The 288,358-nt window shown below is 35.4% G+C and overlaps 4 protein-coding genes across 7 annotated transcripts; 2 read left to right on the forward strand and 2 right to left on the reverse strand.

Moving 5' to 3' along the window:
- The first annotated feature begins 17,959 nt into the window (after positions 1-17,959).
- lrp12 (low density lipoprotein receptor-related protein 12) lies at positions 17,960-34,383 on the forward strand. Of its 2 annotated transcripts, XM_051137661.1 has the most exons (7): positions 17,960-18,882; positions 22,064-22,120; positions 25,549-25,684; positions 26,552-26,754; positions 28,836-29,937; positions 30,071-30,203; positions 31,592-34,383. In XM_051137661.1, exons 1-7 carry the CDS (start codon positions 18,816-18,818, stop codon positions 32,522-32,524), a joined length of 2,631 nt encoding a protein of 876 aa, XP_050993618.1. In that variant the 5' UTR covers positions 17,960-18,815; the 3' UTR covers positions 32,525-34,383. The 2 variants fall into 2 exon arrangements, with proteins under 2 accessions (XP_050993618.1, XP_050993620.1); XM_051137663.1 differs by lacking the exon at positions 17,960-18,882 and having other exon boundaries at positions 22,067-22,124.
- Positions 34,384-41,509: 7,126 nt separating this feature from the next.
- On the reverse strand, positions 41,510-227,863 carry rims2b (regulating synaptic membrane exocytosis 2b). 3 transcript variants are annotated; one of them, XM_051137658.1, is made up of 40 exons: positions 227,042-227,863; positions 226,447-226,616; positions 208,199-208,237; positions 205,755-205,841; positions 201,012-201,222; positions 188,200-188,372; positions 149,172-150,049; positions 139,235-139,446; positions 132,428-132,547; positions 130,562-130,661; positions 125,789-125,912; positions 123,293-123,339; positions 123,087-123,196; positions 116,456-116,503; positions 112,480-112,610; positions 111,411-111,582; positions 109,509-109,662; positions 107,076-107,102; positions 105,261-105,329; positions 102,665-102,800; positions 100,355-100,441; positions 99,932-100,003; positions 99,106-99,201; positions 92,791-92,850; positions 92,552-92,626; positions 92,267-92,311; positions 89,614-89,670; positions 85,550-85,659; positions 80,732-80,866; positions 79,346-79,393; positions 78,750-78,785; positions 77,085-77,126; positions 75,212-75,234; positions 70,055-70,194; positions 63,157-63,371; positions 46,196-46,337; positions 45,916-46,028; positions 43,967-44,068; positions 43,710-43,849; positions 41,510-43,586 (listed from the first exon to the last, which is right to left on the reverse strand). In XM_051137658.1, the coding sequence occupies exons 2-40, from the start codon at positions 226,599-226,601 to the stop codon at positions 43,380-43,382; spliced, it is 4,938 nt and encodes a 1,645-aa protein (XP_050993615.1). In that variant the 5' UTR covers positions 226,602-226,616; positions 227,042-227,863; the 3' UTR covers positions 41,510-43,379. The 3 variants fall into 3 exon arrangements, with proteins under 3 accessions (XP_050993615.1, XP_050993617.1, XP_050993616.1); XM_051137660.1 differs by lacking the exons at positions 70,055-70,194; positions 75,212-75,234; positions 77,085-77,126; ... (29 more) ...; positions 226,447-226,616; positions 227,042-227,863 and adding an exon at positions 68,726-68,765 and having other exon boundaries at positions 63,157-63,344; XM_051137659.1 differs by lacking the exons at positions 63,157-63,371; positions 70,055-70,194; positions 75,212-75,234; ... (30 more) ...; positions 226,447-226,616; positions 227,042-227,863 and adding an exon at positions 47,768-48,123.
- Positions 227,864-230,616: 2,753 nt separating this feature from the next.
- On the forward strand, positions 230,617-244,664 carry slc25a32a (solute carrier family 25 member 32a). Its single transcript, XM_051137679.1, has 7 exons — positions 230,617-231,042; positions 231,540-231,690; positions 234,081-234,166; positions 236,220-236,374; positions 239,861-239,974; positions 240,468-240,613; positions 244,067-244,664. Exons 1-7 carry the CDS (start codon positions 230,847-230,849, stop codon positions 244,191-244,193), a joined length of 975 nt encoding a protein of 324 aa, XP_050993636.1. The 5' UTR covers positions 230,617-230,846; the 3' UTR covers positions 244,194-244,664.
- A 4,710-nt stretch (positions 244,665-249,374) lies between these two features.
- On the reverse strand, positions 249,375-257,814 carry cthrc1a (collagen triple helix repeat containing 1a). Its single transcript, XM_051137682.1, has 4 exons — positions 257,599-257,814; positions 255,525-255,743; positions 253,147-253,363; positions 249,375-250,477 (listed from the first exon to the last, which is right to left on the reverse strand). Exons 1-4 carry the CDS (start codon positions 257,716-257,718, stop codon positions 250,335-250,337), a joined length of 699 nt encoding a protein of 232 aa, XP_050993639.1. The 5' UTR covers positions 257,719-257,814; the 3' UTR covers positions 249,375-250,334.
- Between the last annotated feature and the right edge of the window lie 30,544 nt (positions 257,815-288,358).

The following is a 288,358-nucleotide window of genomic DNA, read 5'->3' on the forward strand; positions in this document are numbered from 1 at the left end:
CATTGTAAACTTTTGAGGGTTTTATAAGGTTCTGGATAGTAATACTTCAGATGGATTTAGTAACACTTGAGACATTACTAGTGGGTTACCATGATCTTCACTTTAGAATACTGATCCAAATAATTACTATCGTCTATCGGCACAACCCTAATGTAAATGTTTTCCATTTTTTAGTTACAAATTTTGTTGCAAACGCCCCCTAAAAGTTATTTTAAAATTGGTTGAGAACATTGATGAAGTAAAAGAAAGTAATAGATAAATGAAATTTTAAATGTGGCAACAAACCTAGTTTTTAAGTTTACTGCAATGAATGAAAATAATGTGATTAATGAAATTAAAATTTTAATGAAATTTTAAATGTGGCAACAAACTTATTTTCATGAGACGATGTGCTTGAAATCTGTCCTTCAAATTTGTTGACTCTTTGCTGTATTGCAGTTCATTTATCAAAACCTTTCAGTAACGTATGCAATTGTAGACAAAACATCTAACGCAATTATGGAGATAAACTGAGTATCAGGTTGGTCATGTGATCGCACCCATGAGGCACCTGCTCCATGCAAAGAAATCAGCTGATATAACTGGCGTTTTCATCGCATGTGGGACATTTGTGATTTTAAACTCATTTTCAAAAGCAGACAAAAACAATTAATGCTAAACTGGGTTACACACATTTTAAGGTGTCCTTGTTACAATGTAAGTATACATTTAAGTACTGAGTAGTATTTATTAAGTACATGTACTTACTATATGGTTAGGGTTAGGATTAGGGTTTGGCTTAGGGTTACTTGCATGTAATTATGCATAATTAATTGTTATTATAATAGTAAGTGCATGTAATGTGTAACAAGGACACCTTAAAGTAAAGTGCTGTAACATATTGTAGAGATGAGTTTAACATCCACCAAATTGGAAATGTTTGATAATTTAATTGATATATTATAAGACTGAAAATCTTAAAAGGGGCCTGCATTAAAATAAAAGCATATATAGATTCATTGTGTACACTTTGAGAAGTATTTATGTTGTTTTATCATTTAAAATGTAACAAAAATGTAACAAAATTTTAATGCATCTTTAAAATAAATGCCTGGTTTGATATTACTGCAATGACATGTGTTTTTATTTTTGGGGTCACTGTATATATACCTAAACATAAATAAATCATGTTTTGTACTACTAAAAAGTACATAGAGACAGTATATTTTTAAGAAAGCAAAAACAACATATTGAATTTTTCTCTTTAATTTTAACACTCACCCCTCCCCCTTGGTTTATTCATTGGTTTTGTAATTAAAAGGCCTTGAGGCATGAGAAAGCGAGCGGCTCATTGTGGTTTTGCCCTTTTTCAGTATGGCTGTGTCTTGTAGGAGATAAACACTGAAAGGGAAAATATGGGAATAGCTAATCTTCAAATCCGTGGCATGCGGTGAGGTGACTGTGATAGAGGGAAGGGCTGCCGTCGATCGCAGCGCTGATGAAATGGAGGGGAAGCAGATGGGGGAATCTCACAGTGTGAGGTGAAGAGAGGCCGCTCTTTCAAATCAGCAGCAAAGAGAAAGATGAGGAGACACAGACAAAACATGCAGAACACACTTCATCTGCAGCAACTCACAACCCAAACACCACTGGACCATCAGTCTCTCCATCTGCAGCTCATGGACTGCATCTGTCACAGGCTGCTTCACAAAACAAGAGTTTACAGCAATGCACTGGATGATGTTAAAATCTGTAGTGCTTAAATTTTATATGAGAGTTTAAAAGTGCAGAACTTAGAATAATATTCTCATCTCAAAAGGACATTTTATACAACTTTACCGCTCAAACAAAAAATAGTTATGCTTTGCAACATTGCACCCCTTAGACATTCAAATAATGCATTACTCTAAAAGCAATTTTTGTTTATTTTTTGTTGGAAGGTTGGTTGGTCGGTTTGTCAAATTAAAATAATTTTCTAGTGGTTTGGTAATCAACAGCTGTCCATATCTTAAAGGGATAGTCTGTCGTTTATTTACCCTCATGTCATTCCAAACCCACAAGACCTTTGTTCATCTTCAGAACACTAATTACTATATTTTTGATGAATTTGAGAGCTTTTGATCCTTCATTGACAGCAATGCAACTGACATGTTCAAGGCCCAGAAAAGTAGTAAGGACATCATTAAAATAGTCCATGTGACTGACACAGAAGAGAAGAAATTGTTTAGTGAAGTAATTTTTTTTTTTCTTTGTGCACAAAAAGTTTTCTTGTAGCTTCATAATATTACATTTGTACCACTGATGTGACATGGACTATTTTAATTATATTATTACCACCTTTCTGGGCCCTAAAGGGGTCATCAGACGCAAAGTTCACTTTTTCATGTCGTTTGCACAATAATGTGTGTTGGCAGTGTATGCACACATACCCTATAATAAAAAAAAAAATTCATGCAGTGGTTTTTAATTAATCTGTAAAAAATAATATCCACTTTTTCAAATCAAGCCATTCTCAAAGACACAGACAGAGGCCGCTCCCACGATAGTTGATTGACATGAGCGTCTTACCTCAGATCAGCTGTCACAGTCAGATCTCCATTGTTTTGATGCCAGAGCAGGGATGTAAGTTAGACAAAAATACCTCTGATTGAGCGATTGAGGTGTTGCTGGATGTAATAATGAACATAGTGGTCGTCATTTACTCCCGACATCTGAGCTGCTGAAGATGCAGTGGATTAAGTTTAAGATTAAGGGAATGCAGCTCCCGATCTACATAAATGCATCTATGTTCGTGCAAATCATTCGTGATCCAACTTCACTTACAACAGAAGTAAGTATAAGTGTTTTTTTTTATGAATCTTTGTGATCGCCTTTCCTAATAATGTGCTAGTTAGCAAGTTTAGCGGCTAAACGCGGCTAAATGCAGCTAAAGTAAACAGGCTCGTCACTCCACAGAGAGAAGAGAGGGGCGGGGCGAGCAGAGCTCATTTGCATTTAAAGGAACAACCCTTTAGAATGGGATGATTTTTGCAGAGCTGATTTTGACAAGGTAAAAAGGGTGTTGTTTTACACAACCATTGAGAATTTTTAACCAAAGTATATTATAGACTTTTCATTAAGACTCTAAAGAATCATATCAACTTGTGGAAAATGGGCATCCGATGACCCCTTTAAACATGTCAGTTGTGTTGCTGTCTATGCAGGGTCAGAAAGCTCTTGGATTTCATCAAAAAATATCTTAATTTGTGTTCTGAAGATGAATAAAGGTCTTATGGGTTGGGAACGACAAGATTGTGAGTAATTAATGACAGAATTTTCATTTTTGGTTTAACTATCCCTTTAATTTTATACAACAGTATGGTGTTCCGTTCTTGAATAAATCTGTTTTTTAACCAATTGAGTGAGTCAATGATTCAATGATTGAATCATAAAGATTGGTCACTTGTTTCTTTTATAAATGAATCTGCCATTCTGAATGAATTATTTGATTTAAATGATTCAATTAATCATTCATTCTGTGAGCATGTAGGAAAAACTGCTGCTGCACATACATACACAAAATCACCCTGTAGCAGATCTATACAGGTGGAGCTGGGGAAGGTGGAGGGTTTCTAAACTGTAGGGGTGGGCGGATCGATCCTAATATCCATAGTATCAATACCATTTTTTTTGTTGGTATCGGATCGAAACTAGCCTGATGAGATTGATACTTTAGGTTCATTTTCTCTCTTCCACATTTAATACATTGCTCACTACATTCAACAAAAAGTAGACATGTCTGTCTGTGTATATGCCGCTCTTTTCACGTCTCATATGCAAACATTGCTGCTTCTCCCCTGCTATGCTGTTTTGTTGTCATGCCATCACATGATTCAGCTGCTCCAAGCGCAAGTGGAAAATTTTGGCTATAGTGAGAGATGAAACGGTAGAAATTCACCACTGTGGCAACACCAATAACTTATCCACCTTATTTTTTTAACGCAAAAGTAAGCTTTTTTCTGTGAATGTGCGAAGCTTCCGCTTCATTAGGCACGGTAGGGAAATCATGAGAAAAATCACTGCTGTCCACAAACAATTTTTATAATTAAGACAATACATTAAAATTAGCCACACCCATTAAATGTACAGAATTTGGCCTTTTTTATACAGTATCACTGTCTTTAACCATTAAGCAACATTAAATGTTTTCTTTATAATGGTTTTCTATCAGAGGAAAACACTTTACATGCATGCACTTTGCATTCATATCCAGGGCTGCTTGGCTTTACATAGTGTGCATCATCCGTATACTAAGTTTAGCCTTTTAATATTACTTTCTTAAAGGGGTCATCGGATGCTAAGTTCACTTTTTCATGTTGTTTGAACATTAATGTGTGTTGGCAGTGTATGTACAAATCTACCCTATAATGATAAAAATCCATGCAGTGGTTTTTAATTAATCTGTAAAAATAATATTCCCTTTTTCAAATCGAGCTATTCTCAGATGCCTGTCGGTGTGATGTAACACCAACAGAGGCCGCTCCCACGATAGTTGATTGACATGAGCTCTTACCTCAGACCAGCTGTCACAGTCCAGTAACTTTCCTTGTTTCGATGCCGAAGCAGGGATGTAAGTTAGACAAGAATATCTCAGATTAAGCGATTGAGGTGTTGTGTTGCTGGATGTAATCCGTCATTTACTCCCGACATCTGCGCAGCTGGAGATGCAGTAGATTAATGTACATTTGTTTGTGAATATATCATACATACATATATCCGTCTATGTTCGCGCGAATCATTCATGATCCAGCTTCACTTACAGCAGAAGTGTGTATAAGCGTTTTTTATGAATCTTTGCGATCGCCTTTCCTTATAACATGGTAGTTAGGAAGTTCAGCGGCTAAACGCGGCTAAAGTAAACAAGATTGTCATTCCACAGAGAGAAGAGAGGGGCGGGGTGAGCAGAGCTCATTTGCATTTAAAGGAACAATCCCTTAGAATGAGATGATTTTTGCAGAGCTCATTTTGACAAGGTAAAAAGGGTGTTGTTTTACAAAACCATTGAGAATTATTAATCAAAGTATATTAGAGACTTTTGATTAAGGCCCTAAAGAATCATATCAACTTGTGGAAAATGGGCATCCGATGACCCCTTTAACGCATTAAGCCACGTTATGTTTTTCCTTATAAAACTATGGGAGGAAAATGCTTAACATGAAACTTTACACATTGTTTTCATATTCTGGGCTCCTCTGCTTGCAAACTCCTTCCAGAAAGGCAAAGAATATCCACATAGCTTTAAGGTGAATGTAATATATTATTCATATCAACATTAGTTACTGTTAATTTTCTAAATGTAATTGGTCATTTAAATGTATGTTTTTAAAAGGGAAAAGTGTCTGTATTGGTATCAGTATCGGTGATACTGGCCCTGTATTTACTCGGCATCGGATCGATACCAAGATTTGCAATATCGTCCACCCCTACTGACTGAAGTATTTGAATGTTGAGCAGCAAGCTTATTGGCTGCAGATGTGAAAAGAGCCAATCAGGTTTGGAACAACATGAGGGTGAGTAAATGATGACAGAATTTCCATTTTTGAGTGAACTATCCCTTTATGTCAATGGGTGCTTTGCCAATTTTATCATTAACAAAGTTGCAGTTACACTAGCATATTTTTAAATGTCTATTGTCAATATTGTTGTCATGTATAAAGCACAGCTTACATGTAAGTCACTTTCAAACCAATCTGATTACTGTTGGTCAACATTGTGAATCCTGGTGTGAAATCTGCTTTTGCACCTCTCGTCAGCAAACCACATCATCCAATATATCATTCATGTACATAGCACAAATGTTAAGGATAGACAGCAAAGTTTACACTTTAACATTAGGGCTTTGTTCAAATCACTAACCCCAAGTTTGACCAATATAGTGATGCTTTCTTTATCAGTCTCTCCTAAAATAAGACCGAAAGCTCTTTAACATGCAAACTCCTTGATGCTGATGAAGTCTTGGCTAAAGAATGACATCAGACTAAGCGAAGGTTCATTAATAGCGGGCGTGCGATGCGTTTCCTCCTTATCAAGTTAAGCCCGGCAAGAGGACTGATAAGAGACTAATGCAAATTCGCTGATAAGAACTGAGTGCAAATATTTATGATGTACCTTCAGAACGACGTGTACGTGAGCCAAAAACAAGAGCTTCCTTTGTGTGGTCTTGAGAGGTGAGCAGAAGAGAAGTTTTAGCGGCCGCTCTTTTCCTGCAGCCACTTTTGTGTTGTGTGCGCGTGTGCCTTCTGTGCTAAGCTGTTCATTTAGAGAGGGTAATTAGTTACTGTAATTACAGTGATGTCATTGGCTTAATTGTTTTTGAAAGTGACTGCATGCCTGTAAGAAAAGATTGCCGGGCCCTTTACAGGATTTGAGTCGAAAAACGTTCACTTCAACACCAAAGTCGTGTTTTTGTGGGATCGACTAAACAACCTTTCTCTGAGGAAAGATGCGCGAGAGAGAATCGGCTAATTTGGGCTAATTAGCAAGCGGAATGTGCGCTCTTGGATTAGAAACATGAAATAAACCAAGGTTTGAATGAATTACTGGTGGGTCGAATGTAACTACAAAGACTTTTGGGCATTAAAAGTCTGCCGAGGCAAGAGCGAGTCAGTGGCTCACTGCTCCAGAACACAGCGGCGTTACAACAGACAACATAACATCATTTAACCTTTACAACGCTCGTATTGATTTGTTTTGTGTTTATCATGACTGCAATCAGAGCTCGCAGCTGCCTCTGATGGTGGGTGATTGGGTTAATTGAACGGTTGCGAGAAGACAAAGAGATCCACCTTCTTCAGGGTTGCCAAGTCTGCAGTTTTAAAGCAGAACTGGGAGACTTTTACACTAGTGCCACTGATTATTTGTGACGTCCGTGAGTTAAAGTGATCTGGGAACACGGAAAACTACAGAAAAAAATGAATGGGCTAGTTTTGATTTGCAATTGGGCTGTTTTGTTTTTTGCAGACCTGGCAACCCTGACCATCAGAAAAAGTTAGCAGTAGCACTTAACGAAGAAATCCCGAAGTCCATTGTAGCAAAGCATGGCTGTCCGGCCGCTTATCGCACCTTGTTTCCATACGATTTAACCAAAGTGGTGAATGTTATTTACAATGCTTACAATACAGCAAAAGAAATTCAAACAACTGTTTTTCTCTTTCTAGGAAACTTCCTCCAGGCCAAAATTGGGAAGGCACGTTTTAATTAAATCCCTTTTGCAAATAACGACTGACCGTTATAAATCATTTGGTATCACATAAAACTATTTTACTCTTCTCTCTGTGGTGAGCGGAGTGAAAGGCCTTTTCAGGTCTAGATAAGTGTTAATAAATTACCCATGTTTCCCCGTTAATGGCTGTCAGCCTGCCTCGGAGAGATATCATTGTGTGTCATGAATATTTTGATGTTGTGATTAGATCAAAAACGCGGTGAATTCCTAAACAGCTCGACGCGGCACCGCTGATCAGAAATGGCTATTTCACCCAAACAGATTATAGTGCTTGCATATCTGCAGATAGGGAATAATTAGAATGACACCGGGCCTGTATTCCGCTGTAATAGCCGTGCTACTTTAGCCTATCCCTGTGATCTGGAGACTGCAGGAAAACGCACGTGTTTCTGAGACTCGACGCACCTTGGCAGCTGAGATAATGACTATTCTGATGCATAAGCAATTTGTATTTACTGGAGGAGGGGAGAGAAAAATAAAATAGGAAGAGAAGAAGAAAAAAACCCAATTCTCATCCCTGTGAGACATTGATTAGATACTTGCAGCCATTTGTGTATGGTAGTTTCGTTGCCTGTCCTCATTATTTGTGGAAGATTATCATCGCGCAGCATGCGCGCACGCCACTTGATGTTTTAATTGACAGGCACGACAAAGGAAGAAGTGAGCCGGGTATCTGAACAGCACTGCAAGACCATTTTTGTGCATTTATTCTGAACTATCACATTTGCACCATACTATGCTCGCTATTTCAGGTTCCCAAATAACATAAGATCTTTTCTGTACCTCATTGGTTTCCTCTAAATAGCACTGAGATAAAATAGTGATCAAACTGAGACTTTTGATTAAGTGTCACAGGCTTTTTCTCCATAGTAAAACACCTTGGTAATCTCACATGTGTCTCCTCTAAAGTTTTGAAAGAGATCTTGATTACGTCTCGAACTGTTGCCAAGATGCTAAAGTCTGCAATCAAAAGTCTAGCTGCTATGATGATTTTAGCTCAGTACTAGTCTTACGTTAACAATTTGCTAATTTGGGGATATTTTATTGCCCAAATGAAATTTAACCTTATAAAAGCTGACATATGTGACCCTGGACCACCAAACCAATCGTATATATTTGTAGCAATAGCCAAAAATACATTGTATGGGTTTAAAATTATCAATTTTTCTTTTATGCCAAAAATCATTAGGATATTAGGTAAAGATCATGACCATGAAGATATTTTGTAAATTTTCTATACTGTAAATTATTTGAAAACTTTCGATTTTTTTTTTTTTATAATTTTTGATTAGTAATATGCATTGCTAAGAACTTCTTTTTTTTTTTTTGCACCCTCAGATTCCAGATTTTCAAATAGTTTTATCTTGGTCAAATATTGTCCTATACTAACAAACAATGCATCAGTGGAAAGCTTATTCAACTTTCAGATGATGTATAAATCTCAGTTTCAAAAAATGGACCCTTGTGACTGGTTTTGTGGTCCAGGGTCATATATAACAGATTTTTTTACACTTTCAAAGGCAAATCTAAGTGTGGGCTTGTTATGTAAATCAATTAGATCTTTATAGCCGTATAAGAGACTACTTACATAAATGCACATGATTATCAGTTGTCTATGCATATCTTTAATATATCTTAATAAGATGATATTTAAATGCTAGTTTCACAATCAAGCCTGTAATTTTTATTGTGGGGTCAAAATATATAATGCACTGCAGTGATGATCGAAAGATGAAGCATGATGATAATTTGATATTCGTATATGAAAATGAATTTTCTAAAACATTATGTATAGATAATCAGTTAAAAATAAGTTGCTTCGGTCCAGTAAGTGTTCATCTTGAAATATGAAATATTAACTGTTATTCTTACATTTACTTAATAAAATTTAATACAGATTTCACAGCAGAAAGACAAGCAAACCACAACCTGAAGGGGGATTTATAAAATTATACTTATATTTACCTACTACAAATTAAAACATCAATCAGAAAAAAGAAGACATGTAGTAAATTGTGAACACCAGGTTTTTTCAGCAAAGTTTTGCCCATGTTGATCATTTTGAGGTTATAGAAATCTGTAAGCTTTTAGGTAAAAAAAAAAAAAGCTGGCATTCAAATGACAAAAAAATCTCAGATCTCCTATAATTTTCCCGAGCTTTGAAAGAGCAGCCACAGAGCTATAATAATATTGTCTGGATTGTCAAATATCACAGTAAAATAAAAATGAGATTTCTTGAATATATCAGTTGTTTCTCTAAGTCAGCAATAGGATACAACTGATATTTTTTGCTTAAATCTCCTGCTTCCCAGAGTCTCAATAAATTATAGAAAAAACATCTGAAACAAAGATGATGGTTAAACACATCTGAGGAATAGAAAAAATCCTCTGGGTAAATGCAAACACACAAACTTTAAGAGATTAAGAAGTGTCTTTTAAATGATTCAACTTTCTAAAGAAACTTATGTTTAATAGTTAATTAGTTTGCCCATATGCCACACATATGCATTCGCTTTAATCCATATGGTACTTGCTTTATAAACAAATCTGGGAGTTATTCTGCACCATCTAAAATGGGCTGCTCCAGTCTGAGCAACAGAAGACAACAACAGCAAACTTCTAATTGTGCATGTGTGGAAAGAAACCAGTAATCTGTGCAGATGGTTGTCAAAATTGATGAATACTTCAAAAGAGTCAGTCGAGATTGGCACTACAGTATGAGACCACAATGCGGTGCCCCGCTCACTTTGTACGCTATTTGCCCGCAATCCCGCTGAAAATGAGAAAGGAGAAGTTGGCAAACATCTGGAAAAGCAAATCCCAAATGGCATCGTACGAGATTCTGCACTTGTCAGTCATCAGCCGTAATGGCGCTCTCCGGGTTGACAAGCTTTCATCAGAGAGGACGATGTTTATCGCTTCAGCAAACTGACGCGTGGCAGCTGTGTACTGATTGCTCACAGCACACTGGGCCATTTGAGCTGATGACACTGAGCTATTACTTCGCACAAATCGAGTTAATTTAAGGATATGGAGGCACTTTTAATTAGCGCTGTTTGCTAAGGCAGGCAACACAATTCCTATTGCTTATATGACTCCGGTTTGTTTGCGGTTTACGAACAGATAGCCTACCTCAAATCATGTGGCTTGAAGAGAAGAGGTGTATTACTACTTTTCTAAGATGTCAAACAAGATGTCAAATAAAACTGAAGAAAAAAATCCCATAATATCCAGTGCGTTTTTGCAGCCATAACTTGCTTGTGTGAGAATGTGCAAGACTTCCGGTGTCATTAGCTTCAAGTTATTTTACCTGTTCTAAATAGCAAACCGGTATTTATTATCATATTATTTTAATATACTCTCATAATCTGAATTAAATAGTATAAATAGTTTTACCGTTTACCACACTTCTTGTTGTATATTTAGCGTACTGCCGCTAATGAATAGGTAATCTCGCACATTTTAAGAAAATAGTTTACTTCCGCTGTTAAATAAAACATTACACCTTAAAAACCGCATATCAATGGCCTGGCAACCATCCACCCAGGTAAATATAGGTTATAAAAACTGTTTAGAAATGTTTCTATGACATTAAAATGTCCAGTTTTCTTGATGTGGTAAAATTATTTAGCCTAAAAGATTAGCCTGCAAAAATTATTTCTTACAGCATTTATTTTCACCCAAAATAAAACGTCATCGGAATGTCTTTTTTTAATATTCTAAGAATGTTAAGATATTCTTAAAACTTAAAATATATTAATATTCTAAGTGTTCCTGTAGTGATTATAAAATTATTTAAATGTTACAAAAAATGTGAAAAAATGTTCAAGTACAAATAACATCAAATGAGAATTTATACCAAGCATGAATAAAGTTACATTTCATAAACATTACTTTAACAACATTTTGTCCTAACATTTATATATTTATATATCCTGTTAGCTGAATAGAACATCCTATAGCATTGTCAAAGTAATTGTAATTGGATGTTTTCTTCAGGAAATGTTTAAAAAAAAAAAGCATTATTGTAAGTTTTCTGTTTAGAGAGAGAAGAATAGCGTGTTACTCTTAAAATATAGACTTGTAATACATGATACTGATAATTTTCTGCAAGTATTTTGAGCTGTAAATTCAGACAGACGGTTCACACTGAGTTCAGGGTCACTTGCTGATGTTTAATGTATCTTTCTGTTCTTCTAAGTCATCCATTCTCTTCCTCCCTCTCCATTTCTGCTTACCTTCTTATTGTATGGCAGGGTTACTATTTTTAACCTTCCTCTAAAGACCCTTCATCTGAGCACTGAGATATGACTGGGGTGACATTTTATGGAGTCAACAGTCTCTTATCGAGGGCTGTGTCTTAAGCTTTTCTCTCCAGGGTTTACCAGCACTGAGAGTGCGCTGAACCGCTCTGATAGCACCACTGATCTTAACAGAGGAAGACACTGATATGTAGAGTTCTGAGCCCCTTACTGACATCCAACTTTCGGGTGACACATGCTCATTTTGTTAAAAGAAAGGTTGGAGAATAATGACGGATTATGGTGATGCAACATTTAATGTTTTTGAAAATGCTTTCAGTTGGAGCCTTCTCCTAAAAGTGCTTTTTTACATGTATTATTATTTAAATTATATATCTTAAATATCTAAATATTAAGCTTTAAAATATTGTAATCAAAAGAGTGTTCTTTTTATTTAGAACTTTAGAGTTTTTTAGAGTTTTAATTTTTAAACTTCAAAAAATGAATTAATTGATTAATTGTCTACATTGACTTCTACAAAGATAAACTAAAACCTTCATGCAATAAGAGGAAATTACTTTTTTCTTCCTCCTGTATGGACGGACCAGCTTACTGATGATTAGATCAAATCCAGTTTTGATTCTTGACAGATTTAGTGATATGTAAAATGTCTTTTAAAGAAGATCTGGGTGGCATTTTGGAACAAACCAGCTGTAACGCTCTGGACGTGTTTGAAAAGCATTTTAACATTATCGAGTAACACTGAAAAGGTCCTTGTTGATTTGAAAGTGATATGTGCAAATATCATGTCTCTTTTGTAAAGCTGTCAGGTGTCTCTGAGATTGTCTTTATCAGACATGTCTTTGCTTTAAGTAAAGAAACTGGTTGGATATTGGTAGAACATTTTTAGACAATAATGAAGAGATAGTCAACAAACAGTCAAGCAGACAGCACAACAATGCTACCATCTAGTGAGCAAACGAGATAAAACCCTACAATTTAAAGAAATGCTGCATTGCCTTAATTGGCAGGTAATGACAAAAACTTGATATGCCCTCAATGTTTAAATTAATTTAATAATAATATGTTGCTACTAAACAGGATATAGGGTCTAATGGAACATTTTATTTTAAAACTGGTTTATCAAAAGTGATGGTGAGTGTGTAATTAAATACTGCTTCACTATTTTCCCCCTCTTTTTTATTAAAACCTGTACTAATCTGTTTTTTTTTTTTTTTGTCAAATATAACCAGCGTTCAAATGAAATGTGAAATACCATCTCTCATATTCGCAGAGAACTTAAAGGAAGATGGGAGGAAATGGTATATTTTAATGCCTTTGCATTCTCTTGCAAGCAAAATTATTCACAGTAATAATATTTCTGGGAGCAAATGCAAAGTTTCTTACATGAATGCAAAACTTTTGCGTGTGAATGCAAGAGCATTAAAACCATTTTGCCTCATATCTATTTTTCCTATCACTGTGTCCCTTTGGGCTCTGTACATATTACACTTGTACATGTTTTTACTCTTTGTGCATTTTAAACAGACAGTGATTGATATATCACATTTTAAAAATACCAAAGCTGCAGATAAACTGTTTAAAGGGTTACTCCACCCCAAAATGAACATTTTGTCATTGATCACTTACCCCCATGTCGTTCCAAACCCGTAAAAGCTTGGTTCATCTTCAGAAAACAATTTAAGATGTTTTGGATGAAAAGGTTTGTGACTGTCCCATTGACTCCCAGGTAAATACCACTGTCAAGACCCAGAAAAGTATTAAAGACATCGTCAAAACAGTCCATCTACCATCAGTGGTTCAATCAGGATTTTATGAAGTTACAAAAAGCGACTGAATAAAAACGTTTTTTTTTTTCTTTGTGTACAAAAAATATTCTCGTCGCGTCAAACTGTGAAAAAATATAAGAAACAAAGAATTACAGTGAATAAAGTTTGACTAAAAAAACAGGAACAGTTATAAGCAGATTGTCTGAACTGATTATTTCAGACATGTTTGTAAAGGTGAAAACAGGCCAATTCTGGTTACAATAGGTGATTTGTTAAATTCAGTTTTCTGTAACAGTATCAGCACTGATTAACACTGTCAGAAACCCACACTTGACGACTGACAAAGCAACCTCTACTCTTCCACGCACAAGTGAAGGTCATGAATGTTTTCAAAGAAAGGTCTGTGCTCTCAAATAGCTGAACGACTAAGTTAGTATAGCTTGTTTTTCTGTGTGGTCTGTGTGTGTGTGATTTTAAGTTGAGATCATTGATAGCAATTTCTCCTCTATTGTGACATGTATATATGTGATACTGGACCACAAAACCAGTCAGAAGGGGCATTTAAAAAAAATAAAAATAAAAAGAGATGATTTATACATCATCTGAAAGCTGAATAAGTAAGCTTTCCTTTGATGTAAGATTTGTTATGGATATGACAATATTTGACCGAAACAACTATTTGAAAATCAGGAATCTGAGGGTGCAAAAAATCATAATATTGAAAAAAATCACCTTTAAATTTGTCCAAATGAAGTTCAATGCATATTACTAATCAAAAATTAAGTTTTGATATATTTACAGTGGGAAATGTACAAAATATCTTTATGGAACATGATCTTTTCTTAATATCCTAATGATTTTGGCAGAAAAATTGAAATGAAAAATCGATAATTTTAACCCATACAATGTATTTTTGGCTATTGTTACAAATATGCGCGTGCTACTTAAGTTTTGTGGTCCAGGATGACATATGTGAGTAAAATAGTGATGGCTCGTTCATTAACAATTTGGTCACATGACAAATAAATGAAACACTTGGGACAGGAACTACTCATTTGTGTTTTTAAATGAACAAAATAAGAGAATGACTTGAATAAAGTTTTAATCATTTTGCTGAACTAGATAAAACAAAAGAGTTGGTAAAGATGATTTAATCCTACTATTGGTGAAACAGTTGGGATAGAAACTCTTAGCCAGCACTCCCGCCAGTACACATGTCATGAGAGAAGAGATGTATTTGATTAATTTTATGCACCTGAATTAAAAAAAATAATAATAATAATAATGATGTGCACAGATAAATCATTTATATTAAACCCCGCAATATTTCATTTAAAAATAGGAAAACTAAGTTTTGATTTCATGGTGAATTTAAGTGTCTAGTCAGTTTAGTGTCACTTGTGTTTGTTGTCCATCACTCTAGGGTTTCACTATTTAAGGGTTTTAAAACTAATTTACCCCTTCAATTAACAAATAAGTTATGATTAACAAATAATAATTCTCCAGCAGTAGAAAGATTGGTTTGTTTCTCTTTTTTTTCCAGATAAAAAGTCATGTTGCATGTCTCATTTTAGTTTTGCTACTTTTCAGATGTTTTTATATGAAAAACATATCTTAAAACATGTTCTTTCACAGTTCCTTGCCTGGCAGAAACATTTAGAAACAGCTGAAAGCTCAGCACTCTTCTGTGAGCACTGCTGCTGAGAAATAAATAAATAAATAAATAAAAAAATAAATAAATAATAATAATAATAATAATAATAATAATAATAATATATATATATATACACTTCTTATGTTATTGCCTAAATTTAATTAGAAAAAAAAATATATATTAAATAATTAATCCTAATTTTTAAGTGGCATTTGATAAAAGCATTTGCTAAATGAAAAAAAAAAAATGTTAACAAACAACAAAGTAAAAGAATAAATAAAATAAACCTAAACCATTTCATTATTTACTGTGTGAAAGTCAGTATTGGTGTCGTTTAGCATTTAGTGGCAACGCTGCAGAAAGTCATTTGCTTTGATTTATGCTGAATTATATAAGTATATTGTTTTTCTTCTAAATACTACAGAAAGCACATAGTGAATGCGAGCACTCAGAACAGTGAATGACAGTGGTGGTCACTATGAACATTACACAGTGTACTCTGAGGATTGATTTGTGCGGCTAAAAAGTTACATAATGAAAAAGTACAAACTCCAGCAGCTTTTGGACACTGAGAACCAAAAATCCCAAACCATCTGTTTGTTTCCTAACGGATTTAACCCCGTGGCTGGGCATGCGTGTGTGACACGACATCTGTCACTCACTGTGAGCTTCACTAAGGGGCACGTGGACCGTTTGAATAGAGACAGATGTTGGTTTTTCAACCTCTGATGTCTGAGCTCAACAATACTGGGGCGTCTGAATGCAGTGACCCCTCTGACTATAATGACAGCGAGACCCCGCGGTCACAGCCTTTGTTCAACAGAACGGGTGTATCGGTCTCTGTTATAATACATTAGTTGCAGTATTGTCTTCTGGGTCTTTCCACTTTAACCCTGGCTCATCTGACATTTGGAAATTATTTGAAAAGATAATTATTAAAATATTTATTGTAAATAGTTACTGTGAAAGGTTAAATTTCACAGAAATACATGTTGAATCATAATCATAACATGATTACATAACATGTTTCATGGATACAAGCAGAACAAATAAAACAAACAAATAAACGGTGCCAAATTTATAAATTCAAAGCTAATTTGCCTTTGATCAAATAACAGGAGTGCCACTCCCTTGCATACTATGGTATAGTGATCTTAATACTGTGGTATTTTTATAATTAATATGATTAAACTTCTATCAGTCGAGATTTTCATTGTTTTTGGGGAACAAAAATAAAACTCATACTCACCAAGGCTGCATTTATTTGATTTATAAAAAAAAACAGTAATACTGTTAAAAAAATATATCACATTTTAAAATAACTATTTTCTTCTTGACTACTTAAAAAAAAAAAAAAAGTAATTTATTGCTGTGATCAAAGCAGAGTTTCCAGCATCATTACTCCAGTCTTCAGTGTCACATGATCCTTCAGAAATCATTCTAATATGCTGATTTGCTGCTTAAACAAACAAACAAAAACATTTCTATTTATTACAAATGTTGAAAACAGTTGTGTCATATTTTTGTGGAAACTGTGATTCACTATCATTCAAAAGTTTAGGCTAAGTAAGTTTTTTTTAGGAAACTGCTATTTTTATTCAGCAGTGATGTATTAAATTGATCAAAAGTGACAGTAAAAATGTTTATAATGTTGCGAAAGAAATAATATAAAAGTATTAATTAGTATTAAAAAAGTATTAAAAAAGTAATAATTTTTCACAATATTGCTGTTTTATTGTATTTCAAACAAACAGTTGCATCATATTTTTGTGGAAACTGTTAAATTGCTACATCTATTCAGCAGTGATGCATTAAACTGATCAAAGTGACAGTAAAGACATTTATAACGTTACAATTTTTAATTTTTTTTAGAATATAATCAGATGAAAAACAGTTTTAAATTGTAACAATTTTTTATAATATTACTGTTTTATTGTATTTCTAGCAAACAGTTGCGTCATATTTTGTGGAAACTGCGACTCACTATTATTCAAAAGTTTAGACTAAGTAAGTTTTTTTAGGAAACTGCTATTTTTATTCAGCAGTGATGCATTAAATTGATCAAAAGTGACAGTAAAGATATTTATAATGTTACGATTTATTTTTTTAATTTTAGAATATCAAATGGAAAACATTTTAAATTGTAATTTTTTTATAATATTACTGTTTTATTGTATTTCTAGCAAACAGTTGCGTCATATTTTGTGGAAACTTTGATTCACTATCATTCAAAAGTTTAGACTAAGTAAGTTTTTTAAGAAACTGCTATTTTTATTTAGCAGTGATGCATTAAATTGATCAAAAGTAAAGATGTTTATAACGTTACATTTTTTTTTTTTTTTTTTTTTTTTTTAGAATATATTCAAATGGAAAACATTTTAAATTGTAATATTTTTTTATAATATTACTGTTTTATTGTATTCCTAGCAAACAGTTTTTCATATTTTTGTGGAAACTTTGATTCACTATCATTCAAAAGTTTAGACTAAGTAAGTTTTTTTTTTAGGAAACTGCTATTTTTATTCAACAGTGATGCATTAAATTGATCAAAAGTGACAGTAAAGATGATTATAACATTTCATTTTTTTTTTTTTTTAGAATATATTCGAATGGAAAACAGTTTTGAATTGTAAACATTTTTTATAATATTACTTTTTTATTGAATTTCTAGCAAACAATTGCGTCTTATTTTGTGGTAAACTGTGATTCACTATCATTCAAAAGTTTGGGTTGGTTTTTCTTTAGGAAATTGCTACTTTTATTCAGCAGTGATGCGTTAATTAGATCAAAATTGATCAAAAGACAATTATAATGCTACAAAAGAAATTAATGTAAAAATAGTAGATATTCAAATGGAAAACAGTTTAAAATAGCAATAATTTTTCTAATTAATGTTTGTGTTTTCGAGCAAATAAATGCAGCCTTGCTTAGCATAAAAGAAAGAAAGAAAGAAAATGTTATGTATATGTGTGTGTGTGAGAGTGAGAGAGAAAAGGAGGAGGAGAGAGGGATGGTTAGAGGGGGAAGGGGTGGTTTGTGGTGGTAAATACCCGGCTGTAACAACACACACAACCGATTGGAAAGGCCAAAATTTTGCGTGTGAATTACAGTCAGTGCCGCAGACGATCATGCGATTGATTACGCCTGATATCTAGTTATATTTTCACTGTTTGATTCGGGTTTATTTCAGTTCGTGTCATCATGTTGTAGATCAGTGTGTGGCTATATTTGTCTGGATTAGGGCTGTTTAACACCTTTAAACTCTTGGAATTAGCGCTTTCACGTCGGATCATCAATAGATTAGTGTTGATCTCGTCTCAGGCTTTTAAGGACACTGTTTGTGTGTGTTTTACAGGAGCTCGCCAGCTAACAACAAAAGCGCTAGCACAGCCGGCTAGTCAAACACTGGTGCCTTTAGCCATTTGTATTTTGAAATCTCTCCGTGATGGACGCCGGAAAGGATTTAGCTGCGTTGCTAATTAGATAAATGTGCATTTGCACTCCGATGTTCATTAGTTGAATCGATGGGTTTGATATGAGTAGATTAGATTAGCGGTGTAGGTTGACATTAGCATTAGCCTGTTAGCATCAGCGACTCCTTTGTTGAGAAGACTGATTGTGGTTTCAGTCATTTTGGTTTTTATTGAGAGAAACTGCGTTTTAATTCAATCTTAATTATTATTTTATTGTTTATATCGTACTATTGTTTATCCAAGACGCTCGTTTGACTGCAACAACAGTGTTTTATTAAGATAGGAGCAGGAAACGAAAGGAAATGTTGAACAGCTCCTGTCTCTGGTAATACTCCCCTATAGAAACAAACACAGATATTGTGTATAAATAACGATACTGACGCTACAGAGTAGCACATTTTATCGTTTAAAGCTATTATGGCCTACACTTCGAGCTTAAACAAGGTCTGTTTGCTATGGACTCATCTACTCGTCATATTCATGGGTAAGATACTTTATTTTGCTAACGTTACTCAATATCATAATCTCCTTGTATGTTAAAATTATTCCTGGTTATGATAAACTAGCGTTTCTTACATGTTAAATAATGTCGCTTCAGTGAAATTACAGACTAGTGATGTTTCAGTGGTGCTGCTGCTGTGGGAAACTGTGTGTTGGTATTCATTCACATACATTGTGGTTTCTCTAATGGTTTAATGGGTGCTGATTTGATTACTGCTACAGAAACGTACCAAAACTCTCAGACACGCTTTAAACGTGTAGAGTCAATGAAATAACATGGCCTGTGTGTTTGAGATCAGATCAGGGTGAATGAAGAGAACAAAGACTTCTTTTGTCTGTCTATCTGTGTGATTGAATCCCATCAGCTTGACTGACGAACAAAACAAATTAATCCTTTGCCCTTCATTCTCTTATTTATTTCCCCTCCACCTCTATTTATTTGACCTGATAGGGATTTTTCAATCATGTTTGGGGACTTCTGTTGTTGGTGGTGTTTTTTTTGTTTTTTTTTTTCCTCCTCTCTCCCCCCTTCCTTTCACTTTTGATTTTGTATGGAAAATTCCCTCTCTCTAACCGTCCATATAATATCATGCAAAACAGTTGATAAGGATGTTTTTTTTTTTTTTTCTTTTGACCAGAAATGTTATTGCATGGCAGCTATAAATGCACATTTACTGGAAAACAGTAACATCCAGTGATTTAATCATGCTTTTTCATTCTAACGGCTTCCAGCATTATCTCAAGTAAGCTCTGAAATTTTGACGAAAACCTCATGTTGCCCAGCTGGATAACATTACCCGGGTCACATTTGAATCAGCAAATTTCACAACAATAATTCTGACACAGAAAATACAGAAAGTGCAAAATCAACAGACTTAAAATGCAGCGTCAAGCAAGGGGCTGTGTTACACTGATCCCTGGCCATATAATAATAATAATAATAATAATAATAATAATAATAATTTTTATAGTGTCTTTCCTAGCCCAAGGTTGCTTTACAAAACTGGGTTAGAAGAATACAGACAAATAACAAATATTTATAGTAAAATGCATTACTAGTCAATTTTTTGAACAGTAAGATTTTTATTTTTTTTTTTTTTTAAAGAAGTCTCTTCTGCTCACCAGGCTTGCATTTATTTGATCCAAAGTACAGCGAAAACAACAATACAATTTTAAAGTACTTTTACCATTTAAAATAACTATGTTCTATTTAAATATATTTTAAAATGCAGTTTATTCCTGTGATTTTAAAGCTGAATTTCAGCATCATTACTCCAATCACATGATCGTTCAGAAATCATTCTAATATGCTAATTTGCTTATGTTGAAAACAAATGAGTAGAATTTTTATTTCCCCCAGGTTTCTTTGAATAGAAAGTGAAAACAGCATTCATCTAAAATAGAAATCTTTTGTAACATTATAAACATTATTATCATCACTTTTGGTCAATTTTAAGCATCCTTGATAAATAAAATGATCAGTTTCTATAATTTTATTCCCACAAAAAATGTTACAACAGCTTTTTATTTCCGATAAATGCTGATCTTTGGATCTTTCTGCTTTGATCTTTCTATTAATCTAAGAATCCTGAAAAAATGTGTTCAACTGTTTTAAATAATAATAAAAATGGTTTCTTGAACAGTAAATAAGCATATTAGAATTATTTCTAAAGGATCATGTGACACTGAAGACTGGAGTAATGATGCTGAAAATGTAGCTTTGTTCACAGTAATAAGTTGCATTTTGAAATATATTCAAATAGAAAGCAGTTATTTTAAATAGTAAAAATATTTCACATTACTGTATTTCAAATTAAATAAATACAGGCTTGGTGAGCAGAAAAGAATAACATTAAAAATCTTGCTGTTCAAAACCCTTTGACTGATATAACTGAAAAGTAATAGAGAGGTTTCTACAAAAGAAAAAAGTGTGTAAAACTTGATAAATTACTTTTTTTTTTTTTTTTTAATTGCATGTGAAGTATTGTAAAAACCAATGCACCTGTTCCAGTTGTCAGATCTGTTGCTGGTCATATTACAACTGACCTATTGATATAGGCAAGCTGAACAATCCACCGTATCCATCAGTTGTTGTACATTTGTTGTGTGCTAGCGGCCAGGTTTGCGTGCCTGTGTTTGCATGTGGGCTGTTTTCCCTTTGCTGGGCTCCCATCATGCAGTCAGCTGCTGTAAGCAAACCGACATAAGTGAGGGAAACCCCAACAGATGATCAGCAAGCCCAAACAATGTATGCCCTTCAGGGCTAACGTTGACGTTTTCTGTGCTTGTGCATACAGAAAGGTATTGTGAATAGTATGCTTACAATATACTGCAGAAAGAGAAGTGTAGTGTGTATATATAAATATTGCTAACCCCCTCAGTTGTATTAGCTCATGTTATGTAGCTCTTAGATTGTACTGATGTTGGATTTTGGCTGAAGTTTATATACTAGAATATGCCGAATAACCAGATTTTACTTATTTACTATAGGAATTGCAACAGTCAGTCTCCTGAAATGCAATTATAGTGAAGTTACTCCCTTCAGATCTCACTATTAAAATCTGGAATTAATCTGAAAATATAAATTGAATTTGTTAGCATATGTTGGCCAATGGCCACACAAGACTAAGCCAGGTTTTTAATCCCAGTTGATTGACGGTGAATGCATTTCAATGTTTTCTAGCATTATCTTTCAAGTTTAGCAGTTGAAACATGGCTTCGATCAGTCAGAACAGGTCAAAATATTAGCGGAGGGTCATGCAGGCATGATGTTCATGGCTTGATCTCTTAAATGCATTAAAAATCAGCTTTGGTTTTGCTGGTGGCTTCGTTCTGATTTTGAAGCAAAGCTTTGTGTTTTCTGAATTGTAGTGGGTGTTCGAACCAAATTTCACAACAATGTGGGAAGCATTCTGGGTCAGTCTGTCACACACAAATGCGCTATTTTAATATCGGTTTGATAATGACTTCACATTGTTCCTACTTGCGTCCTACTGTGGATGAAATTTCAACCCTTGGTTTTCAAAGCCCTGCTGCACGCTAGATTACATTCAAAGGATCAGCTCTTTGCCCCCCTTTAGGTTTTCATCTACACATATTGCTTTCTGCAGCACAGCAGTGTCATGCATCTTATTAAGTGAGAATATGTTTTTCTGTTTTTGCAGGAAATGCAGTTTCGTCGCAGCACAGCGAGAACGTATATGTATCAGGCATGTCAAACGGTAAGTCCTGATTTCAGGTTTAGTGTACACACCCAAGTTACATATCTTCAGAGCAAAATAGACTTGGTGTGTGGATGAGTGTTAACCAAAGCTCCTCAGTAGTTTCAGAAGTACTCAAACACAGCATGTAGGGAGCTGTATGTGCCTCTGCAGATCAAAGGAATGTGAGGCTTATAAAAGCTCATGATATTTAGCCCAGATTAGTCTGCACACGTTACCTCTTGCCTAAGTAACTGTTAACTGGAAGGTTACTTGCTACTCTTTCATCCACCCCATTTCATTAGAAGGCTAGATGTATTTCTAGGATTGTTTTTGAGGGGGATTTCTGGAACTCACTATATTTAGATTATGATGTAAATGTATTTTTTGTAATTCATAATTTTGTTGTTAATATGTCTGAGACAAGTATATTCACACTACTTTGTTTCCAAAAATTAGCTGCCTATAAGCATTTCACGACATTATTTCTCGTTCTAGAGATACATAGCTGAGTGAACAAATGCGACACTGGACCACAAAACCAGTCGTGAGGGTCTTTTTTTTTTTTTTTTTTTTTTTTTTTAATCTGATGGTTTGATGTGAATTCGCAGGTCAGGGTTCACCAAGCTTGAACTTAGGAACGCAGTGAAATGCGAAAACTTTTCGCACAGGCTTGTGTTTCTGGTCTGATGTATTCGCATGCGTATGAATGGAAGTCAATGGAACGAAAAGTGCAGTGTGACCACCCCTTCACTCATTAAGACAGTGGCTTGCTGCCACCTACTGGTGGTTTGGTTACATATTTAAAATTATCATTGCATTTTTCCATTTTAGATTAAAGTGGAAGTCCACTTCCAGAACAACAATTTACAAATAATGTACTCACCCCCTTGTTAGCCAAGATGTTCATGTCTTTCTGTCTTCAGTCGTAAAGAAATTATGGTTTTTGAGGAAAACATTTCAGGATTTTTCTGCATATAATGGACTTCATTGGTGCCCCGAATTTGAACTTCCAAGATGTAGTTTAGATGCAGCTTCAAAAGGCTCTAAACGATCCCAGCCGAGGAAGAAGGGTCTTATCTAGCCAAACGATAGGTCGTTGTTTTCGAAAAATAAAAATTTGTATACTTTTTAAGCACAAAAGCTCGTGTAGCACAGACTTTGGGATGCACGTTCATGGGTCGTTCTTGAACGATTCGTTCATTTTGAACGAATCTTTAATGTGATTTGGGAAGAACAAGTCGTCTTGGGGAGTGATTGGTTCAATCACGCATGCACAACATCCTATTAGGTTCTGTACTGGAATTCAGTTCACCTGTTTCAAATCTTCAGGTTTGTCAAATCATTCGTTCGTCATATGGGGCTGTCACGTGGTGCTGATTTTGCTAAAATTAACTAAATGACTCAAAGATTTGTTCATTTTGCTGAACGAGACTCAAAGGTCTGAGTCAGTAAAATGATCCGAACTTCCCATCACTACTACGAATCACATCTTTGAAACCCCACAAGTTCATCGTTTGTGTACTCGGCTCAAAAAGGTAGAGTATGTCAAAAAAAAATCCATGTTATTTTCTCCTACAACTTCAGAATTGTCCGACATTGTTGTACCTTTTTGTTTGTAAACAGCGTTTGACTTACTTACGCTTTCTTAGTCTTTGTGTGTTCGCTTTGTAAACACCGAGTCTGTGGTTCCGCCTATGTTCTGCGTGACCTTTCGACGTGATTCAATAGTATGTGAACGCGCATCCCAGAGCCTGTGCTACACAAGCTTTTGTGCTTAAAGTATACAATTTTTTTTTTTTTTTTTTTTTCCAAAAAAATAAAAAAAGACAGATCGTTTCGCTAGATAAGACCCTTCTTCCACAGCTGGGATCGTTTAGAGCCGTTTGAAGCTGCATTTAAAATGCATTTTGGAAGTTCAAAATCGGGGCACCAATGAAGTCCATTATATGAAATCCTAAAATGTTTTCCTCAAAAAGCATAATTTCTTCACAACTGAATACAGAAAGACATGAACATGTTGGATGACAAGGAGGTGGGTAAATTATTTGTGAATTGTTGATCTGAAGTGGACTTCTCCTTTAATATGTTAAAAAAAAAGTAAGCCATTATTACATTATCTTATAACATTATTTATGCATTTTTAATTTTAATGATGCAGATAACTGCAATTTCATTTTATTGATTTTATTGTTTAAAATGTGATAATTTGACATAAATAACACATAGATTTATTAAGATTAGAAAAATATTGCTCTTCTTAAAGCTAAGAAGTGTCCTAGAAATCAATGTAAGGCAAATATCACAAATATACTGATTAAAATAAGACCTCATAGAGCAGTGATGAGACTAGTGCTTCAGAATGGATTACATTTACACCAAACAAAAACTTTTTTTTTTTTTTTTTTTTTTGCCCCAGGCAAGTAACTTTTTTTTTTTACTCGGACAAGTGAATGACTGATTTAATTGTCCGAAGGACATGCACAAGTCAAGACTTAATGTCGGTCAGAGGTGGCATGAGTGCAATCAAATTTTAAAAAAGTAAACCATTAATTTTTTTTTTTTATTAACCTACCCTCTGGGGGCTTAATAAAGGCCTCCTGTAGCAAATCGATGCATTTTTGTAAGAAAAATATCCATATTTAAAACATAAGAATCACTTTAATCTAGTTTTTGCTAATAGTTGTACACAGAACTTGCTTCTTTGACAAGGGGCGTGACAGTACTGAAACACAATCTAAGCTGTTCGCCAATCGCAACGCAGTGGGATAGTTAACCAATCACAACACATTTTGTTTTTCGGAAGGCGGGTTTTCATTAAACCCGGAACTAATCGAGCCTTATGTGCCAGGCTGGGAGAAAGGTATTGTAATAATGTAAATGTTAAAAATAATGTGTTTTTTTGAACCACCAAGCATGAGAGCATGTTCTAGTACACCCCCAAAACAAAATCAAGACTTCGTAAAAGAGCATATTAGGACCCCTTTAAATTAATATCTCATTTGCATTAAAAGCTGTCACTCATCTAAATTCATTGTGATCTCACAAAGTTCCATTATAATCAGTGAAGCTCTCTACACTTACACTCTACACGTCTTATTTACACTCTCTCTACACTTTATTAACGAAAGGATTCGTGAGAAGCTCCCCTCAGCGCAAACCCAAATATGCTGATCGGGTCACTTGCATATGGTGCTCCAACATATTTTTTTATAGTCGAATCGCAAATGCACCTGAAATGTGCGCACTGTAGAGCCGTACCTTTGGTCTGCCTGCGTGCGTTCATTTGTTTTGTAGGACGCTTTTGAGAGTGATTTGCAGGGAGGGTGGGATCTTATGCTTTCAAAGCTAGCTTTTTAAAATTGCCTACCCTACCTTTAATCACCCATTACATGTTGAAATATGCATGCAGTGTGTCCTAATCTTTAAGTTTTTGTGGTCTTCTCCAGCCTGTGGAGATGTAGCGGAGCAGATAAGGGCATCCAGTGGAGTGATAACCAGCCCTGGATGGCCCTTTGAATACCCTTCTCGCATCAACTGCAGCTGGAACATCAGAGCCAACCCTGGAGAAATCATCACCATCAGGTAACACCTCACCACAATACTGCAAGGTTTACTATTCCACTGATGCAGTCGAGAGCTGATCAAGAATGAAGATGTTTTTCAGAGTTTGCCTGAATTGCCGGTTTAACTGCAGTTGAATTGTGGTCATACTCACTATAAATTCCTGCAGTGCTGTGGAGTCTGGTTTTCTATACGAATGCAAGCTAACTTTTTCATAGCAACAGCTCTTGCTAAAACAGTCTGCCTGTTTGGATGCAGATGCAAAATTTTGGGGATCTATTTGTTTGTCATTTCTTTACAACAGAGATCTTTAAAGCAGTGCAGCATCTCTTGAATTATCAAGGGCTTCTTGATCTGCCTTGGTTTAAAGGAATAATGCTATGTTTTTTAAGATACTGCCACCTAAAACTCCTTTTGAAGCGTTTATTTCTATTTTTACACTCTGCATCTGCTTTATTCTTGCGCTGCCTGTTTGCCTCAACCAGAGTGTTTGTTTGCATCTTTATCCGAGAACAGTGTCCATGGTTACTGGCACAGAAATAGACCAAATGGGTCTTTTTTCCGTAGGATATGATTTTTGTGGTAAACACAGCTACTCACTAATTCTGCAAATAGGAGCTGTCTTAAAAAAGATGATTGGTTCAGTTTTCAGCAAGACGCATGTTCCACAAATATACCTTTCTTTTTATAGGTGTTTAATGTGGTAGAGCTTTTCCCAGCATCATTTCTTACTTGGTACTTTTTAATAACAATACACATAATTCAAGTCTTGATCTATTGATGTTTGAAGCATGTGATGCAATCATGTGTAATTTGAACTCGATGCTCTTTTCATATTGTCACGCACATAGGCAATGTTCCTGCAATTAAAATCTGTTGTACTTTTAGTTTTCAGGACTTTGAAATTCAGAGCTCGCACCGATGTGGTTTAGACTGGATCTCCATTGGGACCTACAAGAACCTTGATGGGTACCGAGCCTGTGGTTCGTCTATTCCGGCCCCATACATCTCCTCTCAGGATCACGTGTGGATCAAGTTCCACTCTGATGACAGCATGACTGGAAAAGGCTTCAGGCTCTCTTACATAACAGGTAGACCTGCTATTTATATCCCTTTAGATACAGCTGTATCAGAGAGGATGCACTTATGTAGATGTCTCGCACTGCCATGTGACACTCGTAAATTTACACACTCGAATTGTATTTAGTCACTGAAAATGACCACCTTTTCAAGAATGCATTAAATGGTTAGTTTACCCAAAAGTGAAAATTCTGTCATCAATTACTCGCCCTGTTGTTTCTGACCCTGCATAGACGGCAGCGCAACTACCACATTCAGGGCCTAGAAATGTAGTAAGTACATTGTTAAAATAGTCCATGTGACATCAGTGGTTTAACCTTAATTGTATGAAGCTTTGAGAATACTTTTAAGTGCAAAGAAAACAAAAATAACTTTATTCGACAATCTCTTTTCTTCTGTTTTAAATGAAATCGTGATATGGACTAGTATCTGTAGATATCAAGCCGCAAAAAGATTATTTGTGACCCTGGACCACAAAACCAAGTAGCACAGGTATATTTGTACTTGATAAGTATTTTGCATTGCTAAGAACTTCATTTGGACAATTTATAAGGCGATTTTTCTCAATATTTAGAATGTTTGTTTTTTTTTTTTGTTTTTGTTTTTGTTTTTTTTGCACCCTCAGATTTCAGATTTTCAGATCTCGGCCAAATATTGCCTTATCCTAACAAACCATACATCAATTACTGGTTTTGTGGTCCAGGGTCACATTTAAGTATGAATCCTGCATGTTCCACGTGTCTGAATGTCTGAGGGACAAAAAGAAAAGGCTATTGTAAGAATAAATAAAAGTTGTTTTTATGCATTCAAATAATTAGTCACGCTAAAACTAGAATTTGGTAACAATAAAACATAAGGTGAAAAAAAAAAAAAAAAAAACACATTTAACAGGGCCCTAAAATGTAATATATTTTTTTTATTCAACCTTTAATAAATGGATGTTAAATTGTAAAAGTTTCATGATTTTAATTAATCAGATGCTTTTTGGATGAGTAAGATTTTATTTAACCATTTAAAAGGAGTCCAGAAAAAGTAAAACCGAAAAATACGGAATCCAGAAAAATTCAAAAGGAAAAAAATGGAATTTGGAAAAAAAAAAAAAAAAAAGATTTTTTTTTTTTTTTTTTTTTTTTTATAGGGTCCTACATTAAATGTTGCATGTACTGCAAAAAAAGAAAAATCATTGTCAGTAGTTTTTTCCAGTACAAATATCTAAATTAGATGCATTTACTTGAGATGCATATTGAACATATGTGAACCTGGACCACAATTCCACTCATAAGGGTTAATTTTTTGATATTGAGATTTATACACCGTCAAGCTGAATAAATAAGCTTTCCATTGATGTACAGTTTGTTAGGATAGAACAATATTTGATTGAGATTCAACTATTATAATCTGAGGGTGCAAAAAAATCAAAATATTGCGAAAATCGCCTTTAAAGTTGTCTAAATGAAGTTCTTAGCAATGCATGTTACTAATCAAAAACTAAGTTTTTATATATTTACAGTAAAATTAACAAAGTATCTTCATGGAACATGATCTTTACTTACTATCCTAATGATTTTCTGGCATAAAAGAAAAATCAATCATTTTGACCCATACAGTGTATTATTGGCTATTGCTACAAATATACCCATGCTACTTACGACTGCTCTTGTGGTCCATGTTCACAGATAAAATCTTGTTTTCTGGGAAATTGAACAAAAATTCAATTAAGCTGATTTTTAGTTTTGAGAGAAAGACTTAGTTTTGATACATTTCTCAGAAAATGAGACCTTAGAAAGTGATCAGAAGATGAAGTGAAAATGATTTCCATATTGTAGTAAAGCAGTTTTGTAAAATTGAAAATTGTATTTTCCAACTTTGAAGTGATGCTAATACAACTGATTGTATTCTCCTTAGTCATTTACATTTAGACAGCATATTGTTCCCTTTTAATGTTCTTTAATAAGTCTTAAAATAGTCTTAAAGTCTTAAATCTACCTTCATAAAACTTGGAGAAACCCCTGAAATCCTTCCAAAAACTCCTTCATCGAACATTACTGCTAAAGCTCTCTTTAAATGGCTAATATCTGTGTGTAATTTGCAGGGAAATCAGAAGAAGCCAGCTGCAAGCCTGACCAATTCCACTGCGCTAATGGAAAGTGTATCCCAGAGTCATGGAAGTGCAACACCATGGATGAATGTGGCGATAACTCGGACGAGGAGCTGTGCGTACAGCCTAACCCCTCCGCGTTCTTCTCCTTTCAGCCTTGCGCCTTTAACCAGTTCCCTTGTCTCTCGCGCTACACTCGTGTTTACACCTGTCTGCCGGAGTCGCTCAAATGCGACGGCAGCATTGACTGTCAGGACTTGGGTGACGAGATCGACTGCGACGTTCCCACCTGTGGCGAATGGCTGCGCAATTTCTACGGTACTTTCAGCTCGCCAAACTATCCTGACTTTTATCCGCCTGGTAGTAACTGCACCTGGCTGATCGACACTGGTGACCACCGTAAGGTTATCTTGCGCTTTATGGACTTCAAGCTGGACGGTACAGGCTATGGCGATTATGTTAAAGTCTACGACGGATTAGAGGAAAACCCCAGGCGTCTGTTGCGTGTGTTGACAGCATTCGACTCTCGAGCTCCTGTAGCGGTGGTGTCATCTTCAGGACAGCTTCGAATACACTTTTACGCCGACAAAATCAATGCGGCTCGAGGCTTTAATGTTACGTATCAAGTAGACGGTTTCTGCCTGCCGTGGGAAATCCCGTGCGGAGGGAACTGGGGTTGCTACACTGAACAACAGCGCTGTGATGGCTACTGGCATTGTCCCAATGGCAGGGATGAGCTCAATTGCAGCAACTGCCAGGAAGACGAGTTCCCATGCTCTCGAAACGGTGCCTGCTACCCACGCTCTGACCGGTGCAACTACCAGAACCGCTGCCCGAACGGCTCTGATGAAAAGAACTGCTTTTTCTGCCAACCTGGAAACTTCCACTGCAAGAACAACCGCTGTGTTTTTGAAAGCTGGGTGTGTGACGCGCAAGACGACTGCGGGGACGGAAGCGACGAGGAGAGCTGCCCGGTAATCGTACCCACACGAGTCATCACTGCCGCTGTAATTGGGAGTCTGATTTGCGGTCTGCTGCTGGTCATTGCTCTGGGCTGCACATGCAAACTCTACTCACTCAGGATGTTTGAGCGCAGGTAAGTGAAGACCAGTTTAGAGCTAAAATACATATTAAGTGTTCAGAGAAAAAAAATTATCAGCTTTTCCAGTTTCTGCTTCTGTGACTGTACTCTAATTAACTACCAATTAATGGGTTGGTTGTTCTTCCAGGTCATTTGAGACTCAGCTCTCTAGAGTGGAAGCTGAGTTACTGAGAAGAGAAGCTCCTCCATCATATGGGCAGCTGATTGCTCAAGGACTGATCCCCCCAGTGGAAGATTTTCCTGTCTGCTCTGGAAACCAGGTAAGAAGAAAACACAATTATGTCGGGCCCTATGATTTCTGTGATGTGGAAAACATGGACGGAGTCACGGAATCCAGTCATGAAAATGTAATTTACTATATAACATGGAATGTCACGAAAGAGACTTTCTCGAATTTTGAATGAATAAATCAAAAGCAGGTCAATACACTTAAATTAAAACACGATATCGACTAGTGTCTGCAAGGTTCGTACAAGGTGCTTAAAGTGCTTGAAGAACTTAATTTTGACTTTTTTAAATTTAATGCTTGGAAAACCCTTGAAAATAGCAGTATTCCTGTAGAGGTACTTGAAAAGTGCTTGAATTATTGAAAGACAATGTATGTATGAGAGGTTTGTAATTTTGTCAATAAGCACACATCTTTCACGCAAAATTCACACAATTCAAAAAACATCTTTTTTGCTTGTTTTAGTTCAAGTGAGAAAACAATCCAGCTAAGCAAGTAGTAGTACTGACAGTGTCATGTAAACATGGCTAAGAATCCTAATTACGGATAGGAACAAATTAACCAAATCAACTGAGTCACTTACGCCGAAACCGCTTTGATTCAAACTCGTGACTTTGGTCATTCATTTCAAGTGATTCACTAGCAAAAAACAGATTCAATTAAAAGAGCCATTTGTTTTTGAATTTCAACATTGCTTGTAATGATTTTAAAAAGCACGTAGTGGTGGGTGAAACAGAGCTTTTCGAAACTCCGAATAACTTGAACCATTGTGTTGCAAAATGATTCACTGTTTCGAAGCGTTCCAATCTGGATCATTTTGCGAATTGAATGATTTAAATGAAATGATTTGTGATACACAATTTGAAGTCCCGATCTAAATCAAGAGTCGTGATATGCAAAGTTCGGATCTTTTCTACTGTTTAAGAAAAAAATATTCATGAAACCACTCTGAAATCCTGATCTGAAACAACACAAGATTTGTGAACCCACTTCGAAGTACTGATCTAAATCAAATGATTTGTGATCCGAAGTTTATATCAGATCAGGACTCGTAGCGTGGACTGTGAATCATTTGATTCAGATCAGGACTTCGGTATGGGTTTGTGAATTATTTCAGATCAGGATTTTGGAGTGATTTTGTGAATCACTTTGTGTGTGTTTGTGAATATTAAGCTGCAAGAAGACTATTTAAATATTAATCCTGCCTGTTCTGCGTGTCTCTGTATGAATGAATGGCACAGATGCGCAGTTTCGTTTACTACACACATACTGAAGAGCACGTGACAGTCGCTGTGTTTTCAGCCTCTGCCACCTCAGTATATGTAGTAGAGCTTCAATCATTCCCAGACAGTATAAAGCATGATGGCTGACCTGCATGTCACGAATGACCTTAAGTAACACACCTGTTTTTCTTTCTTTCAGGCATCTGTTTTAGAAAACCTAAGACTGGCAGTTCGCTCTCAGCTGGGGTTCACCTCAATCCGACTCCCCACCACAGGGCGGCACGGCAACATCTGGAGACGCCTGTTCAATTTCACACGTTCACGGCGCTCTGGTTCTCTCGCACTGGTGTCTGCCGACACCGAAGAGGGTCCTGATGGCAACTCCTCAGCACGTGAGCCTGAGAGGCTCGGCTCTCACCGTGGACTCTTGCCCTTGGACTCCGACGATACGGACACTGAAAGCGAGCAGCATCCCCGCCGGGATGTCCCAGGAGCTGTCGGAGGCCTAATGGCACCACTTCCACAGAAAACTCCCCCTACAACAGCCGTGGAAGCCATTGTCTCAGTGTCGGCCAGCTCGGCTCCGCTGGTCAACCGGGAGAGCAGCATCTCTGAGAGCATCTCAGAAAGTTCTGGAGTAACTGGATCTTCATGTGCTACTACTACTACTACTTCTACTACTTCAAGGAGCCCCTTCAGCAGCGCTCTAAGCCGGGTCACCCGCAGCCTGCGCTGGATTCGTTTCTCTCTTGGGCGCTCTGGAGATGGAGGGTCAAATGGCATTGGCCAGAATCACAGCCCTCTGCGGCAACTGGAGCAAGGAAGTGCGGGTTGCACTGGTGTCGGCATTAGAGGCGAGGATGAGGACGACGTCGAACTCCTCATTCCCGTCTCGGACGCCGGCTCCCTGGACAGTGATGAGAGCTCCAGGCCCCTGCTGGAACAAGGCCTAGAGCAAGCCTTCGGGCCCCACCTGACCCCCACTGCCGTCTCTCTCAGAGGCCGGCTGGTGGGTAGGGACGGCCCCTGTGAACACTGTGGAATTGTCCATACGGCGCGGATCCCGGACGCTTGTCTGGAGGCGACGGCAAAAACTGAAACTAGTGATGACGAGTCGCTGCTGCTCTGTTAAGACTTACAGGAACTCCCTGACTCGGTACATGACCCATATGACTCTAAAATACCCCTGCTCACAGCTTGCCATTTTTGTTATCGCCCCCTAGTGGAGCGGAGGTTGAATGTCTTTAGACACGTGTCCTCTTCAGAGCTTCAGAAATCAGGTACTTTTAAAGACCACACAGAGTACGAGAGCTCCCCGATCCCGCTGTCCCTTCCACTGTGCAATATTAGTATTCGTTGAGATGTTTACCAGGTCAAAGTCTATTTTTCTGAAGAGTCAAATTAAGCTCACGTAGAGTAGAAAGTGAGCCGCTCTGCAGTTCTCAGTATGGGAAAGCAGCACAAACAGACGCGTCTATCCTGGACAGTGGGGGCAACGAAAGACTGAAAGTGCTCTGAGAGATTTGTTACCTAACCTTTAATTTATTTGTACTTTTGATGTCAGACATTTGCTTTATTAAAGGAATGGTTGACCCAAAAATGAAACATCTACTCGCCCTCATGTTGTTCCAGATGTGCTTGGTTTTGTAGAGCTATTGTGAATTGTATCCTACACTGTAAAAAACAATTTGTTCAGTCAACTTAAAATTTTAAAGGCAGTCAGGTAACAAATTATTTTAAGTTCAGTCAACTCAAAGCTTGGTCATCTTGAAATGTTAAGTTGTGCTAAGGGACAACTTACATATTTGAGTTGATTCAACTTAAAATTTTAAGGCAGCTGGGTAACAAGCCCAGCTTTTAAGTTTAACAAACCAAAATTTTAGTTAAGTCAACTCAAATATCTAAGTTGTGACTACAACTTAACATTTCAAGTTGACTAAACTTAGAGTTGACTGAACTTTTTTTTTTTTTTTTTTTTTTTTTTTTTTATAGTGTAGCAGCTCTTTTCTATACAGTGAAAGTGAATAGGGACAAAACTGACAAGCATCAAAAATGATAAAGCTCTCCAAAGGTGTTATGTCGTCCATATGACTCTATATTCTGTTATATAAGCTTTGTTTTGAGGATTTCAATGTGGTTTTGAAAATTTCACCTTTACAGTAGGTCTCATATCTTTAATGCACATGTGGCATATTAAGGTACGTTGATTTGGGATCAGATGTATTTAACGATTAACAACAGTCATCCAAAGGTCATATGGGCTTATTTCAGGGTGGTTTTTGTTTTGTTTTTTTTCCCCCCTATGTAGTTTCACTGTATGGAAAAGAGCAGCTTGGACATTCTGCAAAATTGCTCAGAGTTTTAGGGTAAAAAAAATATACCCCTAAATTAGTGATTTTTATATTTCATATGATGAAGTCATAAAGGATTGGAACAACATTGAGTAAACGACACACAATTTTCATTTTGGGTGAAATTATTCTGCTTGCAAAAAAGTGGGAGATCAAAGAAAATTTGGTACGTTTGTTCATTTCGTGAGTTTGTGTCCCTGCTGCAGTGGTACTAGGTGCGTTACCTGCGATTTATGAGCGAGGGACGTTTATTTATAACGGATTATTATCTGAGAGGGAGCTACTATTTTTAAAGGATGTTGCATTGTATAACAGCCACTTTTGTTTGTTGTATTTATTTTTGTTACCGTTAACCTTTTGGTAACCTTACTGTTTTGGTACTGAGAATTCTTGTGTGAGTGTGTATATTTATTGATTTTCATTTCAATAGCGTTTACTTGAAAAGCATGTCCGGCTGTCTTGTGCTTTTTTTTTTTTTTTCCATTTCATGATGCGGTGTTAATATATATCTATATAATTATATACACACACATACACAAACATGCGAAAGATATAAATAATATATATATATATATATATATATATAAAGAGAAAAAGAGAAAATGTTTACTGCACTAAGAGAATAAAAGTGTTCATCCCACTTGTGTTGGATTTCGTCTTTGTTCTAAAATGAGCAAAAGTGGTCACTTGATTTTAGTTTCTGGGGGGAAAAAGCCTTCTAAAAGTCATTTGGGGACTGCAGAAAAGAAACCACGGGAGTGTCTCCTTATGGCCTTTAGACACTGAAACAAGTACAGAAAAAAAAAACAAGCTTCAATGAAGAAAAGAAAAAATGACTGCAGACTTTTAGTGTTTCCACAGAGCAAAGCCAAAAGCTAGTTTAATTTTCTCCAAAATAGTTGAGGTTTAAATCTTACCATGTTAAACCTCTGTATTTCTATCAAATTAAATCAAACTGGTTTGAACTCAGTAACCCTAATTTAAAAAAAGAAAAAATTAAAATGACAACACAGCACTTTCTGATGCCTTTCAAACCATTTGTAGTGCTTTTAGCGCCACACAGTGGACATTTCTCGTGAAAACTGCAGCTATTTTTTCCATGATGTATTTTATACTTTACAAAAACATATCCATAGCCACTTTATTTCTATGAGACCAGAATACGGTACGTATTAGCATACATATAGATGCATTTATTGTAAATTCCATAGCTGCTTCTGAGTTTCAAAAAGCTCCGTTGATACTGTTTTCTTTGCTTGCTTTCTCTATATAATGTATTCGTCGTTTGAAATGAAATCATTACAATTAACAGACCTAACTTACAATGATTTTAGTAAATTGTGATCACGTTAGAGACAGTTTTCGTTGTATTAAAAACATTTCATGACATGACACTCATTATCTGGTACTTGCCTAAAAACACGGGTATATAATGTGCGTTGTTAACAGATTACACTAACATTAGGTTACTTAGGCTATAGTCTTACTGGAGTTGCAGTAACCTCTGCCTATGGGAGAGAGAAAAAGTTTTCAAAAGCATACAGCCTTTGCTCCATTTGTTGAAGCACCTTCAGCACCAATTACAGCCTCAAGTCTTTTCAGTATAATGCTACAAGCTATTTTTGGGCAGTTGCTCCCATTCTTCTTTGCAGTACTTCTCAAGCTCCATCAGTTTTAAATGGGGAGCGTCAGTGCACTGGCCTTTTCAGATCTCTCCAGAGATTTTCAGTCTGGTTCAAGTATGGGCTCTGGTTGGGCCACCCAAGGACATTCACAGAGTTGTCCCGTAGCCACTCTTTTAACATCTTGGCTGGGTCCTTAGGGTCATTGTCCTGTTGGAAGATGAACCGTCGCCCCAGTCTGAGGTCCAGAGTGCTCTGGAACACTTCACTGTAGGGATGGTATTGGCCAGGTGATGAGCAGTGACTGGTTTCCTCCAGACATGACACTTGGCATTCAGGCCAAAGAGTTAAATCTTTGTTTCATCAGACCAGAGAATTTTGTTTCACGTGGTGTGAGAGTCCTTCATGTGCCTTTTACTGAGGAGTGGCTTCCGTCTGGACACTTTACCATACAGGCCTGATTGGTAGTGTGCTGTAGAGATGGTTGTTCTTCTGGAAGGTTCTCCTATCTCCATAGACAAATGCTGGAGCTCTTTTAGAGTGACCACTGGGTTCTTGGTCACCTCCTTGACTAAGGCCCTTCTCCCCCGATCACTCAGTTTGGCCGGGTGGCCAACTCTTGGAAGAGTCCTGGTGGTTCCAGACTTCTTTCATTTATGGATGATGGATGCCACTGTGCTGCAGAAATTTTTCGGTACCCTTCTCCAGATCTGTGCTTCGATACAATCCTGTCTCTGCATCTATAGACAATTCCTTGGACTTCATGAATTGGTTTGTGCTCTGACATCCATTGTTAACTTTGGGACCTTATAGACAGGTGCCTTTCTGAATCACGTCCAATCAACTGAATTTACCACAGGTGGACTCTCAAGGATGATCAGTGAGCATCATGGCAAAGGCTTTGTATACTTATGTACATGTTATTTCTTTCATTTTTTATTTTTAGTCAATTTCTTTCACATTGTCATTATGGGGTATTGTTTGTACAATTTGGAGGAAAAGGCTCTAACATAACAAAATGTGAAAAGCTGAAGCGCTGTGAATACTTTCCGGATACATTGTATAATTGATAGAATAGTGAACTCTAAAGCACTAGTCAACAAGTCAAGAAAGTGGATTAAGACATTAAATATGAATTGATCTGAAAGTAAACATTTAAAAAACAAGTTATGTTTACATGTATTCTCAAAGCATTTTCTTCCATAATAATAGTAAACGAATATTGTGATAAATATTGATATGGAAAACAGATATTTTAACTAATTTTAAATTTAATCATGAAAAATGCTAAAATAAAAGAAAGGGTAAAAGAAAAGAAGAAGGAAAACATTTTTAATATGTGTGAATCCCCGTTCATCACTGATACCAACCAACCACACGGCGGAGCTCCATCCTCGTCCTGACGAGACGCCTGTGTCTGTCTTTGAGTAAAGTAATGTTTGCAACAAAAGGTTTACACAATATATGTGTGCATACTGTGTATATTTATGATGCATATATAAATACACACACATACAGTATATATTATTAAAACATTCACATGTATTTACATGTATATGTTTATATTAATATAATTGATATTACATATAAATACACTGCTCAAAAAAATAAAGGGAACACTTAAACAACACAATGTAACTCCAAGTCAATCACACTTCTGTGAAATCAAATTGCCCACTTAGGAAGCAACACTGATTGACAATCAATTTCACATGCTGTTGTGCAAATGGAATAGACAACAGGTGGAAATTATAGGCAATTAGCAAGACACCCCCAGTAAAGGAGTGGTTCTGCAGGTGGTGACCACAGACCACTTCTCAGTTCCTATGCTTTCTGGCTGATGTTTTGGTCACTTTTGAATGCTGGCGGTGCTTTCACTCTAGTGGTAGCATTTGCCAGAGAACACCAAGATTGACAAATTTGCCACTGGCGCCCTGTGCTCTTCACAGATGAAAGCAGGTTCACGCTGAGCACATGTGACAGACGTGACAGAGTCTGGAGACGCCGTGGAGAACGTTCTGCTGCCTGCAACATCCTCCAGCATGACCGGCTTGGCAGTGGGTCCATAATGGTGTGGGGTGGCATTTCTTTGGAGGGCCGCACAGCCCTCCATGTGCTCGCCAGAGGTAGCCTGACTGCCATTAGGTACCGAGATGAGATCCTCAGACCCCTTGTGAGACCATATGCCGGTGCGGTTGGCCCTGGGCTCCTCCTAATGCAAGACCATGCTAGACCTCAAGTGGCTGGAGTGTGTCAGCAGTTCCTGCAAGACGAAGGCATCGATGCTATGGACTGGCCCGCCCGTTTCCCAGACCTGAATCCAATTGAGCACATCTGGGACATCATGTCTCGCTCCATCCACCAACGCCACGTTGCACCACAGACTGTCCAGGAGTTGGCGGATGCTTTAGTCCAGGTCTGGGAGGAGATCCCTCAGGAGACCATCCGCCACCTCATCAGGAGCATGCCCAGGCATTGTAGGGAGGTCATACAGGCACGTGGAGGCCACACACACTATTGAGCCCCATTTTGACTTGTTTTAAGGACATTACATCAAAGTTGGATCAGCCTGTAGTGTGCTTTTCTACTTCAATTTTGAGTGTGACTCCAAATCCAGACCTCCATGAGTTAATAAATTTGATTTTCATTGATGATTTTTGTGTGATTTTTGTTGTCAGCACATTCAACTATGCAAAGAACAAAGTATTTAATAAGAATGTGTTATTTTAGTGTTCCCTTTATTTTTTTGAGCAATGTATTTTTAATATATAAACATAACATTTTTCTTAAAAATATACATGCATGTGTGTATATAAGTAAACATAATAAATATACACAGTACTCACACATATATCATGTAAACAAAAAACTTTTATTGTGGATGCGATTATGTTTATATTTATTAGATGAGATTTTTATTTTGGGCAAACCAAAGAATCAGAGGTATGAACTGAAACATCCAGTATGTTTTTGCTAACAGGTGCTGTAGGGGCAGAGTTTCCAAAAGCAACCTGAGGAAACTGCAAATAAAACAACTTAATTTTTTTAAGTATTGAAGTAATACTTAAGCAATTTATTTTTGTTGAATCCTCTGTTGACCTGTTATGATTAAATGTACAATATTCGAGTTCTACTTGTTGAGTTTAAAAAACAGTATAGAGAAAAAGAAATGTTTTGAGTTGCAAATAATTAAAATAATAGAATAATATAAAAATAATAATCAAAAAAATGTATATAATTTATAATGATGCAGTACCTTGTATAATTATTACTGTTACCTTTTTTAAAAAAAATAATTTACCACACTTCAAATAGGTTTTTTTTTTTTGTACAATTTTGCATTCAAAACTACACAAAAACAGAGACTTTAACTGCATGAAAAGTAACAAAACATATTAAAATAATTCATACGTCATCCGCTGCGTACTGCGACATCATTGCGTTTTAAATTAGAAGTTGTGCAGTGCATTACTGAAGCGCGCAGAGACAATGGGCAGAAAAAATGTTATGGATGGTTTTATTCCATCTGCATGCACTGAAACATAAGCAGTTCTGCACGTTCACATTATTCCACCAGCGAACTGTCTGCGTTTTAGTGCAGGTACAAGAATAAAACTAATGTTTGTTATTAGTATAATATTAGTATAATAAGAATGTATGTTCAACACTCTTACAGTGTAATTAAATTGCAATTGTAATGTCACCAAAATACATCTGAAGTTTACGCTGAGTGAATTCTGCATTTCAAAACGTCAATACAAGAGTGGATATTTAAAGTGTACTTACTTAAAATAGCTCCACTTTAGCATAAACAAGTATATTTAATACAACATTTGTTGAACTTCAGCACTGCTTTTGCACAACTAAAAAGCATTTAGTACAAAATTAGTTGTTCCAAATTAATTGTATATTTAGTTATATAAAAGTACATACGAATAAATTGTACTTAAGTATACTGTTTTTTCACTACGGTTTAAAAACATATTTCATATTACTTAAACAGATAAAATTAAGGAAACAGTCAAATAACTTTATTAGCTGTATACAAGCAGTAGGGTAGAGTGGTGACGTACTGGAGAGATTATCTAATTTTCCCCCACTCTACCCTATCTTAAAGGGTTAGTTCACCCAAAAATGAAAATTCTGTCATTAACTGCTTACCCTCATGTTGTACCAAACCCATAAGATTTTCATTTATCATCGGAACACAATTTAAGTTATTTGTAATATGAAATCGGAGCGGCCTACCATGTTCAAAGCTCAGAAAAGTACCGAGATGATCGACAAAGTAATCCACCACGACGCATGCGTGTGACGGCGCCGGCGCTGACCCAGATCTGGCGTTATGACGTTGAACACATGCGCCGTGGCTTGTTTACACGTGGAGAAAGATGCATGCTATATGAAAGCTATTGAAATCTATTGATCATTATATATAGATCAGTGGTTATTATACATTTTTTGTTAAAACAAATTCAGTTCTACAACTATTTCTCACTAGGGGGAGCGCCACTTTTTGAAAAGCTATTGACATTTTCTTTAAAAAATGTCAACAACTTCAATGAAGCATATTGTGGATAGTCTCGTGGCGAAGCATGAACTGGCGTATACAGGTAATGTTTGTTTTTGTGAATTGTGGGGACTTTCCATAGACTTCTCTAGTTTTTATACTTACCAAATGATATTGTCTATCCCCTAACCCAACCCTAACCCTAAACCTACCCCTTACAGAAAACATTTCTGCACTGTTACATTTTCAGATAAACATCATTTACTATTTTTAATATTATTTTTTACATTGTGGGGACTGCGGGCCGGTCCCGCCATGTCAAAAAATGTCAGGTTTTACTATCCTTGTGGGGACATTTGGTCCCCACAATGTAGCAAGAACAAGCACACACACACACACACACACACACACTTCTTACATTATATTATTTTATTGTATATGAATGAAGGAAAGTGTGTTTTAAGTAATGCAGCTGTAACTACTGTAACATTTGTTACAGTTTTCTTATAATTAAAATTTAATTTGAAACAAGACAAATATTAAATATATTTTTCAAATAATGTTTAAATTTAAGTTTTTTTTATTATACAAATATACACCATCCTCCAAAAGTTTGAAAACACCCCTGGCATCACCCCTGTGGTTTTGGACGATATCAGCATAAATCCTTATAATTTTTTGGTGCAATTACATTAAAGTAACTTGACATTATCATTGAAGACCAGCAATAATAATTTTCATTTTGATTACATAATAATGTCAATATATACATGTCAAAGTCAGACATGCCCCTTTGCCAGCTGTGACGGCTGGTTACTGGTTTAAACTTGGCCCAGGTTTTTAAAAGATTTTTGGGTCAGCACACCTTAATAGCTTCAACAACTGATTGCCAATTAAGTTTAGAATACAATGAATTTAGGCCCAGATTATGCAGAGCTGTAATAGCTGCTAATGGTGGATATTTTGATTAATTAAAATTTTAAGTTTTTTCTATGTATAAACTGTTTAAAATATGTAATAAAATATGTTTATATAGTGTATATATAGTTTTTGTTGACCCTTAGCAAAATTCACAAATGAAAAAGGATTCATGCCAATATTGTCCAAAACCCCACTTTTCTAGGGCATTTCCAAACTTTTGGAGGGCAGTATATATATATATATATATAGGCTGGCAGGCCTTGGTTGCTAAAATACTAAAGCTGCTCTGGTCCAAGAGGAATCTGTCACAGCTGCATCAGAGGATCCTGTCATTCCCCCCAGTGTTTTGTCACTGGTGTGATTCTGCCATAATTTTATCACACCTATGTACCACATTAAAAATACTTTGTGATTGTGCATTTAGCACCGAATAAAAATGACCTTTTAAAACACCATATTCTTAATGTTGTTAAACACAAAAAAGGTTATATTTAAGCAAATTTATGTGTTGTTCTTGACATCAGATCTTTTATTCTTAGAAACACTGCATAATGTTTTAAGCACCAATCTGTATTTAAGTTCTGTTTAATATGAATGCAACAACGTTTTAGTTCTATTTTTTAAATTATATTACTTAAAAATATATATTACCTGATATACTCTCACTCTTTTTGCTTGAAGTTTTGGTGAATGATTGCAGACGAACACAAGGATTAGTAAATGAATTTTATTCTCTCAAAACAAGAAACAATTAAAAATTCATATTGTGTGGCAATTTTCCCATCTCCACGAACTGCGACTCACTCCTCATTCGACAACCAGTGTCTTTTGCGTTGAACAACACAACGAGAATGAACATTGTCCGGTCCACTCCCGAGTTCAGAGACTTCGTACAGCACCATCCAATGGGATCCGTTTTTATAACATTTTCTTTATAACAATAATAAAATAAAATATACTTGCAACCTTTTTTTTTCCAAGTCAACCTTGAATAAATATAAATTTTCTTCTTAACGTTTTTTTAGTATTCTTTTGTCTGTTTGATTTTCTTTTCCTTTTTTTCTTTTCAAAATGTCAAGAAAAGATGAGTGCCAAGAGGTGGAATGTTGCGTTGAATGTCTGAACCGTCGGCCACAAAACACCAACCCTGACCTGAATCCGTGGACGACACTAGATCGGGCGGACGGCCGAGCCTCCGGTCCACATGCACTGTACACAAAACTGCGAAAAATTCCCAGATGTCTCTATCAAAACATGCTGTATTACTCAGACGGTGTGCTCAATCCATGTTGCAGACCCTTTTCAACATGCTTGCTTTGAATGAATGAGCCATTCTATTGTAACAGAACAGTGGAGTCAAGACAGACCCATACGATAATCTACAGCTCCGTCTCCACATGAACACAGAATTATGGCTGCATTTGAAGGGAGAAATGTACAATTTTCATGTTCGTTTTTATAGCGAAATCAATATTGTACATTTATTGTTTTCCTCGACTATCCCTTGCTTTTTTTTCCCGTTAATATCATGAGATACAAAGTCTCACCAGGCCACACCTGTAACCGAGATCTGTAAAAATACAGAAGAATATTCTAAAGGATGACAATCACGTCGTTATCATTTTGCATTCAGTCTCTTTGAAAATCATGCACTAGAGAATTTCATATTAAAAATAATACAAATTGTTGAAAATGGCTGAACTGGTCATCCTTAAATAAGTTTCTTCCTCTCTTTTTTTTTTTCTTTTTGCAAGTCTCGAGGAAAATAAACTTACGATTTTTTTTAAACAACTTTGCATTCTTGCAAAAAAAAAAAAAAAAAAAAAAAAAAAAAAACGGAAAAGAAAAAAAAAATCTCAGAAATTTCATACAGTACGTCAACAAAGAGAACATCATACCGGAGCACAAAAATGTCCATTATTTATTTATTTAATTTCTTCTTCTTTTTTTTTTAGAATTCTGTTGTTTCCTGAATCAAACAGGAAGGAACTCTGGCCGTATCCTTTCTCTCGTCACTGAACTTTGAAGAGCGATCCAGTGGAGATCTGGCTTGATGTAGGGTCATTCCCATGAGAACGTCTGATCTCTCGGACCCTTTCCCTTTCCTGTCCCATCTCAGCCAAGTGCTTCTCTCTTTATGGATCTTCTTTTGACAGCTTGGCTTACAGTAATGGCTACAATGCTTCAAGTTCTAGGTAAGAAACACTGACATCTCTTTGAATACAACAGAGAGGAAACAGCCAGAGGAAAACAACGTCTTCCTTTTCCGGTGGAAATCAGCGCTCCTAACGTCCTACGGTTAAGAGTCAGACTCCGCCGAATCCCTGGCTGCATCTCTTCAGCTGAACGGAGAGACCTCCTGTGGCGTTCTTTCCCTGCGTGTGACAGCAGCATACATTTTCTTTTCGTTTATTTTTTTTGGCAGAAGGACGCAGGCCTTTTCTTAGCCTCTTGTCGCACGGGCTCAGAGGACACAACATCAAGCATGCAGTGTAACCATGACGTGACCCGTCGAGACCGTCTCCTCTCTGTCTGTAGCTGGAGCTACTCACGCCGCTCTCTACCGCTCACCTCCTCGTGCCGCTACGACCGAACGTTGGAACTGTCCAGGCCTGAATCTGGAGGTTTACTACTTAATGGTGCCAAAGTTGGGTCCACTAATGAGGTGGGAGGGAAGAGCTTGTACCAGCCAATCACCATGTTGGTCAGCTCCAAATCGTCTAAGAGGATCTGGGTGGCTCCCATGAAGGATTTGTGGTCCATGCGTCCATAGTCCCCCCAAACAATGATCTGTAAAGAAAGACATGATTGGTCGAAGAGTTTCAGGAGATGTGGTGCAGTAATGTTATCTAGAATGCTAAAATAAAAAATTACGTATCAAAGAAAGCAAACAGGATGCAATCCTGATGTTACCTGTAAAACCTTCCCCTCAGGATTCTCCTCAAACTGAAGCTGTTGTTGATAAAGAGGATCCAACGTTTTTCTCGCCGTCCGTGTTTTCTTTTTGTTGATGCACTTCCCGTTGTCCAGCAGGTACACTTTTACATATGGTGCTGCAATTGGAAGGCCGCAAGAATTTACATATAATCCTCACAAAATAGTCCAGAAAAGGACATATTTAAAGAAATTTAAAGAAAAAAAAATGCATATTGTGTCATGATTAGACATACCTGGCGTCTGTTTGTTCCCTGGTTTGCCCACCAGACCTCGAGCCCGAATAACTTCAACATCCAGCCTCTCCTTCCTGTGCACCATACCAATCTGGATGTCACCTGCAGACAAAGACCAAATTCAAACTCTTAGAGCAGACAAAATGTCACCTTATAGAAACCATTTGATTATAGTTACTGCAGTGCTATAGACAAATCATTACTTTTTTTGGTAGAGATACCTTCTATGCTGGTTAGGTATGTTTTGAAGCATGGCTGCTGGTTTAAGCTGGGCATGTGCTGGTCTTAAGCTGGTCCTGAGAAGGAGCTAGTTGGTAGCACATGTCCAGCTAAGGATCAGCTTAAACCAGCAGCCATGCTTCAAAACACACCTAACCAGCATATTCAGTTTTTTTTCAACAGGTTATGTGTTGAGCTCAAAGTATTCTTTGTTTTTTACACTTATACTAGTCTATGCGTACTGTGCAAGTAATGCGAATGCGACTGTTCAAACTACTTGTCTTTTACCCTGCACGTGATTTGTTTTTTTGTTCACTTATTACTCCACTAGGTGGGAACACTGGCTTTGTCTGTTGTTTCAAAGGCCTTGCTTACAGCAACGTTTACAGATGCAAATTCACTGATCTGATCACAAGTAGATGACACTAAATAATGGTGTACATCAAGTCTAAAACATTTTGGGTTTGTCCACTTTCAGAGGTAGCCGCAAACTGACCTAGCATATGAGCGTTACAGGACATGTTTTGAGAAAAAGCACCAAAGCAATCGATTTATAATTAGCTGTGTTGTGCCGAAACACAGGCTGCGAAAAATCAATATTAACATTTGTATTCTTTTTTTATTCGCTTCTTTCCCTGCTTGTTTGTAAGCCGCACGTCTTCATTCATTCATAGTGTTCGTGCACAGCCTTCAGCACTCCCGCAAGTCTTTAAGGGCCACTTTCCTGCAGTTTAGCTCCAACTGTAATTAAACGCACCTGAATCAGGTAATCAGAAAAACTAGAAACTTTGAGGCAAGTGTGTTGTAGCTGGTTGAAGCTCAACTCTGCAGGATGGGGCACTAGACCAGGGGTTCTTAACGCTGGTCGTCGAGATTCACTTTCCTGCAGAGTTTAGCTCCAACCTTGATCAAACTCACCTACATGTAACTTTCTAGCAATCCTGAAGACCTTGATTAGCTTGTTCAGGTGTTTGATTAGGGTTGGAGCTGAACTCTGCAGGAGAGTGGACTTCAAGGGCTAGAGCTGAGGACCCCTGGTCTAGGGTGGACCCCTGGAGGGCCAGAGTCCTGCAGAGTTGCTGGTGTCCTCTAACTCCAATGAGACACACCTGAACTAACTAATCAAACTCTTACTAGGCATACTAGAAACTTCCCAGCAGGTGTGTTGAGGCAAGTTGGAGCTAAACTCTGCAGGACACTGGCCCTCCAGGACCAAGTTTGGGCACCCCTGGTCTAGGCCAGGGGTGTCCAATCCTGCTCCTGGAGGGCCACGTCCTGCAGAGTTTAGCTTCAACCAGCTCTAACACACTTGCATTGAAGTTTCTAGTATAAGGGTGCCCAACTCGGTCCTGGAGGGCCGGTGTCTTGCAGAGTTTAGCTCCAATTTGCCTCAACACACATAGGAGTAAGAGCTTGATTAGCTGGTTCAGGTGTGTCTAATTGGGGTTTGGAGCTAAACTCTACAGGTCACTAGCCCTCTAGAACCAAGTTTGGGCACCCCTGTTCTAGTCTGAAGTCTGAAGACATTGATTAGCTGGTTCAGGTGTGTTTAATTAGAGTTGGAGCTAAACTGCAGGAAGGTGGCCCTTCCAGGAGTTGGTTTGGACACCGCTGCTTTAGATGAAGGTCCAACACAAGTGATAACAGGAGATGCATTTGAAAGGAATGTTAAGACAATTCTCACCAAAGAGAATTGTTAATTTGTTCAACCAGTGAGTGATGATACTAACCCATTGGAGGCGTGGCCAATGTCTGTCTCCCTGCCAGCTGGGCGGGGCCAAGACCATCCAAAAATTCAGTGAACTGGCTGTCTGAAGAGATCTTCACTCCAGGAAAGATAAGACTTTGAACAGATAACAGACAGAACATCTGTAAATCGGGTGCTAATAGTCTGACAAGATATCACCACTGACACAAAACCAGCCAACTAGCAATGGTGGTGATAACATCGTGTGCTTTAGGAATATGTGGATCATCATATTCAGAATAAAGAATTTTTACAGTACTTACTTTCCAGGCTTCGCCTTTTCACCGTCATCTGTGGTCTCTCGGCTGGGCTGCCGTGTCATCCTGCTCTTCATTTCGATGGCTAAACCAGTCTCCACGCTTCGCTGGATGGCCAGACGCACTGGCTTCTTCTTCTTACCCTCCTCTGAAAATTACAACAAGGGAAGGGAAGATAAGTACAGTAAATAAAAAAGACAAATGTGTGACACTTCTAGAAACAGTTCTCAAGTTTCCCATAGTTTCATGGTCTTGTCATGGACTCAGGAGCATTTGGACTTGACCTTGACTCAGACTGAGATGAGTCTTGAGTACTATACTTCTGCAGACATGTTTTATGGTCTGTGCCAATTCATGCATAAGTTCTCTCAGTGCTACTGTGTATCTCTGGACCAGAGCACACTGTGCTGCGGAGGGTCACGTGACACTGACTTGAAACCAGGCTTCATTCATACCATAGGTATCATTCAGAGCCTCTTCCAGTCTCTGTCTTGACTCAGACTCAGCCTACTCAGGTCTCAGCCTGGACTCAGACTATAACACTGCCACTCCACATCCACATCTATCTATCTATCTATCTATCTATCTAGCTATCATCTTTCTATCTATCTCTGCATGCATTATCGATCTATCTATCTATCTATCTATCTATCTATCTATCTATCTATCTATCTATCTATCTATCTATCATCTATCTCTCCATGCATTATCTATCTATCTATCATCGATCATCTGCATACATACAAATGTATCTATCTATCTATCTATCTCTTCATACATTATCTATCATCGATCATCTACATACATACAAATCTATCTATCTATCTATCTTTCTATCTATCTGGCATCAATCGTCTGCATACATACAAATCTATCTTTCTATCTATCATCTGCATACATACAAATCTATCTATCTATCTATCTATCTATCTATCTATCATCTATCTATCTATCTATCTATCTATCTACCTATCTCTGCATATATTATCTATCTATCTATCTATCTATCATCAATCGTCTGCATACATACAAATCTATCTATCTCTGCATACATTATCTATCTATCTATCTATCTATCTATCTATCTGTCTGTCTGTCTATCTGTCTATATCTATCTATCTATCGATCATCTGCATACATACAAATCTATCTCTGCATACATTATCTATATCGATCTATCTATCTATCGATCATCTGCATACATACAAATCTATCTATCTATCTATCTTTATCTATATATCATCTGCATACATACAAATCTATCTATCTGTCTATCTCTGCATGCATTATCTATCTATCTAATCTGCATACATACAAATATATCTATCATCTGCATATCTATCTATCTATCTATCTATCTATCTATCTATCTATCTATCTATCTATCTATCATGCTTGTACATTACTGCATCTTCCTCATCCAATCAAAGCAGAAAAACCAACATAAATCACATATCATATACAGATATTTGGCTTTTAGGTGGTCACAAAATCCATTCACGACCAAATTCAGTGCTAACAAGAAGCTTGCAAAACATAGCAGAACCTGTCACACTTGGCATGTGCCTTCATTCTTACCTCCATCTGCCTCATCAAAGGAGTTCATGCAGGGGAAGTAGACGGCCAGCGCCTCGAAAGAGGCAGACAGGCTAAGCCGGCTCTGTGAACGCTGCATTCGCATGCCGGGGAGAGCGGCGCTGCCATCCTGCCCTTGTCTGCCCATTTTACCACCTCAAATACTTCTAAAAACACCAAACGAGGATGGTAGACGAGTAGAGCTGATGCTACAAAACGGTTTTGGAGAAACGGATTTGGTTGGATTGTGTTCAAATCCTCTCATCAGTAGCAGCTGCGAGTCTTATTAGTTCTCAGGTTGATATGCAGTGAGGAGGACTGTCTGACTGTCTCCTCTGCAGCGCGCTACTTCATCTGAGGGGTGGGAGGGGGAGACGGCGGCATGTGCACGTGGCTCACAGATGATGTGGCCAATCAGAGGCACAGAAACTAAGAGACCCCTCAAACGCTTCTCCAGGAGACAGAGCTCTGCCTAGAGATATGACTGCACACAAACACATGCACATGACTTGCCTTCTGACTGCAGCTTCATCAGTCACTACACACACACTTATCCTCACTGACAATTATATGCACGCAACAGTGGTTAAAAGTGGTATAAACCTGATTGCATTTTTAGTAGCAGACTGAACAATTCATGTACCAGTCAAACTAGTCTTCCTGTATAAATGGGTGGTTCTTGACCAGGTTAGGCTGCCAAAATGCCCTACTGCCCTACCACTGCCCTACTTTCTAAGACTGTTGTTTGAAACATTACAAAGTTCTACTCCGTAATCAATAATGGTTCTGTACAGGCGTCAGAAGACAATCTGACATTTTGATTCAAGATGACAAACAGACACTGGATGTCCCCTAGAGAAGACAACCACTTCATCTTAAATATGAGACAAAATGTGCACTCCAGTAAGCTATAAATATAGTATTGTAAGTTGAAATCATCACCCCCCCGCTGAATACCGGCTCAAAATAGAAACGTCTCAAACCTTCCTATTAAAGTCTGAAGAATACAGTCGTGATTCATATCACCGCTCGAACCTCAACATGTCAGACAGTAACACAAATAATCCAGCACACATAAATCCAACAGGGTGCAACACTTCCCAGCACGTTTCTTGTATCATTTCTTTTAAGTACACAATCCAACAAACTTAAAATACCATCTACGTACTAAAAATAACTGGATGGTTGAAATCTGTAATGTAAACCACAGCCTAGTAAATGTGACATTTATATTAAACATTAAAGTTGAAATAGTGCAGACACAGAAGAATACTATTTGACATTAGACTCACTGTGTGGTCTCGGCATGACGGAACAAACAAAAGGGATGCTGGTTTAAGTCACAGACACAGACAATGTGAATGTATAGAAGGGCTTTAGATGTTAGGTGCAACAAGTACATGCGCATGAATTATAATGTGTAAAGTATGGTTTGCTCCAAATCTGCGCTTACTTTAAATTTATTTTTAATTCCATTTTCAGCATCATTACTCAGTCTTCAGTGTCACATGATCCTTCAGAAATCATTCTAATGTGCTAATCTGATGCTCAAGAACCATTTCAACATTTTTGATTAATTTATTACATCACATGATTAATTTAATAGGAAACCACAAACATTCTGTTGTGTATTACAGTTTTTCTCAGTCGCTTTGGTGCATTTCTCAAATCTGAAGTGAAATTCTCAAAACTACTTTTTCAACCTCCACATCATCTAGTCACTTGTGCACATCATAATAGCAGTTTTTTCATTCTTTTGAACAAGTTGCGATTGCTTTGGTAACATTCATGCAATTGATTATGTACATTTGTCTGCGTTTTCCTACATTATCAGTTGCTAGTGTCATGTTGCTCAAAATGTATTATGTAGTTCTCTGTGCAATAGTCTTACCCCTCAAAACATCTAGTCATTAGTTCATCGTATAAGTCATTAAATGCAAAATGGTTGATATAGTTGTCATATACTGTCAAGTATTTTTTTTTTTACATATTCCTGTAAAAAAAACCTATTAGTCTATTTGTAAATTAGCCATACATCTTGACTTTCACTAATAAGGGAATGCAGATTAACCAATAACAAACCAGTTCTCTGAAATTCCTCATACAGTGCTGTATGCAAAAGCAAAGTTCTGCCTAAGGAGTGATTCCTGTGTTTGCCTTTCTAATTTTGTATTTTCGCTTTTGTGCATCTGCCATGTACAAACATCTGACAGACATCTGTAAGATGTCAGTTTTACATACACTCTAAATCATAAACATCTTACAGTAAAGACATCTAATAAAAGTCTATTTGACACCTGGTAGGAAACGTGCAGGTGAGCAAACACTCTAAAAAATAAATCTTGCAGATGTCAATGCAGACATAAAAGAAATGTCTTAGTGATGTACGTGTACTATCAGGGATATTTATTTTTCTTGTCTATCACAGTGACTCTGTAATGTGTTTTTTTCTTTTCTTTTTTCTTTTTCTTTTGCCCTATCCAGTCTCTTAATCAACATCTTACATACAGTAATGTGGACATTTGTACTTTTGAAATGGATATATGGCAGCCTTCTGCATTTCAATACAGTGACTGTCATACAAACTATTGCTATAGTTTACATCAGGTAATGCTAACAGAATACACTGTTTGACTGACAACATGACTAAGCATTTTCACCATCTTGTTTGTGAACAATGAAACAAAGACTTTTCATTCTGATGGCACTGATATGTTCATTGACATGCATACTTACTTTTGATAGATGAACTAAAGATTTTGAGTAAGTTACAGGCTTTTGCAGGTAACCCATTGTGTTGTGCTGTTTGTACGAATTGTTTTAAGAAATGCACATACTACTTTGCAAATGTTAAGGATGATTTGAGAAATGCACCAAAGCGACTGAGAAAAACTGTAAATGCAGTATATCTATAAATGGAAAACAGACCGAAATAAACCTGAAAGAATCTTTGTAACAAAGGAATGGCATTCATTGAGAATGCATAATGCAAACTAACCAGCACTCATGAGAGCTTTAAAGCCTCAATCAGTATAGTCAACCAGGTGTAGAAATGGCTATTTACCATTGTCTCATGTGCTGAGATATTGACCTGTGTTGACCTATGACCCACAGGAACAGATGGACGTAGTGAGCGGTCAGGGTTTTATTAACAGCCGGACCCCACACGGGCTGTAAAATTGAATCCATTATTCCACAACAAGTGGTTTACATAATCCTGTAAAACAGCCCATGACAGGGTGTTTAGAAAAGTTTGGCGAGTGAGCAGAAAGCTTTGGGAACATTTTCATGATCCCATTTTTCATTTATCAGTTACAAACCCTAGTGAGCTGCCTACCTAGATGACATTTTATGTTATAGGCCCCATTATACAGTAGGTGCACTCAACACTACAGGCTGTTATAAAATAGGTAGGTAGTCAAAATTGTACTTCATTCAATACCACAATATTGGATAAAGATGCACAACTTTACCAGAATTTTAATTCTGACATTAATTGCCCTCACGTCGTTCCAAACCCGTAAGACCTTTGTTCGTCTTCAGAACACAGATATATATATATATATATATATATAATATATTTTTGATGAAATTCGAGAGCTTTCTGATCCTGCATAGACAGCAAGGGTCCTACTATGTTTAAGGTCCAGAAAGGTGCCAAGACCATCGATAAAATAGTCCATGTGACATCAGAGGTTCAACTGTAATTTTATAAAGCTATGAAAATACATTTTGTTGTGCAAAAAACTAAAATAACTTTATTTCACCAATTCACCACCGCGTCACCCTACTGCTATTTTGGAGAGTACCACATGTTCTACATCAGCAGCATCACACAGATGCGTTGTTTATGTGCAGATCAAAACAAGTGTATGTGTCGTGGTACTCTCCAAAATAGCACCAAGGTGACGCATGCTACAAAGATCATAGCACTGTTTTGTGTCTCTGAGCAACACAAAGGAGTTTTTCCTTATTGAATAAACTGGCTTTTTGAACGAATCTGTTGAATGAATGATTCAGTGACTCATTAGTGGAGATTCACATATAATGTATGCACCCCCTTGTCATCCGAGATTTTCATTTATTATTATATTAGATTATATTAATTTAAAACTTATATATATCACTGCCTTAATTGTTTAGATTTTTAGAAGGCACATTAACTTCTTTCACATTTACAGCTCTATGTGTTTGCTGCGTAAAAACATGGGTTGATATTTGCATTGATCTGACCATAAACAGCAAGAAAGGCTTTTTGGAAACGCAAATTCATTCCCTTTAGGAGACTTTAGGAGTGGCATAATATAACAGTTTCCCTGATAACAGCTGTACACTAAGCAGCACCACGCTCATAAACGCTGCTTTATCAGGCATTATAGGTAAGATGAAACAAAAATGTCAACTAGACAAAAAAAGTTTGTCAAGACAAACTTTAGGTTGGCTTGAGAAAGCCGGAACAGAAAGTTTTAAAAAGTTTGAAACGTTTAAAAAGTTTGAAAAGTTAAGAAGTTTTAAGAAGTTTTAAGTTTGATGGTTTTCAGTCTGAAATACTTTGAAGTCTAAAGTAGGTTTAAAAGGTTAAAGTTTGAATGTTTTGAAGGCGATACAGTTTGTCAGAGATAGATGATAGATAGCTAACATTTTATTAACATGATTTGCAAATTACTAACATGTTGCTAGCATGATTAGCAAGTTACTAGTATGTTGCTAGCATGTTTCTAGCATGATTAGCAAGTTGCTAACATGTTTCTAACATGATTAACAAGTTGTGAGCATGTTGCTAGCATGTTTCTAACATGATTAGCAAGTTGTTAGCATGTTGCTAGCATGATTAGCAAGTTACTAGTATGTTGCTAACATGTTTCTAGCATGATTAGCAAGTTGCTAGCATGTTTCTAACATAATTAGCAAGTTGCTAGCATGTTGCTAGCATGATTAGCAAGTTGTTAGCATGTTGCAAGCATTTTTCTAGCATGATTAACAAGTTGCTAGCATGTTTCTAGCATGATTAGCAAGTTACTAGCATGATTCCAATTGCTAGCCATAGATAGATAGATAGATAGTAATGGTTAGATAGTGTTGGCTCATTTGAACATTCCGTCAATGCAAGTCTATGGGATTTTTCCCAAATTTAATCGTAATTTTTAGGAAAATCGTAAGTCTGCTCAGTTAGAAAAGATATAGCAACTAACTTCAGATCAGTTTGAAGATCTGGGCTGAGTTTGGAGTTTGTAGAGTTAAAGCTCTAGGAGGAGATAGAGTTGATAATTTTAGTCTCAGAAGAATAATAATAACTGGAAGTTTAAATAGCATTTCAGTAAGTTGGCTTTCTCAAGCCAACTTAATGACACATTTCTGAGGACAGTCGGTTCCCTTCAGAAACATTCACATAAAGACATCCGCGCCGTGTTTTGACTTTGAAACGTGCAACGCTCATACTTATTCAATTACATCATTGCCTTTTGAGGTTGAATCCAGCTCTGTCGCGATTCTTGTCTTTTCGTCCCCAACTGTAAGACATCTTGAAATTATAATCAAGACATTTCTTATACCATTTAATGCATTGAAACTTTTTATGGCCTTAAGTTTTACAACTAAATTAAAGAGTTTTTAAGGACCCGAGGGAAATCTGTATTTAAGATAGCCTGTCAGGCAAGCCGGTGATACATTTTGGTAGCCCGACTGGAAAACACAATAGCCCCGGGACGTTGGGCTAGCGATTTTGCGAGCCCTGCATTCCTCATAGATGGACGCCAGTGTGATTTAGGTTTAAAACACATAAATAACTTAATACTTTTGGTTCCCTCATCATTGTCGGATCCAATATAGTCAGCACAGCATTGTCTTTCAATCTTTTTGAAATTCCCGCATCGAATTGTGTTGCTCAGGTTACTAACGTAACCTCAGTTCCCTGAGATAAGGGAACGAGCATTGCGTCGCTGACGCTATGGGTAATTGTAAACACACCTGCGGTAAAATTAAGTAAACAAAGGACCCGGTCTAGAACGTCATTAAAAATAAAGTTCATCCACTCTTTCCTAATGTTGGGATCAGAAGGAAGGCAATGCAAAGAATTTTTTTTTTTCCACTAACTGGCAGCGCAGAGTGTCCTGTCGTTTTCATAGCCATCGTTAACATTTGGTTTCTGCGTAGACCTGCACGTTTGCCTCTCTGGTAAACATTATGTGTGAATCGGTGGGTGGGGCTAAACAGGCAGCGATGTCGATCTTCTTCTGCGGAGGCGGTGCTTAATCTACCTATGACATCACAGAACATTTCAAAAGCTGTCGTTTTGGCAGACTGCCTTCTGTTTTTAGACTAACGACAAAGTTTTGAGTTCTGAAACTTACAGAATGTTCTTATAGTGAAATTACCTCTTATGTGTCAAAAGATCAAGGGAATTTTGGTTTCTCAGTTCATGACCCCTTTAAATCGTTTCACATATCCATATTCAACATTAATAACAAAGCATTATTTATGCATTTGTAACTGCAGGTTAAATGCATCCATGCATTTAAACTCTATAAATACATTTAAATGCCACTTCAGATGCAGATTCCAGAAATGATTTCTTATGTTGGAATGAAATAGACTAAGCACCAGATGAAGTGCCTCTGATGCTTACCCAAAGATAACAGATAACCTTTTCCATTTTGCATTTACTTTTATTTTTACTTTACATTTAATATTTAAAAAACTAAGTTTCATACTTAAGTACAATAAATATCACATAATTTAAAACTTTTACTCAAGTAATATTCTTAAAACTGTGACTTCAACGTCTACCAAAGTCATTTTCTGATAAGATATCTGTACTTTGACTTGTGTGGCTTTCAGGTACTTCAACCACCACTGGCAGAATCTGCAGAAACTGTAGCACACGCAGTATTTATAGAATTATAGAAACAGCCATCGCAACTATGGATGCATTTACAGGCATGACATAAAAACACACTGTACCTTTTCTTTTTTTAAATGAAAAACACACTTAACAAACCATATACACACCAGATATGATTGTTTTGCAGTTCTGCTTTATTTCCAGTCCATTTGCTGGTATTAGTATATGTAATGTAGCTGTAAAAGTAAATAGCTCCTAGGAACAGCATGTTATCTCTCTGAAGAAAAACAGTGTGAACTGTGACCCATTATCACCAGGTACCTATTACCCGACTGAACTAATGACCTTCAAAGCCCTGATACAAACACACTCTAAGATCACAGACAGTGATACACTGACAAAAGCCACTGAACTGGTCAGAAAAATATTACTAGTGCTGTTTGCTAAAACAGGGATTTTTTATCCCATACATTTGTCAATTCATTCTGCTTCAAATCATATGGTTTGAATAGATTAGATACTTTACCTGCATATGATAAAATAGGTGGGGGAAAAGCTTTTATTGTAGCAGAACATCACATAGACCTCAAGGTGGGCTCCTTTGAGTTGGACTGGTAAACAACCACCTATTAACCACTCAGAACACACTACCAAAACACTTAGCAACCACAAAATAATACACACAACATCCTAGAATCATGTTTTTTTGCATGGGCAACCACTGATCTCAGTTTCTTTGTAAAGATGGTAAAAATCCATTTTCAATCTAAAAGCCCAAACTGGAAAGGTCTGTATCTAATATTAAGCACTTTAAATAAAATCCAGAATGTAAGACAGAGCATTCAGTATTTTATTCTTTGTGGTTGTATGTTAATATATCATTATGTGCCACTCCAGAGGCATAAGCTCACGAAGAGCAGGATCTTGCATCATGCCATACTGACGTACACAGCCAGTGTATCTGTCCTCCTCCAGACGATGTGTGTCTGTGTGTGAAATCAGAGGAATGAGGAGATGTATTTTTAGCTCTATATGACTGATCCGGCAGGAAACAGAAAGGAGACGATCTCTAAATACGTGAGGAGCGAGCACTGGGAGTGAGAACGAGCCTGTTAAGTATGGAAACATGTTGATCTGAACAGCGGGAGAGTGAATCATTATTGCATCTACTGCAGCAGCTCTGATGCCACAAAAATATTCTCTGACCTATTTTAAGAGATTCTGGTGGAGGTACAAGAATCATACAGCCATGCGTAACTACTTTTCCTCAACACAAATAGAAGATATTTTGAAGAATGTTGGTATGGACAATAAACACTTCTCATAATATCTATTACATTCCATGGAAGAAACTCATACAGGAACAGCATGAGGTAGCTGATGATGGAAATTACATTTTAGGGCAATCTATCCCTTTAAAGGAGAAGTCCACTTCCAAAACAAAGATTCACATATAATGTACTCACCCCCTTGTCATCCAAGATGTTCATGTCTGTCTTTCTTCGGTCGATCCCAAATGCGGTTATAAACAATCCCAGCTGAGAAAGAAGGGTCTTATCTAGCGAAATGATCGGTTATTTTCATCAAAATAATACAATTTATATACTTTTTAATGTCAAATGCTCGTCTTGTCTTACTCTGCCTGGACTGTTTTTGTTCCTGTTCATGACAGTTAGGGTATGTGTAAAAACTCCCATCTCATGTTCTCCCTCAACTTCAAAATCGTCCTATATCGTTTTTTTACCTTTTTTGTTAAGTGTGTTTGATCTTCTTTGCATGTTCACTTTGCAAAGACTGGGTCAGTACGTCTGCAGTGACATAGGATGATTTTGAAATGATTTTTGAAGGTGAGGGAGAAAATACGATCAGTTTTTTGACATACCCTAACTGTCTTGAGTCAGAATACACAGAGTTCAGGGAGAGCAAGGCAAGACGAGCGTTTGAGATTTAAAAGTATTTAAATTGTATTTTTTAAAATGAAAACAACCGATCGTTTCGCTAGATAAGACCCTTCTTCCTTGGCTGAGATTGTTTACAACCGCATTTTGGATCGCTTGAAGCTGCATTTAAACTGCATTTTGGAAGTTCAAAATCGGGGCACCATATCAGTCCATTATATGGAGAAAAATGCTGAAATGTTTTCCTTAAAAAATATAACTTCTTTACGACTGAAGAAAGAAAGACATGAACATCTTGGATGACAAGGGGGTGAGTACATTATATGTGAATCTTTATATTAGAAGTGGACTTCTTCTTTAAAAGTGCAGAATGTAATATTGACAGCTAATAGCTGAAATGGGCATTAGAGTCCAAATTTAAATATCAGAGATTGTTGTTTCTCCAGCTCCCTCCTTAGACTCAACAGATTGAGGACATGTTAAAGGAACGAGCACTGACTGACAATGGAAGGCAACTAACATTACTCTGTAAACTTTGTTTCATTTATTTGTGTTTTAATATGCCTCTTGTTAAAAAGCTGTTTAGATGGATGTCAAGGCTTTTTAAGTCAAGTAGAATTTCAACCAACTGGCAACCTGAGGGGTTGAATTTCTATTGGGTGAATTGGCAGTGGGCGGAGTCACACAGACCAAAACAAGAACAGATATTCCAACATGGAACACACATTTCAAATTTTTCTAAATATCTGCAAACATATTATGGTTTTTGTATGCCTTGGCACAGTCAAAACATTACATACAACTCCTTTAAGAAAGTGAACGCACTGCAAGCGTGCTGTCCGATTGTAGACGCTTTACATAAAGCCACTGAAATGTTGTGTTCTTTCCGGCACAGATGAGATCACTCAAGCTATTAGCTTATATGAAGTGAAATAGCGCTCATTTGCATCTATTATGTCAGCTCACCAGTCAAATCAAAGCCTGCGCTGCAGGAAGTTCCTCCAGCAGCAAAGCTCTATTAAACCCAACAGTCTTCCCTCAACAGACAGTAACAGGGCATCTGTGAGAGCAATTTACCCCCTCGCATGGTGTAAACGCTGTAAATCTACTTTATCTAAAGGGAAGCTTTGACCAGTGCGTCTGATCATAGATTTCACCGCACGACCACGCAGAGCATCCGATTCAATCCATCCCATCCCAGCAGGTCTTTATGAGGCAGAGCCGGGCGCGAGGCATGATTACACCAGTGGGACCCCTGAATCCTGCCGGCGGGCTGTAGAGAGGGACATGCGCTTCTTCAAAGCTAGCTCATATCACTGTGTGTGTTTGTGTGTGTGGGCCACTCACTGGGTCACGACTTCCACTTTTTCTCAGAAAGAGAGAGAATAGGAGGTCAATTTGGGACGTTAAAGGAATATTTTTTTTCCAAGATTTTATGCATTTTTTTTAAGGTAAAGTATCTTTTTTTTCATAAAACTTTATTAGTGTTTAGGAGTTCTTTAATTTGCAGTTATTCATATTAGCAGCGTCAATAACAAATAAAAATGTTAAAGACATGATAAAGAAAATGCTTAAAAAATCTAGTTTAAAACAAAAACTGCACTTTTCATATTCATATTGGTTTCATATGGTTTTGAAAACCTTTTATGCTATATATTAAAGAGATAATTTATCCAAAATATTTAAAAATAAATGAAAAATAATGAACATTCTCTCATTATTTTCTCACAATTATGTGGTTCCAAACCTGTATGACTATTTTGAAAAAGGGATTTTCAAATCATTCTCTGTTATTATTTTTGGGTGACTTATTGCTTTAAATGCCATATGTCATGTGGTGCAAGTAAAAAATATGAAAATATTTTGAACATGAGTGTACATATGTTATTATTTTATTTGATTTTCTTACTTATTTTGTCTTGTTTTCTAGCATTAAAATCTAAACATTCTTGAATATGCATTTTCTTGAGAAGCAAAACAAATTAAGATATTAAGTCTTCTTTTCTTAATGGATTACCAATTGCCCCATTGGTAAATATTTTTTCTTGTTTTAAGCAAAAACTAACTAGATTTAGATTTTTTTTTCTTCAGCAAACAGAAGACAAATACTAAAGAAAAATACTAAGTAAGAAAATCATTTTTTGGACTGTACCAGGAAGTGCAAAGAAGCATATACATTAAAGTTTGGGGTCAGTGAAATTTTAATTTTTTTATTTTTAAGAAATTAATATATTTATTCAGCAAGGATTCATTAAACTGATTAAAAGTGACAGTGAATACATTTACTTATTTTTATTTATTTTATTTTTTATTTTATGAATGATTAATTTATAATTATCATTACGTTTTTGGGAAGATGCACCATGTGTCTTTTTTTGCAATCTAAACAACGCTTGGTTTATCACAAAAACACATTTATCTCATATTTCAGTAAATTTAAAGACCATGACCTCTGGAGGTGTCATTTCTATGACATCAATTCCTGTTTCAGGTTCTTTCTGCATGGTAGTTGCACCACATGACTTCTACATGAGTTTCTACTGGCAGTGATTAGGTATATATTACATAAGCCTGTATAATAAATTAACACAGACATATTCATACTCAATTTTATAATAAATTGCGCTCCAATCTCCATCTATTGAGATGATCAGGAATAATGACCCATATTGATTTGAATGGCTGAGCTATGCTCAAAGCCAGCTCTTGCCTAACAGTGTAGAACAATATAAAAATATCTTTACTTGCTGTTACAAAAGCAATCAAATTGGATATATTATTAGTAATGGAAAGACTGAGTTTAGTCTGTATGGATGAAACCAAAGTTACACTCAAAACTTCACTGAAATGTTATTAAATCAACATGTGTAAACGTGTATCCTTAAATCACATATGGACATGGGCTTGGACTTTAGGTGTTTTTCCATAAAGAAAGCCTTTGATGGAGTTCAGCCTGAATTTTTCCTCAAGAGTGGTCATCACTCACAAGCACTTAATGAAATATTGACATGCACTCCACGACTGTAGCCATCAGTGCAGCTGCTGCATCGTAGTCCAAATATCGACATGTGACAGACCTTGAGACGACCAGACCCAGTTCAACAAACAGTGTGGCCTGGAAAAACATTCAGGCCTGTTGATGGTTCCTCCACATCTATCTGAACAGCGGCACGTGAGAGCTTCTGCTCAAAGCCATTATTCTGATAAATGCCTCAAACACAAAACCCCTAACAGACTATTTCTCACTGACAGAAATAGAAAAAATCACATCTTAGTCGATTGGGCTGTTTAAACAGACTGAATCGGCGCATACTGATTGCGTGACCTGCATTTACAAACTGAATGCTCGCCAAAACACCTCATTCAAACACAATCTTCTCTTTTATCTGTTATTTAGGCCATCAGCAAAATCATACTGTATCACCCATGCATCCTTATTCACTGTAAAATAATGGGAGGGAAAATAGGTAAAAGTTTCATGTGGATATGAACTACATAAAGGTAAAGCCAATAAAATATCTGAAGGCCATCTCCTGAAAACACTACACTACAGAAAATGATTTTCTTACTTCACTTTTTCTAGTATAAAAATCTGAATATTCTTGAAACAAGATGCATTTTCTTGAGAAGCAAAATGACATAAGATATTAGGTCTTGTTTTCTGGAAAAAAAAAAATGGATCAAAATGTTAGTTTTTGCTTAAATCAAGAAAAAATATCTGCCAATGGGGTAAGAAAAACAACATTGGCAGATGTTCCCAATCTTAGCTGTTTCAGCTTGCACTGACTGATCTTAAAACATACCAGTGGCTTTGTTTTGTCTCAAGATGCACATCAGCAATGTTTTTACTAAGGCAAGTTTATAAAAATTACTTAAATATCTTAATTGAACTATGGCCTAATCCTGGTTTAGGCTAAGCTCTGTCTATAAAACCAGGCCATTTTGTCTTGTTTTAAGCAAAAATGAACAACATTTAGATTTTTTTCTTCGGAAAACTGGACCTAATATCTTATGCTATTTTGCTATTTATATATGCTATTTTTTTGTTTTGTTTTTTTGCTTTTTTTTTGTTTTTTTTGTTTATTTTACTTTCAAGAAATTAATAGTTTTATTTAGCAAGGATGCATTAAATTGATCAAAAGTGGCAGTAAAGACATTTATAATGTTACAAAAGATTTCTATTTCAAATAAATGCTGTTCTTTTGAACTTTCTATTCATCAACACACAAAAAATGTATCACTGTTTCTACAAAAATATTACTCAGCACAACATTGATAATAATCAGAAATATTTCTCGAGCAGCAAATCAGCATATTAGAATGATTTCTGAAGGATCATGTGATGCTGAAAACTGGAATAATGACGCTGAACATTCAGCTTTGCATCACTGAAATAAATTACATTTTTCAATATATTCAAATAGAAAACAGTTATTTGAAATTGTAATAATATTTTACAATATTACTAGTTTTACTTTGTTTTTGATCAAGTAAATGCAGTCTTGGTGACCAAACAAACTTTCAAAAAATAAACAAATAATAAAAATCTTACCAACCCCAGACTTTTGAACAGCAATGTGAAATGTTCAAAAAGACAATGGTTTTAAAAATGGTCTAAAATTGTCTAAAATAATTTTAAAATGGTAGCTCAAATTAAACTAGCTCATTAAAAAGCCTCCACAAACTGAACAAAAGCGATTTTTACACAATAATGTTTATATGATAAATACAGAGTTCTGGCATGAAACTCTAGATGGTGCAATCATGATAGGTCTAACTCAATCTGACCTAATGACATCATTATCACATGGCACAGCTGATTGGTTCTCTCCTGTATCAGTAGCCAATGAGCTCACTGCTCAACATTCAAATATATGACTAGCGGTAGCTGTAAGCAGTTTTGCTAACCCAGGCTTATTAGAAATACATTCCTTCTACATAATTATGTACCTTACTGCATGTTTTGCGGCAGTTGCAAAGTGAAATGTCCAGAGACTGGCGCTAAAACATATGTTCAATACGTAACCTTGGCACGTTTTTATTACGTTGGTACAGGCATGTATTGCTGCATTTTTATTATGCTGCTTGAGATACGTATTGCAGCTGTTCAGAATTCATTTACCTGGGGCGCGTCGCTAAAGGTTAATGCTCTTATTGGAAATATCCCCTACAACAAACCCAACCCTAAACTTAACCGACAGTGTTAACAAATGCAAAACTGATTAAAAAAATGCATTTTGTGATCTAGCCGTGCTATTTTTACTTCCTCATTCAGACTCGAGTTGTTTTGTCAAACCGTAGTTTCACGGGGTTCGAACCAGAGCTCTTGATCACCCAAGTGCAATGCTGTATTGCGTGAGCTACCGAGCAAACTGACTGCGTTAGAAAACTCATGTATATGAAGCTGTATATGTGACGGCAACATTCAAAAGTATCAATTTTCAAATCACGCAGGATGTTAAAATTGTTTTAAAACCATAATATAATATTCAGTAGTAGTAATCGTCTAAAAATTAGGCTTTATTAATCAAAAATCTGTGTGTAAATCACACTATGTGTGAAAAGGAATAAAAGTTTTACTGCCTCTAGTGTTCATTTTAACTGGAAACTGCACCGTACATATAGGTACGCTTTTTCAGGTTTGCAGAAATGTACATAGAGGCACATATTTCCAATGAGCCTAATGGCGTATTTCCACTACAGCGTCAGAACCACGCTCAGTGCCGCCGACAACTCTACAATGCCACTGCTTTGGGGCGTGTAAAATTTAATGCAAACACGCCTCTGAAAACAATGTTTACACCGTTTGCATTTCATCTTCGTCTTTTAATGGCGACTCACAAACTAAACACTAGCATATAATGAAAGCATGCAAAGTGCATTTACTTTTGCATCATATTTCAATGATATGTGATTTCAGCTTAGTAATACCCCAGTTCCACAAACACTCGGAAGCATACGTCAGCATATCAGATTGACGCCCGGCGTTTGCGCTCGAGATCTGCATAAAGTTCAGGCATGCCCCACATTCTCGACGCTCTCAGCTGCTCTCAACGCTTTCTCCATGCCACTTTCAATCCCATAATGCACCTCAAGAGCATTTACGCTTAGCTTTCATAGGAATGAATAGAAAACGCTCCGCTCCACTCGCTATGCCGTAAGCTGCGTTTTGCAGCTTTGCTTCAGAAACCCTCCACCTTCCCCAGCTCCACCTGTACAGATCTTCTACGAGGTGATTCATGAATGCTATGCGGGTTATTCATATATGTTATATGTGCAGCAGCAGTATTTCTTACATGCTCGCACCAGCGTGTTGTGGATGTATTGGCAGCAGCAAGTCTCGGTACTTGCTCTGCCGCAGATCTGTTCCGTCAAGACCAAATACATTTACATTGTCATGTACATTACCATGTCAGTCCCTTCAAGAGTTGTCATGATAGAAATATTTTAGAGCATGGGAATCATGCCTTGAACTCTAAAAGTTGTCCAGGACTGGCCTGCAGTCATATCATGTGTTTTGGATGCTTCAAAACTAGCATGGTCAACCTGCTTCACCAGCACTGATCCAACACGTACAACCATTCTTTTTTAGCAGTGTACTTCTATAAAGTTCACCATAGGTTTGTGTTTGTGTACCAACTCTGTTCACTCACCCTCCGGGTCCAGCTGGGAGGTACTTTGACTCTTCTTCCCCAGTCCCACCATGGCAGCCATCTTGGCTCCGAAGCTGGAGCGCCTCTTTTTGTCGTCCTCGTCCTCATCGTTCCTGCCCAGCGAGCACATGTCTCCACCCACACTGGAGCTCTTGGTGATGTTGGAGCCTGGGGTGGCCGTCTGAGCCCTGTGTTTCATTTTAGATGTAAACTCACTGTCAGCCAAGTCAGGTGCAGAAGAGAACAGGAAGAGGGAAGGAGAAGCGGAGAGGAGGACAGGGACAGGAAGAGAGAGGAAGGGACAGGATTCAGCTACAGGATTTCAGAGGAGGGTCAAAGGTGAAGGACAGGCACACTGGTACAACACCAACTAGATGGGACATCTACAGGAGAGCATAAGCATGACCAGCATCTATGGAGAGCTGCAGGGATGATGCTTTTTTGTAGACCAAAACCACAACTTGCTTTTTTAGCACGTCTGGTTTCACTGTCCTTTAAGTCAGTGGGGTTTTGAATGGGTTTCTAATTAAAAGCCTGAAATAAGGCCTGTGTTTAACACAAGCTGAATACATTTTTATGTTTTATTCTACAACCTAAAACCTAATGATTTTTTAAGCAGTAATATTATTTTATTAAATTCAGAAGTTTTACTTCAGCATATCTCATAGAAAGGTCAGGTATGTATAGAGACAGTAAAATGGAAGTATTTACCCAAAAAAGCTTATATAATGACCTATTTAGGTGACACGAGACAAGCTCATGAGTCAAACACAGAAAATAATGAGATGGTGACTCATCAAACTCTCCTGAGAAAATATGAGAGGATGACTTTAGGATACAAACATGAGATCTGATCCTGTGTCGGTGACCCGTCTGACTAATACAAACCAGAGATTACTCTTCTGTTAACGGCAAGTTTTTATGTGAACTTTATGATATGAAAACACTATCGGAGGAGACTTTTGCGAGGACATTTCCATTGACACTGAGCTAAAACATTAGTTCGGCTATGACGAAAAAGATGAAGCTGTTTCTATGGAAACTGTGTCTTTCAGCCTCATCTTTGCTCTGAATGTTAAAGTCTTCATCAGGCAGGATCATCTGACATTAAACACTGTAACACTTAGACACTGACTCAAATGTATGTGTTATGTATTATTTTTAAATATGCCTTTTTAGCCTAATATTGCTTCAGATGTAGATATCAACAGCTTTCAGTAGGCCTTATTATTACAGCTGTACAACCAACTGTCTATAACTTCTTAAAATAGTCTTAAACAACTTCTATTCCCCTCTTCTATTCTTAAAATATTGTACTTATTGTACTTTTTTTGCTTTACTGCAGGGTCAGAAATTAACTTTTCCATTAAAGGGCAATATTTGCCCCAGGAATTGATTTGAGGGCAATTTTTAAAATCACTTTATTATTATAAAAACCATATGTTGTCTTTAATGTCAAATACTTAAATTTACCTAATTACTTTAATGAATATTTTAAACTGCTGTCAATAACAATAGGCTGTTTAAAATTGTATCTAAATTATACATTTATAAACAGTTTCAGAGTTTATAGGGCTGCAATATTATGACAAAAACTCATTATTGTAGATTTTTTGCTCTTTATATTGTAATAATGGTTATTAATATCGATATAGAAAACAACACAAAATGTTTTTGTTTCATTTTGGGTACATCATATTCTGGCTTCACAGACAAACATGTCAGTCCCAGACATTACCCTAGTATAGTATACACTATGCAAAAACACCCATTATAATCACTAAAGCTACGAAATTAATCTTGAATTTACATTGTATCTGCACTGTGTTGTTTACGATGAGGGAATTCGCGAGCATGCGCAATCAACAACAGCTCCGGTGTTTTCAGTGCTGACTGTGGCAGTAGCAACTGAAACACGATTGTTTGGTTATAAAGCTCAGTGCTGCACAAAACAGCTTGTAAAAGCAATCTGATGCAGTGTGAGTGAATCTGAATGTAATTCTGCCTATTGACAATTTTCATTGTAATGTTGTTTAATTGTGCAAGGGGCATTTTCTGCCCCTTTGTCTTCAATTTATGGGGGATTTTTGTTCATTTTGGTGGCATTTTTGCCACAAGCCCTCATTAATATCCGACCCCGCTGTATGCTTGAATAAAGTCATTATGTTTGTTTTGCATACAAAAAGTATTCTTGTAGCTTCATAACATTACGGTTAAACCACTGATGTCACATGGATTATTTTAACTATATCCTACTGCCTTTCTGGGCCTTGAACATGTCAGCCGTGTTGCTGTCTATGACAGGTCAGAAAGCTCTTGAATTTCATCAAAAATATCCTAAATTTGTGTTCCGAAGATGAATGACGGTCTTGCAGGTTTGGAACGACATGAAAGTGAGTAATTAATTCTTCAGTCATAAAGAAATTATGTTTTTTGAGGCAAACATTTCAGGATTTTTCTCCATATAATGGACTTCTATGGTGCACTGAGTTTGAACTTCCAAAATGTAGTTTAAATACAGCTTTAAAGGGCTCTAAATGATCCCAAACGAGGAAGAAGGGTCTTATCTAGTGAAACGCACGATTTATATACTTTTCAACCTCAAATGCTCATCTTGTCTAACTGTGCGTGAACTCTGTGCATTCCAGTTCAAGACAGTTAAGAGTATTTAATAAAACTCCCATCTCATTTTCTCCTCCAACTTCAAAATCATCCTACATCGCTGCAGAAGTACCGACCCAGTGTTTACAAAGTGAACACACAAAGAGGGTCAAACACCCTTTACAAAAAAAGGTAAAACAGTGATTTTAAAGTTGGAGGAAAAAATGAGATGGGAGTGTTTCAACATACCCTAACTGTATTAAATGGAATGCACAGAGTTCACGCAGAGCTAGACAAGAGGAGCATTTAAGGTTAAAAAGTATAGAAATTGTACTTTTTTTTTTTTTTAGAAAATAACCAATCGTTTTGTAAGATGAGCCCCTTATTCGTTGGCTGGGATCGTTTAGAAGCTGCATTTAAACTACATTTTCAAACTAGCGGGCACCAAAGAAGTCCAGTATATGGAGAACATTTTTGTAATTTTTTCCTCAAAAAACATAATTTCTTTACGACTGAAGAAAGTAAGACTTCCTTGTTCTGGAAGTTAACTTCTCCTTTGACAATATTGCTGTTTTTACCTTTGTGAATAGAAGAAATTTATTTCAAAAACATTAAAGGTGTCATCGGATGCCCATTTTCCACAAGTTGATATGATTCTTTAGAGTCTTAATGAAAAGTCTATAATATACTTTGGTTAAAAATTCTCAATGGTTGTGTAAAACAACACCCTTTTTACCTTGTCAAAATCAGCTCTGCAAAAATCATCTCATTCTGGTCGTGGTTGCTTTAAATGTTAATGAGCTCTGCTCGCCCCGCCCCTCTCTTCTCTCTGTGAAGTGACGAGCCTGTTTACTTTAGCCACAATTAGCCGCTAAACTTGCTAACTAGCACGTTATTAGTAAAGGCGATCGCAAAGATTCATAAAAAAACCCCTTATACTCACTTCTGCTGTAGGTGAAGCTGGATCACGAATGATTTGTGCAAACATAGACGGATATATGTAGATCGGGAGGCACATTCCATTCACAAACAAATGTAATCCACTGCATATTCAGTGGCTTAGACGTCGGGGGTAAATGACGACCACTGTGTTAATTATTACATCCAGCAATACAACACCTCAATTGCTCAATCAGAGATATTCTTGTCTAACTTACATCCCTGCTCCGCACCGAAACAATGGAGGTTGGACTGTTACAGCTGATCTGAGGTAAGACGCTCATGTCAATCAACTATCGTGGGAGCGGCCTCTGTCAGTGTGACGCAACAATGACAGACATCTGAGAATGGCTCGATTTGAAAAAGGGGATATTATTTTTACAGATTCATTAAAAACCACTGCATGGATTTTTATCATTATAGACACATATTACCAATATGTAAAAGTGAAGTTTGCATCCGATGACCCCTTTAACATATCTCACTGAACCCAAACTTCTGAAAGGTAGTGTATAATGTCTACAAACTCCTACAGGCTCATAAAATCATTCAAGTGAACTGATTCAACTGGAGTATCAGACTCTACGATGCTGACGTGACCTGTGGCAGGTCTGTAGAGGGAAAGAATTGTGTTTTAAGGCCAAACGGAAATGGTGGGTGGACTGAAGGACTGAAGGACTCAGTCATCTCTCTTCACATGACATACGAGGAGTGCGGCTAATTTGTCTTTGATGAACCACCTCTTTTTCATCTTTTTTGCCACTAAACCTCATGCTGCAGCAGCTCAGTGTTTCTGTGGAAACTCCATAAAGACAAGGAGCTGTTTGGGTCGGAAGCTACGAGACCTAATGATTGCGTCCGTATGAATGCACAATTACAGACAGGAAATGCCCTTGCCTGGCTTTGACAACAGCATCCGACTTTATGAATGAGACTCCCCCTCATTAACCCAACATGAATGGCCGTCAAACCGAAAGAGGCATAAAACATTTTCAAGAGCACGGCCACGACTGTAACCTAATAAAAAGCAGCCTATGGTACTCAACATCTGTACGAGAGAGTCTCTGAGTGCTGCTTATGTAAGAACTGATGCTACCGCAGTTGCTAATTGGTGAAAAAATCGGTTAACGACATTAAAATTCTATTTTATCTGCTGCAGCGTTTTTAATGATCACAAACACTTCATCTATATTCAATTAGTGACCCACAAATGGCACTGAAAACTTATTGAAGTGGAAATCGCTGGAAATGCTGGAGAACCAAAGCTTATTTCTTGTTTTTGCTGTAATTGGAGTGGAGACGGCAGCTGTTCATGCGACTCTCCCCATGGGTTACTGAGATGACTGTCATATTATGTAAGACATAAACTCTTTTGGGACAGTATGATGAATTATTTGGCAGTGGAAAGAGGTGTCATCTACAACTAACAAACACAGAACTGGATTACAACACATATGTGACCCTGGATCACAAAACCAGTCATAAGGGTCATTTTTTCAAAATTGAGATTTATACATCACATGAAAGCTGAATAAATAAACTTTCCATTGATGTATGGTTTGTTATGGTTTGAATATAATTTGACAAAAACTATTCAATTTGACTAACAAAATAAAGTATCTGTTCAAAAAAAAATAAATAATAATGAAATAAAATAAAAAATAAATATAGATAAAATTATAATAATAATAATAATGATAATAATAAAATATTTTAGTATGATCTTTATAATAAATAATCTTCTTACTTTGTATGAATGTTTTTTTCCCTTTGGTTATTACTGTTATTATTATTATAACAAAATCTTTTTTTTTTCAGTGTTTTAACAATATAGAACATAAGCAGAAGAACATACATTATGTAAAATTATTTCCTAGTTCTCCTCATTTCCTTAACTCTCATTTACATTGTAAATCAGATATTCAGGGGCATGATCACACTAGCTGGAGGACACTAAGTTGGAGGTTATTAGTTAAATGATGCTAGTTGGAGGACACTAGCTGGATTTAAGAGACGCTCTTCCTCTAACCTCTCAGGTTGCTCCTCTTCTTCCTCTTCCTCTGGGTTGACAGTAGCCCCACCCACCTCCCCATCAAGCCCCGCCCCCTCTGTGCTCTCTGTAGTTGCTTCCACCTGCTCTTCCACAGAGACAGCGCCCTCCTCTCCCTGACTCTGAAGAGCCTCCGCACGGCTGACATTCACACACACAAACACATAAACCATGCCATGACACCATGAAAGGAAGCATGCAAGACAGAAAACACACATAAAAGACAGATATAAGCTTGACAGACATGCAGATGAAGAAAAGAAAAGAAACCTTGACAAAATAACAGTATGAAAATGAACTCTGTGACAAAGAATGACCCTGCATATACACTGAGATTCTCTTTGAGAGTCTCAGTCCTTCTGTTAATGGGTGAATCTTATATAAATAGTGAAAAACATGTCCAATCCATATTTCAAAAATACATTTTAGGCTAAGCATTGCAATATTCATAGAAAGTAAGCTTTTCTCTGTGCAAAATTCTCATTCTTATTTGCGTGATATGAGAATATAGAATAATAAAATTGAAAGTAAAAGTTCTTTACTTTTAAAGAAATGATTTTATTCAGCAAGGATGCATTAATTTCAAAAGTGTCAGTAAAGGCATTTAAATCGTTACATTTAAATTGTTACAAAAATTCTATTTCAAATAAATGCTGTTCATCTGAACATTCTATTAAAAAAAAAAAATTACAGATTCCATAAAAACATGAAGCAGCATAACAGTTTTCAACAATGAAGCAAATCAACATATCAGAATGATTTCTGAGGGATCATGTGACACTGAAGATTGAGTAATGATGCTAAAAATTCAGCCTTGACCCCTGGAATAAATTTTATTTTAAAATACATTCAAATAGAAAGCAGTTATTTTAAACTGTAAAAATATTTTACAATATTACTATATTTTTGATCAAATAAATGCTGCTTAAGTGAATTGAGCATAAGTGAGTTAAGTGAGTTCTTTCAAAAACATTTATAAATCTTACCTTTCCAAACTAAATAAATTGCAGTACAGTAATAAGAATTTATATGTAATTGAGAAATTATATTTGGTTTTTTTGTTTTGTTTTGTTTTGGGGTTAAATATGAGTTGAACATTTCTTCATGAGATTCACCTTTACAGGTTTGTTCAAAACCATGTGATGTTGTCTCAGTCATTTGTAAACACACTCTTGGCGAGTTCAGAGGTTCAGTTCACTTTACAAGCAGGCAGAGCCAAACCTGAACTCACCAGAAGCACAGTAAATGTGTTCATGACTGCAGACACATCCACAGTTAGCAGGGTCAGTGGCGTTATTGTGCACTCACCTGATCCTGCGGCTCGCTCGCACCCTTTCTGACTGTACAGACATGTAGCTCGTGCTGCTAAGCCGAGACGCGCTCGACATAGCGGACACGTCGCTTACATCACTGTCCGAAGACCTCATGGAGAGATTGTCCATCCCACGCTGTGAGGAAAAGAAACAATGTTGATTAATACCTTATAATAATGTTAATGGGTGAATTCTTTCAAAACGGGAACTACATCAATGTCACATTAGTACCCGTCCACTTTTTCAGCAGCACATACTATTTTTTCCATTTATTTTTCCTATTGGTATATTTAAAAAAGTCCTTGATAAACCAGTATAGGTCATGAACCAAACTAAGCCACTAGAACTTGAATTGCAATATTAACTTAAAAGTTGAAAACTGGACAAAAAGATAAAGGTAAGACTGTCTATTTAATGACATTAGTAAAGGAAAGTACTATCCTATGAAGCATTGTGAATGACATTAAAATGATGGTGAAATACTAAACTATTCATTTAAATTATTTGATTATACCTTTAAAATCAACATATTTTAAGTTTATTGCAAACTATGCATTTTATAGTTAAATATTTAAATGTTTTCAGAGCGTAAGAAGGCTGAGTAATTTGGTGCCCTGGAAGTGGGTGGAGCTAAAGATCTTTTGGCGCAATTTACTTGCCCCAACTTTCTGATTGGTGGAATTTTCTGTAGAGTATCATGGGTAATGTAGTTTTTCAAACATGAATTCTGCTGTTAAACATGATTATTTGAAAAATATGTTGAAATAATGCAAACTGATGGATTCAACAAAAGCATATACAATTATTTAAAGGATTAGTTAACTTCAGAATTAAAATGAATAAAAACAAAAATGAATTAAGATCTTAATGTTTTTCTTCCTTCAGATGAAAAAAAAAGTTTTTTGAGGAAAACATTCTAGGATTTTTCCCCATATAGTGGGCTTCAATGGGAGCCAACAGGTTGAAGGTCCAAACTGCAGTTTCAATGCAGCTTCAAATGATCACAGCTGAGGAATAAGGGTCTTAACAAGCAAACCAATGGGTTGTTTAGAAAAAAAATACAAATTTATATACTTTTTAACCACAAATGCTCATCTTGCACTAGCTCAACCTCATGCATTACGTAGTCTGGTACAAAAAGGTAGGGTAGGGCTAAAAACTCCATCTCATTTTCTCCTCCGACATAAAATCATCCAAAGTTGTTTTAGCTTTTTTGTAAAGGCTGTTTGACTTTTTTTTAGTATGTTTTTTTTGTAAACACTTCCACCTACGTCGCGCGTGACCTTTCCAACGTGACTATGTAATGCTTGAGGTCGAGCTAGTGCAAGACAAGCATTTGTAGTTAAAAAGTATATAAATCTGTATTTGTCTTACAGAATGAGCAATCATTTCACTAAACAACACCCTTATTCCTTGGCTGGGATCGTGTAGAGCCCTCTGAAGCTGCACTGAAACTGCAGTTTGGACCTTCAACCCATTAATCTCCACTGAAGTCCATTATATGGAGAAAAATCCTGGAATGTCCTCAAAAACCTTTTTCTTTTCAGCTGAAGAAAGAAAGACATGAATATCTTGGATGACATAGGCTTGAGTAAATTTAGAGGAAATTCTGAAGTAATCTAATCAAATAAGTTCAGAGTTCACAACAGGTCTGTTTATGAGTTACTGTTAAAAATGGAAAAAAAATAGAGTTTTTACTTCTGGAACCCAAAAGTTGCACTCTATAGAGTTTGATATTAGCATGTTGCTAAGATAACAAAAATACACTAACAAGCATAACAAAATACCTTAGTCAGCTTAGTGTTGCTTAACAACATACGATTGCTCAGCTGATGAAATGTGTTTCATAAAAAAAAAAAAAAAAAAAACGTTTAGTGGAAAAAAAATCACTCCAATTTTTGAAAGCTGTGAGTTGTGAATAAACCTTCATGTGTGCCATTGTAAAGACTGTAAGTCTGTCCCTCACAGCTTCGTTCTAATCCACATTAAATTAAACATTGTGTCTAACCTTACAAAGATCACACAAACACTGAGGAAAATAGTCTCTTGTAATGAAGACTTATATTCAGTTCTGAATTAAATATCAGTATATTTCTACATCAGCCATCTTGGATATAGTCATGGGCAAAAATATTGGCACCCTTGCAATTCTGTCAGAAAATGCAACACTTTTCTCAGAAAATTGTTCCAATTGCAAATGTTTTGGTATTCACTTGCTTTTTGTTTTTGTTTGCACTGCAACAACACACAAAAAAAAGAAGAAAAGTCAAACTTGATCAATTTCACACAGAACTAAAAAATGGACTGGACAAAATTATTGGCACCTTATCAAAATTGTAAGAAATAATTGCTTGTCAAGCATGTGATGCTCCTGTAATTTGTATTTAGACACACCTGTGGCAAGAAACAGGTGTGGGCAATATAGTAATCACACTTGCAACCAGTTAAAATGGAGAAAAGTTCATGCAACCTTTGTGTTGTGTGTCACACTGAGCATGGAGAAAAGAAAGAAGTGTAAAGAGTTGTCTGTGGATCTGAGAGTAAAAATTGTGGAAAAAACATGGAAAATCTCAAGGCTACAAGTCCATCTCCAGAGATCTTAATGTTCCTGTGTCCACTGTGCAAAATATCATCAAGAGGTTTACAGCCCATGACACTATAGCTAACCTCCCTGGACATAGACGGAAGAGGAAAATTAATGAAAAATTACAATGAAGGATTGTTCGAATGGTGGATAAAGAACCATGATTAACTTCCAAACAAATTCAAGCTGATCTGCAGACACAGGGTACAACAATGTCAGCTCACACTATCCATCGCCATCTGAATGAAAAGGGACGCTATGGTAGGAGACCACTGCTGACACAATGGCATAAAAAGCAAGACTGGTGTTTGCCAAAACTTGTTTGACAAAACCACAATCCACAAGACAAAAGTAGAGCTTTTTGGTAAAGGACATCATGGCACTGTTTACAAAAAAAAAAAAAAAAGAGGCCTTCAAAGAAAAGAACACAGTCCCTGAAGTCAAACATGGTAGAGGTTCAAAGATGTTTTGGGGTTGCTTTGTTGCTTCTGGCACTGGATGCCTTGACTGTGTGAACGGTATTATGAAATCTGATGATTACCAAAGAATTTTGGGGCACAACGTAGTGGTCAGTGTCAGAAAGCTGCGTCTCCACCAGAGGTCATGGGTCTTTCAGCAGGACAATGACCCGAAACACACTTCAAAAAGCACTCAGAAATGGTTACAAACAAAGCGCTGGAGAGTTGTGAAATGTCCAGCAATGAGTCCAGATCTGAATCCCATAGAACACCTGTGGAGAGATCTCAAAACAGCAGTTAGGAGAAGGCATCCTTCAAATCTGAATGACCTGGAGCAGTTTGCAAAAGAAGAGTGGTCCAAAATTCCAGTAAAGAGGTGTAAGAAACTCATTCATGGTTACAGGAAGTGTTTGTTATTTCAGTTATTTTTCCAAAGGGGGGTGCTACCAAATATTAAGTTAAGGGTGCCACTTATTTTGTCCAGTGCATTTTTTTGGGTTCTGTGTGGAATTGTATCAAATTTGACTTTTCCTGTCTGTTTTTTTTTTGTGTGTGTGTTGTTTCAATGCAAAAAAATAAAATAAATAAAATAAAATAAAATAAATAAACATGTGAGTACCAACTGCAAAAATTTTCTGAGAGAAGGGTTGCATTTTCTGACAGAATTTCAAGGGTGCTGATATTTTTGCCCATGACTGTATATGCGATGCTGCCTTATAATTAAAGTTTGTCTGTCCTCATTTACAGCAGAAAGTGTGTTAAATGCTGTCTAGTTAGGCAGCTCATAGGTTTTAAAACAGATCCAATATCTAAAATGTTCAGAAAAGTCACAAAATATGTCATAGTCAAGAACACACACAGCTCTCTGCTGTCAAAAAACAGCTTTTATATAACTTATACAGTTAATCAAAAGAGAACAGAGAACAGGAAGGAGATCAGTTGTTATGTAACTACAGGATTCACAACGCTCATCTTCTCTTATAGTAAACTCAACACTGATGCTGTATTTCAGCGGCGTATCAGGAACATGGGTTTGACAGCTACTTGACGCTTTATGTAACAACGAGAAACAGCTTGTGTGAGAACAAGGTCCAACACAAAGCAACAAACAGTAAATCCTTAATGCTAATCGGAGAGTTTTTGGTCTGACTAATGGCAAACGAACACTGCAGGATAAGCCATTTTGTTGGTCGCTTGTGTGTGCGCACTTGTGTCATGTTGCGCTAAAAAGCTCTGCCCACTGCAAAATATCATTGGTCCAAAACTCATTTCACATATTGTGGAATACTTGAATAATGGAAAAAAATAGCTTAATGTCTTATTTAAGTTAGGAAAAAAAAAAACTTTTTGCTAAAACTGTATTTTGAGGAAAACATTTCAGGATTTCTCTCCATTTCTATAGTGCCTGCGAGTTTGAACTTTCAAAATGCAGTTTAAATGCAGCTTCAATGGGCTCTAAACGATTCCAGCTAATGAATAAGGGACTTCTCTTGCAAAATGATTGGTTATTTTCTAAAAAAAATTACAATTTATATACTTTTTAACCTCAAATGCTCGTCTAGCTCTACGATGCGCATGCGTACTCTGTGCACTCCGGTTCAATACAGTTAGGGTATGTCGAAAAACTCCCATCTCATTTTCTCCTCCAACTTCAAAATCGTCCTATATCGCTGTAGAAGTACAGACCCAGTGTTTACAAAGTGAACATGCAAAGAAGATCAAAAGCCCTTTACAAAACAAGGTAAAACAATGATGTAGGGCGATTTTGAAGTACATTTTGGAAGTTCAAACTCGCAGGCACCATTGAAGTCCACTATATGGAGATAATTCCTGAAATGTTTTCCTAAAAAAACATAATTTCTTTACAACTGAAGAAAGAAAGACGTGAACATCTTGGGTGACAAGGGGGTGAGTACATTTTTAAATTTTTGTTCTGGAAGTGAACTAATTCTTTAAGCAGCAAAAGATCCATTGGCTGAGATTTCTCCTCTCCACATGAAGAAAAGCTCCTTTATTCCCAAATACTGAGGAAACTACCATTGCTTTACTGTGGACAGACAGAACACATTGAGGAAAAAATAAACTCAAGCAATAAGAGAAAGAAACATACCCTTGATGGATCCTTCAAAGTGCCTGTGTGGAAAGACAAACAAGGGTTAGATGTACTGAAACTCATCACAGTCAAACATAGTATTTGAATTTGTTGCTTGTTACATAAAATACACATCAGCAAACTCCAAAGCGACACACAGCTGACGTAACAAAGTTACATGGACAGCATTTTTCAGCCTGTATCTGATCCAGTCAACCCAAATAAACAGATAAATAAATAATCATTCAAAGACCTCATGAATTGGTTTTGCGTCACACATGCTTAAACAGCAGACTGAACAGCCATTATTGATTCTGCAAGACTAAGAGACTTAATTTTAATACCCTGTATTGTATATCTGCTAAACTTTTACTTTGTTAACTTTTAGTACACTTACATTTAATCTCAAAGCTAACACACATGAGTTTGTAACATAGCAATGGACAAAAAGCCACACATATAATAAGTTCACAGAGTCTCCAAAGAATTGATTAAGAGAAAATTGCATGCTTTTGAGCTTTTATCACATGTATTCGATGGCATTCAGCAATCAACACAGCAAACCCATATTTCGTAACTCATTAATACTTTAAATTTGATGTTTGGAGAAAACTCACTGAATTACATACATTTTAAACTATATAAACATTAATGCAATGAATTACTACAAATCTAAGAAGCTTGGAAGATACATTACGAAAAAAGAAGTTTATTCAAGTGTGCTATTAGTATACTTCTTTTAAACTAAAAATAGTAAAATATACATTCAGTTTACTTTTCATGCACTTCTTAGAAATGTGCTTTATGTACTTCTCAGAAATGTACTTTAAATGAGATTTAAGTATACTTGACTTATACTTAGAAAAAGTCTAAATATATATTTGAGCTCCAAGAATCCATGTTTTCATTGTTATATGGTAGGGGGCGCTATTACACATCTACTGTACAGAATATCCAAACACAAGCAAAGAAGAAACCAAAACAACAGATGTTTCCACATGTAATCTAACACAATCATCAGACATAAAACAGCATCAAACTGGAATAAAATGTCAACTAATGAAGAGGTAATAATGAAAATGAAAAATAATAATACAAATTTTGATTATCATTCTGAATCCAATGCATAGTCTTTTTTCAGCTTTTTGTTCAAAATGTTTATTTATTTATTTTTTATTGTTATTTATGCAAATTACCCACATTCAAGTGTTTATAAAAAAGAATGCATGAAGCTAAAATAAAATGTTTTTGTTTACAAGCAGATACCCTGTTCTTTCTTTTGATGTTTTATATGTTCAGATATTCATAACAAAATATATACAAATTAATACCTAAATAGGGACACAGTAGTATACTTAAACTATGATGTAAAGTGCACTTAAAGAAAACGTATGAGTATACTTGCAGTATAAAACTACTAAACTAGTAGTTTACTGGAAATATACTTCAAAGTATACTCAAAAGTATATTTTATATACTAGAAAGTGAGTGTTAAAATAGTACCTTTACAAATACACTACTAGTCCACTGATATTTGTATACTACATAAAATATACTTGAACTTTACTTAAGTATACTTAATAAAATAAACTTGAATTATACTTCTTTTTGAGTAGAATAACACTTTGGATGCTGATCTTAGACGTGGAGCTGTTGTCTCCACTAGACTGCTTCACTAACTTAACCAGTAAGACTTGGTCCTGGTTATGCAAGTTAACCAGTCTAGCTAAGTAAGCTGGTCTAACTAGTTTTGCAATGTTTTAAACTCTTTTAGCAATACTACCCAATCACACACACTGTTTATTCCAGCACACACACACACACACGTCTCCAAAGGTTGTTTTGAAGGGCTTTATGATAATGTTACACAAAGTCAGTCTGTATACAATACCTGCATCTCCATTCTCTGACACTGTTGACTCTGACACTACAGCTGATGTGTGGATGAGAGGAAAACAAGACAGTTTAGACAGACACATGACACACACTGTGATGGACACACACTCTCACACACACAGAGTTTAGATGAATTTCATTCAGAAACTCATCACTCATAACATGCTGTAAAACACATCTGAGAAATCCAACACCAAAAATATCCTCTAAAAGATGTAAATCAAAACAAAGAACTGATGCATACTACGCAAAGGCTAATGAACTACGTAAATCTCAAACACGGACCACCACTGATTCCCCATTTTACACACTACATACTACAAGCAATGCTACAATTTATAATGTCTACAGTGCATTCATAATGATTCACTATTGCCTCAATTCCACTTTCTTTTAAACTATTTTATAAGTATCATTTGAAAAGCACAATTAAAGATCTTATAACACAACAAAAAGACCATTATCAGTTCAGTAGCTTTTCATCTTTTACAAGTGCTGTAAATGTACTAATTAATGTAGTTTATTCTATTGTTCTGTTTTTCATCTTTACATCATTTATAAGTAATAATAATGCCTAAAATTAAAACTGTACAGTTTTGTGTCTCATATAGTATCAAAATGACAGACTAAAAACATCAGTGAGAACTGTGATCATATAAATGACTACAAATGTGACCTTCTGCCTCAAGTTGCCATAGTGACACCAAAGAGAAATTAGCAGTTCAATTCGACATCTTTACTTGAACCTTCATTTAGATGAGACAAACTGAACTATGAAAAACAGAAACATTGTGCTGATGATTCTAATAATAATCACCCATTTTATACATGAATGACGAGAGACAGGCTACTTCGGTACACCCTGTTAAATTAGCTGCACCTTGAGTGTTATGAAAATAAAATCTTTTCTAATGCTAAAGTATTATACTATTCATGATAATATTGTGAACTGCTGGAAACAACTACATGATGTTCAAAAATGCTGGGTTGTTTCAGCCCAACTTTGGGTCAAGTACGGACTAACCCAACTGTTGGGTTAAATATTTCAAATCAAATTTTTAACCCAAAAGTTGGGTTAGTCCATATTTGTTGGGTTAAACAACCCAGTATTTTTTTAAAGTGTACACTAAAAAGTGTACACTAAAAACATTTGTTGAGTCAACTAAAAAAAGTTTAGTCACCTTGAAATGTTAAGTTGTACTATGTGACAACTTAGATATTTGAGTTGATTCAACTTAAAAGTTTAAGGCAGCTGTGTAACAAGCCCAGCTTCAAAGTTTAACTAAGCAAATTTTTTGTTTAGTCAACTCAAATATCTAAGTTGTCATTTAGTACAACATTTCAAGTTGACTAAACGTATTTGAATTGATGGAACTTAAAATTTTAAGGCAGCAGGGTAACAAATTATTTTAAGTTGACTCAACAAATTGTTTTTTTTGTTTGTTTGTTTTTACAGTGTACGTTTAAGTGTACTTCAGTAGTCAAACGATATAGAGTCATAATTACAGGAGGTTCATTCATAAGAAATAACACAGCAGCAACAAGAGCAAAAGCAGAAAGCGACAAAGCAGAAGAAGAGCTGAAATCTAGATCCCTCAGAAGCACACTAGGATTGATCTAGTCTACTAAGGGCCGATGAAGAGCACAGGTTGTGCCATACCAGGAGCTTTCTTCTGCTGGTCCTCCCATGTCACCTCTGAAGTTACAACACAAGGAGAAACAATCAATGCTCCTGCTTAACAAAGCTGTTAATTAGATGTGCATAGTTCAGGCCTGCAGAGTGCACATACTTTATACGGTACATTTAAGCATGTTCAATTTAAAATGATACACAAATTACACTTATAGAGCATTAAAAACAGTCCAAAAAAGTTGACTTTTTAAGCCTGTTTTTTTTTTAAAAAAGGAGTGCTATTGAGCCATCTACAGGTGAATGAAGGAGTTTACATGTGTGTACAGTGGTTTCAAAAACATAACTATACTTAACTAAATTCCTAAATAATCCAACAAAACTTGAACAATAGCTCAGCTTGTGTAAAACCTAAATATATAAAGCATATAAAGAATATATAAAGAATATCACCTAAATATTTTCAGTACCAAAATACTTGATGACATCACCAGCACAATCATAGCATAAATACACCATATATCGCATGACAGCCGTCATATTCAACATCTACTTACACTAAATCTCTCCAGCACAAACACACAGTAAAACACTACAGAGAGATTCACACGCTCACACACACTTGCCTTTCCTCCCATTGACAGGTGGGGGAGCTACAGGCTTTTCCTCGGATTCTTGTGTGGGAAACGGCACACACATAAACAGAGGGTGAGTTGAATAATCAGTGTTTTCCACAAACACACAGACACACTCTAAGCATGCTAAAACACAAACACACACACGCACGAGATGTTACCAACACTAGTAAAACAAGAAAAAAAAAGAAATGAAAAAGAAATATTGCTGTAAGATAAACAAATTGTCTAAAGTAACAGGCACTCAAGACTATGTTTAGAACAGCATACTACACTTTCTACTGTATTTGTGCAGTATGCACATTCTAGCATACTACTGATTGACATACAGTAACATTTAAATAATTGCAGGCAGTATACACTGCATACAGCCCTATGATTTCTGCAATGCAGAAAATGCACAGAATCACAGAATCAAGTCATGGAATTTACTGTATAATGCAGAATTGTCACTGCAAAGTTTGAATTAGTAAATCAAAAGTCTGTACACTTAATTAAATCACAAAATGGACTAGAATCTGTGAATATAAAATGGCAAAAGTGTGCATGAAGCAGAAGTGTGCATGTTTTGAGTGTCTCTATCTGCTGCACATACTCAAGCATGCATGATGCTATTTGGTTTGGTTCCATTCAACTGATTACCAGTTTTTGATAATAAATTTGAATTAATCATAAAACATAGAATCTGTTTTAAATAAATTACAACACAATTTATAGAAAAAAAGCGTTTAATTATTATTGTTACATTTTAAAGTTTTATAAATGTTTATGAAAGTTCTATGCAGTATGCAGTAGAGTAGCCCTCAGTGTATAATGTGCAGTATGCAGTGCACTAGTATTTATAAGGCCCTCAGTGTACACTAAGCAGTATTTATAGGGCCTTAATTGTATAGCGTGTAGTATGCAGTATTTAAATGTCCCTAAGTGTTTACTCTATAGTATGCAGTAAGCAGTACACTAGTATTTATAGGGCCTGAAGTGTATAATGTGTAGTATTCAGTAACCAGTACACTAGTATTTATAATGCCCTAAGTGTATAATGTGTAGTATGCAGTAAGCAGTACACTAGTATTTATAATGCCCTAAGTGTATAATGTGTAGTATTCAGTAACCAGTACACTAGTATTTATAATGCCCTAAGTGTATAATGTGTAGTATGCAGTAAGTAGTACACTAGTATTTATAATGCCCTAAGTGTATAATGTGTAGTATTCAGTAACCAGTACACTAGTATTTATAATGCCCTAAGTGTATAATGTGTAGTATGCAGTAAGTAGTACTATATGTATACGGAGTAGAATGCAGTAAGTAGTACACTAGTATTCCATTCCAAACATAGGCAGTGTCCTTGTGTTCAGCTTATTTGCATTGACACACCTGGCACAGAAGCCTGCTGGACGAGCGGTGAAGATGATGATGGAGCAGCAGCAGCAGCAGCAGGAGGAGCTGGGGAGGGAGCAGGGGGAGGAGCTGGAGGAGGAGGGACACTGGCTGGAGGCGGAGGAGCATGCGCTGGAGAGGGAGGGGCATGTGTGAGTGGGGGAGTGGCAACTGAAGAAGGCGGATGGGCATGTACAGGAGGGGGTATGGGGGCAGGGCCCGGAACAGGAGGCTCCATCCCCACATGAGCTTTGATGATGACAATGAAGGCACGTGATTAGCAGAGACAGAGTTGTGGACAAAAAGACAAAAAATAAACATAAGAAAATGAACAAGAGGATCACATGGGTGAACATTTATGAAAAGTAGTGATGCACCGAAATTAAAAAAGCCTTAAATATTTAAAGGCTACTTTAACAGATATCGTTAACAGAAGACTGACAATGCACACTACCGTTCATAAGATTAGATTAAATTCAAGATTAAAATATTTTTTAAACAAGTTTTTTATTCCCACACTAGTTATTTTCACTAAGAAGCTGCTTGTAAGTTTTACAAACAATTACAAAAAAAACAGCAAATTTGGCTTTGACTAGAAATGTTAATTTAGGTGCATCACTAAAAATATGAATAATGACACGGCAACAAGACAATTTGTGCCACTGTATTGTATTTTAGTGCTATTTACTGAAACAAACAGCCACGGCTCAACTAAACTTCTACATACTACATAAATAATTATAACTATATTATTTTTTTCTAAATAACATTTCCTCTAAAGCATTTTTTTTCTCTTATTTGTTTAGAAATATAATGGATCAAATGGCTATGCTTGCTATGTAACAACAGCATTACCAGCCATTGCTTGTGTGGCTTGTAGAGGTGGAGGTGGAGGGGGCGGGGCTGGGGGTTGTGAAGCCCCTCCTACCGCTTCAATATTCACACAGAAATGACAGTAAGAAAGAAAGACAGAAGTATGCCATCAGACATGAAGATGAGAATGTGAAAAAATGTGAAAAGAAAAGCTCAAATAGTTTTCTATGCCAATTTAGTCCACTTGGTCACTACATACTAACTACAGTATGCTACAGTAACCTCAAATGCAAATACAATTTTGAGATCCACTGAAGTGTATTATACATAGTCTATCAACAAACTATGATGTAAAGCTAAAATATCAAGATCATATTTGCATTTGACTGATATTAAGTCAAATGTGTCCTAAAAATAATTTACCAGCCACAGTCTGTGGAAGCTGGTTAAGAACAGGGGGCGGAGCAGGAGGCTGAGGTACCACCCCTGTTCCTGCGTCATTGGTTGATGAGTTGAGCCAGTCAAAAGAGAAAACAACCCAAAATGTCAAAGAACCAACCAATAAACTACAACTATCACTGTGACAAAGAGGATGACTGCTAGGAGTGGACTGCCATTTCTAAAACACTATATAAACATATATTCATGTCTCAACGCTGCTCATACGCCAATGATGACCCCTTCTAAGGTTGCTGAGCCTCTGCTATAAATTCATGGTCATTCAACAACTTAAACACTGTCAGAAAGTTACTAACAATAAGATCTGACATAAGTTGCTTTCAGCTTTCACCTCAACAAATTTCAGTACAGGCATGTAGATTTGTATGGGAGTCTGTTTACGCTACAGAATAAAAATCAGTATATTTTATCTCACAATTCTGACATTATTTCTTACAATTTATATCTCATAATACTGAGTTAACATTTCGTAATTCAGACTTTTATCTCAGAATTGCTAGTTTATATCTTGCAATTTGGACTTTTCTCTTAGAAATAATAGTTTGTAACACAATTCTGACTTTATTTTGTGAAATTCCAAATTTGTATTTTGCAATTTTTTTTTGCAGTATTTTGCAGTTAAAATTGTGACTTTTTTCCCTCAAACTACTAAATTAATTCTCAGAATATGGACTTTTTTGTTTCAGAATTGCAAGTTTATAATACAAAATTCTGAGTACATTTCTCACAATTCTGTTTCTCTCTCAGTTTTTTTCATAATTTAAAGTTTATGTTTTGCAAATTAGACTTTCTCACCCAGGACTGAGTCTGTAACACAATTCCAACTTTATTTTTTTGAAATTTCCATTTTTATTTATTTATTGCAGTATTTTGCAGTTAAAATTCTGACATTTTTCTTCAAACTACTAAATTAATTTTCAGAATTTTCATGCAATTCTGACTTTATTTCTCACAATTCTAAGTTTGTATTCTAGTTCGCAACTGACTTCTTTGTTCTTGAAATTTGGACTTTCTCTCTTTCTCTCACATAATTTAAAGTTTTTGACTTAATTTCGTAATTCTGACTAAATTAAGTTGGGCCAGTTTTACTAAACGGGCAAATTAGCGTGAGAACACAATTCCAAAACAGCGCTGATGGTAGGGGAAATTTCTTTACTAACCATACACAAATTTAAGAACAGAGACGCAAGAAATTTACATATTGACCAACACAATATACCAAGCGCTGCGCAAATTAGCGCAGTCGCAAATAAATAATAAATAAAGAAGCCACAGTACGTTGAAAAGAACCGGAGGCCAAAAAAAAATTAAGGTTTGCTATAAGTTTTGATAGACCTGGTAATGCGTGACTCCTAGTTGAGAGTTCCAAGTTAGGGATGTCACAATTCTCAATATAATATCAAACCTTTCAGTACGACATCCACAGTTCAATATGCGCTTGTTATTTGTGGTTTTTTGGTTTTGCATTTCAATAACTTCCTTGTTTTATTTCTCTAGGAATTTGCTGTATGTGTGCCTGTGATTTCCACGTGCTGAAATGAGGAAACACTTCCCCGCTTATATTTGAGAAAGCAACACACGCAGAGCATCTTCCATTCTAATGACATGCAATGATAAGCCTTTCTAAACCTGTTGTCCAACAAGAGTTATAAAAACAAAAGTTATAAAAACATTATAACTTGTTTTTAATTCACAATATCAGTCGAGTGTTTGAAATAACTTCCTTATGTGATCTGATGTGGATTCTCATCAGAATGAGGCAGACAATAAATTCTATACTCATATTCTATGTATGTCGATTAGCAATGGCTTATGAAAATACACGAGATGGCTTAAAGAACACAGATAAACCATATATTATTGCAGACGAGTGTTTATTGTCCTTACATTTCATCATTCAAAAACGTTTAACGTTATATCTTGCTTTTATTCAGTTTCAGCAATAGCGATGCCTTTATCCATATTAGAGAAGCTGGAACGGAACATCATCAGCAATACTTCGTTGACGCATATGTGGATTTTCTACACGAGGGCGCCCTCTGGCGTCCAGTATGAATGAAACTCATTGTATTTTGCGTAGAATTCGTAAAAATAATACCTCTCTCAAATTAAAAACTAAGCAGATACATACTAAACACGCTTTTTCCAGTGCACAGAGATTTATGGGAGTATTTTGTTAATTTGTTGCAAAAATATATATATATATATATTGAAGTGGCAAGATATCAGAACCGAACTGAAAACTGTGGTTAAAACCCAACGTACGTATTGAACCATGGACTAGTATTGTTGCATCCAAGTAGTCTTTTATTTCCTGAAGCAAATTAAAAACTAACATGGCTTGGTAAACGATATGCAATGTGTTCTTCTGGCATTCTAAATAAATTAATACATGTGGAAAAAACCTAGCACCTAGAAAAACCTCCTAACAACAACAATTGCAGCCATTTGAAGCTCAAAATAGTTTAGGACATGCTTTTTTGGGGCATTAAATAATGGCACAAATGCCAGTAATTTGAGGAGTTCAAACGTTAGTAAAACACTTTGTGTGATTCATTTGAATACTCTCCTCCCAGAAATTTAGCGTCTGAAAGGGAAACTCCTACAAATGCATATTCAATAAGGTCAGGCGCAAAAATACCTGTGTCCACGTCTTTTCACTACTAATTATTCACTGCATGTCTTTAGTAAAACCTGCCAGTACTATTTTAACGCCAAAAGACGGTTTGCACTGGTGCAAGCTGTTAGTAAAACTGTCCCTTGGTCTTTTTTTACTCAGAATTTACAATGCATAAGTTTCTAAAAAAAAAATTCCAAAAAGAACAGTAATAACTGTGAAATATAAAAACTACAATTGCAACAAATAAAGGCAGAATTGTGAGAAAAAGTTGCAGTTACCTACTTTATTTTGTGGCGTATACAGACTTCCATACTTTTGATATCCACTGTAGTGGATTTAGAGATTAATCTAGACATGGACAAAGTACATACAGTAGACCACACAGCTATAATGGTACACGTACAGCACTACTGATTGCACTAACATGGCTGAAGCACAAACTAATACAGTATATCTGTTTACGCAACTGAACAAACGGTAGAAGCTAGACCAATGACAGGTAAAGCTCACAGACCAGAGCTAACAGGTTGAGTCAAACAGAGGAGATGATAAAGCTGTAATAAAAAAGACTGAGACGAGGCTAAACACACAGAAGCTAGTGCTTACAGACCTTCATAAGGCTCAGAAATGCCCTCGCCATCTTCTGGGAAAAAGGGTGAGAAACAAAACAATCCACGCTGTGTTATATAAAGGAGAATAATCTTACTCTTATTCTGTACCTGGATTTTGAGGCCAAGAAAGTTTATGCATAAGCGATTTTTTGTGATAACTATTATGCAATAGTTGTTATTTATTTAGCTTATTTGTTTAATTTCTCTCAGTTATCCAATGGAAAGTTGTTCTGGTGACCGTAAACCTGACTAATTACACACGTTTTCGACCCAAACCCTGCAATTTGGAAGAAGCCTGGTTGATCTACTCACTTCTGTCCATAGAGCCCTTCGGTGGGACTTGCGGTAGCTGCCGACCTCTTCGACTCGAAACTGGCGTGCTGGTGGGACTTGTTTGGACCGATCCGGTACGGATATTTGCCCTGCGGGACAGATGATGTGTCAGGAATGAATGTAAAACATTACATCTAAAGGAGTGTTGGTGGTCGAGTCATAAACCTGGCCAAACACGCTGGTGAGAGGATACTAATACGAACAAACCTACTTACTACGGTTACATTAGCAGTAGCATCATTTAATAACGAGACAATAGTGTCAAAAACACATTCCCCTTCAATGCTATAAAAAGGGACACATACTCTGGTCTATTAAACAAAACAAGTCAATATTTGGCACAGTTCTTTTTTTTCTGGGGTTAGTAAAAAATTCAAAGGAAGTAAAAACATTTGGTAAAATATTTCCTGTAGATCAGGTACATCAACATGAGCTGTACAGCAACCCACATAAGTTTGTAGGTGAATCTCATGAAACCTGACAAGTCATATTTCACTCCAATATCAAAAGAGATAAATAAGATTTTTTTTTCATATCATCAATAAATGACCATATTTTAGACTTTATACAGTATATATTTATACAGATATAAATTGTAAAGTTTTACTAGTGTTTGTTGCATTGCTTTTCATTTATGTTAATGTGCGTGAAAAAAACTTTTTTTTAAAAATACATATCACTGAATTACAGTAATGCTAGTAAAACACCAGAAAACTTAACACATGTATATGTGTGTGTGTATATATACATATATATATATATATATATATATATTACTAGTGTTTGTTTGTTGCATTGCTTTTCATTTATGCTGATATTTTTTGCACATAATATATAAAATTATATGGTAATATTATAGAAAAAAAATTATATAAGAACAGAAATGAGTCTGAATCAAAATTTAAAACAATTACACATTAAACCGTCTGGACACATAGGTTGCAACAGGGCTAAAGGCACCCTGGGGTAAAAGGCACCTTTTTGATATTATTTTCCTCTAAACCACTAGATGGCACAAAATTGTGGTGTAGCGCTGTCTGAAACATTCGCTTTTCAAGGTGCACATGCAAATTTGTCTAATCCTTGATGCGATCGCGGTCGGCAGCGCAAAATTGATTCTGTGCTTGCTTAATATAATATTTGATGTTTTTTGAAATGTAGATTTAAGTAGCAAATGAGAATTGCTAAAATGGATGCATCTATTTTGGGACAAATGTCTTCTTAATGATTTTCAGTTTTGTTTCAGATAATTAAAGCAACCGTTTTTTAAATGACAAAAGAATATGTAAAAGTATGGTATTTGGGGTAAAAAGCGCTGCTGTTGGGGCTAAAAGTCACAATAATTTACATCATAATTAATAGAAGGCTGACTTTTCCATTTGTTGACATGACATTGTTAGATTCAGATGGTAAATATCATATATTATGTTGGATGTCCATCTTAGAGATAATCACCATGTTTAATGAAATCATCATATTTAAAAACATGATATTAATGATATCATATAATAAAATATCATTTGTTGTTTCTACTGTACAGCTATATTACATTATTATGGGATCTCCTTCAATGATTTCAGAATCTTTGCTTTTTAAAATGATGTTGTTTTTGTATTTTAAAAAAATATATTTTTTTTATATTAACAAATTTAATGGCAATATATTTCTTGAACAAAAAATAATTATTTTAATTTTCAAAATAGGCAGAAAATAGTACAAACTTTGCTCAAGTGATTGTTCTGAATAAGTATTAACTTAGACATTGTTAAATAAACATTTTTTTAGCTAAAGTATTTTTATCAATACTGTTTGCCTTTTACCCCATGCTAGTGAGCATCCCAAATGCGGTTGTAAACTATCCCAGCCAAGGAAGAAGGGTCTTATCTAGCGAAACGATCGGTTATTTTCATAAAAATAATACAATTTATATACTTTTTGATATCAAACACTCGTCTTGTCTTTCTCTGCCTGAACTCTGTTTTGTTCCGGTTCATGTCAGTTAGGGTATGTGTAAAAACTCCCATCTCATGTTCTCCCTCAACTTCAAAATCATCCTATATCGCTGTTTTACCTTTTTTTGTTAAGGGTGTTTGATCTTCTTTGCATGTTCACTTTGCAAAGACTGGGTCGGTACTTCTGCAGCGATGTAGGATGATTTTGAAATGATTTTTGAAGTTGAGGGAGAAAATACGATTGAAGTTTTTCCACATACCCTAACTGTCTTGAGCCATAATACACAGTTCTGGCAGAGCAAGACAAGACAGGCATTTGAGATTAAAAAGTATTTAAATTGTATTATTTTTATGAAAATAACCGATCGTTTCACTAGATAAGACCCTTCTTCCTCAGCTGGGATTGTTTACAACCGCATTTGTGATCGTTTGAAGCCACATTTAAACTGCATTTTGAAAGTTTAAACTCTGAGAAAAATGGAGAAAAATCTTAAAAGGTTTTCCTCAAAAAACATAGTTTCTTTACGACTGAAGAAAGAAAGACACGAACATCTTGGATGACAAGGGGGTGAGTACATTATCTATAAATCTTTGAGCTCTCCTTTAAGCTGTGTCTTTAGTCCCGTTGTACCCTACTGAAAATCACAATGCAAAAAACCTTGAACTGAATCTAAAACAGGCTTAAATGTATGTTTATAAATTAATTTCTTATTTTGTCTTCTAATTTTGTGGTAAAATATGACCTAGCATGTTCTTAACAGAATAATTTTGTCAGAAAATATATCTGACCATATAAGAGCATGCATTTGGTAAATATGTCACAGTCATGTGCATTTTAGCCACGTAAACTGAATACATACGTTTAAAATGCACATCAACTCCACAGTAAACACAATGATCTGTAAAGCACCTTTTGAGCTTAGTGTCACTTCAGCTTTCAGTGCATGTGGCTCACATCTCAAAGTCAACTGTGGCACATCCAAAAAGCTACCGCATCGGTGAAAGTTCATGCGCAAATCGGACACATTTATGTCATTTCCTATTGACTTATGATGTGCGGGGCAAATCGTAAGTCAAAAGGTGTTATGGCGTCTCAAAAGGTGTGATGGAATCAGCATCGGGAGAGGTGCTGGTGGTGGCTAAAGCTGCAAGGAAAGTGAAAAGGCCTGAACGCATGAGCACACGGCACTCATAACAGCCCATAACTCAAAGCATAAACTGTTAAACAACAAATAAATAATGTTAGTAACACACACACACAAAAAAATAATAATAAAAAGTCAAACGAAACTGTACGATGCCAGATACACACCATTATATCTCAAGAGGATATAACAGGTGTGTCTATAATCCAAATGAAAAGACGTTAGTAGCAACCATCATCACTACTCTCTACTCTATAAATGAAGATCAAATCATAAACAGCATCGTTACACAGGGTTAAAATAAGAGGAAGTGGAGAGGGGCATTCCAGGTGACAGGAAGCAGAAGGCATGGGTTCGTTTAGCGCTTTAGTGCTTGTTGTGATGGGTCGGGTCACCTCGTTAAGGCAGGAGAGGGAGGGGCGGATCTCCCTGACGGTAAGGACGGCATGGATCTCATGTAGCCGGAGTCGGGCCGCTCGGACGAGCGGGAGCGCGTGTAGACCGGTCGCTCCATCATGGGCCGCTGGTCCGCTGACCTGGACCTGTAATGCTCATGTCTGTCCACCATGCTGCGGCTATACCTGCAGAACGTTAGTCAAAAAGCCACGCTCAGCCCAGCCCCAGTGCATCGTGGGATCACAGGGCATTTCAGCGGTTAGGTCGCTCCTGTCAAACGATGTCGCTTGGCTAATAATTTGCACACCAAACATTTGAGTATCAACATTGGCTGCTCAGGGAAATCATAAAACGAAGGAGAAATACCAAACTGAAACAACCAAAAGCAAGTGTTAACCAACGATTTGACATGAAACAAACAAACAGAAGCTTCTGGAAGCTGCTGCAAAGAAAACAAGTGAACACATTTCATACTGACACAACTATAAGCCCCGTACAATCTACTCTATTCCTACCTATGGAAATACTTGCACAAATTCTGCTTTATTACCTCAGATCTTCCTCATAGTGCTCATGGTTAGCCGGGAACTCTGGGATATTGTCCTCTCTATGGAGGTGCATAAGAGAAGAACATAAAATGCTAATTTAGCAGCTCTAATAGCTGTCAGGAGTTGCTAAACAGCCTAATTATGCAATATACCCTTGTGAAAAAGTATTGAATGTGCACTTGTAGTGTACTTCCAGTCATAAAAGTATACTTTTAAAAACTACTTGCAGATAATATAATATTAATGAAATGAAAGTACACTTAAAGGGATATTTCACCCAAAAATGAAAATTCTGTCAATAATTATGTTGTTTCAAAACCGTAAGACCTTCGTTCATCTTTGGAACACAAATTAAGATATTTCTGATGAAATTCAAGAGCTTTCTGACCTTGCCTAGACAGCAACACACAACTGTCACGTTCAAAGCCCAGAAAGATAGTCTGGACATCATTAAAATAATCCATTACCAGTAGTCTACTACCACTAATGTGGTAGTTGAATTGCTGTCTTTGCAGGGTCAGAAAGCTCTCAAATTTTATTAAAAACATCTTAATTTGTGTTTTGAAGATGAATGAACGCCTTATGGGTTTGTAACGACATGAGAGTGAGTAATTAATGACAGAATGTTCATTTTTGGGTGAACTATCCCTTTAAGTATACTTAAATAGAGACACATTTATGATCAATGTTAGGGTAAGTTACATTTAAAAGTAATGCATTACAATATTGTGTTACTCCATTAAAAAGTAACTAATAGCATTACTTAGTTACTTTTTATGGAAAGTAATGCATTACATTACCTTAACAAAAGACCAAAAAGTCTTTTTTTTTTTGGCATCCGGAAAGGCACTTTCACACAAAATCACATACATTTGTTGTTAAATTTAAAAGTAATGTGTTACTAGTTACTAGTTACTTGAAAAAGGAATCTGATTACGCAACTTGTGTTACTTGTAATGCATTACTCCCAAAACTGTTCATCATCTGTTTCTTAACACACTTAAGTAGACTTTTAAAAAGTGCACTTTGTAATAATGTCAAACTAGAAGTTTTACTTTAAAGTATATTTAAAATCATAATGTTTTAATAATCTTTTGTCATGTTTTAAATGAACTAAATTGCACCTTTATCATTTCAAATGTGTAATTACAAAAATACTTAAATACAGGATATACACATTTCAAGTGTCATAAAATTATATTTTAGTTTAGCATAAATGCTTGTCAGTACATTCAACAGTAACTGTAACCATATTTCAAAGACAATATAAGTAATTATGAAATTGCATATAAAGATGTACTACAGTCTTCCTTAAGTAGAAAATAAAACACCCAAAAAATGCATTTAATATAAACTATAACTATAATACATTTTCATTTAAGTGCAATTAACTTGCAATTAAGTGTCTGAGAACATTGAATTCAGTTCACAGTTAAGTATTTTTAAAGGGGTCATATGGCATTGCTTTCTGTATTTGGTGTAACGTAATGTGTTTACGCAGTTTAAGGTTCAAAAAACACATTATTTTCCACACACCGTACATTATTGTTGCTCCTCTCTGCCCTGCCTTTCTGAAATGCATTGATGTTTACACAGCTCATCGTTCTGAAAAGCGCAGTGTGCTCTGATTGGCCAGCTATCCCGTGCGTTGTGATTGGCCGAACACCTCAAGCATCTTACCATATTTGATATATTAGCTTCTGTGTTGGCTTCTTAATACTGACACCCATTATAAACAAGCATTCGTTGCATCCATTATTACTAATTATAATGACTTATACTGTCTTAATATAAAATTAAATGTCAAATTCTTTAAATATGAAAGCATATTTGCAGGCTGTGAGTCAGAAGCGCCAGACTGTCCTTGCAAAAGTTGCAATTGCCCCACTTTCTAGAAACAGCCTTTGTGCACAGCCGGCCACGTTCAGGAAAAAATCCTCCGTAAAATGCGTCACACACACATGAATATTTGGGTTGTACTGTTCTGTACTGTGTTGTAAATCCTCTTTTGGAAGGCCAAACAAAGTTGTTTTGCTTTTGCAATGAAACTCACAGCACCTTCACGACATAGCAGTAGCGGCAACAATACTACAGCGAGAATAAAAGTTGATAAAGAAGTATAAATAAAAGTGACTGAATGAGCCGTTTTAGGAAAGCGTGGATGAGTCTTAACTTTCATAAAGAATATCTGTTTGGGTTTGAGACTTTAATCTTTGCAACTTTACAGATCCTATATTTGCACGAACAGCATGTAACACTCCAAAGACAAAGGAAAACATAAAAATAATGTCATATGAGCCCTTTAATGCATTATCTTTTTGTACTAAGCACATTTATCAAAAGTGTACTTCTTTTTCACAAGGGTATACTGAAAATATATTCTTCAATGTGAGATTGGTACTAAACTAACTAAAACTAAACATAATTACAATCTACAAACTAGCTACCATACTAACATACTAAGATGATTCAGCTATTCTACAGCTACTGTGATGTTTATAAAATCTTCTATTTATGTAAGTCATCTTGTTTTTCAGTGTGCTAAAGCTGTTTAGCAGAATATCAGAACACATCAACAATGCTGTGAAATGTAACTACAACATCTAAATCTAACTTGAGTCTGCACTGAAACCACTGCATTTAATGTAACTATACCTTTCTGTATCTGTAGAAGGCTCAATTTCTATCCTGGGGCACGTCCTACTGAATAAACCAACCTTTGTGTGTTAGTGCCATGCTATTCAGTATATAGTTGCTTAAAAAGGTATAACAGATCAGTATTTGAGAAATAAATCAAATAAATCAACTTGGCCATTATTAGACAAAGCCTCAGTGGGAACATAAATGTGGCATCTGTTTCTGGCAGTTGATAACAGATGAGTAAAGAAAGAGTGAGCGTTTGTGATGTGCTGTGGATGCTCATCTCTTCAGAAGTCTTACCTGTAGTCTCCACTGGTTCCATTCATGACATGATTGGGCCATGGAGTAGATAAATGATTGGGCCCATTGTAATATCTTTAAATGGAGGATGAGGATCGATAGTTTGAAATGAAGAAAGGAAAGCATGATTAGAATGAGCAACAGCTGTATCAGGGCAAGAGGTGAGGGTTATGTCTGTGACTAGTATAAAACAGTCCATGAACAGAATGCATGTCTCAACTAAAGTATCCGGGTTTTACCTCTCAGGAGATTCATATGAGTCACTGTAGGCAGACATTTGTCTATCTCTTCTCATCCTCCTGAACACAAAACAACACACAATCAGATCCTAAGTGCCAGCATAACTCTACCTGCCAAAAAGAAGTCCAATGCAGCCGTAAGGTGCTATAGATTCACATATCTTCACAATAACATATTCATTCTCAATATTATATTGCACAAAACTTAAGTAAATATACATATTTTTGAATACACTGATTGGATAATTTCGAGTCCACATGACCTTTCTAATTTGATCAAAATTTCATTCAGATTGATTGTTTGCTTGAGACATTAATCTGATTACTAATGGATTTCTTTTTTTGGTTGTATGTAAATTTATCTTGTGCGATGGTGTATTAGTGCCACGTTAAAAAATAAAAACACTATAATATTACGAGATTAAAATAAAGTCGAAGTTATGATAATTAATTCGTAGCCATTACAAGTTTAAAGTTATGATATTTTGAGAGTATATTCTAGCCTATTGCATATACAAATGGCCCGGATTGGGAGCACTGGGAGAAATGTCTCAGCTTTCAAAATCTTTTCTTTTATATTTTGCTATAAACTTGAAATAAAGAGGAAATACACATTTATAATCTATTTAGTTTTTCGTAATAAAATTGACAGAAGTTGAAAGCTGAGCTGTGTTATCTGAAAAGCAACAAAGCACAAAATTATTGCAATTACTGGGTGGGTGGCACGCTACAAATAATGAATGGAAGACATTAAATATTATTGCCAATCATTTACTGTATTATCCCATAATTAAAACAGCTTGTGAATAGTCACTTAAAGGAGAAGTCCACTTCCAGAACAACAATTTACAGATAATGTACTTACCCCCTTGTCATCCAAGATGTTCATGTCTTTCTTTCATCAGTCGTAAAGAAATTGTGTTTTTTGAGGAAAACATTTCACCATTTTTCTTCATATAATGGACTGATATGGTGCCCCGATTTTGAATGCGGTTGTAAACGATCCCAGTCGAGGAAGAAGGGTCTTATCTAGCGAAACAATCTGTTAATTTTCATTAAAAAAAATACAATTGAAATACTTTTTAATCCCAAATGCTCGTCTTGTCTTGCTCTCCCTGAACTCTGTGTATTCTGGCTCAAGACAGTTAGGGTATGTCGAAAAACTCCAATCATATTTTGTCCCTCAACTTCAAAAATCATTTCAAAATTATCCTACATAACTGCAGAAGTTCCAACCCAGTCTATGCAAAGTGAACATGCAAAGAAGATCAAACAACCTTAACAAAAAAGGTAAAACAGTGATATAGGACGATTTTGAAGTTGAGGGACAAAATACGATCAGAGTTTTTCAACAGAATACACAGAGTTGAGGGAGCACAAGACAAGACGAGCGTTTGACATTAAGAAGTATATAAATTTAAAGTAAATATATTTTTTATGAAAATAACTAATTGTTTTGACTAGATAAGACCCTTCTTCCTCGACTGGGATTGTTCACAACCACATTTGGGATCATTTGAAGCCACATTTAAACTGCATTTTGGAAGTTCAAAATCGGGGCACCATCTCAGTCCATTATATGGAGAAAAATCCTGAAATGTTTCCCTCAAAAAAACACAATTTCTTTACGACTGAAGAAAGAAAGACATGAACATCTTGGATGACAAGGGGGTGAGAACATTATATGTGAATTGTTGTTCTGGAAGTGGAAGTTGTTTTGGAAGTCCTTTAACGTTATATACCTCAGAAAAGACAACAAGATAACTTATGCTAACAAGTTGGAGCCCACTTTAACCTTTAGAACAATTTATTGTTGTTTGTAATTAAATACATGTGAGGAATGAAAGGTTGGATGCTACAGATGTTTTTGCGGAGTAGGTGGAGGAATTTTCACAAAGAAACCAGTATAATTTAATGAACTGATTCACATGAATACAGCGATCTGTCGCCACATTAACAAGCTTGAAAAATGCATTATTGTAAGACACACAGTTTGTAATTTGCTATAAAACTGATTTTGAAAGCTGAGACTTTGTTTTATATTGAAAGTACCAAAAGCACAAAGCTTATTGCTATTGGAGGGCTGGCACACTACAAATAACGAATGCAATCAAAGACAGGAAATATTATTTCCAAGCATACTGTCCCCGCGAGTATAACATGTGGTATGATTTCTGCTAGTAATCCCACATATATTTGTAGTCTTAAAAAAGATTAAATAAGAGAGTTATGGCGCACCCCAAAGAAATGTTCAGTGGGGGTGTCAGCTGATGTTAAGATAAAAAGTTGTTCCTGTTCAGTTACTGTTCATACTCTTGATACTAAGCTGTTTCGCGAGTCCTTAAAATTAGTACTCAATATTCAGATAAAACAATTTTCAAATAAATTCCGGTGGCCTGGCAACCTCTAATCTGGGCCATTTGCATGCGCAATATAGGCTATACTCTCAAAATGTTATAACTTTGATTTCTATGATTTAAATTCTCAAAACATTTTGACTTTATTCTCGTACTTATGACTTTATTCTCAAAACATTTTTACATTTTTACATTTTACATCACTACACTTTTGACAATGGACCTTGTGACCACACCCATTGACATTATTACATAAAATGGTGCAGAATTTATATGTGAATCTATTGCACCTTATGGCCTCTGTAACCAAAGCTGGCTAGATCCACAACATCTGAGTCTCCACTGAGCCTACATACACATCCTGAATAGATGAAACGCCACATTTCTAAATAATACATTTATATATAAGCATGATGAACATCCACTGTAGCTTGCAGTTTTTTGACCGGCAGTTCTGTCATAGAGTGACGGTAGCTGGCTTGGGACCGAAAGTGCTAGTGCGCAGTAGTCATCAAAATAGCACCAGCCGTCCAGAGAGCAGCACTGAGGATACAATTCATTACGCCACGGTGGGGAGGATGGAGTGGGAGCTGCTAAGGACACACTGCACACATTTCCTTTGGGAAATATTGCTGGCGTACTTAGTGGCGTAGTTGGCAAAGTTACAATCTGAACACTATCATGTACGTTATCCTCCAGAGAGAGCAGCCGTAACGGCTCCTGCACAAAGATTTCTCAATGGGCGGAAGACTGACGCTACAGCCAAAATGTTCTTTAAACCTGTACCGCATTTCTCTAAAAAAAATGATGTTTGACATATCTCATTTTCCACCCATTGGAAAGTTTCCTAAAATTGATCCTAATCTACACTTTGTAAATCTGGTGACATAAACGTAGGGCTGCATGATGAACTGCATTTTAATTGTTATCATGATTTCCACTTCTCTTTATTTAAAGGGATAGCTCACCCAAAAATGACATTTCTGTCATTATTTACTCACCCTCAAGTTGTTCCAAACCTGTATGAATTTCTTTTTTTTTCTGTTGAGCTGGTAGCCATTGACTTCGATAGTAGAAAAAAGATGCAATGAAAGTTGATGGCTATGGTCAACTTTTTAATTACACACATGTTCCACAGAATAAAGAATTACATACAGGTTTGGAAGAACTTGAGAGTGAGTAAATGATGATAAACTGTAATCTTTTGGTGCACTATCCCCTTAGGAATCAGTTGTCAGTTATCATCAATCTTGCATTGGTAACAAGAATCCAAAAGCTTAAAGTCGGAATGAACCGGGAGTTGTGATGGTCATTTCTTCCCTATTATGGTGTATATCCGAGTGAAATGGCTTCTGGAATGTAGGACAGAATTTCTCCCTTCGCCATGAGTTTGATTGACAGGCAACTGACCAATCACAATGCAGAATCCACCATTTTGTTCAACAAACAACCCAAACATGAGAGTTATATTAACATCAGTGGACTATGGTGTATTGTTGTCTTTCTGTGGTTAAGATGACATAACTCATTCATGTTTATGTCATGCTATAACTAGTAGTAAAGAGAAAAAGATGATCTGTTCATGTGCCGCTTAATCTGAGGCGACTGCGTTCCCATGCCACACATCACACATCTCATGTCACAGAGCAGGCTACTTTTAGTATTAACCAGTCTCAGCTTTCAAATTTTGTCTTTTTTTTAAATTCAAACAATGAACATCATTTTTGGGACTCTTTAATGTGACAGATCACTGTAGTGCCACAGTTCTAGCGGCCCAAGCATCAATCGATCTCTTCCTGCCAGTTATAGCATGAAATAAACATGAATAAACATCAAATGTTATTGTTGTCTCAACTGTGAAAAGACATCAATGCACTATTTTCAAGTTCGACTCTACTGACTTAATCTAGTAATTTTCCTGTCTGGTTTGTTTGTTGAATAAAATGGCAAATTCTGCATTATGATTGGGCAGATCATGAAGAGAAGATATGTCTTTAAGAGATGGAGGGGAGGTTAATGTTTTTGATTAAAGATTAAATGCAAATTAATAAAAAAAAATAATACAATGTGCACGGAAATCATTTATAGTAACGGAGTGTCTATTTACACTAAGTGCAAATAGCCAGACTTGTTGGCAGAGGCTATTTACACTAACTCCGCCCACCAACATGTGATTGGTGTAGTCAACAATAAAAAAGATGCCTATCAGTTGTCAGCAGAAGTGGCGCAGAGGGTAAAGCGCGTACCAAAGTCTTTTTGACGCGACTGACCTGGGTTCAAACCTGCCTTTTGCCAAACTTTTTCCATTCCTGTTCAAATCTCATGTCACATCAGAAAAGTATTTATTTTCAATAAAAATGAAGGAAATAATCGAAAAGTTGAAAATAAAGTATTGGGTAAGGTTAGGGAAGGTGTAGGGAGGGCTTTATTGTCCCAATAAGGTGGCACCCATTTAAACATTTGAATTAAAATTATAATTTACACACAATACGCAATTATTGCACTGTTTTATATTGTACTACACCAGAGGTCCCCAACCACTGGGTCACGACTCACTACCGGGCCGCAGAAGAATATCTACCGGGTCACGAGAACATTCTGGGGAAAATTTGAATAGATATGATGCTCTGTTATTTATTGTGCATAAATGATTGTTCTAATTATTCTGTACTTTCATTGTATGCGATTGATTTGGAGTAGAAATTTGCTTAAATGGATCGCAGTTGATCTGTGATACATACGGACCAGGACCAGACCCCACCGTTCAGCATATGATTTGCAGATTAACTTGCCAATTGACACCTTCAAGCTATTTAAAACCACAAGAAGAAGAAACAAAACAGAAATCAATTTGTTACTTACGCTCTGTACTTGTACCCAAAGCACACACAAGCATAGAGACGTGTTTCAGACAGTGCAGCATACCGTGTTCATTACTGTTTCATGTCTCCCTGAATTTAAGGTACATACGCATGGGAGTTTGTGGTTACATGGCAATATTGGACATATTTCTGTTTTATACCACAAAGGCAAGCCAATGGATATCACACAAGCAACTACTGAGGTGTAGAAAACTGCCACTATTTGCAATAAGTAGTATAAATAGCAGAAAATCCTGCTATTTTAACATATAGTGTAAATAGAATCTAGCTTTTTACACTTAGTGTAAATAGCATATTGCTAAAAAATACTGCTATTTTCATTTAGTGATAATAGAATCCATTGCTATCTGCACTTAGTGTAAACACCATCTATCGCTAAGAAAATATGCTATTTTCACTTAGTGTAAACAGCAATTAAATGCTATTTACACTAAGTGAAAATAGCATAATAGCAATAGATGCTATTTGCAAAGATGTAATAGCATCTATTGCTATTTGCACTAAGTGCAAATAGCTGCTGCCTTATAGTAAATACTTTAACACTGTGTAAAAAAATTCCAGTTGCAATTTCTGATTTCATGATGACTTTTTCTTAAATTGATACATTTTCATCCCAGTAGTTTACTTAATCTGTCCAACCTGGCAACCGCGTGCACACACTCTCTCTACATTATGGAAAAAGCACCGATGAGCTGGAAACACCAGCACATAAGTTGGAGTTTATCGATCTCTGTTGAGAAACTCTGCATAATATAGCCAGTCTGATTTCTCTCCCGTGCTCATTTGTGCTGTTTGCAGTGATTAAATCTGAGAGCAGCAAGTTGACATTCTCTTGATTTGTGCTTGAATGTACGTGGAACAATTTTGATGAATGCAAAAAAATGTACAATCAGAGTATTTTGTGATTAGATATTTTTTGAGCAAAATCATGATTAACCAGTTTACCATTATCATGCAGCCCTACATAAATGTGAAAAATCTTAAGAGGCCCCACTAGCTAATCTAGTCTAAACTACTACCCACAGCACTAATATGGAGCATCATGAGAACGAAAGTGAGTCGCTGTGGTTTACTACCTGTCCAAGCTATTGTATGCCCCATCTGAGTACGCACGGGCCGTCCTAGTGGAGCGCAGTAACCTGACAGCATCTTCCCGATAGAGGGGGTACATACTAAGAGTCAGAACAGAAAGCCAGAGTGCAGTGGTTAGAGATGGGTGGGGCAAGTGGGCGTTATCTGGGTGATAAGGGGGCGGAGCTCTTCTACCTTCTTTTTTTAGCACTTCCTCTCTGAAAGAAGACACAGGTAAAAAAAAGATCCCTCAAAGCACAAAAGCAGGATCAAGTAACCTTGGGTCAAGAGAACTAGCAGACACCAGCAGCAACAAAGATTTGTTCATTCCACAGAAGTGCAGATGTAGTGCTTTTCCAGTGGCGAGAAATAAAAATGTGCAAGTGCAAATGCAAGAATAAATTGCATTATTTCTGTTTTTGAAGCATTTTAAATTTTAAATTTTAAATTTTTTTCTGTTTCGTTTTAACTGTTTTTTGTCACAGATTATGTTGATAGAGCTTTGCTTGTATTAAAACTTGAGCTTTCCTTTAAAGTCTAAGAAAGTGAGAGTCTCAGTAACAGATGTTTCCTCGTGTACAATCAAGACTCTGTTGTCCTGAGATGTGATATATTATGTATGAGTGCGTTCACTAGTGTTCATTTCATATTTATAATGAATAAAGTGAGAAGAGCGACCTCTTATACAGTGCTGTGTGTGGGCAAGCTGTCACCTGTCAATCAACTAGCAGCAGGGGGAAGTGGGCGGGTGAAAGTGAGAGGAGTGTTGTGATTGGACAGAAGGGGGAGGTGGGCAGGGCCACGCAACACTACTCTGGACTGACAGAATACCTGGGGTCCTGGACAGCGGGGTCGACGGTTGGCTGTCTGTGTCTGGTTCGAGGAGGGAGGGTAAGATACTGGCTGCAACCACAGGGAGTGAAGAAGAGAAATATGGTTGAATGGAGCTATTGAATATGGAGTGATGGAGAGATAACAAAAGTGAGAGACTGATGGATAAAATGAGAGAGTAATGTAAAAGAGAAACGAGGAGGAACACATTTAAACCTTTCTACAGTTCTTTCTGTGTGGCATATTTCGTCATATTTCTCACACTGAATTTTCGTAATCATGTCAAATGAAAAGATGAAGGTGTATGCAAACACTCCCATTTATGTTCCCAGTATTAGAAAAGGCAGTCTACAAAACAATAAAACAAAGGACAAGTGCTGTATGTAAACCGTGGCGTCTTGAGCGTGTTTTGTGAACTCATACCTGTCTGGTGAGTATCTGTCTTCAGACAAGCGATGTCGGGGGCCGTAAAGCGAGGGTCCTCCTCTCACACCGTGGTCTAAACTTCGACTGAAGGACAGGAGAGAAAATGAGAGCCTTGCTATGACAAAGAGCGGTAGTGAGACAGTGCTAGTTTTAATTGTGAGGAGTGTTATTTTAGTTTTACACTTTAAAAAATTTTTTTACCGATTTCATTTTGAAAACTTCAGTTCATTTGCAGCTTTAAATGTTTATGTATAATTAACTTGGTCGTACAAATCATTTTAACTTTAATGACATTAAACCAGCTTAAAAAAATCTAACTGAATTCCGTTTAATATAAAAAACGTTTAAATAGCTCAACTTATTTTGATGAGGTAATGTAAAAACATCAGTTGTTATAACGTCATCTTTTACAGTGAGGTATATACTATCAATTATTATTATTCTTTTAAATTTGCTTTTAATTTTATTTTAGTTTTCAGTGTTTTCATTTCATTTCATTTTTTTTTTTTTGTAAATGAATGTGCTTTTGTCATTTATTAGGTTTTTTATATTTCTATTTAGCTTTAGCTATACATCTCAGTTTAATTTTAATTCAAGTTAAGTAATTTTAGTACTTCAGCTTGAACAATTCTATTTCAGCTAGTTTCCATGGCAAGATTTCTAATTTCTAGGAGACCCAAATTGAGCAAACATCCAATTTGGTGCAGTTTCTGGTATTTACAAGGACAAAAAAGTAATGTGAAATACAGATAGCTTGTAATGTAAATTATAAGATCATTATAACTGTCACGGATCTGGTCGGTGTCCCGCTGTCCACTCACCACCAGATGTCACTCTCACCCCATCACCACACTCTGACTGTTGTACCACACCCCGGACTACATCTCCCGTCATGCATCTCGCTGATTGCGTCAACACATGTGACCAATCAGCAGCACCATAAAAGCCCCGGTCTTTCCCCATGCAAGTCACGGATTGTTGTTAGTGTTTTTCTCATTGTTTAGCGTTCTCTTGTTTCTGGTTCCTTGTGTTTGATTCCCTCGCCTGGCTCCCCGTTTTCAACTGTTCGCCGCCTGCCTTCGGATTATCGCTCGTTATAAAGGACTATTCTCTCGTCTCGCCTCTGACACTCCTGTTACTGTTGATTTGACCCTGCCTGTACGACCATGTATCTGTCTCGTCCCAATAATAAAGGCTCGCAAGTGGATCCGCTCGCCTCTCGTCCTTTACTCCTCGTTACAATAACACTACTTACATAAAATGAAATAAATATAAGTTGCCAATCTATATTTCCTAATAGTATGCCTTTTCGGATAGATAATATTTAAATGCTCAGTTTGATGGTCAAAACACATAATGCAATGCATTACAATTATTACTGAAAGATGAACAATTAAACATTCCTAAAAAGCCTAATGATAATATTTAATACCGACATTTTAACATGATTTTTCAAAAAAAGATAGATAATAGTGTAAATCTAAATTGCTTCAGTCTAGTAAGTGTTTATCTTGAAATATTACGGACAATAAAAAAGTTATTAATAGTTAAAGTCAGTCACTTTATAAAAATCAATAAAGATTTCACAGCATGATATGAACCTGCAAGGAAACATTTGTACAATTATACCAAAAGGCCTGTTACTTACTAAAAAAAGTACTGTTTGTACTATATCTAAGGGTAGAGTAGACTTTATAGGGTTAGTAATAATATTGTAATAATATCCTGAAGATGTAAAAAAAAAAAAAAAAACATTTAAAATGGTTAAAACTTCAAGTTAACATTTGCCACTCTAAAATCAGCATTACTGTGGATTTTGAAAATGTTAAACACACTTTAGAGGGATGAAATATCTTTTTTCAATGAGAATTGGTTTACGAATCATTTTTAATGACTATATTTCCACCCTTTTTTCTTTGCAGATCTAATTTATGTAAACATTATGTTCTCATGTGGAGTGAGCAACAGTGCTTTGTTCACTGAACTGTGCTACAATTTGTACAGTTTGTACCACCTATTAAGATCAGCCTGAAAGAATCAGAGACATTGTTAAAAATGAACATTAGCCACTAGTTTTGAATGTGGGGAACCTGGAGCAGCACATTTGACAAACCATCCTGATATCTTACACTAAGCATTAGTTAAATGCCACCTGGGTGGCAAAGTTGCTGAATAGCAAATAGACATGACATATGAAACATGGATTTATTCATATGATATTAGAAAGCTTGGTTTGGGGAGGAAGTTTGGAGTATGTTTTATGATATGACCTCTTGACACTTAACTGACAGATCTTATCATTTGTACCTTTGCGGTGGAGGGACGCTGGGCGAGCGTGAGCGTGTGCGGATCATGTCTGATCGGGAACAGTGATTGGACGACATCACCTGCTCAGGGACGGACAGAGTGGAGCTCTGGAAATCCCTGCCATTGTGCCGGTAATCTGAGGCAAACACAACACAATGCACATTTATACCAGCAATGCCATTTAACAACCAAATGATGCCAAATTATAACTCAAACGCTCACTGAAAAATAAGAGCAAAGCAAAATCTCATTCAATGGCATTAAGACATTTTTAAGCATAAAAATACGTTTGGCAGCACTGTATGCAGTCTACCACACTCAACTTTATTTTACAGTGATATTAACACTTCATTCAGGAACATGAAAATATCTTAAAAAGTGAACATAATCAATGCGGTCAGCGTGAAATGACGGTGAGGATTTTCCTTGTGCTGAGTCGGGAGGCTAAAGTTCACAGTAATCTTCTCTCTGACAATATCCTTTAATTTGATTTGTTGATCAGCATGTGTGAACCAGGACAAGCCATGTGTGAACAGACATTGAAGCATGAAACGATCATTACAGACACAACTGGCATTTATTCATTTGTTCAGATCAGATTGTGGACCATTAAATCAATTTGTGGTTGTGTTTTCAGAACTTGGGGGTCAGTAAGATATTTCTTTCTTTTTTTAAAGGAGAAGTCCACTTCCAGAACAACAATTTACAGATAATGTACTCACCGCCTTGTCATCCAAGATGTTCACGTCTTTCTTTCTTCAGTACTAAAAAAATTATGTTTTTTGAGGAAAACATTTCAGGATTTTTCTCCATATAATGGACTGATATGGTGCCCCGATTTTGAACTTCCAAAATGCAGTTTAAATGCGGCTTCAAACAATCCCGAATGTTGTAAATGATCCCAGCAGAGAAAGAAGGGTCTTATCTAGCGAAACGATCGGTTATTTTAATAGAAATAATACAATTTATATACTTTTTAATCTCAAATGCTCATCTTGTCTTGCTCTTCCTGAACTCTGTTTTTTTCTGATTCATGATAGTTAGTGTATGTCGAAAAACTCCCATCTCATGTTCTCACTCAACTTCAAAATCGCCCTATATCACTGCTTTACCTTTTTTGTTAAGGGTGTTTGATCTTCTTTGCATGTTCACTTTGCAAAGACTGGGTCAGTACGTCTGCAGTGATGTAGGATGATTTTGAAATGATTTTTGAAGTTGAGGGAGAAAATACAATTGGAGTTTTTTGACATACCCTAACTGTCTTGAGTCAGAATACACAGAGTTCAGGAAGAGCAGGACAAGATGAGCGTTAGAGATTAAAAAGTATTTAATTTGTATTTTTTTTTTATAAAAATGACCGATCGTTTCACTAGATAAGACCCTTCTTCCTCGGCTGGGATCATCTGAAGCCACATGGACATCTTGGATGACAAGGGGGTGAGTAAATTATCTGTAAATTGTTGTTCTGGAAGTGGACTTCCTCTTTAAGAAATCTATCCACCTTATTTTTACAGTAAGAGTGGGCGCGGCCATTTGTGACCCTGGACCACAAATCCAGTCATAAGTAGCACAGGTATATTTGTAGCAATAGCCAACAATACATTTTATGGGTCAAAATTATAACTATTTCTTTTATGCCAAAAATCATTAGGATATTAAGATCATGTTCCATGAAAATATTTAGTAAATTTCCTTGTTAAGATATTAAAACTTAATTTTTGATTAGTAATATGCATTGCTAAGAACTTCATTTGGACAACTTAAAAGGCGATTTTGTCAATATTTAGATTTTTTTGCACCCTCAGATTCCAGATTTTCAAATAGTTGTATCTCGGCCAAATATCGTCCTAACAAACCATACATCAATGGAAAGCTTATTTATTTAGCTCTCATCCACATCAGGCTGCTCTTATCTGTACAAAACAGCATATTTTGCTGCTTGATATTGTAAATTGGTGTCTTACCATATTACTGTAATGTATTATCTTAATTATGAACACACTGGTTTGTAGTGCAAACCGTTTTAGCGTTTAATGCATGTTGTGATTCTTCTCATTATTTCCCTATAGCGGCTAATGAACTGGAAGTCTCACCACAGGAAGAATAAGGTGGACACTTCTATTCAACAAGGACACACTAAATTGATCAAAAATGATAGCATTTATAATATTACAAAAGACTTTCATTTCAAATAAATGCAGTTATTTGGAACTTTCTGTTTCAACAAAGAATCCTGAAATTCCTGTTTTCACAAAAATTTGAAGCAGCGTAAATGTTTTCAACATTGATAATAGTTAATTGAGCAGCAAATCAGCATATTAGAATGATTTCTGAAGGATCATGAGACACTGAAAATTCGGCTTTGATCACAGGAATAAATAAAAAATTGACATAAATTCATTTAGAAAATATTTCACAACATTACTGTTTTTGCTCTGTTGCTGATCAAATAAACGCAGCCTTGGTAAGCAAAAGAGACTTTTCTCAAAAACATTTAAAAAATTTACCAACACCAGACTTTATGACAGTAAGTGAATATTTACAGTTTTGTAAGTACAGTGCGATGCTAAAGCAGGGAGAGGTGTCTTAGCTGTACCTGAGATAACACCAATCCCGTCTTCACAGTCGTAATCAGAGAACTCACTGTCACTGATTCTCTGTGACCCTGAGAGACAGAAAGAGAAACAGAGAGACAGTGAAACAGAGAAGGGAAGGGTGGAGGAACCGATCACGAGGGTCATAATGAAGAAAAGACCCTCTTAACGTGACCGTCTGTTGTAATCCACAGGACAGTTCACGTGAGGTAATCTAGTTAGAGTCATGGCACAGCAGACACACATACTAAACTAGCATTATGTTAGGTTATAAGGGATGAACCAGTATGGAAATTATGATATTAATTTATTTGATAATAATGTTTTAAATTAATTTTTTAAATTAAAAATATTTGATTAAGTAATTTTTCTTTTTATTATTATTTTTTGGGTAGCACTTTACAATAAGGTGTCATTTTTTAACATTGGTTAATGTATTAACGTGAATGAGCAATAAACAATACATTTATTACAGTATTTATTAATCTTTGTTAATCTTTTATTTTGTATGCAATTAATCACGATTAATCATTTGACAGCCCTATTGTTTATTTATTTATTTATTTTTACTTTTTATCCCAAAATTTTGACTTTTTCCCCCCTCACAATTTTCAGTTTAAATCTGACTTTTTTCCAAATTCCTTTTTAAAAAATAACAATAAAAAAGTCAAAATTGAGAAATAAAAAGTCATAATTATTTTTCAAACCTTTTAAGTCTCATGAGAGAAACAACCTTTTATATGGGGATATTCTGATATTGACATAAACAGACTAATAATTTAAAAATGCTATTTTCAATAGCCATTCATGGTAACAATTTACAATCAGATCCCATTATGAGCATTACATTTGTTACAGTATTTATTAGTCTTTGTTAACATTAATACAACTCTTCAGTAGTTAGTTCATGATATGTTGAACTTAATGAATGTTGAAATTACCATTAACTAAGATCAATAAATGCTTTAGAAGTATTTTTCACTGATGTGATTAATGTGATTAATTTTAACAAATGGAACCTTACTGTAAAGTGTTATAGTCAGTAATTTATTGTGCATCACTACTAGATACAGATGTTAAATCTTCATCCTAATGTAACTTTGATAATTACAAACATACTGTCAGTTCTAAAGAGGCTTTAAAAAAAATAAAAGTAAAAAGTTAAATAATTCAAATATAAAAATACCATAAAAGAATAAAACCAAGAGTGTTTTTATACTACAGCTGTCACTGAAGACCGGGGAATATTTGACATGAAAACAATTTGCATGCTAATGCACAGTATGTTAAAGTGAGTTGCTAATGATGACGCATAATTTGAAAGTATAGCATAATGCATTTGCAACAGTATCACTAAATTTCCACAGCAGACTATAGTCATTTTAAAGACGTTTTCTCATTTGTAACCTCACTACAGTGGAAAACAGCTGCAGCTCATGTTGAAAATCATACTGATGGCGTGAACTTTGCCATCATTTACAGTGAAACACAGCAAACAGTCAACCACAAGAGGTTTGTGAGAGGCCGGGAAAAGCGTGAGCAATCCACACACAGATCTGCTCAGGAAGGGCTGTTAACTAGGCGGATTTTATATGTATTTTTAGTGGTGAAGATCAGGCCTAAACGGGCAGAAAAGCTGTAAGATGAGGACTGGTGGCATGTAGCAGCAGTGATGGGCGTTAACTCCATGCAGGCTGTGAGGGACAGTGTATGAGGCGGAAGTGAGGGGAGATCACACTTTGAGAGTGTGGAGAAGGAGAGAAAAATCACACTGCTGGCCAATCACATGCTAGCTGAAGCAAGCAGGGCAAAATTACCTGAGTTGTAAAAATACGGGCCCTTGTCTGCAAATGTTTCGGTAGTGGACAGACAGTAATATTTTTTGAAGGAAACAGAACATGAAAACAAGAAACATATCAACAAAAACAAACATACATAAAATGTGATGTCCAGATTGATATTTTAATATCAGTTCTGGACATGAAAACAATGCAGAATATACAAGACATTCATACCAGTGCAGGTCTGTAAACTGCTACATTCAAACTGGCACAGTGTTCTATTCTGATTTTTAAAATTCAAATTCAAAAAGGTAAAATTCTTTACACTTTAAACAGATAATATAGACTACCGTTCAAAAGTTTGGGGTCAGTGTTTTTAATTACTTACTTTCTTATTTTTAATTAATACTTTTATTAATGCTTAACATTTTGATAATTTTATTCAGATCAAAAGTTACAGTAAAAACATTTATATTATTGCAAAATATTTTTATTTCAAATAAATCCTGTTCTTTAGAACTTTCTATTCATCAAAGGCTCATCACAAAATATTAATCAGTAAAATCTGTTCTCAACAATAATAATAATAATCAGAAATGTTTCTTGAGCAGCAAATCAGCATATTAGAATGATTTCTGAAGGATCATGTGACTGAAGACTGGAGTAATGATGCTGAAAATTCAGCTTTGATCACAGCAAATAACATTTTAAACATATTAAAACATATTTAAAAAAGAAAACAGTTAAATTGTAATAATAATTTTACAATATAACTGTTTTTACTGTATTTTTGATCAAATAAATGCAGCTTTGGTGAGCAAACACTAAAAAATCTTACCGACCAAAAACCTTTGAACAGTATGTGTGCATTTTTGCATGTTTCTATGTAATACAGTGCAGTTTTTACATTATTTTACGATATGCACAAATGGTAAACCAAACACAAAATTATAATGAATGACTGACATAAATCACACAAAATCACACAAAAGTCACTTTTCACATATATAAAAGTGGCCCTGACTGCATTCGAAAATGTGATTTAATGTAATTTCTGCTAATCACACTGTGAAAGAGAAATCAGATTGAGATCACTTTCAGCTGTAGTGTGAACACTTTATTTTTTATCAAGTTTAAAAAAGGTACTAATATATACATTCTATATATATATATATATATATATCAGTATAATATCGAACCTTTCGGCACGACATCCACGGTTCAATACGCGCTTATGAATTGCTATTTTTCGGTTTTGCATTTAAATAACTTTGTGTTTTTTTTTCGCTCAGAATTTCATGTGTTGAAATGAAGAAACGCTTCCCCGTTTATATTTGAAAAAAGGAACACGTGCAGAGCATCTTCCATACTAATGATATGCAATGAAAAGCCTTTCTAAACCTGTTGTCCAACAAAAGAGTTACAAAAACAAAAGTTATAAAAAACATTATAACTTGTTTTTAATTCACAACATCAGTCGAGTGTTTGAAATAACTTCCTCATGTGATCTGATGTGGATTCTTTTCATAGAATGAGGCAGACAATAAATTCTATACTCATATTCTATGTATGTCGATTAGCAATGGCTTATGAAAATACACAAGATGGCTTGAAGAACACAGATAAACCATATATTATTGCAGATGACTGTTTATTGTCCTTACATTAAATCATTCAAACCGTTCAACATTATATCTTGTTTTTATTCAGTTACAGCAATATCCATATTAGAGATTTCTCTACTTTGATTAATTTACTTTATTAATACTTTGACGCATATGTGGATTTTCTACACGAGGGGCGCCCTCTGGTATTCAGTATGAATGAAACCCAGTCTATTTAGCATAAAAATAAAAAAAATAATACCTCTCTCATAAGAAAAATTAAGCAGACATATACTAAACTACGCTTTTTCCATTGTACAGAGGTTTATGGGAGTATTTTTTAACAAACTGTTAATTTGTTGCAAAAAAAAAAAAAAAAAAACACACTGAAGGGGCAAGATATCAAAACCGAACCGAAAACCGAGGTACGTATTGAACCGTGGACTAACTGTATTGTTGTATCCCTAACCTTTAAGGTACTAATATGTACAATTTAGGGGTAAATAAGGTACAAAGATGCACCTTTTAGCTTTTGTACCTTAGGGTACCACCTGAGTGTTTGTTTCTGAGTGTGTGTTAGTGTTTACTGTACACTCTTAAAAATAAAAGTTACAAACGGATGTTTGCAATAGAAGAACCATTTTTGGTTTCCGAAGAAACTTTCAGTGAACAGTTCTTAAAACTGTTTTTTTTTTTAGTGTGAAGAACATTTTGACAATCTAAAGAACCTTTTTCCACTGTAAAGACTTTTTTGTGGAATGAAAAGGTTCCATTGATGGTAAAGGTTCTGTGTGGAACCACTGATGCCAGTAAAAAACCTTTATTTGTAAGCGTGTAAGAGTAGGCGTGTGTGTGCAGTACATACTCTGCAACCTGCGTGTCGGGCTCTCTCCGTGTAGGAGGCGTCTCTGCATGTAGGGCGAGGGGTTCGGCAGCGGCATGGAGGACAGGTCGTGTGTTTGGAGCTTATACCAGTGAGGCTGATCGTCCAACAGCGCCGTCTCCAGCTCGATCAGAATCTACACACACAAACACACAGGTATCAAACACACATCCAGTTATCATAATTTGCAGTGTTTTATGAGCTTAAAGGAGAAGTCCACTTTTAGAACAATAATTTATAGATAATGTACTCACTCCCTTGTCAACCAAGATGTTCATGTCTTTCTTTCTTCAGTCGTAAAGAAATTATGTTTTTTGAGGAAAACATTTCAGGATTTTTCTCCATATAATGGACTGATATGGTGCCCCGAGTTTGAACTTCCAAAATATAGTTTAAATGCGGCTTCAAACAATACCAAATGCGGTTGTAAACAATCCCAGCCGAGGAAGAAGGGCCTTATTTAGAGAAATGATCAGTTACTTTCATAAAAATAATACAATTTATATACTTTTTAATGTCAAATGCTCGTCTTGTTTTGCTTTTCCCGACCTCTGTTTTATTCCGGTTCATGACATTTAGGGTAGGGAAGCGCGGGGCACAAACTAACACGGGGTTAATTGTAACACTCGTGGTTTAAATATTTCCACACATGCTAGCTTAACTAAATTTACAGTATTTACTAGTTGTCATATCAACACTATACAGAGAAAAAAGTGCGCCAAAATTCAAAAGCCTGAATATTTATTTTACCATAGTAAAAGTAAATTTCTGGCTGAAGTTAATTTTTCATCTCAGATTTTACTATTTACTTAAAATGAGACAAATCTGCTATTATTTTAATCCCCAATCTGTTATTTATCAGTGTATATAGTTAATTAATGCTTGGCAAACCAGCAGAAGACACTAACCACATTTATATTCCAGTCATGCTGATGGGGAAAGTTCTGCTCCGCTGCTATTCTATGACATTAGCCATGTAATTTTCACTATTTACTTTTATGGATTTTAATAAGAAACCACAAGAAACAGGTGAATAAAGACTGACAATCGATGTTTAATGTTCAGAAATTATTATTTCAAGAATTGTAAAGCATTCTGACTTGTTTATGTTTCTCGTGTTCTGTGAGAGCTGTGTTTGGAGGGAGGGGAGTGTTTTTCTGAATGTCTGAATGTGTTTCATATATTTCCGCACATTGTTTTGAACTATACTGTATAGCTGTGATTTGCGATCAGAGCCGTCCCACACATGGTTGCAATGTGTTCATTGTGAAACTCAAAAATTTGAAGATTTGTAATTCTTAAAAAACACCATTATTTTATTTGTAAAAGTTAATCATTTAATTTTATTGACAAAATATTTTAGTTTGTCGTGCATATTTTTTTCATTCGATCAGACAACATTTTAAGCTGTCATATGGTCATCAACGTGCCTCTCACATGTTACAATGTACCCTACCTACAGGGCATGTTGTCACATTTCACTTCCTTTCTTCTGAGGTAAATAACGAAAAAACGGAATTCAAAATGGAGAAATGTTTTCCTCAGAAAAACACCATTTCTTTACGACTGAGGAAAGAAAGACATGAACATCTTGGATGACAAGGGGGTGACTACATTATATGTAAATTGTTGTTCTGGAAGTGGACCTCTCCTTTAAGATGCAGCTCAAATGTGGAATATTTCTTGCATTAAAAGAAATAAAATAAAAACTACCTAAGCCATCAAACTTTTCAAAGGAAGACAAAAAATTGATTTTAAACTAAAACTTCTATTTTCGTCTGATATTGCTGCCACAACAGCTCTCTTGCATCATACACAGTAAATATTGTGCCTGTGCGTGTTGCATTATTAGAGACGTGCAGCAGGAAGGTGTTGGTCTCTCACCTCTCCCAGGAACTCGCTCTCCTCCTCTCGGACTCTGGCCTGGTCCCATAGCGTGATCTCCAGCATGCGCTCCCTGAACTCTCGTCTGTGCACCGGCGAGTACATGAACGTCTGGTTCCACTTGGGCTCTAGAGATTTCTTCACTGTTTTCGTTCTCCTCTTGCTTTTATCGCTGAGAACAGCAGGTGAGTTCATATTTTACAGCTGCTGTTATGAACTTCACAGGCCAACAGAGACACTACAACAATCCAAGGACTTTTTTTTTTTTACAGATATGAATTTTTTGTTTATTACTTACAAATGGAATTTAAAGCTATTATTTTATTATCTGGGTTGCAGGATATTTCACATTCATTTTGTCCAGGTTAAAATCGCTTCTAAAAAGGGAGGATTCTGAGGATTTCAGTGCATTTCACTAGCTTTTGAATTTTTGGTTATTAAAGTTTGCCGTCTTTAAAAAAAATACACTTTGTGTCCTGAAAATATACAGTGGGTTTACTGTAAAAATGTATTATTAAGCAATTATATCAATGTGATTTTGAAGGATTCACTGTGCATAGACACACAAATATTTGCACTTCAACTTAATTTTACCTCTTTAAATTTCTACTTTATTTAGACATCAATATCTCCATATTTACATATAGTTTCAAATAAATTCAAATAAATATACATTCATTATTTTTATTTATTTATTTATTTTTTATTTTGGAGAAAAACATAAAAATTACAATTTTGTTCTTTTGGAATTTCTTTGCATTAAAGAATTTTAAAAAATCAGCATATTAGAATGATTTCTGAAGGATCATGTGACACTGGAGCAATGATGTTTAAAATTCAGCTTTGCATTACACAAATAAATTACATTTGAAAACATAGTCAAATAGACAATGGTTATTATATTAATATAAATATTTTTTTACTGTATTTTTGATTAAATAAATCAATAAATTAGAGCTTTGGTGAGCATAAAAACTTCTTTTGAAAACAAAGAGATAATTTAAAATCCTTATTCAAAGTCCATTTGAAGGACAAAACTGGATCTATCTGAACTCAGACATGCACGTACCTTCTGTCGGGGAGGAAGTAGATTTTGACATATGGATTCCTAGGTCGCCCGTCTTCTCGTGAAGGCAGGTCTTTGGCGCCCAGGATGGTGACAATGAGCTGATGTCCTACTTTATCATACCACAGCTTGACCTGCAGGAAGAGACGGGCTCTGTTAGGAGGTCTGTAAGCGGAACTCACCCCAGAAGGTCTAGGGCAGACCTGCAGAGCCCCTTATGTGCCCCAATGTGTGCAGCATCACATGCTTGGCAGATCTTTCCCAGAGCAAGAACAGCACCAGCACACACTAACTACATCTAGCTGACTAACTCTCAACATCTCAGTCTTTTATCATCAGCTAAGTTCACCACTAAAACAAATACGGAATTGAACTACATCTAAGCACTGAATCACATAGTTTGATACCACAGTGTTTAAGGGATCTGAGTTTATGTTGCACTTAATATTCCAGGTTAAATATAGCTTTTTTACTTTAGACAATAATTTGGCTTCTATCTCAGTTTGTAAAAACTTTTTTTTTTTTTTGACAGTACTGCAATTACTATGGGACAAGTATGGAAGGATATGGAGGATAATTGTGACCTTTTATATCAAAATTGCAGTTCTGAGAAAAAAAAGTCAGAAATGTGAGATATAGTCACGATTCTGACTTTTTCTCAGATTTGCTTGATGCAAACTCACAATTACAAAAAATACAGTTTGAATTGCGAGATAAAAAGCAGCAATTACCGTTTTTATTTTTTTATTCAGTAGCGGAAATAGCCTTCCGTAGGCAAGTCACTACACTGCGATAAATTATAAAATTTACAAAGTTTTGCAGTGTTAAATAAAAATAAAATAAAAATTAAAATATAATAAGATATAAAATAGTGTATAAATAAAAAAAATAATAAAATAAAATAACCGTAATTGGTTGATATATACAGTACAAATAATATATATTTAATAATATAATAAACATAATATATAATATATTATATTTCTAAATAAACTTAAAAAAAAAGAAAGTAGCATTGACAATTAACTAAAACACAAATTTTAAGGAAAAATTTAAGGTGAAGTACAACAATTACTGAAACGGAAATAAAATAAATAGCTAAATATACATATAAAAACTGGAAAAAAATTATATATATATATATACATATATATGACAAATATGACAAAAGCACACAGAAAAGTTTAAAAAATGCAATGTAATGTAAAAGTAAAATAATAAACTGAAACTGAAATAAAATAAATAGCTAAATATACATATAAAAACTGATTTTTATAATATATATATGACGAAAGCACACAAAAAGTTTAAAAAATGCAATGTAATATAAAATTTAATAATAAGCTGAAACGGGAATAAAATAAATAGCTAAATATACATATAAAAACTGGAAAAAACATAACTGTTAGAGAGAATAGTTCACGCATATAAATTAACTCTTGTTTTCACTCTTGCCCAATACCACTAATTCATGAAAGGATACCATAGGGATCCCATTAATGTAAATATATTTTACTTTTATTTTACAAACTGAGAGACAAGTTTCTGGAATAATCTACAGTATGCCACAGATGGATATCGATAGATTTAAAGTTACATTTAACCCAGAATATTCTCTAAAATATTATTGTCTACATGTGCAAACAGTTGTTTGTGTGATGCCAGTCTGGGCTGTGGAATATTCCATCCCTTATTGGCTGGCCAGGGGATAAGGGCGTGTCTGCCACAAGTCTCATCCAATCAGATGACTCGAAAGTAATCACAATTTGTCACATTTATTTTAAAACTGACAGACACTTTCAAAGCCCAGCAATCCAAATTAAATAAAATACCACACAACAGAAGAGACTAAGCAAAGAAAATGTAACACAAAATGTAAAAATGCTCACACTATGTGTGATAATCTGATTTTAACCCAAAGCAGAATTTACATTAAACAGCTTTGAAAGTCTCAGTGGCAGCTCTCTGGGAACTAAAAATTGAATCTCACACATGCATCTACTCTTACAGTAAAAAAAAATCCTTAAAAAAAAACAACAACAAAAAAAAAAAAAACAGTAAAAACAGGAAGGGCGAAAACTGGAAGATTGCAGGAAGGTTATGGAATATAGAAAAAAAAAAAAGAAATTCCAAATAAATAAATTAAATAACATTATATAATCAAATTAATTCAAAATAAATTTATTAATTTATTTTAAAATAAATCTAAAGTTTAATGTACTTAACTGAATAAACCATTTTTAATTTATTAAATAATTAAATCATTGTTAATCAGTTAAATACGCCAATTTATTTGTAAAATAATAAAAAATTAAATGCACCAATTTGTTTGTAATATTTCAAAAAGCTTTTAATAATACTAGGGCTGCACGATTATTCCCTTGAAATTGTAATTCCGGTTATTAATTACGATTATCACAATTTACATTGAATGATGTTTTGAATAGCTTTATACCATTGTTTGAAGCAACTGCATGCCACATTTTATATATAGTTTCTTCTTTAAATATAAAAAAGTAAAAGAAAAGCAAAATAATGTAAGTGGATTTTTTATTAATTATATTTATTTATTTATTACATAATTGTGGCATCTGTAATTGTACTCACGATTAGAAATTTGATTAATTGTGCAGCCCTAAATAATACCCACAATTTATTCTGTAATGTAATTACATATTGGTTGCATTTTATTTAAACAATTTCACAAACAAAATAGCATTACTACATTAATAAATTGAATATCACCATTTTTAATTTCCAAATGACAAAGTTAATTTATTTATTTGACAGAAATTCTCTGTCTTCCCAGCATTTGCCCTTCCAGATCACTAGAGCTGAACAAACACACGTTTATAATGTACCTTGAGAGAGAACTTGCTATTCTAGATAGATACTCTAGTACTAATGCATGCAGTAAAGCAACAGAAAGAGCTCAATACAGACTACAGCAATCCAGGTAGCTTCCATTGCAAAAACAGCAGGGGGAAGGCTTCAGTCCAAACAAATTGTACCGTTTGATTCTTCTACAGACGTATCGATGTCTGTGCTTTTATTAGTTGACTGCATTAGGAAACTGTACAAAATACATTTTCATCTAAAACTCTAAAACATTTTCAGAAAGTACAGCAACAACTACTGGAGTTTATTATTGCAGTTAAATGGGAAATCCCTCATGTTGCTCCAAACCCATACTACTTTATTCTCTTTTCTTTTAAACTTTTGCATTCCACATACAAAAATCATACAGGTTTGCCTAAACAATCTTTGGTACAATTTGTTTATTATCTATGAGAGAAATGTTCTACATTGGAAAATGCAATATTATCTCAGAAATGTGGTCATTTACATACTGTATTTCTGCATTGTAACACAGAACATAATATTTGATAGTGCTACTGATCCAAACTAGGCCTCTTTTGTATTAAAAATAAAAAATAATGACTTTTAAAGACATTTAAAGTAGGTAAACATATGCATTTCATACAAACTGTTTTCTATTTAATATAAAACAAATAGAACGTTCCATGTTACATGACATAGAATGAAAAATGTTTGCCTAAATTTTTTTAAAGAGATTTAATTTAGTAAATGATGCTAAAACCATGCCACATTTAAAAAGAGAGTAAAATAAACGCTTAAAAACAGATATATAATTCATGCAGCATATTTCAGCCTCAGCAAGATGGCCGTTCAATTAATTAAGCAAAATTCATACTGTTATAATGACACAGCTCTTATGAATTGTGGTTATAAATCGCAAGGGCGATGACGTATAACTTTGGGGGAAAAAATAAAATCGGAACAAAAGAGCGAGCGGGGGGAGAAACTTGGAATGCTGCCGTTTTCCTGCAGTGCATTTTCCAAATAACGCACAGAAAGAGAGAGAGAGAGAGTAATGAAGGGTTGAGAAAGACTGCCAGAAATGAAAGAAAAGATTAAAAAGAGAGCAGAGAAAGAGAGAGAAGTCTGACGATGTTACCTGGACCCTAGGGACAAAAGGCGTGGTTCTTCTACTAAGGCATGGACTCTGGATAAGCAAAATTAACAAAGAAAACAAAAGCAATACAACTAAACCAAAACTGCACAGAGGCACACAAATCAAAACAACCCATCTGAGAAGAGATTTAGCCTAACTGAATGCGTAAGACAGCTTTTATTCAATTATCAGACCGCTTCAAACTCAAACATTACCAGAATCGTACAACTGAAATAACCTTAAGGCCGTATGTGAGTCCTGAATTGTGTCAAAACATAATTCATAATGCAAAGTAAGTATGACATAACACCTGCTAGCATGTCATTTTTAAAATACTTTTTGAAATAAAAAAATAGATGTAAAAAATGTAAATATTCACAATAGGATGCAGGTTTTATGTCAACGTAGACCTATAAAATCGATTAATCGTGATTAATTGCATTCAAAATAAAAGTTTGTTTATTATTATTACATATATTTCTTAAATGCATACTTGTAAGTGTATCTATTTATATGTATAAATACACACAGTACACACACATATATTATGTAAACACAAATGTTTATTTTAGATGCGATTAATCGCGATTAATCGATTTTACAGCTCTTGAAAGTTGCGATTAACATACAGAATCTCTTCATTGTAACACAGAATGTTATATTTGATAGTACTGATCCAAACTGAGCCTCCTGAATGTTTTTTTTTTCTTTTTTGCTCAGAAATTGTACTAATTGCACTAATTTCGAAAACGTGGGCAACACTTGGTAAACAGTATACAAGTACTCAGTAATAAAGTACTTCTAAATCATTCGCAAACTACTAGTTTATAGTAGAGATCGACCAATATATCGATTTACCAATATTTTTCCTGATATTTAAGCATTTTACCATAATCATTTATTGGTTTTGTAATATCGGATTCACCGATAAACGCCGCCATCCTGTGGGTGTTTTGAGAATTACCAGCACGATCGCTATTTCAGCACGTCTGAGAAGAGACGAGACAACAACAACAGCATGCATAGGTAAAGCATTTGCTTAGCTGTAAGTAGTAAACTTTATTTAACATAACAGCCATTAATGCACATATTAGATGTGTTACATAAATGCCTGATATGTAGTTAGTTTATGCAGCTCGTAAGTCACGTAAGATAATCCGTTCTAATAAACACTTAAATTTGTCTGAATTAAATAATATACAGCCATGAATGAGCACATGTTGTAAATGAAAGTGCTGAACTGAATTCTCTCCGTGTTGTCTGTATGCTCTTCATTAGTCTCGTGAAGTCAGAGTCGGCTAAAATAATCCGTTAAGTCCTGTCCCAATAAAGACTTAACTTTGACTGAATTAAATAATACAGTCATGAATAAGCGCATGTTGGAAATAAAAGCGCTTAATTAAATTCTCTCTGTTGTGTATGTCATTAATCTCGTGAATCGCTTTCATTTTGCCATTTACTCACCGGGTTGATTCTCTGATGGCCACCGCATGTAACTTTTAACAAGATTCACTTGTTTAAAACACCCTAAATTATATTAACATTTACTATATAACCATTATTTCGCTAACACACATCTAAAAATATACAACTCTATGGGAATTAATTATTTATTATTTATTATATATATTATAGTGAGTATAGTTCTGTGTAAACAGCGCTTTGTCAGAATCTAGAACAACAAAATATTAGTGATTCTGATATAACATACCAGTTTAGAAATGCAATAACATACTATGTTTTTCCAATATTTCAGAGAATATTATTCAGTGAATTAACATTATCCAGTGAGCTGTTCTTCACTCTTTATATTAAACAGCTTATAAACCTACTAAAACTGTAGTTTAAAATCAAGTTGATATGACTCCTGTCCTTTATTTATTTTCTACATTTGAAAACATTACACATTCTACATTTGTTTTGCTTAGGGTTGCAGCTGATGCATTTTATAAATTAAAAAAAAAAATTATAAATGCAAAGTTTTTATTGTTGTAATACGAAGATTAACAGTAAATAACAGTAAATAAATATCGGTTCTGTATATCGGTTATCAGGCACATAAACATGCAAATAATCGGTATTGTTATCGGTTATAAAAAATCTATATCGGTCGATCACTAATTTATAGTTAATTCATAGTTTCTACAATGTTAATAAATTAATAGGCTATGGACAAATAGTAAGTAAATTGTTAACAAATGATAAAACATCACCAAACTCTTTACATATGAGCTAATTAAACAATAATAATTTGTTAACTACTGTGACAATGAACAGAGAACTCACTATTTGTGCGTTTTATTGTATTAACAATATAGACTATATTTGATTTTTTTGACACTTTTTTTTAAAAAAAGTTTAAAAAAGTTGTTACTGTATATTTATGATAAAGTGTAACCTACATATGCATTTCACATAAAATGCTTTCTTTAAAATATAATACAAATATAACATTCCATGTTACATGACAAAGAATAAAAAATGCTTAAGTAAATTCAGTTTTAATATTTAAAGAGACTACCACATATAAAAGAAGAGTAAAACATCATTTTAAACTAAACATCTAATACATTTTAATGCATTACTTCCATATATATTCTCAATAACATATATAACAACAACATGCAGCAATGATTAGTATGTGTGTGTGTGTGTGTGTGTGTGTGTGTGTTAGGTATTCTGACTTGTATGTTTTAGGATAAATCTCCCTCATTCCAAACAAAAAGAAAACAGATTTAAAACAGCGCAAACCATAGTAAGACACTAAAGCATCGCCCGGACAGAAGAACAGATACACTTCAGCGCAAAAACAGAAAAAGCACATACATTATTATTATTATTAATCAGCATTTCCTTTTTAAACACAATTTCCACACATTTAGCAGTCGTTGCTACAGCTCGTTTCCCTATTAAACAATTAAAAGGCACGATAATGGCTAATCTGTTTCCATGCCTATACGAACACCTGGGTCAAACTTACCTTGCAGATGTCTCTGGCATACAGTTAAGATCAAGGCTGATTGTTCAAGTAAACACTACAGCTTCAGCTAAAAGTACAATGGCTAGTCTTTCATGGAAGTGACTTTAGCTAACATCCTGATCAGCAGCGCTGTGTCAGAGCCGACCTGCAGAGTCTACGTCAATCGGTTAACAAGCTTGAAAACTAATAATACTTTTTCCGTGTCGGGATTCTCTCCAGGATCCAGGCTGGTCTGTGACGGACACTGTCTAGCACTGTCTAGAATCACAAAACACAACTGCTGCAGACTAACAAATGTAAGACCTCATGAGGTTTACAGGCAGCTAACAGTCCTTTATATATTTTTATATATCTTACATTTTGCTCAGATTTTAAAATAAAATCATCCCCTTGTCTCTTGTTTGTCCTGAACAGTTAAACTGCTCACTGTTCTTCAGCAAAATCCTTCAGGTGCAACAAATTCTTTGTTTTTTTTAGCATTTTTGTGTATTTGAACCCTTTCCAACTGTGACTGATTTTGAGATTCATCTTTTCACACTGAGAACAACTGAGGGACTCATATGCAACTATTACAGAAGGTTCAAACACTCACTGATGCTTCAGAAGGAAAAACCATGCATTAAGAGCCTGGGGTGAAAACTTTTTGATTTAAAGATCAGGGTAAATTTAACTTTTTTTTTTCTTCTGAGAAACATGTGAGTATCTTCTGTAACTTCTGAAGGGTGGTACTAAATGAAAAATATGATATTTTGGCAAAATAAGAAAAACACACAATCTTCATTCTGTTCAAAAGTTTTCACCCCCACCTCTTAATGCATTGTTTCTCCATCTGAAGCATCGTTGAGTGTTTGAACCTTCTGTAATAGTTGCATATGAGTCCCTCAGTTGTCCTCAGTGTGAAAAAATGAATCTCAAAATCATACAGCCATTGTTGGAAAGTGTTCAAATACACAAAAATGCTGAAAAACCAAATTACGCAATCTTTTGGGAATCCTCTCATTTTGTTAACTAGAACACCAACACAAAGTAAATAAGGCATATTTTATGCTTGTAAATTAGGATGAGGGAGAGTTTTAACTCCTACAATTAATAAAATGTGTAATATTTATGTGGAAACTAGATGTTAATGAATTCCGTTCTGCAGTGTGACATGTTGCACTCCTAATTAAAACTACACTTAACGGCATGTTTGAAATGGTATTTTAATTATTGTGCATGCAGAGACCACACAGAATATCTGTACTTATGAATTTGTCAAATTGGAGGACCTTTAAACTTAAGCAGGTAAATAAAAATATATGTGTAAACCAGAGGTTGCGCTCGACTTTAAAGGGGTCATCGGATGCCAATTTTCCACAAGTTGATATGATTCTTTAGGGTCTTAATGAAAAGTCTCTAATATACTTTGATTTAAAATTCTCAATGGTTTTGTAAAACAACACCCTTTTTACCTTGTCAAAATCAGCTCTGCAAAAATTACGCAATCTTTTGGGAATCCCTCTCATTCTGAGGGACTGTTCCTTTAAATGCAAATGAGCTCTGCTCACCCCGCCCCTCTCTTCTCTCTGTGGAATGATTAGCTTGTTTACTTTAGCCGCATTTAGCCACATTTAGCTGCGTTTAGCCGTTAAACTTCCTAACTACCACGTTATAAGGAAAGGCGATCGCAAAGATTCATAAAAAAAACACTAATACACACTTCTGCTGTAAGTGAAGCGGGATCATGAATGATTCGCGTGAACATAGACGGATATATGTAGATCGGGAGCTACATTCCCTTCAAAAACAAACGTAATCTACTGCATCTTCAGCAGCTCAGATGTCGGGAGTAAATGACGACCACTATGTACATTATTAAATCCAGCAACACCTCAATCGCTCAATCTGAGATATTCTTGTCTAACTTACATCCCTGCTCCAGCATCGAAACAAGGACAGTTACTGGACTGTGACAGCTGATCTGAGGTAAGACGCTCATGTCAATCAATTATCGTGGGAGCGGCCTCTGTTAGTGTGACGGCACACCGACAGGCATCTGAGAACGGCTCGATTTGAAAAAGGGAATATTATTTTTACAGATTAATTAAAAACCACTGCATGGATTTTTATCATTATAGGGTAGATTTGTACATACACTGCCAACACACATTAATGTTCAAACAACATGAAAAAGTGAACTTAGCATCCGATGATACCTTTAACATTGTCCGTCAGTTTGACAGGCAGGATTGTAAAAATTCTGTCATAATCTATTATTACCCATCATTTTAATTTTCATATTAGAATTAGAATAACACATTTAATTTAGTTTATTTTTGTTCACATTTTCATTTTTAATCATGAACCTACAGGACGACACCATAGTGTTTAAAAACAACGAATGCGCTGGGTTAAAAAAAAAATTGATTTCTCAATTTTTATAGATTCTCATTTTAATAAATGAATATGGATTCTTAAATCACAGTTGATCTCTTGGTCTATGCTGTTTTCAGCTGACGAATGAACAGTGCATAGTGCATCTTCCTTCCAATAAATAGCAACAGGCTAGGCTTTGTGTTACTTTTGATATGAAGTAAAGTCTCAGATTTCAAATTCTGTCCATTTTATTAGGAATTTTAAGCAGTAAATACCGTTTTGGTGCTCTTTAATGTGGCATGATTGTTGTAGCTTCTGTGCACTCGCCCTTGCGTAATCAAACGCATAGGAAAACATTTGTGACAGTTTCGTTTTTGTTCTGAATCCCCTGCTCTACTGCCAGACTGGAGCGCACTCACCACCAACTGGACAGGGGTGGGAATTACAGCTACAATCTACAATAGATCACCCTCAGTGCAATCTGTCAAAATGATGGACGGCCTTCAGATTTTTCCATCACTAATAAAAATAATTTTCGGTTAACGCGACCTCTGGTGTAAACATAATCTGTCTGCTTATAAATAAACTACTGTTTAAAAGTTTGGTGTCGGGAAGTTTTTTAGCCTCTAATGCTCACCAAGGCTGCATTTATTTGATCAAAAATACAGTAAAATTGTGAAATATTATTACAATTTAACATAACTGTTTTCTATGTAAATATATTTTAAAATATAATTTCAAAGCTGTGATCAAAGCTGAATTTTCAGCATTATTTATCCAGTCTTCAGTGTCACATGATCTTTCAGAAATCATTCTAATATGATGATTTGCTGCTCAAGAAACATTTCTGATTATTATCAATGTTGAAAACAGCTGTGCTGCTTATAATTCTGGATTCTTTGTAACATTATAAATGTCTTTACTTTGACTTTTGATCAATTTAATGCATCCTTTCTCAATAAAAATATACATTTCTTTAAAAAAATCTTAGTGACCCCAAACTTTTGAACGGTAGTGTAAATTATGCCTAAATTCTTAATGTTAAAAAACAGTAGTTCATGTCCATTTGTCAACGCTGCACAAGCTTTTTAAGACCTTACATCATTTTATCTACTACAACCCCTTAGCCTTTTGATCTGAGCCAGTATCTGTGTGAACGAACAGTGAGTGCTGGCAAACTCCCTGAAGACACAGTGAAATAATTGCTAAACCTCAAAACTAGCGCCAAAGCTAGAGAGCGGCCAAAGAAAAGCACAGGAAGTCCAGAGATCAGGCACACATGCAGACGCTGGTACTCACTGAGAGCTGTCCGGATAGATACTGAGGGTTTTCCCGGAGCATGCCGGGACTCATGGGGGACGTGACAGAAATGGAGGGACCCATTTTTTGGGATTCAAAGGAACTTGAACCTGAAAAACAAGTGAAGAACATTTAGTTTAATCCTCCTGTTGACAAATGCAGTGCTGAAGTATTGATGTTTTATACATCAAAACTAGTAAACTTACTTGATTCAAGTTGTCCATGTGTGCTCTCTGGTATTCTAGGGACATCTCTACAAGAAAAGTGTGAAGAGCATTTTAATGATATCAGGCGTGTATCTATAAATAAAAACTCAAGGCATCTTAATGATATGTTACACAAATGTAATATATGTACATATACAGTCAAGGTCAAATGTTTACATACACCTTGCAGAATGTGCAAAATGTTAATTGTTTTACCAATATAAGAGGGATCCTACAAAATGCATGTTATTTTTTATATAGTACTGACCTGAATAAGATATTTCACATAAAAGATGTTTACATATAGTCCACAAGTGAAAATAATAGTTGAATTTATTAAAAAAATGACCGTTCAAAAGATTACATACACTTGATTCTTGATATTGTGTTGTTACCTGAATGATCCCCAGCTGTGTTTTTTGTTTAGTGATGGTTGTTCATGAGTCCCTTGTTTGTCCTGAACAGTTAAACTGCTTGATCGAAAAACAATGCATTAAGAGCCTGGGGTGAAAACCTTTTGAATTTAAAGATCAGGATAAATGTAACTTTTTTTTTTGTCTTCTAAGAAACATGTGAGTATCTTCTGTAACTTCTAAAGGGCGGTACTAACTGAAAAATATGATATTAAGGCAAAATAAGAAGAACATCACTTCATTCTGTTCAAAAGTTTTCACCCCCTGGCTGTAAGTGCATGGCTTTTCCTTCTGGAGCATCATTGAGTGTTTGAACTTTCTGTAATAGTTGTATATGAGTCCCTCAGTTGTCCTCAGTGTGAAAAGATGGATCTCAAAAGCATACAGTCATTGTTGGAAAGGGTTCATATACACAAAATGCTGAAAAACCAAAGAATTTGTAGGACCGGAAGTATTTTTCGGAAGAACAGCAGACAGTTTAACTGTTCAAGACAAACAAGGGACTCATGAACAACTATCACTAAACAAAAAACACAGCTGTGGATCATTCAGTTAACAACACAGTTTTAAGAATCAAAAGTATGTAAACTTTAAAAATAATCATTTTTATAAATGTAACTATTATTTTCTTTTGTGGACTATATGTAAACGTCTTTTATGTGAAATGTCTTATTCAGGTCAGTACTAAATAAAAAACACCATGCATTTTGTATGATCTCTCTTATTTTGGTAAAATTATTAGCATTTTGCAGGTGTATGTAAACTTTTGATCTCAACTGTATACATTTCCATATGAATATATTATACTATATTATATATATAAAATATATTGTCATAAGTAATGTGTAGTAAACCTGTCAAAACATTTTGATATTATATAAATACAAAAGATTACATTTTTGTAAGGGTAATATGGCTTGGTGACACACTATAGCTAAACCATCAGGCTTCAATGAATTTAAATATATAACCTGAAGATTTACATATTTTTATTTATTTCTATTTTCTGAAATGAGAAACAGCCATTGTTATCAGAAAGATTTAAAATGACTATATCAAGAAGTAAAATACAGTGAATGTAATTTAAAAAAAAAAGGCATCTACACTGTTTTTCTATAAATTAACATATGGAAGAATTATATTTAATCATTTTTATTTATATACTCCATTATATATATAGCAATATTTACATACACTACCAGTCAGAAGTTTGGAATATTTTTTTTTTTTTTAAGTTTTTATAAGAAGTCTCTTATGTGCACATTAGGGTTTTTGTGATGCATTTTTCTTTTTAAACATTAATAATTAATAAGAAATGTTTCTTGATCAGCATATTGGAATGATTTCTGAAGGATCATGTGACACTGAAGACTGGAGTAATGATGCTGAAAATTCAGCTTTGATCTCAGCAATAAATTACATATATCTCAATTGAAAACAGTATTTTAAATTACAATAATATTTCACAATATTACTGTTTTTATTGTATTTCTATTAAAATAATAAATGCAGACTTGGTGAGCATAAAAGACAAAAAAAGAAACTTTAATAAATGTTAATTATTCCTAATTTTTGACTTGTGGTAGTGTACATATAATATTTGCACTTTTGCTACTGAGGTTAAAATCAAAGTTGACATCAAAATATCTTAAAGACACAAGGATCATGTGCAGAACTAGCAGGGCACGTTTTTTAGGAAATATACTTACCAAATAAAAAGATCATTAAAATATTCACAATGCTAGGTCATTTAATTGTATTTTGCGATCAAGCTATATACTGTGCATTTTACTGTATATTATCCAGCTCTTCAAGGTTAACCTGAGCATCTGATTGTATTGGTGCTAGACTCTTAATGATTTAAGGAAAAAAGCTGCCTAGTGTTTTAAAAATAACAAGGCACAGACTTGAAGCAGGACTTTCATTTCAAACTGTGAACATGTTTCTATAAATATAAGTATTCAAATGTTGGGCTCACACAGGCTATCCTTCTTCATAAACCACTATTGTCAAAGAAAATGTGCTCTGTGTCCCTAAATTGAGACTTTGAGTATTGTAATGATCCAGCAGCCGCTTCACTCACCCAATAGGCCGTGAGACCACCAACTCCACCTGCGGCTCTGGCTTGGATTCTAGAATGATATTGTAAACTTCCTTGAATGTGGCTCCCTGTAAGACCCTCCCGTTCCACTCCAGGACCTGATCACCTGAGGACACAACACCACATCAATACAACATGACATATAAGCTAACAAATTGAAGTTAAAGTATGGAAGCCCATTCCACGACTAAATGAAAAAATCAAAAAATGTAAAAATTGTGAAAATTGTGACTTTTTATCTCACAATTCTGAATTTTTTTCTTGCTATTGCAAGTTTACATCGCACAACTCTTTTTTTTTCTCAGAATTGTAAGTTTATTTCTCACAATTGGGAATTATAAAGTCAGAATTGTGAAAGATAAACTCATAATTCTGAGAATTCTCCCCTAAAATTGGATTTATAATTCACAAATTGAGAACAAGGTCAGAATTGTGAGAAAAAAGTCAGAATTGTGAGATACAAACTCGCATTTTCAAGAAAAAAGTCAGAATTGCAAGTTTTTATGACTTTATTCCTTGCAATTGTAAGTTTATATCATGAAAATGAATATATATATTCTGGTTTTTATTCAGTAACAGAAATGGGCTTCCGTATTAAAGGGATAGTTTACCAAAAAAATCAAAAATTAAAATTCTGTCATCATTTATTCACTCTCATGACATTCCAAACCTGTAAGACTTTCGTTTATCTTTGAGACACAAATGATTTATTTATATTAGGTGGCCTAGTAACACTTTAGAATAGGGAACACTTGTTCACTATTAACTACGACTTTTCCCTCAATAAATTCCTAATTTGCTGCTTATAAATAGTTTGTAAAATAGATGTTTAGGTATTGGGTAGGATAGGGGATGTAGAATACATCAAGCACCTATCAAATTCACACACCAGCATATGTAAAAATAAGGAGCACAGTCAAAAATTTCAGGAGCATCTTCTAATCAATAATCAAATTCTGATAAAATATTAGCTTTCCCATTACAATACAATATTTGACTCCTTAAAGTGATTTACAGGAAAGTTTGTTTTTACCTTTGTAATGGCATTTTTCTATCTTTATTAAAAGTATGTCATCTTTTGTTAAATTCAAAAATATATATTTATAAGCTTTTTTTAAATTTCTAATTAAAACAACAGAATAAAAACAAATAGAATAAGAATAAGTTACCAATCAAATTAAACTCAGTATAAAACAAATTGTACTAATGCTATGAAATCCATAACTTCACACTGAGGTTAATGTTTTATATATAAAATTTTGAATATAGAAATATTAAATGATTTAAATAACAGAAAAGATACTTTAAAATGATAGTAAAACTGCCAGTAGGTGGCGGCAAGTCACTGATTTTATCACTGAATCGTTTATTGAATTGATTCGTTTAAACGGCTGATTCATTCAACGAAGCATGAATGGGTAATTGAAACAGATTTGTTTAAAAAAAACCCATTCATGCATAAACGAAATAACACTGTGTTTGAATGGAGATGCACAGCAGCTCAGCTGTTATTTTGTTTGAAACAATATTCGTTGACGAAACAGAGCAAAATCAGGCAATAGTGTTCAGACAATGCAAGTCACTTAATATTATCTTCTTGTGTAGTGAACTGTTGTATTAAATCAATTTAACTGGCAAACTCCCTTAATAAATCTGTCCCTCTCCTTCGTTCATCACGATCTTCTATTGTAATCGATGCAGCTCATCCACAGACGGACTAGATATAGGCACGGGGAGGGGCATTTTTACTGCATGATTAATATAAGCAGTAATGGATAAAAAAAAAAAATAAAGAATCAGTGTAGGAGAGTGGTTATTATGTGCAAACAATGGGAAACAATATATTTGCACAGTGTGCGCATGGGAAAAAAAATATCAATTACAATTTGAAGCTTGTGCAATGTGCACATCAGCTCGCATGCTAAGATTTTTTTTTCTTGCGCTACCCCATCTCCACCCCAATCATTAACGCTGTTTCTTTTAGTCTTTGACTGCACATATAGGAAAATTTTTGAAATAGCATTATTCTACTAAACAAAATTGATTTCAAATTTATTTCAAGCACTTTCAAGGACCTATATTTGTTTTCAAGTACTTTCCAGGCCTTGAATCCATGTTTCTGATGTTCAAGTACTTTTAAGTACTTTCAAGAAGCGTGGGAACCCTGTATATTTTAAAAATATCTGCATGTAATTACATCTGTAATTAATTTCTGTAATTACATTTATAATTAGACTTTTGACTATCTGACCATCTCTTACACTTTAACCCACCCTTAAACCTACCCATACCACGAAACCTGTCCCTAACCTTACCTGTAACCCACCTCAAAGTGTTTTGCAATACAATATGACCACAATAAGTACAATGTACTTATTTTTTTGATTTACATAGTAGTTAAGGCCACCTAATACAAAGTCGGACCGATTTCTATCCCTCCAATAAAATTTCATGCAAGCAACACTACAAGGCTTCGAAACGTTAATAAAGACACTGCAAAAGAAATCCATACACTCAACTTTCAACTTAAATTACATCAAATTGAACTGAAAAAGTTGAACTTGAACTTATGTGAACTTGAAGTTGAAATTGCTCATCTTATTTTGATGAGTTAATGTAAAAACATTGCCATGACTTACTGATAATACCATTTAGTGTATGAATCGAGCAGTTTAATCACACCAAATGAAGATAATTTTAATGAAACCTTTCTGATTTCTGTCCCTAACTTAAAGTCCGTTTCACTCAAAATCTTCAAAGAGTTCATAAAGACATTGTAAAGATAATCAGCATGAATCGAGTGGCTTAACTGAAGCACAAATGATAATATTCTTAATTAAACCTAAGTGATTTCTATTCCTCAATTGAAAGTTCATTCCCACCAAAATGTATAAGCTTTAAAAAGTTTATAAAAATTTGGTAAAAGTAATTCATACTCTAATGGAATCTCTATGATTTATGTCCTTCCACTGAATGGCAATGCAACCAAAATGTTCAATCTTCAAAAAGTTCATAAAAACATAAGCAATTCATTTACATTTTACATTTGGCAGACACTTTTATCCAAAGTGACTTACAGTAGGTTACATTAATTTTTAATGAAACCTAAGCAATTTATGTCCCTCCACTGAAGGTCCATTTCACCAAAACTCTTAATCTTCAAAACATTCATAAAGACAGCGTAAAAGTAACTAATTTACATTGGGCCGATGCTTTTATCCAAAGTGTCTTACATTGCATTCAATGTAGACATTTACATTTTAGCATTCCTTGGGAATCAAACCCATGACGTCAGTGTTGCTAACACAATGCTCTACTGTTTGAGCTACAGGAAATCTTAAAATCTATATAAATCCAATATGAATTTGCTTTCATTCAACCACAAATCAGGGCTCTACACTCACTTTTCTTTTTAGGAGCACAGTTAAAATTTTCAGAGCACCTTCTAATCAATAATCAAAAAATCTGATAAAAAATTAGCCATTATGGGGTGATTTTTGACTCCTTAAAGTGATTTATAGGGGAATTTTATTTTTATCTTTGTAATAGCATTTTTCTAACTTTATTAAAAGTATGTCATCTTTTATATATATATAGCTTTTTAAAATGTCTAATTAAAACTACAGAATAAGAACAAGTAAAATAAGAATAAGTTACCAATCAAATGAAATCAGTATTAACAAAATTAATTTGTACTACAGAGGTGGCACAAGAGAACACAAAAGTGGCTTGCAGGTGTATTTTCAGGTTTAATGAGGCTCAGAGGTGGCATAAGTGCAATTTAATTAATAAATTCATGTTTTAAATATAACATTTTGAATACAAAAATATTAAATGATTTAAATAACTGAAAAGATACTTTAAAATGAAACTAAATCTGCCAGTAGGTGGCGGCAAGTCACTGATTTAATTACTGAATCATTCATTCATTTGATTCATTCGAACAATGGATTCATTCAGGAATAAAGCATGTGACTGTCTTTATGAATGGGAAATTGAATCATTAACTCACTGATTCTTCTAAAAATGCACTTTCACTGCTATGTTTGAATGGAGATGTGCAGCGCCTCAGTTGTGACTTGTTTCAAACTATTTTTGACAACGAAATCAGCAAAATCAACCAATAGTGTTATAGTCAGACAATGTTAGTTACTTAATATTAACTTCTTGTTTATTTAACTGTTGTATTAAATCAATATCTCATTTACAAAATCATTAAAATTGGTCACTCATCTTAGTTCATTGCAATCTCACAGATCCATTATAATCAACAAAGGTCTCTACACTGCACAATCAATCTCTTATTTACACTCTCTCTACACTTCGTAGTAAAACACATAGAAACCTTTGAAGCAAATATGCTGATCGGGTCACTTGCACATGGTGCTCCTAAATATTTTTTCATAGTCGCACGCAGCAGCAAACGCGACTGAAAAGGTTGCACTGTAGAGCCTTGCAAATTATGATATTTTGAAAGAAACCTAAAGTAATTTCTGTCCCTCCAAAAGTAATTTCTGTCCCATTCCAACAAAATGTTACTGTAAAAGTAATCCATGTGAGGATGACAGAATTTTCATTTTTGTGTGAACTTACTCTTAAAGCTAAAAACCTTTATCATAACTTCTTTACTCATATACAGAATCTCATAATTCGGCAGGACCTTGACTTTGCATAGTTTCATAGCTTTCATGTCCTCCACAGTCTAAAAATGACTTAAAATGTGCTTAATTGTTAAATCTGAACAGATGTGTTCACCTGGTCGAAGATGGCCGACAGTGTCTGCTAGACTTCCTCTCTTCACCTTTGTAATGAAAGCACAAAGTCTGCCAGACTCTGTCATCTTCCCTCCCACCACCTGCAATACAAACAACAGGCAATGCAAATGATTTAAAATATCATTTACATGAAATGACACATTTTTCAGCAAAAAGGGCCTGAAACGTGTTTATTTGTGTGGAAATGAAATGCTGAAAGTTTGACCTGTGCTATGAAAAAATGCTGATGATCCACATCAATACCATATGTGCTAATACAATGGGGAAAGTGAACAAGGATTGCTGATTGCATGCATTTTCTGCCTTTTAACAACCCATTCACTAAAGGAATTATGTAAATCAAAAGCACCCATAAAATGACTGCTAAACACATTTGCACAGGAAAAATAGCTCTTTATTCACAGGAATGTACTCAGATAATGGCTGAAAGACAGCGAGTGGGTAAAGTCTCAGGAACTAAAGCACAACAGCACAAATAGTGCCTTAATTTAGCCTTTTGTGGGAATGTGTACTGTTTTAAAGGAGAACTCCACTTCCAGAACAACAATTCACGACGCTTCGTAGTATTGAATTATGTCGAAAGGTCACACGGAACGTAGGCGGAACTATAGACCCAGTGTTTAGAACGCGCAAAGACTAAGAAAGAAAGTCAAACGCTGTTTACAAACAAAAAGGTACAACGATGTCGGATGATTCTGAAGTTGTAGGAAAAAATAAGATGGAGTTTTTCACCATACTCTACCTTTTTGATCCGGAGTGTGATTACATGTGATTCGTAGTAGTGATGGGAAGTTCGGATCATTTTACCAACTCTGACCTTCGAGTCTTGTTCAGCAAAATGAACAAATCTTTTTTCGAGTCATTTCGTTCATTTTAGCAAAATATAATAAAAAATGTTATGTGTTAGTAACTCATCTACTGCTTACACAAACGTTGATCACACTACAAACAAGACAAAACTATAATGCTATAAGAAACAGAAAAGATGAATTCATTGTTTACCTGGGTCTTTAGTCTATGATTAGCTCACCTCACCTCTTATCTGACAAGTTTTCGGGTTTGAGTCGTTCGTTCATCACGTGACAGCCCCATAAGATGAACGAATGACTCGAAAAACCCGAAGACTCGAAACAGGTGAACTAATTGCAGTACAGAACCTAACAGGATGTTGCACATGCACGACTGAACGAATCACTCCCCGAGATGACTCGTTCTTCCCGAGTCACATTAAAGATTCGTTCAAAATGAACGAATCGTTCAAGAACGACCCATCACTAATTCGTAGCGTTGTGGACGCGCATCCCAGAGCCTGTGCTACACAAGCTTTTGTGCTTAAAAAGTATACACATTCTTATTTTTTGAAAAAAAAAAAAGATCAATCGTTTTGCTAGATAAGACCCTTCTTTCTTTGGCTGGGATCATTTAGAGTCATCTGAAGCTGCATTTAAACTACATTTTGTGAAGTTCAAAATCTGGGCACCATATCAGTCCATTATATGGAGAAAAATCCAGAAATGTTTTCCTCAAAAACCATAATGTCTTTACAACTGAAGACAGAAAGTCATGAACTTCTTGGATGACAAGGGGGAGAGTAAATTTTTGTAAATTGTTGTTCTGGAAGTAGAGTTCTCCTTTAAGTGTAAAACATCAGTTACCGATTTATAATACAAGAACTCAAGCCAACTAATTCAGTCCACAATAAGGTGAAAGTTCAAGAGAAAACTTATAAGTAAACGGTGCATTGTGTATAAAGCTGATTGAGTGTTTGCTGAAGATCTTTTATGATCCAGGGTCATTAGCATGGCTTTGATTGAGTGAACTCTGCCAGTGTTTGGGCATCTCTTACCTTGAGGCCCAGCAGTGCCCCCGTGTCTCTGGGCACCGTGCCATCTTTCATCCGCTTGTTTAGCACTATCCGCCCTATTAGGCGCTCTCCATCTTTGGATGGCTGCCATGTCACCGGGTGCTACGGGGTCAAAGTGACAATACACCTCTGGTTTTTATACAGGCATCCACACACTGCACATGCACAGGCTCAGAGAAATTAAAAGAGGAGGTCAACTCTTGTTAGCTGTAAAGGCACAAACCGAACCAAGGCGTCACTTAAAATAGTCAACATGAAACACATTCACAACCCATTTTACTTTGTAATCAAATATTTAAGTGAAACAGTATGCAGGATGGGGTTTGATTTTATCTAGTGAGAAGTAACTGAGTCATTAAAGTTTGGTAAGAGAAGATGGTAACACTTTAAATTAAGGAATACTATTCACTATTAACTAGCTGCTTATTAGCATGCATACAGAATTACTAGCATTAACACTTACAAAGCACATATTAATGCATGACCATATTATATATGACAACCCGAACACATACCTAAATATAACTACAACAACTATCAATCAATAAGCAGCTAATAAAGGAGTTTATTGAGGTAAAACTCTTAGTTAATAGTGAATATGTGTTCTCTTGTCTAAAGTGACAGTAAGTCGGCGGAGTAAGTTATTTCATTTTAAAGAAAAATTATAGACAAACAGTTTTTTTTTTCATCTCATGCACATATAACATGCATAGATGAATCGTTCCCAATAAGACCAGGAATGCACATTAAGCAAGTAAATAGGGTCTTTTCAGATTTCATGTTGACATTAAAAGGGTATTTTTGTGTATCTTGTCAGTATGAATGTATAAAAGCATAAATACCATAACATTTACGGTATTTAAAGGAATAATTCAAGCTAAACTAAAATCGTTTCATCAATTTTCTCACTCTCATGTCATAAACTAATATATATTTATATTATAATAGGAAATATAATATAATATTATAATATATAGAATAATATATATAATAATATAATATTATATTAGGAAAAGCCTGAAAATGTTCTCATGCAGTTCTCAAATTAAATATACACGCAGTTCATACAGTGCATAAAGACATGATGTGCCAAATTTGATGTCAGTTATGTATCATTGTTGTTGTTTTTTTAGTGTAGTGTCACTGGTGTTAAACTTTGCACCATATTTGAACTGGATGAGATTTAATAGCTGCGGGGAAGGGGAAAATAATCAGCTACACTGTAAAAAATAAAAAACACAATTTGTTGAGTCAGCTTAAAATAATTTGTTACCCTGCTGCCTTAAAATTTTAAGTTCAGTCAACTAAAATAAGTTTATTCAACTTGAAATGTTAAGTTGTACTAAGTAACAACTATTTGTGTTTGTTAAACTTAACAGATGGGTAAGTAACCCAGCTGCCTTAAAATTTTAAGTTGATTCAATTCAAATATCTAAGTTGTCACTTAGTATAATTTAACATTTCAAGCTGAATAAACTTTTTTTGAGTTGACTGAACCTAAACTTTTAAGGCAGCCAGGTTACAAATTATTTTAAGTTGACTAAACAAATTGTTTTTTACAGTGTAATAACATTTTGGTCTGGCACTGAAAGAGAAAAATGTCTAAGAAAATGGATAATGTCCAGGCAAAAAACTACCTGTATGTTTTAAACATCTTTGAAAATTCAGTATGAACAAATTTTTCATATTAAAGGGACAGTTCACCCTAAAATGAAGATTTGCTGTTAATTTACTCAGGCCATCCAAGATGTAGATGAGTTTCATCAGTAAAAAAAAAAAGTAAAGAAGATTTTTGGCTCAAACCTTGGTGATTCTGTATGAAAAAGAATCAGACTTCCCCATTTGTCTCAGGCTATGGATTAAAAGCAACAACGTTATAAATAATAATCAGTTTCTTCATAAACTCTTAATATATATCGTCAGAAGTCATGGGTATTAATTTTGTGTTGCCTGTAGGGGTTAAACAGTACACAAATATGACGGTTTGGTACACTGTAAAAAAACAAAAAACACAATTTTTGTTGAGTCAGCTTAAAATAATTTGTTACCCTGCTGCCTTACATTTTTAAGTTTAGTCAACTTGAAATGTTAAGTTGTACCAAGTAACAACTTAGATATTTGTGTTTGTTAAACTTAAAAGCTGGGTAAGTAACCCAGCTGCCTTTTCACCCATTTTAAGTTGAATTAACTCAAATATCTAAGTTGTCACTTAGTATAACTTAACATTTCAAGTTGAATAAGCTTTTTTTGAGTTGACTGAACTTAAAATTTCAAGGCAGCGAGGTAACAAATTATTTTAAGTTGACTCAACAAATTGTTTTAAGCTCATGGTTCGTGCGATTTCAGTACAGCCGGTGGGGAAAACTAATTTTTTTGTTGTTGTTGTTTTTAAATAAACAGTGGTTTACTGAAGTTGCTCTTTCTATAAATGCATTCAGTTATAATTACATTTTTTTTTAAAGCTTATGCTTTAAACTATAGGGAGCCCTTTTACATTATAAGGTTACAATTAACAGCTTAACCCAAACAACTTAACCCAAACCCAAATTTAATTACTATTTATTTTAAAATATAGTAATCAACACTTTAAAAAAAAGTATGCAAACATGTAAATTGCACATAATGACGTTTTTAAATTAACTTATAAATGATAACAATTCTGTTTGTTAAAATATATTCAGTTACACAGTAGCTGTCATAACATGTTTCATAACAGATTAATTTAAACATACAGTAAATAATTAAGACTAACTGTTAAAGTAAAATATAATGAGTATTTAGTGTAATATTTCATGAAATGGTCTTCTCTAAACTTGCCTGAGGTAAACGAAGTGCTACGCCACGTTTTATTTCCATGCTGTTTTGTTGACGTCTCTATGTGATTGAAACACTGATGCATGAGGCGTGAGACGTTGATTCATTTTTATTCATGTTAATACTAGTAGTACAGAGGAAGGAATGATCGCGTTTTGAACGGACTGCATTTACACTGCACAAATCAGCGGAAACTTTCAGTACGAATATGTGTATCATTACACCCCTAGTTGCCTGATATGTTTTTGACACTAAAAGTGATGGTATTTGTATTGCATTATATGAGTCACCAAGGACCACGGTTTCAGCTAAGAATCTTCTTTACTGTTCTACTGAAGAAAAAAAAATCAGCTACATCTTGGATGGCCTGAGGGTGAGTAAACAGCAAACTTTCATTTTTGGGGGGTGAACTATTCCTTTAACATGGCACATATTTATACAGACTTTTCTTAGAGTGTGTTCCTCACTCAGAGCTATTGTATAGCTTCAGAAAACTTAGAACACAGAACATGAATTGCACAGACCACTTTTTGCTACTTGTTTTTTGCTATTGTTGGAGCTTGACAGCTCCAGTCCCCTTTATGAATCAGGGCTCTCTAGACAGTACATCTACCACTGTGTTCAACAGAGGAAAGAAAGAAACTCCTACTGGTCTGGAACGACATGAGTGTGAGGAAATGATGCCAGGATCTGGGCATGAATGTGACTGTCTTTAAATGAATTTCCCACCATACAGTATATAGTTCGGTTTGTGCGTCCATTAAGTGTAGACTCAATAGTCAGGACAGGGTGAGAGGTACAATATCAAGCACACTGGACAGCAACTCACAGCTGTAAAATAGATCAGCAGTTCTCAACTGGTGGATCACAACACTTCTGATAGGGCACATAGTAGTAAATAAAGCAATATTTATGGAGATTTTAGAACAGCTGAGGGCCAGTTTTACAGCACAGAATAAAACTGTGCTGAAATGTACAGTAATATTGATATAATGAGGCCACAGATGTGTGTGCAGTATTTTACAATGGCTTTAAACACTGCTTAGCAAAACATAATCAAGGACAAAACTATTTGTTTTATAATAAACAATGCCGAATGCAAACAAGTGTATCTGACTGTATTCTACAGAACTAGAAACCACGGCCACTACAAGTTATGTCTACTGTAAGTTACAACTCCTACAAAGAAACAGCCAATTAAGTATTGTCATAACAGCTCCTCCCCCTGGGAATCGCTGATGTCATCAAAAATACTACTTGCTTCTTTTTTCCACCTACACTGTAAAAAAACAATTTGTTGAGTCAACTTAAAATAATTTGATACCTGGCTGCCTTTTAAATTTTAAGTTCAGTCAACAAAAAAGTTTAGTCAATTTGAAATGTTAAGTTGTACTAAGTGACAACTTATATATTTGAGTTGATTCAACTTAAAATTTATAAAATATCAAATATCCAAGTTGTGACTTGGTACAACTTAAAGGAACACTCCCCTAGAGTTAAACAGTTGAGTTTTTAAATCCATTCAGCCAATCTCAGAGTCTGGCGGTAGCACTTTTAGCATAGCTTAGCTTAGATCATTGAATCTGATTAGACTGATAGCATCTCGCTCAAAAATGACCATATATAATGACAATATTTTTCCTATTTAAAACCTGACTCTTCTGTAGTTACATTGTGTACAAAGACCGACAAAAAATAAAAAGTTGTGATTTTCTAGGTCAATATGGCTAGGAACTATACTCTCATTTCGGCGTAATAATCAAGGAACTTTGCTGCCGTACCATGGGTGCAGCAATGATATTAACTACAGAAAAGTCAAGTTTTAAATAGGAAAAATATTGAAACTCTTTGGTCATTTTTGAGCGAGATGCTAACGGTCTAATCGGATTCAATGATCTACGCTAAGCTATGCTAAAAGTGCTACCGGCAGACCAGGAGCTGGAAAACAGTATAACTCAACTGTTTAACTCTAGGGGAGTTGGAAAATGAGCCTATTTTCAAAAAAAAGTGGAGTGTTCCTTTAACATTTCAAGCTGACTAAACTTATTTGAGTTGACTGAACTTAAAATTTTAAGACAGCAGGGTAACAAATTATTTTAAGTTGACTCAGCAAATTGTGTTTTTTTGCATCACTCATCCAGTTTGTTTTCCTCACTTTAAAGTGATTTAATTACGAAACTCTACAGTTACTGCATTTAACCTCATAACTGAAGATTTCACTAATAGCAGTTATTTTATACTTGAAATGAAATTTGACAGTAATATAATCTTACAAACATTTTTTTAAAATAAAACATAAAATAAATATATCACACACTTGAAAAGTTGTATCAAAGACATCCATAACTCATTTTTTCTGTGGAAGGCATAACTTGTAGTGGTCATAGTTTGTAATAGTTCAGGATGCAGGCGGACCCTTTTCAATGCAAATAATAAAATAAAAAAGTATAAACAGAATATGTGAACAGAATTATATTTTAACTTTTAAAACTAAAGAGAACATCACATATTTTGTTGTTGACGTAAAAGCCTGTACATCCAATCCAACTTCACGTTTTTTGCATAACGATTTAGCATACATTTTCACTCATTTGATTCTTCACATATTTGGTAAATGTTAAATTAGACAGACTTCAGCATGTGGGCAAGTTGGTAACAACAATTACCAACATACCCTCGTCCTTAACATGATCGAAGCTACACAAGAGTAAAAGAAGACGCAACTCAAACTACAATAAATTGTTTGTGTCAACCACATTGTGTTTTGTGTGATTAATTAAAACTAACCAGGAAAGTTGTGAAAAGTATCCAACCTAAATGTGAAACAATCTGAATCACAGCCAGTCAGAATATATTTAATATATGTAGAAGGAGAATTTTGGACCAATAAGGTTTTAATGTGGGCTGGGATATGCAGTGCAATGCTGCAAAAATAAAACCCGGTACTTATTAGTCAGGACAAAAACCTGAATGTTATGGTTGTTGCTTTATCACACATTGTTAGCCAATTCACAAATATTAATGGTAACACTTTATTTCAAGGACCAATTCTCAATATTAACTAGTTGCTTATTATCATGCATATTGGTAGCACATTGGCTGTTTATTAGTACTTACAAAGCACATATTAATGCCTCTTCTTGCATGACTAAATTTAAGATCCATTAATTCTACAACTAACCTAACTATTAGTAAGCAGCAATTAGGAATTTACTGAGGCAAAATCATAGTTAACAGTGAGTTGATAGTGAAAATTGGTCCCTAAACTAAAGTGTGACCATATTAACCATAGGTTAAACCAATTCACAAATATTAATGTTTAATTTCAAAGACCCTTTTTGAACAAGTTGAAGCAAAACCAGTTGAGAAGCACCGATCTAGACCAATCCACTAATCAACCAGAAAAGCAACGTAAATTGCTCTCACACCCTCAAGCAGTATGGATGTAGCAAGCTACTTCTATTCACTATAGCGAAAGACATGGTGAACAAACAAAAACAAAAGACAGGACAGAAAAGTACAGCATGAAGAATGAGACAGTGAAAAGGGGAAAAGAAAAACAACTGCTTAGTGCAAGATTGATTCCCACACTAGTCTATCCCTGTGTTTAAGCTGAGACTGAAGGATTGTGTGGAAAAAATCATGTCAGGAAATCCCGAAGGGGGAAACAGCGTGAAAAGGTGACGTGACCAAGTGAGGAAAACAGGTTTGCAATCAGAATGGAGCGTCTGTCCGCATCGAGAAGCATGCAGCATATGGAGCAAACAGTGCCAGGAAGTTTGTCATTCATCGTTCTGTGAGTTAGGATGCGCTACGACTTTGCAGCCAGAAGACAGTGGAGCAAAGCAAACGTGAGGGTTCTCCTCTCTCCCGAGAGGCACGACTAGAGTGGGAAACCCTCCAGGGGCAGAAACAGACAGTGAGCGTGTCAGTCACAGGAAGCGAGAGGCAGGCGGCAGGAAGTCGTCTCAGTACCTTGTCGCTATGGCTATGCTCCTCGTTTAGCGTGGTGCTACTGCACGTGTCAACCCCTGAATCTTTGACCTGCGGCTCGCACCACTCTGCGTCTTCGTCGTGGGAGCGCTCCCAAAATCGCACCACTGTCTTTTGCCTCTCAGACGGGGCATAACTGGCGTCCAAAAAATACGCCTGCTCATTTGTTTTTCTTTTTCCCCTTTGAATGTTGCCTAAAAGTTATGGATGATATAAAAAAGGAGGAGAAACAAAACATGCAGAGGTGAATTAAACGAGGGGAAATGGGGTGAGAGGGTCACAAGCCTCACCATAGACATTGACGAGGCCTCGCTATGCCAAGACGCATGGTCCCACCAGTGACCATCCATATCTCCTGAGGACAGCACAGTGAGAGGACACACACACACGCACACACTCGTGTCAACAAGATTTATCTTGTATAGGCAAATACGCAACATTCATTTACTCACACGCTTTCTCTTAAAGCTCTTTTAAAAGAGAAGTTCAACAAAAATGAAAAAGCTGTCAGCATTTACTCACCCTCATGTACTTCCACAACCGTGTAACTTTCTTTCTTCAGTGAAACACAAATGCAATTACAATGAATGGGGACTGAAATTTGCATGTTTCAATCAGGATGTTCACAGTAGAAACTTCTGATTCTGATCTTTTAAAAAAAATCTTTTGATCTGGTTCACAAAACTAAATCACAATTCATTTGGTAAGTTCTTAAATTCAGTTCACTGACTCTTTAAGTACATGAAAACCTCATTTTGTTGCATATACAAAGCTATTTTATGACGTGGAATATACTCACAAGAACTACTTGTATGATACTTTTCAGGTGCTTTTGTGAAATCTTCAGTCCGTATTCATTGCAATTACATGGAAAAAAATTACTAGTGCATTCTTTAAAAAATCCTGTTTGTTTTCCACAGAAGAAAAGAAGTCATACAGATTGGTGACTAAAACATTAGAGTGAATAAACGATGACAGAATTGTCATTTTTGGGTTAATTAACCCTTTAAATTAACACATGTAACAATAGATATTGGTTTTCTTTATACATACTTACCTATTTACAAAGGAAATGGAAAGAAAGAACGAATACAGATATTTTAAAGTCACATAGTGTTACATAAAAACCAGCATGAACCACAACACAACCAAAACTGCAAGAAAAACCCTGTTTTGTTTTGTTTTCCCCCAATAATTTGGCAAAAAAAGCCTCAAATATTGGTTTCCTAGCTCAACATCTGACAGTAAATTTCCACTAAAGTAGATCCCACATCTAAGCAGCACTATTTCTGTTGACCGAATATTTCTGTTAGGAAATCTTTATCTAGTTGGATACACACAGATATTAAAATCTAGTGCTTAAATGACATTTAAAAGACACATAATTTGATTCTGTTTTACACTGCTCCATGCTGTTGTATTATGTACATAATACCATAAAATACATCTCATTTCTTTTTTTCTTAAAAAGAAACCTTTAGCATGTAGTCTGATATGTTATAACATTATTAAAACAGAAATCAAACTAAAGTTTACAGTCAAGCGTGTGTTATTTGCAAGCCAAGCCTCAGCCAATTGATGGTGAGAAAGCAAACATTTCCAATAAAAAGACAATTACATTTCCATTAAAGTTTCCCAACTTTAACTTTTCAGTTGTGTTAGTATGGGGTTGGCAATGCAGTAATATTGATACTTAATACAATAATACTGATACTTTCGTAGCAGTTTTAAACAAAGCACAAAGTTCACTTTCAAGGTGCTTTAATTATAAACTGGACTGGGTTCATTTAAGTAAACCATCACCATAGGATTCACATCATATGTGCATGTGTAAAATATGGTTATTTACATGTGACAATACCAGCTGTATTCTAAAGATGAAAAATATGGGTATTTAACAGCCAAATTCAGTGCAATATTACCAAGGCACTATAATAAATGCAAAAAAAAAAAAAAAAAAAGAAACTGTATCCTAGCATACAGCGTGGAAACTTTAATATTGGAGAAGTCTGATTACTGCTGCCAACATTGCATCATCCTGTCCCCAATTTCCCTGCCAGCATGCGGTGATATCTGTATGCTACTGTGCAAATAATGAGCGTTGTAAAAGCTTACTTCTGTAGACATTACTTCTGCCTTAACATACACCATGCCTCACAAACCAGAAGCGTTTGCCATTCGTCTAAGCGTCATGCGTAGACCGTCCCCAGCGTCTTCAGGAAAAAAGAATCTGTTCTGTGTAGTCCCAATATATTGTTGATAATCCGTCTTTGCTGCACCACCCGTTCCAAACCTTGGCAAGTTAAAGTTCTGCAAAGCTGATTTACTCGACTACGTCCACCGGGACGATGACTAGAACTCAACTACAGCTCTTCAAACCACACTTGGGTCAGTGCTTAAAGGTCTTGCACATTCCCTTCAAGGAAGATGCAGAACACAACTGCTTGCCATTTTTTTTCAATGCCTCTCGCAGTGTCGTTCTCTTTCCCTCTCTATCTCCTTGCGCTGAAATGGAGTTCATGCCTTAGAATAATGAGCTTACCGTTATTCTTGTAAGCCAGCTCAAACACCCTGCCCTACATAGTCCCCGCATCACAACAGACTGTTTCCCTGAGTTTGCCGGGCTGATCCCTGACTCCAAGAACCCCTACAGCTCGCTCATGGCTGCATGGAAGCAAGCGTTGGCCTCAATCGCTTGCACCCAACCATTCAAACTATTCTTTGCCCTTAGATTTTCCAACATTCTGGTTGGTGGTTTTACATGAAAGTGAAAGTTCAGAGAAAGCAATTAACTAGCTAGAAGTCCCCACTCCAAAGCACACAGCAGCAGAACCATCGCCATTCCAAGTATTGACGGTTAGGTGAAATATGGACTTACCACCATTTTCCCAGGCTTCACACAGCGTAGCGTCTTGGTGTGTGCCTCCACTAGTTTGCTACTTTGACCAAATCCTTTTCTCTTTCTGCAGGCGGGGAGGGAATTGAGTACTTTGTACCAATCCGGTAGGGTTGTCACTGACTGACAGACGTATGTCCAATGGCACCCGATGAAAGGATAAGCTTGTCAGAGATCAAGCTCCTTCCTGTCTACAGTCAAGAGGTGTGCCACTCTTATGAGGTCAGATGGAGTGATTGGATGTCTGCTAGATTTGTGCCAACTCTCGAGTTTAATGTTGGACGCTGGATTGAGAATTTTGCAAAACATTCATTGCCTGAACAAATACCAACAAGGTTTCCCCACTGATCAAGCACTGGGATTTGGAGTTTTGTTGGTGTTTGTTGGGGTGTTGTGAACTAGCCTTTAGAGAGCCTAAGAATGAACAAGATTAAGGTGGAAGAAAGTGTCTATTTGAGTCACTCTTCTGCTCCACTGTAGCCTCTTGAGTGCATTAGGTAGCTATGGTGTAGAGGAAGCCATGACAAATGAACTGCAATTTCACTTTCTGACTCTGACATGGAAGTGACCCTCTACCAGCGCCCTCCACTGCAAAGCTGCTGGGACTCCCTCTCCCTGCTTCTGCAGATCGAGAATAGGCTCTGGGAAGCTCTCTCGAGACTGCTCCTGTGCAAAGAGGCTTATCCAATTGAGCTAATTATGACCCTGACAACATCAGAGCTTCTAGGGGAGGGGCCAGAGAATATCTTACATCAGTGTTCCTCAAATCTTGCCTTGGAGGGCCAATTCTCTGCAGTTTAGCTCCAACGCTGATCAGACTCACTCATCTGTGATTTTGATTCCGAAGACAATGACTAGCATGTTCAGGTGTGTTTGATTAGAGCTAAACTCTTCAGGAAAGTGGATTTCATGGGCCAGATTTGAGAAACCCTGTCTTATATTGTTGAATAAAAAGGAGGATAAGGAAGGACAAGTACTTCACAGATAGCAAAGACAGTAGCATTCCATTTCCCTTCCTGGTACCCTAATGATAATGAGCACTAATACCCCAAAAGAAGAGAAAAATGTTAACATTTGCCACTTGCACACTAAAAGAGAAGCGCCACACCCTGTTGTGGATAAGCTAAAAATTGTTAGCTGTGAATAAGAAAAAAATGTTCAAAAATGGTACCTTTAGGGGTACAACAGCTTGTCACTGGGATATTTTACCCCTAAAAATGTACATAGTAGTACCTTAAAAGGATAGTTCACCCAAAAATGAAAATTCTGTCATTAATTACTCACCCTCATTTCATTCCAAACCCTTAAGACCTTTGTTCATCTTCAGAACACAAATTAATGAAATCTGAGAAACTGACCCTGCAGCAATGTAACTACCACATTTAAGGCTCAGAAAGGTAGTAAGGACATTGATAAAATCGTCCATGTGACATCAGTGGTTCAACTGTAATGTTATAAAGCTACGATAATACTTTTTTTGTGTGCAAAGAAAACAAAAACAATAACTTTATTCAACAATTTCTACTCTTCCATGATAGTCTTCAACAGGCATTCATGAGAATATCACAACGCGTGCGTGTGGTGCTGCTGACGTAGGAGCCGGCACTCTGACATATGCGTTGCCCTTGTTTGCAAGCAGAGGAAGATGTACACTGTCTTCATAAAAACGTTTGCAGATTTCGACTTGCAATTTTTTTCCCAGCCTTACTTGTTTGAACCAGAATATACAGTCAATAAACTAAGAGAGATGAACGTTTTGAGAACGCCGGCTCCTGCGAAAGCAGCACCACACGCATGTCCTTACTACCTTTCTGGGCTTTGAACGTGTCAGTTGCGCTGCTGTTTTTTTCAGGGTCAGAAAGCTCTCAGATTTGTCAAAAATATATATATTTGTGTTCTGCAGATGAACAAATGTCTTACGAGTTTGGAACAACATGAGGGTGGGTAATTAATGACAGAATTTTCATTTTTGGGTGAACTACCCGTTTAAGTGTACTACTCTAAGGTACACACCTTTTAGGGGTAAAAAAGGTACAAAGTGTCCCTTTAGGGTTACTGCCCCAGTGACAAGCTGTTGTACCCCTAAAGCAGGGGTGTCAAACTCAGTTCCTGGAGGGCCACAGTCCTGCAAATTTTAGATTCAACCATAATTAAACATGTCTGATCCAGCTAATCACGTCATTCAGGACTAATGGTTAGAGAGTCGGACTTGTAACCCAAGCAGAGGTGCCAAACTCAGTTCCTGAAGGACCACAGTCCTGCAAAGTTTAGATTCAACTATAATTAAACACGTCTGATCCAGCTAATCACATCATTCAGGCCTAATAGTTAGAGAGTCGGACTTGTAACCCGAAGGTTGTGGGTTCGAGTCTCAGGTCCAGCAGGGATTGTAGGTGGGGGGGAGTGAATGATCAGCACTCTCTTTCACCTTCAATATCACCCTTGAGCAAGGTACTGAGCTCCCCAGGCGTCGCAACAATATGGTTGCTCACTGCTCCAGGTGTGTGTGTTCACGGTGTGTGTGCACTTGGATGGTTTAAATGCAGAGCACAAATTCCAAGTATGGGTCACTGTACTTGGTCACAGGTCACGTCCTTTCCTTTTCTTTCCTTTTACATGTTATGTGTGTTGGAGCGGGTTGGAACTAAACTTTGTTGGGCTGCTGCCCTCCAGGAATTTAACACCTGTGCACTAAGGGAACAATTGTTTCTAGCAGTGTAGGACAACACATTGATGCACATGTATTCTGTATGCTCAACAGAGAATCTATTACAGGGGTGTCCAATCCTGCTCAAGAAGGGCCACTATTCTGTAGAGTTTATCTCCAACTAGCTCCAACACACTTGCCTAGAAATTTTAGTGAGTCTGAAGACCTTGATTAGCTGGTGCAGGTGTGTTTAATTAGGGTTGGAGCTAAACTTTGTAGGACAGTGGCCTTCCAGAAACAGGTTTGGACAACTCTGATCTAAGCACTTTAAGCCAGGCTCATACTACAGGATTTTTTTTTTTTGCAGATTATCTTCCCTTAAATCTTAAAACATGCACACACTACAATATTTGAAAGCTGTGGCGCATCACACACTACAAGATATTATTAAGATTATCATGCCGGAGGGAGCGCCTCACATGATCTTACGCAACAGATTGTCATTTCAGCAACTAATGTTTACAACTGTTAGTTAGCATGCTAGCAGCTTTATGTGGAAAACTGAGATGATTTCACTCCAGAGCTTTTCTTGCTCCATTTGGTTGTGGGATGTTTTCAACATATTACACAGTGTTACTACAAAAACATAAGAAGCAGTTTCTTCCATCTCCACTATCCAATGGACCGTACAGCAGCTGTTTTGCGGTCGCGCATTGGCTGTTGTAAAAGTACTGACGTAATCATAGCCGTGATCATCCCGATTTAAAATCCTGAATATCAAACATGTTTGATATGATCGGGGCTGCCCCAATTTATGTGAGAGCAGATTGGGAGGTGCAAGATTCGATCTGTGAACGTCTCACATTACCAGATAACCCATGCCGAACATCGGGACCGATCGAGGTGCTTGACAAGATTTTTGCTCCAATTCTCTGGAGGGCGAAAAATGGGGTAAAAATCATGTAGTGTGAACCCGGCTTTACAGTCAACAGTTCACTTCAAGAATTAACAAAGCATCGATGACACATACGATGTGCGTCTCTATGTGTTAAACACTCCATCTGAGCTTTCCCATGTGTAATCATCCTTACTTAAAATGTATTTTGTACATGCTGAGACACTAATTGCAATTATTTTGTGTAGTAAACATGCCACAGATATTACGTTGAAAACGACCTAGAATCTTTCTTTACACCAGGGGTTTTCAAACTGTTCCTAAAGCCTCTTTGAAGTGCTTCCCATTTTGAATATCTCCCTTTTTTGACAGGTCCAGATTAGGTCACTCTACTACTCAGTTAATTCAGACGTGTTAAAAAAGAAGACATCCAAAATGTGCAGTGCTCAGGAGATTCGGTTTGAAAACCCTGGCTATATGACTAACGCAGAAACATGGGAATGTCTGAAAAAGACAATTTGGTGATAGAAGATAGGGGTGAGCGGGACACAACCTAACACGGGGTTAGTTGTAACACGCATGGTTTAAATATTTCCACACACGTAACCAAATTTGCGGTGTTTACTAGTTGCCATATCAACACTATACAGAGAAAAAAGTGCACCAAAATTCAAAAGCTTTTTGAAGATATCGCTGAATATTTATTTTACCATAGTAAAAGTAAATTTCTGGCTGAATTAAGTTTTTTATCTCAGTTTTTACTATTAATTCAAAATGAGACAAATCTGCTTTTATTTTAATCTCCAATCTGTTTATTTATCAGTTTAGATAGTTTATTAATGCTTGGCAAACCATCAGAAGACATTAACCACATTTATATTCCAGTCGCGCTGATGGGGAACGTTGTAACACTGCGTTACAATCTGCCCCGCTATTATTAAACTATGCTTTTCTATGACATTAACAATGTAGTTTTCACTATTTACTTTTATGGATTTTAAAAACAAACCACAAGAAAGTGCATAAAGACTGACAATTGATGTTTAATCTTGAGAAATTATTATTTCAAGAAATGTAAAGTCTCGTGTTCTATGAGAGCTGTGTGTGGGGGTAGGGAAGTGTTTTTTTGAATGTCTGAATGTGTTTCACCTATTTGCGCACATTGTTTTCAACTATACTGTATAGCTGTGTTTTGCGATCAAAGCTGTCCCATGCATGGTTGCAGTGTGTTCATTGTGAACCTTAAAAAATTTGACATTTTTTTAATTCTTTAAAAACGCCATTATTTTATTTAATTAAATGTAATCATTTTATTTTATTTTATTGACAAAATATTTTAGTTTGTCGTGTAAATTTTTTTCATTCGATCAGACAACATTTTAAGCTGTCATATGGTCATGTTACAACGTGCCCCTCACATGTTACAATGTACCCCACCTACGGAGAATGTTGTCACATTTCACTTCCTTTCTTTTGAGGTAAATAACAAAAAACTTACACGCTGTAATTATGAAACAAAGCTACATACTTTTACTAGACAAGTGTAAAAATAACGTGGATAAAAAATTATACTCTGAACCCCACGTGGATTTACACAAACTGAGAGATTCAAAAAGTGTTAGGTTGTGCCCTGCACTCCCCTTCATTTTAATTATCTTACATCTTAAAGGTTTTAAGAATCATATTAGCTGTTAAGATGTACCAGTATAAAAAAACTCTGCTAAAAAATACAGCATTGCTGGTCACCAGCATAACATACTGCTTTTTTCCCTATGGACAGGTTTTCCAACCAGTGGGTTCCTCTAATAAACTAAAACAAAGAGTGGCATACATGTCTGTCAATTTTGATAGTTACAGCCTGATATCAAACCTGTGGTGGTCACACAGTTAAAGGAACATCAAGCTTTGCTCTTAGTTCTTTGTCAGACCATCACATCATCAGGTAATCATATCATCATGTCAGCTGAGGTCATAGTAATACTGTATACTCACTTTAAATGTCCAACATCAAAAGCTATAGAATTTCATATTCTAACAGGATAACAGGAATCAACCTAACAGTGAATGGCAATGTATAACTGTGTCCTGTGTCCCCATTCACACTCTAGCTAGCATCTTCAGCCCGGCTTGCATTACATAATTAAACCTGCCTGAATAATGAAACACCCTCCATGGTTTAAAACCCTGGTCACGTGACTCACCCCATGTAATTGCCAGCATCAGTGGATTCTCTTTTATCTTAAGTGCAGGTTTAAACTGAATTTAGAGGTAAAACGTCACCGAATACTTGACATGTTAAAACTGATCTCAACAACCAAAGCACAGAAACTAAAACAAAAACAGAATTACCAAGAGAACTGTCATTTTTACTGAATCTGAGGTCAATGTAACAACCTTGCAAGTCTTATACTTCATTTTCTCATCTTTTGACTTCTGTTCAGAATGTCTCAGGGATTACTATTAGAAGTTACAGTAATCTGGTTAGTATTCAACAGTGGCTTTTAACAACAATTAATTCTGTAATGCAGGTGTCATCAAAAAAACATGCAACAAGTCTTCAACAAAAGTTATCACTATGCTATCTGTATGTAAGGCAGACTCAGTAAGATGGCATCATAACACACCGCATCATTACTCCAACCTCACCATCAACAAGTTCTGCTCTGCCTAAGCTAACTCTCTTATTTAAGTTGGAGAACCAAGAATAACCAATAATCAAATCATTTAAGATCTAGGACAGGGGTTTTCAATGCTGCTCCTGAAGATCTACCATCAAGCAGATTTCAGCTACAACCCCTAAAACCAGCTAATGAAGGTGTTTAGTGTTACCGAAAAAATTACAGAAAGTTGTGTCAGAGACCCCTGATCCTGGATGTCAAATCAGAAGATTCTTCTGGCTGGTGTTTATACATGATAATGACATCATGCCGAGTGCAACAGTGTATGTGGATTATCCGGATACTTCACAAATACTATACTATACTTCATACTATATATAACAGTTGCTAAATAGTTACTTTGAAAGAAGTACCTACTTAGAAAGTATACAATTTCGGATGCAGTAAACAATTACATGTTTATGTTTCACTGGCTCAAAATAAGTGGTTCTCAACTCCAGTCCTCGGGGCCCACTGCTCTGCACATTTTGTATGTTTTTGAATCTGACACACTCAGTTCAGTTCGTGGATCTTTCTCCTAACGAGCTGATGATCTAAATCAGGTGCGCTAAATGAGGGAGACATACAAAATGTGCAGAAGAGTAGGCCTCGAGGACTGGAGAATCACGGTGCTAAATAATCCATACAACAGTGCTGAACTCTCTGTTGCCCCCACCAGCTCTGGAGCAACATGGTGCCAACTGATATGACTGGAATCACATCTGAAATCACACCTGAAACTTTTAATGCAACTTTTCTCCCCAAAACCCTGCAACTTTTATCAATCAGCAATTCAGTAATTCCATTTAGAGTCAGCAGTTTACCTTTTTCACTGATGGACTCACTCTCCAGCTCCACATCCTCACAGCTGGTGTACTCTGGCGTAGTGGCCAGCTCCTCCTCTGAGCTACTGAAGCTGCCCATGGTTCGGAGCTTGCCAAGGCGTTTGCTGCGGTGCGGTCGAGGTGGAGGAGGTCGAACCGACTCGGATTGGTCTGAGCTTAGAGAGTCATTTCGTAGCATACTATCCATTTTGTCCCGTTTGTTTCTGCGCATGGCTGAGCTAGGGTCCAAGTGGTGCTGTTGGGGTATAGGTTTCCTCGTTGGCTCCGCCAGTCCTCGCCGGCTGTCGCCCAACACGGGGCTACGGTGTGGTGTTGGTGGGCTATGATTCGACATCCGATGTCCCGGTGAGCTCCTGTCCATAGAATACGAGCGTTGACTTGGGCCTCCCAATAGAGGGAGGCGCGACTGCCTCCCACCTGGGCCATGCAGAGGCTCGTCAAGTTCTGTATAGGCAAGCGAGACGTCGCTGTGGCGCCGTTCGTGCCGAGCCCGTGACACCTGGGCATGGATGCGCATCTGCTCCTCGTAGGGCTGGGGTTTGACCGGGTAGCGTGCCAGGTTGGGGTCGCTGCGGTATCGGGCCTGGTATTCCTCCTCACGGCGCCTCTGGAGTTCATAGTCGTCTAGCTGGCCGTCCAAACGCTGGCCTTGCGAGTGCCAGCGTCCTCGACTGTCTTGATAACCGCCCACCTCATTGTACATTCTTGAACTCCTCGGCGAACGGCCAGGGTCACGTCCGTAGTCGGACGGAGAGCGGGGCATGCCACCTTCAGCCGGGGCATACTGCAATCCTCCTTCCCCCTCCCTTTGGTTATACGCCGCGCTGGGATCCCTGGATGCTGATGGGCTTCTGTTTCTAAGAATGAAAATGGAAATGAGGTCAATGTGAGTGGTCAATGCAGTGAGGTAAGGCTAAAACTGTTCTCAATCATAAATGAGCTTACAGCACCTCCATTTCTCTTCAAGTGCTTCACACTAGGGTTGTGTAAAACAACATCCATACAGAATTACCTAGAGGTGAGTTGTCTGAACAAATATTCTGACTTAAAGGGATAGTTCACCCAAAAATAAAAATTTCCCCATGATTTACTCACCCTCAAGCCATCATAGGTGTAAATGACTTTCTTCTTTCAGATGAATAAAATCAGAGTTATATTAAAAAAATGTCCTGGCTCTTCCAAGCTTTATAATAGCAGTGAATGGCTGTTGATTTTTTTAAGCCCAATAAAGTGCATCCATCCATCATAAAAAGTGCTCCATACGACTCCAAGGGGTTAATAAAGGCCTTCTGAAGCGAAACGATGCATTTTTGTAAGGAAATACTCATATTTAAAACTCTCCTCGATATTTGAGTCTCCTCGATATCAGCCAAGAGTCTCCTCGAAATGCTCTGACATTTTTCTTTACAAATCCTTATTTTAAATTTTTAATTTGTGACCAGTGTTTTGTTGTGCTTGTTTGCTTTTGCGTTCGTCACTTCAGCATTCATTACCACATTCGCAAACATTCTACATCATCTGCTGAAACACAATTCTCTTGTGAATGTGTTTATGACAGAGATTACGGTTTATAAAGTTTTAAATATGGATATTTTTCTTACACAAACGCATCAATGCACTTTATTAACACCCCGGAGGCGTGTGGAGCACTTTTTATGATGGATGAATGGATTTTATTGGACTTAAAAATCTCAACAGCCATTTACTGCCATTATAAATCTTGGAAGAGCCAGGACATCTTTAAATATAACTCTAATTGTATTTGTCTGAAAGAAGAAAGTCATATACACTACCGTTCAAAAGTTTGGGGTCAGTAAGACTTGTAATAGTCTTTAAAGAAGTCTCTTATGCTCATCAAGGCTGCATTTATTTGATTAAAAATATGAAAAAAAAAAACAGTAATATTGCAAAATGTTTTTACAATATAAGATAATGTTTTTTATTTTAACATACTTTAAAATAGAATTTATTCCTGTGATGAAAAGCTGAATTTTTATCAGCTGTTACTCCAGTCTTAAGTGTCACATGATCCTTCAGAAATCATTCTAATATACGGATTTATTATTAGAATGATCAATGTTGGATAATATTAACAGTTGTGCTGCCAAATATTTTTTGGAACCTGTGATTTTTTTTTTCATGATTCTTTCATGAATAACAAGTTTAAAAAGTACAGTGTTTATTCAAAATATAAATATTTTATAACAATGTAAATTATTTATTATTAACTTTTAATAAACTTTTAATTATTAGCTTAATACATCCTTGGTGAATAAAAGTATTAATTTCTTTTAAAAAAAAATAAAAAAAACAATAAAAATGTACTGACCCCAAACTTTTGAACGGTAGTGTACATATACGAAGGCTTGAGGGTGAGTAAATCATCGGATAATTTTAATTTTTTGGTGAACTATCCCTTTAAGGAAGTGCTGTATAATTACATTGTTTGCACACAAGATAGTGTTCAGATGTGGTTTACATGGGATGCATCCTTGTGTTCAAAAACGGCTGGATGTAGCACTAAATACTAAAATACTGGAACATAATGAAGGGGTCTCAGAATGGTGGATGCCAAAAAAACAGGGCAACAAAATGCCCAAATGTGCAACTCAAATGCCTGCCTACATGTGTACACAGACCAACACTTAAAAAAAAAAGAAATCATCTTGAAATGTTTTTAGGATTTGATCTATAGCCTTGTGGTCAGTGCTATAACATATAGCATGACAGTTCTTTAGGCAACCTGAGTTTGAGTCCTGTCTTGTGGTCCTTTTTCAAAAAATGTTTGCTTTAGTATAACTACAATGCCACTGATTCCATTTTTCCCCTCACATCATATAAATGAGTCTTCATGCATACAAATAAAGCTGCCTTTATATTCTATTTATATTCCCCTTTGCAGCAGGATTATCATATTTGGGGTTCTTGGCATTAAAAAAAACCCTGAAGGAGCACACCATCCTGATCCATGTCTAATTTATGCCTCCCACAGTCTTTCTAGTCCCTCAGGCTGACACAGACTAAACTGTTTGACGCTACCAGTCACCTCAAGATCACTGCCTGCGAGTCCATATTCGCTTGGCTTCAGGACTCTCTTGTTTAAGCAGGCATACGTCAACAAGCATCACTGTTGTTCCTGCCCTGGAGCTCTTTCATGGTGAGGAGCCCACAGGGATTGTGAAGTTCTGTGAGAGTGGCCAGTTGGATGGGGTTTGGTGGTCTGGGACCTGTCTGCCATTACAGACCTTTGAGCCATGGCTTTTATAGTGGTTAACCTGTAAGGGCAGAGTGTTCAGCTTTGGCCAGAGTCATGAGAGGAAGTGTGTCACACTGAGTTAGAGAAACACTGCAGTGCCAAGACAGAGCCAGATGCGTTTAGTTCCCTCCCTTTCTGTCTTTCTCTCGTTAACAACGTTATATCACGCCAGCCAGTCTCACTTACAGCAGATGCTGCTACTTTCTAGCAGTTGGAAAGGGACTGTTGAAATAAACATCACTTTTACTATTGCTCATACTTACAGTTTGTGATTTTGATTTATTGAGGAAAACATTTCAGTATTTTTCTCCATATAATGGACTGATATGGTGCCCCGATTTTGAACTTCCAAAAGACAGTTTAAACGGATGCAAACGATCCCAGCTGAGGAAGAAGGGTCTTATCTAGTGAAGCGATCGGTTATTTTCAATAAAAAATACAATTTATATACTTTTTTAATCTCAAACGCTCATCTTGTCTTGCTCTTCCTGAACTGTGTGTATTCTGACTCAAGACAGTTAGGGTATGTCGAAAAACTCCAATCGTATTTTCTTCCTCAACTTCAAAAATCATTTCAAAATCATCCTACATCGCTGCAAAGTACCGACCCAGTCTTTGCAAAGTGAGCATGCAAAGGAGATCAAACACCCGATATAGTTTGATTTTGAAGTTGAGGGAGAACATGAGATGGGAGTTTTTCAACATATCCTAACTGTCATGAACCGGAACAAAAACAGTTCAGGCAGAGTAAGACAAGATGAGCGTTTGACATTAAAAAGTATATGAATTGTATTATTTTTATGAAAATAACCAATCATTACGCTAGATAAGACCCTTCTTTCTCGGCTGGGATCATTTACAACCGCATTTGGGATCGTTTGAAGCCGCATTTAAACTGCATTCTTGATCCTGAAATCTTTCCCTCAAAAAACACAATTTCTTTACGGCTGAAGAAAGAAAGACATGAACATCTTGGATGACAAGGGGATGAGTAAATTATCTGTCAATTTTTGTTCTGGAAGTGGACTTCTCCTTTAAGTAACTTAAAATTTCAGTTTAAGTCAGCGGGGTAACAAATTATATTAAGTTGAAAAAACTTTTTGAAAGATTTTTTTTTTTTTACAGTGTATAGGCATGAATCAAAAATTGCATATCATGTGGCTTGCTGAGAAGAGGTGCAGGGATATTTGTAGTAAACTACAACTAAAAGCAAAACAAATGTTACTTGAACGATAAATGTTAACTGATATTAAATATAAAAAACAAGATTTAAGCTACAAAGCAATATCTTTCATTTCAATTTAGTTTAACTTGATGTAACTAAATATAAAACTGAAATAAAAATTAAAAATTATTTACAATTATTTAAAATAAATTTTACAATTTTAAAATGTAACTAAAATTAAAAAAAAAAAAATCATTTAAACTAAATTTAAAATTTTAAATAAAATTAAAATGAAAAAAAAAAAAAGTGATTTTTTTAAGTGATTGCACTTGCAGACTGATAAATGAAAATATCCCGTAGAGATACACTGATCTGAGAACCAATCTGCAACTCACTATAAAATATTGAGAACAACTTGGCAACCATGTAGAAACATCCTAACCACCACCCATAATACCTTAGCATTATATAGCTGGCTTTTGCATGGGCAAACATCTTATTTTTATTGACGTGGGCAATACATCATTAAATGATTGTGCAGAGTCAGCAGCAGCAGTACCATATTGAGCTGCACCATATTCCAGCAGTAAATGACTGCTGAATGTCTAAATGCAAATGTGGCATCATCCATTGTGTCATCATATGCATGCAGCAATATGTTAAACAATGAAGCGATATTATTCCTTGATTTGTGCATGTCATCACTGTGCAAAGCCCTGTGAGTTTCTCAAATCAGAGCAACCTGACACACAAATACAGCATAGCAGAAACAGAACTCCAAGAGAAAATCATCACAACATGTTTGCTTTAAAATAAAGGCCATTTTGCTCACAGCTGAGACTAGATTGTGCACATAATGGTATTTTCTGTTTGCCACATGTCAGCTCACCCCACAAAGTAACTAAATATTGCAATACACTACTGCAACAGCCATTGAACTAAAGATCCCACACAATAATTCCTCATTTCCACTAAAATGGTGCTGGTCTTGAAGACGAAATAAATGACACTACAGTGTCACTACATTTTAACATCCAAAGTGATTTGATTCAGCATATTTCTGCCATAATCAGTCAATTATATTAATTTTAAGTAATGACCATGGATCCATTTAAATATATTTAAATTTGAATACATTTCAATCTGTAAATAAACACAAAATGTACTTAAAAAGGGGAAAATAAAGCAAAAAAATCAACTGTGCATTGTTACAAAAATAGGATGAAGTGCCAATCAACTAAAAGCGTCACATCACTTGCTAGACACATTAGAACATGCAAATTAAAATGCTAAGAAGCAGTTTTGTGCAATCTATTTTAATTTGCCATTTTTAACTGTTAAAACTGTCATAGTTTTAAAAACATAATGGGAATCTGTAGAACTACATTTGACTATTTTAAATTTTCAAAATTTTCAAATTTACTGTAAAAAAAAAGTACTGTAGAAAGTACCTTTGGAAATATTTGCTGTAAATAAAATATATCATATTAAAAATTAAAAGTAAAACAACCACAAAATAAAATTTCCTTCTGTTCAGATGTACTCTTGTTTTTGGTATGATCACACTATCGTTCAGAGGTCTGGGTTGAATTTGTTTAATGTTTTTGACAGAAGAAGACCGCATTTATTTAATCAAAAATACTGTAAAATATGTTAAAATGTCATTTATTCCTGTGCAAAGCTGAATTTTCAGCATCATTACTCCAGTCTGTCACATGATCCTTCAGAAATCATTCTAATATGCTGATTTGCTGCTCAAAAACACATTTCTTATTATTATCGATGTTGAAAACAACTGTGCTGCTTAATTTTTTTTTTTTTTTTTTGTGAAAACCACATGCTACATTTTTCTGAATATTTTATCAGCGTTTATTTAAAATAAAAATGCAACATTTTATGTGTCTTTAGTGCAGGATTGCCAGGTTTTCACAGCAAAACCTGCCCAACTGCTACTCAAAACTAGCCAAAAACTAGCCCAATCATGTCCTGGGGGGTAAAATACACATTTGTCAGCAGGGATCCCCTGGTAAAATTCGCATTTTAGGGGCTAAATATCAGGTTATTGAGGTCACTTCGAACCTGCGAACATGAAAAACGATCTCTGACAACAGTGTTAAAGTAGGCCAACTACATGGGAAAATCATGGATTTGGCAAAACTACTTTAGTGTCAGTTTTGATCAATTTAATGCTTGCTCAATAAAAGTACTAATATCTTAAATGTTACTGACCCCAAACTTGTAAACATCAGTGTGTACTGCAATAATACATTGTCATATGGCCAATTCTATATAATTGGTTCAAACTGCTGTCCCACAACCAAAAAACACATTAAAATGCATTAAGTATTCAAATCTTAGATAATTACTAAGATCCTTTTATTATCTATTAAAACTCACAATATTATTTAAAATATCAGTACGTCTAATATATATAAAATCATCATTTAGTGGGTACTTGCAATTGGGAGGTGGCTGTCCCAAACTGTCTGACTTTGACTTGTATATATTGCCATTACTACGTAATAAAAATGAAAATTATTACTGCTGGTCTTCAATGATAATAAACAAGTTACTTAATGTATTTGCATCAAAAAAGTATAAGGATTTATGCTGATATCGTCCAAAACCACACTTTGGGGTGTTTCCAAACTTTTGGAGGGCAGTATCAATGTGTTCAAAAGCATGAAAAATCTGTGAGTAACTACCAAACACTATTGTTCTATAATTAAACACACTTTTTTGGGAGTTATTCCATAACATTTAGTTTTTATATGTGAACAACAGTTCAGAACTGTGCTAGCTAACCACATGCTGATTCACATCTTTGAGCTAGCTTCAAAAGTATCTAAAATTGTCACTACTGACAGTCACGACCAAAACATCTCATTATTGTTTCGGTAGTGACAAACAGCAACATATAATCCTTTATTTGGAGGACATACATTTTTTTTAGTACAGTTACGCAAATCTGTAGTATGTTAGTATGTTTGTAAGCGAGTTAAAATTTTGTAATGCATTTAAAAATGACACATTTTTTTCAATACGTTTCCAACTCTGACTTTGAACCAATTCTGTAGAATGGCCCATATACACTGCTATTGTAATATACACAGTATATTATACAGTAATACGCCACATGTTCACAGAAAGGGACTCAAACCTAACAGCATGTTAATGGGACAAAAAGAGGAAAACAAACCGAATAACTGTTAAGTCTATACCCACAGCACGGCATCACGAGATGTAAACATCCCTAAACCTCAAGCATGATAATCTTCCCCAACTGTACGGCCAGTTCTGTGCAGGCATTACTCAGGCGTTATAATTACTCCGCTAGGAACATCTGCACGCCTGTCACAAAACCGTCAACTAAGCAGCATTCAGTGAGAGGCACTCGACTGTCACACGAATGCTGCACTGGCAAAAAAAACAATCCTCCACGGCCAAGCGCGTTGCGCGTGCACGCACCTGTCATTTAAGAGCTGCACATCTGGGCTGCGGGCGCGAGCATGTCGACCGCGCGGCTGCATCAACCCCTGCAAATCCCCGTTTGAGCACTACACCGCACGCCACTGCAGGGGCAAAGGAGGTCCAGCCGGGGGGAAACCAGGTCACGGCTGCAGGAAACGCATGCACTAGTCCTGTGGTACAGCAGCTGCTAGCTTAGCGCGTCCTCCACCCCTCCCAGCATGCTCTGGCACACGGTCCGCGAAAGACGCAGGCCACACCGGAGCAAAGAGTCAATTCCAGAAAGCCGAAGCGGGCCGAAAGGCGCCGAGGGATGCCGAGAGGCCGACCGCACAAGGAGCAAAGGCTTCTGGGAGTGGAGAGCGGTGTTACCGTTTAATGCTGTTATCACAGGCTGTATATAGCTGGAGGTCAAGCACGACTTTACCCCACAAGGAGGATTATGGTACTTAGCTGATTACTGGCTGCATGGCGGTTATTGCTTAGCAATCGTACGGCCCGGGAACTCCTTCTCCAAGCGCAAGACTGGATTTCAGCATAATCATCTTCCTCTTTGCCCCGGCAAACTCCAGGAACAAAGCGGAAACAATATCCTAGTGAAACAAAGCTCTCTGGATATGATGTATCAGCATGTATAAGTTGGCTGTCTCAGCATGTGTGCAGTAAAATGCATGCGTATGTGGGTGCCTTTTCCTGAGCTCTGAACGCATGTGGGCGATCGAGCATGTTTGTATTCGCAAATATTCATAGATGCAGTGTGTGTGTTGAGGTGTGTGTGCGCCCGGTCTCTTTCTCAAGCGTACAGATTAACTCTGGGCCTTGCGGGCATGTGTGTGTGTGTGTGTATATGCATCTGTGTGAGAGTGAGAACACAGCGCCACCTAAAGTCAGTGCAATATGTTACATGTTAGCTGACTGGTGGTAATTATTGTAAAAGTGTGTTTCACAAGTATATAAAATATAATTGTATGCTAAATTTAGTTTTATGTGGGGTTTTTATGGCTCATGCAAATATCTGCAAAACAGGGTCAAGTTCACTGCATGAGTACACAAACATGCTGGAATTTAGGGCTGCATGATTTGGTGATTTTTCTTGTAGAAATTGTGTTTGCAATTTGAAATAGGCTTAAAAAAATTCCAAGTTTGCTGTGATTGTTTGTAGGGATGCACAATCTGGCCAGAATTTTGATTATATATCAATATGGCTATAAAATACTAGTACTACTACCATTACCACTACTAATAATAAATATTAATAAAATAATTAATTATTATTATTATTATTATTATTATTATTATCAATAATGTAATATAAATACAATAATATTATTATTGTTAAATAAAAGTATAAAAATTACTAATTAAATCTAAATAAAATATAGCTTATTAATATTTAAGCACATAAGGAAAAATAAATTACATATTATTTAGCAAGCCTGTAACCACCTAAATCAATTATTTTAAAACTTTTTACTCAAATCCAGGTGATTTACCATAAAAATATGATGTTTTTATAACATTTGCTGTGGTTCATTCTCCCTGAAACTTTGCAAGCTTGTTTAGTATCACCTGTTGCATGTGCTCAGGGGTTTTGTGAATTTTTGAGTTTTTGTTTAGGCTTTATAGGCTTTTAGGTATATTTGGACAGGCCCCTTTTCTAAACGACCCTGTTATAGCTTCCCATTCAACATGTTTTTAAAAAATTATTGGCCTAGAGAGTCCAGAGAATTGCACTGCTGTGTTTTTTTTCCAGACTGAGCAAAAAAACCTAGGACTAGTTCGCAAAAGCTGTTTTTTTGACATCTTCTTAATTATTTAAAAAACGTTTAAAAAACGGCAGCAGTGGTTCTAGAGGCAAAGTTGTTCGGAACGAGGAGGTCTATCATACGATATAAATATTGCGCGTATGCGCAGAAAACCGTGCAAAGTACAATCATTTACGCCCCCAAATAATGCGATAATGCCTCCCAGTGGCCAATTTCTTTCAAATCTCTCACAGACCTTTGGGGCCGTGAGTCAAACAGGCCCACTGAGCACATAAGGAAAATGTCCCCATAGACACTTGTGGCACTTTGGACCAAGACCGTCATTTTTAACATGAAAATCGCAGTGATTTTCATGTTGATAGGACAAATGGTTGCCTAGTTATAGCCATTTTTATGTTTTTTCCCTCTTATAGCGCTACCAAGTGGCCAGTCTCTGCAATTTTTTTCCTGTGAGCCAGCTTGAGCTCTTACATAAGTGTGCAAAGTGTGCACAGATATCTAATTTCGTTTAGGAGTTATTGGCATTTTAATAAAAGCGGCCCTGCCCTCTTCGAACGTTTTGGCGTCCCTTTGCCACAGTAAGTAGAAAGTGTGAAAAACCTAGGACTAGTTCACAAAAGTAGGTTTTGCAAAAAATGCGAAATACCCGAATGAATCTGCATTTTGTTCAACAACATAAGACACAAGAGTCTTAAATGGTGGAGGACAGTGACTTGAAGGAGAAGAATTGTTGAATTAAGTTATTTTCAAAGCATTCCCATAGCTTCGTAAAAACTGAACCTGGCAACATTTCAGCTATGTTGCTGTCAGAGTTAGAAAGCTCTCGAATGTCAACAAAAACACCTTACTTTGTGTTCTGAAGATGAGTGAATTACTTTTAATTACTTCATTGACCTTTAATTACCCTTTAATTACTTCATTACTTCAAATGTTAAACCACTGGACTTTTATTTTGACGGGAAACTGGAGGAAGTCCTTATAGCTTCCTCCTTGTTAATAAGAACTTCTCATCACAAGCATGTGAACCGCTTTGAGATGCTAAAACACTGTTTTGTTTTAAAAAATGAGCTGCTCGTGTGTAAATGAACGCAGTGCCACCCTTCACTCTGAAACACACAGCACATGTATTTATTTAATTAAATCACAGCCTTTGGAATTTGATAATCGCACTAAGCTATATTACAATTTCAAGCTGATCTCATGATGAAAACCTACCTGGGGGAACTTTTTTCACGAGATGAGAATTACATACCAATAAGTACATATCACTGCAGTTTCCAACAGAAATAAACACTGAGTGGCGCTAAAAGAATGTTTGTTTGTTTTTTCTCCAGAACAGATGAACGTACATATGGTACATTTTATGGGATGTTGGTTTAATACACTGTAAAGAATGACTGTGAATTTTACAGTAAAAAACTGTAAAAATGCTACAGTAAAAACCTGTTAAAGAGTTAACAGTAAGTTCCCCTACTATAGCTGGTGAAAAACTGTATTGGACATTGCGTGTAATTTTACAGTAATATACCGTTTTCTGAATTGGAAAAAAGGTTTTAAAACGTACAGTGAACAATCGTAAATTGACATTCCCAGAATTCCCTGCGTTACATTTTTTTTTTTTTTTTTTGAAATAACTGTTTCTTCATAGTTCTTATCAGTTTTGTACATTAGGGTTGCATGTTACATCTAATGTTGTTAAATGAATGTTTATTACATTATTTCAGTTTCATGTGTGTTACCATGATGGTGTTTAGTGTTTGAGTGAATGATACTGTGCACCTTCTATATATGTTAATATATAAAAATACATACATAAAATACATAAAAGCTGCTTGTCATGGTCTTCGGTTCATCATGTGACTTTCTCATCACCACCTGTGTTTGGTGGTTATTAGTGTATTACAAGGGTACAAAACAGATGTCAGTGCTTTAATAGGTTGGTACATTAACATATTCATTAATTAAATTACGTATTTAAATGTAAATTTAAGTTACAAGTGCTCGCTGTTTTAGCATCTCTGGTGTTTCATTTCATTTCTGTTGGAAACTGCAGTGATATGTACTTAATGGTATGCATTTTGCATCTTGTGAAAAAGTTTCCACAGGGATATGAGATCAGGTAGCACAATTCTGATCAGTCATGCATCCCTGCTGGAACTGTATTCAGAACCTTCCCTTTTATCCTTATTAATTTTTTTATGATTTTCATGTTTTCGGGTTCTTAAACACATGCATTTATTCACCGATGCAGATGGCACACTTTACTAAACACTGAATCTACAGTGCCGCTGCAGAGAAATTACATTTGAGCTTGCAGTTTGAACCAAATGTGAAATATTCATATTTCATTTATTGCGGGCAGCAAAAAAGTAAGCGAATGACTCTTATGACCCAGGTTTTTTATTTTTCCAATACATCAAAAACACTTATGAGTCAGTGGGAGTGACTGCTGAATTAATTACTCGCTCCCTGAATCACAAGTCAGATCAATTTCAATCATGTGTGACTGATACTGTTATGTTGTGTTTAACATTTAAGTGCAGTCATTAACTACACATGAACAACTATTCAAAGATACACATTGCATTAGTTATATAATATGTGTGTATATAGTTATGGTAGCATTTACATCAACCACTGTGCTTTATTAAAATCTGTTTAAAATGCATTAGTCAGTGTGAACACACCTTGCACAGCAGCAAGCAACAGCCTAGCAACCACCTAGAACATCCTAAGCAACTGCACAGCAGTACATTAGAAACCACCTACGTTTAGCCTGCATCTTCAAATCTTGTTATTTGTGCAAATCCATTTGGTGCCGCTAGTGCAATAATTCTCAACCTCTTTGACTCTAAAACCCTCACAGTCCTCAACAATAGTCAATGGCCACATTACTTTTCCAGCTGTTACCGATTCATTAAAGAAGGATTTTTAGTAAGACAAATAAAATATTTAAAAACTAACCATTTTTTAAAAATATATTTGATACATCAGGATTTTATCAACCATATCCTATCATGTAGAAGCTCAAACTGAGCAAATGTATGCAATAATGCAATGCAATACATTAATGACTATAAGAGAATCCTGACGATCATATTTGATACGTTTGATGATTTCTAAAAAATGATGTATGAATAATCAAGTAGATCTTTATAAGTTGCTTCAGTGCAGTAAGTGTTTATCTTGAAATATTATTAACAAAGTTATTCTTAAAAAAAAAAGAGAAAAGGTTAAATTAAAATAAGTCACATCCCGACGTTTAATTGCTTGGGCTTTTTTTAATGCCTGTTTTGTCTTATTTTGCATCATCCTGAGGCCCCGCTACGCTAGTGGAAGTGACTGCACCTTCTGACCTGTTGTTGCCAACACAGCAAGGTTCATCTTCCAGTCCCACTTTAGGACAGATGGTATAAATCAAATCTGCTCGCATACATTGATTTCAGCAGAGCGCTGGTGTTGTGATGGGCCCGCTGGAGACATCAGACAGCAGCAGAGATCACAGCCTCTCACCGAGGGGGATCCGACTGACCTGCTTCCATGTAAAAGCTCTAAGACTGCCTTATTAGCTTCTCAAAACACACACACACACACGCGCTGTAAGTAGGCCATACCCCAGTAGAGCGGGACACACTGCATGGAAGAGGTGCAGAAAATTCGGGGAAGAGAATCAACAACAACTGTGAGGTAAACAGACCTGCCAATGAAATATCAAATCATGGTTATGCGAATACTGGATACATGAACCTTATGACGTATACAAATAATTAGGAATGCACAGATGTATTTGCCAATAATTGGTATCAGACAAAAAAAAGAAATGATCTGCACTGCCAATTGTTTAAAAAGTTGTTTTAAAAGCTGATAATCAGGGTAACTATATCCTGTCAACTGCAATTTGCTTTAAGAAAAAAACAATAATAATGCATTAATGCAACCCTGTTAATGTAGGTTTTATTTGACTCTATGAATCACCTGTAATTCAAACCAGTATTGCCGGATCTGCGTTTTTTCTTACACCAAACATTTTTGGCATTGCACCTCCCAAATGCAACCCTGCTAATGTAGGTTTTATTTGATCCTACGAATCACCCGTCATTCAACCAGGGTTGCCAGATCTGCAGTTTTCCCTTCACCAAACATTTTTGGCAATGCACCTCCCATCCAGTTATCACAGAGAGCTTTGTTACATCTGATAAGGAACAAGCTCTCGGCTTTCAAATTCCTTACATTTTATCACAAAAGTCTATCTAGGCAGTTGCTAGAGTGTTCTGGATAGTTGATAGGAGATCACATAATGGTTGCCAGGATTTTTTGAGTGATATAGCATGTTGCCATATGTTTGCTAGGGTTTTGGGTGGTGTTAGGGTTACGCTGGGTGTTACAAGTGTATTCTGAGTACTGTAGTTTTCAGCACGTTGCTATGTAGATGCTAAGGTGTTAGGCTGATTCCCAGCTTATTGCGAAGTGGTTGCTAGGGTGTTCTGGGTGGTTGCTAGTGTGTTCTGAGAAATTTTAGCATCTTGCTATGTGAATTCCAAGGTGTTAGGGTGGTTGATGGGATTTTGCTAAAGCACTCTGGGTTTGCTATATGTTTACTAAGTTTAGTGTTTTAACACATTCCTATATGGTTGCTAATTTGTTAGGGTGTTGCTGGGTGGTTGCTAGGGTGTTCTTAGTATTTTAACACAATCTTACATGGTTGTTAAGCTCTTAGGGTGTTGCTGGGTGGTTGCTAGGGTGTTATTAATGTTTTAACACAATCTTACATGGTTGGTAATTTGTTAGGGTGTTGCTGGGTGGTTGCTAGGGTGTTCTTAATGTTTTAACACAATCTTACATGGTTGCTAAGTTGTTAGGGTGTTGCTGGGTGGTTACTAGGGTGTTCTTAGGGTTTTAACACAATCTTACATGGTTGCTAAGTTGTTAGGGTGTTGCTGGGTGGTTGCTAGAGTGTTCTTAATGTTTTAACACAATCTTACATGGTTGTTAAGTTCTTAGGGTGTTGCTGGGTGGTTGCTAGGGTGTTCTTAGGGTTTTAACAATCTTACATGGTTGCTAATTTGTTAGGGTGTTGCTGGGTGGTTGTTAGGGTGTTCTTAGCATTTTAACACATTGCTGTATGGTTGCTAAGTTGATAGGGTGTTGCTGGGTGCTTGCTAGGGTGTTGTTAGCATTTTAACACATTGCCGTATGGTTGCTAAGTTGTTGGGGTGTTGCTGGGTGCTTGCTAGGGTGTTCTAAGTGATTTTTAGAACACTACTATGTGGTTGCTAGGTTTCCGCTTGATTGCTAGGGTGCTTCTGGTGGTTGTTAAGCTGTTCTTATTGTTTTAAAACATTGCTATGTGGTTGCTAAGTTGTTAGAGTGTTGCTGGGTGCTTGCTAGTGTGTCTTAAGCAACTTTTGAACTCTACTATGTGGTTTCTAGGTTTTCACTTGGTTGTTGGGGTGTTGCTGGGTGGTTGCTAGTGTGTTCTAAGTGATTTTCAGAACATTGCTATATGGTTGCTAGGTTTCCACTTGGTCGTTAGGGTGTTGCTGGGAGGTTGCTAGGGTGTTCTTGGTGTTTTGACACATTGCTATATGTTTGCTAAGTTGTTAAGGTGTTGCTGGGTGGTTGCTAGGGTGTTCTGTGTAGTTATATCACATTGGTATGTGAATGCTATAGTGTTAGGGTTGTTGCTAGGGTGTTGCTAGCTGGTTGTTAGGTGATCACTTATTGGTTGTTAACTTGTTAGGGTGTTTCTGGGTGGTTGCTAGGGTGTTCTGAGTAGTTATATCACATTAGTATGTGAATGCTATAGTGTTAGGGTCATCGCTAGTGTGTAACTCTATTATTATTGCTGTGAGCAATAGTAACAATGATGCTTGCCTTAGCAAACAGCACTCATAAAATTTCTCAGTTAAATCACAGTATGGATATAATAAGGTTCACCATTTAGATTACAGAATGTTATAGACCTGTCATTTATTCCACTCCTCCCCCCACCACAACCAAAGCAACACCAACATCCAGAGACAACAGCACTCAAAAACGTAACTCTGCGCTAAGTACGGCGTGCCAGACATGAGTCATACTTCAGAAGGCACAAGCGAATGCTCCAGAACGCTGGTGCAGTACTCTGGATCTATTAGTATGCTCGTTGTGTTCCAAATATGCACTGATTTTAATTACCTACTCTTCTGATTCAGGGTACATCACTCAAACACTGCACTTCTGATGGAATAATGCTGTTTGCTGGAGTCCAAAGCCTAGTCAACTTCCTCTCTTTCCAACAGAGGGGGAAGACTTAAAGAAGTAGTTCACACAAAATATGAATATTGTGTCATGGTTTATTCACCATCATGTTTTTCCAAACCTGTATGACTTTCTTTCATCTGTGGAATACAAAATGAGATTTTTCCCCCTTTCCCTTGCAATAAAACTACTGTTCAAAAGTTTAGGGTTGGTAGGATTTTTTCATGCCTTTATTCAGCAAAGATGCAATATCATTGTTCAAAAGTGAGAATAAAGAGATTTATAAATTTACAAAAACAATTCTATTTAAAATGCCAAATGTTTCAGCAAATCAGCATATTAAAATGATTTCTGACGGATCATGTGACACTGAATACTAGAGAAATTATGCTGAAAATTTAGCTTTGCTTCACAAGAATAAATTGCATTTTAAAATATATTCAAATAGAAAACAGTTATTTTAAATGGCAATAATATTTCACAACATTTCTATTTTTATTGTATTTTTCATCAGATAAATTATAGCCTCATGTAAGGAACAAAGCAAAATTCATGTTTCATTGATTCATTGACAGTATTTCTTTTGAGTCAGATCTTTTCAATTAATCATTTTATTTGGTTCACAAAAACATCAAATGATTCACTTCAGAAATGATTCCATTTAGACAATTTTGATTTAATTTTTCAATTTCAAAGCAAAAATAATTTTTCACTGACAGTTTTTCTTTTGAGTCGGATCTTTTCAATGAATCTGTTGATTCAGTTCACAAAAACATCGAACAAATTAGTTTTTACTTCAATTTCAATATTTAATTTCAAAGCAAACGTAATTTTTCATTGACAGTTTTTCTCCTGAATTGGATATTTTCAATGAATCATTTGATTAGGTTTACAAAAAAGTCAAATGATTCAGTTCAAAAACAATTCAGTTTTGACAATTTTGACTTCAATTTCAATTTTCAATTTCAAAGCAAAAATGATTTTTCACAGACAGTATTTCTTTTGAGTCGGATCTTTTCAATGAATTGTTTGATTCACTTCACAAAAACATTGAACAAATCTGTTCAAGAACGATTCAGTTTTTTACAATTTTGACTTCAATTTTAATTTTCAATTTCAAAGCAAAAGTAATTTTTCACTGAGAGTTTTTCTTCTGAGCTGATCTTGTCAATAAATCACTGGGTTTAGTTCACAAAAACGTCAAACGATTCAGTTCAAAAACAATTCAGTTTTGATCATTTTAATTTCAATTTTCAAATTCAGTGTAAAAGTAATTTTTCACTGACAGTTTTTTGTTTTCTGTGTTGGACCTGTTCAATGAATTGTTTCATTCGGTTCACAAAGACATTAAACAATTCGGTTAAAAAAGGATTCTGTTTTGACACTTTTGACTTCAGCTTCAATTTTCCACTGACAGTTTTTCTTTTGAGTTGGATCTTTTCAATGAATCATTTGATTCAGTTCACAAAAACATTGAACGATTCGGTTCATAAAACTATTCATTTTTGACAATAATGACTCCAATTTAAATTTTCAATTTTAAAGCAAAAGTAATTTTCCACTGACAGTTTTTCTTTTGAGTTGGCTCTTTCAGTTTTCAAGAATCATTTGATTCAGTTCACAAAACCAAAAAACGATTCAGTTAAAAAAGATTCGAATTTGACCATTTTTACTTCAGTTTCAGGCTGTTCCTACAAAAAGCCATCATACATGATCAGAAGACTTCAAACACAAGCCATACTTTTATGATACCTTTATGGTGAATCAATTCTGAAGCCCAAAAGCTTCAGTTCTCATTTCTTGAAGCTGCATGGAAATGAACAACCAGCAGTAGGTTATTCAAAATTCCTCTTTTAGTGTCCCACTGAAGAAACGTTTGGAACAACATAAAGGTGAGTATATTTGTTAGCATTTTCATTTTAAGCAAACTATTCCTTTAAACGCACTTCGTGTCTTGTAAGGATCACTTTTTAACTAATGGCCACTCCAGTGTGGTGGGATCTGAATCACTTAGTCCAGCGGCGCACACAGACGTCTCTATTTTGGGCCCGGACAGGCAGGTCATAGGGCCGTAGAGTGCCTTGCAGGCTGCTGAATAAATTATTTGTTTCTTTATTTAGTGGATGGCGGCCGAGTCGGCAGCCCTTAAAAGAGGATGCGAGGGAGAAAGTACAAATGAACACACGTCGGTTTCTCTGACGCATACGATGCAGCAGAGCGCAGCAAGAGATGTGGGTGAGACGGGAGACTTTCTTGTCTCATTTGAACCGAAAACAGATTTTCCTCTCTCTTTCTCTTAGATAAACACTGCCCTATTCATCCACTCCAGCCGAGCCCTTTCTAGCACTTTCAATCAGATTTCACACAAAAGAAAAATGCAGTGCGACGCACGACAGCTGAAGTGCAGAAAATTGCAGTGGCGCTGAGCGCGGAGAGCTAAAAATGCGTCGGCGACCCGCTCGGAGCCAAGTATCGCTGTTATTTCTATAGCAAAGTTTGTTTCTCAAGGGCAGAAGTGATGAATATTTCTTTGCGTATTATCAAAGGCAGAGAGATGTCACGCTGCTGTCAGTGACGGAGAGGACGGGAGCTCTGGGAGGATGAAACAGCTGTGGGTTTGGGAAATGACACTCCATGGTGTAGCAAGAAGTGTTGTGTGCAGCCTTTTCGTGTGGAGTCAAAAATGGCAGGGTTATAGGGATGCACAGATACTGAGCTTGTACTGGGTAAAATGCTTTGGCGTGCAACATATATGCACACGTACCTAGGAGACGCATGACAGATGAAAACAATATGTGCTTTAAAATCAGCTCAAAACATGTTTGAAATCTCTGGATCCTCTGGATGGATGGGTTGAGTCTGAAGCTAGAAACAGAGTCTGTGTCCATCATACTGCTCGATTTTGTGAAATTTGTCAACTTGAATCTGCAGGCTGACTCTGACTTTCTGCAACTATAGCATCAATTTCTCCAGACTGTAACTCTGGGCAAATATTAGGGCTGTGTATTAAGACCAAGTTCACAATATGATTCGATTATGATTTCAATCTTGATTCAGTTCCATTTGATACTGATTCATTTGGATATATAGGCAATCATGAAGGCTATAGTACATGTAAATTTTTTTTTCCAAGGAACAAATCTGTCTCAGTAAGGGGGTGTTTACATGGCACCATTTTCAACTAAAAACTGAGAATATTTCATAAGTTTTGGACAATTTATTTTGTACCGAACCTTCACGGTACGGGCATCTCGGTTCGGTGCATGAGGCCTTACAACGAATACAGGCAGATCACCCTTAATCCAGAAGGGGGCGCCCGCAGTAATGCAACTCGGTTTGATAACTGCCGGCAGAATAACAGCGAATGCCAGGAGTTGCGCCAAAGCCCACTAGACAGTGACCATCTACTGATTGAGAACGCGTCTCTCACTGACAAAGGAGTATAACGTTACTTTAAAGGCTTGTGCACTCAACTGTCTGCGAAATTGTATCCTACCTTTCTCATTCGGCACAAAATCAAATATTCCATAATATTTCCATATATGCGATGCATCCAAATGCTAAACTATTATTTATTATGTAAATCATAGACTTTGTACTTCAGTCGCGTTCTAATGGTGACACGGTGAGGCGGGCGCACTGATGTTTGGTTCCAACTGCGTTGTCAAGTTAGCAATGCTAGAAGCCTGGAACTGTTATGTTTTGTGTTTGTGTGCGTCAGCAAGATTACTTCAACTCTTCTTAAATGCATGACTGTTTCTCCAATCATTATTACATATTCAGGTCTTTAGCAACCCGGACCTATATATCCAGCACGGATGAATCTTTAACTGCTCCAATAGCAAAAACTCTCTTGATATTTTAAGAACAATTAAAGAAGAATAAAATAAAGCATATTTCGTTACCTTTTGGAACTTAGAGGGGTTTAATTTGAGCAGATGATTTTTGCATCGCCGTCATCGTCAGAGTGCACTTCCACAGTACATTCAGCGTTTAGCTCATATTCATGAACTCTAGCATATTCGCAAAACTATCACTTTCAATGACTTCAAAATCAATATTTTGCTCGCTGGCAGCTCATTCACCACATCCACCATCAAATAGCAGTAACATTTATATTTTAAGGCATACAGTAATTGCTCTGCAGTAAAGCCATGTAAACCAGTTCAACAACTTAATCTTCCAAAAGTAAAAAGATAATCAGCTAAATAATCAGATGAAACATTGTTGCTAGATACTTGTCTGTCCTACATAAATAACTCAAATGTGATCTGAGAACCTTGACCTACTAGGCAAAGGTCAAGCAGCCTCCCATAGCATGCATTGATCTGCCACTGTTGACTAAGCAAGGCCACCGCTGTCTAACTGACCGTCTTTAATGCTAAACAGATCTTCTTCAAATAGCAGCTCCCAATATCGTCATCATCTTTTTCTGTTCTGTAGTGGTTACTTATTGTTACAACGACTGCGACAGAGGCTCAGAAATCATCTTTCGCATTGGTGGAATTCACTCAATAGATTCACAGTGCTGTTAATCAACCAATCAATGATCTTATTAGGACAAATATCCTGCCAGCTAAATGGCATCATTTAAATTTAACCTCAGTTTAAGGATCAATAAACCAACACCAAACTCCAAGCCTTGATTTATCTTCACCTTGTCTATTGCCTCTGCCCTGACCTTATTAGTGCTGCTTGATAAGGCAACGCTCACTACTGTTATTGCTATAACTCAGCCAACACTGTTTAGAAATGAATGACGACTCAAATCATGTGGCTTGTTGAGGAAAGGTGTGCTATTACTGTTCTAAGTGATCAGACTCAGACTTTATTTCCAGGCAGATGACAAAAAATCCCATAAGCTTATATTAGCTATGTTTCCATTCAATACTGAATGCGCATTTTGAGATACTGCATAAAAAACACTAGATGGAAATGCTAGTATGTGCATAAAATCTTAAAATGTGCATAAAAACGTATGAGATCAACTGAGGCAGATTTTTCTTTTTTTAAAAAAAAACATGCATAAACTATGATGGAAACATATTTACCAAAAACATTTCTGGATGTGCAACAAAAAAATCTCACATCACTTTGCCTCAACAGATCATGTGACTGGATAACTGAACTAGCCAGCAGACCAATATCATTGCACAACATCTAAAATATTATTTTGAGTCAAAATTTATCACATGTGACACTATGAAGGACTGAACATGTCTTCCTTACATAGAACATACTGCCAGTACTAAACTGCTATTCACAACGAATGCGTTTTTGCATTGAAAAACACAAGATGGGGCAATAAAATGGTAAAAAATGCAAGGTTATGAGACACAAGTTGAAAGGTGCTGTATATAATTTTTTGATTGTACTGAAGCGAAAAAATACAGATATTATGCTAAGCACATACTTGTTTCTCCAAAAACAACACTATAGACAGGCACTGTTTTTGTTTTAATCCGTTTGATAACCAATAGTATTTTGACAAACTGGGTTGCCAGTCGGTGGAAAACACAGCATTTTGCAGCAGTGGAAGCCCCCACCTAAAAATCCTCAGCATCCATTTAAAAAAACTCATATTAAAATATTAAAACTAGGGCTGTCAATTTAACACATTAACCTAATTAATTAGTTATGAAAAAATAACGTGATTACAATATTTTAACGCAGTTAACGCACTGGCTCCACTCCCCAGACCTGTACATCATCTTAAATTTCATACACTTGACTGTTGACAAATATGAAGCAGGACAACAACTCCATGAATGCAGTTATGCCCTAAAATTCAAGATATTGGTGCAAAAAAATACCCTGTATGTGTTTTGTCTCATATTTATATATACTGCATATCAAATGATATCACACAGGCAGCAAGAGCAATTTGACACGATCTATCATTAGCTTAAATGTGATTTTATACAACAGTTCAGTAAATAAAAAAAATGACATTGTGTTATATTTTAAACATTATATGTTTTTGCTCAATTTTGCTCAATTAGCTTTGAAGCCACAGCAAAATTGTTGCGTGTCTCAGAGCAACACACCGGTGTTTAGTTTCTGAATGAATCTGCGTTTTGATCATGTGAATGACTCATAAAGACATTTACCACCACCTACTGGCAGATTTAGTTTTAGTATAATTTCATTAAAAAATAAATATATAAATAAATAATAATAATAATAATAATAATAATAATAATAATAAGGGATAGTTCACTCAAAAAAAAATCTGTCATCATTTACTCACCCTCATGTTGTTTTAAACCTTTTGTTTTGTGGGACATAAAAGAAAGTATTTTGAAGACTGTTGGTAATAAAGCTGTTTTGGCTACCATGACTTTCATTATATGAACAAAAAATACTGAGATGTTTCTTAAATGATCTTCTTTTATGTTCCATCATGTTATAGCCTAAATGTTTATGTGTAATAAATTTTATGCTGAATCAAATAAAATATTTGTTTCTAAAGCTACAATTTGTGATGTCTACTTGCTACTTTCTCATTTACCACAAAAATAGCTTTAAATACTCTTTTGTGGGTATTTTCATAGTCAGATTTATTTATTTTTTGATTAATATGTGATTAATTAGATTAATTAATCGACACATCATGTAATTAATTAGATTTTTAAAAATGTAATCAACTGACAGCCCTAATTAAAACATGAATAAATCAACTCATCAATTTTACAATGTAAAGCTCATCACCTTACGCTCTTAATTAAACTCATTCCTATTATGTGTCCTCAATCTGGCAACCCATATGAGAATCCAGTCTGAAGAGGAGGGGGTTGGGTGGGAGAAACAACTCATCTAGTATTTTAAAATTGGACTGCAGTACCAGTTACAACCACTAGCAGTCAATACTACATCTTTAACTTATCTTGTGCGAGTTATTTTCATGTGTGGGACACTCCAAAAGACACACGATGTGTGCAGAGCGGTCACACGCATCTGCTAAGCTCATTTTCACACTAAAATGAGCATTTAAGACATGCTTTTTTTGGATGTTAAATAATGGCACAGATAACAGTAATTTAACGAGTGCAAACGTTAGTAAATTGCATCACATGATTCATTTGAATACTCTCCTCCCATTTATTTAGAATCTGAAAGGGAAACTCCTACACTGTAAAAAAGTTTTCACCAGTTTCAACTTAAAAACATAAGTTTAGCAGCTGCCTTAAAATTTTAAGTTAAATGAACTTAAAAGTACAAGTCATTTCAACTCACAAGTTAAATCAATTTAAAAGTACAAGTCATTTTAACTCATTTTACTGTAATGTGTTAAAATGACTTGTAGTTTTAAGTTGATTTAATTTAAAATTTTAAGGCAGCTGCTGAACTAAAGTTTTTAAGTTGAAACTGGTGAAAACTTTTTTTACAGTGTACAAATGCATATTCAATAAGGACAGGTGCAAAAATAGCTGTGTCCATGACATTTCAGCACTAATTCTTCACTGTGTGTCTTTAGTAAATCCAGACAGTACTATTTTAATGCCAGAAGTTTAATTTCATTTCTTATTTTTTCTAAGCCTATAGGATATATTTAAGACAGGTTTATACAATATTCGCCCTCTTATATTATGTAACATTTTCATGCCAATTCATTTCAAGTCAATTTATTTTATCCTTTAAGCAAAATGCAGATTTTTGAATGTTCTAATATATATATATACTGTCAGCGCAATAGCCGTTGCGCTACGGGAGTCCCGTGTTTGAATCCCGACTTGAGGACCTTTCCATATATATATATATATATATATATATATACACCGTATATATGTTTTGCCATATCGCCTGGTCCTAGATGGGCTTTTATTTGACAGGCCAGTTAGTAACCACCTAGCAATGCACCCACAACACCATGGCAACTGTGTCGTAACATTTTATAAAGCACTCAGAACTCCTTAAAACCACATGCAGCGGCCTTTTTTAGCAACACCTCTGCAAACACCCACAGCACCCCAGCACTGTGCCAGTGAGATCTGCACAGGTAAGCAGCCCTCACACACACTTTATTCGGAAAATATCAAAACCTAGTTCCATTTGCATTTTGTCTCCAGAAGTTACAAGTTAATGTCACTATAATCTTTTAGAGCCAGGATTTTCAACCAGGGGTCTAAAGCAAAGTGATATGTATTATGTAATAATATAAGTTAACATAAAGTTAAGGTTACAAGAAAAAAAATGTATTTGGGAGATTGCAAAATAAATTGGACTGTGAACCTACCCAAAAAAGATTATTTAAATCTACATTTGTTTTAACCAAGTATCAACTAGACATTACAAATTGTAGCTTTAGAAAGAAATATTTTATTTTATTCAACATATTCAAATGATTCATTCAGGAATTAAAGGAGTGCTATTATGCTTTTTCACTTTTTGAATTTTAGTCAGTGTGTGGTGTGTATCTTTGGGCATAAAAAAGATCTACAAAGTTACACATCTCAAAGTCCACTCCAAAAGGAGATATTTTGTTTAAAAAAAAAAAAAAACAAGAACTACAACGAATGGCTTCTTTGGATTACAGTGTTTGTTTTCCACATGCAATGATGTCACAAACTTGCACTAGAATAGGCTAGGCTGATCAGTGATGATGTTCTTTGATAATGTTAGGCAGCTTGTAGCCTTATGCTGGAGCTGGTTTCGGGCACTGAAATTAAGTATGTAAATAATTAAATAATTTAACACAATAATATCATGTATCGGCAATCTCGCAGGCTGACGATAGGACCCAGCACTGCTGTAGCGTATTATTTACTCACCCTCCATGCATCCTAGGTGTATATTACTTCCTTCTTTCAGACAAATGCAATCAGAGTTATATTAAAATTTATCCTGGCGCTCCCAAGCTTTAGAACGGCATAGACAGGTGTTTCTCCTCATCAGTCCAAAACAAGTCCAATAATATGCATCGATCCATAATAAAAAGTGCCTCACACAGCTCCGGGGGGTCAATAACGTCCTCCTGTAGTGAATCAATGTGTTTTTGTTCGAAAATTATTCCATATTTAAAACGTAAGAATCGCTTTAATCTAGCTTGCGCTAAAAGTTGTACACAGAACTTGCTTCTTTGACAAGGGGTGTGACAGTACTGAAACACAACTAACCAATCACAACACATTTTGTTTTTCGGAAGGCGGGCCTTTATCAAACACGGAACTAATCGAGCCTTATGTGCCAGGCTGGGAGAAAGGTATTACAATAATGTAAATTATTTTAAAAATAATGCGTTTTTTGAACCACCAAGCATGAAAGCATGTTCTAGTACACCCCCAAAATTTAAATCAAGACTTTGTAAAAGAGCATAATAGGACCCCTTTAAGTAAATGGCTCTCTTTCATGAATGGGCCTTTGAATAATTGATTCACACAATTCATTCAAAACGCAGATTCATTCAGAAACTAAACACTGTTGGATGTTGGATGGAGACGAGCAACAATTCTGCTATGGCTTCAAAGGTAATATGTTCTCTGCAAAACTGAGCAAAAACACAATAGCAACTTGTTATTTACTGAACTGTTGTATAAAATCATATTTAAGCTTGTGATAGATAGGGACAAAATCAGCACTCGTGTCATATTGCTCTTGCTGCTCGTGTGATATGTGATGTACTGTAGATATGACACAAAACGCATACGGGGCATTTTTTTTGCACCAATATCTTGGATTTTAGGGCATTAACACGTTAAAATGGCAGCCCTAATATACATAAACTAGTTTAAGTTTAGGGGGTCAGTATTTTTTGCAAGAAATTAATACTTTTATTCAGAAAAGATGCATTAAATTAATCAAAAGTCAAGAGTTACATTGTTACAAATTAATTTCAAATAAATTCTTTTTTGAACATTCTATTCAGAAAAAAATGCAAAATATTTTCTCACATTCTGCACAACAGTCTTCAACATTGATACTTATCAGAAATGACTGTTGAGCAATTCAGCATATTAGATTGATTTCTGAAGGATCATGTGACACTGAAGACTGGAGTAATGATGCTGAAAATTCACCTTTGAATCATGGGAATAAACTACATTTTACAATATATTCATATAGAAAACAGCTATTCAAAACTGTAATTTTACTGTTTTTACTGTATTAAATGCCGGCTCGGTGAGCAGAAGACTTTCAACACAGACAAGCTGATAATGGCTGTTATGCCATATGATACATAATAAGCATATTTACTGTCATCAGTGGAGCTGCAGCTCTTTGACTTTCCACTACTTGAAAAGAGAGAATCACCCAGTCCAACATTATAACAGCTCCAGCCCGCATCGGGATGGGCTGCTCTGACTGTCCATCGATCGGTTTGGATTTCCATTAAAAGGAGCTGGCGCACAAGGCCTGACTGATTCAGAGCGAGTGCTTTTGGGAAGAGAGTACACTAGAGAAAATACAGCTCCTAAATAATCAATGATTGAGGGAGTAAATCATCCAGAGTGAAAGAGGCCGAAATGTGGCCGGCAATTAATTAGGACATCTGAGGGAGTTAGATTCCATTTCTGTAGCCCACCACTCACATGCAATATCAACAGCATTAGCACAGAGACCGGGATACAAGAAAATGATTCGGTCCACTGAGATATGGGTTGCTGCTAAGTGCCTATAAGGCTTTTGCAAATACAGTAACAGCCTGAATTATACAGCACAGGGAAATGTGTAGAGATACTGCTATAAATGTATGTGTACTGTACTGTATATATATATATTTCTAAGATTAGAGTATGTTAAAAAAAAATGCTACTTCAGTCTTTCTTCTACAGAAGCAATTTCTAAATTATTTTTTTTGTGTGTGTACCAAATATACCTGGAATTACATTAAAGCACTAATGCACTAACTTCCTGTTTTTTTTGTTTATAAATAATAGATAAATAATAATGTTATAAATGGCACATAAAGTGATTCATCTTGTTTTTTTTGTTTTTTTTTAATAATATACAAATGCACATTTTGAAGCAACTGAATAAGCCTGCAATGAGGGTCTCATTATCATCATCACACACAAAAACTCATCAAACAGACTCATTCACTGGCAGTCTGGGAGTCAGGCTTTCACTAGATAGCATGTAGCAGCCAACTGCATTAAAGTCTGTGATGTTGCCAATACATAACTTAAGTATCGGAAAACATTATGCAGCATAAGTGAAATGATTTGTGGATGATGGGTAAAATCTTTCAAAGGTGAACTACGTAAACCAAAAATAACCTCTGAATAAAACTGTCCGACATCATAAAAATAGCTACAAAATTATGTGATTCACTTTTTCACTTGTGATTATATGCTCCTAATAACAAGCAAAATAAGTGCATTTATGCTCAAGCACTCCCCATTTGGATGTTTAAGTTAAAGGGGACCGACTGTGCAAAATTCACCTTATAACGTGTTTGAACACTGAAGTGCAGTAAAAATCCACCCATTCCTTTATTTATAATCTCCACAAATCAGAAGCAGTATCTGAAAAAATGCGGTTTCAGATTTCTCCCTACTGTGATGTATATATATATCGACTGCAATAATATTGTAATTGTTGTTTTAACGATGTTCAATTTTAGATTATTGAATATTTTGCAAAAACTATTCAAAACACCTAGACTGCAGTGCACGCAACATGTGAAGTCTAGTACGTGTACACATTAACAGTGCTTTCTTTCACTGCATGATTCAGTCTATTAAAATACATTTACAGTGATCACAAATTCAAGACATGGGAACATATATGTATAGATTTATTCCACTTTCATATAGATAATGAATATTACATGAAGAGTGCTGTTTTCTTCTCCAAAAATTACCATCATTACAAATGTCATATTGATTTTTAGTTATTTTCATAAAAATAATACAATTTATATACTTTTTAATGTCAAATGCTCATCTTGTCTTACTCTGCCTGGACTCTGCCTGTTTTTTTCCGGTTCATGACAGTTAGGGTATGGTGAAAAACTCCCATCTCATGTTCTCACTCAACTTTAAAATCATCCTATATCACTGTTTTACCTTTTTTGTTAAGGGTGTTCGATCTCCTTTGCATGCTCACTTTGCAAATACTGGGTCGGTACTTCTGCAGCGATGTAGGATGATTTTGAAATGATTTTTGAAGTTGAGGGAGAAAATACGATTGGAGTTTTTCGACATACCCTAACTGTCTTGAGCCAGAATACACAGAGTTCAGGGAGAGAAAGACAAGACGAGCGTTTGAGATTAAAAAGTTTTTAAATTGTATCATTTTTATGAAAATAAGCAATCGTTTCGCTACATAAGACCCTTCTTTCTCGCCTGGGATCGTTTACAACCGCATTTGGGATCGTTTGAAGCCGTATTTAAACTGCATTTTGAAAGTTCGATATCAGGGCACCATATCAATACATTATATGGAGAAAAATGCTGAAATGTTTTCCTCAAAAAACACAATTTCTTTACGACTGAAGAAAGAAAGACATGAACATCTTGGATGACAAGGGGGTGAGTACATTATCTGTAAACCTTTGTTCTGGAAGTGAACTTCTCCTTTAACTGTGACTTGTTGCCACCTACTGGCAGTTTTAATTACACATTTAAAGTATCTTTTTTTTTATTTACATAATTTCAAATATCAGTATTGACCGTTTTATGTTTAAAATATCAAAACATTATTTATGCACATTAAATGCATTCATGACCTGCATTAAACAGTGTGTAAATACATCTAAATGACACTTCAGATGCAGCTTCTGAGATTCCTGTGCACTGCAAACACAAATTTTGTTAATACTGATTTCATTTGCTTAGTAACACCCCAAATGTAAGAATCTGACCCAAAAGGTAATGCACACTTTTTGAAAAAATGGCTTTTTTAAAAGTTACATTTATTAATAATTTAAACTTATTGGTAAAGACTTTGGTAAAGAAAGAAATTTCTATCACTGTAAACTGACCACCATACAGAATATGAAGAATATCAAAACATTTAAGAATCAGCTGTTCATGGTCGTCCTTAAGATACCAGCACAATAACACACTCAGCAAAATATCATCTATTTATGGTTATCGATAAAATCCCAGAAAGTATTAAGATATTATTTTTTTGTCAATATCACACACCCCTACTGTGATGTCACAGTAAGTCACAACTAGTGACAATCTGCCCAATTTGAATTGACCCCGCCCTGACTGAGCCGCACATAATCCAGTATATATATATCCTCGCTATAGCTCCTATTTACACATTGTCTGTGCCACAATGCAGATATTGTTTTTGGATGTACAAATGAGAGTCTCCAAAGACTCTCGACATCTGAGCCACGGAGAAACTGTGGATGAATTTCATTTATGGAAGGAAATGTGCCGAAGCATTTTATGCCAGATTGCTTCGTGAACAAGGGTCAGTTCAACACAGGATTTGCACTGAGCTGATTCTGAAAGATGCGTCAATACCAGCTGTTCATGTTTAAACATCATATCCAGAACAAGTATTCTTATTTCCTGAAAGTTTCTGTACTTGTACTTGTTAGCATGCTGTACAGCTAATGTGGCTAAAATGACCACTTTCTCTGACTGTATTCACAGAAAGCAGAGCTATTTAGTCAGTTTTATCCCAAAAACTATCACTGTTTGCATATTTCATAAATAATTACTGATATTTTGGCTGCGTGAGAATCTCCACAAAGCGCAGCCCCCTCTTCTGTAAAAGGGGTGGAGGCTTCAGCTCATTTTCATTTAAAGGCACACACACAAACAGCATGTTTTGCTCACACCCCGAGAAGGGCAAATTTGACACGCTATAATAATAATCTGTGCGGTATTTTGATCTGAAACTTCACAGACACATTCTGGGGACACCTGAGACTTAAATTACATATGTGACCCTGGACCACAAAACCAGTCGTAAGTAGCATGAGTATATTTCTAGCAATAGCCAACAATACATTGTATGGGCAAAATGATCGATTTTTCTTTTATGTTAAAATTCATTAGGGTATTAAGTAAAGATCATGTTGCAGGAAGATATTTTGTAAATTTCCTACCGTAAATATATCAAAACTTAATTTTTGATTAGTAATATGCATTGCTAAGAACTTCATTTGGACAACTTTAAAGGTGATTTTCTCAATATTTAGATTTTTTTGCACCCTCAGATTTTAGATTTTCAAATAGTAGTATCATACCAAACCACACATCTATGGAAAGCTTATTTCCAGCTTCCAGATGATGTATAAATCTCAAATTATAAAAAAAATGACCCCCTATGACTGGTTTTGTGGTCCAGGGTCACATATTAATGTAATATTTTGTAATTGTTTTTCAATGCATGTTACTACCAGGAACAAAAATGCTTGCCTTGATCACTTTTATCAAAATATAACAATTTTACTCAAAAAAACTAATTTGGTATTCCTGGCCAAAATAACCAGCAATTTAAAAAATGCTTGTCAGTTTTTTATTATGCTACTTCAGCACAAAATCCTGGAGTTTGTATTTATGGGGTTTGTAACTGATTGATCGTAGGGCTACTGATTTTAGCTTATGCACCTCAGTTTTAAGTTAAAAAAGTCATTATTTGTGGATATTATTGGCTATATTCATTTAAAAACTGAGGTGCATGAGCTCAGCTCAGTGAGGCCTCAATCAGCTCCAAAAAGAAATGCAACACCTGTGCTAATTGAAAGAAAACAAGCTGATAAAAAAAGCAAATATGAATAATACAGCATGCAGAAATTTATTAGCAAAAATTATCTCAAAAATGATGTTTGCAAGTTGTTATACCCAGTTTAAACAATATCAGTATTTTTCAGTCCAATGCTATAACATTAGCATTTTTTTGGGAGGGGTGGGGTATGGGGGGACATAAGTGGTTTAAAACTAAATGTGTGATTGTTCTGTCAGTATGTTTCATTTGTGAACACTGCCACCCAAACTTTGGTTCAAACCAAGTCTTCCAGACGAATTCTGATACATGAACACAAACTAAACGACCAAAAGCAGAACATGATGTCACAAGATGCAACCCTAAAAATGTATGCTGCTGTTTTGACTCATTTATACATTTTGAAAGCTATTTGTAAAGTATAAGCTTGCAAAAATATCACCATACCTCATTTAATATACTGTTTCACTAAGAAATGCGTCAAGTTACTTAATAAAATAAGAAAGCCATGTCATTCTTACACAAAACACATGCAAACTGTTTCAGGTCCAGACAATTTTTAAACACTAATGTAAACGCTCAAAACAAGCCTAATTAATCTGTATATTTGTGATTGGAGATACTATTTGAGATACGATTTGTGATTTGATATTTGTATTGGAGATACTATTTTACATATTTTGTGAAACAGTTGCCGCCATGCCATTTCTCAAATCCTTTTCTCATCTTATTCAGACTTTATGCAGATGACACATGCACATGTCAAAGTGTTACTTGAACAAGACGCTCCTGTGAACACAAGACTCTTGTGAAAGGCGCCTGCGAACAAACCCGTCCAAGAAACCATGACTGTGTGGCCTGCATGTTGTGAATAAAAATAAACTCTTGTTTGTTTGTATTATGATATAATCCATACGCACTGTTTCCAGGCATGCCATAATATTGCTTAATAAATCATGACTTCACTGAATGACTCACTAGGACATTTTCCCCAAAGCAAGTTATTGTGCCCGAGTTATAAATAGCTCAAGGCTCCTCATAGTCTGAATTAGCGTCGTAAAGAAACTCTCAAATCCACTCCAGCAAAGAATCAGCACAAAAAGCATCAGGGAGAGCAATTTATTACGGAAAAAATAAACTTCTAGAAGGCTTTTAGATGCTAATTATTCCTAAAAAATACATCTGACCAATGTATATTAATGCACTATGAAAGGGGCAAAAGAAAAACCTGACATTATCCCATTGCCTTATAAGTGCAAGAAGCGATCCCAGGGATTTGCATGTGAAAGTGGGTAAGTAAACAATTTATTGTGTTTAAATAAATAAATCACAAAGTGCATTGGCAACTACATTACCAACTGTTTTTTGCATGCTGCCTACACTTTCACTGTCAACCTCTGGTTGAATTTAAGTTAGAATATTATGAATCAAATTGCTAAATGACTACATTAACCTAAATTAAATCATTTTAAAAGTCAAACCAGGTAGAAAAAGCTAATCAAAGCAGTCTAATAGCCTACTATTAAATGAATGGCATTAATTTCGGGCACACTACTGTAGCAATATAAATAATTTTATTTATAAATGTATTTTGTAAATGTATTAGTGTTCCCATGTTAAGCAAAAAGCACAATGTATCAAATGAAGTCGTTTGGCACGGAGGCGCAGTTACCATTATAAAACACCCATGCGAATCTTAAAGCGATAAACAGCGTCGTAAGTTTAAAAGCCACGGATTCTTCGGTGTTTTTTAGCAGTCGAATGTCAACCTACAGCACCGGATGTGTCCGTAATGTATTTGTGTATTTGTTTAGCTCTGGTGTGGTGATCGGTGAGCGGGTATCGATCGCCTCACCTGCCGTTCCGCGCCTGTCCCAGCAGCTCCGGCTTCGAGATGTTCTGTGGTGGCTTAAAATGCGATAGAAAAGAGCTACAGAACTGTCGCATTGTCCCAAATTGCATTTTCACCTAACCCCCTCCTCCCTAACCGAACCCAGTAGTCTTCACTTGAAGAAACAACAGCAGCAGCAGCAGCAGCAGCAGCACACCCACAGCCCCGCGACCGCTACATCCGACGCGCTGCCGTGTCGATCAAGTCCCATATTTTCCCGGAGATCTGATGGATGTGCGCCTCATGCTCCAGCCCTGAGGTGCTGCTGCGGCTGCTGGGAGCGGGGGATGGATTCTGTCTGACGGCGTGCCAGAGAGAGAGAAAAACAGCGCTGCATTTTTACCGGCTGGAATATCTGGAGCTGCGTCCATGCGCCACCGTCTCGCCTCGGAGAATCAGACAAACTGGAGCAGCACAGACTCTCTCTCTCTCTCTCTCTCTCTCACACACACACACACACACATATCATTCCTGACGCTCTCGCACGGGCTGCTTTATTGCACGGGTCTCAGTGAGAGATGCGCAAACGGGAGCGCGGACGCGGCGTCTGTTACAGTGAGCTCGAACGGGAGAGGCAAAATAGTCAGCTGCCTAAACTGCATTTCTAGGCTAGTGCATATGATACCCAAAAATCCTGTCTAGGCAGTCGGCTTACTAGATTTTGAGACACAGCCAGCGCGCTCTACAGTGCGCGACTGATATGTAACACCTTTGCGAACCAAGCTTATTTCATTTGTCTTTTACCTCGTGGACGTAGTGTAAAATGTATCACTTTAGGAAGTGATATTTGAAGAGGATCTGGCAACCTAAGGGCGTCTCTGTACTTGGCGAATCGAGTCTCCTTTGGCGTTCTGGGACGTGAGTACGCGTTTTAATTTCTTTTCTGATGTTTTCAGCGCTGCTAAAATCATTAACCACATTTTACAGACATTTTCTTTCATTCGTTTCTCTCTTTCTCCATGTCATCATCATTATAAAAGCTAATCACGGCTGCCATCATCATCATCATCATCATCATCAGTGACATCATCACAAGGGATCATCACTTGAGCATCCCAGTACTCTACTTAGTCTAGTACAAAAATAGTCGTCTAGTACTCTACAAAGTGATAGAAATGGCAAAATCACAATTCGAGGAATGGACGATAACGTTCTGTATAAGCCCATGCTATTGTGGGATAAATGCTTGTGCTCTTTAAATTTGGGTGGATTCTGATTGGCTGCCTGCCAATGGTTTTTATACTTCAACTGAGAAAGAAAAAAACATTCTGAAGGTGATTCTAACCATATCGTTTCTCCATGTTGTTATCGTTACAACTGTGTGGAGTTTGCTGTTCTCACAGAATTTCAACAATTACTAAAACTTCATAGGTATAGTTATCATCCTTGGTGTGAATGGGCCTTTATGTTGTGCCGGGTTGAATGAATAGTTCACCCAAAAATTTAAATTTTCTGAAAACCCTCAGGCCATCCATGATTGAGAGGATTTTGTTTCTTCTTCAGAACAGATTTGGAGAAATGTAGCATTACATCACTTGCTCACTAATCGATCCTCTGCAGTGAATGGGTGCCGTCACAATGAGAGTCCAAACAGCTGATAAAAACATCACAAAAATCTACACTTAGTCCACATGCAATTATATTATTAAAGCATGCAATAATGATGTCAAAAAGTGATGGGTCATTCTTGAACGATTCGTTCACTTTAAACGAATCTTTAATGTGACTCGGGACGAACGAATCGTCTCGGGGAGTGATTCGTTCAGTCACGCATGCACAACATCCTGTTAGGTTCTGTGCTGGAATTAGTTCACCTGTTTCAAGTCTTCGGGTTTTTGGAGTTGTTCAATTCATCTTATGGGGCTGTCACGTGATAAACGAACGGCTCGAACCCAAAGACTCGAGAGATGAAATAATCAATTCTTTTTCTAGCTCACACTGCATTACTTGAGTGATAGGGCTGTCACGTGATGAACAAACAAATCAAACCCGAAAACTTGTCTGATAAGAGGTGAGGTGAGCTAATCACAGACTAAAGACCCAGGTAAACAATGAATTAATCTTTTCTGTTTCTTATAGCAGTATAGTTTTGTCTAGTTTTGTAGTGTGATCAACGTTTGTGTAAGCAGTAGATGTGTTAGGGAACATGTAACATTTTAATTATATTTTGCTAAAATGAACAAAATGACTTCAAAAAAGATTCGTTCATTTTACTGAACGAGACTCAAAGGTCTAAGTCAGTGAAATGATCTGAACTTCCCATCACTAATGTGAAACATGGATGCTTTACATTTCTAAAGCATATAAAGTGAAAAAACTTTTCTTCATCAGCTCACCTTTTATATAAATGGAAAACCATAAAAACTTTCATTTGGCCCCTTCTTTTCAAGCACTCGGCTCACGTATGCACATACCAGTGGCTCATCGTTACTGTTGGACAAACTGGAGCGCTGAATGAGTCGGCAAAAACGGCATCATAGGATTGGATATGCTGGTATTTTGGCTCATTTTGAATCAGAGCGACTGTCAGGCATCTGAAAGTGAGTTTTGATTGAGTAACTTGTAGATTTGTGCTGCTTAAGCTACAAACTGTTTCAGATGGTTCAGTCCGATTTGGTAAACTGATTCAATTAGTTCACTAAAAAGAACCGATTCAAAAGAATGATTCGTTTGTGAACCGAACATCACTCTGGACCGTTTGCCTGAGACTCTGGATTACAGGTAATTATGTTGTAAATAATGTTCAGTTTCTTGCACAGACTGATAATTTCACTTCATAAGACCTTAATATATTGTCAGGAGCTTTGAAATGCTTTTTATTCTCAAAGACAGGAAGCCACTGACTTGCATTTTATGAATTACCAAGGACAGTTTCAGCAAAAAATCTTCTAAAAGACAACTCCATCTTGGATGGCCTGATGGTGAGTAAATTAACAGCAGATTTTCATTTTTGGTTGAACTGTCCCTTTAAAACATCTTAATGATGGATATGTTTCTTACAAACATGCAGCTTTTTACTTCTCAAGACATTAATTGATGTACTGGAGTGGTTTTGATTACTTGTGGATTGTTGTGATGTTTTTATCAGCTGTTTGGACTCTCGTTCTGACAGCGCCCATTCACTGCAGAGGATCCACTGGTGAGCAAGTGATATAATGCTAAATTTATCCAAATCTGTTCCCATGAATGAACAAACTCATCTACATCTTGGATGGCCTGAGGGTGAGTTTATTTTCAGCTAACTTTAATTTTTGTGCGAACTATTAATTTAATATGGTGCTGGTTTCGTCTGGTTGGTTGAGTTGCAACAGTAACTGTATAGAGACACTGTAAGTGATTGCTTTAAGTATTGGAGGGATGTTGTGTGTGAGTGTGTTTGCATTCAAAAACAGCTGAGCACAGCTGAATGAAACAGAACCTTGAGACACGTCAATCATTATGTCTCTGGCACTAAAAAAAGCCCCCAGCAAGATGCAATAAAACAGAAATGTATCTGAAGCATATATACCAACAATTATATAACACATCAGACAGAATTGCGCCATCTCATGTGTCCCATTCCAACCACGCAAGTACTAGGTGGAATAACATGTTGAAAATTTGAGCAGTCAAAATTGCTGAAAAATGAATTACCTACAAATTACTGAAAAAAAAAAAAAATACAAAAAACTGAATTAATGTCAGAACCAATGACTACCGTCATCTATCTGAGCTCAATGTGTGAGTCTGTCTGACGCTGATGTGGCCTGTAGTCAATGCACTTTCCTCATTAGTTCCTGGACCACTTACAGCCCCTAATGATCTGCTGGAAAGAGTCTGACGGGATCTCTAGTCCACTTTATGAGACAGGCCAGAGATAATGGGTATTGCTGCTCATAGCTTAGCAGTGAAATATCTGGTCCAGTCGTGAAGGTTGTAAGCATCACTAGTACTATTACTATGTAAGAAACCCACTTTTAACCCTGAATACTGTCCAGTATTCTTTACCTTTGTGTAAAAACTGTTTGCTTGTATTGAATATGCAAATCTTAAAAGTATATATATATATTTAAAAAGTACCTGCAGATATTAGTTAAATAAAAATTACTTTTAAGTATATTTAGATTTTAAAGTACACTTTTAAAATGGCACTTTGTAATAAAGTTAAATTAAAATGAACATTTAAAATCTTTTGTCATGCCTAAATTACACTTATTAGCATGCTAAGGCACATGTAAAGTACTTGTTTATAATTTTATTTTAATTGTAGTGTGTCTGTTAATATTATTTGATATTACTGTTTTAAAATGTGTAATTACAGATATATTTAAATACATGACAAACAAGTTTCAGTGGAAATGGCATTAAAGTATATTTTGATTTATTAAACAGTGTTGGGGAAAGTTACTTTTAAAAGTAATGCATTACAATATTGAGTTACTCCCTAAAAAAGTAACTAATTATGTTAGTTACATTTCATGGAAAGTAATGTGTTACTTTACTTTTGTGTTACTTTTTAAATCTGGGCAGGGCTTGCTTGTTTGTTTTTAATATAAAAAGATCTATTTTTTGGCAAATGCAAAAGCCTTTTCACACCAAAAGCCTCAGGCTTTGAGACAAGTAACTTCATGTCTGTACAGTAGGCCGCATAAGAAAAAAAATCAACTCTACAACAATAACAAAAAAAAAAAAGGGAAAATAAATGTTATCTTGAATAATTTTTGCTTATTAGTATGGTTGAATTGGATCATTGAAAGTCGTCAGCAAAGACATTGGTTAATAAAATGGGATTAAATGCATAAAGGATATTTGTATTAACATATTTAATTATTGCAGGTTTGCGTCATATTCTGAGCTGAATTTCACAGTTTTTATTCATTTTGAGGAATACTCAATCTGTTTTTTGTGAGTGAGATGAATTAATGCATGTTCACATTTATTCTAGAACTAACATCTTACGATTTCTTTCAACATGGGGACAGGAGAGCTTTTAATCTATAAATCGGGGGAAAGTAACTGGCGTTACTTATTTGAAAAAAGTAACTCAGATATTTTCTTGTCAATTAAAAAGTAATGTGTTACTTTACTAGTTACTTGGAAAAAGTAATAATATTACGTAACTTGCGTTACTTGTAATGCATTACCCCCAACACTGATTATAAATGCCAGTATATTTGTCAGTATATGTCATGCATTCACACCTGAATGAATCAGATGTCCATTGATGTATGGTTTGTTAGGATAGGACAATATTTGGCCAAGATACAGCTATTTGAAAATCAGTAATCTGACGGTGCAAAAAAATCTAAATCTTGAGAAAATCACCATTAAAGTTGTCTAAACAAAGCATTTAGCAATGCATATTACTAACCAAAAATTAAGTTTTGATATAGTTATGCTATGAAATTTACAAAATATCTTCATGGAACATGATTTTTACTTAATATCCTAATGATTTTTGGCATAAAAGAACCCATGTTGACCCATACAATGTAATTTTGGCTATTGCTACAAATATACATGTGCTACTTAAGGCTGGTTTTGTGGTCCAGGGTCACATAATTTGTTAAACCTGCATTTCTTCTTCTGTTGAACACAATAGAAGATATTTTGAAGTATGTTGGTAACCAGACAATTGCCAGAATTTTTTTTATACTATAGAAGTCAGTGGGGACCAGCAACTGTTAGATAACCCACATTCTTCAAAATATCTTCTTTTTTGCTCAGAAGAAGAAAAAAACTGGTGACAAGTGAGTCAAATAACTGCATTTAACAAAAATTTAAACTGTGAAACATTTTAATTTAATTTTATGCAATGAATTGTCCAAAAACATTATATTAAGTATATTCATTTAAACTAAATTATTTCGGTAATAGGTACTCTTTTTTTTATATATGCGCTCTATATATATTATATATGCACTCTATATATAGTATTACATATATTACTCTTTTTCTTTTATATAAATTATATGTACCACATATCAATTACAATATCCTAGTAGAGTAGCAGAGAGCTGAGCACAAGCAGGCATCACTCACTTCATCATTCAATTCTTAAAATGTAACAATGTAGTTACTGCAAAATCCATATCCATTAGTTTTAACCCCAGGTACCTCTGAGGCAACACTCACTGAATGTTGCTTTGAATAAGAAAGTATCAGCCAGACCTCCAAGAAAATTGTCAGAGCTCCTTCAACACAGCAAAATCCTTGATGCATGGAAATGGCTGAATATTACATACGCTGCTAACAAAGATCTCAAACATTTGCCGTTTCCTGTTTATTAATGCTGCTTTGAGTGATTTTCTTAATTAACACACATATCAAATGCATGTCCTGAGGAAATAGCGAAGAATACAAAAAATGAATCATATTGCAAAGATATGCATTTAACAGCAATGAGGTCTGTTTTCTTCACTACAAATTACATCATTCAGTCATTTCCACTCCTTAAATCTCAAATTTAGAAGAAATTATACTCAAAGCATTATCACTGAGACAAACGTAAAAACCTTCTGACAACATCAGACCCCCACAATGCTGACCTGAGCAACATTTTACATTGTCTGAGGCTAAGTAAGGAGAGTAAGGTATGAATTTCTGACCTGTCTGGGATCCCTGAACCGTTTCTGAGAGGGTCCTGGTTTGTTCCGGCTGGGCCTCCCCTTACTTTGGCTTGGGGCCCTGATCTGGAGCCCTCAGGACCGCTGTAGAACCACGCTCCCGACTTGGTGAGGATTTCTTGTTGTTTTCGGCACAGGTTGCATACCCACATTACCTACATAGAAGATGACAAATTAGCATTGAGGGAATTCAGTGAAATATGGGATTAGAAGCACAAAAACAATACAATAACATACCAAGATGTGCAGATTTCAGAGGTACAGTATGGTCTTCTAACTATTTGTTTTTTTATAATACAGATGCTACAAACATAACACAGGTCAGTCAGAGGATCTTGGCTACAGTGTAAAACCCCTACACCATCTGGCAAGGTAAGCAGATGCTTCAGCTATCAGAGTATCTCCTACTATGACAAATAAAACATCAATCCATCCATCCATTTTCCAAAACAATTGTCCTATGTAGTATTGCAGTGATGCTGAAGCCTATCCTAAATATAAAAAAAATAATATAGAATAAAGTTTGTTTTAAAAAATGAATAGTTCTGGTGCTTGATTTTGATTTTTAAGAAACTTCCACCATGCTCAGACTTGTCCATCATCTTCACTCATCAGTGTTGCCAAGTCCATGTTTTTCCAGCGTAACTGAACACTGTTGCCGCGGGTTGTTTTTCATGTCCATAGGTTGAAGCGACCCCAACAACGTAATATATAGCCACTGGAATATGATTTTTACCAGGGGAACTATGCCAAGAAACATGAATTTTATGCCCGGAACGTGATTTTGACCAGGGGACAGACTCAGAAATGCAAATGGGTGGGTTTTTAGTGAAAACCTGGCAACCCTGTCTGAACAAGATGCAGGATGATGACCGACTGCATAATGTAACCTAATAGAATATGCCCTAATTTCAAAATATGAGGGCAAAAATGCCTCTGTATGGGTTTTTGTCTTATATCTATATCATATGGTACAGTTTAGTAATATCACACGAGCAAGAGCGCTGTTTCTTCCAAATATCTGCACGATTGCAAATGTGATATTGATTTTATACAACAGTTCAATAAACATTTTAGACACAATGCTATATCAGGACTGTCTGTTTGTGCTCAGTTTCACAATCGAACATAGTTCCAAACAAAGCTTCAGTAAAACTGATTTAAATCCCTGGTTTTGAACAAATCGATTCAATGATTCAGTGAGTCATTTGCTTCGTTCCTGAATTAATAAATGGATCTCATTAAAACAATGACTTTCTGCCACCTACTGACAGTTTTAGTTTTATATTTAGAGCATTGTTTTAGTAAAATAAAAATAATAAAATTATATTTCAGTATAAAATGTTGAATCATCATTATAAAGCTATTCAAAGCTATATTGACTTTAAATGATCTTTTGGGGATAGTTTCTTAAATTGATGTGCGGTTAATTTGCTATTAATTAATCGGCATATCATGCAGTTAATTAGATTACAATTTTTAATCATTTGACAGCCCTAATTTAAATACAAGATATAAAAGTTTCAATATAAATGACATTAAAGTATATTTAAGTTTTTTCATAAATGCTTGTCAGTACATTCAGCAATATGCTTTAACCATATTTCAGAAACAACAGAATTATGAAATTGCATATAATGTTCATTTCATATCAATTAAAAATACAGTGCATTTTTACTTAATTGCAATTTACTTGCAATTACTGTGTGTCTGAAAATATTAGATTCTGTTACACTATTTCCAAAATACATACTCTCTTTAAAGCATAAGCTGCATAAAAGCATAAGTGTACCTCATTTTCACAAGTGTGTTGTGCAATGCGCAATCTAAAACATATCACTATCAATAAACAAGAAGTGGAAAATTTCAAAAAACATAAACTACAGTTAAAATTCAGCTTTCTTTTAATTTACCATAGTTCCAAACCATAACATACCAGGTATCCTCCATTTCCCTTATGCACACGGTGTGTGATGGGTTACATGATAATTTAGTAGTTAGGGTTATAACTATTATTTTGGCAGAGAATATGTTTGTAAGACTGTGAGACTGACAGACTGACACATCTATGAACTGCACACTCACACACACTAAAGTCATACAGTCACATTTAAAGCACACACTCATTTAAACTGAGCGTGAGACAGTGAGAGCGAGTAAATCAATGACACCCATTAGAGCTGCTGCTGGAGGAGAGTGGTCACCTGCCTTTGCTGAGTCACCAGAGACAGAGAGAGAGACAGACAGAGAGACAGACGGTCCAAACGGGAGAAAATGAGTTGGTGTGTGAATGGAATGGGCTCAGAAAATAGAACAAGAAGGCCATTAGTGACAGCCAAGTAATAAGGAAATATTGCCTGAACAGCTTTCAAATGGACTGTGGACGTTAAAGTGCTCAATGCAAATGCTGCTACATGAGAAATGCATTACTGCAGAGGTTACACAATTTTTTGCATTTAAAGGAACACAAACTAGTGACAGATACAAGACTTGCAGTATAAAACACTGCAAATAAAACCTGAAAAACATAAAACTCCTGATTTGTAAAAACAATGTGGTTTAAATTAACCATGTACAAACATATAAGTAATTTACAAGTATGGAGAGACTTGATTACGTCACTCGCAATACTTTATAAGAGTTATAAGAGTTTATAAGAGTACTGCAGAGCTGCCTTGGCACCAGTTGTTTGCTGCGATTTTATTTTTTATTTTTTGATTGGTGGATATTTCATCACCGGAAACTGCACTGTTAAAATATATATAGATATTTTTTTAAATGAAGATTATAGCAAAAAGGCACATTTTTAACATCAAATCTTCATCATCTGTTTTTTGTTTTATTTTGTTTTTTCTATCATGTAACTTTTTGGTCCTTACAAAATAGGTGAGTACATACATCTTGGCGTTTAGTGTGGTCATTGATATTACCTAAAACTTAAGATAAATAATGTGGACTGATAGCTTTAAAAAAGTAAAAATAATTAATACACAACTGTAGAGCTCATGGTAGATTTTTACAAGTGTATAAATTAGGTTAAAAGTTAATTCGTCTATAGAGAAAATGAATGAGATTTATAATTGTTGCATGCTAATGCTCTTGAAGAAATAGTTTACTTTTAATTTATTGATTTTATTTACTTATTCATTTATTCATTCATTCATTCATTTCTTTCCAGTAGCAGGGAATGTTGTAATACCATATGGGGTAAGTTGTCACAGTGAAAAACAAAAACTGTAAAAAGGGAACCTATAAAAATATTATTCATAGTTTTGGCCAACAGAAATTGAATGAATGAATGAATGAATGAATAACTTTATTTCCATAACCCGACTGAAAAACGCACTTTTCGGTGTTTTAAAATACACCGTTCAGTTCTTTCATGTAAAATCTATTTGACACATGAACGTCTAAATGCACGCTCTGTTTGTTCACTTGTTTACTAAACAATACTAGCAAAAATATTTTGTTTTTAGGACAGAACTGAAGAAAAAACATACTTCGAGACATTTTAACTGCTAGAGAACACGCACATTTGTGTAACTGGACTAAAGACTCAGAAGCCAAAGTTACTGAGACATTGCCTTGTGACAACCTGTGACAACTAGTCTCACCTAAACTTAGCATAATGGATTAGTTTCCTACCCATTTCGTCGTTGCGAGTCATTTTGTGTCCGTCGAGACGCGATGAACGGCGGTAGAAGAGATGTTTATAGCCTGTAATGGACTCAGGTGCACCGCTGCGTCCGCCGCATCCGTCAGAACGAGAAACGATCGGCTCGATTCGACTGGATTCTGAGAACGGCATGTGAAGCCGCTGTCAGTTCTGCGCATGTGTGACAGCGGAACCGATCGGCGTTTAAGAGGCTGAATGCGCGATGAAGCTGAGGAACTCACTGGTCTTCGCTTTAACCTACATTATTTACGGATCCTGCCGCTATCAAGCCACTAAGCCGGAATTCAGTTCATTACGAATGCATGCCGTCTCAAACCGCCCGAAAAAACACAGGTAATAACAGACACGAAGCTGTAGCCAAACACTGTAAACACTAAAAAGCCAAATACACTCAAACAATAAGTGAATGAGAGTCCTCAGAGTAATTCATCTCTCTCAAAAGCTGTAATGAAGTTCACCTAACATGACCTCACAATGTGTAAATAAAGTTTAGGTGGACTTAACTAAGATTTGCAATAAAAATATGTGCTTAAAAATGGCTAAAAACATCTATACATTGTAGAAGTCAGACACCATTAAACTCGCTTCATTCTCACCCAACAGTTCACTGTGCAACACAATTAACTCTTATGTATTGTGTTTGTATTCAATAGGAGAAAATTGGCTTAAATTGAGCAAGTTTACCAAAAGGAAGTCTAACTGGCATAATGTTGACTTCAAACAAAACAACTAGTTAAAATAAAACAGCGACGGCAGTAAACAAATCTGAAATTTTGCATTAATTCCAAATATCTATTTACACGTTCACATCCGTCACAGCAGACGTGTTTGGAGCACAAATAAACATGCCTTTCTGATTTTGGAAATACACACACACGTGTTTGAAATAAGTGGAAACAACTAATGTAAAATTAAAGCATTAGTTCACTTTCAGAATAAAAATGTCCCCATAGTTTACTCACCCCATGTCATCCAAGATGTTCATGCCTTTCTTTCTTCAGTTGAAAAGAAATTAATGTTTTTGAGGAAAACATTCTGGGATTTTTCTCCATATAGTGGACTTTAATAGGAATCAACGGGATGAAGGTCCAAATTGCAGTTTCAATGCAGCTTCAAAGGGCTCTACACGATCCCAGCCAAGAAATAAGGGTGTTATCTAGTGAAACAGTTGGTAATTTTCTTTTAAAAAATACAAATTTCTACACTTTTTAACCACAAATGCTCTTCTTGCATAGCTCAACTTCACGCATTACATAATCACATTGGAAAGGTTGTGTGTGACGTAGGCAGAAGTACCGACTGAAGTGTTTACAAAGCAAACATCCAAAGAAAGTCAAACAAAAAAAAAAAGTTAAAACAATGATGTCGGACAGTTTTGAACTTGGAGGAGTTGAGTTTTTCACCCTACCCTACCTTTTTGGACCAAAGTACACAGACGAAGAAATAAGCACACATGACCTTTCAAGTACATGCATTGCAGAGCCGATGCAAGACCAGCATTTGTGGTTAACGAGTTTTTGTTTTTTGTTTTTTCTAGAAAATGACCATCATTGGCCACCAATTATCAGGAAATATTTATTCTGGAAGTGAACTAATCCTTTAAATTAGGGATACTGGGAAAGCACATCTGTAAAGCATTAGAGTTAGATGGGATCCAAACTTCAAATAAACTTAAAATCCTTAAATAAAAATAATTAATCTCTGTTTAGATATTAATCTGAAAATACAAGTCAAAGTTTCATTACCTTGCATATCTATATAATAATGTCTGTGTTAGCACCTGAAGTTGACATAAAATAAAAATTAACCCTGTTTTTAAATGTTACTGATACATTTATTTAGTTTTAACAAATCGTTTGACCTCATAATGTTTAATCATGTTTTTTCATCACTAGAACAGATTTGTATAAATGTAGCATTACATCACTTGCTCACCAATAGATCCTCTGCAGTGAATGGGTGCCGTCAGAATGAGAGTCCAAACAGCTGATTAAAACATTACAATAATCCACACGTAATCCACACAACTCCAGCCCATCATTTAGCTGTTTTTAAATCTAATGCATCGCTTCTGTCCAAAATACAAAAACCCTTGGATCCATTGGAGAGTGATGTAATGCTAAATTTCTACAATTTATTCATTTATTTTCCTGATGAAGAAACAAACATCTATATCATCCACGTCTATATTTTCATAAAATATTTATTTTGGGGTGAACTATTCCTTTATTGCATTCATAAAAATGTATGCATATTAATGCATATTTATGCATATTTTAATGCATAAGATCTTTTTATGAATATGCCTAGCCACAGTTATAATACATTACAATATTTAGCTATGCATTTTAACACATAACACACAGAACTGAGTGTTAATCCTTTTAAAGTAGAATTATATAACTCAATTATTCACAATTATTAGTTGCAATTATTCTCATTGTAAGGTGTTGATACCCAGTTTTAAGGCATGTTTTTATAACGAGTTATTATTATAAAGTGTGTGTGTTTTTTTTTCTTTTCCGCCCATATAAAATGCTGTGGGTGGGTGTGTGTGTGTTTAAGGGTGTGGAGCAAGAGCTCCATGACATCACAGTCCCAGCTCTGAAAAAGAATCTGGTCATCTAGCACTGCAGGGGAACTCAATCCATGGCCTCACTAACATGTGGAGCCATTGACACTGACATCAGACACAGCAGCGCCGGTGTCCATGACAGCCCAACACCACATCCACAGTCACAGCAAAATACCACAAGAATAAAACAACCCACTAAGCTCCACTCAGCTTCCCAAATCCAAATTGATCACAATTCATAACACAATTATGCCTTAATCATCCATATTGATCTCAAGCCAGAGAAACTAATCGAGCAACACCTCATGTGCCAAGTAAGTAGTAAGTGCATAAAGAGTTTAACCAAAAACTACCATATACTGTAGACAAATACATATTTTGGTTTGCCGTCCCGCACACTTCTGATTTAAAACCTCAGCGCTAACATCTCATCAAAACCCACTATACTCTTTCCGCGGGAGACCTGAATCAGACCTACATTGTCTTTGCCTCAACCAACAAGAGCCCAAGCTGAGTTAGCATGGCTAACTACATACAAGTGCTGTTTATCGCAGTGTTATCTCATCAGAAACATGTACAGATCCTCCTGCTGCTGCGCCCTCACTAAACACTATGCATTATGCACACCATCCATCATTCATGAGCTGTGAATAGTGAATTAGTCACTGATTAACAATTGACCATCAGTAAAGTTATTTTCCACATTCTTCAGCTCCTCCGAGGGCAGAGAACACAGGCGGCCCGACAAATTAGGATGTAAATAATCTCTATACACCGAAAGCAACTGTCTGGCTGAAGCAGCTGTCTGAGGTGAGCTAATGTGTGCATCTACACAACAAACAAAGCTCAGGATCTGTTTTCACAACAGGGGACGCATTAAATAAAGCGACACTTGTTTAAATAAATCATTTGAAATTATGCCAGAGTTACGTGTGTAAGCCTGTTCACTGAATAGTCAGTTACTTTAGTACGAGTATCAATCAATGTCTATTTCTGCACACCTGAGGAATCTCACCTAAAAAAAGAGAAAATTATGTCGAGTATTGATGATTTTTTTAAGCAGCAAATCACAAATTAGAATGATTTCTGAAGGATCACGTGACACTGAAGACTGGAGTAATGATGCTGAAAATTCAGCTTTGATCACAGAAAAATAAATTATATTTGTGACCCTGTACCACAAAACCAGTCTTAAGTCGCTGGGGTATATTTGTAACAATAGCCAAAAATACAATGTTTGAGTCAAAATTATTGATTTTTGTTTTATGCTAAAAATCATTAGGATATTAGTGATGGGAAGTTCAGATCGTTTTACCAACTCGGACCTTTGAGTCTCGTTCAGCAATTGAACAAATCTTTTTTCGAGTCATTTCGTTCATTTTAGCAAAATATAATTAAGATGTTACGTGTGTCTTCTCTAACACATCTACTGCTTACACAAACGTTGATCACACTACAAACAAGACAAAACTATAATGCTATAAGAAACAGAAAAGATTAATTCATTGTTTACCTGGGTCTTTAGTCTATGATTAGCTCACCTCACCTCTTACCTGACAAGTTTTCGGGTTCGAGTCGTTCATTCATCACGTGACAGCCCATAAGATGAACGAACGACTCGAACCCGACTCGAAACAGGTGAACTAATTCCAGTACAGAACCTAATAGGATGTTGCGCATGCACGACTGAACGAATCACTCCCTGAGACGACTCGTTCTTCCTGAGTCACATTAAAGATTCGTTCAGAATGAACGAATCATTCAAGAACGACCCATCACTATAGGATATTAAGTAAAGATCACGTTCAATGAAGATATTTTGTAAAATTTCTACTGTAAATATATAAAAACTTAATTTTTGATTAGTAATATGCATTGTTAAGAACTTTATTTAAAGGTGATTTTCTAAATATTTAGATTTTATTGCATCCTCAGATTCCAGATCTTCAAATAGTTGTATCTTGACCAAATATTGTCCTATCCTAACAAACCATACATCAATGGAAAGAATAGGTATAACTATCAGATGATGTATAAATCTCAATTTGGAAAAATGTACCCTTATGAGTGGTTTTGTGGTCCAGGGTCACATTTTACAATATATTCATACAGAAAAAAGTTATTTTAAAATATAATAATAATTTACAATTTTACTGCTTAAATGCAGACTTCTTTAAAAAACATCAGAAAATATTACCAACCCCAAACTTTTTAACGGTAGTGTAAATAATGCTAGTATAAATATATTAATAGTCCTAAATGTTTCATTTTCTTACCCTCTAATGGGACAATAATATGCAAGCAGCATGTGGCAATTGAGTGCATTGTTTTTGGACACATCTGATTTTTACAATATTAATGGTCTGTGATAAAAGGGCTTGTGAGAATTTGAGCATAATGATAAAACCATAAAGAGAAAATAAACACTAAGAAAATGAGGAGCTGCTGAACAGTTTGTCCCCCTGCTGTAAATTTATGCAAGAAAGTGAGAGTGTGATGAAATGGAGTGTGTGCACAAGATTAAAAAAAAAAGAAAAAGAACAAAAGGAACAGAAGGAATGTACTGTAATATTAGTATTGATTCATGTATTCAAGTCTGAACTTCAATGGTTCACTGACTACTGTGAGACAAAACTGCAGTCAGACAAAAATTTGATAATATAGGAGGTGTTTGAAATCAACACAAGAGGCACTGAAGAAAGACTAAAGACTAAAGAGTCTAATGGGAGACAGTGCCCGCTAGTGGAAATAGCACAGAACAGCCTGTGTTGATTTCATTAAAAAATAGAACATTTTCTTAAAAAATTAAAAAATAAAAATTGTGCTGTTGGTTGGCAAAAAAGACCTAATATTACTCAATTAGATGATGCTGAGGTAAAAATATCAGTAAAACCTTTCCATCTCATACTATTTTCACAAAATAAGAATGAATACTTGTCTGATTAAATATACATTTGTATCAGCCTTAATGCATTTATCAAAATAATAAAAGCAGTCAGATGTGTTGGATTTGATGACATTTAATGACAATAAGCATCTAAAATATATCATTTTAATTTATAATTTGTGAAGGAATGTAAAAATATAATCAAATACTTTTGATTAAACCCCTTTAAACCCCCAGCTTTTTTTTTCCAGACATGTAGATATCCAAATAATTTGTCATTAGTAGTCCTTAGAAATAATCAATAATTATCTGTATTTTATGGTCGGTCACAATTGATAATGTGTATACTGAATTAACATATTGCTGCAGTCAAAAACACTGTTATATATCTTAGCCCAGCTATTTTAAACTGTTTGATCACATTCTAGAGTTACTATATGCAAAAAACAAAACAAAAAAAAAAAAACATACAACCATCAATGTATTTCAAAATTGTTACTTTTTTGTAAACATATATCATCACATTTTTATATTAGTGCTACCAATATTACAACATCAGTTTTTTAACTTATTTGTAACATTTGGACTTTTAATTTAGTGCAATATTTTGTCATTGCAACATTTTAGTGCAGTCTTCACTAACAACTGCAATTCGATATATGTATACTTAAATTCACTGTTATCCCACCGGTCACTAGTGACCATCAAAATGTTTACTCATTTTATGACCACACTCAACAAACTGAATATATGTGAATTCATATATGTGACCCTGGACCACAAAACCAGTCATAAGTGTAAATTTCTTGAAATTGAGATTTTTACATCATCAATAAATCAGCTGAATAAATAAGCTTTCTGTTGATGTATAGTGTGGTAGGATAGGACAATGTTTGTCTGAGATACAACTGTTTGAAAATCTGGAATCTGATGGTGCAAAAATTCAAAATACTGAGAAAATCACCTTTAAACTTATCCAAATGAAGTTCTTAGCACTGCATATTACTAATCAAAAACTAAGCTTTGATATATTTATGGTGGGTAATTTACAAATTATCTTCATGGAACATGATCTTTACTTAATATCCGAATGATTTTTGGCATAAAAGAAAAATTGATAAATTTGACCCATCCAGTGTATTTTTGGCTATTGCTACAAATATACCTGTGCAACATAAGACTGGTTTTGTGGTCCAGGGTCACATATTAATACTAGACACCTTAAAGATAATGTGTACCAAAAATCTTTGATACATTTTTATGTTAACATACTTTACTAGCCTTTCATTTTGGAGATTTGATGCAGCCATCATCTTCTCTAGGTGTAAATAGGAGTTAAACTGCTTTGCTCATGTGACAGTTTTCACTAATCATGTGACTGCACATATTTCATTAATATTTATTTTTCCATATTTGCAGGAAGTGCACTGAAACATCAGAAAGTTAGATTTTTAGAGCTTTATCAATGAAATATTTTTTTATGGTCACTAACTGTGACCGGTAGGATTAAATTAATGTCAAATAACTACAAAATCTTTAATTTTCTGTTGCTGTTTGGAAACACCTAGAGATGTAGTAGTAAAACACCTACAGATGTAGTAGAAAACATCTGGCTCTTGTTTGTATTTTTTTTATATATTTATTTATTTATTTATTTTTTTTCTGTAACTGGCCATAATTCTAACACTGAAATCATACATTACTGTCTTTAGAATCATTCATACCTGTAAAAATTGGCTGAGAATTGAAAGAATAGTTGTTCTGTGGCTCAGAGGAAGACCGGAATTGTGTGTTTGTAGCAGTTTTTTTTTTCCTGCTGATTAAGGGATAGTCAATCTTCACCTTACAAATCATCAAAAACAATAATGCTGCAAAATACACATATTTTGTAAGAAATTGTGACTAGCAAGAGCAAAACTAGTTTGGGAATCAACACCCCAAAATGAGTAATACTATGAATTTTGGCACACTTATGTTACACAAGTGTAAATAATTGTCAATGTAAAAAACTGAGTGACTAAACATTACAATTAAGTAAAAGTTTGTTCTGATTTTATTGATCAGGATATCTCCTCTTCTTCTAAATGTCCAGAATTTTAAGTCTTCATGCAGACATTCATTTTAAGTGACATTTAGTCAAACAGGTGGTGACAGCAGACCAGAAACCAGAAACTAGTGAGCTAAATTACATGAAAAATGTGTGTGTGCTTTTACATATGTACATACGCAGTGCTTGGATAGTAACGGATTATATGTAATCTAGATTACGTAATCAGATTCCACTTGTAATTATATGTTGCATTTTAAAATACTCATAATCACACTACAGTTACCTTTCATTGATTACATGATTACGTAATATTTAATAATATGATATATGATTATGATATTATAATAAATGATTCACAATTTATTGATTCTCACTAACTCTTCCTTTCCATCTTTTCATCTAATACTTATATACATTCAGAAAGTCTTCCAGTTTTGTGGAGATTCACACAAAGGCCAGTCACTAGTCAGATGACTAGAGAGGGTCAGTGTTTTGGTCAGTGTACAAACCAAATGCAGTTTCTTCATGAACTACAGTTTGGGAAACCTTTACTGCATGTAATGTTTAATGCACTTTATGTGGTTAATAACAACAAATAGTGTATTTTGTCTTTCTGCATGTATTTTCGTATCTAGATGGTAAAGGGCAAATCCAGCATTACGGATGTGACATTTTGCGTTATGGATGTGACATATAATTGCTTAGAGAATGTATGTGTTACCAGTATACTGAACCATTTGTTTATATTTTCATAAACCCTTGAGTCTAAACATCAGAAAAATACCAGTCTATGCATGAGTTTTCTATGTTAAAAAAGGGAAATAATCATGCGTTATGGATGTGACAAAAAAGGACACTGTTTTTGAGAGACCACATAATTTGTAGGATTTCTGTGGATTAAAATGCACAAACCAGGCGTAATAATACCCAAAAAAATAGAGAAGCGATGGCTCTTCACAGAACATATAATTGTTGCTTTATTTTAATTTTGATGTGTCTATTTATGAGGAATAAGTACTGTTATGGACGTGACAAGCCTGAAAATAGCAAATGACTTTGGAAAATCATGCACTAAAAATAAAAAAAAAGGTTAAAAAAACACCAAAAGTTGACATCTGTGCTATCAGTATAGTACAAACCTTTGGTAAAAAACTTTTCATGGTAAAGTTGACTTTTATATGAAATTACCCTAATATACTATCCTGTTTAAATCAATAAACAAGTTAAATCAAAAGCAATCAAAAAGCAGTCAGATTATATTGCCTAAAATGTGATATTAACTAAAATATTTGTCATGTAATTTGGAATCAGTAACAGACTACAGTTTGCACTGTACACAGGTTTTGTCATAGTCTGAGGAAACCTTAAGACGACAACAGCAGCAGACACCCAGATATTGGAATATTTTGGGGCTTTATTTTCTTGTTACATTTCAGCACCCTCTTGTGGTCATGAGATTAAATGGTTAATTTCCTCTGTGATCAAAACCCACCAAATCCATATACAACATGAAAGCTGTAGAAATACGACGTACAGACATAGGATGAAGGGGTTTTTATACAACTTGTCTACAGACTCTATGGTGAGAGAGAGAAGTCAGACGTACTTTGTTGGAGCGGAGGGAGACGCGTCCTCCACAGCGTGCGCAGAACTTGGTTTGGCAATAAGAACAGACGTGGCCGCAGCCATCGGCAAACTTGGTTTTGTGGCAGATCCCACAGGTGGGCGAGTCTCCCTTCTGCTCCGGATTCTTCTGAGCCTCCTCTCCGATCTTCTTCACCTGGTCCTTGTACATCTCAAACTGCTGGTGCAGTTTTCTGTGGAGAGCAGAGAGGGACATTTAGTGATTTCTTGTAGTTGTCTTGATTTACATTTGAGCTGGAAAGTCAGGTGTGAACAGCTGCTCCTGGATAAGTCTGAGTTTGTGCTGTGACAGGTTTGATGCCTGTTACTTAACGTACATGTAAAATTCAGGAATGTGAGAATAATTCAGCCACTCGAGTGCTATTGTTCAGCATATCCTGCATGTTACTTATGCTTGCTTTTTTTCTGGAAATCATATGTATTTTGTTCAAATCAAATACAGTACAAATCATATGATCAATAGATCAATTTTCTTGGGTTTATTTTCATATGTTTTAAACTAGCTGTACTGTAAAAAAAAAAAAAAAAAAAAAAAAAAAAAAAATTTGTTGCTTCAACTTAAAATAATTTGTTACCCGGCTGCCTTAACATTTTAAGTTCAGCCAGCTCAAAAAAGTTTAGTCAACTTAAAATGTTAAGTTGTACAAAGTGACAACTTAGATATTTGGGTTTATGCAACTTAAAAATTTAAGGCAGCTGGGTAACAAGCCTAGCTTTTAAGTTTAACAAACCAAATTGTTTGTTTAGTCAACTCAAATATGTAAGTTTTCACTTTGTACATTTAAAGTTGACTAAACTTATTTGTTGACTGAAGTTAAAATTTAAAGGCTGCAGGGTAACAAATTATTTTAAGTTGACTCAGCAAATTGTGTTTGTTGCTGTTGTTGTTGTTTTACAGTGCACTTGTATTATCTGTTATGATAAAAAAGAAAGAAAGAAAGAAAAGAAAAGGAAAAATGCTGTTAATTGAAACAAAGGTAAAATAAAATATAAATATTAAATTAAACTTAAATAATGTACTTGTTTTGAAATAGTTTCATGTGAAATAAATAAGTTGGAAGAAGTTGAAGTAGTAAAATTATTCCCTTTTTTTAAATTATCTAAAACTGAAATAAAAATAAACTAAAAAGCTAAATATAAATATTAAAAAAAATTATAAAAATTACAAAAGCGCATAAAAATATCAAAACTACTAAAATATCAATCTTAAAACTGAAAAAAAAAATGAAAATAAAAGCTAATTGAAATAGTATAAGCAAATAAAGAATACTAAAATAACATTCATTTGTACCACAATCAAGTACCACATGCAAATAGCAAGGTACAAAAGATGTTACAAGGGTGGTATCTTTTTAAAAAAAATACACTTTTGTACCTTATTTATCCTTCAAAGATGCTTATTAGTACATTAAAGGGACATATTAATGCCTAAAATCTATATATTAGTACCTAAATGGTACTAAACAAGCAAACTAAATGTATAAAACAAGGCAGCATCTAAAACCATAATTGTTTGTCACATGAGTGTTGTGTTTCTTTGGGTTTAAGAGAGCTGTAGGATGTAAACATGACTCTTACTAAGATCTTTATTCAGCAGTAATTGCATTAATATAATAGGCTTGACACTCTGGGTTAATTCCTATTCTACATTCATCAGTCAAACCATATTGAAACGAGACCATAACCACTGATAGGATGCATCTAATACTTTAATAAGACTTGTAAGACAGGGATGAGAGAGCGTGCCGGTTTGACAGGATCCAGATCTAATGCAGACAGACTCGATCAATAATCTATCCAGAGAAAACACTTACTCATCAGATGTTTATTGATCCGGGGGTGTTTTCCATTGTTTTTAAGTCGCATGGAGCAGTGAAGTATGTGACAGGGACGGCTTTTACTGTACATGCACTACACATCATGATATTCAGTTTGAGCTCCAGAAAATCGATGGCGTCCACACTGAAATGATCCGACACTGTTTCTCCACAAGATTACATGAATATCCGGTGTCATTGGTCATGCATGGCTAATGGATTGAGCGTGTTGTGATGACATACAATTTGGTAGATTGACAAAACGGTCCATTCAAGCATAAAAACATTAGTACTTTAGTACGCATGTACGGTTGGCAGTATTTTTATATATATGTACACGTGGAAACTTCATATGATATGCCCTGTAAATGCAGCCATGCTTTGGTTTTTGAGTACTTCTGAGCCCAGAGCATTTCTAGGAAACACTTTACTTGAAGCCTTTATATATAATGCATTGTAAACATATTTTTAATGCATTAATTATGCAATGTAATGCACCCTATAATGCATTGTATGATCCCATCGTAATACTGATCTATTCATTGTTACACCTTTAGAAAGTATAGCGCATTCAAACACATGACAAACAACTAGATGTAACAAGGAATCTGCAGATATTATAATTAGGCATTATAATAATGGCATCCCACAGGACCGCTTACGGGAAAGTTGTAAAATTTGGCACACAGGTAGAGGACAGTCTCAACATTAACCACACCAAGTTTGGAGTCTCTAACTCAAACTCTCTAGCACCACCACTTGTCCAAAATTTCAATTATTTTATGCTAATAACTTTTGAACCATAAGGTCTAGAAGGAAAACTACTTTTAACTATTTTTAATAGTTTGTTAAACCTCCTTTTCCGAACTCATCCTAGACGGTTTGTCTGATTTTTATCAAATTGGCTCAGATCATCTTCAGCCCATGCTGGCAAAAAGTCGTGGAAATCAAGTTGATTAGTCAAACCGTTGTTGAATAACACGCAAACGAATTCAACGAAAAGCACACAAAAATGGATGTGAGGCTATATCTCTGCAACGGTTTGGCATATTGAGATCAAACTTGGTGTGTGTTATAACAAGCATGACCTGAGGCTACCTGCAGTGTTTTGGCACAGTGCCACCTAGTGGTGAGGAGATATTAAAAATCACAAAACTGGTCTCGTTAGGTTCGGTGCATCATGCCGAGTCTAACTGTAACCCAATTTTTCCATGTCAGTCATTCTGGGCATCGGCCATTTTGAATTTTTTTGTAAAATGCTATATTTTAAGAACGCATTCCCATATCATTACGAAACTCAGTATGTTGAGTTTGTGGTCAAAAATTAAACTTAAGTAAAAAAAAAAGTACAATTTAAAAAAAATACTAATAACTTTTGTTTAAATTAGCCTGTTGCATCTTCAGACCATGCTGGCAAAAAGTTATGGATTTTGTGACGATATATGTATCACGTATATATGTCAAAAATCGCTACGTATATACATAACAATTTTTGCTTAGCGTATCAACCAATTTGCTGGAAAGATGTCAAAGTGCACCTGAGGCTGAATCTCTGCAAAGCTTTGACATATTTACACCAAACTTTGTATGTGCCATTGTAACCTCACACTGACCACGCCACATCAATTTGGTAACAGCGCCACCTATTGGTGGCTGTTGGTCAAGAGTGATAAACCATCAATAATGACATTTACAACACTGTTAATTACTTTGGATTGCATTAGCCTATTGTGTTGAAACTGTTCTCAAAACATTCCTTGGGTCATGCCGACAACATACACACCAATTAATCCATAGTTGACGAACTTCCTGTCTTCCATTTAGATTTGTTAAAAACCTATTTTCAGACTTCTCCTAGACAGTTTGTCCGATTTTCACCAAAATCGAATCAGATCATCTTCAGAATGTACCGACTAAAAAGTTATGAATTTCGTGTTGATAGATGAAACTGTTTCCATACAGCATCACTACAAATTTGAGGCATGATGCCAAAATGACTCTGAGGCTGTATCCTGAAAAGCTTTGACATATTGACACCAAACTTCATGTAGCATTGTCACCTCACACAGAACACACCAAATCGATTTGATAACAGCGCCACCTGTTGGTCAAAAGTGATAACCTGTTAAATCATATTACTAGTAGTTGTTTTTATGATTTTGTTTCCCGCATTTTGACAAAAATCATCTTAAAATGGCTTCAATTACTCATTGCTTCAGTTGCTCTGATGCTTGCTGCTTTCTTTGCCTAGTGCTTGGCCCCGTAATTGTTGCTTGCAGCTATATTTCATTTTGACTTTATATCTTATTTATGAGAAGATATAATGCATTATACATAAAGGCTTCAAGTAAAATTACACATTTCTTTTGTAGTATAATTATAGTGACACTACTTACTATATATGGGGTCAAACTCACTAGAGCACCACACCAGTTCTGCTTGGCCTAACTGGATAAAAGGAATAGTTCAACAAAAATGAAAGTTTTGTTGACAAAGTACTCAGCCTCTGGCTTCACAAGATATAGATGAGTTCATCAGATTTGGAGAAATGTAGCATTGCTCACCAGTGGATCCTCAGCAATGAATGGGTGCCGTCAGACTCCAAACAGCTGATAAAAACATCACAATAATCCACACCACTCCAGTCCATCAATTAATTTTTGTTAAGCCTAAAGATGCAAGTTTGTAAGAAACAAATGTATCATTAAGATGTTTTTAACTTCAGAGTCTGTTTGGACTCATTCAGATGGCACCCATTCACTGCAGAGGATTCACTGGTGAGTGCAACATTTGGGTAAATTTTCAGCAGATCTTCATGTTTAGGTGAACTATTCCCTTAAACTAGCTACTTTCAGCAGTAGGAACTGAACGTCCTGTGCTGTACTTACGGATTCGGCTGCTCCTCACTGGGGGACTTTGACTGGGGCTGGAGAACATTACTAACCAGCTCAGTGATTCCACTGAAAGGGTTCCACCTGTTCAGACAAGCATAGCAACATCAAGTGGCAAGAACCAAGGGATGTGTTTCTCTTTGTTCCTCTAACTCTTCACATCTGGTGGGATGACACCAAGGAATCCCAAAGAATTTTGTTGAACTGTGTTGTAATGCTCGATTACACCTGTTTTTAAGTGTGTCAAATCTTCTAGCTGTTAATTTCTGCATTTAAAGAAATAGTTAATCCAAAATGAAAATGCATCATTTACTAACTGTCATGTTACTGCAAACGTGAACACAAGGCGATAATAAACAGACTATTTATTATATGTGTGTGTGTGTGTGTGGGTGTGTGTGTTTGTGTGTATTAATATATATTAATGTATATGTATATATATACATATATATTAATGATTAAAAATGTAAATAAAAAATAATTATTCACTGCACTACACTGCAAAATAAAAAATTAAAAAATCATCCATATTTTTTGTTTTGTTTTGTTTTGTTACTAAGCATGTTTGTTTGTTTATTAATTTATGAATAAATTAAGCAATTAATTAAATATTTGTTTTTTATTTAGCAAGGATGCATTAACCAAAATGTCATGGTTTCGACAAAAATAACTTTAACATTAAAATCATTAAAATCATTTTACAATTTGAAGTATATATATATATATATATATATATATATATAAAATATTATTATATTATTATTATAATTATACACATCATATATATATGATGTGTATAATTAAAAAATAATAAAATAATTATTATTTTTTTTTTTTACTGCACTACACTAAAAAAGAACATAATAAAAAACTACAATAAAAAAGAACAACTACACAGATTTTTTTTCTTTTATTATCCATGTATATATATTTTTGTTTTGTTGTAACATACGTGAGAACAAATGTGTTTTTGTTGTAAAGACACTGAACCTTTGAGAGGGTTTTTTTTTTTTTTTTTTTTTTTTTTTGGTTTTTGGTGTGTTTTTTGTTTTGTTTTGTTAAAGGGAACCCTGGGTATTAAGACTTGTATGCCTTAATATAACATAAATGATGTCTTTTACTGAAATATGTAGTAGAAAGCCCATGAAAGATTTACGTTATTTAAAAAAAAATCCACATTGTTTTATACCTATTTTGGACTATTATTTTAATGACGTCAAATGTTTGCACTCGGTGAGCAACTGGCACTATCTGTTACTATTTTTACTGCAACACAACTTGGAAAATAAAACACTGATATGATTCAGTCGAAGGGCAACAAGAGAAAGATGTAAGTCTTCACTACTTTTCTTGCACTAAGAAGAGGAGAAAAGAATGGGAAGATGCTTGTGGACAAATAAAACTTCCTAAAGACCTGTGTCTTTGTTCTCTCCACTTTAGCCCTGGTGCCTTTGAGGCTTTTAGTAGAGCACAGCTGCTGAAAGAGCTTACAAATGGCAGAGACAAGAAACGCTAGATGCCATCCTGGCAGGATGTAAACATGCCGATGCTTGTCATGACACGGCAGCCTCTGAGGTTCTCAGTGTGGATTTCACTTGATATCTGGGAGGCATTTAGATGCCTTGTGGGGGAAAACGATGGTGCAGCATTTGGTTTAAGCCTACGCTTATCCATCGACACCTGTAAGTTCTTTCAGCACCTGTGTTCATCGTATCAGTATTTTATTTTCTGAGTTGTGTTGCGGTAAAAATGCCAGTAAATCACTGACTGCAACCATTTCACATCATGGCACCCCACATAGTCCAAAATATGTATAAAACAACGTGGATTTTTTAAATAACGTAAATCTTTCATGGGTTTTCTACGACATATTTCAGCAAGTAATTTACATCATACAAGTCTTTATACCCAGGGTTCCCTTTAAAGATATAGTCTCTTAAAACAAGTCTAATGCCATTTGGACTTAAGTAAACTCATCTTGTTTGAAGTATGCTCACATAGTTTTACTGGTAAACAAGAGAGTATTGCATTAGAACTGACTAAAGAGAGATGGGTGATCTGAGAAACAGCAGCATTAGGACTAAGGGAGAAGAAAGACGACACAATACGACAGCAGCTGAGTCACAGGAGGACACTAGTGCTGTATTACTTTAGCATTGTGGAGGAGCAGCTGACCACTACATGTACACATGGATCACTACAGCAACACGAATATGCTACTGAATGGACTATAGGTTAGTAGGGTGAGAACGCAGGAAAAGTTTCAGTAAAAGAATTGTGTTAAGTAGAAGTGATGCTATACAAGTGTACCAACTACAGGACAGCATAGAGGCAAATAACTGATCACAGGTCAGCTCTGAGGGATGTGTCACAAACAGCAAAGGGTGGAAAAGGAAGGTTTTAGAGCTTGAAGTACACTGGAAGAGTTGTCTTGTACTCACTGAGCTGGCTGAGGCTTTGTGTCTTCTTTAGGTGGATCCCTAAAAAGACATGTTCAACAGCTCAGCACACACAGGGCAAAACAAGAGACAAAAATCAAACACTGACAAAGCAAATCATGAAATAACTTAAATCATGGCATGATAAAAGGAACAGTTCACCCATAAATGAAAATTACCTAATGACTGTATATGACTTTCTTCTTTTTTTAGGCAAATACAATTAGAGTTATATTAAAAAATGTCCTGGCTCTTCCCAGCTTTATAGCTGTGAATGGCTGTTGAGATTTTGAAGCCCAATAAAGTGCATACATCCATCATAAATGTACTCCACACAGGTCTGGGAGTTAATAAAGGCCTTCTGAAGTGAATCGTACAAAAATAGGCGTAGCATAAACTCTGGTGAGAATATGCTAGTCTCATGAGAACCTAGTTTTGTTTACAACAAAGAAAAACAATCTCCTGATGGCTTATATTTAAATCCTCTGACATTTTTCTTTACAAATCTATGTTTTGTACTTCTAATTTGTGATCAGTGTTTTGTTTTGCTCTTTCCTCTCCACTACTGTGTTCGTCATTTCCACGTCTGTCACTGCGTTCGCCTATGTCCTTCATCATCCGCTTAAACACCACTCTCTCATGAACGCACGTACAACAGTTAGCAGAAGCTAGTGATTAAGGTTTATAAACTTCATATATGGATATTTTTCTCTTCAGAAGACCTTTATTAACCCCCAGAGCCATGTGGAGCACTTTTCATGATGGATGAATGAACTTTATTGGACTTCAAAGTCTCAACACCCATTCACGGGCATTATAAAGCTTGGAAGAGCCAGGAAATTTTTTAATATAACTCAGATTGTATTCGTCTGAAAGAAGAAAGTCATATACACCTAAAATGGCTTGAGGGTGAGTAAATCATGAGGTAATTTTCATTTTTGGGGGAACTATCTCTTTAAGTCAGAAAACTAAATACAGTCAATAAATGCTGTAAATACTAGGGCTGCCAAATCAATGTGTCCACTTTTTAAATATTTATTATTATCATTAACATTACATTTCATGCAGTACATGCTGTTTATGAAAATTTCTGCATGATTTTTTAGACCCTTGAGAATAATACATTTATTAAATTTGCTAATTTAACCATCAAATTTTTAAGTTTAAAATGTAAATGGTTGGTGTTTCTCCAGTGGTTCATAAGGTAGAAGTGAGCAATAGAATTTCACATGACAGGACTGTATTAAAATGATAAACACTCTACAGTCTATACAGATTCTGTATAAAGACAAAATAATCAAAATAAATCTTAAAATGCAAATATTTTTGAAAATTTCAGCATATTTATCTCAGCTTTTATCGTTTTATTATTAAAATAATCTGTTGTCTTCTAGGTTAAACATCTTAAAAATCTTTTCTAGGTTAAACATCTACATTGTGTATGAAATATGTTATATAAATGAACTTGCCTTACTTGTATTTTGAAAACAAAAAAAGATCATTTAGATGAACATTGAACATTTAGATGAAAAATGTTAGGATAATTCTATTGTCAGCCCTAATAATAAGTATGTGATTATAAAAATAAACATAAACTAAACAAAGCAAAAATACATAAACCAACATGAATATGAAAACCATATAAAACATTTTAACATGATGAAAATAAATCATATATAGTGAGAGAAACAGAACTGTTTTGCCTTATATGTGACATTTGGTATCGTATGTATACATGCTATAATAATAATAATCTTTAATCTAAAGACTTCTTATGTAAAATAATACTAATGATAATTAGCAACGCACACGTGAGCTAAATATACTGTCCAATTAACAATGTTTATTTGAGAACTCCTAAATTCACCAGAATCATTTTAACATGAGATCCACAGATCTCCATACCCACAATGCTCAGCATACTCTAGCCTAACATAGTGTTCTCACTATTTCTGCAGCATATTGTACATAATAGTATGCTATTCTTCTGTATGCATGCAATTCCCATAAAAATGAAATGGAACACCATACGCTATAATGCAACGTGCTTGATGTGGCCTTGCACATGTTTAATAAATAAATTTGGCATTTGTTTTTCTTGGCTATAAAAAAATGTTTGTAATTTTAACAGTAAAGAATGTAAAAATGATATGGCTAAAATCTGTTATTCATTTAACAGTAGGTTGGTGAAACACTAATAGATCTAACAAGATGTTTCAAGTACTTTACATTACATACTGTAAATGTACAGGTTGCGAAAGTGATATTCATATTATAAGTTACAGTTAAAAACATAAGTTGAAATTTCCAGAATTCCTTGTGTGACAGATCACATTTGTGACCCTGGACCACAAAACCAGTCTTAAGTAACAATATCTGTAGCAACAAAACATTGTATGAGTCAAAATGATCAATTTTTCTTTTATGCCAAAAAATAATTAAGATATTAAGTAAAGATCATGTTCCATGAAGATATTTTGTAAATTTCCCACCGTAAATATATCAAAACATAATGACTGATTAGTAATATGCATCGGTAAGAACTTCATTTGGACAACTTTAAAGGCAATTTTCTCAATATTTTTTCTGCACCCTCAGATTCCAGATTTTCAAATAGTTGTATCTCAGCCAAATATTGGCCTGTCCTAACAAACCATACATCAATAGAAAGCTTATTTATTCAGCTTTTTCAGATTATGTAAAAATATTAATTACCCTTATGACTGGTTTTGTGGACCAGGGTCACATTTGAGGATTCTTTCAAATAACTGTTTTGAGTTTTTTTTTTTTTTTATCTAATCAGTTACGTTTATTGGTGTTTTATTTATTTATTTATTTATTTTTTGGTATTTGTGAGAATGACACAGTGCACCTTCTATATGTTAGGCCTAATATTTACTTCAGCTTGTTAAAACCTTTTTTTAAAAACGTACTATTTACTCAGCTTGTTACTTTGAAACAACATTGTTGTTGTTTGGACTTCTGTTCTGCATATTACTGGATTTAAAAAAATAAAACTTTAAACATTTTTTAGAGACCATTTCTGGACTGTAATGTCTTTAATGTTGCATATTTAATATTATGCATCTAATAGTAATCAGTGTTCAATGCAGTGTTCAAATGCAAAAATGCAATTACTGTACTGTTGTTGTATACAGTGAAAAGTAATATACTTATACAGCAACTTTTTTAAGGCAGAGCCAGTGAGCATAGGTTACTATAAGTGTTAATCCTGTTACACAACGTCTTCACACAACAGACCTGAAAAAAGACTCACTACTTGAGATTGAGTCTCATAAAAGCTCATAGACAAAGTTGTGTTTGTGGCATCATGGGGAAAAATGTAATTCTTGTGCTGTCATATGGACATAGCATATATGCAAAGAGGAGTCCAGTTCTGTGTGGTGTGCAGTGGAATCCCCAGTGTACTGTATACTTGTCCAGCTAAACACTGTGTCTCTCTGAACACTTAAGAGATTACAAGCTGTGATCAGCCAATCAGCACCGGCGCTTCTAAATGCCGACACTGAGTCCTAATACAGCTCAGACGCAGAGATCAAGTGCACTTACACCACTGTAGCATCATTCAGACTGTAGCACTACTCTTCTGCAGTATGCAATATTTATATGTGTACAGTATGTCTCTGCATGCAGGCAATACCTGCATGATGCAGGATCTACAATACAGTTTTTCAAACTAGCATGCAATATACAGCAAATACTGCATAGTATGCAGTAAGCAGTACATGAGAATTGCATTTAGGGCCTTGCATTTACACATCTTCAGTCCCCATTAAAAAAAACTGGATCTGCTGTGTTCAGCTCATTCAGATGTTGTGGAGAGGTTGAGAGTGTGTTTTGAGAGTGATTCAGACATGCTGACCACTAGGAGGAGAGAATTTGGCATGACTTATAATATGAAGTGTGGATGCTGTAAAAATACAAATGGTTCTCTTTATTTCGAGATAAGCAACTACATGTCAACTAATTCTCATTAATTTGCAACTACATGTCAGCAAACCCTCATTAGAGTGTGGGTAGAGTGTTAGGTTAGGGTTAGAGTTAGTAGAATAAGTTGACATGTACTTGCAATGTTATCTGTAGTCAGTAGAATGTGTGTTGGGAGCATCAAAATAAAGTATTAGCAGATAATGAGCAGACAGTCTACTAATACTCTACAGTGACTGCTAGTTAGGGCCCAAGCACAAGTGGTGCACAGACCTTATTGGAATTGCTCCGTTTTCTTCTTGTCCAAAATTAATCATTTTTGAGGGCCTAAACATGCTCGAAAACTCATGAAACTTGCACCAAAAGAGGTGAAAGTTTACATCTGATATTGGTTTCAGAAGTGGGTCTGGCAAAATGGCTCTGTAGTGCCACCTATAAAATTTTAACAAAGTGCGCCTCGAGCTATGTTTCATATACATGTATGAAATTTGGTAGACATATGTAACAAATACCTATGAAAAAGTCCCCCCGGTTTGAAGCCCGAAATCCAACAGGAAGTCTGTTGAATTTTCTCTGCAAGTTTTTCAGGCGTTGTATTTTAACGAACTCCTCCTACCGATTTAAACAGATCAACACCAAATTTGGTCAGTGAAATCTAAAGCCCTTTGTGACTTTAAATTGTGAAGATCTTGATGTTTTCGTTGAAGGGCGTGTCCGTGGCGGCCTGACAAACTGTTTCACCATGAAAAAGGAAGTTGTTATAATTCAGGCAAACAATGTCTGATCTGCACCAAAATTCACGTTTAATAAGAGTCCATTGCTGAACACATGCCCATAACCATATTCAGTTATAGTCATAGCGCCACCTGCTGGCAGCAGGAAGTGACGTGTTTTACGCTGTAGCAAACTCCTTGAGATTTAATGACATCAACATTATGCTTGGCCATTCTACTCTAAAGTCCTTTGTGATGTTAAATTGTGTAGATGTTGAGTTTTCATTGAAGGTCGTGTCCGTGGCAGCAAGTTCAATGTTTCCCATGGAAAATATAGTTGTTGTAACTCAGCCATACAATGTCCAGTCTGCTCCTAACTTCACAGGTTCGATAAAAGTGGCCTGAAGACATCTAAATGCCAATATTCAGTTATTATCATAGCGCCACCTGCTGACAATAGCATATGTTATATACACTAACTCAAACATACCATGTTCAATCTGCACCAGACTTCATATATTTGATGAAAGTGCTGGCCTGAAGACACCTACATGTAAATATTCAGTTATAGTCATAGTGCTACCAGCTGGCAGCAGGAAGTTTGGCACATATAAATGACTTAGACATATTCCTCCTGTATTTACCACTTTAAAAGCATATTGCCCACCATTCACTGTTTCCCTAAAGCCACCGGATAGCTGTGAGCCCGGATGCGAGGGCCCTTTCAACGCTGCTTGCAGCTTTAATTGACACATATTTGCAAAGTTACTTATAGTTAACAGAATGTCTAAAGTAAACTATCAACATAAAGTGTTACCATTATTAAGCACAGTTCTATGTTGTACAGAGGTTATCAAATAGGGCAAATTCCAACTACCAGCTGGAACAACTATAGTGAAACTACCAGTATTTGTTCAGTTAATATTTGTTCACAATTATAGGGAAAACCACTACACATCTACATCTACTCATAATTAGCTGCAATAGAGTGCTGCAGGGATGATGCATTTTTGTATTTGAGTTGTGTTTGCGCTATTTGCGTTGCGTTGTGCTTGCGCTAAGTGGAGCTTCAAAGGTTTCTACATGTTTTTGCAACATTGAGTAATGTATCACTGACATATCTGATGAATCCTTTCATAAACAAAGTGTAGAGAGAGTGTAAATAAGAGATTGATTGTGCAGTGTAGAGAGCGTCATTGATTATAATGAAACATTGTGAGATTGTGATGAACTAGGATGAGTGACAGCTTTTAATGATTTTTAAGGGAGTTTGTAAATGAGATATTGATTTAATGCAACAGTTAAATAAACAAGAAGTTAATATTAAGCGGCTTATATTGTCTGACTATAACACTACTGCCTGATTTTGCTCTATTTCATAGTCAAAAATAGTTTGAAACAAGTCACAACTGAGCTGCTGCACATCTCCATTTAAACACAACAGAGTTTAGTTTATGAATGAACGTGCGTGTTTAAACGAATCTAGTGAGTCCATGATTAAATTTCCCATTCATAAAGACAGTCACTTGCTTTATTCCTAAATGAATCAGCCGTTCGAACGAATCAAATGAATGAATGATTCCGTAATTAAATCAGTGACTTTCCGCCACCTACTGGCAGATTTAGTTTCATTATTCATTTATTTAAATCATTTAATATTTCTATATTCAAAAGTTTTATATTTAAAATATTAAAATCAACATGAATTTATGAATTTGATTGCACGCATGCCACCTCTGAGCCTCATTAAACATGAAAATACACCTACAAGCCACTTTTGTGTTCTTCCGTGCCACCTCTGTAGTACAAATAAATTTCATTTGATTGGTAATTTTATCTTATTCTATGTCTTCTTATTCTGTTGTTTTAATTAGAAATTTTAAAAAGCTTATAAAATAAAAATGTAAAAAAAAAAAACTGACATAAAAGATGACATACTTTTAATAAAGTTAGAAAAATGCTAAACAAATTTCCCCTGTAAATCACTTTAAGGAGTCAAATGTCACCTCATAATGGGAAGGCGATTTTTTTATTAGATTTTTGGATTATTGATACAGATTATTGATTGCTCCTAAAATTTTGACTGTGCTCCTAAATTTCCAAGCGTAGAGCTCTGATACAGGCTAAAACACATCCGCTTGGACAGACCAAGTCAGACACAAATGTTTTAATGGAGTGTGAATGAAATATGCCTCTTGGCTTTACTCTGCTGCATGTCAAATGACCATTTACAGCAACAGTAGCCAACTGTAGATGATCACAGAAACCGTAGAGCAACTGAATATAACAATATAAAGACACAGTCTTTATTATTTAGAAATATATTACGTAATACAAGTAATAACCTCATTAAATGTTAAGCAAATTCATTAAGTGACTCAGTGAATCTGACCAGGCAGCCAATCACAGAACGCTGAATGACTGAACAATTAATGACATCACTAAACCAGAGGCACAACATTCCCTAATTCTTAAACGCTGCACTCACTCAGTGTGCTGTCTAGAGGAACACCCACAGGCCTGTCTCTCTTGAATCTGTCTCTGTGTGTTACGTCACACTATGACACCATTATGAAGACATGCAGACACGTCCATTCAAACTCCAACTCAGATGTATAAAAAAGTAAATTCAGACTCTGAAATTAAAGCTGAAGCCTTATAGATGCAGCAATGTGTTTTTAGACATATGTTTATTTGCCATTTAGCAGACTTGTTTTTCCAAAGCATATTACAGTGCGCTAATTGCCGGGACTGTCCCACTGGAGCATGCTGGGGTTATGTGTCTGACCCAGGGGCACAGCGGTGACGAGCGTTTAACAGTAATTCATTTCATAAGTGACTCTACCTGACACCAAACCAGCAACAGTTACATTACCAGACCAGAGCCTGAAACACAGCAGTTACCAGACATAACTGACTCAATCCAGGCATAGATGAAGAAGTGTGCAATGCATTTTGTTGCATGAAGTTTGCATTGCACTTGCAGACGTATGCACCATACTAGATGCTAAAAAAAAAAATTGGTTTAGAAAATTAGGGCAAAATCCATAAAAATGGGGCAGAGTGTATTAATGTGAAAGAATTTTCCATATTTATTTTTTTATTATTATTTTTTTTTTACGTGTATTTTGAATTTGACACTGCATTTAGTTGTGTTTTTGAGTTAAGGGAAATGTCACACATAAAACACAATGAATTAAACATGAAATTGTGAAACAGAATATCTAAAATTAGCCTATTTTGTTGTAAAATGCACTTTAATAATGTTTGAAAAATCTGTTTACATTATAGTAAACTTTTTTTTTTAATTGCTTATTTTTTTTATTTTTATGAGTTAATTTTTTTTATTACTCAGACAAATAGATAAAAAGTACACTTTAAAAAATAGTACTTATTACAGAAATAATATACTTAAGTGTGAACTGAGTGTAAGGTTTTCGAACACTTAACCCTTTTACTGTCACTCCCATTTTTGAACACAGACATAAATTTTTATAATTCATGAATGAAAACATTTTGTAATATGATTTTAATGTACATTTTCCATGGTAATGCAATGTCTGATTTTAAAATGCCTTTCAGAGGATGAATTTTGAGATTTTAAGTTTTGAACTGATATATAATTTCTTATGATTTCTAAAGTGTGATAGGGAAAAAGGTAACAGTCTTTTGTGACAAAGGTTCTAACTTATGTTATGATGTAGATTTTTTAAGTTGCACTCTTGACATATATTAATCTATTACTTTTCCTGCATAATTACTATCACAATAATATGATAAAATATCTATTTAGGAGTCTTAAACCTTTCCAACGATGTATAGTTTGTCATGATTAGGTTAGGATTTATTTGTAAAATGATGAAGTAACCGCATACACACTACCAGTCAAAAGTTTTTAAACAGTAAGATTAATGTTTTTCAAAGAAGTCTCTTCTGCTCACCAAACCTGCATTTATTTGATCCAAAGTACAACAAAAACAGTAAAATTCTGAAATATTTTTACTATTTAAAATAACCATTTTCTATTTGATTGTGTTTTAATTGTAATTTATTCTTGTGATTTCAAAGCTGAATTTTAAGCATCATTACTCCAGTCACACGATCGTTCAGAAATCATTCTAATATTCTGATTTGCTGCTAAAAAAAAAACATTTAATATTATTATTACGTTGAAAACAGCTGAGTAGATTTTTTTCGGGTTTCTTTGATTAATAGAAGGTTCAGAAGAACAGCATTCATCTGAAATAGAAATCTTTTGAAACATTATAAATGTTTTTATCGTCACTTTTGATCTATTTAAGCATCCTTTCAAAATAAAAGTTAAAACTAATAATAAAATAATAATAAAACTAATTTCTAGACTCCAAATACTGACTCCAAGCTTTTGAATGGTATAGTGTATAATTTTACAAAAGCATTTAATTCAGATAAATGCTGATCTTTGGATCTTTCTATTCATCAAAAAATCCTGATGTTTTAAATATTGATATTAATAATATTAAAAAATATTTCTTGAACAGCAAATCAGCATATTAGAATGATTTCAGAAGGACTGTGTGACACTGAAGAATTCAGCTTTGCATCACAGGAATAAATTACATTTTAAAATACAATTAAATAGAAAGCAGTCATTTTAAATAGTAAAACTATTTCATAATATTACTGCTTTTGCTGTATTTTGTATCAAATAAACGCAGGCTTGGTGAGCAGAAGAGAATTCTTTAAAAAACATTAAAAATCTTACTGTTCAAGAACTTTTGACTGGTAGTGTACTTATTACAAAAATATTATACTTTAAAAGAATATGAAGTGTGAACTGAATGTAATGCTTTCAGACACTTAACTGCATGTTAACTGCTAATAAATGAAGATACTTAAGATATTTGTGATTTTAAATTTTGAAGATATGTGATTTTAAAACCTAAGCCGCTTGTTTACACTCAAGCTGACCTGGTATACCAGAAAGAATTTGTAAAACTAAATGCATCTGTATTGAACAAGGGATGAGAGTTTTATCACAATCAGAGGTTTATCAGACCACAGCACTGTTTCATTCTCTATCTGAGCACAAACCCAGCAGACACGTTTTAAAGCACAGAGTGCATGTGAGACTTCAGCACTACTATTATCAAAACAGACACACAGAGACCAAGATACAAACTCTAACATGTTGCAGTGGCTCTGCACTTACTTGATTAATACTTAACCAGCAGTTGACTGACTTTGCAAAAACTCTCTAATCTTCATAAAAAGCCTCATTTTTCCATAGATCATCACTCTGAGCACTTAACACTCAGGAGTAAGTGGGTGCACAAGATATGGACGTATCTGCCAGAAAACACTGTGTCGCCTCAGATGACCGTTTGTGTGCTGCTCTTTTAACACGCTCTGCCAAAATGCATTTCAACATCAGCTGCTGATATTAGCAATGTTCAAAATGATTCAATAACAGCTTGAAGGAGCACTTTTTAAAAATGGAACTGTTTTAACTTAATTCCCAACATTTACACATAGCTAAAAAAAAATGTTACTTTGAATGGGTTTGTTCACCCAAAAATAAAAATTCTGTTATCATTTACTTTTAAGAAATTTTAAAGAATGTTGATGGTAGCCATTGACTTCCATAGTATTCTTTGCCATACTATGGAAGTCAATGGTTACCGTCAACGGTTTGGTTACCAGCATTGTTTAATATATCTTTTTTATGCTCAACAGAAGAAAATAAAACTTCATACAGGTTTGAAACAACTTAAGGGTGAGGAAATGATGACAAAATTTTTATTTTTGGGTGAACTGTCCCTTTAAGATGGATCTGTCAAAGTATGTTTTAAATCCAAATGCTATAAAACTACCATAAATTCAAGCTTGACTTGAACTTTGAGTAAGAAGAGAACAAGAAGACACTCTAGAAACTAGACTAGATAAAACTAGAAAGTTCTTTAAAAATCTAGAATCTATAAAATTTAATTACACATTTGTGAGGAAGACACAGACTACTAATTTATAACACAGCTATCAGATTAAGCCACAATATCCAGCCCAGACCAGAAAGACTGACGTCTGACCGAGCGACTGTGAGATCTCCAGTGGCACAGGACTTACAAAACTGTGTCAGTCAAACAAGTTCGTGTCAGGTGCCGATACAGCCATAGACAGAGATTAAGTTCATTTATAGTCGAGAACTTCAAATACAGTCTCTCCAGCTGAATAAAACATACAATGTTTTCACAACATGAATGATTCCTCATGTAGTTTGTTGAGAGATGTGTGCTGCAACATTGTTACATCACTGTTTTATGATTATATAGTTTTTTGGGTTTTTTTTCGTTACGTTTAATTTTATGGTGTCCTTGTTACAACTGAAGTGCTATTTAAACTTACAGTTATTATTCTTCTTCTGAGACTAAAATTTCTGACTGTATCTCCTCCTAGAGCTTTAACTCTACAAACTCCAAACTCAGCCCAGATCTTCAGACTGATCTGACTCGTGTTGCTGTTTCTTTTCTAACTGATCCGACTTACGGTTTTCCTAAAACTGATGATTAAAACTGGGAAAAATCCCGTAGACTTACATTGACGGAATGTTCAAATAAGCCAAAACTGCAACTGTCAAAACTCCCAGAATCCCTTGAGACTCAATCAAACCTCTCTTCTATGTACCATTTCTAATCCACTTAAACTCATTCAAACTCATCTATCTAACACGCTAATCATGCTAGAAACATGCTAACAACATGCTAATCATGCTAGAATCTTGCTAACATGCTAGTAACATGCTTATCACGAATAATGCTAGCAACGTGCTAATAACCTGCTAATCTTGCTAAATCATGCTAGAAACATGCTAGTAATTTGCTAATCATGCTAGAAACATGCTAACAACATGCTAATCATGCTAGAAACATGTTAGTAACTTGCTAATAATGCTAGAATCTTGCTAACATGCTAGTAACATGCTTATCACAAATAATGCTAGCAACGTGCTAATAACCTGCTAATCTTGCTAAATCATGCTAGAAACATGCTAGTAATTTGCTAATCATGCTAGAAACATGCTAACAACATGCTAGTAACATGCTAATCATGTTAGAATCATGCTAGCAACCTGCTAGTAACTTGTTAATCATGCTAATAACATGTTAATTATGCTAGAAACATGCTAATAACTTGTTAATCATGCTAACAACATGCTAGCAATTTGCTAATCATGCTTGAAACATACTAGCAACCTGCTAATCATGTTAAAAACATGCTAGCAACTTGCCAATTATGTTAGAAACATGGTAACAACCTGCTACTCATGCTAGAAACATGCTAGGAACATGCTAAAAGCTTGTTAATTATGCTAACAACACGCTAATCATACAAGAAACATGCTAGCAACATGTTAACAACTTGGTAACCATGCTAATAACATGCTAGTAACATGCTAATTATGCTAAAAACATGCTAGTAACTTGTTAATCATGCTAACAACATGCTAGTAACATGCGAATCATGCAAGAAACCTGCTAGCAACATGTTAACAACTTGGTAATCATGCTGAAAACATGGTATCAATTTGCTAACCATGCTAGAAACATACTAGCAACCTGCTAATCATGTTAAAAACATGCTAGCAACTTGCTAATTATGTTAGAAACATGGTAACAACCTGCTACTCATGCTAGAAACATGCTAACAACATGTTAACAACTTGTTAATTATGCTAACAACATGCGAATCATGCAAGAAACATGCTAGCAACATGTTAACAACTTGTTAATTATGCTAACAACATGCTAATCATGCAAGAAACATGCTAGCAACATGTTAACAACTTGGTAACCATGCTAGAAACATGCTAACAATTTGCTAATCATGCTAGAAACATACTAGCAACCTGCTAATCATGCTAAAACATGCTAGCAACATGCTAACAACTTGCTAATTATGTTAGAAACATGGTAGCAACCTGCTACTCATGCTAGAAACATGCTAGCAACATGCTAACAACTTGTTAAATATGCTAAAACATGCTAACAACTATGCTAACAATCTATCTGACAGACTACATTCAAATTTTAACCTTTTAAAACTACTTTAAACTTCAAACTATTTCAGACTGAAAACTATCCAAACTTAAAACTTTTTAAAGTTTTCAAACTTTCTGGTCCGGCTTTCTCAAGCCAACTTAAAGTTTGTCTTGACAAACTTTTTTTATCTAGTTATACACTGAAGTACTGTGAAATACTCATTAATTACATGTACTTATTATATGGTTAGATTTAAAATAATGTTTTGGTTTAGGCTTAGTTGCATGCAGTTATTTTTGTTATTACTATAGCAAGTACAAGTAACAAAGGTATAAGCAATAGTAGTAGTGATAAGAGCACCATTAACAAGAGAGAAATGTGACCCTGGACCACAAAATCAGTCGTTAGTAGCACGGGTATATTTGTAGCAAGAGCCAAAAATACATTGTATGGGTCAAAATTATTGATTTTTTTGCCAAAAATGATTAGGATATTAAGTAAAGATCATGCTCCATGAAGATATTTTATACATTTCCTACCATAAATATACAGTGGCATGCAGAAGTTTGGGAACCCCTTGCAGAATCTGTGAAAATGTGAATGATTTTAACAATATAAGAGGGATTGTACTGATATTTTGCACTGTCCTGAGTAAGATATTTTACATAAAAGATGTTTACATATAGTCCACAAGACAAATAATAGCTAAAATGATTAAAATAACCCACTTCTTCAAACTGTGTGTGGATACCTGGTTGATCTACGACTGTTTTTTAGTTTAGTGGTGTTTGTTCATACGTCCCTTGTTTGTTCTGAACAGTTTAACTGACCCCTGTTCTTCAGAAACATGTTCCAGGAAACATGCAAATATCTTCTGTTACTTCCGAAGGGCAGTTCTAAATGGAAAAAAATTATATTTCAACCAAATAAGAAAAATTTGAACATCTTCATCCTTTTCAAAAGTTTTCACCCCCAGCTCTTAATGCATTCTGTTTTCTTCTGGAGCATCAGTGAGTGTTTGAACCTTTTTTAATAGTTGTGTTTGAGTCTCTCAGTTGTCCTCAGTGTGGAAAGATGGACCTTAAAATCATACAGTCACTGCTGGAAAGGGTTCAAAACAAGTCGTAGATCATTCAGGTAACCACACACAATATTAAAAACCAAGGGTTCCCAAACTTTAAAAAGGATTTTACTTTTTTTTGGTCTTTTGGACTATATGTTAACATCTTTTATGTAAAATATCCTACTCAGGTCAGTGCTAAACAAAAAATAACATGCATTTTGTATGATCTCTCTTATTTTGTTAAAATTATTCACATTTTCACAGATTCTGCAAGGGGTTCCCAAACTTTCGCATGCCACTGTATCAAAATTTAATTTTTGCTTAGTAATATGCATTGCTAAGAAATTTGTTTGGACAACTTCAAAGGTGATTTTTTTTTTTTTTTTTTTTTTTTTTTTTTCAATATTTAGATTTTTTTGCACGCTCAGATTCCAGATTTTGAAGTAGTTGTATCTCGGCCAAATATTGTCCTATCCTAACAAACCATACATCAATGGAAAGCTTATTTATTCAGCTTTCAGCTGTATGTATAAATTCAATTTCAATTGATTGTTATGACTGGTTTTGTGGTCCAGGGTCACAAATCATATGCTAATATAACAGCTTGTTGCATTTCTTACTTGTAAGTTGCTTAAGATAAAAGTGTCTGCTAAATGAATTAATGTAAACATTGCAATTACTCATGTGGAACATTTGGAAAATCTCACTTAAGGTTGAAATGTGTCCAAAATGAACAAGAATGTTTCAAAAGCTGTTTTCACTCCTCATGCTGAGCAGTTGCTCTGGCAGTAAACGCATTGATTTTTAAGCTATCAGTGTCCTGTTATACTTTCAACACAACAACAGTGTGAACAGATCATTTGGGGTGGAAGTGAGAATCTCAAACATATGCAAACGTACTGCTCAAAATTAAAAGAAGCAGGAAGCCTCTTCTGCTAACCAAGGCTGCATTTATTTGATTAAAAATGCAGTAAAACTTTACTAAAATGTACTGCATTATTGCAATTTAAAATAAGCGTTTTCTATGTGAATATATGTTAAAATGTAATTAACTGCTGCTTACTCCAGTCTTCAGTGTCACATGATCCTTCAGAAATCATTCTGATTTGCTGCTCAAGAAACATGATTATTATCAATGTTCGAAAATTTTTTGCTGCTTAATATTTTCCAGGATCCTTTGAATGAATTTTTTGAAACTGAAATCTTTCGTAACATTATAAATGTTTTTACTATCACTTTTGATCAATTTAATGCATCCTTACTGTATAGAAGCATTCATTTCTTTGAACAGTATTGTGTCACAATAAACAAATAGCTAAACTGAACCATTTCAGCAATAACCCAGACATGATGGCATTATGCAGAATGTTTAGCAATCAATGATATGGCTTATCAGAAACATGAACTTTGAAGAACCAGTCTGATGTGCCAAAACAAACGTGTAATAAACACCATCTAGAAGTCGTGCACATTCACTAAAAAGCATTTAAAAAAAAATCAGGTCATAATATAGGAACAATATTTTGACTTAAGCATTGGAGGTGAGTTACACTACTTTCAGCATCAACAAGCAGGCACGTGGAAGAGGTGTAGCGCAGCTGAAGCTCACGCTGTTTGGCAGTGATGCCGGTCAGGTGGCCCACAAACAGACGTGAGCGCAGCACTGGCACAGCAATGGAGGTTCACTGGGTTCAGTCCAGTCCTGGAACGTAGAGCCAACTGGGCCACTCCAGTAAATAATATGTCTACTCTCTCTCTAAACACCGTATCTGAGAGCAAATAATGGCAAGAAGCAGAACCAGAGTGCAAGACTGCTAGATAAACAGATGCTTAATTATGGGATCGTTGAAATAAAAGTTTTTAAAATTTTCCAGTGCCTCAGGGCGTGTGGATAAATGTGGATAAAATCATCAATTCTCAGCATTCAATTTGTCTCTAGTTTGTCTAGTGTGTTTAAACAGAAATAACAGATGAGTGTAACACAGTGGACTCCAGGTTATGAGCAGTTCATGATCATGTGACTCGGAACAGAACGTTCGGATGTTCTTGATTCCTTTGAAGCACAAGACGCTCTTTTGAATCTTTTTCAAATCATGCTGGGAAATGTGATCATCAGGTTTCATACAAACTTGTGGAGCTCATGTAGATCAAATGCTGCAGACATTAAAACATAAGAGCAATGTTTTCCATTTCAGACTTATTTTTGATGCTATAATATAATGTATGCTTAAATTTTGTGTTAGGCTACAAAAGCAGTAGCATTTTGAATCAACAAAGTGTAAATCATTTTGACTTTTTGACCAGTGTAGTCAAAAAATACAATTGCTTACACTTGATTAGTAACCTAGAATAATTGCAGAATCTCCATTTCATCCCATAAAATAAAAAAATCCTAAATTAAAAATAGAATATTTTATAATTAATAAATATGTTTTTCAAAATGATATTTAGTTTGTAATAAAATTTGCATTAAATTGCAAAACATATATAAAAATATGCAGAGCAGTACAGAACCTACGTTTCATGCCATTAAAAATTATTTTACATTTTTCAAAACTATATAGAATTTTTTATGCTATTAACATCTTATAATCTATAATAATATTAAAATTAAACAACTTGCAATAAGTTATACATTTGTATTTAATTACAGTAATTACAGTACAGAACTGATGTTTGACACCATAAACAATTATATTATTTTTTTCAAAATTATATAGCAATTTTTACACTATTAATATAGTTTGTAATAAAATTTTGTATTACACTACAATTTATATATGTACATAAAATTGTGCAGAGTAGTACAGAATCTTCGTTTCATGCCATTAAAAAATATATTAAATTTTTTGAAATTATATATCAATTTTTATTTTATTATCAGCTTATAATCTATAATAATAATAACAGTATAATACTTTTTAATAAGTTATACATTTGTATTCAACTACAGTACAGAATTGTTGTTATTTCACACCATAAACAATTACACTACATTTTTCAAAATTATATAGCAATTTTTGTGTTATTAATATAGTTTATAATAGAAATTTGTATTAAATTACTATATATATATATAGAGAGAGAGAGAGAGAGAGAGAGAGAAATTATATTATATTTTTCAATTATATGAAATTATATAGCAATTTAATGCTATTAACAACTTATCACCTATAATAAAGATTTGTATTAAACCACAGTACAGAATCATTATTTCACGCCATTAAAAAATGTATTACAATATTTCAAAATGATATAGCAATGTAATAAAATTTGTATTAAACTACAAAATATATACAATTAAATATAATATATATATATATATATATAGTAAAGATGCCATTAAAAATTCGAATCCATTTTTCAAAATTATGTAGCAATTTTTATTCTATTTACATCTTAATAAAATTGTATTAACCCTTTAACTATCACCCCCATTTTTGAACATGGACATAAAAGTGCACTATTCAAACTGAAATTGTTATAATTCATGAACAAATACATTTTGTAATATGATTTTGAAGCCCCATTTCCACGGTAATGCAATGTCTGATTTTAAAATGGCTTTCAAAGGATGATTTTTGATGATTTCTAAAACGGGATAGGGAAAAAGGCAACGAAAAGTCTTTTGTGACAAAGGTCAGAACGATATAGTTATGATGTAGATTTTTGAGGTGCACTCTTGTCATAAATTATCTATTACTGTTCCTACATAATTTGTAACAAAAAGCAGTGGTAAAATATCTGTAAGGAGTCTTAGACCTTTCCAAAGATATATAGTTTGTCATGATTAGATTAGGATTTATTTGTAATATGGTGAAGGGGGGATGGAGACAATTAAAAGGTTAAACTGCAAAATATTAGTATAGCATATATAGTAATTACACAAGAATTGCAGTTCCAGTACTGTTTCAGACAGAACTGGAGGAAGTACTGCATGTCACGCTGCAGGACACTGCTTTCACTGTTTGATATCACGTCAACTAGACACAAGTAAAACAGGTGCACCCTTGCAAACAGGAGCACACACACACACCGAAAGGCTGAGTTTTCAGTCAGCAGCACACACACACACACGCGGCGCTCATAGAGAAAACACACATCCGCACCGCGACTGCGAGCACTGGACAGCGCCGTGGTGCTGAAAACACGGCGCGGGGCTCCCATGGCAACTGCAATCGCGCAAATATCGCCGCGCTGGGCGTCGCGTTAATGTTTAACGTCTGACCTATTCGACAGCACGCACTCAAACGTGTAGTAATCTCTGGTAAACGGCAGCTGATGGGATTTTTAGCGAAGATGGCGCCCACAGCTAACCCAACCCACCAGAGCCGCACTGTCCGAGCTCGTATCAACAATAGCCTAATATTGACAGTCGACGTAAGCAGACGTATTAAATTTCAGGAGACAGTCATGCTGAAAATGACAGGGCGCGCTTTAAAGAGACAAACGCAGCCATCATCCCGCATCTCGTCCCCTATTAAGGGTGCTGAACACAAGCAGCTGGCTTACTTCAGCATGGACTGCTCTTTCTCCTCCTCTTTCTTCTGGCGCTCCATGACCGAGAGGATGATCTTCCTCTCCTCCTCGGTGAGGTGGCTCAGGTCCGGCATGTCCGGCGGAGCGGGAGCCGCAGGGGACGCGGCCGGGGCCCCCCGAGCTGACATTTTCAGGTGTGGATGCTGCTGAAAGAGCGATGGATGAACGTTAAACGCAGCTCTATGCAGCCTACACATGTGCTGTCGCTACATAGTGTTTGTGTTTATGCGGCGCGTAACCGTATTGATCTCGTCTGAATGGCATTAAGATGATGAAGACAGCTGAGGGTTTAATAACATATTAGCTCATCTCTAACACCTTCACACCCTGCCGGTGTGTGTGCATGCTAGATTTACTGGTAGGTTATTAGCTGTAATCAATATATATCCCGGTGACAGCACGGGGAACGCGTGTACGCAATGTAGCCTGTCACGCCGCCTCATAAAAACAAGCATCTTCTGAGAATAAGGTGTGAGAAAACCCTCGGGCTTCTCGCGTTTCCGGGAGCCGAGGGCATCCCAAGCATGCCTGTCGAATGTGTGTGTGGACAGAGAAAACGGGTGCTTGCCTTTTATTTCGCAATCATGGTGAATGCAGTCTAACCCATGGCTGCTGCCGCTAACGGAGAGCTCTTATTGCGGTCGTCGGCGTCCTGGCTTCCGCCGCCTTCCCCGCGATTCCCTCCCGGTTGCTGCCGCTGCTGCTGCTAACTCCAAGAGATTTCTTGAATGCACAAAAATGGATGCGGTTGGGGAAACGGTCCGATAGGAGAGCGAGGCGGAGCGACGGTCTTACGTAGGACAAAGATCAGATGGTCCAGGCGCGCGGGTGGGGGCAGCGGAAGTGCGCGCGCCCGGACACATTCATTGACAGGAGGCGCGAACGGAGATGGAGCTGCTGGGATGTACGCTATGGTGACGAGTCATCAGCCAGATTTTTTTTTACATTTATCTGTATTTTCAAAAAACGGTTTATAACTCAGACTGTGGTGAATTGAAAGGCTTTCTATTGGTTTAAATTCATTTTCTCTCTCCTCAGACCTCTTTAAGAAGTATGTTACCTAACTTAATGCCATTGCCATCAAAACATCCACGTGTTCTTGGCAGGGCATTATGAAAATAAAAGACATAACCTAAAACTAAGTATTAATTGACTGGCAGATTATAAATTAAATGTTAAAGTAACAACCATTTAAAAGTCTGGGGTCAAAAAGTGTTTTTTTTTCCTCTTCTTCTTCTTTTTCTTCTTCTTTCACAAAAATATGCAGCACAACAGTTTTCAACACTGATGATTACAGGAAAATCAGAATATTAGGTTTCTGACTAATCATGTGACACTGAAGTCTGGAGTAATGGTGCCGAAATTTCATCACAGAAATAAATATATTATTTCACAGTATTGCAGTTTTGCTGTGTTTGGGGTCAGTAAGTTTCAGTGTTGGTGGTAACGCATTACAAGTAACGCAAGTTACGTAATATTATTACTTTTTCCAAGTAACTAGTAAAGTAACGCATTACTTTTTATTAGACAAGAAAATATCTGAGTTACTTTTTTCAAATAAGTAGCGCCAGTTACTTTCCCCCCATTTATTGATTAAAAGCTCTCCTGTCCCCATGTTGAGAGAAATCAGGAGTGAGATGTTAGTTCTAGAATAAACATGCATTAATTCATCTCACTCACAGTATTCCTCAAAATGAATAAAAACAGTAAAATTAAACTCAGAATATGACTATAATATATATCTAACATTTGTTTTCCTTTTTTTATTGCTGAAGAGTTGATATTTTTTTCTTTTGCGGTCTACTGTACAGACGTGAATTTACTTTTCTCAAAGCCTGAGGCTTTTGGTGTGAAAAGGCTTTTATATTTGACAAAAAATAGATCTTTTTATATTGAAAACAAACAAGCAAGCCCTGCCCAGATTTAAAAAGTAATGCAAAAGTAAAGTAACGTATTACTTTCCATAAAAAGTAACTAAGTAATGTAATTAGTTATTTTTTTAGGGAGTAACTCAATATTGTAATGCATTACTTTTAAAAGTAACTTTCCCCAACACTGGTAAGTTTTTTATTATTTTATTCAGCAAGAACTAATTACATTTGTCAAAAGTAACAGTAAATACATTCACAATTATAAAAGATTTCTAATTTAAATAAATGCAGTTATTTTAATATTTCCATTCATCAGAGAATCCTGGAAAAAAAAAGTGTATAGTGATTTCTGAAGATGACACTGAAGATTGCAGTAATGATGCTGAAAATTCAGCTTTGCATCACAGGAATAAATTACATTTAAAATATATTCCATAGAAAACAGTTATTTTGAATTTTGTAATTATTTCATAATATTACTGTTTTTCTGTATTTTTTAATTTTAAGTTTGGGGTCAGTAAGTTTTTTTTTTTTTTTTAGCAATAACTAATTAAATTTGTCAAAATAATTTACAATTATAGAATATATCTAATGCAGTTATTTTAAACTTTATATTCATCAGAGAATCCAGAAAAAAAAAAAAAAACACAATTTCGACAAAAATATGAAGCAGTGCAAGTGTTTTCAACATTGATGATTACAAGAAAATCAGAATATTAGATTTCTAAAGGATCATGTGACACTGAAGACTGGAGTAATGGTGCTGAAAATTCAGCATTTTATAACAGAAATAAATTATATTTTAAAATATATTCACATAGAAAACAGTTATTTTGAATTTTATTAATATTTCACAATATTATTTTTTTCAGTTTTTTTGGGTTTTTATTATTATTATTATTATTCAGCAGGAACTAATTAAATTGGTTAAAAGTAACAGTAAATACATTTACAATTTTTAATTCAAATGAATGCAGTTCTTTTAAACATTCTATTCATCAAAGAATTTTGAAAAAAAAAAAAATGATTTCCACAAAAATATAAAGGAGCACTGTTTTCAACAATGTTTTCAACACTGATGATTACAAGAAAATCAGCATATTAGAGTGGTTTCTGAAGGATCATGTGACACTGAAGACTGGAGTATTGTCACAGCTTTACATAACAGAAATAAATTACATTTTAACATATATTAGCATAAAAATAATTTTTCACAATATTACTGTCTTTTTCTGTATCAAATAAATGCAGCCTTGCAGCATAAAGAGACTGTCTAAAAACATGTAAAGATCTTACAGACCAATTTAAACAACAGCTCACTAAAGTAAAATATAAAAACAAGGTAATCATATACATTGCAAGTTTCATAATTTAACACTGTCTAGTAACTAGCCTATTTAATGACTTGTCATTTTCATTAATGTCTTTACCACCAAATACAATAGTCAATATACTAACAATGATCTCTATAAGCAAAACAGATATACATGTATAAAGACATGCATTATAAATGAGTTTTACTGTGGATAAACCACCTTACCATTTGCAACATTTTATGTAAGAATACAGGCATGCATCATCTTTAAAGTGTGATGTTTTGTTTTAAAGGTCTGAATGATTTACACATTACAACATCCCCAGCCAAACATATTAAAATAAAGACATCAAAAAAGATCACAGGATATTATTTCAACCAATTTCATGAGTTGCATACTGGGACGCTTTGTTGAAGGAGTTCATATGTATCCAGTCTCTTATTAGCTACATGTATTTTATTATTATCTAATTTGGAGTTTACATGTTTCCAGTCACTTATTAGCCACATTTATCTTATTATTATTGAATTAATAAAATAATAAAGAAAATACAATTTACAATTTACTACTATTACTACTACTACTAATTAAATATTTTATGGCCTTCATAATCTTTTAGGTCGAAATGGCAAATTTAAATTCCGTACAATGTGTCCCAAACTGCGTTTTTTTTTTTTTTTTTTTTTTTGAACTCTAACCTAAATACATACGATATGCGTCTTGTTAGAGTATAGTACAAAAATAGTATGTACAGCACATTTACTATAAATATATAAATAGCAGGTTACAGTAAATATAGTGTAATAAGTCGTCGTCAAATATAGCCCACGCTCAAGCTCAAATCAATGCACACATGCACAGATTCCTATACCCTGTGCAGGGGTCTGATCGCTGAATGACGTCACATCATATGTGATGGAGATTCGCTGCTGCGATACACGTCGCTCCGCCCACTGACATACGTCACCACGCTCTGTTATTTACCTTCTACCACAGTGGAGAGGAGTGGAGGTCAGACGAATGGTATCGCTAAATAATGGACCAGCGGTGGCTGCTGAATTTATTAGGGGCATTGGTTACTTGATGTTTTTTAACAACAGGGTTAGTGTGTCGTTGTCTGCGCTCACAAAGCGTATTTTACTGCTTCCTGCTGCTCAGGGTGTCCGTCTCTAGTACGTAAACAAACATGACCGCTACCATTTCCAGGCAGAGACACGCTGCAGTCGCAGCAGACTCCTCTGGCTCGTCTTTTTCCCTTACTGCAAGCCTCATGCGACTCTCGAAACACATCAAATATGAAAATCTTGCAGCCGGGCTCAGTGGTGGTGTTATTTCCACAATGGTGTTACACCCCCTCGATCTGATCAAAATCAGATTTGCAGGTAAGTACATGTTTATCTTATATAATACTGCAGAGAGAGTGTCTCAAAACCTATAGAGCTGCCTACCTAGAGAGCATGCATTAATGGACGAAAATACGGATATGCTTGTAAATTAAATTACAAGATTTCACAGTAACTCATTATATATATAAAAACGAGTACAATAATCTATAACATGAATAGCAATAAAACAAAAAAAAAATCATAGATTCATTATTTTTGGTAAATGAATATTATCAAAAACTGACCTAATTATGTATGTCAATATTAACTGCTATACAAACAACAGAAAAATAAATGCTATGTTGATCCGGTTTCACAATCTGAAAAACTGTGTCATGCTTACTAGGTTTTGAGACACAGCCGAGATCACTAGAAAACTCCACAGAGGGCACAACACTGATTCGCTGGCCCTTTTTAAGGATATTTTTAGATTATTATTTTGAAGCAGATGTGGGAGTGTGTTGTTTCCCCCCACTGTTTCTTACTCTTTCCAGTAAGCGATGGTCTGAAAATGCGGCCGCAGTACGATGGCATGGTGCACTGCATGAAGACCATTTGGAAGCTGGAAGGCATTAGAGGTCTCTATCAGGGTGTGACCCCCAACATCTGGGGGGCCGGGGCATCATGGGGCCTGTACTTCCTCTTGTAAGTAGTCTGGGTTGTGTTGAAAAGGGAAGCACAGAATGGAATTTCCTGTTTGAATGTAGATCTAAACACAACTTCACTATACACAGTGATTCAGAGGGTACTTTGGAAATGTAATAGTTTACAGATTACAAGATAGTGCTGTGCAACGATTAATCGCGATTAATTGCATCCAAAATTAAAGTTTTTATTTACATAATGTATGTGTGTGTTCTGCGTATATTTATTATGCATATATAAACAGACACATACAGTATATATTTTGAAAATATTTACATGCATTTGGATATATAATTAATAGTATGTTTAGATATATTTAATATATAAACACATTTTTTCTTAAATATATCCATGCATGTTTGCGTATTTATATATACATAAATATACACAATTGCACACATATGTAAACAAAAACTTTTATTTTGGATGCGATTAATCGTAATTAATCATTGCACAGCACTACAAGTTACCCTATTTTAAATGCATCCGTAGTGTAACTATTTCAATTACTTTGTTAAAGTAATGTAACATATTACATTTGATTACTTTTTGATTACTTTTCTCAATTTCTTATTCATTTTCAAAGATTTAATGCATGCAGGGTTAACATTACAGGAGTACTCAACACTGATTACTGTCAGACTTTCAAAATCCTTCATTACTTGAATTAAGATTATAGTAATATAATTTCAAAAGCACAGCCACCACAGAATCAGACTTCACCACCTCTTTTTACCATGAGATCGTTCTGAGGTTAAGTACAGATTTGAAATCATAACAACATGTAGTTTAATAGTTATATTTGTTTTTTAATTAAATTATGTTGTTACATGTAATTAGTTATATACATACATACATTTATATACATTTCTGACATTTTTCATCAATTTAATGCAACCTTGCTAAATAAATTGTACTTAATAAATGCTGTTCTTTTAAACTTTTTATTAACTTTTTATCAAAACAGATATACAGGCATAAAGACATGCATTATAAATGAGTTTTATTGTGGACAAACCACCTTACTTTTGATGAACTTTTTTTTTATTAATCAAAGAATACTGAAAAAAAAATCATGCATCATGTTTTTTACAACAAAATAAATAAATAAATATTTGAATGATTTCTGAAAGATCGTGTAACACTGAATACTGAAAATTCAGCCTTGATATTAGTAATATATTTTAATAGCAATTAAAATATTAAAACAATATCAATTAAAATGTAGTAATATAAAATATATTAATAGAAAACAGTCATTTTGAATTCTAATAATATTTCAGGATATTATTGTATTTTTTAATAAATGTAGACTTGGTGAGCATAACTCAAAACTTCTTCCAAAAACATAAAAAAAAAAAAAAACTTAAGTATTTCAAACCGGTATTCTATGTGTGCTGTATATTTTTTACTAAAACATTTTAAAGCATGAGAAATGCCACATATTTTTGACATACATAAGTCCTTGAATTATTAAACAATACAAAATTATCTATTCTAATTGAATCTAATCATTAATCATCATATGTTTAAATAGAAAATAGTTATTTTTAATTGCAATAATATGTTCACACTATTATGTTTTTGTAGTATTCAAGTATTTGTAATGTTTTAAATACGTTTTAATGGTGAGCAGAAAAGACGCTTACTTACCTTAAACTTTTGAATAGTAGTGTAAATGGCATTGATATTGACTATTTTTTTCTCAAATAAAATAAAATCTAAAATAAAATAACCAAATAATAATAATAAAGAAGTGAAGTTTCTTGAAAAGGCATGAAAGCTTTAAAGTTCACAGGCCAAAAAAAGAAGCTGCCAACAGTGCTGTGTTAGTTGATACTGTATGAGTTATGAAGATACTCCAGGTATCTGACCTAATTTCATCTCAGGATCACTGGTAAACAAAGTGTGTATGTGCAACTTTACACGAGTACCAACACTGAAATATAAGTAGTGAGATCTTTGTTGATTTGGTCTTTGTCCTTCAAAAGCACTTGAAACGCAGCCTGTAATGTCAAGACAAACTTCTCCTAATGTTTTGTTTATATATTTACTCATGCTGTGGAAAAAAAGATTAAGTGAGAGGTAAATCAGATAAAGATCTGACCATAACAACAAATCTAAAAAGATTTATATTCACAGGAGTTTAAATACAGACCAAAAAATAAAAAACTGCTGATTTACTAAAGTCTTACAGGTTGTAACGGCACTGAAAGTGAGCAAATGATGATATAATTTTCTGTGAATGTTCGTCTACCCTCCCTAAAATCCCCATGGTGATTCAATAACAATCATACAAAGGATGGTCAGTTTAAAGCACTGTACAATAGACATGTGTGTGCTAAATGGCTCTGGAGAACATAATGTGGTCCTTTTTCATCTTCCCGCAGTTATAATGCTATTAAAGCGTACAAGCAGGAGGGACGGCAAACAGAGCTGAGTGCTGGCGAACACCTGGTGTCTGCAGCGGAGGCAGGTCAGTTTGAGAAAGAGCCACCTGTGAGCTTGACAAACTAAACACGGCTAAATCTGTAGCTCAGCAATGAGACTGGAACAACTGGAATGTCAGAGGCCTCGGACACTCTGTGTTCTTCAGCTGAATCATTCCTGTTATGCCTGAACTTCAGGCTGCACTGCTCACTCTGTGACTATCAACTGTAAACTACTACTGTAGTTTATGCTTGTTTTCATTTTAATAAAACAGACCAGACTGTTTAACAGAAACTTTATTATCTGCACAATGATAAGAAATAGCTGAAGTTAGATGCTGCTTGGTTAAGGTCTGACGAGGACATCAAGTTCGTTCGATATCGTTTCAGCCGCTTAAAATTAAATTTTGGTAGTGTAATAGAACTTTCATATTTATAAAAGGATGGACTAGTTTTACATAAACCAGACAATACTATAAAACATCACATAAATCATCAAATCCACCAATAATTACTGATGTTTAGGCTGTTGTTTTCCCTCCAAAAATGATGTCACTTCCTGGAGGATGTCATTAGGGAGTCATTAAGGACATAGCCATAAAGGAAATTTTACAAAATGCTAACAGATGCAATGCTAACAGGATGGAAAGTTAAACTGAGGACAAATAGATTGATCACCAAATTTAAACTATTAGAAATAGGGATGCAAAACAATTAGTCTTTTGCACAGTCTTAGATCCAGGGGTTTCAAATATACTTAAATATATCTTTAGTTGGACTTCAGCACTAGTTCTGCACAATGCATTAAGTACAAAATTAGTTTAAATATACCAGTTTAGTATACTAAAAGTACAATTGCAGGGTATTTTTATTAAGTACATAATATTTATATGTATTTGTAGTATACTTAGCATGAAATAAATGTATTTTAAATACATTTTAGTATATTTGTTTTTCACTAGGTCAATAATTTACCATTAATTAAATTCCATATTGATTGAGGTAACAGTAGAGGCAATAGTAACTAAAGAGTTGACAGTAGCACAGTAAATGTGTTGTACGTTCAGTTCACTTACACTAATGTTATCAGCTTTCAAATCAGACTTCTCTCTTTGCAGTTGACTGTGTCAGGCGTTGGCCTTGATTAGCACTCTCCACAGATTTTAATCATGTTACTGCATTCATTTCTTTAAAGAAAAATGGCAGATAAAAATGATTTGCAATAGCACAATTCATTCCAGCCCATGCAAGAATAATATGCAATCAGTTTTTACCACTTAATAAGCACATTTCACTGAAAATAATGCTGTTTCAGAGAAAGCATTATGAGACATTTTTCTGTGAAGTGTGTCAGTAGCATTAATTTAGAAGGAGTGACGCGTCATTGCCAGTTTTTCATTTTAAATAAAGCTCTGTGTTGGCTTAATTGTATGAAAAGCTGTTTATGTCTTTGTGAAAAACAGTAACTGTGACTTTATTTCTCGACTTTATGTATTAACTTTATATCTTGTAATTAAGACTTTATATTTCATAATAATGTGACTTCTTATTGCAGACTTCTTAATTGCAAGTTTTAGTTTTTACACAAAAGTTGAAATGTTTATGATATTGTAACAAAAAAGCAAAACTCATTTCTGTCCTAGAAAATGTGAGTTTAAGATTCGATCCTGTGTGTTGATATACATATGATGAGGATATGAAAGTGCATTGCATAACAGGAATGACCAGCCTCAAAACTGTTTTCTATGCGCCTATTTTGAAACTGACAAAATAATAGAGAAGAAACATGACTGTGGTTTTAGCTTAGGAAGTGAAAAAGCTGCTCCTTTTCAATTGCACACCAAAGAATATTGAGGAACTGACACAAAATATCAGTGCAGTACAATGTCATCACTAACTGATAGGAAATAAACAGACTTCAGCTTTACCAGTATGAGCAAAAACATACTATTTCAACCCCAAGATTTGTAATGATAACACAGCTGTGAATTATTATTCCTATTGGCCTCTTTTTGTGTAAAAACCTGATCTCAGACAGAGCACTAACGTGGAGTGACTAGTTAAATGTTGGTGTGAAGGTCCCCTGTGTCATGTTTCCAGGCATTCTGACGCTTTGCCTCACCAACCCAGTCTGGGTGACAAAGACCCGGCTGGTGCTGCAGTACAATGCAGACCCTTCACGGAAGCAGTACAAGGGAATGATGGACGCCCTCGTGAAAATATACCGTCACGAGGGTATCCCGGGACTATACAGGGTACATCTACAGATTTTAAACTAACCTGAGATCCTGTTGCAGGTGTAATAGAGCTTTCATGTGTGCTAGTCTCAAAACTAAAGTCAACATGAAATGAAACATTTATCCCAACTACTTCCTTCCAATTACTTCCTTCTTACAATTTCCCTTTGTGAAAAATCAGACATCTGAACACCAGGGTTGTATGTGATATGAACATCATTTTTGAAAAAAAAAAAAAAAAAAAAAAAAAAAAAGGCATTTTTTTAAATGTATAGATTGGGGAAAATATAATTCTGTACTAGAAAATTAAGCATCTGGGCTTTATATTGATGAAAATATATTAAAAATATACTTCACGGACATGAGATGTACCCAATATTATAGAATGATTCAGTTAGTTGAATCTTAGAGTGAGTTTAACCCACTTAATTAGGAATTAAGTACATCTTTACATGTAATTTGTTAATTCATACTTGATTAATTCAATATGATTAAAGTTACTGTTGAATGTACAGAAAAGCATTTAACTAAATCTACTTTAATGGCATTTCTATTGAACCTGGCGTGTCATGTATTTAAATAGATTCACATTTACACATTTATGAATATTGATGATGTAATTTAGTACATTTAAAATATGTTAACTTTAAATGTAATATCAAATAACACATTACAGGTAAAATTATATTCATGTGCTTTAGTATGTTAGTCAACACATCAGAATAAGTGTACTTCATTAAATCATGACAAAAGATTGTTAAAATATGATTTAAAATGTATTTTAAAGTAATTTTATGTTCACAGTTCACCCAAAAATAAAAATCTCCCCATAATTTACTCACCCTCAAACCATCCTAGGCATATATGGCTTTCTTCTTTCAGATGAATGCAATCAGAGTTGTATTAAAAAATGTCCTGGCTCTTTCAAGTTTTATAATGGCAGTGAATGGCTGTTGAGCAGTGGTGTATAAAGTACCTGAAAGCCACACAGATATCAGTACAGTACAGATATCTTACCAGAAAATGACTTTGGCAGAAGTTGAAGTCACCGTTTAGAATATTACTTGAGTAAAAGTCTTAAAGTATGTAATATTTATTGTACTTAAGTACAAAAAGTAGTTTTTAAAGCTTAAACGTACTTAAATATTGAAAGTAAAAGTACAAGTAAATTCAAAATGGAAAAGAAGCCAATAAATATATATAAAATGTTCATGCACAGATTGAGTAGCAAGATTGTGTTCATTTTTTAACTTTTTTTCCATTTTGTATTTTTGGGTAAGAATAAGAAGCACTTCATCCGGTGCTTAGTGTCTTTCATTCCAACATAGGAAAACATTTCTGGAATCTGTATCTGAAATGGCATTTAGACATATTTACACAGTTTAATGTAGGGACATGGATGCATTCAAACTGCAATTACAGATGCATAAATCGGCCTAATGTTTTGTTTTTAGCATAAAACGTTGAATACTGATATTTGAAATAATTTAAGACATGAAAAAATAGTCTAAATGCAGAATTAAAACCGCCAGTAGGTGGCAGCAAGTGGCTGTTAATGAATGAGTCATTTTGATTCATTCATATGGCTGATTCATTCAAAAACAAAGCATTTGACTGTGTTAATGAGTGAATCACTGAATCATTTTTATCAACCGATTCAGTCAAAAAGCTGATTCATTCAATAAGTAAACACCGTCCATTGCTCAGAGACGCAAAACAGTGCTGTGATCTTTGTTTCGAAATATTTTTGTTGGCAAAATTGAGCAAAAACAAGTAATATTATGTCTAAAATGTAAGTCACTTATTGCTTTGCTGAACTTGTATAAAATGATTATTAAATGTGTTATCATGCTGATATCTGCAGAAAAACTGTGCTCTTTGTGTGATATAGATTATGTTAACTATATTAAATTATATATATACATATAAAGCATAAAGAAGCATTTTTGCCAGCTACAATTTAGAATGGCTGGAATTTTGAAGTTTTAATAGACTAATAAATCAACTATGTGTGTGATTTGGTGATAAAGCCTACTTGATAATGTCAGATCGCACATCAAAATGGAAAAGAACAATTACCATATTATGGCAGAAGATATAGCTGTATATCGCACACCCCCAACTCGATTTGAGTGGAAAATGAATCATCCGCGGTTGTGCGCGCACTTGTTTGCACATGAGCAAAGGTATTTTTAGGAGTCTTAACTTGCAAGCGCCAGACCACTGATTCGTCAAACCTGCTTTCCTGCAGTCCGTGTTCTTCTGACTTCTGACTCTTTTGTAGTAAGTAACGAATATGCTTCGGGGAATGTATCGGAGTAAAAGTAGACATTTTAGTTAGGAAATGCAGTGGAGTAAAAGTAAAGCTAGGCTAAGATATTAAAACTCAAGTAAAGTACAGATACTCCCAAAAATACTTAAGTACTGTATTTAAGTATTATTACTTCGTTACATTTACACCCCTGCTGTTGAGATTTTGAAATTCAATAAAGTGCATCCATCATCCATCATGTGTAAGAAAAAATATCCATATTTAAAACTTCATAAACCATAGTCTCTAGCTTATGCTAACTGTCGTACATGTGCTCATGAGAGAGTGGCGTTCCAGTGGATGATGTATGACGCAGGCATAGCGTAGGCCTTTATTAACCCTCCCGAGCCATTTGGAGCACTTTTATGATGGATGGATGTCCTTTATTGGACTTCAAAATCTCAACACCCATGCACTCCCATTATAAAGCTTGGAAGAGCCAGGACATTTTTTAATATAACTCTGATTGCACTCGTCCAAAAGAAAAAAAGTATTTAAGAAAGTAAAGAAGAAAGTAAGTATTTAAGAAGTAAGTATCATTTTTAGGTTAACTGTCCCTTTAAGCATCTTAAGAACTTAAAAAGTGTCTCTCTTTAAGTCACTTTAGTGGCCTTTTAATCATACTTGCATTACTATCATATTATCTGAAAGTATGTTTTTTTTGTTTGTTTTTTTTTTTTTTTTTGGTATTTATTTATTTTTTTAAATCAGCTTTTAAGATTTGAAGTACACTACAACTGCACATTCCATAGAATGAGACACGCTTCTTTTTCATCTGTGCATGTTATTGCAAAAAAAAAAAAAATGTTTTTTGGCAAACTTTGAATTTAATAACGTGGTCCCGTGTTCTTGCTGAACGTCACGTTTACTCAGTACATCACATTCTGGACATAAAACGTTTCATGTTGACTTTAAATAGTGGGCTGATCCAGCTTTCTGCTCTCTAACATTGTAGTTCTCTGTAGGGCCAATAGAGGGTGTTGTTGTATATTTTGAGGATTGACACAGCTGTCAAGCCTAAATACAGTATAGGCTAAATTCTGAGTCACACCAGATTGTCCTGAAATGATTACATGTTCATTCTAGTTTAATTCCAGTCTAGTACAGTTTAGTTTGCTCTTAGACTATGAGGTAACTGTGTGTTTGTGGTTTTGCATGTTTGTGAGACTCATTTTGTTGTTCTGCCAACACAGGGTTTTGTGCCTGGGCTGGTGGGGACTTCCCATGCTGCACTGCAGTTCATGACCTATGAGGGGCTAAAAAGAGAGCAGAATAAATATAAGAAGATGCCATCTGAATCGCTGCTGGTGAGGAAATAAAACCAGCCTTACATTTTTAGCACACGTGTACAATAGGAGGAGGAACAGCACTATGATTTTAAATTATGCAGCTTGCTTTGGCTCAGTTTTACCATGCGGTGTCACACGTATGCTTAAAGTAAAGATTGAAATTTTCCAGTCCTTCAAGATAACTGGAAATAAAAATGTAAAAATTAAATATATTTCCATGACTTTTTTTAGATTTTAATGAATTTCATTGACATTTCTGGACCTGGAAATCTTTGTGGAATAATATTAGCTATTAAATGAGCTCAGCCAGTGTCTTGAACTATAAACTCATCCAAATTTATTTTCAGCATTTTATGAGGTACTGTAAAGCCACCACAAACAAGTATGACCCGTGCGATTATGTGGCATTTGACTGTATATTGTAACCTTTAGAACAAGCGGTTTATGTGTACTGGAGGCAGTAATGATCTTTGTGAGTCAGTCTTTCCTTCCCGTCTGTCTCTTGCTTCAGTCTCCATTGGAATACATCACCATAGCAGCCATTTCCAAAATATTTGCTGTAGCAGTGACCTACCCGTACCAGGTGGTGCGCGCTCGCCTGCAGGACCAGCACAACAACTACAGTGGGATCGTGGACGTCATCAGGAGGACATGGAGGTATGAAATTACATCACACAGTGTCCAATGCTCTTCAGATCACAGAGCATTTGGAAATTAGAAAAAGTATTGCGATACCCTGCTTTTAAAAAAGGTACGATTCTGCATTTAGTACCAGTACTTTAAGAATGCATTTTAATAAGAGCCGTATTTCTGCATTTCTGTGTTAGTGAATGGCGTAGACGTGCAGTTTTGTTTACTACACATGTGCGCATGATGCTTGCACTGATTTCCTTCCATCAGTCACAAGCTCAAGCGTCTTATGTCGTTGGCGAAATTTTGGGGTAATTCGCATTTTTTGAAAAACTTTTTGCAAACTAGTCCTAAGTTTTTCACCCGATCGGAACCAAACCAATGCAGAAAGATTCTCTGGACAGTGACTATCAATAATTATTTAAAAAAAAAAAAGAACTTTTGACTCACCTTAACAAAGGGACGCCAAAACGTTCGAAAGGGGCAGGACCACTTTTAGTAAAATGCCTGTAACTCCTGAACGGAAAGAGATATCTTCACCAAACTCAGAACACTTATGTAAGAGCTCACAGGAGGTCACAGTACAGAAATCACAGAGCTTGGCCACTTGGTGGCGCTATAAGAGGGAAAAAACATAAAAATGGCTATACCTGTGCAACCATTTGTCCTATCAGCATGAAAATCGCTGTGAACGGTCTTGGTCCAAAGTGCCACAAGTGTCTACAAGGACGTTTTTGCATCTCAAAAAGAATAGCTGCCATTGGCAGTAGGGATGTGACAAGATCTCGTGGCATCAGATGTGTCTCACGAGATCTTGTGACGATATCCCCATAAAACATTTTGCAGTTTTTACATTAGAACTACACGGTTAATCCTTAAAATATGGAGATCTTGATTCAAACACCCACGCGATCTTATTCCTGAATGACAGTGAGTTATCTATGTCTATTAGGACTGTATCACATCGCGAGTGTCAGTGGAGCGTGAGAAGATCGTTTTGTCGCTGCCCATGTTAATGAATCAGAGGGCTGGGGTAAATGTGAACGCAGAAAGAGCAACACCAACAGTCTTTTCAACCACATTATAATCATCATTTCTGTGTTACAGACATTTAAATAACAAAAGTACTGGGATAAAAGTTTATAGTTTGGGTATAAACACTTATTGTCTCCAGTAGCGATCAAAATGAAAGTATGTTAACAAAGTTCAAAATGCAACTACATTTTTTTGCATTTTGTCTTTTTCAGTTAAATAAGAGTATTTTCCCTATATGTTTCATCATTGAGGATTTCTTAAGAAAAGTTTAAAAATCTCATCTCGTCTCGTTCTCGTGAACCCAGTCTCGTGTCTCGTCTCATCTCGTGGGATGTCTCGTCACACCCCTACCTGTTAGACAAGGTTAACGGAGGCCAATCAGAACAAAACTAGGTGGGCCTGACTTATGGCCCTAAAGGTTTGTGAGAAATTTGAAAGAAATTTTTCAACGCTGATTGTACGTTGCACGTTTTTCACGTTGCACAATATTTGTATCATACGATAGAACTCCTCCTTTTGGACAACTTTGCCTCTAGAACCACTGCGGTCAATCAAATTGTTTGTTAAATGACTGAGATGTTGTAAAAAACCTACTTTTTGCGAACTAGATCTAGGTTTTTCACCTGAGCAGAACCAAGCTAGTGCAGAAAAATTCCCTGCAGAGTGAATATCAACAGTTACCAAAAACAAGTTTCAACTTTCGACTCACCGTCACAAAGAAGTGCAAAAACGGTAGAAAGGGGCAGGGCCACTTTTAGTAAAATGCCTATAACTCCTGAACAGAATGAGATATCCTCACCAAAACACGAAAAAAGAACATCCTCACCAAAAAAGAACACTTTTGTCAGAGCTCAATCTGAGGTCACAGTACAAAAATCATGGAGCTTGGCTGCTTGGTGGCGCTATAAGAGGGGAAAAAACATTAAAAATGTATAAGTGTGCAACCATTTGTCCTATGAACATGAAAATCGCTGTGCATGGTCCCAATCAAACCGTTTATGAAATGATTGAGAAGATGTAAAAAAAAAAAAAAAAAAAAACTTTTGCAAACTAGTCGTAGGTTTTCGCTCAATCTGACAAAAACAATTCAATGGACTCTCTACAAAAAAAATTGTTGAAATTTACCCTTTGGGAAGCTATAATGGGGTTGTGTAGAAAAGGGGCCTGTGCAAATTTACCCAAAAACCTATAAAGCCTGAAGAAAAACTCAAAACTTAGCAACGGGTGATTCTAAACAAGCCTGCAAAGTTTTAAGGAGATTGGACCACAGCTGGCACTGTAACAGTTATACATGTTAAAAAAAACTATATTTCTAAGGTAAATTACCTGGATTTGCCAAAAATGTGTTTTTAAGTGGTTACAGGCTTGCTAAATAATGTCTTTTTCCATATGCTTAAATGCCTTAAAGCACTTAAACCCCTGTAATCACTGCTTGCAGCTATATTTTATTTGTGTATTTATTTATTTATTTATTGAAAGTTTCTTAAGGCTGCATTTATTTAATCAGAAATACAGTAAAAACATTAATAGTGTGAAATATTATTATAATTTAAAATAACTTTTATTTATGAATGAAAAATTCAAATTGTAATATTACAAATGTCTTTTTGATTTCTGTCATGTTTGATCAATTTAATGCATTCATGTAAAATAAAATTATTAATTTCTTTTAAAAAAAAAGAACCCCAAACTTTTGAATGCTAGTGTATATGTCTCATTGTTTTTGTGCTTTAAAACTGCTGTGTAAATATTAAGAATTAATAAATAGTAATAAATATTATTAATATTAATAATGTAGTCCTTTAAGAGTATATATGATAAAGAAACAAAAAAAATGATAAAGAAAACAAAATTGACAAGAAAAACCTTATAAAATCTAGTTTAAAACATGCATTCTTAGTTGAATGTATTCTTCGTATTTGAAAATCTTTTCATTTTAAAACTAAATCTTAAAAAACATTTGAATTATAATTTATTGACTTGGTTTCAATGAAATCGCTCTAAGAATAATATTTGGTGTAACCATCAAATAAAAGTAATATTTTCTTTTCAGCTTAAATACAGCATACACATCTAAATATTTCTTTCTTTATTCTTTTTTTATTATTGATTGATTTGGCTTTTGGAAAAAATGTTGGTATGTAAGAATGATAATAATACATTTTAACTAAATATGTTTAACTATTTTTAACTAAACAATGTATATATATATATTGACTTTTTTGTCTGTTTGTGTTCTGATGCATGCATACCAACACTCATAACCATAAATGTATCTCATCCTATTTTATTGTTTAAAGATACTACCCTCTTTAATAGCTAAATTTATAGCTTGTTAGCAGCTCTTCATATAGATTCAACAGGACATATAACGGCACTGCAAGAAATATAGTGACTCATCCGACTATACATCAGCTTAATATGTTTGTGTTTGTCTCTCTCTAGCAACGAGGGGATCGAGGGCTTTTACAAAGGCATGGTCCCGAACCTGGTGCGAGTCATTCCAGCATGTTGCATCACCTTTTTGGTGTTCGAAAATGTGTCACGCTTACTTTTGGGCGAGTATCACTAAAGCTTCAGGTGCACACACACCAAACGCCGGACCAACTCAACGCAATATACCAGGATGTGTGTGTGTGTGTGTGTGTGTGTGTGTTAGAGAGAGCAGGAATACCAAACATTTCCTGTTTAACTCTAGACTCGACGTGCAGACAAAACTAGCATTTAGCGTGTGCGCTGAATGAAAACTACAGGTGCACACATAAATATATGTATTTGAGATTGTTGTATTGTTGAGTTTAATAAGAGAGAATAATCATATTGTCTTGAATAGTCAACTACAAGAAAGTGTCACTTCAAGATTTGAATTGATTTCAAAAGTAGTCAATGACAAGAACAGCTCGTGGAAAAGTGGATTCAAGCCATCCTGTGGTACTGCAACCAAACACAGTGTTCACCAGACACAGTGCTTAAGAAAATGTTTGTCTTTTTTTACGAAATTCTCACCAAACAGCTGCTATATTTGCTGAGCTATGCTAGAGAACGAAGCCACTCAGCAGATCTCGGCTGGCTGTAGCGCCCAGGGCGAGCCGCACCGGTCATGCTCAGGAAATGATGTCACACGGCAGGATAATAGAACACAGGCCTGGAGAAACCGATACTTTACTGGAGGACGGGAGCAGATTTTAACCAGATGTGTGTAGATGACATCTACTGGAAGAGTACAGTCTACTGTGATGACAGAACTGGGTAACTGAGAGGCTGTTACGTTTGTATATATGAATGTGCTATTGTCAGTGACGCACAAAAAAATAGCAGATGTATGTATAAGCCATTTTTACACATTCAATAAAGGAATATATGTAACGGACAAAGGAGTCTGAGTTATTGTACAAACTGTGGTTTTAATAATGGCTGACAGAGGCCAGATAAACTATTTGGACACTTTGTAACAGTCTCTGCATTAGATTTACAAATAAGTATATACTTATACGGGCCAGTGTACCTGTAGAAACAGGAATCTGATTTGTCTTAATATTGAATATTCAGCAACAGCTGTGAAACTACTTGAGTACCACAGCAGACATTCCAAGCCTTAGTCATGCTACACACACTTCAGTCCACTGCGTTTTCCATCTACACTCTATTTTATGACACTGGTACTTTTGGCTTCTTTCATCAGCTTTTTAAGTTAATTACCAAGCATTTGGTCAAAACCAGTTTAATGTCTATAAAAGTGTTTTTTTCAAAACATTTAAGTTGAACAAAAATAGTATGAGTACTAAAAATGGCCATGGACATCTCTAGACAACCACATATACAGTAATTATGTGGAAAAAAATGTGTATATGATATAAATCTATATATCTCCTGAAGTAAAATTATGTGTGTGTGTGCGTGACCACGGACCAAAAAAAAAAAAAAAATCATATGGGTAAATTTTCTTAAATTGAGATTTATACATCATCTAAAAGCGGAATAAATGAACTTTGCATCAATGTATGGTTTGTCAGTATAGGACAATATTTGGCCGAGACACAACTAGTTGAAAATCTGGAATCTGATGTTGCAAAAAATCTAAATATTGAGAAAATCGTCTTAGAAGTTGTCAGAATGAAGTTCAATGCATATTACTAATCAAAAATTAAGTTTTGATATATACATGGTAGGAAATTTACAAAATATCTTCATGGAACATGATCTTTACTTAATATCCTAATGATTTATGATTTTTGGCATAAAAGAAAAAAAATATCATTTTGACCCATACAATGTATTTTTGACTATTGCTACAAATATACTTGTGCTACTTATGACTTTGTGGTCCAGGGTCATATATATATATGAACAGTTCAGATGCAAAAGCCCCTAAATCCATCTACATTTCTTTAAAATTAGCATTTCTTTCTGGCTACTTTGTGAAGGTTTCTATGTTAAGCACTGGCACTTCTGATTGGGCAGAGGCTGGAATTTAGCGAGTTTGAAGTGAAAGTATTTGATGGATGTATAATATGTGTCAGGCACATTCACTCAGGATCATTAATTCATTTTTGATCATGCTATTTCAATTAAAGGAGAAGTCCACTTCCAGAACAAAAACTGACAGATAATGTACTCACCCCCTTGTCATCCAAGATGTTCATGTCTTTTTTTCCTTCAGTAACGAAATTATGTTTTTTTGAGTTAAACATTTCAGGATTTTTCTCCATATAATGGACTGATATTTTGAACTTCCAAAATGCAGTTTAAATGTGGCTTCAAACGATCCCAAATGCGGTTGTAAATGATCCCAGCTGAGGAAGAAGGGTCTTATCTAGTGAAACGATCAGTTTTTCATTAAAAAAAATACAATTTAAATAATTTTAATCTCAAATGCTCGTCTTGTCTTTCTCTCCCTGAACTCTGTGTATTCTGGCTCAAGACAGTTAGGGTATGTCGAAAAACTCCAATCGTATTTTCTCTCTCAACTTCAAAAATCTTGAAAAATTTCAGAATCATCCTACATCGCTGCAGAAGTACCGACCCAGTCTTTGCAAAGTGAACATGCAAAGAAGATCAAACACCCTTAACAAAAAAGGTAAAACAGTGATATAGGACGATTTTGAAGTTGAGGGAGAACTTGAGATGGGAGTTTTTCGACATACACTAACTGTCATGAACAGTTCAGGCAGAGTGAGACAAGACGAGCATTTGACATTAAAAAGTATATAAATTGTATTATTTTTATGAAAATAACTGATTGTTTTGCTAGATAAGACCCTTCTTTCTTAGCTGGGATCATTTACAACCGCATTTGGGATCATTTGAAGCTGCATTTAAACTGCATTTTGGAAGTTCACAATTTGGGCACCATATCAGTCCGTTATATTGAAATGTTTTCTTCAAAAAACAATTTCTTTATGGCTGAAGAAAGACATGAACATCTTGGATGACAAGGGGGTGAGTACATTATCTGTCAATTTTTGTTCTGGAAGTGGACTTTTCCTTTATTTTTTTTTTTTTGAAATAGAGATCTTATGTAAAATTTTATTGCATGCTTGCTGAATAACAGTGTTAGTTTCTTTCCCAAACTTTTAAGCGGTACTGTGTGTGTGTGTGTAAACAGTGTATGGGCCATTACAGAATAGGTTGAAAGTCAGAGTTGGAAACATCTTTTTTATTAATTGTATATTATCCAAGGTACACATTTCTAGTAATTGCACAGTTAATTTTCATGTTGTATTTTCTGAAAGTTTAGGAATATTTGTCCTCTCCCCAAATTTGTCACCACCGAAAGACAGTAATACACTCTTCAAAATAAAGGTGCATTGAAAGCTTTTATTCACAATTATGCCATAGAAGAACCATTTTTTTCTTTTTATAATCTGAAGAACCTTCTTTCGCCACAAAGAACCTTTCGTGAAACAGAAAGGTTCTTCAGATGTTAAAGTTTCTTTTTGGAACCATTTAGTCAAAGAAGGTTCTTCTATGGCATCACGAAGCACCTTTATTTTTAAGAGTGCAAACAATTTAACTAGAAGGGTTATATTGATCTATTAAGAGTTTGCTTACATCTACATTTGAATTGTATATATATTGATCATACTGATTTCAAAGTTAAGGATTCATTAGTCTGAATATACATTGAACCAAACACTATCATAACATCATAGTTGATAATTCAGTATACTTTATTTTTGACAAAACATTCTGTGTTTCGGTAGTGATGACACGTTTTCGGTAGTGACTGACCACATCACATTACAGAATTTTAGCTCACATGCTTCAACATACTAAAAATGTGTATAACTGTATTAAAATGTAGTTTATTTCCCTCAAATAAAGGTTTACGTGTTCCCTTTTGTCACTACCAAAACAATGATATGTTTCAATTGTTACTGTTACGCTAGAGACAATTTTATCAAATAACTAACTCCAAAAAAAAAACAAAAAAAAACAAAGATGTCACTACTGAAACTTCACCAAATGTTTCGGCTGTGACATGTTTCATTAGTGACAATTTTAGATACTTTTGAACCAGAGATACTCATCAGCACATGGTGAGCTAACACAGTTTTGAACAGTTGTACACATACAGTATTAAAGCTAAATGTTATGGAGTAACTACCAAAAAAAAGTGTTTTTAATTATAGAAAAATTGTTTAGTAGTGACATTCTTGTCATTCTTTGTCAAACTTTTGAACACATTTACCTCAAAAAGATGAGTATCTGCTTGCCATGTAGCTATGAGAGAGACTGGCACATAAATATTTCCTGATCATAAGTAGGGGTGTAGTTAAACTAGCTAAAACATGCACTATAAAAAAGCTATAACTGATTTTTAAATGTGTTTTTACTTGTGGGACAGCAGTTTGCAACAATGTTGTGGAATGGCCTGTGTGTGTTTTTGTCCTGAACAGTTAAACTGCCCACTGTTCTTCAGATAAATCCCTTCAGGTCCCACAAATTCTTTGGTTTTTCAGCATTTTTGTGTATTTGATCCCTTTCCAACACTGACTGTGTGATTTTGAGATCCATCTTTTGACACTGAGGACAACTGAGGGACTCATATGCAACTACTACAGAAGGTTCAAATGCTCACTGATGCGCCAGAAGGAAACATATATTTTCTGTAGCTTCTGAAGGGCAGTACTAAATTAAAAAAATATATATATATTTAGGCAAAATAAGAAAAATGTACACATCTTCATTCTGTTCAAAAGTTTACACCCCTGGCCCTTAATGCATCGTGTTTCCTTTCTGGAGCATCAGTGAGTGTTTGAACCTTCTGTAATAGTTGTATATGAGTCCCTCAGCTGTCCTCAGTGTGAAAAGATGGATCTCAAAATCATACAGTCATTGTTGGAAAGGGTTCAAATACACAAACATGCTGAAAAACCACAGAATTTGTGGGACCTGAGGATTTTTCTGAAGAACAGCAGGCAGTTTAACTGTTCAGGACAAAAAAGGGACTCATGAACAACTATCACAAAACAAAAAACACAGCTGTGGATCATTCAGGTAACAACACAGTATTTTTGAACAGGGTCATTTTTATAAACTCAACTATTGTTTTTTCTTGTGGGCTATATGTAAACATCTTTTATGTGAAATATCTTATTCAGAGCAGCACTAAATAAAAAATAACATGCATTTTGTAAGACCCCTCTTATTTTGGTAAAATACTTTACATTTAGCAGATTCTGCAAGGTGTATGTAAACTTTTGACGTCAGCTGTGTATAAAAAAGTAGAGAAACAGATTTGTTTTCACATTAGATTTTTAATTGTGAGGTGAAACATGACCTGAATTTTCTTCATAGTTTTAGGTAATAAAAAATACAATGGATACAAAAATATGAGTTCTAGTCATCCAGGCACAAAAGGAAGAGCCACTAAATAAATATCCACAAACCAAGGATCATCTTGTTGGACTCTCCTTAAAATGACGGTAGCATGGTACAGTGATGACCTCATATGTGACCCTGGACCACAAAAGTCGTCATAAGTAGCATGGGTATATTTGTAGCAATAGCCAACAATACATTATAGGGGCCAAAATTATCAAATTTTCTTTTATGCCAAAAATAATTAGGATATAAAATAAAGATCATGTTCTATGAACATATTTTGTACATTTCTTACTGTAAATATATCGAAACTTAATTTCTGATTAGTAACATGCATTGCTAAGAACTTCATTTGGACAACTTTAAAGGCAAATTTCTCAATATTTAGGTTTTTTCACCTTCAGATTCCAGATTTTCAAATAGTTTTATCTTGGCCAAATATTGTCCTATACTAACAAACCATACATTAATGGAATGTTTATTTGTTCAGCTTTCAGATGAAAAAAAAGAAAAATTACCCTTATGACTGGTTTTGTGGTCCAGGGTTACGTCACATATAGTAACACCATATTTACCATGATATTTACATTGTACAAGATACTTTTTTTATCATTAAAATTTTCATTATGATATTGTCCAAAGAACAACAGTAGTAAATCATGTTACTTATTTGTCTGTGGAATCTAAATTGAGAATACTCAATTCCTCCTAACTGTCACAATACTGAGCCGGAGGAAAATAATCTTAAGAGCTGTACAGACTCACAGCAACTCTATTAGCTTTAATTTGTCCCATTTCTGCGGAGAAGGTCCTTTCTGAGACAGGAACATGATGTCTTCTATTGCCATGGTGACGATGACAGTGATCAGTTATGAAGATGAGATGCTCATTTTGGAAGTTCTTCAATGATCATCCGGGATACAGAGTTCCATCCTGTTGATGCGTCTCCACGGGGATAATCAGCACATGTGCCCACCCATATCCCAACATCCACCAGCCCGGCCTTGATCCCGTCACAGAGCCCCTCCACTGAAACAAACCCAAACACATGCCATCAGTAATGACCTATCTACCTACCTACCTATCTATCTATCTATCTATCTACCTATCTATCTATCTAGAGCAGTTTTTTTTAATAAAGATTTTGGACAAAAGTTGAAATAATATTGCTAATTTGTGCACGACGTTATTAACAGTGTTATTTTTTCAGTAATGAGAGATCAAGCGAATTACCCCCGTTTCCCTGTTACAACACCGTTACTATAACCTATTATAATATTATCATAATTTTATTTTTTAGTTCATCAGAGTACCTGTTTATTTGACGAGCCGTAAACTCTAGTGTGAAGGCACACAAGCCGTGTTTTGTCTCACACGAAAAGAAAGATACAGAGCGAGAGAGTCTTATACCATGCAGAAATGACGTGCACCATGAAAATTATATTCTTTGTTGTATTTTCCTGTCAAAATAACGGATAGTGATGGGTCATTCTTGAACGATTCGTTCATTTTGAATGAATCTTTAATGGGCCCCGGACGAACGAGTCGTCTTGGGGAGTGATTCGTTCAGTCGCGCATGCACAACATCCTATTAGGTTCTGTACTGGAATTAGTTCACCTGTTTCGAGTCTTCGGGTTTTTCAAAGAAACGTGAACGACACGTGAACGACTCGAACCCGAAGACTCGAGAGATGAATTAATCAATTATTTTTCCAGCTCACACTGCATTGGTTGATCTTATGGGGCTGTCACGTGATGAACGACTCAAACCTTGTCAGATAAGAGGTGAGGTGAGATAATCATAGACTAAAGACCCAGGTAAACAATTAATAATTTTTGTTCTGTTTCTTATAACATTATAGTTTTGATCAACGTTTGCGTAAGCAGTAAATGTGTTAGGGAGGTAACGCGTAACATTTTAATTATATTTTGCTAAAATTAACTAAATGACTTCAAAAAAAAAATTTTTTTGTCTTTCTTTCTTCAGTCGTAAAGAAATCGTTTTTTTTTTTTTTTTAAATGAAAATAACCAATTGTTACGCTGGATAAGACCCTTCTTCCTCAGCTCTGATTGTTTACAACTGCATTTGGGATCGTTTTTGAAGTCTCGGTTAAACTGCATCTTGGAAGTTCAAAATCGGGGCACCATATCAGTCCATTATTTGGAGAAAAATGCTGAAATGTTTTCCTCAAACATAATTTCTTTATGAGTGGGGAAAGAAAGACATAAAATTCTTGGATGACAAGGGGGTGAGTACATTATCTGTAAATTTTTGTTCTGGAAGTGGACTTCCAGAGTTCAGTCAACATGACAAATATGCATTCATACATGGTTATTATAATTATAAGTTCTAATTACTAAAGTTTAACGCTAAATTATCATAATATCATATTATAATGCTTGACTGACAGATGCTAAATGTAATAAAAAGTAAAAAAATCTTTATTAAAATATATATATATATATATATATATACACACACACACACACACACACGCACACAGGATATCACATATTTAATATTAGTCTGGAAAAAATTCATTAACTTCATTTAAACTGAATTAATTTAACGTATTTAATATTGGGGGCATCTAAGTTATTTGACATATTTTGACATATTGTTTTTAAAAAGTAACACAGCTGTTACTTTCCCTGGTAATTAGTTACTTTTATAATGATGTAACTCAGTTACTATTTGTGAGAAGTAACTAGCAACTATAACTAGGTAACATGCCCAACACTTGCAGTCAGTGTAGTTTTGCTAAATGAATGCACACTGTATCTCAGGTCCCTGTCCGTTAGATAGGACCGTGTTGTTGAGCAACGCTGAAGTGTTGGTCATGAGTAAGTGTAGAGTAAATGCTGGAATGTGAGCTGGTGAGAAACCACACAGAGCTCTCAAATTCCTCTGGTCTCTCTGTAATTGCAGCATAGATGCTTATGAAGCTGCCGAACTGCATTCAACCACACAAAAGAACACACTCAAGAATCCACGTGACAAAGATATCTGCATAAAAGTCAGTCCCTTCTCTCAAAAATACACTGTGTGAGTCTTATGTATACAACAGTGGAGTATGATTATGAAAGAATGGTATTTTAAAACATTTTCTGAGCTCAAGAAAGTGTCAGTCATATGACAGAATGAACACAAAAATGTAGGAAAATGTAGTTAAAATCATAAGGCTTCCACACACACACATTTTTGTAAATACATGATGTAAGTGTAATGTATAAATTAATGGAATGTATATTCATGTGAGTCTAATTGATGTTTGGTGTGTACCATATTTTGAAAACCACAAATCCTTAAATAGGAGCATAATTGCAGAGTGTGTGTGATTCACACATGAAACCCTAAACAAGCGTTATGATTAAAAATCTTTTTATAACATCATTCCTTTTTATTTAAGAATATATGAGAACGGCTGAATATATATTTAAGTCGTCTCATAGCTTAAATATGAGATTAAAGCAAAACATTTTGAAATGTGTTATCAATTATTTTTTTGGCGACAAGAAAAATCAAATGCACAGATATATTTTAACGTTAAGTTTCTATTTTAATGCTGTTAAGTGTCTGTTGTTTATCTTATTTTGACTATGTTTGATTATGACTTTGTAAATGTACTGTTATGGAAAAAAAATAAGAGATGATAATATATAGAAGATAAAACCACAGATGGTTTGTGAATGGTACCTGTGGAGGTCCTGTGTATGTTAATGGTGGAGTTGAGTTCAGGACTGCCCTGGTCCAGGTAAATGATGGACTCTATGGGTAACGGTCCAGTGCATTCGGCCCCATTAAAAGTGAAGTACCAGCGCTGACAGCAGGCCGTCTTACACTTGAGCCTGAGAGAACCACTGAAGAGCACACGTAGAGCGCTGTCCGAACGCTGCTTGGTGAACGTGCACTCCTGTGAAAGAAAAACCAAAACACGTTCTACTGTTAAATCACTGAGTGAATGAATAATCATTTTTAACTTGAAGAAAACACATATATGTCAATATTCTGTAGTATGTGTTACAGACTCATTTGCTTTGGCAACTATAGTGTTAGCACTTTGTCCTGAAGTCAGTGGGTTTTTCATGTTTGTTTGTTTTTTTGGTTAAAAGTCAGAAATAAGGATCAGTGGTAAATACAATCTCAAGATATTTTCGTGTTTAATCTATGACATAAAAATACACCAGTAATACACACCGTGTATGCATCTTGGTACTCTCGTGACCGACGTAGAAGAGAAGAAATTGTTGAGTAAAGTCATTATTTTATTTTATTTTATTTTTATTTATTTTTTGCGGCCAAAAAGTAATCTTGTAGCTTCATAACATTACGGTTGAACCACTGATGTCACATGGACTATTTTAACAATGTCCTTTCTGGGCCTTGAATGTGTCAGTTGCTGTCTATGCAAGGTCAGAAAGCTCTCGGATTTCATCAAAAATATCTTAATTTGTGTTCTGAAGATTAACGAAGGTCTTACGGGTTTGGAATGACATGAGCGTGAGTAATTAATGACAGAATTTTAATTTTTGAGTGAACTATCGCTTTAAATTTTGTAATTTTTGCAGCTAGACCATATATGTGTCACACCCCTGTGGACTGTTAATGTTGGTTTCTCCCTCTTGGGCCCATATTTGGTTCTTCCTGCCCTCATTGTGTCCTGATTAGTTCACTCGTTTCACCTGTTTGTGTATCATTAGCCACCCTTTAGAAGTTGTTTCAGTTCTAAAATATTTAAAATATTTTATATATAAAAATATTTATGTAAAGTGAACAGTTATAAATAATGCTGTTATAAATTATGTTTGATATAAGTATTTTATAATTATTAAATAACTAGTTAATACCTTAAGGTCTCTTTACTTAACATATACATTAAGTACAGCATTACATTTGTTACAGTATTTATCCATCTTTGTTAATGTTTATTAATAAAAATACAACTGTTCATTGTTAGTTCATGTTAGCTCAAGTCCATTAAATAATACAGCAGATACAACTTTTGATTTTAATAATGTATTAATAAATATTTAAATTAAAATTAATATTAAGTTTTAATTTAATTATTTAATAATTTAAATAAAATTAAGTTTAACTAATGTTTCAGAAGTATTTTTCAATGTAGTTAACAAATGGAATCTTCTTGTAAATTGTTACCAATAATTATTTATGTTGATTAGCTCTAAAAAACTGTTTATTGTGGATATACTTATTATTTATTCATTTTATCTCTTGAATATCATAGATAGTTAAAAGGCAATTTAAACGCTGCATCCCATTTGTACTAAGAAGTTGAAAATTCCAAGTTCCCAGTGTGAACTTTTAACTGGAACGCCATCCCAAGTTAAAGTTCTGACTCGGAATCTCGGAAGCAACTCCAGCTTTAGAATTTAATATTGCTGCTAAGTGCATCAACAGAAGAGAAACGGTAGTAATAAATTGTTTATTAGCACCTCTATTTGTGGACATCATACTGCGGCGTTATCAGTGCAAAAATACTGATTTTTATGTGTTTTATATTGACTGGTATTGCTAACAATGAACGTGTCTATCTTGGATTTCTGGCTTCCCTACTGAAACACAGTCCACTTGGGTGTGAAATCATTCCCAGCTCCTACATCCGACTTCCATGGTAAATCGAATGCAACAAAGGTTTGACTAGTTATCCTGACCCTCTTAGCCCCTTCTGACAGCCCCTTTAATAGTCTCTAGAGAAGGTTTTTGGACTGTGTGTGGCCTTGTGTTGCCATCAGCCAGTCAGTGTTATTATGATGTCATTTCCTGCAGCTCCAGAGTGATTAGGTACATGCCATTTACAGCTGAAGTGACCCGACTGCAGAAGTGAGCGTCAGATTTTATATTATGTACTTCCTTGTCTCATGGCAATTCTTTAGTATTTTACATTTTGGTGAATTAGTGAATAATTAATTTGTATCTCATGTGTGCACTTTCCTATGATCTGCTGACGTACCACTGAAGGTTAGAAGCTTCATGCTTCCTTTTTTCTAGAAATCTTTTATTTTTATACAACTCACAGGTTGGAATAGCTCTTCCATTGCGAACATAATACTTACAGCTATTTTGCCCAGATCAATGCCGTAGTTTAAAGAATTCCAGGCGCACTGTTTGAAGTTGGGTTTCCAGGACTCTTCAAACCTCTCAGTCACACACTCTCCCTTCTCGCCTTTAAGTCCGTCTCTCCCAGGGATTCCTGGGGTGCCTGGAATGCCATTTATCCCTGGGTTGCCATCCCTGCCCTGCACTCCAGGTACACCCTGCATGCACGTCTGGTACTAACGACAAAAACATGAAGCAAAAGGCATGAAAGCATTTCAGTACTTTGCAGAGGCTTTGTGCCTTGTTAATGAGAATGGGACTGATTCGCCATGATGTACAGACCGCTGTGGGTGGGAAAGTACTATAACCCTGTTTTTTAAGACGTACACGTTTGTGCCAAAACGGCAAAAACAAAGAAAACATAAAATTGGAAGGAGAACTTGTGTAAAATCCCCTGACCACAGTCACAGTCTGTTCACTTTATTTAAGCTCTGACACAAGACAAAGCAATCAGTAATACAGGAATTCTGACAGAAGAAAAAGTTACCCCTACTAAATTTAAAAAAATAAATATTTTAAACACTACTTAAGAAATACTACATAAAATCACACACAGTATATCTTAATCAGTCTTTGTCCAACTTTTGGGGTTTTCTTCCAGTGAGTCAATGTAATCACTATCTTGTGGTTTTTCAATAATGACAACTCTCTGTTTCCTTGCGGTGGTTTTACAGACCAAGCCCATCTCAGACAGGTTTTATGAATCATAATCCCTATGTGTGAACACCAGCGAGGCATAAAAACCCCAATGAATCCTAGAGCTGTGGTTTGTTTGCATCCGCTGATAAAAATGTGGAAAGTACAGTTCTTTGTTTACTTAGATATTACTCAATTGTGGTTGACAATTGAAAGTCAGCCAACCAACAGCATCTCAGAATTCACCAATATCTGGTAGCTGCCAAAGAAATGTTCCAAGCGGAAAGGGCATCTTGATCACATTTGGCCAGTGCGGAAATGAACAGAATTTCAGGTTAAGCATCTGGCACCGCATTCCCACAGTCCTCCAGTGAGCAGCCAGATGAATCAGATTACATGAAAGGAATTGAGTGAATCAAATGTAACCTGATTTGCATTACATGTTTTTATTTTACATTTTGGACTGTTCATCACTGTTTTATTATGATCACAATTCATTTGCATACAACCACAGACTGTGATTTGTAAGATTTGTGTGTGATGTGTATATTATTTTGGATTCACTTAAGACATTTTAATGCACAAAACAGGTAAAATGTGTTTCCATCTTTTTTTCATATATACTAGCACTTTCTCCAAAGAGTCACTTGAGGAACAGCCCATAGAGTAGTCCGAATAATTTTGGCGAATCAGTTCGTTTTAATGAATCAAATGATTCTTTTGAGGCACCACTCAGTAGTGTTCCGTCAAGTCCCATGCCTTATTGTTTATGATTAATTAAATCAACTATTAATGTTTGTTTGTAGTTCCAACACGTCAACACACCTCTGTCTGAATGCATTAAAGAAGTTCCTAAACTTACAAATGCACTGCGAATCGATTCAACTGAACGGTCAAAAAGAACCGAATCAATATAACGGTTCGTTCGCGATTTGGACGTCACAGCAAAGCCATTGTTTAACACACCATGGACACATTGAGGCTTCACTGGATCTTGATATATATTAAAAAAAAAAAAAGTAAAAAAGCTACATAATACTTCTAATTGCCCTAAATGACTTCATTATAACCCTTTTCTTTAAATCAATTAGGCTGAATACTTCCCTATAAGCTAATCTTTTCTTGAATCTTTCAATCAAATATAATTAAACTAATAATGAACAAAAATGCACCCTTCAAAATCCCAGGGGGAAAAAAAGAAAATGTCACTTTTACAATAGCTAATTTAGTCTTTTATAGGCTACAAATTAGTACTTTATTCTTACAGAATCAGTCTGACAATCCTAAACACGTTTTACAAATGGCTAGAATTAATCTGAGCTGGAAAGATGCCTCTGTATCTTTGATCTGAATTTGCTTTTTCACTTGTAAAAGTTTAACACATGTGAAACTTACCTTGTCTGTAAACTCCGCGTCTCTTTGCCGGCCGGTCCTTTCTTTGACTTTTTCCGTGACACAGCATGGCAAAGTTATCCAAAAGCAAATGAGAAGTTGCGCCAGTTTAGTACCCATCATTGATAAACTGCAGCGGTTTACAGTGTGAGCGCCTGGTCCGATCAACTGCTGCCAAACTAATAAGTGTTTCCTAACAGAATGAAACTCTTCTGTCTTCCTGCAGGGGGCGCTTGACCGCGTGGAAAGATGAATCCGCCATAGAGCCGCATTCAAAACTCGGGACGTTATGGTGCCACTGGAGACAGACGTGTATACTTCAGTATCGAACACTGATACCTGAATTATAATAAAAACCGGCCCCAATAATCTATAAAACGTTATATACAGATCTTTATGCACTTATCACAAACGACTGTGATTGATATTTCCACACCAGCGATGAGGAAAGTAACAGGTACCGCGTGGAGCTCTAAACTTAGCCCTTACTATAATACAAAAACAGTATTATTGCTGTACAGTGTGACAAGAAATAGCGTTAGATTGATGAGCGCATGCCCAGTAGCCAGAACTGTGTCCCTTCTAGCCTTAACCCATTCAGACCGATTTACACCTAAACAATAAAAGTGATAAACAGTGAGCAGTTAGCCTTGCTCAGATGTTTTCCCTTACGTGCAAACAGCATATTTAGCCTACTTTTGTTTACACTTAGCGTGACTATGGTAGAATCTACTGCTATTTGCACTTAGTGTAAACATGAAGTTAGTATAAACACTATTTGTTGCTAACAAAAGCATCTACACTCACTGTAAATTTCATTTACTGTTAACACTCAATAAAAAATAGACTTTCATTATAACATTATTTTTGCAGAAAATAGTATTCCATAGTGTAAAGACGCCATATATATATATATGTGTGTGTGTGTGTGTGTGTGTGTGTGTGTGTACTTGTTTTTGCTACATTGTGGGGACCATATGTCCCCACAAGGATAGTAAAACCAGAAATTTTTGACATTGTGGGGACTGGCCAATGTTAAAAAAATATTAAAAATAGTAAATGATGTTTATCTGAAAGTGTAACGATGCAAACATGTTTTCTGTAAGGGGTAGGTTTAGGGTTAGGGTTGGGTTAGGGTTAGGGTTAGGCAGGGGCGTTTCTAGGATTATAAAACATCCGGGGCTAATGCCAAAACATCAGGGGCTAGTGATGTTGGGTGGGAGCTCACATCATGCTCACATAAGGTTTTGTTGGACACAGGTGTTTGAACCTGGATGGGGTCCAGGGGCATTAAACTGGGGGTTAAAGACCTTGTCACACTATGAACAATAGTAAATAGTAATCACTGCAAATAGCAAACATATCAAAGTATTATAACAAAATTATAACTTTTTAAAAAAATATGTTAGACAAATAAAACAATACATTTGAAGATGTATTTATAACTGTAGCAAATAGTTGCATGCAAAAAATAGGCCCCTGTTTTTTTTCCCAAATTTCTTTCTTTTTTTTTTCTGTTTTCATTTTTCTGGACTTCTTTTTAATGGTTCAATTTAATTTTGTTAATCAAAATGTAATTAATCATGTGTAATTAATTAAAACCATGAATCTTATATGATTTACCGCCAATTTATCAAAAGTTAAGAAAAATTACATGTTTAGGACCCCATGAAATGTTTTATTTTTTCTCATCTTACGTTTTATTGTTACCAAATATGTTTTAGCATGTCTGTTTATTTGAATGCATAAAAACAACTTTTATTTATTTTTACAATGGCCTTATGGAATTCTGTGTTGTGTATTGTTCTGGTTATCAAATAAAGGTAAAAAACATTAATTAAATTGATCCTAATGAAAATGATATTTTATTTTTGGCAAATAAAGGTGATTTACTATTCAAATTTAAAACATGGAAGAAATATTGTGTGAGGAATTTGTATACATTTTTATTAATTAATAGTAGTAGTCGTAGTAGTAGTAGGCACGTACATTATGCTGAATGGTTAATAAAGTTAAACCGAACTTTTACTTTGACGGGTTGCCGTGAATACCTGTAAATTTCTGTGTGTATATTTGACTCTTGTTTTACTTAAATGAAACAGTAAAATGCTCATGAAGTGACAGAGCAGTTCTGGAGATGTTGTTATTGTATATGTCCTCATTTAGTGAAACGGCAGACGCTGAAATCACTGCGAGCATCACACGCGCATAAGTATTAAATCTAAAGAAACCGCGACTCCGCCCCTTCCATTCATAAAAAGACACGCAGAACATGCAGGATTCATATTTAAATAGTATTTTGCGGCATAATATTTACAGATACTAGTCCATATCGCGACTTGATTTAAGTGTAATGACCAACTTTTGATTAATTCATTCAAACTTTTACAAATTCCGTGGAAATCAACATTCGGGGCTGGAGTAAAAACATTCGGGGCTGATCAGCCCTATCGACGCCCCTGGGGTTAGGGTTGGGTTAGGGGATAGACAATATCGTTTGGTCAGTATAAAATCTATAGGAGTCTATGGAAAGTCCCCACAATTCACAAAAACAATCATGCGTGTGTGCGCGCTTGTGTGTGTGTGGTCAAAATATATTTAAAATGCATGCTATGTTGCAAACTGGGAAGTTCAATTAAATATATTTTTGAAATAGAAAATATATTTAGTTTAGTATTTTTATATATTGCAATACTGATTTTTTTTTTAGCATTTTAAATTATGTTCTTTGCTGAAGTCTATTAAAATTTGTTATACACATATTCACGTTTTCAACAAATCAAGTGAATGCATTTTCTTGGACAGAAACATAGAGGGCAAAATATATTTTAAATGCTTTAAAAATTGTAAACATTTTAAAATATGTTTTTGAAAATATTTAAATGACATACATCTATATATATATATATATATATATATATATATATATATATATATATATGTAGGTATAGGTAGAAAATATATTTACATAAATATATTTTGAAATAATATTTTAGCAAATATATTTTTTGGTATTTTTTTAAATGTATAAATATATAAAAAAAATTAAATAAATAAATAAATAAATATATATATATATATATATATATATATATATATATAAAATGTTTAAGAAAAGACTTCTGGAACTCTTGCGGAAGTTATTTCAGATCTTAAAGACTTTCTTAATGACAGTCTGTAGTTACATAAACTGAAAAAAATGAATAGGTGTTTCTGAACAAGTAGTCCATTCATTCAGTGAGGGCCATATGTTTCTTTTACCTCTCTTGACCCGGAGACACCACAGAGACAGCGACTGTAGGGGGTCTCAGACCTCAGCTGAGGTATTTCCCTGTCAACATCCCGTAACTCTGCCTCCACGCCACATATGAACACACTGACATTGGCCATATTCATAATGTTATCTGAGGAAACCGCAAACATTTGACTCCAAGGGCATTCTGTCTTAATTCAGTCACTTAAAGGGCCAGTTCACCCAAAAATGAAAATTACCCTATGATTTACTCACCCTCAAGCCATCCTAGGTGTATATGCCTTTCTTCTTTCAGGCAAATACAATCAGAGTTATATTTAAAAAATGTTCTGGCTCTTCCAAGCTTCATAATGTCAGTGAATGGCTGAGATTTTGAAGCAAAATAAAGTGCATCCATCCATCATAAAAAGTGCTCCACACGGGTTAATAAAGATCTTCTAAAGCAAATCAATGTGTTTGTGTGAGAAAAATATCCATATTTAAAACTTTATAAAGCGTAATCTCCAGCTTCTGCTCATTATTACGCATGTTCACGAGAGAGTGGCATTCCAGGTTTTGTTTACAGCAAAGGAAAATCTGTCTCCTCTTGGCTTATACAGAAATCTTCTAACATTTTTCTTTTCAAATCCTTATTTTACTTCTAATTTGTGACTGGTGTTATGTTTTACGTCATCCTGGAACGGCACTCTTTCCTGAACGCACATACGACAGTTAACGGAAGATAAAGATTACGATTTATAAAGTTGTAAATATGGATATTTGTCTTACATAAATGCATCGATTCACTTCAGAAGGACTTTACTAACCCCCCAGAGCTGTGTGGAGCAGTTTTTATGATGGATGGATGCACTTTATTGGACAGCCATTCACTGCCATTATAAAGCTTGGAAGAGCCAAGACATTTTTAATATAACTCTGATTCCATTCGTCTGAAAGAATTCAGTCATATACACTTAGGATGGCTTGAGGTTGACTAAACCAAGGGGTCATTTTTGGGTCAACTGTCCCTTTAAGATGTGGTTACATTACAATTGGTCACTTTTCAGCTATTTTAATAATTTCACAAGTTATTGTTAATTATAGTGTTGATATTGCTAACGAAAAAACAATTTAAGAAATTCACTGATTAAACTCTAGTGAAACATAATTATAGTAAAATGCATTTAAAATACATTTATTTCATACTAAGTATACTACAAATATTTACATATTATGTACTTAATAAAAATACCTTGCAATTGTACTTTTTGTATACTAAACTGGTATAAAGTATAATTAAAACTAATTTTGTACTTAATGCACTTTAATTGTTCAGAAGTAGTGCTGAAGCCCAACTAAAGATATACTTAAGTATATTTGATTTTGCTAAAGTTTATATATACTATTGCAAGTACACTTTAAATATACTGCATTTAAAGACTGATATTATTTAAAGATCATACAATCCTCTTCAATAGTGATTTAAACATTAAAACATATTTTATGCTTAATTTTAAGAAATGTGCATTGTGCACAAGTAGTACTTCAAATAAAGTTTAATTACAACTTTTGTATCTGTAAATCTCAAGAGATATGTCAGTAAATATGTTAATAGACTTAAAAATAAATGTTAATAGACTATAAAATAAATGCACTTTAAATGACTTTTTTACTAGGGAAATAAAGCTGCAATAAAATATAAATATTCGGTCAAAAACGTACTTTTGCCTTGGCAATCTGAAGTAAAATAAGTAACATAAATATATGTACATAAATAGATAAATAATAAGTATAAATAGGCATTTTAAAGCACAGAAACTAATGACAAGGACACAAAATGACTATAATGTAAACTGGTATCAACCATGTTTTTTTTTTTTTTTTTTTTTTTTTTTTTTTAGCTAAATAATTTTATGCATGTTTACATGTAGACACAGTCTGTCTTTATTAATTCTTTATTTCTGGTAATTAATCGTAATTATATTTTGTTTTTGTGCACACATGCACCCACACACATTTATTTAGCCATTTAAATTGTGACATTCAGATAAAAAAAAAAAAAATCTTGATTAAAAGTTTTATTTATTTTATTTTTTCTTTTCTTTTATTCTGTTTTTACATCATTAAAAATATTTTTTTATTGGGTTTACCTCACTTCTGGGTATAAATTTATCCCTAAAATATGCTAGGTACACACAAATGCACTCACACAAACAGTATTCAAGAGAAAATATATATGTATATTCAACCATTTTAAACGACATACTATATCAGCAGAAAAAGGAACCAGCAGATGGCAGAAGTGCTTTGCTATAAAACTTACATTTAAAAATGGCACATATGCACCTCTTGTAAAACACACTTTCAATGTGATAATTCTAATGTCGCAGTAAGAAATCAAGTTAGTAAGAACAAAGGTTAGTAAATCTCTAAAAGCAATATACTTCACCTAGAAAGGAGATTTTTCTTTTGTTATTAGTGGTGTTTGTTATAAGACAAGAATAAGGAGTTGACTCTTTTGAATTGGGACAGAAATAAATCACCCAGAACATCACAGCATTATGGTGTCACCTTACGTACTGGCAAACACAGCTTCTTCAGGATTTTCTTCAGAAAATATAAGAATCTCAAGCACACTGCTCATAATCTGTCAGCACACATCATGTGTTGTGTCCATGTGTCCACACTTCTGTCCACTCAGTGACTCACAATAGAGTGGGAAGCTGTTGATTAAGAAAAGTAAGGCAGCCCAGTTGTAATATTGTTCCTATGCAACAGGCAGAGAACAGACCAGCAACACACTTTGCATTTAAATCACACTTGCCAGTTTCAGACAGCTTGTTAGTCCCATTACAAGCAAATACAGCCACGCTCGCTTCGGTTTGCTCAAGTCAAAGTGACTTTGTTTGTTAAATTCAAAGAGATGAGAAAAGGAAGCACAATACGGATAATTAAACAAGAAAGGAAAGCAAATGGCGTTCGCTCTTTTGTTGCCACACCGAGGAGAGGTGGAAAGTCTATCACCGGAGCAGAGTTTGTTTATATGAGTAAATAGAATTAGCGGAAAAAGAAATTAGAGGCATTTAAAGACGACTAAGCTCCTGGTGGTCTATTGTTTTGTTTAATTAATACGACCGATGCACTTACATATAGAGTTTGCTTGTTCCCAAACTCCTGCTGAGAATAAGCCCTTTCTAATCATTCTCAACTTCTCTTGTAATTGTGTTTTCCTTGCAGGGGCCCTGGGGTAAATTGAGAATTGTTTGTTGAAAATGCCATTTTATGCTGTTGAATCAGTATTACTTTGTTCTGCTCTGTGCAAAAACAAAGATAAGTAAAGCTTTTGAATTATTATTAAATTAGAGCATATTAATATGGTGTTCGGCCATGGAAACATTAACAAAGCATTGCTATTTAGTCGCTAAAGTGTACTGAAGTGTACTGCTTTATAGTTGCAAAGGTGGTCCGGGTGGTTGATAGGTGGTGGAAAGATCACCGGCCGAATTGCTAATATTTTTTGTTCTCTAGATGTGAATCGAGTTCTTCCATCAGTGAGAATCAATGGGATTATTTACCGCTAGGTGAAAATCACAAATCCAGTCACTTAGAAAAGTAATTGCACACCTCTGTTCAGCCGTTTGCCTTATTGAGGTTTCATTCATTTTATAGCACGAGTTACACACTCAAGTTTTATACTTACTCTTAGGGGTTGTTCAAATCCCAAAGTAAATGTGATATCTGCTTTTCAAACATCAGTAAGAGTGTTTTTTAATGTCAGAAGAAGTCAACATGTTCAGTAAGGGTGGATTTATCTCATTAAAAAAAAAAAAAAAAAACTACAGTAATACTGTGAAATATTTTTGCAGTTTAAAATAATTGTTTTCTATTTGAGCATATTTTAAAATGTAATTTATTCCTGTGAACAAAGATGAATTTTCAGAATCATAACTCCAGTCTTCAGTATCACAACAGGGGCACATTCAAGCTAAAACCGGTGCCCAACGTTTTGCTATGGTTTCCGGGTTGAACGACATTTCCTGGAAACGGTGTGCAACAGGATTTGAGATACGTTTTCTTGTTTGGTGTGTGTCTCAAAAATGTCAGCCCAGTCAGCTGCAACATGTATACAAACCACGTGGTATTAAAGTGAGACAGCTCGCACAATGCATGCATTTATAGTAGAATTTTCAACATCCCCTATGGTGCTGTAAATAAGCGGACTCAAATCTTGCTATGGCTGTTGTTTACACACTGATGCACATACTGCTATAAACAGTGGGAATTTGTAAGTAAATGTAATTAGCATCAAAATAAATTCACAAGAGCAAGTATATTGTTTGCACATGTTTACTTACATTAAAGGCAAAATAACTAAAATAATAAAAGCACAAGCATAGATCTGGAACTTCTGTAAGTCTGTCTGATATCATGTAGTAATTGCAATGTCTTCTGGTCCATATCCTTTCCTTAGGAAGGTGTGCTAGACACTAATTAATGTAACATAAAAAATACTACACATATTTACATATTTTGCTATTGTATTGCAGAGTGACTCTAATTGGGCTTTATAATAGTAAAAATTACAGTATCATAGCATGACAACAGTGATCAGCAATAATGATAAGCCTAACACTCACAATAAAAATAATAAGGTCATATGGATGGTAACACAGTCTCGGAGGTAAGAAGTGGATTATCCTTCACCTGAAATGTTTGTCTTTTCATCCTGAAATGCAAGGCAAATGTTGGATCACAATAATTAGGAACCACAGTTTCCACAAATCCCTTCACTCAATTGGTATGTTCTCTTTTATTCTGGACAGCAAGGGCAGTGACTATAACATCGAGTGTATTTTGCAGTATTAAACACGTATTTAGACCGATTTCATCAGGCTTCGAAAAAAGAACACAAAGAATGGCCTTCTCAGCTGCCATAGTTGCAACTCTCGCGTCATCAGAACAGGATGTTCAACGCACCACCGTTTCGGTTTAAACAACGTTTTGCATCGTTTCGTTGGGGCTGAACACAGCCCAGTTCTTTCTGGTCCTTGAATCTGATTGGCTGTAGTGATGGGTCATTCTTGAACGATTTGTTAATTTTGAACGAATCTTTAATGTGACAAAGGACGAACAAGTCGTCTCGGGGAATGATTCGCTCAGTCACGCATGCGCAACATCCTATTAGGTTCTGTACTAGGATTAGTTCACCTGTTTCGAGTCTTCGGGTTTTTGGAGTCGTTCGTTCATCTTATGAGTCTATCACGTGATGAACGAACGACTCGAACCCGAAGACTCGAGGGTCTGTGTACGTTTTGATCATTTCCCAGCAAACACAAAACATTTTTACAACTTTTCACAACGTTGTATTTTGGTTGTAATTAGGTAATGTTGTGGTACAATGTTTTAAAAACGTTTTTTAAAATTATAAAATAATGTAACCAAAATAAAACATTTTAGAAACGTTGTAAAAATACCAACCTGGTACGTTTTCTTTAAGTAGTCAAAAAACTTAAATATCACGTTTGTCTTCTACGAAAATGAAAGCAGACCAAACTGCAACTTTCAGGGGACGTTTTATTCAGGTGTTAAAATAACGTAATAGGCACGTTGGAATAAGACGTTTTAAAAACGTAAGGAAAGTACCCAAATACAACCTTGCAAAAAAAAAAAAAAAAAAAAAAAAAAAAAAGAATGAAAATAAATATATAAAGGACTATTAATTTGTTAAAGGGAACAGAGGAACGTCACCAGTCCAGATTTGCTTGACCAATCAGCGGAAAGGGCATCTCGTGACCGCCTACATGTGGAAAACGAATTTTGAAGTCCTTTTTTCTACCAGTGAAAAAAAAACAAAAAAACAAGCCGAAATCTTGTTTTTTCGTTTTTCTGAACAAAACACGAATCAAGTAGCTGTTTTCTCCTTTCTGCTTATTTCATTTCAAAATGAAAAACAAATTAACAAAACGTACACAGACCCTCGAGAGATGAACTAATCAATTCTCTTTCCGCCTCAGACTGCATTGGTTAACCTTATGGAGCTGTCACGTAGTGAACGACCGACTCAAACCGAAAACTTGTCAGGTAAGAGGTGAGGTGAGCTAATCATAGACTAAAGACCCAGGTAAACAATGAATTAACCTTTTCTGTTTCTTATAGCATTATAGTTTTGTCTTGTTTGTAGTGTGATCAACGTTTGTGTAGCAGTAGATGTGTTAGGGAAGTAACAAGTAACATTTTATTATATTTTGCTAAAATGAACAAAATAACTTGAAAAAAGATTAGTTCATTTTGCTGGACGAGACTCAAAGGGCCGAGTTGGTAAAATGATCCAAACTTCCCATCACTAACTGACTGATAAGAGTGTGATATTAGAGTCCAACAGAACTTCAACAAGAAGGGTATTCCTGCACAACCGGAGGCTGCAGTTTCAGGACTGCATTTCTAGGACCACATTTCTAGGACCCTATATTTTTTTTTTTTTTTTTTTTTTTTTTTTTTTATTATTTTATTTATTTATTGTATTTATGTATGTATCAGCTTCTTATGCTATTTAATAGCGCTTGCTATTCAGTTCTGTATGGTATTATATTTTTAAGAAATATGTAGTTGGTTCATTGTATACACTTAATTATTGTCCTATCCAACTCCTAACCCTTAATATACCCTTAATATTGGAAACCCGACTGAAATATTTAACCTAATTTATTTTAATATATTCTATATATATTCTGGTTTTAAATTAAATTTTCTTGTAAAGAAAGACTTGTATCTTTGCAAAACCTTCGTTCATTAGCTGCAGCACAGCGATTCACGTCTGATGTGTGACACATATAAAGTGCAGTAAACGGTAAAACAATTGCGCTACAAATTAGTGTGTTTATTGGTACATTAATAAATGTAAGATAATTTGAATACAAATGCTAGTTTATAACATTCAGCAAAACAATGAATTGTTTTGCACAGCAAAATAGGCTAAATGGAGATTGCTGACACCGCCTCGAACACGTGAGTTCACACCAGGTCTTACATTAAAAATTAAGTTTTAGTTTTATGCTTGAATCAGGTCTCCTCTAGATGGCGCTGTCACAAAAAATAGGGTCTTAGAAGTGTGGTCCTAGAACTGCGGTCCTGAAACTGCAGCCTCTGGTTGTGCAGGAACATACTATAAGGGACTTCAACAGCTTCGCCGTTTGTAATTGTATCACTCCGCTTGTGGTACTACTTACAGTGGGTGTCATAGCGGATGCCCAATTCCAGTATCATTTTATAAATATTACTGTTTTTGTGTCACAGAATGTAGTTTTTAGAGGTTTCAGGCGCGAATGTACTTGTTTATAGTTAAAATATGCAGTTTGTTAATAAAGATATGTCTATCTGAAAATTTGCGTCTACGTTTTCGGACGCGTGAGCTCCAGGGTGTAGGGACCGTTCTGCACTTATAAAGTCGTCCAGAGAAGCCTCAACTCGGCCAGATCCTCTGGAATGTACCGCTGGGTCTAATGTCTCTGTAGTGGTTAAATATGAGATATAATTCGTTTTGGGGTAAATCTAATGGGCAGTCTTTGGTCTCATTATTTTATTACTTGTTCCAGAGAAGATTGGCAAAATCTCATGTAAATTCAATACTGTATTTCAAAACGCCTTTACTTTTGACTGAATTGCCTAGCAACTTTTCTGATGGATGTTTTTGTTATTGTTTATTAAATATTATTATTTAATTAATTATATTTTATATAAACAATATTTTATATAAATAATATATTTAATAATAGCGTTTAGTATTGAGTATTGAGAAATGTGCGTGTGATGGTGATTTTAGTTACATTGTTCCACCTTTAGATGGCTGCTTTTATGAGTGAGTCAGCAGTAAAGAAGCGACTTTGGTAAAGACTTTTATACTAAAAAGGTTTTAAGCGGAAGTTATTTTTAGCTTCAACAAAAGCTTGACGCAGCGAACAAATGCGCACTAAGCAGCAAAATCACCCTTTACAGATGAAAGGATATTAACGTTACCACAAACATAATATAAATATGAATAATGAATGCTCTGTCAGATGCAGGTATGTTAATCACACTTGCTCATCTCTCTCTCTCTCTCTCTCTCTCTCTCATATTACTCATACATGATACAGTGAGGTTTTAATGCAGTAATACAATAGGCTTTTAATGAAGCAACTCAACATTCCTTTAGTTCTAAAGTGACGTTTTTGAAATTAGTAACGGACGCTTGAGCTTAACTGTTCAACTGACAAACTTTGATTTGAATCTGTGGCGGAAGGAAGTAGTTCTGCACAAAAGATGGCTTTTGAAGACATGCCGTTGTTATTTTGTTTATACACGTTTATTTACACACTCATGCCGTCGACTGTTGTATAAACGCAATATCACACTAGTAGACTTGAGATATGGCTGTATATCAACACGCTGTTATTACCTACGGCACACAGCCGTGTCGATATAGAGCCATATCTCAAGTATACTCGTGTGATATTGCTCATTTGTTGTTCAAGAAACATGATTTTTATTAGCAATATTGAAAACAGTTGTGCTACTTCATATTTCTGTGGAAAACACGATTCGTTTTTACATCAGGATTCTTTGATCAAAAGAAAGTTTTAAAGAAAAGCATTTATTTGAAACAGAAATCTTTTGTAGCATTGTCAGTGTCTGCACTTTTGATCCATTTAATGTTTTTTATTGTATTAAAAGAATAAAATAAAAGGTCTTTCTTTTCCTATTATGGTTCACAAAGGCAAAACTAAAGAAGCCACCTTGAGGTAAAATAGTTTTCTTTGAAAGCTTCCAATGAACTTCATTTATACGCATATTTTGAGAAGAAACAGTAAAAATGCTGGGGAGGAACAAGGCTCTGACGTTGTCGGAACAAGGTTGTTACAACCTTGTCTGAGTGAGCTGTCTATAACTATCTAAAGACAGGTATCGTGGGTAATCAGAGTGCTACAGCACATCAAAGTTAGACCCGCTGGGAGCAAGCAGCTAAATGCATGTGCTGCATAGCAATGAAATGTATTGTGCAGTTTTGTGCATATGCTGATTAGCTCAGAGCTTATTGTACTGAATAAATAAATTATTTAAAATAAAACTATTTTTTTCCAACTACATCAAACAAGTGGCAATAAAATAAATAAATAAAAAACAATTTAGTTTTTTAGAAACATCAAACAAGTGGCAAAGAGATAAATAAATAATATAATTTGAACATTAAAATAATTTATTTTCCAGCAACATCAAAAAAGGGAGTAAACAAATGACTACAACAAGAGCCCAGCATTTGATGTTGGCCGGTGTTTATTGTTTTTGAGTAAAATAGTTTGATCTAGTTAAATATTTTTAAAAAAAAATGTATTCATTTAAATCACTTTGCTTTTGTATGTTTTATATTGGCTGCAGTTTCTGCTCTGTTTTTAGGAAGAAATTATATTATATTTAGCCAAGCTATTGCCCCAGTCCTAAATATGTTAAAGGAGAAGTCCACCAGAACAAAAATTTACAGATAATTTTCTCACCCCCTTGTCATCCAAAATGTTTATGTCTTTCTTTCTTCAGTCGTAAATAAATTATGTTTTTTTGAGGAAAACATTTCAGGAATGTTCTCCATATAGTGGACTTCTATGGTTCCTGCGAGTTTGTTTAAATGCAGATGCTAAATGATCCCAGCCGAGGAAGAAGGGTCTTTATTCAGCAAAACGATTGGTTATTTTCAAAAAAAAAAATTAACCTCAAACAGTCATGTTCAGTTCATGACAGTTAGGGTAGGCTGAAAACCTCCCATCTCATTTTCTTCTCAAACTTTAAAATCATCCTACATCGCTGCTTTACCTTTTTTTTTTTTGTAAAGGGCGTTTGATCTTCTTTGCATGTTCAATTTGTAAACACTGGGTCAGTATTTCTGCACTGATGTATGACAATTTTAAAGTTGGAGGTAGAAAATGAGATGGGAGTTTTTCAACATACCCTAACTGTCATGAACCGTTAATACACAAAGTTCACGCAGAACCAGACAAGAAGAGCATTTGAGGTTTAAGTGTATATAAATTGTTATTATTTTTTTAAAAGCACCAGCTGATTTCAACTGGAATGAAGGTAGGTATTTTTTTATTTATTTGTTTGTTTGCCTGTTTGTGAATGAATGAATATGAATTAATTAATTTATGACACGTTGTCTGCAAATTCTGGTAGTACCACTCAGTTTTGGCATGCCTTACAATAAATTTCACATAAAATATATATACTTTTGCCCCCATTTTTCATGAGCTAAACTCAAAGATCTAAGACTTTTTCTATGTACACAAAAGGCCTGTTTCTCTCAAATATTGTTCACAAATCTGTCCAAATCTGTGTTAGTGAGCGCTTCTCCTTTGCTGAGATAATCCATCCACCTCACGGGTGTGGCATATCAAGATGCCGACCATGGGCCACTCGATCCACAACGCTGACATCAGCAAACCGCTCACCCACACGACGCCATTCACGCTGTCCAAAGTGCCACATGCCATCGAATGTGAGCATTTGCCCACTCAAGTTGGATACGATGACGAACTGCAGTCAGGTTGAGACCCTGATGAGAAAGACGAGCATGCAGATGAGCTTCCCTGAGACGGAGACAGTTTGTGCAGAAATTCTTTGGTTATGAAAACCAATTGTTGCAATCTTTTTTTTTTTTTTTTTTTTTTTTTGCGCAAACCCTGTATTCAGTATATTCGGTGTTGCAGGGTTTAAGTAAATATAAATGTTTATTGTGCAAGATCCAAACACCCTTGTCTGAATTTCTAAACGATAGCATTGAAATGCATGTCAGTCATGAACTGAGGCAAAGCCATTCTGTTCCAGCAGAAGCAGTGCTGTTTTTTGTTTTTTGTTTTTTTTAAGAAAATGTAATAAAAGAAAGTCTCCTTTTTTAAGTGCTGGTGAGAGATCAATATCACAAGGACAGGATCATTAACATTTGAACAGTGCATTTGCTTTTGTTTAGAGGGCATACATAAAGTCCAATAAATATATACACTATGCACTGCTTCACATCATCCTGTTTTCTTCAGATGAAGTATGACAGAAGCCTCTGCTGCAGGCATCACAAGTTTATATCTATTGCTGGCAAACATATTGAACTAAAATAGACATATTTGCTGTTGGAAGACTGAAAATAAATGCCCTGAATTGCACAACACTTGTTGATTGCTGTGATATTTCACTTTTAATGATACAGTTTGACAGATGCACAAGTTTACTTTTTCGAAGCATCCCTAAAGAAATAGAAATAGATCAGAAAAAATGAGCATTTCCTGAAAATTTACTCACCCTCAGGCTATCACAGATGCAGATAAGTTTGTTTTTTCATTAGAACAGATGTGGAGAAATGTAGCATTGCATCATTTGCTCACCAATGGCGGTGAATGGGTGCCGTCAGAATGAGAGTCCAAACAGCTGATTCAACATCACAATAATCCACAAGTAACTGACACCACTCTTGCCTCCTACATTGAAACTGTCCATCCCCTATATTGTCTTTTCACATCAAAATCCACCCACATGTTTGTTTAGAGCTGTATTGGACTGTTTTTCGCTTATAAGTGGTGCTTGATCTGTGCACATTTCCATTCTGATTCACACAAGACAAGTCTTTAATTGGAGAAAGCAATATTATGGATAGAGGACTCATGTTTTAGCAAAGTTAAAAACGTCCTATGATTTTTTTTTTTACAAACATGCAGCTTTTTGCTTTACCAGACATTAATTGATGGACTGGAGTGGTGTGGATTACTTGTGGATTATTGTGATGATCAACTGTTTGGACACTCATTCTGACGGCACCCATTCATTACAGAGGATCCATTAGTGAGCAAGTGATGCAATGCTACATTTCTCCAAATCTGTTCCCATTAAGAAACAAACTCATCTACATCTTGAATGGCCTGATGGTTTTAATCAAATTGTCATTATTGGGTAAACTATTCCTTTAAATTGTCTGTAATTTCTGTGTATCTTTTTTCCTTAATCACATTCTCTGACATTTAGTTTTAATTTTTCTTTATTGAGTTGGTTTGTGTCCAGAGAAAAACTGTAAAACTATGTTCATCTTTTGTTTTATTTGGCAAGCCACAGATATTTCTCTCATTAGTCGTTTTGGAAGGTATCCTGGAATCATTCCAGTCTTGGCACATATGACTGAGGATGGACAGACCAATGGCAAAACTTCAGAATTCAGCAGTGGAAAAGTCAAATTACAGTTTGAACAGAAATAAGCCTTTTGTCTGTTTGGTAAATCTTTCATAGACCTTCTAAAACTTTTCCAAATCTGCTGAACTTTTGCATTTGTTGTTTTCTTTTCCATCCCTGACAGGTGCTTGTTGAGCAATAATCAGACCAGATGATGATTATATTAGTTCAGAGAGCATGCCAGCTTGGCACATACCCTGCATATTGTACAAATTATACAAGTTATACAAGACCGTGCAAGCTGTTACTTAAGGGGTGTTGGTGACTTGCTTTAATTAGACAACCACTGTCATTGTTATGTAGCAGTTTCAAAGCACACTCCAGTTTTTAAGATATGACTGTGTGTAACTGATGTTTCAGAACAAAACATGAAAGTCGTGTGATTCACTGACATTAATTAGTCTAATACCACAGAAAAAATCGAAACAATCCACATTTCCTGAGAACGCTCATGTCAAATTAGCTCTATTGTAGTTCTCTGTTGAGCTTGTAAACTTATTTTCTTACATGGAGAAGGAAGCACGTTAATCTAAGATGGTGTTAAACTATTACTGTTATACTGTTTACATGTGGCCAGATTTACAGTGTGTGTCCATACTGTAAATTTAACCACATCTTTATATTTTGAAACACTCAGGACAGACGTCACTACCTGAACCTCACAGCTGTTTGCTTCTGGCCATTGTTTTACATTTATTATTTGTGAAAAATCAAGCATTTCCCAACCTTTCTGACCCTCTAGGCTGCTTTATCTGTTTTCTCTCATCCTCTGTTAATCCCACAACTCATGGTGTGAATGTGCAGTTGAACTACTATTTGAATTAACAGAAAATACTCAACTCCACAACAAATTTCATGGGTGAAAATCCAGTTGTTTTAATAAGTCTGGGACCTCATTTATAAAAGGTTGCGTAGAAACCATCGTATATATGATCTAAGACATCTCAACGATGCATATAGACCTTATAGCCCCACTGCTTTTCAGTGCTGCACTTGTTTTTCTTCTTCTTTTAGGGTTTTTTTTTGCCGAGTTACAGACCAGCATTAAAGGTGCACACGGCCCCCTATATTGGGGTGTGCAAAGTCATGGCTTCATTTATCTCATTTTATTTTCTTCTAATAAGTTCTAATAAGACCAGTTTTATGCACAAAAATCATTAGCGCCTTAAAGGAGAAGTCCACTTCCAGAACAACAATTTACAGATAATGTACTCACCCTCTTGTCATCCAAGATGTTCATGTCTTTCTTTCTTCAGGCGTAAAGAAATTGTCATCTTGTCTTGCTCTCTCTGAACTCCCTGAATTACAACATGTTTTAGGCTTAATGTTAAGAAATGTGCATTTTGCATAAGGAATATTCGAAATAAAGTGAAACTACAATTTTTATATCCGTAAGTGGATTATATGTCAGTTAATATGTTAATGAACAAACTAATTTCCCAAATACCTGCAGTACGTCTGCTTAGAACTTGATGAGGCGCAAAGAACTTTCGCACCAAAGACAGATTTTATATATCTGAATGCTGTGTGTGGATCTGTGCGTACACACAATTTATAAATGATGGTGTGTGTGTGTGTGTGTGTGTGTGTTTCTCAGCAGGGTGGTTTAAAAGTGACTTCTGTGTGAGCTGTGCTACACTATTGACAACAGACAGTGGACCTTTTGTGTCCATGAAATTACAGTTAAAGTACACTTAATGTGACCGCAGCAATAAAGTAAATAATAATAAAATTTGAGTAACTTACATTTTAGACAAAATAGTTATATTATAAAAAAAAATAGTTCATTTTGTATTTTATTTCTCTGCTATAAAACAATTGCTGATCATGCATCAGTGGATAAATGAAGTAGCTGCAACTGTTTCTTGAAAGCTTAATAACTTTGTCTCACATCAGTCATCTGAAATGTGTTGGTTTTACAATATGGAAATACTATCAAAGGAATAACTGAAAACAAAAAATGACACAGATCAGAATTTGATGCACGTGTGTAAACAAAAATCCAAATGTTCATAGAAATATTATAAAAGTATAAAAATGTTGCCACATTCAAATAAAAATTTTTAAATGCAGGCTAATTATCACTAATTAAACAAGTACATGTTCAGCTAATTGTCAGCCTCTTACATGTGTGCTTCACATAAACAATTAGCAGATATGCATGTAAACACCCTTTTAAAGGGGTCATCGGATGCCCATTTTCCACAAGTTGATATGATTCTTTAGGGTCTTAATGAAAAGTCTATAATATAATTTGGTTAAAAATTCTCAATAGTTGTGTAAAACAACACCCTTTTTACCTTGTCAAAATCAGCTCTGCAAAAATCATCTCATTCTGGTCGAGGCTGCTTTAAATGCAAATGAGCTCTGCTCGCCCCGCCCCTCTCTTCTCTCTGTGGAGTGACAAGCCTGCTAACTTGCTAACTAGCAAGTTATTAGGAAAGGCGATCCAAAGATTAATAAAAAAAAACCCTTATACTCACTTCTGCTGTAAGTGAAGCTGGATCATGAATGATTCGCGCTAACATAGATGCATTTATGTAGATCGGGAGGCACATTCCCTTCACAAACAAACTTAATCCACTGCATCTTCAGCGGCTCAGATGTCGGGAGTAAATGACAACCACTATGTTCATTATTACATCCAGCAACCAAACACCTCAACCGGTCAATCGGAGATATTCTTGTCTAACTTACATCCCTGCTCCAGCATCGAAACAATGAAAATCGGACTGTTACAGCTGATTTAAGGTGGGTCTGAGGTAAGACGCTCATGTCATTCAACTATAGTGGAAGCGGCCACACCATGCCACACCGACAGGCATCTGAGAATGACTCGATTTGAAAAAGGGAATATTATTTTTACAGATTAATTAAAAACCACTGTATGGATTTTTATCATTATAGTGTAGATGTGTACATACACATTAATGTTCAGACAACATGTAAAAGTGAACTTTGCACCCGATGACCCCTTTAATTAACAGAATAGAATAATCATGGCAGATAGTAAGACATGCAAATGTAAAAGAAAACCAAACTGGACACATGAACAGCTGTTTCTTCTTGCCTTCTTAATGAACATTAACTTGTTAATGAAAACAATGATATAATCAAAGAAACATTTAGAGTTGGGATAACCTCCAAAACCAAAAAAGTTGCATGGGAAAACATGTGCAAATAAAATTCCGAGGCAGATTATTGGCAACAGATAGTTTGGGATTTAGTCTTAGTGACTTAGGGGTCCTCTTCACTACTCCTAACATTTCACAGATTTAGGAGCTAGTTTTAGCCCTAAAACGCATTTTGAAATACTCTTAGAGCAAAAATTTAGGAGCCCTAAATTTAGGAGTGATACGCCCATTATTTTTAAGATTTTCTCCTAAATTAGCAAGTTATGGGCTACTTTTAGCCTTAAGATGTTTTGTGAATACGGGCCCAAACACAGCGATTTTCTCAGAGCTCTGACTACATTTGCTTTCCAAGCTATGACAGCACATTCAGCACGCATCCCTTGACAGAGCTGAGAGATATCACGTGATTTCGTCATCGTTTCCCACGGTTAAGTCCGGAAAGCAGTTTTTGAGTATAATAAGTAAATTATGGAAGCTGTAATTTTTTTCTCGTTTCATGTGTCACAGTAATGATCATTTCACATGTTATTTAGTGCTGTAATGCATCCTGAAATTTGAATTTTCTGAGTTTTTCAGTATAATAGTAAATCGGGTTTAAAGGGTCATGTAAGTGGTTAAATGTACTTGCACCTATGCTTTTATGATGCAAGGATAATATAAACTAGTGTGAACCCAGTGTAATTCACTTCAACCTTGTTGAACTTTATGAATGATTATTTAGGTTCAAGTGGTGTGTTTAGGGAAATGGACACAAGCAGAGCACTAAAGCAGAGTCTCTAAAGCAGGAAGTGTCATCTAATGTTAAAAACTTAGAACTTAGAAAGCTCAGAACCGATTCAAGAGAGAATCGCGATGCATTCACGGAAATCGCAGAATCAATCCATGAATCCATTTATCGTCACACCCCTACTGATTTTCACAAAACCTGACCCTGGCCCATATTACACCATTCTGCTCCACATCAGTCACGCATTCTGATCTGGAACTGTGTGTGCAGACATGTGGAGCAATATAAGCAATGACGCATCCCAGTTATGTTATGCTAAGTATAATCTATCCGTTAAGAAGAACAGCCAAGAACAAAGTCATATTTCATATCACCCGTGTGCTGTTACAGGTCCTATGAAGTCATAGGATAACTACTGTGTGACAAACAGAACAAAGATTTCATTTGCAGGAAAGCTTCACCTTCTGCTCTATTGCCCTTTTCAAGTCTTATGCGCATATTTAAACGTTTGCCTTTTTTTGGTATAAGAAGCTACAGCTTGAACATTATTCAAAACATTGCTTTTTGTGTTTCATGTTTGAAAGAAAATGAGATTTTGATAATTTATGTGTTTATATTATTGCATATTTAAACGTTTATCTGCTGAATGCAACACATCTTTTGTACGCTGGAATCAGCTAATGAGTGTTGCTCAATTCAGTATGCAATATGTTAATGTAGTTGTTTTGTGTTTTAAATTCCCCATATAGTATGCACATTACCATATTGTTTGTACTGTTCAATTTATCTGTCATTACTGGTGGTTGTTTCTCATCAGACATATTCCCTTGACATACGTTCCTCTTTGTTTGCTCATTTAAAATCGGTCATTAACATACAATATGATCGCAAAGCACCTTGTTTTTAACTGCTAAAAGTAGATGCACACTGCATGATTTTGTGGCCATGATATTACCATCAAAGACAAATTACTTTAATCATAGGGCAAAATAAGCAGTGTTGGATTCCTTACTGCAACATGCTTACTATTCATCAACTGATTCACTTTACAATGAATATCTGATTACGTATCAACAGTGTCAAAGACTTTTGCAGTCCTGCAGACTGCTGCTTCAATGCTTGTCAGTGTACCAGAAAAATGATTCAATTTAGATAACAATATTAGCAATATTGGTACATACACATCACAGTCAGATGCCACTTTGGCAGCTGTGATGCCTGATTACAGGATTAATTTGGCTTTCTTTTTGAAGATTATTAAATCAGCATATGCTTATAGCTTAACTGATGGACTGCCAATTACAGTTAATGCATGACAGACCAATCAGAGCACAGTTTAGAGATTCTATATAAGGAGATTCTATCTCCTAGTATTTCTTAAAACCAGTCTACGTTGGATGAGGTGGTTTAAGATGACCTCTCAGTCTGGCCAAACTGGACTCAATCTGAGACTAAGACTAGCCAAGCAAATAATTTCAGACTATGTTCTTTTATGTAATTTCAATTGAAAATATAGCTGCAAGCAGCAATTGCAGGCCCAAGCACAAAAGAGGCAGAATGAGGAGCTAAGCTTGCCAAGGAGCAACAGACCGACTACAACAATGAGTAATTAAAGCCATTTTAGGATATCAGTTGAAATGGCTGAAAAATCATAAATACAACCAATAATAATACAATTTGATGGCTTATCACTTTTGAGCAATGGGTGGTGCTGTTTTAAAATTGATGTGACGTGTTCTTTGTGAAGTGACAATGACACAGACAAAGGTTGGTGTCATTATGTCAAAGCTTTGCAGAGATACAGCCTCAGAGTCATTTTGGCATCATGCCTCAAATGTGTAGTGGCACCGTACGAAAATGGTTTTGTCTATCAACACAAAATACATAACTTTGAGTCAGCACAGTCTGAAGATGATTTGAGTCAAATTTGGTGAAAATCAGACCAACGGTCTAGGAGGAGTTTGAACAAGTAGGGTTTGTACATTAATCAAAATGGCGGAAAGGACGTTCAGCCAACTGTGGAATAATTGGTATGTATGTTGTCCACATGACCCAAGGAATGTTTTGATACCAGATTCATTACAATAGGCTAATGCAATCAGAAGTTATTAGAATTTTTGGACATTTCATAATTAATGTTTAACGAATGGTGTATTACTTCTGACCAATAGGTGGCGCTGTTACCAAATTGATGTGGCATGGTCAGTGTGAGGTGACAATGGTACATATAAAATGGTGTGTCAATATGTCAAATCTTTGCAGAGATACAGGCTCAGATGTAGTTTGGCATCTTTCCAGCAAATTTGTTGATGCGCTAAACGAAAACTGTTTCGTATATCGACACGAAATCCATAACTTTTTGCCAGCATGGTCTATTAGAATGAGTCAAATTTGGTAAAAATCAAACCAACGGTCCAAGAGGAGTTCGAAAAAGTATGTTTTCAACATTAATCAAAACGGCTGACAGGATGTTTGGCTAATTGTGGCATAATGGGTATCAATGTTCTTGGCTTGACCAAATTAATCTATTGAGATCCCTTTCATTACAATAGGCTAATGTAAGCAGAAGTTATTAGCATTTTTGTCAATTTCTTTAGGCCCCCAAACTTTTTGAGTACTGTCAGGGCATGGTGCTGAAGACACATACTGAGTTTCGTAATGATACATCAATGCATTCGTAAATATAGCATTTTTTGGATGAAATTCAATATGGCTGACACCCAAAATGGCTGACATGGGAAAATTGGGTGTGGTTGGACTCGGCATGATGCACTGAATCTAAAGAGCCGTAACACTGCAGGTAGCCTCAGGTCATGCTTGTTGTAACACACACCAAGTTTGGTCTCAATACGCCAAACCGTTGCGGATATAGCCTCAAATCAATTTTTGCGTGCTTTTCGTAGAATTCGTTCACGCGTTATTCAAGAGTTTGACTAATCAACTTGAATTCCATAACTGTTTGCCAGCATGGTCTGAAGATGACCTGAGCCAATTTTGCTGAAAATCAGAAAAACCGTCTAGGACGAGTTTGAAAAAGTAGGTTTTACGAACAAAAATTTATATAAAAAAAACAACTAAACCTTACGATGTCTTGAATTTTGGACTTCATTCGACTCAGCATGAGCCAAGGATTCAGAAAAAATTTTCATTCTGTGCCTTATGGTTCAAAAGTTATTAGCATAAACATGAGTGAAACTGAAACTCTGGGCAAGTGGTGGCACTAGAGAGTGCCAAATTTCACAACTTCTATGGGCTGCCATAGACTCAAGAGCGGAAGAAACGGAAGAAGAAGAAGAAGAAGAATGCCAACGGATACAATAGTTGCCTTCGCACCTTCGGCGCTTGGACCCTAATAAAATTCAATAAAAAAAATTATTTTTAATTTTATGATCTCAATTTAGAGAGAAAAGCATGAAACATATAAAATGACCAAATAAAGACCTAATGGCTGTAAACACTCTAACTGGAGTGCAAACCAAGAGAACCCATAGCACTGATGACACAATAGTACACTGTGTTCTAATCTTTGTGTTGTAATCCGCATATATGCTAATGACCTGCTAAAATGCTCTAACGAGATAAATAAACACTTCAAAGTCTCTCAAACACACAGATTGAAATTAAACGGTACCTCTTGCCCTTCATCAGCCAGGAGCTAAGAGGTAGGGAGGAACCTTTTAAACATACATTTGCAAACCGTGTACCCAAAAGTTCATGTTTCTTCTCCAGTAATGTTAATCAGAATGACGCTTCACTTAAGCTGGGCTCACACTACAGGATTTTTAGCCCAATTTTGCCCCAATTTTCCCCTCCTGAGAATCGGAGCAAAAATCTTGTTGAGCACCTCGATCGGTCCCGATGTTCGGCACGGATTATCTGGTAATGTGAGACGTTCACAGATTGAATCTTGCACTTCCCGATCTGCTCTCACACAAATCGGGGCCGCCCACATGTTTGATGTTCAGGATTTTAAATCGGGAAGATCACGGCTATGATTACGTCAGTACTTTCACAACAGCCAATGCGCGACCGCAAAACAGCTGCTGTACGGTCCATTGGATAGTGAAGATGGAGGAAACTGCTTCTTATGTTTTTGTAGTAACACTGTCTGTATAATATGTTGAAAACATACCACAACCGCATGGAGCAAGGAAAGCTCTGGAGTCAAATCGTCTCAGTTTTCAACATACGGGATGAGTGCATAAAACTGCTAGCAGGCTAACTAACATTTGTAAACATTATTTGCTGAAATGACGATCTGTTGTGTAAGATCACATGAGGTGCTCCCTCCGTCATGATAATCTTAATAATATCTTCTTGGTGTGTGATTTGCCACAATTTTCAAATCTTGTAGTGTGTGCATGTTTAAGATTTCAGGGAAGATAATCTGCAAAGATTCTCCTTATGTGTGCGCTGCAACCAGATATCAAAATCAGTTAGTATTTTAAAAGTCCTGTAGTGTGAGCCCGGCTTTATAAGGTTCACCAGTGCACAGACAGAGCGCCATTCCATGACAACAGCGCCCATTATGGACGGAGGTAAAGGTGACAGTGATTGGGGGATTTAATGGTCATTTACAGTCACAATTTATTTAAAAAATATTAATATCCAGCCCGATCTCACAGCAATTCGTGCATATTTTAGAGACATTCTAAAACGTTTAATGTGATATTATTCACTTTATCTGTGGAATAAGGACTCGTTCTTTTGACAGTAACTTAGTGTTTATTACAAGGTGTGACATAAATTTGGGTTTCCCTGGGCGGTGTTTAGGTACGTCAAGCCACGTTAAGCGTTTTAAAATGTCTCTATTTTACAAGGTGGCTAATTTTAGCTAAAATGTATGTTTTTTTACGAGTTGCACAATACGTATGATTTTGTACAAATGCCCTACATTTAACCCTACACGTCACTGAAATCATACAAATTCGTACAAATTGGCCACCCTGTTAAATACGTACGAACTGGTCATGAGATAGCGTTATAATACTCCAAGATTTCCAAGGCAAAACAATTGATTTCTGAGAGGAATAGATGCGATCGCCGTCTTTATTCGCCGTAAAGCTCATCCTGTGTGCAGTCTGTGTGCAAATGTAAAAATTGCCACCAGAAGCGTGACATCAGCTTTGGTTGTGAAATGCCATTGGCTCTTATGTGTCGTGACCGATTGCGTCATGCTAAACGGGTTCAGGAGTATCTATTTGTGATGGAAAGTTCGGATCATTTTACCGACTCTGACCTTTGAGTCTCGTTCAGCAAAATAAACGAAATGACTTAAAAAAAGATTAGCAAAATGTAATTAAAATGTTACTACTGCTATTGTCTACTGCCTACACAAACTGTAATGCTATAAGAAACAGAAAAGATTAATTCATTGTTTACCTGGGTCTTTAGTCTATGTCACCTCACCTCTTATCTGACACGTTTTTGAGTCGTTCCTTCATCACGTGACAGCCCCATAAGATGAACTAATAGGATGTTGCGCATGCGCGACTGAACGAATCACTCCCTGAGACGACTCGTTCTTCCCGAGTCACATTAAAGATTCGTTCAAAAAGAATGACTGTTTCCTAAAAACATAGAAACTCTGTCACGCATCTGTCATCGTTAATGACGTCAAGCAGGTGTTGGAGTGAAAACTTCTACTAATGAATCAAATTAATGTAATATTATGATTGTAAATAATGAACATGCCACCTGAGGACTCCTGTGATTTTTGTTCTCCATTATTTTGCTGGTTTCCAATGGTAATGAAGGATGTACGCACATGCTGTCACGAATCTGGTCGGTGCTCTGCGGACTACCCACCACCAGATGTCACTCTCACCTTTTCGTTCACGCTTGACTGTCACTCTGTATCTCGGACTGCATCTCCCATCCTCCACCGCACTGATTGCGTCAACCCCGTGACCAATCAGGCTTTCTATAAAAGCCCCAGACCGTCCCAGTTCATGTTACGGATAGTAGTAGTTTCCCAGCGTTTCCCTGTGTTTCCTAGCGTTTCCTAGTGTTTCCTAGTGTTTCCCGGATCTCTCGCCTGCCTGACCATTCTCTCGGATTACCCTTCACAGACATTGTTCGCTCCCGATTGGACTTACGCCTGTTTCACGGACTCCGATTGTGCCTCGCCTACGTTATCCCTGTCTGCTATGTTGTTTGACCCTGCCAGTTCGACCATGTATCTGTCTCGTCCCAATAAAAGCTTGCATGTGGATCCGCTCGTCTCCCGTCACTCACTCTCCGTTACACATGCACACTCTTCAGTAACGGAACTTTAATTCTCTTAAAAGAGAATTACATAGAATGAAATTTATAAGTGAATGGAATAAAAGATTTAAATTGTACTGAATGTCAGCTTGCTTATTTTGCTCAAGAGCATAATGTATTGTGCATGTAAGTCCATATGGCACACTAATAAGAAACTATGCAACCACAGGTTGAGAGCTGTCGTTTCAACTATAGTAATTTATGATTTTCGAATGTTTTCGAACTGTGGATTTACATCAAATTGTTGAATTATGTCTCTAGAAAAAAAAAAAAATGCAATCATAGTTGGCTAACGATGATTTGGGAAATGTACACTCAATCTCATGAGAAAACATAACTATTTTACAAAGCAATTTGTATGCATAGCGATTTGATTTGTACAACAATAGTTAATGTATATATGTATATATATATAATTGCTATATGTAACAGTTCCATTCCACAAAAGAATCTCTATTTGAATCTTTTATTTAGTAACTATTTTGTGAGTTGTCAGATTCATATGAATTCGTATCATATATCATTTTTAGAACAAAGATAGATAGAACACGAAGAACACGAAGATATTCGGTGGGGCGTAAGCAAATCATATGGAAATGCAATGTAATGTAATCATACTAATTGAAAATTTATTTTTCACAACAGAAAAGGTATGAATTGCCTATGAGAGCGTTGGTGGAAATGAGATTCAGCAAGCTTAAAAAGCTTATATAAGAAGGTACGAGGAAGCACTGGCAGACTGTAGCTGGTTTACACGGGTAACTGGAAAGCTGTGGTATCAAGACCTAGAGCAGATGAGATTAAAATGCTTTGCTCAAAGGCACAACAGCATCAATCAGAAGAAGAGCTCGTGGTGGGATGTAAACGTGGTATTTCCTGTTCATGCGGTGCACTTATCCTCTACATCCACAACCTCTAGCTTCCCAAGCCAGCGATTTATCAATTAGGGCCGTGCCCATTCATCTATTATTCACTGTCTCCATGCTGTTCTGATGTCCTCTTTTCCATGGCCAATTAGCCAAAACACATCACTGTATCCCACAGATTCTTCTCTCGCGGACTGCTCTGCCACGGTCCATAAGCTCAGCAGAAACGTCACGGCCTCGTCCAGGGATAGCATAGTTAATTAGCCCTTCTGTTGACGAGAGAAATTTTGGCAGGGCGAGTCGGGGAGCAAAAGAATAGAAGGAAAAAAATGTGAAATCAGCTCCAGACATTATGTTGTGGTGCTGCTGAGGCTTTGTGCTTTGAAGTGTGATTGCTGTGGCTGTCTCACATCCATTAATGGAGCTCTCCAGCATGTCTTCAGACACAAACAGTGCTGACATTTTATAGGTTTGTATTTATCCATGTAGGAAATGTACTTGTCCCACATTTTTCTTTGTTATTTGTTTCATAAAATCTTTCATGTTGTATTTCTGGCTACAAGAATTGTTCATCCAAAAATGAAAATCCTGTCACAAGAGAACTAACGAGCTCTCTTTAACATTCAGTAACATTTTAGTTTAGGGACCAATTCGTACTATTAACTAGTTGCTTATTAGTGTGCATATTACTAGAATATTGGCACATATCAAAGCACAAATTAATGCCTTAATCTGCATGACAATATTTCAGATCCCTTTAATCCTACCACATACCTAAACCTAACAACTACTTTAACTATTAATAAGCAGCAAATTAGGAGTTTATTGAGCCAAAGGTCATAGTTAATGGTTAGTTATTAGTGAGTGGAATGGAACTTTCTATACAATCCTGAAAAAAAAAAAAAAGTTTTTAAAAAACATTGATAATAATAGTCATGTTTCTTGAGCAGCAGTGAAGAATGGAGTAATGATGCTGAAAATTCAGCTTTGCATCACAGGAATAAATTACATTTAAACCTAATATATTCTAATAGAAAACACTTATTTGAAATTGTAATAATGTTTCACAATTTTACAGTGTTCCTGATTAAATAAATGCAGCCTTAGTGAGCATTTTTAAACATTTTAGGTAATTTATTGATCCCAAATTGCTGAGGTATAAGTGGAATAAAATATCCAGTACCAGTACCTTACATTTTCCAACCAATCCAAAGCTGAACAATCCACAGCACATCTCCATGGAACACTGATGTAACTGAATAAATCGGTGTTTTGAATGAATTAATTGAATGAATGATTCAGTGACACACTTAATTGTCACCACCAGTGTAATAAAGTAACCTGCAGAAAAAGTCACTAAAAATCTCTGCTACTAATGTTCAAACAGTCTGTAATGAAATCTTATTTATGATGTCTGTGATGTTCTTGAAATGCCAGTCGGGTTTAATGAATGGAGCTAACGGTTGTAATTTTTGTCATTTATAGAGCTTGATGGACATCACATGAAATCTAGGTGAGAAATTCCATGAATTAAATCACATTATTATTATTATATAGACCCGGGGTGCCCAACCCTGTTCCTGGATATCGACCTTCCTGCAGAGTTTAGTTCCAACCCTGATCAAACACACCTGTCTGTAATTATCAAATGCTCCTTCAGATCCTAATTAGCTGGTTCAGGTGTGTTTGATCAGGGTTGGAGCTGAGCTCTGGAGGAAGGTCAGTCTCCAGGAACAGGGCTGAGCACCCCTGATGTAGACCATTTGGTGGTAGAAAATTACAGTTCTGCAGTATGGAAGCCAATCAGTTAAAGAGTAAAAAAATGTCATTTTTCAGTTTATATCTTACAATTCTGGCTTTTTTCTTGCAAATCCAAATTTGTATCTCACAATTCTAAAAAGAAAAATCATGCAATTGCAATTGCAAAAAAAAGGCAAAATTGGGAGATAAAAATTCTATATGTTTAAATGTTCTATGTACACTCTTAAAAATAAAGGTGCTTTAAAAGGTTCTGCAAGCGATGCCATAGAAGAACCATTTTTGGGTCCACAAAGAACCATTCAGTCAAAGGTTCTTTAAAGAACCATCTGTTTCTTACCTTTTTATAATCTGAAGAACCTGCTTTTGCCACAATAAACTTTTTGTGAAACAGAAAGGTTCTACAGAGGTTTAAGGTTCTTTATGGAACCATTTAGACAAAAAAAAAAAAAACGTTTCTTCTTTGGCATTGTGAAGTACCTTTATTACAGTGTAACTGTAACTGTAGGTCTAATACATTATTACCTATTTTTGAACTGCATATGTTTGCATATTATGTAGATGTCAAATTAAGATTTTTTTTTTTTTTTTTTTTTTTTTTTGATGAGGTCAGAGTATTTTTGCAATGAAGACAATACTAAATGGCATTCTAAAAAATGCTGGGTTAAAAACAACCAAGCGCTGAGAGAAATATGGACAAGCCCAGCAACTGGGTGAAACGTTTCACCCATCCTTCTGGGTATTTTTATCAAACTCAACTATTGTTTAAAAATTACTATATGGCTGGCTTAAAATGAACCCAAATAGGTTGTAAATTAAAAATCAGACACATAATTACTGGTGACATCAGCAATAATCAAAAGGTGAACTTAAAGGGGTCCAATTATGCTCTTTTACAAAGTCTTGATTTTGTTTTGGGGTGTACTAGAACATGCTCTCATGATTGGTGGTTCAAAAAAATTTAATTATTACAATACTTTTCTTCCCAGCCTGGCACAAAAGGCTCGATTAGTTCCGGGTTTGATGAAGGCCCGCCTTCTAAAAAAAAAAATGTGTTGTGATTGGTTAGCTGTCCCAGTGCGTTGTGATTGTGTTTCAATACTGCCACGCCCCTTACCAAAGAAGCCATTTCCATGTACAACTTTTACCGCAAGCTAGATTAAAGCGATTCTTGCATTTTAAATATGGATATTTTTCTTACAAAAACACATCAGTTCGCTACAGGAGGCCTTTATTGACCCTCTGGAGCCGTGTGAGGCACTTTTTATTATGTATGAATGCACTTTATTGGACTTGTTTTGGACTGATGAAGAGAAGCACCTGTCTATGCCGTTCTAAAGCTTGGGAGTGCCAGGATCATTTTTAATATAACTCTGATTGCATTCGTCTAAAAGTAGGAAGTTATATACACCTAGGATGCATGGAGGGTGAGTAGATAATACGCTACAGTAGCGCTGGGTCCTATGTGTTTTGACCCCCTATACAGCACAAATCTACGGCGCAGCTTCTACACAGCCACCGGAGCAGATCGCAGCACATCTAGTCAATGCTGTTTATACCCGCTGCTGCTCGTTGAAGCATCCCAGAAGTGGCTCTCTGCGCTGCATCGCTAAAGTTAGGCTAATCCCCCACCTCATTCCTACCCACCCCCCAACCATTCGAATTTCTGTAGACAGGACTTTAATGATATTCTAATGGATCACATCATAACATGCGGAAAACAAACGCTGTACTCCAAGGGAGCCATTCGTTGTATTTCTTGGAAAGGACTTTTTAAAAAACTAAATATGTCCCTTTGGAGTGGACTTTGAGATTTGTAACTTTGTAGATCTTTTTTACGCCCAAATATACACACCACACACTGTGTGTGTGGTGGAAAAACATGGACAATCTCAAGGCTACAAGTCCATCTCCAGGGTCTTAATGTTCCTTCGTCCACTGTGCGCAATATCATCAAGAGGTTTACAGACTAAAATTCAAAAAGTCAAAAAGTATATAGGACCCCTTTTATTTCTGCTCACAAATGCAGAACTATTATACTATTATATACAGAACTAAATAAGATTATAATGAAAAGTATGTGTAACAGTATAAATTTCCCCGGGTGACACAAAGCCATTTTCTGTAATGTTTCTGTCTTTGAAAAGAAAACAAAAGCATTTAGAGAGAGAAAGAAGACTGACGGTAGTCTTGAGGGTGAACAGAAGAGTCACAGTGATGAATGAAAAAGCTAACATATGCTTTCACAAAAACACACCTGTGTCTGTGTCAGGCAGTGCTAGACTCTGTAAACAAAAACCAATGTGCCTGAGGGTCGCAAGCCAATGAGAAACACTGCCAGTGGTGTGAGTTTGGGAATAAATGTTTGTCTGAAAAATGGCAGATGAGGCTGGTATTTAAGAAACCTAAAAACAAACTATTTTTGCAAATCCTTTTGGTGACACTAGCTGCATATGAATTGTTTACAGTCACATAGCTTTATAATTAAATTGTCGAAAAGTCTGCCAACCACAAAATGCCACTTGTTACCTAAAGCCAGCAC

Source organism: Labeo rohita, chromosome 19, assembly GCF_022985175.1.
Source record: "Labeo rohita strain BAU-BD-2019 chromosome 19, IGBB_LRoh.1.0, whole genome shotgun sequence".
Classification (NCBI taxonomy): domain Eukaryota; kingdom Metazoa; phylum Chordata; class Actinopteri; order Cypriniformes; family Cyprinidae; genus Labeo; species Labeo rohita.

What these genes read in the sequence shown, in the direction of transcription:
- lrp12 (XM_051137661.1), top strand. Translation starts at nt 18,816, where the DNA reads ATGGCCTACACTTCGAGCTTAAACAAGGTCTGTTTGCTATGGACTCAT. An exon ending in TGTATCAGGCATGTCAAACG is followed by an intron (nt 22,121 to 25,548) that starts GTAAGTCCTGAT and finishes GGTCTTCTCCAG; the next exon opens with CCTGTGGAGATGTAGCGGAG. An exon ending in CAGGCTCTCTTACATAACAG is followed by an intron (nt 26,755 to 28,835) that starts GTAGACCTGCTA and finishes TGTAATTTGCAG; the next exon opens with GGAAATCAGAAGAAGCCAGC.
- rims2b (XM_051137658.1), bottom strand. Translation starts at nt 226,601, where the DNA reads ATGTCAGCTCGGGGGGCCCCGGCCGCGTCCCCTGCGGCTCCCGCTCCG. An exon ending in TCTCCCTCCGCTCCAACAAA is followed by an intron (nt 188,373 to 201,011) that starts GTACGTCTGACT and finishes TCTTCTATGTAG; the next exon opens with GTAATGTGGGTATGCAACCT. An exon ending in CCAGCAGGCTTCTGTGCCAG is followed by an intron (nt 79,394 to 80,731) that starts GTGTGTCAATGC and finishes TTCCCACACAAG; the next exon opens with AATCCGAGGAAAAGCCTGTA.
- slc25a32a (XM_051137679.1), top strand. Translation starts at nt 230,847, where the DNA reads ATGACCGCTACCATTTCCAGGCAGAGACACGCTGCAGTCGCAGCAGAC. An exon ending in GGTGTCTGCAGCGGAGGCAG is followed by an intron (nt 234,167 to 236,219) that starts GTCAGTTTGAGA and finishes TCATGTTTCCAG; the next exon opens with GCATTCTGACGCTTTGCCTC. An exon ending in TGCCATCTGAATCGCTGCTG is followed by an intron (nt 239,975 to 240,467) that starts GTGAGGAAATAA and finishes CTCTTGCTTCAG; the next exon opens with TCTCCATTGGAATACATCAC.
- cthrc1a (XM_051137682.1), bottom strand. Translation starts at nt 257,718, where the DNA reads ATGATGGGTACTAAACTGGCGCAACTTCTCATTTGCTTTTGGATAACT. An exon ending in ACGCGGAGTTTACAGACAAG is followed by an intron (nt 255,744 to 257,598) that starts GTAAGTTTCACA and finishes TTTTGTCGTTAG; the next exon opens with TACCAGACGTGCATGCAGGG. An exon ending in CATACACAGGACCTCCACAG is followed by an intron (nt 250,478 to 253,146) that starts GTACCATTCACA and finishes GGTTTGTTTCAG; the next exon opens with TGGAGGGGCTCTGTGACGGG.